The sequence below is a fragment of the Strix aluco genome, chromosome 4 (genome assembly GCF_031877795.1).
Source record: "Strix aluco isolate bStrAlu1 chromosome 4, bStrAlu1.hap1, whole genome shotgun sequence".
NCBI classification, from domain to species: domain Eukaryota; kingdom Metazoa; phylum Chordata; class Aves; order Strigiformes; family Strigidae; genus Strix; species Strix aluco.
Genome location: NC_133934.1, coordinates 125,612,800 through 125,899,960, shown reverse-complemented (window position 1 = coordinate 125,899,960; position 287,161 = coordinate 125,612,800). Strand labels below are relative to the sequence as shown.

The window sequence follows — 287,161 nt, the reverse complement described above, 5'->3', positions numbered from 1 at the left end:
CCACCGTTGTCTTCATTGTCACAGTACGCTGGGTGAGCTCTCTTATTAATAAAAATACCAGATTGGCACTCTGTTCCCTTGTGGAGCCTCAAGCTGGTCAATTATTCTGCTTTAATTACCCCCTTAAACATGCTTTTTATAGGCGTGGGCCTTTGCTGTGTTTATGGCTAATAAAGTAATGAAGTGATGCAGTGATAAATTACTCTTCTGTTTAAGGTGGGGATGGGACATGACAAGTGCAGGTGGGGATTCAGAGAAGTTTAGTGCATTGCTGTGCTTCAGAGAAACCTTTTTTTCCCCCTGGAATGTCTTTGTCTCTCCTTTGGTTTTGCAGCAATTTTGATGTTTTAGCATAAGTTTGTCTTTTATTATGCGACTGAAAATGAAAATGCTGGAAGTGTCTTTGTTCAGCAGGTTAATTTTCTTGCTGATGATTAAAAGGAGACAATCATTTAAGACAGCAGAATAAAAATCGCACTTGGGAATTTCACTAGACCAAGAAATAGAGTGGAGGGTTTTTAATAAGGGGCTGTCTCATTTGGATTTCTTTCTTTTTAACTAGAACATGGAGACTGCTTTCCGTTATGTAAGATCAATAATACCATTTTTTAAATCTCATTTTCATATTTAATCATTTGATTAATATTGGTGCTGGATCTTTCTACAATTCCAGCATGATCCCAAAATCCAATGCAGGGATATTTTCTGCAGTGGCCTCCTATGGAAAAACAGCAATTATATCTTCCAGCAATGATCGCTGTTGTTCTGTATTGGGGAGAACAAAAAGATGAAGAGCAGAGGAGACGCTGGCATGACAGAAGGTGGTGCATACAATGGGGTCTGAGTCGTATGTGGACTTTGAGCATCTGCAAAGTGACAGGTACCTCTAGGCCAGGGAGGGGATTTCTTTCCACATGTCATCAGCAATCCCCTCTGTGCAATGTCCACAGGCTGGGGGTCACTGCTAGAGCTGGCACAGCTCAAGGGACTTCTGCTCTTACCCTGAGGTCCCTCCACCTTGTTGCTGGTCACCTTTTAATTCAAGCCAATATTCAGGCTGGCAGCCTTGCTGCATATAAACGATAACTCCCCAAGCTTGGTTTGTTGGAGCCAAATGGTCAAAAGCTTAGTGTAATATATAACAGAAGGGTTTTTTTATTTCTGGTCTCCTTCTCTAGACTCTTGGGTGCATGCGCTCCTGCCCATGATCATGAACATTCGTAAGACCTGGCATAAAACAGGTAGGGAGCCTCTTGAGTGGTCTGATGGGGCAGACTGAGGAAATTCAGGGGCAGGGCTCTGTGGAGGTTCTTTCCCCCTGGGTCTCCAGGTGCTGTTGTGGTATCGCAGCTGGCACTTTGCTGGATGATGTCCTCAGCTCCTGGTGGCATCCTGGAGCCCTCTGGCCCTGACCAGTCCCCAGTGTCCCACGGCTGGGGCTTGTCATGCTTTACTGGGTTTTGTATGGGATGGATGGATGGATGGGTGGGTGGGTGGATGGATGGATGGACGGACGGATGGACGGATGGACGGACGTCTTCAGTGCTGGCAGCATGTGCCAGCCATTAGACACTATCTCCTTGCAGCCACGCTCAGCAGCTCCCTCCATGCACAGCTGGAAACCCTCTTAGAAAACTTGTTAAAAGTAAGTGAAAGCCAGGCTACCCCTGGAGCAAAGAGAGCTCCCTCAGAAACAACATTTGCAACCCCTCCCTCCCCCGAGCACTTCTCAAAGCAGCCCTGTGTTATAGGTAAGGATGTGGCTGAGCAGCTATTGAAAATATGTAAAGCTGTAGAAAATAAATGGGCTAGATCTGCAATAACTCTCAGTGCTGCTGCTGGCCTCTTGAAACAGCCATTTCATCACCGCGCACCGCTGCGTGTCTCCTTACATTTACATACGCAGTACGCAGCTTTTCATGGCGCGTGGGGAGTGGTTAGGGTGAAAAAGAAGCCCTGGGCAGCCAGGATGTGAAATACAGATGGCTTGCAGTGAAGGTGAAGTACGTGAAATGGGGGGTAAAAATAATTTCTCAAACAAACCTCGCCTCGCAAGCGTGGGCAGGGTGTTTAAGCAGGTTATGGCAGCAGGGAGAGCTAGTCCCATGCCCACCGCAGCCCCGTCCCCTCTCATGTGGGGCTCTGTGGCATTCCCCTGCACACGGCTGTGTGTGATGCATAAGAGCATCCCTATACTTTGATGAGTTTGTGCTCGCTTGGCTTACCGGTCTTGCCAGACAGATGGACAAAGAACTGGGCAACAAGAAGGAAAAGGGAAAGATGCATCTTCACCATGCTTGGACAGGTACCTGTGCCCACCTCTGCACCGTGTCTCTGCAGTCCTACCCAAACTGGCTGAAACGAATCTCTCTCAGCACTGTCGCCCTGGTGCCATTGACTGATGCTCCAGGAGAGCAGCTTTGAGGCTGACCAGCCTCTGTATGTGCCCAGGAGCTGCCTCTTCATGAGAAGACCATTAGAAGGAGCCTTCAAGAAAGGGGAAATGTCTTTAATTAACACACTTTTGCTTTCTCTCTTCCAGGCTTTTTATACTGTGGGGTGGGTTTGGGGTGGGGTTTTTTTTCCTCTTACAGGTAGCCCACTTCATAGAATCATAGAATCATAGTATATCTCAAGTTGGAAGGGACCCATAAGTACCACCAAGTCCAACTCCCTGCTCCTTGCAGGACTACTTAAAACTAAACCATATGACTAAGAGCATTGTCCAGATGCTCCCTGAACTCTAACAGGCTTGGTGATGTGACCACTTCCCTGGGGAGCCTGTTCCAGTGGTTGACCATCCTCTCAGTGAAGAAACTTTTCCTAATGTCCAATCTGCCCATTTGTCCCCTTCCCTCTGCACTGGCTTTGGTAGGTGGTGTTTTCTCTCCTTCTAGCTCTATGCAGTTTGAGCCCTGGCAGCTTTTCTCTACCTGGCCCCACAACAGCACCTCAGACCTCTTGCTTTTCCCATTAGGAGTTAGGAAATTCTGGTTTTTTTTCCTGCCTGCTTCCCTCCTTACCTCCCTTTTGCACTCTGCAGGGTTTCCATATGTTCATCTCCAGGGTCTTAGCTCAGCTTGGCCCATAAGCACAAAAGCTGCAGATATGTGTGGTGACCTTCAAACAAAGATGTAATGACTCCTCCAGCCTGTGTCCTCTCTACTCGGGAGGCTTTGTAGGGGGCAGACACTGAACAGGCACTGGACTGCCAGCCAGCCTGCACTTGACCAAGTTAAGCATTGCGAGGCAAATGTCATGATGGATCACGACTCTGGCTGTGGGAAGGCGCCACTTTTCCCAGAAAAATAATGTCTCCTGCTGGATAGCACAAAATAATCTTGTCTGACAGTTTATGTTGCCCTGGGTCCACCCCATGATTTTGTCCCATGGTGGCTATTGATCCTACAGAGCAAGGGCAATCAGGAGGGAGGAAATAGAGCTGGAGATTCATTGCCTGGAAAACTGGAGAAGAGCACGTAGTGGGACATGAGTAGGGAACTGGGGAATAGCCATTTGCCTCTGCTCTTCCCCAGACTCCCAAGCAATGTCCTAAATTCTTGGAGGACAGGCAGAGGCAGGAGTATGAGGAGGGCAGATTGGCCTTTCTGGCCCTGTCTCGTTCAGGACACAAGGTCCAGGTCTAGAGGCACCTCAATACCCTTTCCTTGGAGGAGGAATTCTCTTACCCAAGGCCACACATAACTGATCATGACTTCGTAAAGATTTTTAGCATCTCCTGAAATCGCAATACAAAGCCCATTGCCTGTCCCTGCTATTGTACCCTGTCATGCACATCACTGTCTCGCTCCAAGAGTCCCTCTCCTCTCAGTGACATGCACCACCAGCCTTATCTGCATGTATCTGCATCAATTCAAACACTCATGTCAGTCATGCCTAAATCCTCTGAGATCTCTCCTGCCTTTCTCAGACATGACAAATGTGCAAGTGGCAAAACCATCTCCAGCTTTCTGTGCCACGTCCCTGCAGAAAATCCCTGCTCAGGCAAGAAGGCAAACCTGCACAGTAAAGCTCTATCCAGTTAATTCATGATCTTCTGCAGGACAGGAAAAACTTTTCCGTCAGCTGAAGAAGCAAAAGCTATTGAGCACAGTGGGTGCAGAAACAGTCGCTTATCTGGGGAGGAACGGACCCCAGTTGCAGGCATGTGTAGCAGCTGAATTGGGTTGGGTGAAAAGCACATAGAGCTGTAAAAAAAGCACACCTTGATTTACCTTCAACCATAGCAAGCAGCACATGCCTGGGGAAAAGTAGCAGGACAAAACTTGCATAGAGTGATAACTCTTCGATAGACTCTCTACTGCAGTGCAGAGAGTTCACAGGTCAAAGTTGGTATCTTTGTCTTTAACAGACCTTGAGGGGCTTTTCTCCTATGAATATGGCTCAGACATTGCTTAAGCAAAGGAAACTTCCAGCCATTGCTGTGCCCTGTGCTGAGGAGCACCACAGTTAAACCCATAATGCATGATGACGCAACTCTTTTTTGTTGTTGTGGTGCCTATTTTTTGCTGCTGGTTTTTATCTCCCACAGATAATTTAATGGGCTGACCCTCAGCTTTTGCAATATGTGGGATAGTGAGTAAAACCTACCCATTCACCTCCCTTGGGTCATTCATGAGCTTTGATTTCTTCCTTTTCTGGGATTAACAGGGCTGTGTCTCTGTCTCCTGTTACTTGAGCAGCTTCTGTACTGCCGAACCTGTTGGTCAACCTCCTCTGCACCATATGTGTTTCACTGCCATCTTGCTGAGATGCTGAAAGGCAAACAAATACAATATTCAAGGTGGAGGCCTGTCATAGTCTTATGTAGCTGTCTAGCGAGGATTTCTGGCTTATTCTCTATTCCTGATCAAACATTTCTCGTCTCTCCTTGCCAGGGGTTTTCTGACAGCTACCAACCTCGATGCTGATGTTTCCGTCACGCTGCCTGCTGTAGTTGCTTGTTTCCCTTTGCAGTGTCTCCTACACATTACTTTAACGCTTTATCTTTGCAGCAGACATTTTCCCCACAGTCAGTTCCCTGAGATCAGCTTCTGAGTGGTAGCTCTTAGCTCTAGTAGGAAACTGGATCAGTTTAGGTGATGTGCCCATCTCCAAACATCATTGGCAAAGAGTCTAGAAGATGCATGGACAAAGTCTCGGTAGTGTCAGTGTGAAGTCCCTAGAGCCCTGGGTTAACTGCGTACGTCGTCCAAAGGCTTTACATAAAATCAGCTGAAGATGCAGACAAATGGACAGTACCATAACTAATAGGAGGTTATGTTGGCTCCTGAAGAACTAACTGAAAATGTTGCCAGCTGGATACAAGAAAGGAAAAGTAATACTGAATAATTTATTTTTAAATAAAACACACATATGTTGCAAAGTGACTGGATTAAAGCTTTTGGGACTTGGGGAGTTTTGTGGAATGCGTGTGAAATTCAAAATGTGTAGTGTGCTGAGTTGAAGATTAGGCTGTTTCCAACTTTGATATTTCCTAGCTCTCCCTCACCTGCCTTCCAATGGCCCTGGGCAGTTTAAGTTGTGTTATCAGATGTGCACTGGACATGTCTGATGAATGCCAAGATCTCACAGTTTGAGCAGACAGCTACTGCTCTGATCTGAATTTGCTGCAGACTTTGAACAGGCTGTGTTTAAGCTGAAAGTGGGTGGTCTGAGTTGTCTGCAGACAGTCTAACTTGAGAGGGATCTTATTCCTGGAGCATATCTAAAGCCATATATCAAAAGTTACTTTGATTCTTATCAATATTCTGGAGGCAAAACTTCAAAATATGCCATTAAAACAAAGAGACATGACTGATCTTTGTAAGAACTCTTGGGAATTTATTGTTGTCCTAAAGTCAAACAACCTAGGAACAGAAAATATATTTTCTGAGCAGATATCTAGGTTAAAGCAACTTCCTCTGCAAAAAAAACCCTTCGGAAAGTCTATTTCTTCAGACCTTCCTGACATTGCTCTAGTTGCACTAAGCAGTCTCCTTAAAGCAGATCTCACAGTGCAGTTAAAAATGACCTCCAGCAAGAGACATTTTCTTCAGTAAACAGCCAACAAACACCCTATTAAAAAAGTATCCTCATTCCTTAAATGACATGCAAGCTAAAATAATGGGCTTGTGCCGTCTTTGTTTCTTCGTGATGTACGTTCTGAGCCCAAGGGGATTTTCCAGAAAGAGGGGAGGGTATGGATGGTCGGAGGGTGGATATGTAGCTATGTAAATCCATAAAGATTTCTGTTATTTTATGCTCATTTATATTAGCTGAAGATAATATAACTTCCTTCCCCACCTACATCACAGATTCATGTTGTGTTTGTAGTACTCTATGTGTCTGTAAAAAAGCGTAGTTTTATTACACAAGAAAGGGCAAGGAAAGGGAAAACTTTGCTGGGAGTTCTGTGCTCTCTTAACTTTTGCTTCTTTCACTCAGGTCAAATTAATACATTATTTAAAGTTGGAAATCTCTTGATGAAAATTCAAGAGCCAGTAGGTTAAAGACACTGTTATCTAAACTTTTTGATGTTTGTTTTGTTGGAAGGAGAGGTGTAATTGATGGAGGTAGAGAAAATCCCTACAACCCCTTCCAGAACTCACCACTTGTGTTTCAAAAACCCGGGGCACAGACTGGACATCCACATCCTTTTCTGTATCAATATTGGTGAGCCAGAGTCTCCATAAGTGCTTTGGAAAGCAAGAAACAGGTCCTTTATTTCAGCTGTATCATTTGGTATTTACATGTGTGTGGCAGAGGGAAAAATGTGATTTGGTTCACTTTTCAACCCTGTGTATGCTTTTAAGATATAATGCTTAAATGATTTTAAGCAGTCTTGTGTTGGAGACAGGCTTCTTAAAAGAAATGACTCTCCTTGTGTAATTACTCATAACAAAGCATAATGCGACTTTGCAAACAGCAAGCACTTTGGTTTTTTTCCAATTTCATATTAATTTTATTGGCCCCAAATTTATGGTTGTGTTTTTGTATTTGGGCTTTTACCAGAGTAGAATATCTCCTGCAAAAATGTTGTTAACTTGCTGGCATTATAAGTGTTTCCTCCTCCATAGTTTTGCTCTGAAAGAGCTGGTAGGTTTATATAAGCTGAATACACTTTCCTAGTGATATGGTTTTTCTGGTGATAGTTATTTCCTAGAGGGTGCAGGCTTGTCTCTTTGGTTTATACTGTTTTCTGCCAGTGGGGAAAAGCATATACATCTGTGTCGGTCGACTTATACAAAGAACAGCTGTTTTAGCCCCTGTAGAGATATTTTCCACTTGAAGAGGATTGTTTGGTCTTGTCTTTACTGCTAAATTTTTTAAATCTTTCTTTTCAACCCCAGGGGAATCAGTGCTCATCCAATATCCTGAGGTAAGGACACAAACAAGACAGTAAAACTAAAGCACCCTGTGAGATAAATTTGCAGAGGTCAACTTCAAGCAGGAGCAGCATTGACCTTGGTGTTTACCCACAGTAAAACTCAAGTCCTTCGTCCTGGCTGTGCTGTTTACCTCAAGAGAGCTGCTGGACATTAGTTACCTTCCAGTAAAAAGAAATATAACTGTTTTTCAGTAATGAAGACAAGTCTTTGGAGATTTGACAAAACTTGAGTTTAGATGTATTGTCAGAATTCAAAATAAAGTGGAGATTCTGCTCCTTTAACTCCTGAGAGCAGCTGCAGCCCAAGTGTATTTGGGAGAGCATGTGCTGGCTGAGCAAGCCCTCCCTGGCCAAATCTGCTGCTTCCCTGCCCCATTTCACTACACTGCCTTGGGCAAGTTCACAGGTGGACCTGGACCTGGAGGGCTTTAAGTCCAGTGCCAAACTATTGAACCTTCATGCATCCAGAAAGATGTATCTGATAAGCATACCAAAATGAGTCAGGTAGTATGGTGAGAGTTATAGAGGAGATAGGATATGACATTTTGAAACTCAAAAGTGATGGTCCTTTGGGCTTGGAAAAAGAGCTGCAAGACTTAGCCAGGATTCACCTGGGTCAGACTTAGATTGGTTCTTCTGCAAACAAAGTGGAGAACAGCCGCATTCATTTTTTTCTCCTGGCCTTGAAGTTGGTAAAAGTGGCACTGCCAGTGGTTTTACATTATTCTGAGTGGCTTCATTTTAAAACATGCCTGCATGGCGTTTTGCTGCTTTCCTTTGAATTCAGTGGGACGGGCACTGAGTCGCTGACGGGGCTGTTAGCACATCTGCGAGTGCTGGCTGCAGTGCTGGGAAGGAGGATGGAAAGCAAGTGCCGATGGAGATTTCTTTAAACAAAAAAGCAGAGTGGAGACAGGCCAGAAACCACACTGCAAAGGTCTTTGGGGAGCCGTAATAATTCCTCTTACTGGCCAAAGGCTACTTCCTGCTGGTCTGTGCAAACAACCCCGCTGCATTAACAGGGTCCTCAGGCATCTGAGGAGAAGTGGGATTTGGCACTGGTCATGCTGTGCTTATGAGCAGGTCTAGAAAGGAGACCCGTCCTCTGCAAATGGGGGTTTACACAAGCCCCGGCTGCTCTTTTTGCAAATCCCCCAGTGGGGTTGTAGCTCTCAGCACCACACCCAGGAATTAGAAACTGGGCTGAACCCCAAGGTATTTATCTCTGACATTAAGCATGATAGGAAGACGGGCTCTTAGCCACGGAAGAGCTCTCTCCTTCCTGGCCGGTCGCCCCGCCAGTGTAAAAATCTAGAAGTGCTCAGCTGTTGTGGTTTGCAATGTTAATATTTCAAGCCTGAGGAAGCATTTGTTCCTGAAAAAAAATGAACTTTTCAGAAATGAACTTTTGAAAGAATGAACTTTTTCAAATTATATCAGTTGCTTCCTATAAACCTCGCCTGGAAAGAGTAACTGTTCCCCAAGGGAGCTGAATATTTGAGACAGTCCTGACCTCTCCCCATGTGTAATGTGCATGTAAGGAGGGTTTTCACCAGGTGCTGTTTGTTTAAATAGATTTCTTGTGACGGCACGGTTACGTATGACCTTTGGGGACAGGGTTGATAAGGAAGGAGCAATTAAAACAAAACCCTGAAAGCAGATATGGAGACCTATCAGGAAACTAGGGATGTAGATGAAAGAACATTGGCCCCACAGTTCTGAAAAAACGTAGGGGAGACAGTCCTGTGGGCTGCAGGATGGCTGGAAGAGGCTAGTACTTCTGGGCAAAGAGATGTGTGAGTCAGCCCTGGGATAAAAACTGCATGTTTTTTTGTAAATGTACAATTGTATCAATATACCTACCTGTATTGCCAGTTTTGTTGTCTTAACAGAAACAACCAAAAAACCTCAAATAGAATCAGATCAGAAAGAGCTGTAGTGATTTATTGATAGTTTTGAGGTAGGGAGTTTCGATAGTTGAAGTTGACAGAGGAAAGGCAACATGCACAAGGTCACCTAGAAAATCTGTGGCAGAGGCTGCTCATGGATGTCTTAAAGTCCAAGTGAATGCCCTAATTGCTACAGCATACAACATCTTTTTGCTCTGACAAGAGGTCTTGAGTCCCCGTTCCTTCTGTACTAGGGCTGCTGCAGAAGCCAAACAGTTCAGCTTCATCCATTCCTTATTACATTTCATTTATTTATTTTTCATTGTTTGCTATCTCATTATGGGGTGAACCATCCTTGAGCTCTCTCTAAGTGCTGTCCCCTGGGGTTTTGATTCAGACCTTTCCCCCTCTCAGGCACCATTCTTCACCTAGTCACAAGTTCAGGATACTAACACCCTTGTGTTACCCCTGCTGTAAATTTCGTGGGTTTTGAGCTTGTGAAAAGGTTTTGCGTTGAAGCCTAGGGCATCAACTGATAAAAAGTGACTCAGAAACCACTATGGCTCATAATTCTCATACCCTCCCTGTCCTGTCTGCACGGGAGATAAGGACAAGCTGATCTGCCAGCCAGCCAGTGGCTAACGGGAACAGATAGAGATATTCCTCCTCTCTTTCCCTCTTCAGAAGTGCTTGGTTAGGTTTCTCTTCTTTTTGTGCAGGTGATGAGTTTCTCTTTGTCTGTTCAGTGAGAAACAAATCAGCAGGAGCATTGTCTTGGAGGCATCTACCCCTCTTTTGAATGTCGTTAAAATTGGCAAGCTTGTTCAAAAGTTTGAGGGTGGAGAGGAACCAACAGGCTGTATCCTCATATAAACCTTGCTTCCTGAAATAAAAATGGGTCCTACACCTTCTGCACAAACTTAACCAGCTCTTGCTGTGTATCAGGCAGCTAATTGCTTGCAGCAAGTAACGAACTCATCTGTTCATGATCTGTCCTGACTATGTCGAAAGGAATTCTCCTTCACTCTCCATCTCTTTTTGCACCACCCACCACCTTCACCACCGCCCACCCAAACCTGCTCTGCCTTCCAGGGTCTTGGAGGCTTGAGGTCTCCTTTTATCCAAGGCTTAGCTCTGTGAAGAATAACTTGCTCCACTTGGGATGTGTCCAGCCACTGTTAATCTTCATGCCTTTGAAGTTGCCTATCTGCAGCGCACTTCTCTGTACCATTGTTTTTACTCCTCCAAGTCCTTTTAACATCCCCTTCACAGCTGCCTTTGCCTCCACCCCAGGCATTTGGCAGTGCAAAACCAAACAGGAAAGTGGAGTCGCCCATAATCTTAATAAGATATTCCCTCCCCATTCCATGGGCTGGAGACAGTGGCTCTTGGAGGAGGACTTGCTGGCTGTGATGAGGGCTGTTTTCATTTACCCAGTGTCCCACCGGCTCTTTCCCACAAGGCAAATTGCAGCAGTCTGCCATGACCCCAGGGCTGAGCAGCACGGTGGTACAAAACCAGTACAGCTATCATGCTGATTGGAAATGAGCCCAGGTGAAAATCCCTGCTTTAAATACCTCTGAGCTTTGGAGACAGGTTTTAACTCCAGACCAAGAACTGATTAGTAAGAGTGTTTTGGGTTTTTTTTCCTAAATGCATTTATCCTCTGTTCATCGCCAGGGTACCTGGACTTCTAGCAGTGAGAGAAAAAGCAATACCTGCAAAATCTTGAGGTATTCAGAAGCTGATCAGGATGATGTGAATGTTGAACCTGAGTATTTCATTATGCACTGAACAACAGTACCAGGATGGTCTTTGCAGGAGGACAATCATTATAGAGGATTACAGTTCATTTTGAGGGCAAGGTGAAGTCTCAAAGTGCATGATGTTTAGCTGGGAATAAGTAAATTAATTCTCCATTCAATTTGGCCTTTGCTCAGGACAAGTGGTTGAGTTCCCCCTCCTCGACCTCACTTATTGAAAACGTATCTTTGTTTAAAGCCATAGGGAGTTCATTAGAGTTGTCTGTCTCAGGGCAACTAAAGATTAAGGTGTGCATACATTAGCCAAAGCAAAATACATCATGCCAAGGAGAGAAAATAAAACAGGCTGTATTCACTACAGCTGAGTACAATCGTGTGCTGCCACACACCAGTGAATATGGCCCTGGATCTCTCACATCTGATTCTGCACAGAAATAATTCAGGAATGAATATGGGATCTATTTGTATGTCAGCCTGCAGGACTCTAAGCGTGACTCCCGGCAGAGGTTACTTGGAACGGAGCCCACGAAGCCCCACTGAGATTCCCATTGAGATACATATAGACCATTGTGTATTGCACATTAATGCAGAGTAATTATGTTGTACTGGAAACCTTTCAAGTCAGCATTCATCATTCAGAAATCGTCTTAAACCAGTTTGTGCTGCTCTTGTGCTTGAAAGTGAATTGTGTGAAATTGGCAGCCATAACCACCACTGCAACAGAGCGTATAAAAGCCCTTTCATTGTGGAGTTAGTGGTTTTACTGTAACTTTCCTGTCTCATCAATGAGCACCATAATTCACTGCAAAAACCTATAAATCCTGGAACATCCTGAGCCTTTGGCTTGCTGAGCGTGACTCCAGTCTGAGCTGTGGTGGGATCATTGCTCCACGTCCCGAGCGTACCATTAGCAGGCAGACAGCAAACCTGGAGTCCCATGAAAATTGGTCCAGATTGCACTTTCCAGGTGGTACGGCTGCGCTTGCTGGGTGGGAGTAGGGCGGTAGGAGGAACGGTCATCCTCAGCAGCAGTTCTCTGGTTGAGCTAATACAGAGGCGAGCAGGCATTTGCAAATATCATGCTGGGCAAATTCTCCAAGGCCTCTGTCACAGCTGCAACATGAGAGAGATGATAATGAATATCTTGTCTGTTCTGTGGCCTTTTGGGCTGTTCCTGAGTTTGTGGCAGGATTACTGTATGCAAAGAGCAAGCCTCCAGCCTCATACACCAAATTAGGTGGTAAAAATAATTGTGAAGCAATTTGTGGCTCAGTTTCATTATGTTGTGTTTTCTTTCTTTAGGAGCTGCGGTGTGCTGCAGACACATGAGAATATCCTCAAGACTCCTTTGGAAAAAGGGTATAAATAAAGAACTTTGAAGATTTTGGTTGGTGAAGATCTTCCAGCTCAATCAGGTTTGAAATCCAGTTCTGCATCATTTCAGTGTCAGGCATACCAATGAAGAAATAGCCATCCAGGTTGCTAGTGGTGGGAAGGAGTGAAACGAAGGTAAAACCCTTTGAAACTTACAGATAAAACACTGTCCCCACTAAGTTCAGTGCAAACCTTCACAGATCTCGTTACAGCCAGATCTTCACCAGGCTCCGATTTCAGCGGAGCTGCTCACATGCTTACGGCAAGCGTCTTAATAAGCTTTTGCAAACTTGGAGCCTTAACTCATGGTCCCAGCTGCTGGAGGTGGGAAAGATATATTAGTCCAGCTTTTTGCCATGTGGAAGACTGCACTCTACACGACATTAATTGCTCTCTGCCTAGCTTAATAAGAGTCTGCTTTCAGCAGCCGAATATAACCATGTAATCGGAAGAATTTCTGTTTATTGTTAAAATGTTTTCATGCCTAGAAAATGAGGACTTCTGGAATGTGTCTGATGGCAACACGGAATGGGAGTTAGGAGCAAGCACAAACGTCTGGAGTGCTGAGCTGTGATTTGCTCCGCAGCCACCCCATGCCCTGCTCTGCAATCAACTGCAGCCGATGCAGAATTTAATTTCACATTAAGGAGCCTAAGGCAGCAAGGACTTTTCATTATAAGTGAGGAAATAGCGTGCCAGTTATGCTGCCTGCTTGCATGTGTTTTGTGTGTGTGAGCACACAAGCATAACTGGTGATTCACCGTGATCGGAAATGATGAGCAGCTGGGATGTGTCCTGAGCACATGCACGACTCCTGGAGTGAGGGTGAGCTGTCAGATGTGTTACTGCTTTCCCACAGCAGGGATTGCACGGAAACAGCGTCGATAACACCCTTCTTTCCAGGATAATCCCATGCCAGCTGTCCACACCACTCCCACAGCTATGCCACGGCATGCCATGAAAAGAAGGAGAGGACAGTCCAGCCTTTGGGGTGCCAGCTTGCACTTTAGGATGTTGTCACCTTTGGCCATGACTTTGGCAATCATCATCCCCTCTGGTCCTCTCCACTCCAGGAGGTTGTCCCATGTGTTTTGCATGGGAAGAGGGCTTCAGGGCAGAGGGATTTCCTTCTAGAGAGGGACTTTCTCCAGGAACCATCTCCCAGGTGCCCTCATCAGCAGCAGGAGCTGCACTGGAGAAAGCTGGGCTCAACAAAAGACACTCTACGTCCAAAAAAAAGTCTCAAACTACTGCTGACGGCTTTTAATTGGGCAGCACCTTCTTAGATAAATTAACTGGTCCTTGGCTGGTTCATCCTGCCTGAACACTCCCCCACCCCAAACCTCAGACTAGTATCCACCAGGTCTCAGCTGGATCTAATTAGCGCTGGAAGAAAATGAAGAAAATACATTTGAGAAGCTGTGTCAGAAACAGGCATTTTTCAAAGGCTCTTTTGCCTCTGGGTGTTTAACGAAGAAAGCCACCATGCTGGAGAGCAGGCTGTGTGTCAGGGGACACATCTGCAGCATGTCCCCTCTCTAAGCATCGCGGAGAGTGGTTCCTATAGCACTCAGCGGCTGAGCTGCGGCAGCGGCAGGGACATGCATGCCGCAGGCATCCCGTGCGCCAACCAGCCTTGGCTTTACCTATTTATTTTTCAGTAAGTGCATCTGAGCCAGGAAAGTTACTGTTTTGGCTGCTTCTCCCTTCATCCGTGAGTGTTTTTTTCATCTCCAGGCAGCCACCTGCATGTGGGGCACAAGGGACTCAGTAAGAAGTGAAAAGCACTGAGTTTTTTTTCCATTGCATCCTGCACGTTTCCAAGGGGAGACCTCTCCCCTCTTCCAAGGTTCAATGCAGCTCTTATGCACTAGATCCACAAAAAAGCAGTAAATACAGCACAGAAGCATGCTTTGTGTGCTCTCCTGCCCGAGAAAAGTGTTGTAGAGCAACTAGAGTTTCAAAGCTTCCTCCGATAGGACGTTTCATTCCCCGCGGGATTTTGGGCACCGTGAAGCCTAGCTAACTCAGCAAATGTGTTTACTTTTGTGAACCGGAGAGCCACAAGGCAGGAATTCACAGCAACCCCAACTTCTTAGCACAGAACCAATAACATTATGAGCACCTCAGGGCAGCTGTGAACAAGGGCTTCTTTTATAGGCGGGAAAGTGTAATACAAAGTGATTCTCGGCCACAGGAAAAGGGAAAATCGCCCAGGTAAATGTGCAGTGGGAACTGCAAACTGGATTCTTTCTGAAAAGTTTAATAATTCTGTGTTATTCTGTAAAAGCTTTCCAGTATTATGAGTACTAACCCCCTCCCCCATCCCTACATGTTAAAGTAATTAGATTGCAAAATGCAATGACTGTAGAATGTATCTATGGCTTTTGTTATTTAGCAGGGGGTTTTTTTTGGTTTGTTTCTCTACCCCCATGATGAGCTAATTGAAATCCAAATGAAATCAGAGTATAAAGTAAATGGTGACAAGCTGGGTGCTTCCTCTGGGTCTGTGGCCCCACTGACACGCACATTTTGTTCAAAACCGTCTAGAAAACATAAAGCCAAATTAGAAAAGTCTTAATATGCCTAGATGCTGCAGGAGATGTTTGGCTGTTCCTCAGGAACTGGTTCTCCAGATCAGTTCTTTAAGTGTGAAGATTTTCCTTTCCAGCCAGCCTAGCACAGTGGTGTTGCTAAATGAAATTACACAGGGATCACCAGCACAAGGAAAAGAAAAAGAAAATCTACCATTCCCCAGATAAAGGGTTCTAGTGTATTGTCTCGTCAGACTGGAAGGAAATTCCAGTTTATCAGGGAAATAGCAATGTTAGGCTATTTTCTGAAGATTAAGCAACACCAGTGCTACCTTGAATTGAATAAAAGACTCATGTAATTGCTTTATATTTTTTTCCAGCTGTTTGACCAGAGAGGAGTTTGGATGCAGAGTCAGGTGCTTCCTAGAGAGCTGAGAGACACCAGCAAAAAGTTCTGGCACTGCTTCCATCCCCACAGAGAGAGGAAAAGCAGAGGTCACGTCCTGAAGGCCCGGTGCTGAGCTATCAGGAGGGGGAGCTCTGACCACGCAACCCAGCTGTGAGCCTTTTCCCCCTTGCTCCCAGATTCCTGCCCACATCTTCAGTTCTCCCTGGTCTGTACTGGCATGTGCATTAACATCCATCCCCATCTCACTCTGCTCTATACACCTGCAGCAAAGGTCTCTGCATCACTACTGTCTGCTCGGGGAAATGAGATCCCCCCCTGTAGCACTTTTGGGGTTCCCCAGGAGACAGCACAGAGAGTCAGCTTGGTGCCTGGTAGGGGGTCTCTTTCCCTGTCACAACACAAACCATTAGTCCCCATGGCCCTCTCTGTTTATAGTGTACTGGGGAAGATTTTCATAAGCAGTTGTTCTTGATGGAAGTTTTTAACACTTGCATCTGTAAAATGTGTCTTGCAGAATGCTTTTGACTAGATCAATGAAATCCAGTTATTTCAATGAATTTAAAAACACTGCAATGCATGTAAGAGTATTTTTTAAATGCACATCATAAAGGGATACTACAGAAAAAGCAGATACTGAGGACTATCTATCAGCTGCTGGGATCCTGCTGATAGGTATCAATCCTCATGATTGACCAGAACAGGGCAGAAAATGATGAATAGAAATTTACACCACCATACTAATTCCTGTAGTACCTGGTGGCTTCCCAGTCCCCTAATAAATTTAGCCTCATGACCTCCTGAGGTGCCAGGTGCTCTGAAGGGGACTGAAGGCACAGCCCAACATGCCACTTTGGCTTTAGGCTTGAAACTTCTTCCTTGGCTTAGATCCCTTTAAATCTGACCCCCAGGGTTTGAGGAGGACACTGTAGCCCCAAGACATTGTTTGTCTCTGCATCTGTGTTAGAGGAAAGTGAGGGACTCTGGGGATTTTGTTGACATTCATTTGCAGCAGGAGATTTGAGAAAGCTTAACAGCCCAACATGTGTAGGTGACTGTGTTTCATTTCTTCTGCCAGTGCTTCTTGTGTTCAGGGCCCTGCTGGTTTAGCACCTTCTTGATGAAAAAAACATACCAAAATCTGCCCCAGCCTGAAACCCTTCCCAAAGAGGGCTCCTCTAGGACTTGTCCGTGCTGCCATACAAATACCTGCCTGAGAAAACTGGTATAAAGGAACTGTGCCAGGATAAGTTTGAGCCCATCCTCCTTAAGAACATATATACATATCTCAGAATGTCTGTTGTAAAGAGAGATGTCACAAAGTTCAAACCTTCAATGGCTGGGTTGCAGGGAGGGTGCCAAGGGAGGATGGATCCAGCCCTGTCCTGGACCATCCCAGTCCTATCCAAGACCACCATGCCCAGATGTGCTGCATGCCTTCTGCAAGCTGATGTGCGAATTAAATGGAGAGGGATGAAATGGATGCATATCATAAAACTGCTGGGCTCTGAAATGAAGCCCAGCAGGTGAAGTGATTGTGAAAAGGAGTTTAAAATATGTTGCCTGTCCCTGATCGAAAATACACTTTCAGTTGCAAAGTGCTCAGCTTCCTCAACCCCTTTCCAGGCCACAACCTGGCTCATGTTTCCCTGTGCTGGGCTTTTCCTTTCCAAGTGATTCAGTCATTGTTTCCACTCCAGAAGTTTCTCTGATGGGGAGAACTTTCCCTTTCTGAAGCATTTCTGCTCTCTGTGGATTAAGCTCAGTCCCAGCCCCTTGTAAATTAGAGGTCTGCGTGTTGAACAATGAACACTCCTAACCAAGATTTAATAAAAACTAAAAGACGTCACAGTGGAAGAAAAGCAGCTGGAACCAGAAGGCTTCCCTGCATCTCTAAATGCTCTCTTAATGCTGAGGAGTGTTGCAAAAGGCGACACTCTTTTTTGGAGTGGCATTTCTCCACTTCTGGTTGCTGTCAAGAGTATCCCCATAAGCACAGGAGTGAGGCCAGTCCCAGACCTTAGTTGCTGCTGGAAGTGCTGGGCTGGGTGTAAGAGCCTGTGACCAGTGCTGGGCTTACCTGGCCATCCAGTAGCAGTGATGGCTGTTCACAGAGTTGCAACTTCCCCCTAGAAGCTTTTAAAAATCCAGCGTAAAATATTGTCAAAATACAAAGCAAAGAGACTTATTTGTCATGGAGCATCAATTTCTCTCTCCACAGCTGGTAGTCTGAAATATTACTTGTAATATTATGAGATCCAAAGTGATCTTCATATTGATGACGTCCCTTTAAAATGACTTTCAAAAATCCTTTTAAAGTAGATGGCAGAATTTTAATACCGCCCGGAGGGTTCAGCATGTATCAGTGTCACTGTTCCCACACAGCTGTAAAAAACTCTCTCCATCTGGACTTTAAAAGATTTGACTGAAAGAAAGCAAAACAGCAAACCCCTGATCATTAACCAGGAACCATTTGCAATAGAGATCTATGAAATTAAAGAGTGCTCATGTTAAATTACTTCCATCCGATATGTACAACACATTAGATTTGTTACAGTTTGGGAAATTGTGATATTACTTCTGCTATTACTAGGCAGAAATATAAAAATTGCTAATAAAAGAACACACACATATGAAAAATCAGATTCTTGTGGCATTTCTCTTTGAAGTTGCTCTGGCTCTGTGCCAGTGGGTGGTCACAGACCGATCTGCAGCCGCCGTACATGCTCGCTGTGTTACTGGATCCCGCCTGCTAACAGAGACAGCTGGACTCGATGCCAAAATTTGAATCGGTGTCCTCTCTCTCATGCTACTATGATCCCTATGGCACTTTGCAGGCCCAAAGGATTTTTATTTTATTTTTTTTTAAATTCTATTTCTTGCTTTTCAGAAAATGCGAACTGTTGCTGTCTTAAGTGCAACAGGTGACTGCACTGAGAGAGGTGCAGTTCAGCACCAAGGGATATTGTCTGTCTGTGAGGGGAAAGTCACCTTCTAGCATCTTCTCCAGCAGCAGTCCTACCTCTCGTCCTCAGAACTTGCTCTCTCTAGCTAAGAGTTTGTCCTGGCTTTGATAGCCATCCACCTCTTGTTTTGTGCAGGTTATCCAAGGATATGAAGCAGGAGGACTTATCCTAAGTGCTGGTAGCATCAAAGACGCATGGGTTTTCTGAGGCGTGAGTTGTGAGTATGAGAAACAGTTGATTGAAATCAGACGTGCAAAACTGTTGAGCAATGTGGTAAGCCCCTGTGAAGTCTTGCATCCTCCTTGTCCTCCCACATCCCGGCACGTGTGGGCCTTGCCTCAGTTAGAAAATTGTACAAATAGCCAGGAACCCCACTGGTGTGAGGGAGGGTAGAGGGTGAGTCTTCAAGAACATGAAGAAGAAAATGAGGAAGAGTTGATTTTTATTGACATCTTCCACAGGCTGACCTTTGTCGTCACCTTCTATGGAGAGATGATCGTATTTGTCAGGTCCTTGCAAATCCTTGTGAGATGTGCACAGAGAGGATGCCTAAGACTCCGGTGGATGGAGGCGGGGAGGGATGGATGGGTGGGTGGATGGATGGATGGATGGATGGATGGATGGATGGATGGATGGATGGATGGACACAAGTAGACACACAACATATCCTCTCCTCTCTATTCTCCCTGCTTCTTCAATTTTTCTATACAAATATGCATGCCCCGTCATTTATCACTTCCTTCAATCCTGACAGCTGATGAGAAAGTGTTGTTTAGGACTCAAGGTCTTTATTTAGTTTTCTAATCAAATAATTTAAATGTATGAGTTGACACAATAGACGAAGAACTGCAAGTCCCACTGCTTTCTATTATGTGTGATTCTCCTTTGAGCAAATATATAATCACAGCCCTAAGTTATAATAATTATGTAATATTTCTTGATAGGAGCAATTGGAATCTATTGTGTAGGGAAGTAATTACAGCCTGCTTTAGTTCCTTTGTTTCTGAGTGGGTGGCATTTATGGGCAAAAAATTATGCATGCTCAAAAATCTTTATAAAATGTTGGGTTCTCAGAAAGTCTTGGACCTCCTCAGATGTATGGGGTTTTTAAGGGATAATAACTTCTCTTTATTTTCTTCAGTGCAAAATGTTTATTCAATTAACCAAGAAACATTTAGTTCTAAGGATGGTAGAACATCAAGACAAATGTTTTCCTTACAAGAAAAGGAGAGTTTATAAATTTACACATTCAAATAGGCTTGATGGGTGTGTGCACATTCCCCCTCACACACACAGAAGATATGAGCTGCTTTTAATCTGACACCTTAAACATTGATTTCTATCCTGTAGCAATTTCATGTTGGAGGGTTCTTTTTTGTAATTAAATTGTTGAGAAAACCTTCACAGTAGTGACAGTGCAAAAATTGGCTCAAAGGAATAAATTAACAGTAAAAGAAGGAATGTTAAGCAGACTTCTACAACACTGTCAAATTTGCTTTTCCGATCGCATCAGCCAAGGTCTGGAAATAACCAAATGCATTAACGTTTATCTAGAAATGAAAGTTACTGTCCTGTCAGATATTCAGTTGGTTTATTAATTACCAGCAGAAACATGAGATGGGATGTGTGTTGGTTCAACTACTTAACTGCTCACCGGAGAATGTTTTTAAAGGGATTTCCTGTAGAGGAATAAGAGATGTTTGGGAAATATTTTTGAAGCTTGAAAACAAAAATGTTAAGTTTCAGTTCCTGCCATGATCTTTAAAAGTCTTTCATCGAGTGTTTAGGGGACTAGTAAAGGATGCAGGAAGTGGGCTGAAGAGGAGAAAAGATCATAAAAACACAAATATTTATCCTGGAGGCATGGGGTGGCTTTTTATACATAGCAAGCTAAGGGGCTCCTCTTATAGCACGGTGTACTCAATCAATCCTGCACCCGTTATGGTCATGCTGGGTGCCAAAATTAGTGTTGACGAAGCTGAAACTGGTGTTTTCTGTGTCAGAGGTAGCACTTGCATCATCTTCAGCCCTGGCAATGTCTTTTCTCACTGAAACATAGTGTTGACTCTGGAGATTAGATGAGACATCTCCCAGACCCAGGCATATCTGGTGACAGAAATTTCTTCAGATCTGTGCTTTCTGCTTGAATTTAATTTGCTCAAATAAAACAGGTCATCTTTGGTGTTTTCCTAAATATTACCTTGCATCTTTTTCTGTGATGCTACCCTTCTAAAGGATGCTTTTCCCCAGATCTGCCCCAGCATACCTTTCTGAAGTAAACTGCATTTCTTGGGGTTTGGGGAATACAAGAAAACATATTTGAGGTACCACCATGGCAGCTCCTCCATCTCTGTGCCCATTCTTGAAGTCAGAGAGAGAAGGGGCTGGTGGAACACTAGTGGTCAGTGTCTCATGTCCCTCCCTCTGTCATCATGTGGTCTGAAGCAAGGGCAGTCTTGCTGAAAACATTTTCCAGGGGTTTGTGGGGACATCACCTCAGAAAAGGGATTATTTGGTGCTAACCTTCAATTCCTAGTCTCAATTTCAGTGACAGTAAAGCACAAGAACCCAGATGGGAGTCTCTGTTATCCCTAATATTTAGTCACCAGCACCAGCTGAGAAACTGGTCCATGGCTTCATTTTCTCCTTACTGACACAGAGGTTTAAAAACATCAGCTGCAAAGACACCTTCAGAGCCATCACTTGGCTGATAGCACTAAGTATTCCTTCTGCTTAGATCTGCATATTTCATCTACCTGCTTCCCATGGAAAGCTTTGTAAGTGGCTTCCTAAGATGAAAAAAAACCCTGCTATTTTCCTCCCATTACATGTAGACCCAGATACTTTTGTTCCTTTTGACCTGATTCCCTGCTTCCTGATCAATAGGCCAACATTTTAGCTAGTGACCCTTTCCAAAATGTTCTCCCAGCCACTAGAGATTCTCTAATTTACTCTTAACAATTTTTCTGGTAAGAGCAGAAATATGCAGTGTGGCCCCAGCCCTGTGCCGTGCAGGTGCACAGGCTGTAAGGCTTACATCTGGGTAAAGCTTTGTTGGGTGTAGACCTACGTGCACACCCCCAAAGTGGAAACCTTTTCTCTGTGGCTGAGTTGCACTTAAGACTTTTTCATGTGTAAATTTTATTCTAGATGCCTGCTGCTTAAAAAAGTGATGTCAGGATAACAAAGCCCACCCTCTTCCACATATTTTGACTAACTGCCTCAAAACATCCTGTGTTAGATTCAGGCTGTGTTTTACACCCATAGCATCACCATTTTCTTGTACATTTTATTTCACTGGCTTTCTGAAGCAAGTCTGTGAGCTGCCAAACTCCTCGGACATAAATTAGAGGTCAGAGTCTGCATTGCTGCTCCCGAGTGGCATGGACAAGGAGAAAGCCCCAACTCTTCCCCGTCCTACGGGACAGCTCCTGTGTAGCTGTGAAAAACTTAATTTGCAAAGAGGATAAAGAAACTTCATACTGCATTTGATGGGAAACATAATTGATCGGTGTGGGAGGTGGTTGAAAATCCCCCCCGAAGCTCTTTGTACAAGGTTTGGAGAGGCAGACCGCTGTTGGGTGCTGTTCCACACATCCCTGGCCATGGAGCCTGTCTTTTCTCCAGACCTGAGTCTCACCTGAAAGGAGACTTTCAGGAACAGACACTTCAGGGATGTGCCAACTACATAGCTGCTGCTTACCTTATTGATGCTTCGTATTGAGATTCAAATTCTTTTTGAAAGATTGCAATTTAAGCATCAGTTTTATTGTATCTGTGGAGATTCCTTAATAACTTCCTGTCAAGTACAAAATGCAAGTTAATTTCTGATCCTAAAGAAGTGCTGTGACAAAGGCAGTTTTAATGACAATGTTTGGTACAGCCAAGCCCCAAGCCAGTCTGCTCCTGCAGGTCAGTATGTACAGCTCATGCTCCCATAACTGCTGCCCTGATGTCCTTCACCCCCTAAAAGTAACACTGGAATTCCCACTTGATTGGAAAAAGTCAGGCCAAGTTAAGAAAGAATTTGTTTTCACCTAAATCTTAGAGGGATAGATTTGGCCTGTTGGTTTCAGAAACTGCAAATGTGATACCGTCCCAGGTGAGAGCTTTTAGGAATATGCCTGATAGCTCCATAGCGTGACTCGCTTCAGCAGCCCACGTTTCTCCACGTGCACACTTGTCTCTGCCTGATGTGGTATTAATAAACAACACCTTCGTTTTCACAGCGTGTACGCTGAGACGGCAAGACATTGTCCCAGAAGCCAAACATCTCTTATGATTCATAAAAATGTTAACAGGCAATCCTGCACCTCACAGGGAGACCTTTGCTACACATTTTTAATGGCCTGGACTCTTGGTAGGTGAAAGGAAAGTTCCAAGCAATAATTCAGGTTTAAAATACTGTCTCAGTGCCAAGTAATCAAACTAGTTTTAAGTGAAGCAATTAGCAAGCATTAGAAAGGCAGCTATTTCCTGCTTGAAGGTGGTAAACTCTGTGTCTCTTATTATGATTTCTCTGGGGATGTGAGTAATGGGCTGTGGGCTTTTTTTGGGGGGGGGGGGGGGGGGGTTTGCATGTGTGGAAATACTGGCAATGTCCTAACTCCTTGCCAATTTACTAGATACAAATGACGATGAGGGTGGAACAAAGTCCTTACTCATTTCTGGTGGCTTGAGCAATATGTGTGTCAAAGTCAAAGAGGTGGTTTTCCCATTAGTTGCTTAAATCCAGGTTTTTCATTGTCGGTTCAGGCTCACTGCCTCACCAGATCACCATCTTTGGGACCAGGTTAGCGCTTGGTGCCTGGAATGAGCAGAGTGGGCAAAAGCTGGTCACTTTGCTGCATTTGCTAGATTTTGTTGTGGGTTTGATGAAACGCAGACAGGGACCACGACTCCCTGAAGGAGAGGTTTCTCTTTGACACCAGGTTGGTTTTCTGCCCAGGGGAGCTCTCTGCCTGCATTTCCAAGATCTGCAGCAGTGGGGTGGCTCCTGGTGGGTGCAGCTGCTTCAGCAGTCTGTTTTAAAATAAGTGGGTGCTTTTGGAGCCAATCTGCCACTTGTCCTAATTTCCTGCACTTTGCTTTGTACAGGTGAGCTGCCCTGGAGAGCCAGCCCAGGTGTCTCCCCTATGCCCTTAGTGCCTCTCCCCTCCACCACAGCTTTATAAACTGCCATCCACATCTAAGGCTCCTCAGATTAATAAGAAATTCCCCTGTTGGCTCTGCTGGGCTTTGAAAAAGGCCCCAGGGTCTCCAACTGAATGGATGTGCAGCCAAATCAAGGTGAGAAGCAAGTCTGACACCTTGCAAAAATGCCTGAGGTGCAGGAACGTGTCCCTGGAGGCTCAGCATTGCATGGGGGCAAACTGATGTCCCAAAGGGAAACCTCTGTGGGAAACAGACACTCTGTGACTGTTTTGTTGCAATTTATTTTTCTTGTTTTGACTCTGGGGGGAAAAAAACGCCTTTTCTAAGTGAAAAGTGTGAATCTCAGGGAATATTAAAGCTAGTTTGCTTTCTATGGCTTATGTTCTTTCCCCATCAAATTCAGGTAGGATGGCAACAGGCTGGAAAGCCTGAAAACCAAATTCTTCAGTAGCATTTCATATTTGTGCAAGCATGTGCCCTTATCTAGTACTGAGCCTGACGAGACTAGTTTTATTTTAACAAACCTGTATCATAAATTTGATCAGATGGCGGTTTGTAGTAGTACCAGCTGAAACCTGTACTGGTAGAATTATTGCTGAGTATAAGCAAAATAGGAAAGCACACACAGAAAGCTGGAATCTTACCTCAGCTTGAAGAAACAATGGGAAGTTTGGCAAAAAATGTGGAACTATGTCCTTTTTTAAAAGTTGGGGATTTTTGGGACCATAGGAAGAAGAGGGGGAAGGTCCCCCTCCTATACCCTGGATTTTCAATCAGTTTGTTCTTAATTCTTTCTCTGAACATATAGGACAACTTGGGCTTTTCTGGCAGGGTGCCTAGGTACTGAAGATAACCACAACTGTGCTTAAACTAATGGATTTTCTGTCTGAGCACTGGGATAAAGAGCAGAGGAAGAAACAGTATCCCCAACATGCAGGACCTCAACCCAGATAGGTATTGGCAAAAGAAACTCCTGTTTCAAAAAAGAGGGAAGCTAACTATCTCCTTTCCAGCTGACAACTCAGCTGATGAGTCTATCGGCTCATCGAAAAGCCTCTTGCCTGCTCTTTATTTATGATTATCATGGCATCTGTGCAAAATTTGGTGTTTTTCACAGCTTTGATTTTCACACTTGAGTTTTCCTCGTGGGGGCATGAATGCCTTTACAATCTAAGCACCTTCCTAGGAGACTTGAATTCACAGAGAAACAGGCCAGAGATTGAAAACTATTAAGACTGCAGCTGATAGTTAGATGTGATACTTTCCATCAGAAGACCCAGCATTCTTTTTTTTAGAGCTTTTCCAGTCCAGCCTGCTTCAGATGGGAATTTTGCTCTGTGTCTTTGGTCAGGTCAGACTTCTCGGAGATGGGCACTAATTATGTGTTGCTGGTCTCTTCAGCCCCCAGCTTGTGACCCCCTTCTGCCAGACACAAGGGTGAGGCTCTCATGATTGCAGATGCAGTCAAAGGGGACCTGTACTATGACCAAGTGCTATGGAAATAAGTACTCTGAAAAAATCAAGCCTTCAGCTTTCTCAAATTAGCAGATGCTTTTAACAATGTTGACCTTCCTATCTCTGCAATCCTCTTCCCCGTGTCTGAAAATGGTCATAATAGTATCATTTTGTGGCACAGGACTCTGCTGAAGATACACCCATTAGTGCTGATGAGGTTTTTAATCTCAAAGAGAGAGCACTTCACAGGGAAGCTCAGTCCAGGATTTGAAAGATATGCAAGTGAATGAAGACAAATTCTCTCCCTGTGTGATGAACAGGGACAGAAATACGCAACAACTGTCTTGTCTGGGGATGTGGATCATTATGTACAGAGCAAAGCAGGGTCTGGTGGAGGGTGGAGAAACAGGTCTGTGATCATGTCTTTCTAGACCACATAGTAACATATGCAGAGGAGACTGAATCAAAGTGTATGGCACTGTGTAAGTGTGTGTGCACGCAGCACACATACAGGATCCAATCTTAAATTAACTGCTAGGGTGAGGCAGTGATTTCTAATGGTGAGATTCACGGGAGTGTGAAGTTGAGGATGACTGTGAAATGTATATTTATAGAAAAATAAATAAAATAAAATAAGGGATTTTTCTAATACTGCTATGGAAAGATCCTCTGATGCCATGAGAGTTATCAGAAAAGCAGAAAAGTAACCCATGGTAGCAACAAACTCTTAGGGCATCACATTGTGGCGCAGGCAGGCTCCCAGGTATTTCTGAATGGCAATAACCAGGGCTGCTGAGGCAGGCCTCAAAGGGACTTTACCAGGCACCAAGATCCTTCCAGGGTGTCCACCTGCTTGTCTGAACCAGGAGACCCTCCTGTGCTGGCTGTGCACTGCTATCTGCCTGTGTCTGGGGTCTCCACCACTCCTTACTTGCATCTGCCCCTGGCTGCCCTTTAGCCAGGATCTGCTCAGTGTTAAGGTGGTATTTGTTGTTTCTGCAGCCAGATCTCTTCAGGGATGGGATTTGGAAGGCAGAGAAATGTCTGTGTTGTGAAGCTGGTGGGGTGGCAACATCTGGCTGGCTGCCTGGGGCAGCTGGGGCTGAGAGAGGGTTATAAACCTTTGATACCTAATTCCTTCTGGGGTGGAACAGCATGATTTGCTTCTCACAGCTTATGTCTTGCTAGCAACACTCTCTAAACTCTCTTCAACCCTGCCCACAGTCAAATAAATACAAGTGTCTCTTTATACATATTTTGTATCCAGCCTGAGCATCCAAACTTTATCCTGCTCATGTTTACTCATTTGAAGATTGAATCCTCTATTTACTCCATTTTCTTTCAGACAGGCCTGATCGCTGCTTGAAATATTCCCATTACATCCAACTGATCAAGATTTTTCACAGTGGAGCACAGTGCATTCACCTGGAGTGTATCCACCTGATTTCAGCAGTGCTGCGTTACTTGCTTGGGAAGCTATGACCTTGAAGGCTTTATATTTAATTTATTTCAACATTCCAGTCATAGAGATGTTTGCTCTGATTAGACCCAGTAAATTACCCTCTACAGATGAATTATCAGGGGATTTTCTTCTATTTTTTTTCCGCCCATTCTCAAACTACTCAGAATGAGCCCAGGTATGTAGCTGTGTGTGTCTGGATGGCTTAAATGACTCCTTTTCCATAGCACAGGTCTCTAAACAGTTTACAGTGAGTTTTCCTGAATGACTCATGGCTCATCATGTATGTGCCATTTATGGTGTCACCCAGTGGCTAATCTGATCATCAAAACTTTTCAATAATTAAATAAATCACAAATTATTTGCAGTTTTGGCCAATGATTAGCAAACAGGTAGCAGATCCATGGGGATATTCAGATCTACGCCCCAAATAAGACATAAGCAGCCCTTCTCTTAGCAATACTGGGAAGGAGAGGATCTTTCTTATCAGTTTAGGAAAGCAGACATACAAATAATGAAAGAACAACAGAAGGTCTGAATGAAAGTCCACAGATGCTGGCTTTCTAGAGTTAAGTGTCTTGATCTATATAGTCTGCTATTGCAGTGCCCATGGCTTCTCTAGATGAATAATATTGCTTGCAGAAATGTTTGGTATTCTGGTAATAGAAAAATGGGATTTTGGTCTTGGTGCATGAACCTCAGACACACTGACCAGCCAGGAGGAGGGCTGAACCAAATCTTTAACTTTTTTCTGATTCCATATGAGCAAGAGGTGTGCTTTTTCTGCAACATTTTTCCACCAGAGATATAGCAAGTACTTGCAAGCAATGAGTTACAGAAGCTTAATTCTTTATCACTTTTGCCCCAGCAAGAAGCCTTGTGCGACTCTGAGCCAAATGCAAATGTAAAGTAAAGCATATTAGCTCTAGTCACCCTGCAGGGACATTTTGTTTTGCATTTGCAGGAAGCTAAAAGTCTGCTCATGGGTAGCCACTGTAGCTGACTTTGTTAGCAGTAACTTTTGCTGAGCTTCCCTAATTTGGTCACCTGCAGCTACATGAATATATCCTTAGGGAAGAGATGGTTATATTAGCATTTAGAAAAGGGCTTTTTCCAGAATGACTCAAAGACTAAAAATAAGGATAGATGCACCCTTCTGAAGGTGTGTTCTTCTCCTTGGGGGACATCTTTTCTTTAAGCAGGAGCTGTAGCATGTGCAGAGGCCAGGTTTATGCCAGTGTGCTCAGATTCCCATCAGAGCAGTCAAAAAGCCTGTTAGGACAAGCGTTCACCCTGCAAGATCCAGGGCTGTGCTACCTTACCTATGACCTGCCGAGCTTCCTGCAGGCTCCTCAGCTTCACCTCACATCTGGAACAGTGATGAATATTGCCTGCTCTGCTGCACCCCTGTCCTGGCATGCTTCCAGCACTGGGCTTGGGGACTCCATCCAGAGCTTATTGCATTCTCGGAACAAGCTATCTTTACAAAAAGCATTATTTGCTAATATCCCTGCAGCTCCATGAGAAGGTATTTCCCCCACAAACTCATTTTCTAGTTTCGATGAGCTTGGAAATGATGGGAGCTGGTGGCTCCAGGTACCCTGACATTTGTTTCCTTGCAGTGATTTGGATAATGCTTCCCAACTCTGGGGGAAGGAGGGCTGGATTTTTTTGTTTTTATACCGAGGACTGGAAATTGTGATTTAATCCTTGAACTGTGTAAATAAAATCCTAAATGCAGAGTTACTGGAAAAGGCACAGGGGCTACTTCAGCCAGGAAATAGCCTCATCAAATGTTTTTTGGATCAAAACTGCTCAAAGTGTATTTTACACTTTTAATATCCAAAAAAAAAAAAAAAAAAGTGTTGCAATAAATGAGGATACATAGTTATTTGAACTCTAGCATAAAATGCTAACATAACATTCTCTTGCACCATTAGCTCTGTTTCTTTGGGGTATGTATAGCTACAGGCAATTCAGAGCTTTGGCAGGTCAGGGTAACATTTGCTTAAAACATGTTTAAGCCTGGGCTCCAGTGACCTCACTAACCAAATAGATGAAGCTAAAAATAAATGTGAGATGTTGTAGACACACAGGAGCCCCTGTTCCCCCAACTGTTTGCAAAAGGAAGAGACTGATTCTCCTGGTTTCAGTTTGTCATTGGAGATAAGAGCTCACATCAGACAGTTTGGGTGGGGGGTCCTTTGGTCTCATTTTCTCAGACAGCAAATACTGCATAGAGATCCTCCAGAAATCCCTCCTGCTCTCTGCATTCCCATTCCCCAAATACTTCAGGCCCTTACATTTTTATGGCTAGATAATGAGGCCAGGCCAAATCTGTCATCTGATCTCTTTGCTAATGTAGCAGACACAGTTTTCCAATCCTAGTTTAAGCCGATTTTACTTAACTGTGACCTCTGCAGCTGATGAGAACTGAAACAAAACTTCTTCAGTTCAGGTCCTAGGTTTTGGACAATGTCTGACTGCTACTCTCTACAGGTCCATTTGAAAATCCATAGAAGTAGCGAGCCAAGATGGTGAGTTTAGAGCAACAAATTATCTTAAGCAAATAATTAGGCTCAATTGCAGAAGTGGAACTTCATATTCACAAACAATTTGAGAATCAAATGGAGCTGGTACAGAAAGATTACAATAGACAACAGACAGTTGTCAGTTTTCCCATGTAACATGGACACAGAATGGCTTCAACAAAGGTTTGGATGTGCTGTGCTATGGGACATGAAGATGGTCTTCCACAGGTCTGGATGAATCTGATTCTTTTGAAGCTACAGGAAGCAGAAGCGGGTGATGGTAACTGATCATGTTTACTTTGTGTTGACACGGCTCTGATTGCCAGAGTTGACTCCTTTTGTCTTCACCCCAAGATGAGACTGAGGCACGTTTCTGTCAGCTAGTGGAGCGTTAAGAGACTTTGCAGTGGCTCGTGCAGGCAGACACAGGGCACCTGCAGCACCAAAGGTGTAACTGGGACACCTAAACAGTCTGAAAGTCTCATATGCAACCAGCCACACCATGACAGTTAACATTGGCATGGGTGTCCACAGACGGGGCGATCTCTGCAATGTGACATGTACCCGTTGTTCCTTCCCCTCTTAATTAGACGTGGCTTTTTAATAGTGAGGCTGTCAGATCCAGAGGGATCTGGGTCCAGTGGGCTGGGCAGGGAGATTGGCCATCCCCACTGCACCGCTGTTCCCCAGATTGAGGCGATTTCCTGCTTTTTGTATTTGGAAGGGAGTTGGGATGGGGGGAGTCAGGGTTCTTTAGGGGATATTTTAAATTGTTTTTCCTGCTGGCAGAAAAGCTTCCAGAATGAGACCTGACCTTTTGCGTGCCGTGGCACCAGCTCCCAGAGAGGCCCGTTGAATTCCTCCCTAATGAGGAAGAACTTTGTTTTTGCACCGTGGCCGAGTTCACCGAGAATAGCCCCGTTTTCCTGCTGATCAGCTGGAAAACTTCCTCTCTCGGGGCTCACATGGGCTCCTCTGGCCGACAGCTCATCCCGTCCACCTCATGCACGGGAAGCCCACTGCATGCCAGCCTATGGGACTTTCTGCCCAGGAACGGCTTGGTCTCTTCAGCATTTCTTCCCCAGGTGACCCCAAGGTCCTCCGCAGCTGCCAGTCAACTCGGAGAGGTCCAGGAGCTCTGACTAAACCCCAAAGCCCTTGGGTAAATCTGATCTGCCTCTAATATTTCTTAAAAGAGCCTCACAGCCCCAGCTAGTCCCAGTGGAGGGAGAGTTTGGGGTGTGCAGACAGCTCTTTTCCTCCAGGAAAGGCAGAGATGTCTCCTCTACTGCTTGTTCCCTGCCCTGTGCCCCAGTCCCCACTTTATACAGTCAATTCCCTTTGCTCTCTACTGTAGCCACCCCCCTCATCTCTCCATCCCTCTTTACTTGCCCTGGAGCTGGTAGCTGTTGAGGAAGATGAAGGAAAACTGCATGTTGCAGCGAAAGGGATAAAAACGGTTTTCCTTCTTTGCTCCATGCTGAAATGCAACTGTGCTCATTTTCACCCTCTGCTCTCCTATGATCATCTCCAATGAAGTTTGCAGGCTAACTCCAGTGTCAGCTCAGCTCTGTGCAAATTTGTAATACATGTATATAAACAAAACCCCAAAACTTGTCCCTTTTTGTGAAAAAAAAAAAAAAAATACTAGTAGGAATGTGTCAGCTGTAACAGCTGCAATAAGGGGAAGGGGAAGCAGTTGGAGCTGGGGTGTGAAGGATGAAAACTTTCCACCAGGGATACCCTGAGATGCAGGCAAGGTGAAAAGGGAGAGAAAAGAGCTGAGGACATGTGACAAACGGGAGATGGGAAAGGAGGTTCAGTCTCCCATTTGCTCCCTGCTGGTGGGGCTCAGCAAGGACAGGCTGGAGTTTGAGATTTACACTTAAAAAACTTTGCTTCCTTGGCCTTGAGCGCCATTTCTGCTTTTGGCCAAATCACTGAGCCTGGCTGCATCTTGTCTGCAAGAGGGTATTCACTGCATGGACTGTACACAAATAGCTGCATTCACAGCCCCGAAGGGCTTGAGCACAGCAGCACCAGGGACTGTATGCACAGCCGAGATCCACCATGCACCCTTTTCTTTGCCCTGTTCACGAATCACAAGGGTGAACCGTGTTTGTTATGTCGCAGCACCTCTGAGGGGGCTGACACGTTTCACCAAGCAGGTACAAATAATTGCTTTACGCTGCACAAAGGCAGCCGAGGGCTGTTAAAATGTTTGCAGTGACACTGTGCCAGGCTCTGTGATGGGAATTCACCTTCATGTAATTAATTCTGAGGCTCTGTCACTGAATCTAGTTGTCCTCAGATAAAGCCGGTGTTAAATAGGCTCAAAAACTTGCCGTGTCAGTTCGCTTTGTGCTTGAGAGGAGACATGTACCTCGGGGTAGGGGGAAGGGAGGGAAGGCAAATATGCTGATGACTGAGACACACTAAGATATGCTGGTAATGGGGCCAGCCAAGAGCCAGAGAGGGAATAAATAAACATAATTTGCTAGTGACAGTCTGTCTGGCATTGTACTGCGTTCTGCTAAGATTTCTTTTTTTAAAGGATGCAGTAATATAGTGAAAGCAATACGGTGAAAGGGCTCTGGTGTTATCGATTATCTTTGATCCATAAATTGCTGCTGAGCTCCTTGAAAATGCATGAGATAAGGACAGCCATGCAGGATAGACTGGGGCCAGATCCGGACTGATGCACGGGTCTTGATGGTACTAGCACCACAAAATGTGATCTTATAGTCAACTTGAGTGGCAATGAAGAGGATTTTACTACTCTGTGGTGGGTCTTGGCTGGGTGTAAAGCTAATGAAACCAGCCCTTCTCAAGCCCTTCAGGTCCTCCTATGGTTTAGGGAGACTGTGCTGGGCTGCAGTGACAGGGAAGCCTGTTTGAAGGTGTCTCAGGATGCATGTGAAGTAAGCCCTGTGGAGATGACGTGCTGAGCTGGGAGCTGGAGGTGAAGTAGAGACAACCCAAACTGGCTAGCAGAGCATAATGCAACATGTCCCATCATGAACCATCATGAGTGCTGGGCACCTCCAGTCTCCTAATGCACCCTTTCTGTCACACATTTGCTCTTGGTTTTAGGTGAGCTACCACAACCATAAGTGGGTTGCAAGCCCTTGGGCTATGGAAAATATGTGAGTTGAAACCTTATCCCTTGTGATTCCTCCTCTATGGGAGGTTTCTTTGCAATCTCAGGTTGGACAGTGTTATCAGAAATGCTTATTCCCACAGACAGATTTGAGCATCTGAGCCCTGTTTGGAGGAAATCTGACCAGATCATTTTCTGAGCAGTGAAACAGCTACATTTCATAGGGCCCTAACCCCTAAGTGATGTAAAATATTTGTCTCATCTGTGCAGTGCTTGCAGGCCTGACATCTCAAAACATTGTTATGTCTCAGCATTGCAAGCACTATTGCATGTCTCTGAACGCTCAGCTTAGATCCCTCAGACACAAATTTCCTATAGCTGTTATGTCACTGGCACCATGAGCAGGGCTGGTAGCAAAGAGCAGACTCATGCAAGGGTCTTTTTGTGTAGGGTCAGGCATCCACAGAGCCTGGAACTGGTAAATGCATTGCAAGTTGCCAGCAAGTCTTTCCTGCCTTTGCCTGATGAACTTCCAGACAAGCACATTCTCAGCCTCTGGTGATTCAAGAGTGGTATTTTATTGCATTAGGGATCAGTTGTGGTCAGATTTGGCAAAGCCAATGACATCTTGCCAGCTGTCAGATGTTTAGTCTTCAAAGAGGTGCGTAAGGAACAGAGTATCTCCTTCTTATTGTTTGATTGTAGAAGGGAAGCAGCTTATTTTAAGCATCTTGTCTTGCTATGATCTCCAGAGTGCTCCAAGTCTGATCAGGGAAGTCATGGGCTTTTCTTTGGACCATCACTGCTTCCTCATGGGTCTTTATGGGTAGCACATTTGCTAAGCTCTTTCTCACAGCACCAGCTCCTTTTGCAGTTGGTACTGGAGCTCTCCTGACTTATCCTCCCACTGAAGTCTGTATCCACCTGGCTCCAAGTCAGTGACATGTTGTCCATCCAAACTGCCACTGTTTCTTCAGGATCAAGCCATACGTGCTGGTCTTCAAGGGCTTGGATACAAACACTAGAAGTGTCCGTGGAGAAATTCCTGTTTGTTTCAGCTTTGGACCTGGTGCCAAGTTCTCAGCACTGTACTGAGTATGAGCCAGGATCCTGCTGGAGGCAATATCTGATGCAGCACCATGTCACCACTTTGGATTCCCTGTCTTCAGCTTTTAAAACCCAGAATAAGTATTTCAGTCATCTCCCTATGGTTATTCAAGAACACAAGATGGGAAGACCCTTCCTTGAAACATCAAGGCTAATTCCCTGCTCCCTCTGGCAACCATGTCACTCATATCCTTTCATAAACCTCAGTTTTGGTGGTAATTAAACTGTTTGACCCTTTAAACCATGGATAGTCTCTCATGCATGTTGCATTCTTTTTCTGCCCAATATGCAAGTGTGTTGTAGAGTCTTTTCTAGCAGAGCTTGGCTGCTGTCATTATCAGCTCACACCTTCTACTCCCACCCCATCTGTGCCTGGCTCTATTTTCATGCATAATACATCGATCATCTGCAGCCTGGTGGGGGGGGAAATCATCACTTCAAGTCACTTGTCTGAATTCAAGCCACATCTGAGCTGTATCCTTTGCTGAATCCCGTATCTATAGTCTGATTGGGGGGGGGGGGGAGGCGAAGCCAGCCAGAAGATCTCAGGCTCCTCCTGTCTGCAAGGACTCCAAAGAAAATATTGCTTACAGTTATAGGCCTTTGAGAGCCTTATGGGTCACAGTCAAAGCTGGTGGAATTCCATGCAAGTCTGATGCACCCTTGCGGCAATGCCAGCTGACACTAGGTAAGGGATAAGGGCTGCGTGTGTTTGCATATCTTGGTTTTTCTGCAACGCAAAGGATCAGGCTCTCCTCTGTTGCAGGTTGCCTGTGACCCCATGAATGTTTACCAATTTTCAACCATGCTACTCTTGATTTATACCAGCATTGCTGGGAAGAGCATTGGTGTTTCATTCTGGAAGACAGATCTTCAAAGAGTAATGTACACTTAACAAACTTGATTTTGAAGTCTCTCAGGAAGGCTTTGAAAACAAATGCTCAAATTCCAGAGTAAGTAGAAAGTCCTTGGTTCCTAGTGGTGAAAGCTTCCTACCAGAATTATTCCCAGAGGAAGTATAGACTTTGCATTTTGCCTCATCTAAATGCATTAGGAGGAGTATTAAATTTCACATGTGCTGCATGTTGATGTAATTCTCCTGACATGTCTGTTTGCACCATTATGAAATAAGGGATTTCCTTTCCCTTTCTTTCCACATTTGCCCTGCTCTCTAGGGATCTCAAGGATATGATCCATTGGCATACAAGGATTATGCGTTTTACACAGAGGACTTAAAAAAAGCTTCGTCATTGTGCTAACAGAGGTCTGGAACAACATCCCGCACTAGCAGTGTTTGACTTCACTGACAACCTATGGCTGGAAGAGATACATTAATCTTCTGTGACACGATCCCTCCAGTCACCCCTGGCCCTGCTCAGACTTTGCTATGTGCAGCTCTGATCTTAGGATGAACACTTTGGAGCAGGAGGATCTTGAGGGTCTTTTCATGTAAAAAAAAACCAAACACTGCTATGGCCCTGTGGCCTACAAGAGTTGGGGAATCTGGAATCTCCTTCATTAATTTTTTTTTGGATCTGGTGTTAGAGGGAGTATGTGTTTAAATAAACAGCTCCTGAATCTCCCCCCAGTTATCTGCAGGTGCAAGGTTAGGATGGAGGTTGCTCTCTGATACCCTGCACAGCCCTCCACAGCCTGTGAAAGGGTGATCAACAGTCTCTGTTGGGTCTCACACCTCTGCTGCCCCAGAGCTTGGCATCAGGGGCCATGCTGCTGTACTTGTGACTTTATTCTGCATCACAGCTCCACCCTGTGTCAGAAACAATGTAAATGCCTGCTTTGAGCAGAATTTGGGGCCTTTTCCTTCCCGATAAATTTTGAATGCATTTAAATCTGGTGGGCTGTAAGGAGAGAGGAGAGTTAAGGGGAAGAAGAAACAGAGATGGGATTTTTTTAAGATTTTTTTTTTCTAATAGGCAAATTTACATTGCTGAAAGAGTGGCATAAAATGAACTTAACAGGCTGAGGGGAACAGAGACAACCAATTTCTTGACCAGTTAATGTCAACCTTACTACATAGAGTTGAAGGCATGATGCCTTACTCCACTGGGGGACCCAACCTGTGCTTATGTTCTCAGATCCTTTATCCAGGGCAGATTGCTTTGTTTCTCAGCTCATCACTTGCATGGCACACAGGAATGTGTACTGGAAGAGATGAATATGCATAAGGTTAGAAAAGATACTGGAGGACATGCCTTGCTTTTACCTTCACGCAAAGTTGCCAGCAAAGACGCTGTTATTCTTAAGACCAAAAGTTATATATATATATATATGATGAGGTAGATATATATATATAGGTGATGAACACCTACACACACAGAAGCCCACATGTGGTCTACATCAGTATAAAGTGCCTATAAAATGCTTCTGTGCACAGCTACAAACTACATCCCTTGGTTTTGTCTGTGAACTGAGAACTTGTTTCAGGTGAATTGGAAACTGCCGTCTGTCTCTTTGTTCCAGGTAGGAGAGCAGGGACTGCAGGAGAGTGTTTCTGGAAGTCAAATCCTGCAAGTGGGGTTTTTCTGCACTTGCTTGGATTGCTGCTGACATCTGGAGGCTATGTCGCGGCAGTGCTTATGCACAGTTATTTCTACATGGCTTTTTGCTCATCTTCATAGTTGCACTTTGTAAGAAGCACCTTTTGGCTATCCTGCTATGCCAGGGTGATTTGACGCTGGGTCATGCCTAATTTTCTGGACATATTTGCTGAAATCCTGTTGCTGATTTGGGTAGCATTTAGCAGGTTTGCTCTGGTTCCCTCTGTTAGCGGCATCTGCTCATGATGTGGTCAGTAGACATGAGCCCAAACTTGAATAAGGCAGTTCTGGATACCAGACCAGCAATGATCTGACCAAGTGTAAAAGTCAGGGAAAACTGAATTAGGCTTTCAGATGATGGAAAATGGACTTATTGTCTCAGCTGATGTACATCTAGAGCATCGCTGATGTTCATAAGGGGGGTTCACCTATAATGCCAGCTATCTTACACTACTGACCCCAAAAATGAGCTGCTATCCATAATCCCATAGGGAAGAGTTGTCTGCCTGTCCTCCTTCTCTGTGCCACCTCTCCTCGCCATGCTGTCACCACGTATGACAGTGACAATGTTTCTGTAACCCACTTCTCTGCTTTTGGGCATCTGTGAGGTAAGAGCGAGCTTTGGGGTTTTTAGCATGAGGTTGCCATTCTCTGCTTTTACCCATGAACCATTTTAACTGAGAAAACTCTGTGCCAAAGCAAGGCTCTTTATATGGAAATTTCCAGTCATTCTTTTAACTTCCTAGAAGTGTAGCTGAAAGGCACCCTGGCTGCTACACCAAAGCCCTACCCACTTTGGTATGGATTATTACTTTTTGTTACTACAAATACCAGTATGCAAATTGTCACGAATCAGAAATCGTCCTTCTTCCTTAACATTTGCATCCTAAGAGGATGTTTTCCACCTTCACTGGTCGGTTTGCCAAAGCAGGCTGAGTCCCCACAGAGGGCTGCAGGATGATGACTGGGAAGTGTCATTACCAAATCCCAGCCCTACGAATGAGCCACATTTGAGCAAAGACCCAGAGCAACTTGTATTCAGGCTTTTGCTTGGAGACTTACTGCACGAAAGGAATAGACTTTTACAACCACTGCTGGGAATTCCTCTTTTTGGTTTCCTCCTGGCAATTTTTGGCTATTTGGTATCACCAAATTGTGCTACCACTGCTGCTATTACACTCAACTTTTAAGCACTTTGTAGACCTTGCTGCTGGGCCGTGTTTCTCTAGGAGCTGCCTAAGCATTTCTGGGACTGCAGTGAGCTCTGCTACATCCATTCTTCATCCCATCACCAACTTGAGAGCTGTAAGAAAGAAAGAAATAAGGAAGAAAAGGAAGAAAGGGGAAAAAAATCTATTAAAAAAACATTTCTGTATTGGAATTTTATACTGGCACTTGGGAAACTGGCCAAAGTTCCGCAGAGATGGGCATTTAATCACTAATTGATTTACATCTACTTTTGGGCAATATACATGTCCTGATGCCAGCATTTCTGTTACACCAGACTTGCACAATAGAGATGCTGAATAGCCCCTGCATGTTTTGTGGAGAGGCAGACTGCTTGAATAGGGAGAACTGGTGTCTAGCAATTGGAAGGTGCCTATGCTGGGCTTCTTGTGTCTTTCTCATTCTGAGCCAGTGTGTATTATATTTTGTGATGAATGCCTGCACTTTTTAAGTTTAGACTAGACAGATGTCTGCTCAGGTTTCATCCTTGGTTTCTAGTAAATGTCTAAAGCCATTTTAAATTTAAGACCTTAACCTTGTTTGAAAAGCACTCAATGAGTCATTTAAATGAACAGAACTGTGAATTCTGGCGGATTTTCAGCAAAAATTTTGACATATTCTTTTCTAGTCTTGATGCATGATTTTCTCCATGCCTTGCTATGATGAATCATCTTTGACTTTGAGAAGCTTGATTCACCTTAAGTCACATTTGTTTTTTAAGAATATCAGCATCTTTCTGGCTAATCCCTCTCAGGGAAGCCATTAACTTAAATTGTATGTTGTACCTCCCTTCATTTTTCAATGATGCATGCTTGTTATTATTATTGTTCTGCTTATCAGTATATCTCTCTTTCTGGCGATATATTATTTCATGCTTAGGCATCTCACCACAGAAGTACAGCTATGGTTTCCAACCACATATGTGAGAGTAATTGAAAGAGAATTTTGGAAAGTCTTTATTCAGGAGACATGTCTCCTAAATCATGTTGAACCAGTAATTAAATGGATTCAATAATTACCCTAACTTTAACTCAGCAAAATGAGCCTTTCCAAACCTCTTGTAGAGAATTACCCTAATCAAGTCCAGAGCCCCTTGTGATAGAAAATGTTGAATTTTCTAAGCATATTTGGAGCTGTTTGAGTTCATGTCCTGAGGTGGAGGTGAGGCCAGCTGCGGGGACAAAAAAGCATGGACAAGGTTCTCTGGAGGGCAGCATTTCTGCTTCCCCTAACTTCTTACTCCCAGAATAGCTAACTATTGACTTTGCTAGCATGGAACCAGCAATGTTGCCCCAGACTGGTCCTCAGACACACATGCCAAGGATCCCAGGGATCTCCTTTCCTTACAGTGTGAGAGCTGGTATAAAATCTCATAGGAAATCTTCAAGACCACTTTGAATCCTGATGGAATGGTACAAGGGGACTTGGCGGATACCAGAATCTGATCTTTTTGTTTCTTTGTGTACAATCGTGAGGGATGGAGAACAGGAGAGTGATTAGTTATGTCTGTTATACCAGTTCTGAGCTGGATCCAGTGCCTTTTGGTCACAAGTCAGGCGAGAAACCACATGTCCAAGTGTGACAGAGTAGAAAATAGCATGTGTGTGGCCCACGTTTAGTAATTTCTGTAAAAAAATTATCCCACTGGCTATATGATGTTACATTAACCAAGCTATTCCACTGCTTTGAGTACTTTCTCTGCTTCCAGAAAAAACTTAATCTCTCCAAATGAACTGGCTATTAATTGAAGGAGACCTCAAAAGATCCCTAAACAATCCCATATACTAATTAAAGTCAGATCAAAGTGTAGTTTTTCCTAGTCTCTCTGGAGGCAATTGAATTTCTGAGGGACTTCTTTCTGAGGGAAAGAGGATTCCTCATGGCATTTCCTTGGTTTCAAGTGCAGAAATGCACATTGTTTGCTAGCTGGCAACAAAGACGTGGGTGATGTATGAGGAGCAGCCCAGACTGAATGCAGGAACATGCTGCTGCCATTTAATCCAAGATAATATATTTCATGATCATACTCCTGGAGTTTTTCAGCAACTGGTTTAATGTGTGGGAATGTATTTGGCCTGCCTTGGAAATGTTTCCCATTTGAAAACAAGCTGCAGTGGGAGAGCTGGCGGTTGCACAGGAGGCTGCTCCATGAAAACTGAATTTCCCTGAGTGGCGCAGTGGTGCTGGGTCACAGCGAGGGCTTTTGAACAGCTCCCGGGAAAGGCTCCAGGCTGTGCAGATCTGCCGATGGAGAACTCCTCTGCCTGGTCTCTGGAGGATTGCTGCCGCCTCGCCGCTTGGCAGAACAGGGAATTTGGGATGGATTTTATTCCTGTTTTCTTGGTCAAGGGGAACATGCAGAAGAAGAGCCAGACCCTAGCTTACACTCATGATTTAAAAGTCTTGGGACCATTTTAAATCTCCAGCTGTGGAGGAGAAGTTCTGTTCTAACTTTGCTCTCTATTCAAGATTGTTTTTCTTCACCTCAGCAACTACAGAAATACTAGCTGGGTCTAATTTATTAGAAAGCATTACCAGGACACCTGGTCCTGGTTGAGAGAGCACCAGACCAGGTGTTTGCCAAAGGTTTTATGCATGAGCTCAGGTGATACACTTAATTTTCTCCAGGGGCCCTTACTATCTGCACAGAAAGCAACAGCTCCCCCTTTCAGGGGTAATGCGAGGACAAAATATGCTGCGGTTGTGCAGTGCTCAGAGGATGATAATGCTGGAAGAGGCTGCTTGCTCCAGCCCTGGAGAGATTTGTTGCTGTGCCTAAGCCCTTCTGAAGACAGCTTTATTGTTGAGCATAAGCATGAGGAACAATATCACATCCAAAAAAGTTCCTCTCCCACCCTGGCTCGCAGCTTTCCTGGGCTTTTCCCTTGCCTTTCCCAGTGGAGAGGACCACACACCCTTTGATGCTGGTTCTTTCTTCCATATATGTGCAGCTTCTATCTCCACCCCCCTTTTGCTGCATGAAGCACTGCCTGCCCTCGAGGCTGCCACAGAGCTCATCCTGGCCCCAAAGCCTGCAGCCAAACCTGCCATTTTGCAGTTTTTTTCTGGACCAACCCCTTTCCCCGTGGGACAGAGGGTGCAACCGTGTGCCTCAGTCCTGCAACAGATGTTACACAGGGGATGCTCATGGGGCACGTGATACGAGCGTACCCCATCATCAGCACCGTGCGTGCTGCCAGTGAGGGTCCTTCGCATGATGGTTTGCTGACAGAAAGCTGTTGCATCCGCAGCTGACCTCCACAAAGCTGTTTTAGTGTGGGTACAAGGCAGGACCTCTGGCTGGATGAGTTCAGGGTGCCTATCCCCATCTTTTTCCTGAGAATGAGGCATGTTTTAGTCCTTAGTGAGCTCATATGCACTGCATAAAAACACGGGATGGCTTCCTCTGGTTCACAGTGACAAAACTGCTGCCCTGGGATTTGCGCTGGCCACGGCTGTACCAGCTACATCAGCTGAACTGCACAGTAGGAAGCAGAGTAAAACTGCCTGAACTTGGCAGAAATTCAGAGGGAGGGGGTCTGCAGCACACAGCTATGAGAGGGCACACGAAGCAAAGCTGAGACCCTTCAAAAGGCCTCCCTGTGGGTATGAGGATTTATGAAAGGCTGATTTTCTTTCTTAGGGCAGTTACCTGAATTTCTCCTGAGAGCTTTTATGGGTTTTATACTTGTGGATGTGTTTTCTCTGTTCCCAGGCTGGCATCTACAGCTGAAGGGACAGTTCAGTTCTTGGTGCCTGAAGGAGGACAGCCCCATGACAGCCATTCCCGACTCACGTTTCCTGCATCCCCTGGCCCTGGATGAGTTGTTCAGTCCCTCTGTGCCTTGTCTGGAGGGGCACATCCTTACCTGGGGAGTGTGGCAAGAGGGAATGGGTTAAAAGGTGAATTGCCTGCACCTTATGGCAGTAGCTGCACAGGGCAGACTGACTTTTGGAAATGGAAAGTGATTGATTTTCAAGGCTCATTGTTAAACACCCACCAGTGTGAAGGACAGAGAATTTGTCCTATTCTGCTCAAAGAACCACTGCCTGGCTCTGTGTTTGCTGTTCACAGTCAGAGTCCATGGGCCATGTCTCTTGCCCTTCCTGAAATGTCTAAACAAGCATCCTTGATTGCTCTGTGTTGTAATGGGACATTACCAGCTTGTTTCAGGGCCAGGTGTGTTATTTGTCATGACAGGGAGCAAGCTGGGACAGAGGGAACCAGTTGTAGAAAACCCATCAGAGGTGTGTTGACTTCAAGATGTTCCTTGGAGTCTTTTCTTTCTCCCCAGCAATAGAGACAGCAAATCGACATGCGTGTTGTGCTGGCCCAGAGGCCCTGCCTGACACCTTTGGGGCAGCATCAAACACCAGGAACTGACCTGGAAGGAACTATGAGAGGCTGTGCAAACTGGCCATCACATCCTAAGACAGGACCACCTCTCCCTAAACTAGCCCTGACAGTACCTCTGTTAGGTTGAGGATGGTGTTAATGCTCCTTGTAGGAAGGGCGGGGAAAAAACAGAAGAGAAAAAAAGATGCCTGGAAAATAATAACGTGAGTCAATGCTTGATGAGAGGGGAACACAGAGAGGTGATAGAGATCCCTCTCCAGGAGTATCCAGCTGCTTTCTCTGCCTGGCTATGGTGTTGCCTTGTGATAGCAACAGGGCCACGGCTTGCACAAGGACCACTGTGTCCTATGATACCCCTGCCACCTCGCCCCAATTTTGGTCATTTCTTGTTCCTGCTGCCTCAGAAAGGTTTACTGAGGGTGAGACATATTAGACAAGAAGTCAGCCTTGAGGGCAACACTGGAAAATAATTTGGGGAGGGAAAGAAAGTACATATTTGGTCAGGTCTACATGCCAGGTCTTGAACCAGCAGAGCTGTTTTGGCAAGAAGCGTGGTTTTGTTTGACTGAAACAGTTATGAGTTCAAGGCTGATTGCATCTTTATGGCCTAAAATTACTTTATAGTTGTAATTTATTCTTCCTTTTATACAGGAATAGCTCTGGCAAGGGCTGGTCTTGCTGTAGCTAACACATGGAGGGTGAGCCGAGAACAATTATTCACTGTCTGACAAAATAGGAACTTGAGGTTATCACAAAAACCTGTCAAGCACCATCAAAGGGAGGCAGTTTGTGTACTGAACCTATGGTCTGCCTTGGGTGGGTCCTGTGGGTGCTGATATGAGTTCAGCATTTGGGCAAGTTCATGGATTTTGAAGTACAGAGACCTTACCTCTTGTTTGGGCAGCCTTTGAAGCACCAGCTACTGGAAGAGGGAGTGTGGGAGCATGGCAGAGCTGCCTCATTCTTACGCTGTTTGGAGGCATATGCTAGTAGGCATGGTCAGAGACAGGGTAGTGGACTAGACTAACTTCTAGTATAACCATATAAACCCATGGGACTTTTCACCTCTATGACTGTGTCTACCACAGCTGCTTTGCCAGCACTTCAGGGTAGAGTTTTCATGTACTCTTGACACACACAAAGCACCTGATGCAGAGATCGAGCCTTTAAAGGCCAGGGTCTTCACTCAGGGATGGTCTGCAAGCCAGGAGGAACATCTGAAACACTGTGCCCAGATTTGACATCTTTTTTTTACCTGATTGATGGTAAGGCTGCACTGTTTATACAACACTCACAATTGGAAAGCTACCTTAGCACAGCACAATAGAATAATTTTTAAATGTCTTTATAGCTCCTATGGAATACAAACATAGCAGCAAGGCTCTCATGCAGTGAGGACTCCCATTCAAACCAGTCTCTGTTCTTATAAAATGCTTATAGGATAAAATTATTATAAAATTTCAATTAAAGACATGGGTTTATATGTATGTTCTTTTTAAATACCATCAGAAAGGTTTTTCAAAGCCACAGGGATAAAAGGTGAAATTGCCTTTATTCATCTTACTATAAAACAAGAAGAGGTAGAATTAATAATTTCTAACATGCTAACCTTTTTCTAACCTTGTCCATTAGATGCTTCTAGTGTCTCTGAACTGAGCCCAGGTCTTGTCCTTTAAACATGTCTTTCAGATCATAATAGCTTATCCAATATGATGGCTCAAGTCAGGCATCTGATCTGATATACCCTTATTTCTTCTTCCAAAGGTGCTATGCAATGCCTCAGAAAAGCTTGTGCATGTCAGTTCCTGGAAGAGACACAATTTCTTGCAAGCAGCAAAATCCAAGTAGAATCAGCAAGCTCTGCCATGCCCCTCCTCTGCATTTTTGTGGAAGCACCTTAAAAAAACCTTGCAGAAGAAGTGCACTTCTCAGGTTGTTAGCACAACCTAGCTGCAAATTGAGGAGCAAATGTCTTACCATTCATATTCAGCTTTGTGTAACTGCAAGTCTTAAGTTCTGAAAGGTCATATCTTAGCAAAAGGTAGGAGAAATTTTACTTCCATGGGAATTTCTTTAGAATAATTCACTAGCAACTCTCCAATGAGGAATTCAATTCTCATATGTTGTGGCAATAGTTTTGCTATTAAAAAAATAATTTTTTTCATTTTTTGTGTGTTCAGAATCTGCTGTTAATGACTCCATTTCCTGTGTATCCCCTCCAGCACATGGCGGTAGTAGTTCTTCTTCTGGAATAAATTGAGCAGGCCAGCATCTTCTTTGTTGGCTTGCTTCACTGTCCTTACTCACCTTTCCAATTTGATGGAGATCTTTGACAATTATTTTTTCAGTATCTTCTAGTACAGTTGTCAATAAATTAAACAGGAGAGCAATCCATGCAAGGCCAAAAAGAATCCAAATGGCCACCAGTGTTCGGTAGTAGGAAAAGTAATTCCTGCCAGGTTGTTTACCTGCAGATAAGGGGAGAGAAAGTAGAAAAAAATTAAGGAGTTAAAATTGCTTTGCTTGTGTAAAGTGGGCCAGCCTAATGGATTCAGCAATGTATTTTGAGTACTTTAAAGGGACTTTTTCATTGTAGTGGAGTCTCTCACCTCCCCAGCGTTAGGTTAAGGCTGGGAAAGTCTCTTGTTGTTGCACTAAACTGATATATGCTAGTACAAACATACTGGCCTGTCAAAAAGACATATTGGGATTGTGGTGAATTAGCAGCACAGAAGGATATTTTTTTCCCCTTATAGCATACCAATCCCAGTTCAACCTCTGCATCTACAGGTAAATGCAATGATGTGGGAAGTAGTGTAAAATTGTGCTGTATTATCTTGAAAATATAGCCAAACTCCCTAAACACAAAAAATAGAGCACAGTGGGCCACTATAACCACACGACTTTTACTACTTAGGTTATGGTAATTCTGTATATTTCTATAAAGAGTGATTATAACCTAATAAATATTTGCTTTAAATTACAGGTACCCTTGATCATACAAAGAGAGTAGTTGCAACTCCTACTTTACTTTTGAACAGCTTCAGGATCTTCCTCCATTAAAAAACTAGGTGACTGATGAGAACTTACTGACATGTGCCAAGAACACAACTTTCTGTGTTGGAAATCAGTGGACCAAAGCTTATTTCATGCAGTCCAAACCTCTTAACATCATCCAGTATTGCACACCAACTTTTCTACATGGGTCATTTTGTTTGTTTCTTCAGACATCAGCAATCTACCACCAACATGCAGAGAGGATTTTCTCCTACTGTACTCAGTCCCACAAGGTTGTCATCATGGTACAGCTGATATGGCCCTGGCATCTGCAGGAAAACTTGGTGATATCGCTTATTGAGTGCTCTAAGTCACAGTCAAGGATGGCTACATAGTGGATAACACAGCAATGTGCATGGACAGGGAGATCACCAAAACCCACGTGGATCGTTTCCCATTGTGAAGCCATCCAGAAGGAGCCAGGATGCTGGCAACTCTTTTCAAGTCCTACAGTGCTCTGAACTGCATAGATCAATGTGCAGGATTTTTGTACCTCATCATGCAAGATCTTTGGAAATGGGGCAGGATGTCATCATGGATAGATATCCAACAGCAGTTTCTTTTTCTTCTGCAGGGGTTGAGTTGACAGAGGGGATGCCAGCCTTGCTACAAAGCATCTCCTTTTGTGCTCTTATCTGAAGTTCATGACATGGGGTTAACAAAGCAATTAGTAGTATCTTACCAATGTTAACTCAAAACTGGACTTCAACAGGGCATAAATTCAGTTTACAGCCCAAGGGGACTTTTACCCTAAAAGTACCACCTATGTGTACATGTACTACAAACAGTTAAATCCAGACTCTGTCATCTTCCTAGGATGTCTCCCTACCCAAAACAGGCTTTATCTCATGCTTGAAGTACAACAGTTACAAACCAGTTTTGAATTACTAAAATGCAAATAAACTCAAACCTGTTCTGTTTCACTTGGCCAGAGCAAATCCATTTGTCATCTGTAATCAGTTCTAAATGCATAATACTTAGAGCAGTCATTGATTCTTCTTGTTTCATTGTGAAGGTGTGAGACATTAAACTTCTCATCATTTTATCACCATTGTTTAAGGCTAATTGAAATAAATACTGCAGGGAAAAATTTTCCAGCTCCAGTTAAGTCATCCTAAAGAAGATGAAATCACAGAGCCAGGAGGCCTCTCTAATTGTTAATTTTTAACTGTATTTGTAAAATAATATGGTTGCAGAGGAGGAAAGTGCTATGGAGGTAGTGGTTTCAAGGCTGTAACTTTCTGTCACAAGTGTAAACACACTTGTAATTTGGACAAGGGAACAGAATGCACCAGTTTGATGTTCACATTTTCTCCTGCACGGCACCATCCACTCTTAACCTTCCAGTATTCCACGTCACTGAAGTTCAAGGTGCTCTGTATCACACAGGCCATGGTTATCAGTCCTACAGATGGTTAGGAAAGAAATGTCTGTGCCCTATTGTCCTCCACTGCAGTGACAAAGATTGGCTCCAGCAGAAGAAAACAATGAGCAAAGAGGCCACTGTTGTGTGATACAGATTCCTTGCTGACGCCCAAGTTCTGTATCGTGTTCATGGCAGAACTGCTTAACCACCGTTGGAGACAAAGAATCTTTCTCTGGATTATGTGAAAAGGGGAATTTCAAAGCACTGGCATCCTGTGCTTTGTAGCAAGAGGGAGCAGTTAGCTGGCAGAAATGTGTCCTAATCAACTCATTGCCATTGCATGAATTATAACCATCAGTTAGGCTGCAAGATCATTATGATCACTAAATTCATGCAAACAAGCAAGATGTCAACTGGATCATCAAAGCCCTACCCAGCCTCTTTAGCAGACTCAGAGAAATTAAGGTCGGCAGGGAACAGCAGACAGTATCTGGAAAAGCTTGTGGGCTCCCTCTGCCAAAGTTGTCAGCCTGATGGTAAGAAACATTTCAAACACACAGCAAGGCTGGCAGCCAGCCTCCAAGGTCCCCTGCCAGTCTTCAAGGCCCCTCTTGCATGTCCGCAAGTCTTGAGAGCCTAGGGTTTGTTGTGTGGTGGATGTCTGTCCACCAGAAAGGGATGTGAGGCTTCCAGATTCTCTGTAGGGACATCACTGGTGCTCAAGTATCAGCTTCAGAGCTTCCTTCGCATATCCCCACTGAAGAGAAGTTCAGGCTGGCAAGATGCTGGCAGGACAGGTTGTTGTAGAGAAATCTTTGATTCTCCATAGAGTTCAGGTATTTGATTGCTTCTTCTGTGGACACTGATTTGGCTCCTGGTGATCATTTTGGTGTTCCTCCAGAAGGTGATTCCACGGAGAGTACATTTTGGTCAGCAGATCCACAGAAGTGTTTCGAGAAGCACTCCAGCACACTGGAGTGCAGCTTAAACAGTTCATCTTCAGGGGAAATCCTAAGCTTTGGCTTGTGAAGATGGAGAGCCTCCAGTGATCGTTGGAGACTTAAGAAGGCCAGTTTTGCATTGATATGTATTTTTAAACTCCACTTCTCACAGAGTGAGTAGATTTCCCCGCTTTCCTATGGCTGGGATTTCCACCTCTCAGTCTGTTGTGTAAAATCCTGTCTTCTGAAACATGACCACTTATTTCTTTACTCTACACTTTGAAACATAAATCTTAGACAGCAAAAGCAGGGATACATGCCTTATTATGTATGACTGTTGCAAACGGTTACCTTTTAGTATATGAAAATTCCTAGGCTTCTTGAATTCTCCCCCTATACTTCCCCTTCCGTCCCCAAAATACTTGGCTTCTTTGCACCCCAAAGCACAACATTCCATTATATTTAGACAATTTGGTGCTTTTGTCAGCACATGCAATCCCAGAGAAATGAGTACTTCCCCCAGAACTGCACAAGGCAAAGACTAGTCAAAGACTGAGACAGAAGATTTGTCTCTACAGTACACTGATGGCCTGTGCAGTCAACCCATGGTAATCACAGTCATAACCCTGGGGCTTTGCTGTGTCTCCTCTCTGAAATCAACCTTACCTACTACATAATCTCCAAAGCCAATGGTGCTGAGGGTGATAAATGCAAAGTAAATTCCTTCACTGTAGGACCAGCCCTCTGTTATCTGGAAGAAGAGTGATGGCAAGCACAGGAAAACTAGGATCCCCGTTGCCAGGAAGAACAAAAGGGTCAGAAATTTGATCTTCTTCTGAAAAAGAAAGAAACCAATTCAATTGTGATCATGATCTGACACACAAGCAGGCCATAGATAATGGTGGCTATTCAAAATGGGTGGCTATTTAGGAATACCTACTAGGGCCTCTTCCTCTAAAGGTACCCTGCCCTTGCTGTGAAGCGTGGGGAAGCCATGTATTATGGGTGTTGCATGTCCACAGTAGCCCTGGGAGATGTACTCTTTTATTGGATTGTATCAGCCTCCAATGACTATGACTGTAGGAGGAATTCCTATCCAATGACTTTACTGGGGTCAGACTATTTCTACTTTTCACCAGACAACTTCACTTTTAGGTTTTAGGTATTCAGGTGTGGCACCTAAAGAATATTCAAATTTGCCTGGGAAAATAGACTTTTTTAAAAAATATTTACACCATTTCTGACAGTACTATCTCCAGGAGTCTTGATTGTTGACTCTGTTTCTTATTGCATCAGTGCCACAAATTGGTTCCTATCCAGTGGATACCTTACTACAAGAAGACCTTTAACAAAGGAGCTGATGAAGCACCTGGACAGTGACTTTTGAACTATCCTACTTCCCAGCAGTCCTGAAGAAGCCTTGTCTGGAGAAAAAGACTTGTTATATATTAAGATTTATCAGTCAGACACACATACAGTTTATGTATAGAATTTTGTAAGTCCAGACTGTCTGAAAATTAATGGCAACTCCTGGATAATTTTTCATGCATTCGTGCATCGTGCATGTGCTTGAGTTTACATCTCATTGTGTTGGTCTGGTGTGTGGCGGTGGGTTTGGTAGCAGGGTAGGGGGCTACAGTGGTGGCTCCTGTGAGAAGCTTCTTGAAAATCTCCCCTGGCTCCAAGTCGGACCCGTCTCTGACCAAGGCCAAGCCAATTAGCGATAGTGGCTGTGCCTCTGCAATAACATATTTAAGAAGGGGAACCTAGGATGAGGAGTTGGAGCTGTGAGGAGCAGTTGTGAGGGAGACACCTATGCGAACATCGAGGTCAGTGGAAGAAAGGAGGAGGAGGAGGAGGAGAAGTGGAGGGGGAGGTGTTTTTTCAAGATGTGGTTATACTTCTCACTGTCCTACTCTGTTTGATTGTTAAATTAAGTGCTGTTGTTGTTTGAATTAAAGTGATATTCTTTTTCTTCCCCTAACGAATCTGTCTTTTGCCTGTCACCATAAGAGGTGAGTCATCCCTCATCCTGTCTTTGCCTTGATTCCTGAGCCTTTTGTCTTATTTTCTTCTTCCCATTCCTGAGGGGGAAAAGGAGTGAGTGAGCAGCTGCGTGGTACGTAGTTGCCCTCTGGGCTCAAACTATGACACTCATAGAATCATAGAATGGTTTAGGTTGGATGGGACCTTAAAGATGATCTAGTTCCAATCCCCCCACCATGGGCAGGGACACCTTCCACTAGATCAGGTTGTTCAAAGCCCCGTCCAACTCTGGGCAACCTGTTCCAGTATCTTGCCACCCTCACAATAAAGAACTTCTTCCTTATATCTAATCTAAATCTACCCTTTGTTTGTTTAAAACCATTACCCCTCATCCTATCACTACACTCCCTTGTAAAAAGTCCCTCCCCAGCCCCCTTTAAATACTGGAAGGCTCCTATAAGGTGTCCCCAGAGCCTTCTCTTCTCTAGGCTATATCTGATCAAGCCTTATGTTCTATTTTAGCTCACCAGACACAGTGAGAAATTTAACAATTTGAAGAGGGTTGTCTGTAGCGTTCATACCTTGTCCTGAAAGAGAATTACAGTAGGAGACACAGAAAAGCTATTTTCATTTCCTCAGTAGTGGTGAAAGAAGGGGAGGAACTGGGGCCATAACCAGGCAAGACATATCCTGTCTCTAGCCCTTTACGGGTGCCTCCTCACCTCTCAGCAACTGGGCTCAAATGGACAACTTCAGTCTGAGGTTTCCTTTCTGTCAAAGTCAAGGGAGGAGAGGGATTAAAGGCCTGCATCACGAATAAAGAGGGGTGACACACTAGGCGTTGGGTCAATGTCCACTGAAGCCCTTACAGCTCACCTATTTTTACAGCTTTTTACAGCTCACCTGCTTTCTGCTGCCTCAAGAGGAGATGTTTAATCATCTCTCTCTTTACTAGTTATAAAGGGAAACCGGTACTTCCCTAGAGTGTTACCTCCTGAGATAAGTGTCTAGAGAAGTGGGATGAGGTGCCCACTCTCTCCATTGATTGCTGAAGGGGGCTGGATGTCTGCCACTTCGATGGGTAGACAAAATGCATCTTCTCTGAGTATCTCCTCTATGGCTGCGTTGTCTGTTCAGCTCTGCAAGTGAATGTCTTTCCCTCTCCTAGTACAATGTCTAACACAGCATGAGAGAAAGGAGCATACAACTATGCCTGAGTAAGTAAAACTAATTACCTTTCTCATTCCTTTCTCGTACAGGAATTTCCCCAGCTTTTTGCACAGCAGTGACAGCATCTTACCGACACGGTGCAGAAAAACAATATTCAGAGGGATTCCAAACAGGGCAAAAAAGACACAGAAGATCTGGCCCCCAGCAGTTTTAGGACGTAGTGTGCCATAGCCTATGAAAAAAGATGGTTCAGAGGAGATATTCCAGACAACTGGAGCAGTCTACATTCACACCTACCCCAACCTGGTCTGCCTTTGACCCCAAAAGATGTGGCTAGCATTTCTCAGTCCACATGCACTCTTTTTTCTCTGAAAAAAGGCAGTCAGCAGATGAAGCGATTCATCCTGCACGTTATGGGGGATGCAGAGAGCACTGTGTGCTCCCAACCCAGCCTTAGTGGGAACGAAAGCACAATCTAGTAGCAGTTATGGAAAACATGCTCTGTTCTGTGACAAATACATGGAAAGATAGAAACCAGAAGCCGGGGGACCTGGAAGACATCAAGGCTGGAGTCCCAGGCTGTTTGCTGTGCTGGAATCTCTAGCTTCTAGTCCATCTGCCTGTGTGTAAGTGACCTCCCTGGCTAAATGCCAGTTAGTTGGTATGCCCAGATGCTGGCTCCAGTCCTGGAGTCAGGGAAGTGTGCTTTAGAATAGAGGGTGCTAATTAGTCCAGACCTTACTGGTGTCTGATTTATTCATGACAGAGAGATATTTGTCTTAAAATCCTAAAAGAGGATATATCTCAGGAGTGGAACAACAGCTGCAGAACTCCAGACATGTCCTTTAATGGACTGGAGACCATTCCTCTTAGACCCCATGAGGTACATTCCTGAGTGCAAGAGTCCTGTACTTTGTGTATGTCCTTACTCTACCAGTGGCCCCAAGAAAAGGCACTTTTCTGAGCACAGTTCATCTCACGGCATCCATTACTTGGAAAATGAAATGTTTTCTTTGGGTGAAAAGACCAATAAAACAACTGACTTATTGGCTATTAGGCCCCCAAATGCTTAAGCTGTCTTGTGCTCCCTGTTGCAAAAATATTTCATTTTCATCACAAATCTTGGTGAAGATGAGTGGAAGTACCTAATGTACTTTCACAACAGACCTCTGTGGTGAGGGTGCAGAGAAATGGGCACAGTTGCACTTTTCCTGGGACAGCCCATCTGCCTCATTAGGGAAACACATTCGATGGGCAATGACTGATTTGTTTGGCAGAGAAGTGCTGCAATGAAAAAGCAGAATAATACAGGTGGTGGCAAGGAATGGATTGGCTAGTAGCAGGGTGCTGACAGACTAGGGAAGCTTTATCTATAGGTGAATGTTGTTGTAACTGATGTGATGGGTGAGAAGCCTTTCTTTCTTCTACAGTAGGAGGTCTCCACATGGGTTCATGCAACACCTACACACCTGCCATAATACTGGGACACCACTGGGGCTCTTGTGACATGTCACACTCACGGATCAGTGGAGCAGCTGTGCCTAAGGTGTTGGGGGAGTGAGGCCTCAGCTTCACTCTGCAAAAACATAGATTTGACTTTCACTGCATGAGAGTGTGAAGCAGGAGCCAAGAGTGTGGATTTTGTGCTAAATTTGGCAGGCCTGCGCTTTTTGAGGTGTATATTTGAGAGAAAGGCAGAGGCAGGCAGGGGCCGGCAGCCCCTGAAAAGGTCAGAACAGCTTGAAGCAGCAGTGTAAAAATTCTCAGCATTTGCCCTGCCCCCTTGCCCTTTTCTCTCTCCTGGCATATTACTAATTCAATATGTGCACTAACAGCTCAGCACAGGTTATTAAGACAGTGTCCATGCCCCAGCAGAGTGCACTTCTTTCCTACCATTCTTCTATGCTTTACAGCACTCTTGGATTTAAAACCTATTTGACCCTAGAATAAAGATTGGTGAAGCTCATCTCCCACCCACAACTGGCAGCAGAGTGAGCATTTTAACAGATGGGTCGAAAAGAAGAAACAAGTGGGAAAGAATATGAAAGGCCACTGGTATTTCACAAGCCAAAACAATGCACCAAGAGCTGTGCAGTAGTGAGGCCTCAGGACCATGTCCATTGCTGTTTACCATCCATGACAATGAAAGACAGGGGTTTTATCCTTGAACATATTATCCATTCAGGTCCTAATAACCAGACATAATAAGCATCACACACACAAACACACAAACATGGAAAGCATTAGACCTACCTATTGTGGACACAACCGTGCCTGCAAAGAAGAAGGAGTTACTGAAATCCCAGTTGCTGTCTTCAATCTGTGATTCATTTCCAACAGGGTATACTCCATTCTGAATGGCTTCTGTCAGGTTCTGCGGGGGAAAGCAGAGTTTGGTATCGACGTGGCTGCTTTTCTCAAGTGCTTGCTGCAGGAATACTACTGGTTTAGCCAACTACTGCTCCTTTCCTGTGAATACCACTCACCTGTCCTCAGCCATACTCTGACACCTTTACCTCCAAGGTTGGGTAGCAGCCAGCCAGTGGTTTGGAGTGTTAAACTTTTGCCCTGTTTATGCTGATTGCTCTAGTGGGTGTTAGAACTTGTTTCTTTTAGTGTGATCAAGGACCTCCATTCTTTTAGGCTAAGTACTTTGGAAAAAAATGGTCCTATAGATGACTAGGATGTGGCAGAGCAAGACAGCCCACTGGCTTAGGTGATGGAGTGGCTGCTTGCTGGTTTTGAGTTTGCCCTTAAGATGGCAGCAGTGGATCCTGGATCTAATCACCCACCTGTATGCAGGTACACCAAGCAGTGACTTTGATCCCTCTCAGGGGGGCATCAGTGACTTATAGCAGGGTACACATGGCACACACAGAGAATTTCATTTTAAGGGTGTATTCTGATCAGTGTCATAGATTTGAAGTCAAAGAAAGTCCACTGATTTGCAAAGCACTACTCTTGTGCGACCACAAACAGAATTCAGTCTGACATACACACTCTCCTCCAAACTGCATGCATGAACACACATGCACGTATTTACAATGTGGCCTTTGAGATGAGGCAAGATGAACATCCCTCAGAGATGGTTTGGGCTGAGTTGAGACTTCCCTGTCACAGAGGTTTGACTAGATGTTTCTCCCAAGCCCCTCCAGCCCTATCATCTATCATGTCATGCATTTTCAGACTCTTCCTTTCTTCCTTGTTTTTAATTCTAAGTGCTGTCATATTTTTTAAGTTAAAAAAATAAATTAAAATACCCAAGCAGTAGCCATCTGTCCGTGCCTTTAGCCAACAGAGAACATTGGACCGGATGTCTGGAAGGCAGGCTGGTTTGTACAGAAGCAGCCTAGATAAATTCCAGGGCTGAGCATTTCCACATTCCCATGTGGAAATGCTTACAGCAAGGTTATTTGCACTCCCCATTTTCTTCTGCATTGTAACAGATAGAGCTAGGAAATAGTGAAGATGAAGAGACAGCCGTACTCATTCTCAGCTTCCTGTGCTGTGATCAGAAACGCCTTTCCCTTGGCTAGGCTACCTGTTTCACAGCATCTTCTAAAAGTAAACCCTGACTATGACACTCTCCTTGCAGGGATGTGGGCTTTTTTTTTTTTTTCCCCAACAGATTATTTCAGACCTTGCTGTATCGTTTCTTTTCGTTATCTGTGACACTGTTGTGAGCGGCGACCACACCCCTTCATTTCAGACAGCCTCATTTTTCCTGCCGTGCCACCCACTGTTGGTGAGCACAGCCCCACCGAAACCCGAATCAAGAGCAGGCAAGACCCCAAAGAATTGGGACATAGTGGGATGGGGACCATTAATAGCTAACACACAAGGTCTTGTCAGCTACACAAGTTGTATTTAGCATCAGTGTGACCTGACTGCTCAGACGGGAGAGTGGGCTTGGGGTTTGCTAAAATCATCCGAATGACCATATCAGTAGGAACACAGTGAAAGTTATCTGTGTGGCAAGGCTGAGTAGGAAACATCATCTGACAGGGAAACAGGAGGGAGAAAGGGCTTCTGCAGGGCTAGAACTTACCTTCATAAACTGCTCCATCTCTGCCACCGTGAGGTGGGTGAAGTTCTGCAGAAAATTTTCCTTCATCTGGGCAGCTGCTATTTTCTCCTGCTTCTCAGCAGTCCTCTCCAGTGCCTGGAACACAGCTGCACCCACCAGCAAATAGACAAAGTAGCCAGCCACCAGCAGCCCCGTCTGCAGCTTGCCACTGCACATGGCCTTTGGTAAAACAGGGCAAGGGATGGGGAGTGAAAGGTGGCAATTGGTAAATCCCTCACACTCTTGGGAAGTCTCCTCCAGGCAGGAAGAGCCCTCCCAGCTCCAGTTTCCTCTGGGACCCTGTGCAGACAGGGACAGCGAGCTGTCGAATGCATCCATCAGGAAGTTGGGAAAAAAAAAAACAACCAACAAAAAACAAACCCAACCCCCCCCCCCAAAAACTTTCCACTCTCTGGGCTGCATGCGCTTTAGGGATTTCCTCTTGTCTGTGAAACTCTGCCTTGCTGAGTTCTCAGGAAAAGTGGGTCAGGATGTAAGGAGCTGGCAGGTGGCCATCTCCTGCTCAAGAGACTCTGGGGACAGGTGAGGACAGCTTGCAAAGGGCCCACAGGGGAGTTTGCTTGGAAAAACATTCTTTTCCCTCCTCTGCCTCCTGCTGACTCAGAGAACTGGACTCCAGGGCAAGCCCCAATGACCTCAGAAGCTGCGTCTTGCCCTGTGTTCAGGGGCAGCTTCGGGGAAATGGAGCTGGGCTGCTCTGCTGGGCTTCACTTGTCCACTTGCAGCACAGGGCAGGGCCATGCAGCCCTGCACGGCCACAACAGCTTGCAGCAAAACCTTGGACATAGAGGCAAAGGGCTGCAAGTTGCATATGTGCCAGGCCTGGACAGGTTCTTCTGCCAGCATTTCTTACTCAGTGTATCCAAGAGAGGACATTACAGTGTCACTGGGTGCACAACTGTATAAAAAAAAGATTATGCTATCAGATTCATAGAATTATAGGATCACAGAATCATTAAATTGTTTAGGTTGGAAAAGACCCTTAAGATCATAGAGGCCAACTGCAAACCTAACACTGCCAAGCCCACCAGTAAACCATGTCCCCGAGCACCACATCTACATATCTTTTAAATACCTCCAGGGATGGTCACTCAACTGCTTCCCTGGGCAGCCTGTTCCAATGCTTGACAACCCTTTTGGTGAAGAAATTTTTCCTAATATCCAATCTAAATGTTCCCTGGTGCAACTTGAGGCCATTTTGCGGAGGTGGGGGTTGGGGTGGGGGGCACAGAGTGACGAACAGAGAAAGTCCTGATGCTGTGCAAACACTGTTCAGCAAAAGCTAGAATATTAATGGGTTATCAGCACTGCTTTTGTTTTGGTCAGAAATCTAAAACACAGCAGTGTATAAGCTGCTAAGAAGAAAATTAACTCTATCCTAGCCAGGCCCAATACATGTGACAACACTGTGACAACCTCTTGGTATGCCTTAAACATGTGAAAAGAACCTCAAAACCTACAGGTTTGATCCTAAAGGGTGTACAGGATGACATACGTCTAACATTCATGGGGATTTTGCCTGCATTGGATCTCTGGGCCCCAGCAAACAAAGCATCTGTGTACTGATTCCAATGGACTTCTAAAGTCTTCCATGACATCACAGGATAACTCATGTGGGAAGAGAACTCAGAAGGTCTCTAGTCCAACCTCCTGCTCAAAGCAACATCCGCTCTGAGGTCAGAGCAGGTTGCTCAGGGTTTCATCCAGCTGGGTGTTAGAAAATCTCCAAGGATGGAGATTGTGCAACCTGTCGGATCCTCAGGTTCTTTGCCCCAGAGCTGATCCCCAGTTAGTCCATCCTCAGCCTATATCCTTGCAAGGCATTCTACTTTCCCAGGGGCATGACTTTGCATTGGGCCCTGTTGAATTTCATAAAGTTCCTTTTGGCCGATTCCTTCAGCCTTAGTAGGTGGCAGCCCTGCCTGCAAACACATCGCCTGGTCCTCTCAATTTGCTGTTACCTGCAAACTTGATGAGAGTTCATTCTGTCACCTCCTCCAGGTCACTGATAAAGATGTTTAACGGGAGAGAACTCAGGACAGACCCCTGTGGTACTTCACTACACTAGAAAAAGTACAACCCGTTAACCGTTAACCTCAGAATATCTTTAATATTTTTATTAATGATCTGGATGGGGGGATTGAGTGCACCCTCAGTATATTTGCAGACAACATCAAGTTGGGTGGGAGTGTTGATCTGCTTGAGGGTAGGAAGGCTCTACAGAGGGATCTGGATAGGCTGGATTAATCGGCCAAGGCCAACTGTACAAGGTTCAACAGGGCTCAGTGCCAGGTCTTGCACTTGTGTCACAACAACCCCATGCAATGCTACAGGCTTGGGGCAGAGTGGCTGGAAATCTGCCTGGCAGAAAAGGACCTGGGGGTGTTGGTTGACAGCCGGCTGAATATGAGCCAGCAGTGTGCCCAGGTGGCCAAGAAGGCCAAGAGCATCCTGGCTTGTATCAGAAATAGTGTGGCCAGCAGGACTAGGGAAGTGCTTGTCCCCCAGTACTCAGCACTGGTGAGGCTGCACCTCGATTACTGTGTTCAGTTTTGGGACCCTCACTCCAAGAAAGACATTGAGGTGCTGGAGCATGTCCAGAGAAGGGCAGCGAAGCTGGTGCAGGGTCTAGAGCACAAATCTTGTGAGGAGCGGCTGAGGGAACTGGGGTTGTTTAGCCTGGAGAAAAGGAGGTTCAGGGGAGATGTTATCGCTCTCTACAACTACCTGAAAGGAGGTTGTAGTGGGCTGGGTGCTGGTCTCTTTTCCCTGGTAACAAGCAATAGGACAAGAGGAAACAGCCTCAAGATGTGCCAGGGGAGTTTTAGATTAGATATTAGGAAAAATTTCCTCACCAAAAGGGTTGGAACAGGCTGCCCAGGGAAGTGGTTGAGTCACCATGCCTGGAGGTATTTAAAAGATGTGTAGATGTGGTGCTTAGGGACATGGTTTAGTGGTGGGCTTGGCAAGCTTTGCATCTTAAGGGCCTTTTCCAACATAAATGATTCTATGATTCTGTGTTAGCTACACTAATGTAGCCTCTACTGAGTTCAGAAGGATGGTTCCCATGTATTGGGAAATCACTTATGTAAGTGTAAGAGCTTGTTCCCATCAGCTCCAATGGGAATCTGGCTGTCACTGAGAAGAATTTGTAGGATGGGAGAGCAAAGTCCTTGACTGAAGATACTGACTTTGGAACAGATACCAGACAGATCTTCTTGGCTGTACCATGGACATTCTTAACACTCAGATTAACTTGCTTGACCCTAGATTTTCCAGCATTTTCATTTGCTCTGTGCACAATTTCTTTGCTATTTCAGCAGATATGCTACTTTAATCATGAGGAAACACTGAAGCAAATAAGCCTTTGAAGAAGCATTTAAAATGTGTCACTTATTCCGCTCTTCAAACCTTTGTGTTTTTATTGAGTTTGAAAATTCAAGAGAAGGCAGAGACTCTGGTATTAGCTTCGCAGAACTGGTGTAAACAAGAAGTGGCAGATGGCTTCACTCTGTCAAGTGCAGGTTGTCCTTTCACACATAAATCTGTTTTACCTCCAAGGAAAACAGGAAAACTAGGAATGAAGGTAAGTGGCTTTGCAAACCCTTAAAAGTATAAAGATTTTCTTCAGAGTTACTGGAAAAGGGTTTGTAAAAGCAGGATGTTTCATGTTTCCTTCCACTTCTTTTGAAACTGCAAGGTGTCAAAGGTATGTGTCCTTCTCAGATTTAAACTATTTCTATATAAATAATGGCACCTATGGCTTCACCCTTTTGCGTGTCTCAGACTCCCAGCCCTGTGAGACGAGAGAAATCCCTTTACATGTACAGATGCAGCATTTCCTTGTCTGCACAGCAGGCATGAATACAGGTGGAGTCTTTTCTCAGTACATCTGAGGGGAAAATGGATCTAAAAACCATGAAACTCATGGAAGATGGTGAGAATTTTGATACTAACTTCAGTCGCAGTAGTTTGATCAGGGTAGGTAAGGTGTCAGGAAACCTCACCTTTCTTGTACTGTCTGGTCTAAGCTGCATTTCTCCTTAACCCTATCTCCAAGATAGCAGGTTTGCTATTTGTGCACGCATCTTCAGAGGCCCTTGACTGCAAGGAAGCATTCAGAAGATTGGTGATGCTTGTTTTCCTCTAGCTCTGGAACAGAGAATACACACCATCTTTTCTCAATCTGTTTCTTCTCAATCTGTCTGCGAATCGTTAATAGCCACTGCAGATGGTTCTGACATGAGAGGAGGGTCCCATCACACAGCATCTTGTTCATACGTGGGTTGACACTTGCAGAGGAAAAGGGAGAGAAAGTGCAGTATCTGTTCACTACTGGGATCTTCACAAATAAGTTGGTTTGGGGAAGAAAGGAAGGGGGAACCCATGTTCACTCAGTGGAGTGCTCCACTTGAAGCCATTCCTCATACAGGTAAGAATAATTTCCCTTAGCTGTGACTATGCTCCTCTCCTTATTTTGCCTAAAAGCTGCAGAACACGCTCTTGGTGGAGGTTGCTGGAGCTGTGCCATTTGTTGTAGCTACTGAGTGCAAGTCACTGAGAGAAGGGGGATCTGGGCTGAGCCAAAGCACCATCACTGACTCCTTCCCACCCCAGGTGTCTGGACACTGAGCTAGCCTGACACCACTCACCCCAGTCATGCAAATTGAGCACTTCCTAAGTGCTGGGAGCTGCTGTAGGTACAACATGTTCATCCAAGGGCTGATGCTGGCACCTCACACCTGCCTCATAACCAGGGTGATAACCTGTCTAGATAGCTGGGAAGGTAAATGGGGATAGTCTATATGATGAACCAGCGACCATTATCGCTGTGTGCTGGGAGATCATGAATATAACCTGCCTAGATGCAAGTTAATACAACCCTCCTAGAATCTAGTTAATCACAACAAATCACTGGTGAGGGCAGCTCTTCTCTCATGTTCCCCAAGACTTTGGGCCAGCTGGACTGACAGATCTATTCAATGCCAGTCATTCCTCAAGGAGGAGCAGAAGAAGCAGACATAAGGCCTCATCACTGTAGTTTTCAGTGGTGGGAAACCAACAGATCCAGCTATCAAGCAGTAACACTTCTCCACAACTCATAAATTGACAGGGGGACTGCTGTTGGCCCAGTTCAACCTTCCCTTGGGACTGCCTCGCTGCCACCTCATCTGTAGCTTGCAGTTACAGCAACAACAGGATCTATTAGGGTGCAGGAGGCTGTGGGTGGTTTGGGGTGTAGTTTCCTGGCAAGGACTTGCAGCAGAATCTAGGTATTGTGGCACTGAGGATGCTTGTGCCAGCGTGCAGCGAGGGCCAGCAGCTCCTTCAGGGCCCAGGAGTTGGGAGCTGAGTGTGCTGACACCAAGGCCTTTCCCACCGCCCCCATCCAGGGAGCAGGGCAGGCCTGGAGACCCTCGGCAGGTTCAATCACGCCTGAAGATCATCAAGCAATACTTTTTGTTCCTAAGCCAGGAGAGACCAGTGATGCAGTTATGGGACCAGGGCAAGAGAAGTGATGCAGACTTCTTGCACCTGCATTAGTTACACAGTCCATTGCAGGGAAACCCACGTAGTGAGATCCAGTGGTAATGGAGGGCAGGGAGCATCTCCTGCCTGTGACACAACACACTGGGACAGGGTTTTCTTACACCAAGTCCATCATACCCACAGTTCAGGGGTTTCCTTTTTGTGCTTATGGCATTAGCTATCTTGCTGCATCCTTATGTGTTCTGTGTCCTTAGGCAGATGATAGCCTGAAATTAATTCCAGCTTAATGGAAAATGTTATCAGTTGCCATGGAAATGCCTTACCATGTGATTGTGGTTGTACTTCCTGTTGTGCTTAGGGCTAAAACCATTAGATGACCCTCATTTTTACGCTTTCTTACGGTTCTCCTATAAATATCTGTTACTCATAACTGTGGTCAGAACATTCAGTCTTCTAACGTGGGTCATTTTAGTTTTTATGCTGTGATCTTATGCCAGGCTATTAAGCACTTATGCTAAAGTTTTCTTCAACACAGATCCTCAGACTTCCTGGGTTGTTCTTTAAGATCTGCAAAGCCAAATTCCTGCAGATAACTATCAGCTGTCAAGGAAATGGGCTGATTTCCATGAGTGAAGAAAATACGGAAGTTGGTCACTCACCTTTGCTAGCTGGCTGATACTGAGATAAGAGCTCCAGTATGCAGGAGGTAAGGGCTGCTGTGCCAGGCAGCCCAGTATGGAAAACGCCCCAAGTGCTGGGTGACTCCTGGCCACAGTGTTAGCCACTGTAAACAGCACCTCCTTTTGCTCAGCAATATATCTGCCATCACTAACAGCTCATTTGGGGATCTGTGCTGGCTCTTTCTTTGTTCATCATATACATTAGGGATTCAAGTAACGCAGCTTTGTACAAGCTCATCTCTGCTGTTGCCATCATTGAAGAAAAGAATCCCCCCACCATCAGCAGTGCCCCCTCCAACAATCTTTGGACAACGCTTTTATTGCTGGGAGCTCCACCTGAAGGCCTCCAGAGCAAGGGAAACATCTGCACTATAAGGTCTTTCACCCCCACAACAAGATCACCAAGGCATTTGATCCTCACTGTCACAATCAGAGTAACATAGAGAATTTGGGTTGGGAGAGACCTCTGGAGGTCTTTAGTCTAGCTCCCTACTCAAAGCAGGGCTAACACCAAAGTTAGGGCATGTGTCACCTCCCTCTCAGATGAGGGAAGCAAGCGACTCAGATTCGCAAATCCCCAATGGAGTGGACAACGGTGAGACAAGTCTCAAAGTCCAAACAGTTATTAACTTCCCACAGTGTACTAATTGGATATACGATAACTGCCTAAGTATATAACGAGTTGTGGCAGGTGTTGCATTTCTTAATGGTAGTGAAGGAAAAAGGGGAAAAAGGAAAGGAGAGAGGTAGAGGGAATAGAGGAATAGAGATCACCGGTCTGGGTTTCTACATCAATCCCGCCAGTGAGGGTTCCAGGAGGCATCTGCCTTCTTCGCTTCACTGCACTCTCCAGGCCCCCCTGCTCTTTCCTCCCCCTCGATTTATACACACTTTCCTTGGGTCTGTCCCCTAGGTCGACCCACATACCTACATATCCCATGTATGGGGAGGGGTAAGGTGTTTCATGGGATGATGTAATTAGCATGATCTTGTTAGTCTTCGTTAGCATATTCAGGGTGTTAACTTTAATAGGCATTTCATGGATAATGAAGCAAAGGTCGTTCACTGGCCAGATGGCCCTTGAAACCACCAGGTGCCCCAGAGCAGAGCTGTCCTGTCTCCACAGGGCTCCCTCCTCCAGCTGCATCCTGTGTTATTCAGGCAGCCTTATCAGCTTCAACCTCCCCACCATCCACTCCGTGACTATAGTTTCATTATTTGCGAGTGAGGGCCTCAACTTTTATCTCTTTCTCCAGCTGATTTTCTCAGTCTCGCAGGCCTGTTTTTTCCTCTCTCACAACATGTCGCTCAGGGTCTTGTCCAGATGAACTTTCAATGTTGCCAGAGGAGATTCCTCACCCCCTCTGACTCCCTCTTCCAGGGCTTGTCTGCTCTCATGGCATACTATCCTTAGCACAATGGGTGATCATTGACAGAGTTGTGGCATCAGCCTGTCACCAAGCCAGGGCACACACCTCTTGAAAATAAACCACCCCCAAGAGCCGCTTATGCACACAGATAGGGACAGTATAACCTGTGGGATCCTCTCTAGATTTCGCTCTGTCCTTAACCACCCCTGCACACCTCTTGGCATGCTTACTCAGGGCCACTGGCATGGCCTGCAGGCTCACATGCAACTGTGACCTGGCTATTACTCAGTGAATAGTGCCACTCATGGACGAATCTATGTACTGTCTGAAGCACTTCTTTCATCAAGAGCTTTTCTTACAATTGTAAGCTTGCAACATGAGCATCCCTTGTGCCTACAGACTCTTGGCATTTAAAGGGCCTCACAGATGCACAGAAAACCAGACAAGCATCTTCTTTCTTATGCAGCCTGCTCCTGGGAACCCTCCTTCCTTGGCATCTTGGGGCTCCCAGGAACTAGCCCCAGGTTGTACTAATTCCCTTCTTGACAGGAATCCTGTCCCTGCAGCATGACAGCCAAGGGACTCAGGGAAAGGAGACAACTGGCAGCAAGCTGCCAATGCTGCCAGGCAGGTCCTTCAGCATGCTCTTGGGCAAGAGGCAGCTGCTGGCTGGGGCACTGCTGGGACCCAGGGGCTGTACAGTGGGTGTTTAGTTGTGCCTGAGTGCAACTGGGACGGAGATCCCGCAGCAACTGCCTATCTGTGCCAGCTGTACTGTGGGAGTCAGAAAACAGCCTGGTCAAGAAAAGTTTTGAATAACACTGCTGTGATCAGCATTGTCAGTGGCTCAGGATTTTTACAGAATATGAAAAGGAGAAAATTCAATCCAGGATACCCCTCTCCAAGAAGAGACTGCAGAAGGGTAAGCAACTCTGAGGAAGTGACAGGAAATTGCCGAAAACCTGGAAAACCTGGGGCCTCTTGGAATGGGAACCAGTTAACGTGACGAATGTGCTTTGGCCTGGGTCACTGCCAAGCCTGGCTTTGTGCTAACAACCTGTTGGGAAGCACAGGGCTAAGCAATTCTACATAAATGGCAGATCCAAAGGTCCACGAGAGGAAAAAAGAAAACTATTACTGCAAAATCAATTAGATCAATTTCCAGGATTTAAAACAATCCAGAACACTTAATCCCTCACTGTTTTTAAAGGGAGGGCTCTCAACCTCAAGGCGTTTCCTTGGGCAGTGTCCTGACCCAAGGGGAGAGTCCTTGACTGCAGCGTACTGCTCCAGGGGGGACTGGCTCAAAGTGGCCTCCCCAAGGGGCTCCATTTATACCCGAGCCGAATCTGACCTGTGGTCAAGACCAGCTTCCACTGGCTGAGGCCCCCAGGTACTGTAAAGGCCTGAGAACAAGGGTGCAAAAAAGGAATCAGCAGCCACTATGTCTCAACAGCCAGGAAGCCCCATCTTTGTCAGGGTGGGTGCACCTGCCATGATGGGGAATGAGTCTCATGCTCTTGGGATACCCCAAGAGCTGCCGGGAGGACAGATGCTGCTGCTTGTGCCCAGCAGCCTGGGTGCGGAGAGACCCTGATGCTGAAATTCAGGATTTTCGACAAGTCCTGGGAGCTCCTGCACAGTGGGAGATGGCTGCTGTGGTGGGCTGGGTGCTTCTCCACAGTGCTGCAGAAATGCACAACGGCCCCAAATTTCCTCCTTTCCTTCCTTATTGTCTATGATAACAATTACGCCACGAGGCTTTAGAAATTTACTTTATCTGCTATTTGCCCCATATTCTCTGTCAAAATTATGTCTCACGTACTGTATAAAGAACGGGTGATTTAAAAATTTAAAAAAGAAACTATCGGGCTTGTCTAAGTCCCTGCTTGCATGCATGCATATTTTAAACATATATTGAGCTGTAATAACATTGCAAAAGCAGGGATAGAGTAGTTTTTGTCACTACGTTGTCATTTACATTACACTTTTGTCCCTATGTGAACATTTTCTTCTTGTCTTTCCTATGGCTTGAAACACCGTCTAAGCCTTGGCTAAGCCTTGAAACACTTTTTGAGCCTTGAAACGTCTTGAAGCGCGGCAGAGTGAGAGTAGAAGGAAGCAGTTTGTCTTTCACTGATGACCCACGAGCATCCTCTAGTGTATATTCAAGGTAATACTTACACGTCCCCTGACTGGTTGCCTTACGAAAAATGATATTGTTACAGCAAAGGAGCAAAAAAAACCTCCATGAAGTTCCTGGTAAAAGGCAGCACAAGATGCTAGCTGAGGCAGTAAATGCAAACAGAAGCAGTAAGTGTTTCCTCCCATTCAAGGCTGGCTTCAGGAGGAGTCAAGAGCACTGAAAACCCCACGGGGCCGAGCCTGTCTATGGGGTAGTTGGGTAGCTATCATCTACAAAACTCCGAGCGAAATTGAGAGCCAACCATTTCATCATGTTAGGTGTATTGATGTGTCCAGGTATATTAAAAATGGAAGACTTGATGCAGACAAGCACCTTAAAACGAATTAAAATGCATACGATGCTCTTATAGATAACAGTGATGTCTGTAGGGGGAATGTTTTGACTGTAAATGTATTTTGCTAATTAGAAAAGGTAAGTGAAACCACCTTTGAGGTTGTGTGGTGTAAACTTACTTTATATTTTTGGTAACAGTAACCAATTTTCCCGCACTGGGACATTTTGATTTTTACTAAACTGTGAAAAATGGTTCATAATGAAGGGTGCAGCTAAAGATTTAAAAATAGCCATTACATGGCTATTACGTGTATTTATGCTATTAGGGTATTATATGACACAATTGTAGTCCCCCTGTTCCTTATTTTTTGTCCTGTAAAATGGAGAAAAGGCTAATTTTCCCTGCCTTAGAAGGGAATAAACATTATCTTGTGTGCTCAGCTAAAAGGTGATGGGGAGCTGTATAAATGTTACAGGTGGGTGACATGTGGCCAATGACAACATACCATGTTCCAGTGTCTGGACAGGAGAAATGATGTCATGCTTTCCTTCCCTGCCTCACTGCGTTGCAGCATTTTGGCTTTCCTCAACTAGCAAACCACCCATATCCAATAAAGTCACGGCACTGACAGCGTTTCCTCGTGCCACCTGCTCACTCACTCCCCCCAGGCAGGATGGGGAGACAATCAGAAGGGTAAAAGTGAGAAAACCCACGGGTTGAGGTAAAGACAATTTAATAAGTAAAGCAAAAACTGAACACGCAAGCAAAGCAAAACAAGGAATTCATTCACCACTTCCCATGGCCAGGCCCAGCCATCTCCAGGAAAGCAGGGCTCCATCGCATGTAACGGTTACTTGGGAAGACAAACACCATCACTCTGAATGCCGCCTCTTCCTTCTTCTTCCTCCAGCTTTATACGCTGAGCATGACGTCATACGGTCTGGGACATCCCTTTGCTCAGTTGGGGTCAGCTGTCCTGGCTGTGTCCCCTCCCAGCTTCTTGTGCACCCCCAGGCTACTTGCTGGTGGGGTGGGGTGAGAAGTGGAAAAGGCCTTGACTCTGTGTAAGTGCTGCTCAGCAAGAACGAAAACATCCCTGTGTTATCAACACTGTTCCCAGCACAAATCCAAAACACAGCCCCATACTAGCTACTATGAAGAAAATTAACTCTCTCCCAGTCAAAACCAGCACACACCTCCTTTTGAAGAAAGTCTACTGCAAGCCTGACTCTGTGCACGCACGTGTGAATGTTCGTAGAATAGATCATAGATCATAGAATGGTTTGGGTTGGAAATGCCTTTGAAGATCATCTAGTTCCAACCCCCCTGCCATGGGCACCTTCCACTAGACCAGGTTGCTCAAAGCCCCGTCCAACCTGGCCTTGAACACTGCCAGGGAGGGGGCAGCCACAGCTTCTCTAGGTGACATGTTCCAGTGCCTCACCACCCTCACAGCAAAGAATTTTTTCCTAATATCTAATTTAAATCTACCCTCTTTGAGTTTAAAACCGTTACCCCTTGTCCTGTCACTACACTCCCTGATAAAGAGTCCCTCCCCATCTTTCCTGTAGGCCCCCTTTAAGTACCAAAACTATCTTGTTATCAGGGTGGCTGGTTTTTTTAGTTGTTGCTGTTGTCTGCTAAAAGCCTGTGGCAAAACACTGCTGAAAAATTCTGCAGGAAAGGAAAGAAGCACATAGCTCTAATCTGGACAAGTGCAGATATTAGGACAAGTAACATACTCTATATGTGTGCAAACTTGAAACGAGTAGAGAGGAAGGGTAAGATCAGGACAGCCACATGTTAGATTAATCTCACCTCGGTGGGATGAAAGGCTTTGAGAGAAACCTTGAAGAGATGAGCATTTACCAACATGGAAGCAAATAGAAAAAGAGATAACATCCAACAGAGCTTACCCAAAGACAACCATGCCAGCCTAACCTGTTAGCTTTCTTTGATAAGAGAACTGATCTTTCAGATAAGATCTACTGCATCCATACATTATCTGCCTTGTCTGCCAGAGCAGTTGCTAAAGTGCCATTCAGGAAATTATGCATTAAGATGGGAATTAGTAGGAGTGTTCTGGTGGGGTAAGGAACTGGCCAGGGCAATGTGAGTAGTAGAAAAGGCCTTGGGGGAAGCTGCTGGAGCAGTTCCTCAAGGAGACTGGAAAACCATTGCCAGTACAGGGGAGCTGGTGTGTCCCAGTGGGGCACAGATGGAAGGACTAGGAGAAGGGGATGAAATTCAGTTGCTGTGAGCATGAGCTCATGGAGTAACAACAGAGTTTCTGCCATGAAACAGGTGCTCAGCGCTTGGGAATGACTAGGAAGGAGAACACCTCAGTGCTTCCTCTGAGAGCAAGAGGACTGAGATCCACCACCATGCCATGGCCCTGACAGTGGTGTGTTCGCTCCTAGGATGTAAGGGGTGGGGATGTATTTCCAGTAGATACAAGATGGGATAAAGGCCATGGTACGGAGGTTGGTGAGACTTCACCTGGGATACTCTGCTCAGTCTGGTCCTCTGTGTGAAAGGAAAATGAATGTTGGAGGAGGCAATGGGACAGGAGCACTTGAAGGTGGTGTGGTGACCAAAGGGAGCAGTCCTGCCACTGAAGAACTGTCCTGCACTAAACCAATGTGTTTTCTTCTTTTTTTCTTTTTTTCCCCTCTTTGTTTATGTGCCCAATGTGAATTTTACACTAACACAAGCAAGGAGTACCTGGGTGGGAAGCAGCAGCCCTGGTGAGGAAAAGGAGGGACAACTATTTCCAGGATGGTTCCATTGTGCAGCACGGAACACACTCTTCCACCATCACCTCTCATTCAAAAGATACTGGAGATGACCAGTGGGGCCCAGTCAAACAAACTGGAGCTGAAGAGGCCATGGCCACATCTCTGGCCACACTGCTGTGGTGCAGTGTGTTGCGGGAACCATGCGCTGGGGAGGGTGAAGGGACTGGCTTCTGGCTTCAATGCTGGCACCAGGATCAGCAAATCCAGGTTGCCCCATGAGTAGTTTTGGTTGGGAATGAGCCAGCTTCTAACTCTTGGGGCTGGAAGAGTGTCCTTGTAGGGATGAGTATCAGGAAGAGAAGCCCGGAGTGATTGTCAAGGTAGAGCTTCATCTGTTTATATGCAGGGTGTTGTGATGTAATTGCCTGAGGCTACGAGAGGACCAGGCTCAACCTGTGACATAGCTTAGCTTTATAATACACCTAAGGAAATCTGTGCTAAAAAAGAAACAGGGAAGGGAAAAGGACCTGAAATTTTAGAGCATTTGTTTTTTTGAGGAAGGACATGAAATACTGAGAAGTAAGAAAATCAAATAAGGCAATTTTGAGTGAGCGCTCTGAAGGGAAGTGTGGCCATCACAGGAGGGCTCATTTTAAGGCATTCCTTACTCCTGTTTCACCTCTGTATCGCATCCTAGATGCAATCATTTGGGTGCAGAAGCAATTTCCATTTCTGTTTCTACCTCTTTAACTACACTGGCATCACCATGACAGACAATTCCTCACCCATCTCCCTCCTTCATGTGGGCACAGTTTTCAGTATAAAAGGGATTGTGACAATTCTTTTATTTATTTTTGGAAGGGAAGATGGTTAGACAGGTATAAGCCAGCCTTACACTGGTAGTCTGCATTACAATAAGTTTATTTAGCTTTCAAAAAATAGAGTTCACATTCTCAAAGATTCTTGAAGGTTGGTGGTTTTTTTTAATTAAGCACACACTAGTGTATACAAATATTTATATATTTGTATTTAAAGCCAATCATTGCGGTATTCATGTGCTGCCTTGTATGGAATCAGTGTTGAAACAACTGAAGGAATTGCAGCAAAAGCAGGAACTTAGAAAGTCCATTATGCACAAAGGAATCTTATAATCCCTTATTTCATTTAGACACTCTCAAAATTATTTTCTAAATATGAATATCTCTTGATGTGATCAGATATATGAAGCAACAAGTTCACAGCCTATTACAAATCTTGGAGAGGACTGAAACCACAAAATGTTGAGTTCAGTTAACATAATACATTGTATAGGTGAGGCTGGCAGTGCTACTTCTAACTTCCTCTCATAAACCCGTTTTCACTCAGTTATATTCGGTTTAAGGTTCAGTCATTTGGGTCAAACCCCTCCATCCTCTCTTTGCCTCAGGCCCAGAACTGAAGTCAAATTTCTTTTTAGTTATTTCTAAGAAAGACTAGAAGGGAACAGAAATGCTGGCAATCCACTCTCTTTAGAAACTCCAGCAGTGTGCTGTGTTTCAACAAGATGGTGAGATCTGGCAGGAGGTTGGCCTTCACGCTTGTTTCTGTTCTACACCTGACTCATCTTCCTCACTCAGACACACAGACATATCACCAAATGGAGATGTCCAAGTTGCCACCTATGCCCCTTCACCTGCCATTTCCCATTGCCTGAGTCTTCAGAGCAGACCTGATGATCTTAGGGGTCTTTTCCAACCTAAATAATTATATGTTTCTATGATTATGAAGGAGCAAAACAGCACCTGGATGAACCCAGAGGATCTGAATATGGCCCAGTCCTTATACCTCAGGCTTCCTGTCCCCATTTACTTTTAGATCATTTCAACCCATGACAAAGCAGGATTTCCAGAAAGCCACCTTCACTGGCCCCAAGGAACTTCAGTAAATCCTAAGACACATGCTTGGGATGTCAAATTTTAAATTAAATGCTTCTTGTGATAAAACTACAAGTAACTGAGTAAAGCCAGATCTACTGGGAGGTACTGGGCATATCTACTAGGCAAGGCAGGTGGCTCTGGGAAGAACATGCATAGCTTTTTATAGGCAAATATTGCAGTTGGACTAGATGATCGTTGTAGATCCCTTCCAACTGAAACTATTCTATTCTGTTCCAACACCTTGAAGAGAACTGCTGGGCATACACCATAATTTTGAGCTTAGTTCTTTTGCTGACTTGTGATTTAATCAGGTCATGGAGCTAAACACAAGATAAACAGGTTCAAGCAACACAGATCTTGAAAATCAAAGCAGAAATGTTCATGTCAGCAAGGCCACTCTGGACTTTGCCTGTTCAAGACGTTAACTGAATCACAGATTGCTGAGTTTTGTGGACTGACGTCCTCCTATCTGCAGCTGGGGTGGTTCTATGCATTGGGAGCATAAGTGTGTGTGAATATTTGCCCATGGTCTTGCAGGGCTGATTGCTCATCTCCTGCCCTGCCTTGATCTTGTACCCTCTGGGTAACATACTGCAATCCCATCTTGAGAGCATGCAGACAGCATTCAGTTTATATTATCAGTGGTTCCAGTAGGACAGTACGGATAATGGAAGCATTGCAACAAATGTCTATCATGAATAGACACAGGTGGGACCAAATGATACGTCATTTGGTCAATAGAAAGCCTCTCAATAATACTTGATCTAGATTGTAGAGCTGCTGCATAACAGTGGTGAGGAGAGGTGTTGCTGGAGTTATTAATCCAACCTTATGCAAAATCTTGCAACTCCCTGCCACGTCCTGTCACTCCCTGCTGAAAAGAGCAGCGGCTTAGCTGCCGATCAAAATGGGCACTGGATCAGGTGCTGGTGAACACTGTACTTTCTTCCACTTTCTGTTTTAACTGGTAATGGCACTTTCAGCAGTGACTGCCAGTTTTCTCCCTAGATATTGCATGATGCTGCCTCTGCTGCCTTCTTGGTAACTCCCTGCCTTTTGTCTTTCTAACCAGGTTTTTACCCATCCACTCAGCCTGTGCTATTTGCCCTTGCCTGCTGCAGGAGGGTGGGCTCTGGAGTCACTTCTGTGTTGCTCTTTGGCTCCTTAGCTTCTGGCATTTTTGTGGAAATACATCTTACCTTGGCAGCATCCAGCCCCGTCCCCCAAACCCAGCCTTCTAGCTATGCTTCCTCCCTTCAAGTCTTGGATATCCAGAAGCTGCTTTTCTCAGGCAAAGAAGCTAAGCTTGATTTATAAAGTCTATGGTTGTGGTTAGTGCAGGTGACTGCTGAACTTCTTTTAAGCCTTTCCTTTTCCCTAGAAGGCTTAGCCCTTGCAAGATCCTTTGTATTCACCTCATGGACTTGCTGAGCACAGTGATTGCGATGGGAAGCCTTCCAGAGTCACATCGCCTTGTGCATGACTCAACTCAGGTGAATCATTAGCACTCAGTGCCAAGAAATCACAATAATTGCATAAAGGCCTGAAGGAAAACTCAGTGCAAGCTGATCTATAACAGCCTTCAAATGCAGTGAGCCCTCTGAATACAGGTGTCCTAAATCCCCCCTGCCTCCACCAGTACTGGGGAACCCACCGTACCCTGGTGAGGGAAGGCAAAACGTGGCCCCATGTGCCTTATATCTCTTTGGTGTGATATTACATTGCAAATGATAAAAATTCTCCTGAGTTCAAGGAGAGGTTGGGCAACTTTGCAAAAGACTGTTTAGCAGAGGGAAACCACGCAGACCTCAGGAAGCCCCTGAGCTGCATATGGCTGGCAGCCAGGCGATACCCAGGGCAAGTAGGTATTTTTGCATTTTTCTCAAGGAATTCACTTTGGCTGTGGCCAAAGAGGCACTGCTGCTAGGTGGCCCCTTGCCTGATGTGTATGGCCATTCCCAGGAGAGCCATTGCTTCCCAGAGCATGTGTGAGCCCTTGGTTCTCCTGCTCATCACACACTGGCTCTGCCTGCTCTGCCTGCACGTGGCTGCCCTCGGTGGGAGCAGGTCCGCGGGGCATGGGGAGCCTTTGTCGTCTGGACCTTCCTGCCTCACGTCAAGAGCAAAGCAAAAAAGCAAAAGCTGTTGTGCTTCCTGAAATGCAGCTGGTAGTGCTAACTTTAGGTCAAGAGCTTTAAGTTTCCCTTCAAATAGCGAAGGCTGCAGTTTAAACCTTCCCTGAGCATGGGGCGACGTCTGTCCCTGACCGACAAGTGTGCAGTGTGTGAAAACTTGCCTCACTGAAGTCAACAGGTGTTCACCCCTTCATTTGAATGAGGGGCTTTTCTGGCCATCACCTACCTTTCCATTGTGAGGGAGCAGAGACATGCAGTCCCACACAACAGTCTGCAGTCAGCAAATCCTCCCGTCGAGAGCAGCAAATCTATGAATTTTCATGGTATCCATTAGTAGTAAGCAGAAGTTGCCTTGAGACAGACTTTTTGTTAATTAACCTTGTGAACACACACTTTTGTTTCTAACTGGTGAATGAATTTGGTGTTCAAAGTCTTTCCCACATGCCCCTGCTTTTTTCTTTTTCTCTTCCAGGTTAATGGTTTTGTAATCCTTCATGGATAGTAAAATAATTACCAGGAGGCAAGAGCGGTAATTACACAGAGCAGAATAAATGCGTGTGGTTGGACCCTCAGCTAATGTAAATAGATTTTGAGGGATCTATTCCTACTAGATGAGGGTGTTCAAAGCCTCTCTTCTTCTGTTCAAAGCCCTTCTTCTTCCCTCAGAAGAGGAATTCAGAGTGTAAGTTCTCAGGGATGTGAAATCTCGCTGTGTAAGGATGTTAGCATCTCCATGTTTACTTCTCGGCTTTTTATTCTTACACTGTCTAGCAAAAGCAGTCAGAGCACAGATGAAGCGCTCAGCTGTGCTAAATGCTCTCAGCATGACTGCTTTGGTGACCAAAAACCAGAATCCCAAGTGCTGAGCCTCTTGTGCTCCCATGAGTCTCTGAAGCTGGATGGCAGCACACAGGGCTGGGAGGTTTCCAGGAGCGATGCACAAGAGGACACGGCCCATCTCCAGCCAGCGGGTGATCTCCTGATCTGAGAGGGCTGGAGTGGGATCTGGGGGTTCTGCACAGGTGCCAAAGCAGAATGGTTCAGATTGACTTGCTTCTGCATCTGACCAGCACTTTTCCCTTATGCCACGGCTGGGAGAGAGGCCCCAGGGCTGAGCTCCTGCCCCACACATGCTCTGGATTTCGTATTCCCAGAGGGACCAGCTGCAGCCCAGTTATAGGATGATATTTTTTCATAGCCAGTTGCAGAGGAGGCAGTGGTACAAAACTGACTTCATCTGGCACTCCTACAAAACATGACATCCCCATTTTTTTAATTTGGGTCAGTTTTACACAAACTGCACAAACCACTCCCCTTAGAAAAAGCATCAGGGTGATGTTGGATGCAGTATCAGGACCTGGTTACACTTCTGTTTCTCACTGAGTCTCTACCAAAGTCTATATTTTACTTAAGACTTGCCAGTTTGTCAGTTAATTCACTTACCTGGTACTTGAATGTTATTAGTTATTGTATATAGTAAATTATGAGACCACTGCAAATGATAAAGCAATTTACAAAAGGCAAATATCTTACATCTATTTAGTAGCTGTTATCAACCAAACCAATAAGTTAAGGAAAAAAGAAAATCAAGTTTCTTTCACAAGACTTTTTCCCTGTAAATTATGTTGATCCCTATTATTTCCACTGACATTCTTTTTTTGCTGACTTTTGTACTAGTATTTCATTACTTTGCCCAGAATTGCTAAGCTGACTGGCTTAGAATTAATTAAATTGCACTAGTGATTTTTCTTTTAATGATTTACCCAAAATACAGCATTTCTCCAGTCCTCTAAAACATTTGCAGTCCTCCAAGATTAGTGGGAGTGGGTCAGAGATCCCTTGAGCCAATTAATTTCATTTGTGAGGGTGACAGTTGTCTGAACCTGTTAAGGTAATAATGTTTATCTCTAGTAATGCTGTTTAATAGCCTCCTTGGTTACTAATGGGATGCAAAGTGCATTGTCCTCATGACATCAGTGCATGATTCTTCTTGTTTCCAAATTCAGAACAAAAATATTTATTGAACACCTGAGTCCTTTTCACATCATCATCAACAATTTTACCATTTCCATCTAGTGATGCAAGTGCCTTTGAAGCAAGCATCATCTTAATGTGAACTAGAGCCAAATGCCAGCTTATTGCCCTGTTCTATTTAATGTACTTGTGACTGATTTAGGACCTGATTGTTCAAGACTGCTGTGATATGAAAATCCTAAAGGACCTTCAGGGGTGAACTCAACCTCATGGGATGTTGATATAGAATCATAGAAATGTTTGGGTTGGAAGGGACCTTAAAGATCATCTAGTTCCAACCCCCCTGCCCTGGGCAGGGACACCTTCCACTAGCCCAGGTTGCTCAAAGCCCCGTCCAACCTGGCCTTGAACACTGCCAGGGAGGGGGCAGCCACAGCTTCTCTAGGATATTTGCTACTGTCTGCTAAAATTACTTCAGAGATTGAAATGGGCAATGACTGACGCAGCACATGGTCTTACCGATTTTGTTACAGCTAAAAATGGCTGCAATTCAAGTTTTAAATTAGTCAGAAAGGCCGCACAGTACTTTCCTTAAGACAATAGCATTCTTACATTTATTTTACAACAGTGGACATCTTTCATACAATGTTTTTAGAAGCTGGTTTCTTTGCACCATCTGCTCTAAGTGCTTCTCATGTAAAAAATTAACCAGCTGAGATGGAGGAAATAATGTCTTAACTCTGATAGCACAGCACAGAAATGGCACAGAGCTACAAAAGTGCACCATGAGGAAGTGCCCGATGGCCAATGACATCATCGCTGCCACTGTTAACATCTACGGGCTATGACCTGACCTTGTGATTAAGTCTCTGAAGGTACCGACATCACTTCACGTGGGTTATGTTATATCAGGTAGACTTCTCTCTTTCTGGACACTCTTGGTCTCAAGCTTCATGCTGCTGTGAGCTGGGCAGTGATGAGGGGGCTGTGTTCCTGCTGCTCAGGGGGTTCTTGTGGTGAGAGCACCCCAGTCCCACCAACACAGTGCCTCTCCTCCTCACTGTGTGTGGGGCTCTGCAGCACACTAGGAATTATACAGTCGCTCTCATTCTCCAACTCCATTCCCCTTTTCTTTAAGGAAGAACAAAAAGCATATTTTAAAAGATAGCTGTTTTGGGTGGGTGGGGTTTTTTGCTTTAAAGCAGGAAATGACATCTCTTTGAAAGCTATTGTGCCCATTTCTGTTTGCAAAGGCACATGTGTAGGGACAAGGAAACCTAAGCCATACTTCTGCGTGAGTTTTTATCCTGCAGGGTGGAAAAAACCAACCTAGCAAATAATCGGCCAATGCACTAGTCAGACTTCAAAATGCTTTCAAGTATTAACTGGAAATTTCAAAAGTCCAGGACAGTATTTTATTGCCTTTTTAATTCCCTTCAGATGCTTGCAAAAGACATTTGCATAAAGTTTGCTGAATTCACTGTGAAAGCACATAGCGAGCTCTCTGCAGAGTGCAGTCAACATCAGCTCCTCTCCTTGTCCAGACGTGTCCCGAACAATCAGCTTATGGCTGAAAAACAAATCATAGGACGAGTTGAACTACATGCTCTAGAATTTCCTATTCATCTTCTCCTTATGTTAATAAGATGACTTGTTATAAATGTGATCATTTGAGTAAAAGGCGTTGCTCAGTTCCTTTTTTTCTGCTCAGCTATTACCAGTCTATCAAAAGAATTATAGACCACGTCACCAACCTTAACTATACCACCATCCCTCTTCCCTCCTCAGTGTAATGGTTTAGCCCCTGCCGGGGTCTGAGACCACGCGGCCGCTGCCCCTCCCCCACAAAGGGAGTGAAATACAAAGCCCCAAGACTGAAATAAGGAAAGGTTTAATACAACAGTGCAATAGCAACACAACCAACAACAACAATAACAATAATAGTGATAGCAATGAACAGAGCAAAATAGCTACCAATATAGCAGTGAGAGGAGCAGATGTACAAAACCACGCGCGCCGCGCTCCCGCGCAAGGAAAATGTGACACGTCAGGATGTGACGTCCGCATGGTATCTGAATAACCTGGCTAGAGCTCCCCCCGCCACTGCTGGGGAAACTTAACCCTATCCTGGTTAAACCAGGACATAACCCACTCCTTTATTCTATACCATGTGCGTCACATCCAGCTGCCACTTAGCAATTAGCACTGACAAGGAAAAATTAACAAAAGCACAGTATAACTCACGGTGTGTTTTCACCCACAATCAAGTCCCCTTGTGGTACGCATTGGACCTCTCCATCCTTTTGCATCACCCACCAGGTGCACCCAGGTCCTTGAGCAAAAACAATCCCGTGGATGGGTTTGCCTTTGCCCGGCGCAGGACTAACCCAGACCATTTTTCCCAGCAGATCCCTCATGCGCACCACAGGGACTCTATCCCCGTCCACAACACGTGGAAGTTTTGACTGAGCCGGGCCAGCTCGATTGGCAGATCCTCTTGTGTTCGCTAACCAAGTGGCCTTTGTCAGATGTGTGTCCCAGTGTTTGAAGGTTCCACCCTCCATTGCTCTCAATGTAGTTTTAACAGCCCGTTGTAGCGCTTGATCTTCCCAGAGGCTGGTGCGTGGTAGGGGATGTGGTAGACCCACTCGATGCCGTGTTCCTCTGCCCAGGCATCTATGAGGTTATTTCGGAAGTGAGTCCCATTGTCCGACTCTTGGGTGGGGAAGCGCCTGCTTCTAATAGCTGAGACATCGGCCCGTGCAGGTGGAACATAGGACATGTCCTGTTCCATTTTCTGGAGCCTCTGAGACAGTTCCTCTACGGCTGAAACCAAAGCATGTTGGGAGGAAGGGAGACTCCCCTCATAGTGCCAGAGCTGCATAGTCACTTCATCCACTGTCCGAGTGTCTCGCCACCAGGATGCTGCTGCTAATGCTTTGGAATGTCCCTCTGGTCCACTTTGCAGGAACTTCCGCCACATCAGCTGTGTACAAGGGACCTGATCTGGATCCATTGGTGACCGCTCATCATTCAGATCACCATAGATGATGTCAAACACAGCCATTTCCCTGAGGTTTTGGATGCCTTTCTCCATGTCGGTCCACTTGCCTAACCGACATAGAGCATCATCCTTGCAGGGGTACCTCTCCCTCACAGCGAGCAGGAGTCGCTTCCAAAGGCTGAGGGTTTGAGCCTGTTTCCCTATTGCCTTGTCAATACCAGCCCGCTTGGCTAAAGGTCCCACCTGCTTGGCCTGTCTCCCCTCCAATTCCAAACCAGCAGCTCCAGTATCCCAGCACCGGAGCAGCCAGGTGCAAATTTGCTCGCCTGCAATGCGGCTGTAATCCTTCCATATACCTCGCAACTCACTGAGGGATAGAGGTCGGATGGTTACCTCCGGCTCTTCCTCCTGCTCTCGTGATGGGCCTGGTTCATTATCACCCTGTGCACTGCGAGGGGATTTTTTGGTATATTTGGTTTTCCGTATCAGGGCACCTGATATTGGTACTGCTTGTCCCTCCGGCTCAGCTGCTGTACCAGCAGGCTCACTTTCAGACCCTGCAGCTCTTTCGCCCCCTTGAGGGCAGTGATCAGTGTTAAGGGCAATGCGGTAAGCATGGGCAAGCCCCCAGCACATCGCAAGGATTTGTGTCTCCCAGGATTTGTCAGATTGGCAACACACCTTTTCCAAACACTCCACCAGTTTATCAGGACTCTGCACTTGTTCGGGAGTGAGATCCCAAAGCATTGGGGGTGACCACTGACTCAGGTACTTGCCCATCTTTTCCCACGCACCTTGCCATTTATAACTATCTGCCCCCGGGGCAGGTTTCCGGGTGGTGCTATTGTTGGAGAAGTACCGCATGGCCCAAAACAAGATCTGGCAGACATTTAGAAAGCTCAGAGCCGTGAGCACACTGGCCTGGATGCTCCAGGGATAGCTGAAACTCTCAAAACCCGAGAGAATCTCTTCCTCTGGCTCATCCACAGAGGGGGTGAGACCCTTAACAAAATCCCAGGCAGCAAACAGGTAGCAGTTCACCCCCACAAGCAGCGAAACGAGCCCATTATACGCAGACAGTAACCAGTAGAGCAAAATACAGCCCTTGACACATTTTCCACCAACAATAAATGCCACTACTAGGAGCACAGAGTGGACACGAGGATTAATCCAGCCCCACCACGCAAGCAAATTGCCCAGCACTGCAAACATTTCTTATCAAACAATACAAGTAAAAACAGAAAAAATTACACTTAACAGATTGCTCTAACACACCTTCCCCTTCTGTCCTTATTTCAGTCTTCTCCAGCCTCACGTTGGGCGCCAAAGTTGTGGTGGTTTAGCCCCTGCCGAGGTCTGAGACCACGCGGCCGCTGCCCCTCCCCCACAAAGGGAGTGAAATACAAAGCCCCAAGACTGAAATAAGGAAAAGTTTAATACAACAATGCAATAGCAACACAACAAGCAACAGCAATAACAATAACAGTAATAGTGATAGCAATGAACAGAGCAAAATAGCTACCAAATACAGCAGTGGGAAGCACGATGTACAAAACCACAGGCGCCGCGCTCCCGCGCAAGGAAAATGTGACCTGCCAGGATGTGACGTCCGCATGGTATCTGAATAACCCGGCTAGAGCTCCCCCCCTCTGCTGGGGAAACTTAACCCTATCCTGGTTAAACCAGGACACTCAGTTTATTGTCTTCATAGTTAAATTCTAATAATAAGCTATCTCCAGTATACCTAGGGTCTCAGAGGGATCTGATTTTCAACCTTGTCAGGTATACATTAGCTTCTGTTGAATGATTACTTGTATTTCAGGAGTGCTGAGAAGTAGAGTACAAAGTATAAGAGACAGTCCCTGACTCAAAATGCTTGCAGTCTTCCTGGGTACCAGACAACAGGGGGGAAAATAGCTGTAAAGTGAGACAACTCTCATGTCCCACCTGTTCTCAGTCTTGTACAACACCTGGGTCTTCAGCCTTTTTTCTTGCTCTCCTTGCATTTTCTTTCATGTTTGCTTTTTCCTGACCATCCAGGCTCAATGCACACACTTGGAGGACCTCTTCACAGCATCTCTCTGCTGCGTTGGCTCCTCCATTCTCCACTATGTATTTGAGCTGATGCATATGCAAGATCAGGCACTGAGAAATGTCTGATGTACAGCAGGGAAAATAACCCTTGAGAATGAATGAGAAATTAAGATAAAAAACAGTGCTAATGAATGTCTCTGTATTTAAATTCAACTCACAGCGAGTGGGCAGAAAGCTCTAGAATGTTTCTTCAAGATCACAAAAGAAGAAATTTGACCTGTAGCAGCTAGTGGCAAAGACAAAATGAAGCTAGACATGACTGAGATGGTGATGTGCTGTGGAGAAGGCTCTGCCCTGTGATGTGATGCAGAACCTATTCTGCATGTCCCTGTGCAAAAAAGAATGGGTACAGACCCTCAGTGAGATTTAGTAGCATAATCCATTCTCATACCTAAATACTCAGCTGTTGGGCAGGTGTGACCAGCATTAATTGGTGTTACAGTCACTGTTTTTTCCTAGAAGCACCATGTGCTGGTGTCATCTGCTTCCTCTCCTCTCTGGAACTGGTGCTCAACTCAGTGAAAAAGAGAAAACCTTCATAAATCTGCTGTGCCCCAGGGAAAGGGGAGGCATCAGCCAAAGCTGATGACTGGATCCTCCTCTGAAAGCTCCTACACCCTCTGATATTAGATCTGGCCAGTGAGCTACAACATGGTCCTTCTGCATGGAGTGGCCAGATGTGATCAGTTCAGAGTTGTTTCTGCTAAAGCTTTTCCTGCAGAAAATGCAATTCATCTGCAAACACTGAAGCTGATATTAACAATGGCAGTTGGATGGTGCCATTATCTCCCAGCAGGCATTCATCTTGTAGTTATAGGTATTGAAAAGGCCCAGAATTTTATTAATCTCAAAAATACTTCAAGAATATGAAACTCAGTCGAGGTGAGAGGTATTCTGAGTCTCTTCTGGACAATTTAAACAAAGCATGCTGTACATGTAGGAAGTACACAGTTGCTCAGCAAATAACCAACACTGTGGTACCTCTGGTTCTTCTTCAGGTGTCACTTCGTCTTCTTCAATCAGTTACCTCACCTAGCCACACCCATTTTTGAGAGTTAATTTCACCAGCATGGAAATACCCTGGAACTTGAGCCTTGCCAGGAGTGTTGAAATGATACAGTGATCTGTGCCCAGCTAACCTGAGAGCGTGTGTCAGTAGGGATCACTCTGTTTACCTGAAATGGATGGAGCTTACTTATAAAATCTGTTGTGAGAAGGACAGCCCCAAGCACGTGTGCAGTTAGCTGACATGCATATGTTGCAGGGTTTTAAGGTGATTTAACTCATGTGGAACACATGGGAGTTCATGCACCTGCTGACCAAATAAGATTATCGCAAAGTATCCTGAAGCTTTTAAGAATCCGTATGTAATGAGATTCCACTACTACTACATCTCAAAAATACTGCTCTGCTGGTCTCCTTCTGGTGGCTTTTATTCTTCTATGGTGCTGCTAATCCAACTTTTTTCCCCAAAGAAATAAATATTGCTTTGATGAGTTTTTATAAAATGTCTAGCATATAAATCTCCAACTGATTACTTGTATTCTATAAATTACTAAAGCTGCCCCTATAGTTGACCCCATCGAAGCAGGCTGGCTCATCCTGACACTGCTGACCTTTTAATCCATATTCATAACCTTCTTCTCCACCATTCTCAAGTGAAGGAAGAGCATTGCAGAAGATCAACACAGTGGAATATGGTTTTTAACTTCACAGGGTGGAAAATAGGTGAATCTCCAAGTGATTTAGTAAATTATTCCCTTCAGGCCAGCAAATTATGAACCTTCTCTTCCTGTAAGGCCTTTGCCGCTACACTGGATATTACTGTGACTATATCGTTCAATTTAAAGGGAACTATGATTTTTTAAAAATGTATCTGTTAAATATTTCATCAAAGCTTTTCATCTTGCAGGCAAAAATTATAATGCAATAGAATGCAAGAAACCAACGAGCAGAACTGACATTTTCATTAAATCGGAATGGTATGATCTAGTATTGGTCAGCAGAGTAAACACTTGGCTACAGAGACAATAGTAATGATTCTTCTAGAGATGCAACTGTCTACTGTAAGCTAAAATCTCCTTTCTTTATTTGCCTTATCTGTAAGTCTCCTTACCTTTACCCCTCCAATTTTCTCTCCCACCCCCTGGCTGGTGTTTGGCTGCCGTCCAGGTTTAAACCACAACAATAAGGCCAGCAAAGAAAGTTCAGCAGTCTTGGATTTCCAGTAAAACATATTAATTTGACCAAAACATATAGAAATGGCTTCTTTTTTATGAGTTCTCATTCACCTGTTTCTGAGTCTCTAAGTCTTGTCTCAGTCTCTCAGGCAAGGAGCAACTTTGTGCAGTTCATAAATCAGTGAGCTCCTGTTGAACGACAATCTTGGTTTTCTTTAGTGTAAACTGATGTTTAAATTTGAACTAGGGTTTTCATCCTCTTCATGAATATCAATCAAATGGCCCCAGTGAACCAAATATCGAGAGGATTTTCCCAGAAAGGCATGAAACTGGTCCAACAGAGAAGTTCTATAAAGCGTCTTCTGAACAAGCAGACTCTTGGAACAGGGTAGCTGAGGATCAGCTGCGTGGAACAGAGTCTGTAGAGAATGTACTCCCAAAATAAACCTTGGGTGGGGTCTGAAAATGTGGAAGTGCATGAGCAGAGTACTAGGGGAAAGGAAGGAAAAGAGAAAGAGGCAATTACTGCAGCAAAACTGCTTAAGGAAATCTTGTATCTCTGGTATTCAACAAAATATTCATGCCTTAGCATTGTAATAGCAACCACAGAGAAACAGAAGGAGTTTGCTCATGGTTGAGGGCAAAGTACAGTCCTCTGGCCATGCATGTTGCATTGCATTCTCCAGGCCATGTGAAATCATTTTTCTGTTTAAGTAGGCCTGCAACCTTTATCATAAGAAACAATCACATAAATGAAAATCAATTGAAAGAATAAGAGTAACAAAACTGAAACACAGACAATCTCAAGCTGCCCATTGTTCCCATTCTCCCACACAGGAGTCCTCAAAACCCTGCTGCTTCTCTTATGAAACCAATCAACTTTCCCTGAGAAGCTATTTCTTTAAATGTGATATCAAAATGGCTCCCACTTGCCATAAGGTGATTCCTATTTAAGATGCCACACCATACAACCATGTATCATCTGACCTAATCTCATCAGACAGCATGACATCACCATTGCTGAGCTTTTACTAATTAAAAATGCCAAAAAATAGATCACTTAAGTGTATATTTTTAATTCTTTCAGCAAAGTTTTATGCCACACAAATCCTAGATGAGACATTCTGACAATGTTCACACTACACCAGCTCCACTCTTTTATTGCATTGAAGTTTCTTCCTGCCCCCCCCCCCCCTTGCCCCGAGTTATGAGGGTCATAAATTAAAAATAGCTGTATGATTTTGCCTACATAATCAAAAGAAAATAATTTTTGTGGCATAGCAGGGGAATAGAAGAGGATGACTGGAAAAGGCCATACTGCACATTCCAAAAAGGAGTGTTAACGCGTATAGGGTTTTATATTAGTAAATTCCATAGAAGTAAATGTTATGTTGGTACATAGGACTATGTTGTGGGTGAAAATACAGGAAAAATTCTCCAGCTGGTATAAAACAAGGATGCCAAACTGAAGCCATTTTGCACAGTGTTACCACACTCCAGCTAAGAATCTGTCCCTATAGCTGGTTAATTAATGGGTTAAAAATACTACTATTGTAAAAAGCCATCTTGTAGAACCATCTAAATGACAGAGGCCTGTCCCAGTCAGACTGTATCTATGCAAACATTTATGCCAGTGAATAACCATGCACATGAATGGACTTATTGTTTTCCGGTTGACTAGGCAGGATTGGGGCCTGTTCCCGGCTGTACAGGAGAGGGGAATGTTGGCAACCGGCATAACGGAGATATTGGGCAGAGCGAAAGATTGATGCTTAGGCAGAGAGGAAGGGTGGATTGCTTTTGCTGGTCCAGACTCAGTTCAGCAGCTTTGTTACAGCAGTCTAACTAAAATTAATATAAACATTCATACTCTTGACAAATACCTAGTCATTTAAAAATCAATCAACGAGAAACAAAAAAAATCAAGGGAAAGATTTTCAAAATGGCACTTAAAAAGCACATATTCAGGAGGGGGATTATTTGCATATTATGATGATCCAGCTCATGCTGATACCCAGAACCAGTGATGAAAAGCTTTGGTCTCAGGCTCTATAGGAAAGAGCTCAATCCTGCACTTTCTGTTGGCAAGCCACAGCACGAAGGACACAGGTTCAGACCTGCAGTGTCGTCTTGCAAAAGTCCACAGATCCTTCCTGCTTGCATCAAAAATCAAGGCAGAAATCCTGATCCGAAGTGGGATTGCTGCAGGTACACACCGGGAGTGCGCGGCTCCCTGCAGCGGGGCCCGAAGAACTGACCTGGCTGCAATATTGACTTTCTGGAAAAGATTCATCAGTGGGGAGCAGAATCCATCTGCGTGAAGAAGGGGGTTAAGAAACCCTGCGTGACCTACTTGTGAACCTCTTCTGATGCAACTCGAAGTTAGCAAAGAGCAAATGAAATAATCTTGGGGAACGGTGCCTGACGACTATTTCTGCAGTCCCTTTGATGCAAAGCAGACAGAAATTAATGAATTGTATACGTGCCTGTGAATATATATGCATGCAGCTGTGTACACCGGATTTCAGCCAGCCTGTGATGGCTTAATCGGGCAGAGTTCACCTAGCAGTCCTGCATACCTTTACTTAGAAGTTACCCATCATGTCAATATCTAAGCAATAACCAAAATTACTTATTTTCCTTAGCTCATACACCAGGAAAAGTGCCCTTCAGGGGGAAGCCAAATGGGGTATCTGGATCAGGCTATGAACAGTCTGGAGCAGAAGCCTCCTCTGCAGCAAGATGCAGCAAGATGGTTCATGTTTGGGAACTCTGTCAAAAATCTCCCTTACATCAGAGCCTGGCAGAAAGAGCTTGATTCAGTTCAGGTCCTCTGGGAATGGTGGGATCTTTGTTTTGAAGAAGGGATCTGAAGTGGTTCTATTCCAAGTCGTGATAGCTGTGGTTTCAGGCTGTCAGTAGAGCAGACAACCTAATTCAACAGCTCTGGATACAGAAATCTGGCTTTCCTATAGCCCTGTGACCTGCTGTTATTCTTCTGCCTGAACATTTTATTTCACCTTCAATCTTCTTGTTTGCTGTGAATATTTGTGCTTTGGGACAGGGACTGGTCCTTACTCTGCATCTGCACAGTACACTGAACCTCCTGCCACCTGGGTTGTGCAGGCTGATACAGCCGTGGGCATGTCCCTTGTCATTGAAGGTGACAGTGCTGTAGATGAACATGGAGAGATTTGCATGATAAGATCCTTCTGTTGCAAACTTAGTGTGAGCCACATTGTGCTGCTGCTGCTGCACTCGACTTCTTGAGGTCTTTCTCAGGCCTTCCCTCCTCCCTGCAGGAAGAGATAGTTTTAGGACACTTCTACAGTATCGTATTTTCAAAGGCAGTTGTGTGTTTGGTCAGCCTGTGTGTTTGAGCAGCCCAAAGGTTGCAGTGGCTGCCAACAGGGCTTGTTCTGATAATGAAAAAAATGCAAAAATCAAAGTACAGCAGTGCAACAGCTTCTCTTCCCCAAAGACACACTCTCTACCTGGGAGTTAAAGATGACAGTGTAGCACCAGGCAATTCTGCAGCCCGCAGTGCTCACACACTGCTTTGGGAGGGGTGAAGGGAAAGGAGAAGGAAGGACTCTACTTACTAGGTTTTTTTATTCCCTTTAGATCACTGGAATAAAATAAATAGGCTGTAATGCAGCTTTCAGCCGGGCCCAGTGTACTGGCCTCAACTGCATCTTCAATTGGGTCAGAAGACACGTGGTGTGAACAGGAACTATTTTTCTTCTCTATAAATAGTGAAGTACTGACTGCTCAGATAAATACACATGTATAAATGAACAGTAAAACTGGGCTTAAAGAGAGACTAAAGCAAACACTAACCTTTTTATAGTAACTTAAAACAAAGATTTGCCTAGATGGCAGGCTTGTATAAAGAAGTAAATTATCCTGCTTCCTTACAGCAGCATAGAGATACTCTACAGATCAGCTCATAAAGCAGACTCTCCAGTAAATAGATGTGGTTCAGAGAGAAGTGAATAATATTTGTAAAAACTTAAGCTACAGGTCAGTTAATAATAAAACATCATTCAACAACAGGCCAAACTGGCAAATATGGTGAAAGTCCATTTTTATTTATAAACGTTTTCTATCACTTTATGGCAGCACTCAATGCAAAAGCCTTTAAAGTGCCCCAGAAGTGGCGGCTGCTCACTCCCTCCTCCTGCCTGGCGTCCAAGGGACACTGTGTGCTGCAAGGGCGTGGTGCCTTGCTCCGAGGAGATAGCAAAAGCACTCCAATAAAACGTAGATGCTGCAGCCTCAGCCGGCTTCAAAGACTTTAAAGATAATCATACCTACAAATCACCGTGGGGCATGATGTATTTGCCAGGGAAGAAGTCAAAGGTTGATTAAAGAAGGCAATAATGCTGTTAATTAAATAATAATGAAGTCGTACAGCTCTTCAGAAAGAGGAAAAAGAAGAAATGCTGTTTTCCTTCCCTCCTCACATTCCTGCTGCAGCTCACTTTGCCTTCCCTGGCTCCTCAGCCTTGCAGTAAGGCTGTAGGCCAGGAGTAAGCCCACGGAGTGATGCTGCTGTAGGACTGCTCCCAGCGAGTGGTGCACCGGACCTATGGTTCCCATGCCACCAGACTTTATTAAGGTTACATTCTGAGCCAAAATTCTAAATGACAGCACTGAAGACACCAAGGGAAGCTCCTGCAGGTGACTGAGAAGCGATACTCAAAACCAAACATAGTGTATAAATGCAAAGACGCCTTTCCAGCTGGAATACGAGTCTGGGGAAACATTGTTATGAACTTGCTGTCTTCCTATGGTCTTTCCTTAGCAGCCCGTGCCAGCTGGAGCCAGTGCAAAGCTGCTGCCATTCGCAACTCCACCGAGTTCTGCAGGAGCTGGGGGCTCTCTTGAAACAGCTCTTGCATCAGCAAATAATTGGATCCATTACCGTGATACTCAGTCTTCCTCCCGATGGGAATAAACGTGGTCATTGTGTTAGCCAAAAAGCGGATTCGTGCCCGGCGTGCAATAACCCAATCTTAACATGCTCAGGAGAGATATTGTGTTTATTCAGGCCTGGGTGCTCGGTGGACTTTTCCACAAACCAAGCACACCAACAGCAGGTTTTCATGCTCCTTTTATACACAAAAATCAGAAGTTAGTACTTTTCCGTAACACGCCTATTAGATACTGATTGGTTAGTGATTATCACACAATTATAATGCGGGTTACCTAATGCTTGTAATACTACGCATGCTTGGGGGAAGGGTCTTAGCCTGACTCTATCAATTGCTCTCTGCTCTTACGGCTGTTCAGGAATTTTCTAGTCACCTACAACTGAAAAGAACCCATAAAATGGTGCGTCCTTTCACAGCACCCATTTTGGGCTCTTATTCCGCGGTCAGATCCTCGGGATTAACTCAGTCCTGGCCACTGCCTTGAGGTACTGCCCTGCGAGGGGACCTGAGGGTGCTTGTGGAGGTGGATGCCAACCTGCTCCCCCAAGCCCCGTGGAGAGGGAGGGAGAAGAGGCTGGTGCTGGGACTTGGGGTGGGAGAAGAGGCTGGTGCTGGGGCTGCCTCCGGTGGCTGGCGGAGGCAGCATCTCCTGTCTCACGCCCTCGAGTTTGCCTGTCGGGCCTCCACGGTCAGGGACCGCTGCATCCCGGTCAGAGAGGTGTTCTGAGGCCCCGCTGGCGTCAGGCGAGCCCGAAACGAGGGACGCTGAGCCAGGCCATGGCTGTTACGGCGCTGAGGAGCCGTGACCCAGAAGCCCCGTCAGCCGCTGTCACCCCGCCGCTCAGGTGCCGGGCCCCGGGAAGGGCCAGTACCGGCCGCAGCCCCGGCTCCAGCCCCAGGCCGGAGCCGGGGGCCAGCGCGAAGGGCCCGGGCAGGGCGGCGGGGGGGGTCGGGCAGCGGCCGGGCCCGGCGGCTGGAGCCGCCTCCTGACGTCGGGAACCTGCCGCGCGCGGGGGCGGGGCGGGGCGGGCGCCGGGAGCGGCCCGCGGGGCAGGCAGAGCCGGCTGGCGGGGCGCGGCGCCCGGCCTGCCACCGCGCCGAGGGCCGCAGCAGGTAAGGGCGGCGGGCCGGGCGCGGCGGGGGGAGCCGGGCGCAGGCAGACAAAGGGCCGGGTCCGCCCGGCCTGGTGGGGGGGAGGCGGAACCCCGCGCCGCACCTGGCCCGCCGCGGCCCCTCCGGCCGGCGCTGCCCGCCCTCCCCTCAGCAAGCGAGCGCGGCCCGGCCGAGGCCCCGGGGAAGCGGCCGGCCCTGGGGGCCGCTCCGCAGCGCGGCCCGGCTCGGGGCGGTACGAGGCGGCCCCGGGGGCTCAGCCGGCGGCGCCCGGGTCCCCTCCCCGGGCGCTTTGTCGGGGAGGCGGCGTTGGGCGGCAGGGCCGGGCGGCGGGCGCGGCGTGTGGCGGGGCCGCTCGCGTGTCGCGACACGGGCACGGCAGCCCGTACCGCCGGCTCCCAGAGCGGGTTTGCGCGTCCGCAGCGGCAGAGAGGGAGGCGGGGGATGCGGGCTCGCTCCGTGTGTGTGTCCCCGCCAGGCCTGCGCCTGGCCGGGGGAGCTCATTCATCCTCCCCGTGGGTGTCAGACCACCGGGGCCGGGGCGGCGGGGGAGGCCGGCGATCCGGCCGGGGAGCGCAGCGCAGCCCAGCTAAAATGGAGATCTCGTTCCCTCGGTACATTTAGGAATGCAGCTTCGATTCCGGGAGGTGGGTGAGGGGAAGGCGAGAGCCTGATGTGTGTCACTTTATTTTCCTTTAGCCAGGGAGAGGAAGATGCGATATTGTGGGAGAGGGAGGAGGAGAGGCCGCAGGAGCTGGCTGCCTGCAGCCGGGCTGTAGCAGCGACAACAAGCCGGTGCGTCTGGGAGAGTTGCCGGTGAGTGCTGCACGCCGCCGCTGCCCTCGCAGGTGGCAGCTGCCTGCTCCTCTGCCTGCTGCGGCGGGAAGAGGGGCGGTGTACACCACAGCCCTCCGGTGGGAACGGCAGCCTGTGTTTCCTGTCCCGGAGTAGCAGTGCGGTTTGGTTTTTGGACCAGCTCATGCTGTGAGGGAGGAAGGAAGGATCTGTGGGCTCCCAACTGATGTCAGTGTGGAAGTAGGATGAGCCATAGGGAGGCTCTTCCCCTCCCCAGCACCTGTGTAACCGCTCCTGGGAGTGTGCTGTGAAAGGTTGGAGGAGCCAGGTTATGTCACCCTACTGATACGCTGGACCAGATCTTTGATGACGAGGGAAGCTCAGGCTGTGATTCCTGCACAGTGCTAGCAACAAGGAAATGTTCTGGAAAAGAGGTCTCTTTTTTTTTTTTTTTTTTTTTCCCCACCACATTTCATCATTTCATTGATTGGATTCAGCTGCGTGCTTGCTTCATTTTTTAAACAATCCTTTCTTTAGACCTCTAGTCTTACTTTGCTGTGGGAGTATTTCCAGGACTGCAGAGCTCCTACACATAGCACTTGGGCAGCAGATCCTGGCACACACTTCACAACTGCTTGTTGCCATGAGAAATTTAAGACATGAACACAAAGTGCAAGAGGCAGCGCTGGGTTCCATGGCGCAGGGAAATTTGTAAACTGCAGCTATGTGCTGGTGTACTTCCACGCTTCATTATTAGCTGACCGTGTCTCATGTTTTTTGTATTTAGGATGTATAAAGATTAAGTGCCAAGCGCCAAAATGAGCGTGACTTCGTGGTTTTTGGTGAGCAGCACTGGCATTCGCCATCGGCTCCCTCGGGAGATGATATTTGTTGGCAGAGATGACTGTGAACTGATGCTCCAGGTAACATGGCTTTTTTTCGGTTATTTCTTCTGAAGATGCAGTAGATGTGAATCTAACACTGGGGATCTGTAGAGATGTTTCACGCTTTCTTCAAATGACATCTTCTAAAAGGAACTTCCTTTTTTATGTGGTCTGTGGTTCCCACAAAGACTTTATATGTTTGTGAAAGTGCAAGTGAGGTTTCTTTCAAACTGCTATGTCATCAGATGGATGGGAGCTGTAGTGGTGGGAGATGAATCAAATAGATTAACTATCTTGATACTACTAGAAGTAGTAAGCAAAGACATACCATTCTGTCCCGATCTGCAGTTATGATGGTGTTTTTTGTAGCTTTTAATACATGCACTGTTTACTACTACATGTGATTTGAATGGGGGCAGGGCTTTTTGTTTGCCTATGTTTCCCTGTAAGTTTGATTAAATTGTCCGTGCTTGTATTTCTCACTTAGGTTTTTTTTATTATTACTATGGTAGGTGATACTGATGTTTAGCAGAGAAACTAGATGTTTTGGTGGTATAAGGTGGTGACCCCTCCCTAAAGTAATTGTGTTAATAAGGCAAACTTACAGCTTCTGTTAGTGCTTCCCATACCGGTATGTGTCTCTGCTGGGCCTAATCCAGAGTGTTTGAAGCGTTGACTGTGGTCTCATGTTTGATATCATAATGTAATGGATGTCACTCCAAACAAATGGAGCTGGAGTCTCGCAAAGAGCTTTTGACAGGGTCAGTTTGGCTCGGGAATTTGTAGAAGCTCAGAATTAAATCAGTGTTTCTGTTAGACCCATGCCATGAGTACTTAAATGCAAAAAAAATGTTTGACCACACCTGCCTGTCCCCCTTTTGCTTCTTTACAAAAGTGCCTGTTGGTGGCAAAATTAGGAAGCTGCCTGCACAGTGGGGACTCCCTCTTCATAATTTACACTGCTAAACTGGTCACAGGTATGTCCTGATGATCTACCAAGCAGGCACTGTTTGTAGTTACTGCAGGGGTTTTGTGTGATGTGTTAGCAGGAGGTCTGTTCAGGGGCGTAGAAGTTCTTGTACGAGGTGTACTTGGAAGGAAAAGTGTTGTCTAGCTGTAATAAAATGTTAGTGTCCACAAAAGGAGAGCTTGCAGTGTCTGTACTGCTCTCCTAGCTGATAGTGAATGGCATGGCTGTGTGTTTTGCTGATCGAGGATGCCAATTAAACTCAGACACCAGAGTGAAAAGAGTAGGCTTATTTTGCTGTTAACAATTAAAGGATATAACCAAGTAATACAGAAAATAAGCAATAAGAAAAATATGGAATACTACACTTTATTATTACTACATACAGTTAATTATAGAAAATAAGAATAAGCAAGGCAATGCACCTAATCATCACTACATGATGGGAAGAATAGTGGTTAAGAAAGATCCATCACCACTTGCATACGTTACCAACATCCAGATCTGCAGTCGCTGGGCAGCCCCGGTTGCAGCAAGGATTTGGAGAACCTTTCCCTGCAAGTGGGAAGTCCTACGCGATGCGTCCACCCGTAGGTGAGGCATCCAAAGTTGCTGTGAGCGGGTCCAGCCTTACATACCAAAAATGAGCAAGCCAGAATGACCTGCACCTTTCTTTGAGAGGAAACATTTGGTTTCATCCTCCTGCTGAATTCCACCCAAAGCCTGGCCAGGGCTCGGGGGAGAGAATCAAGGGAGTTTCTAACAAGGCCAAACACTTGAATTCTCAGCCTTGAACAAGGCTAAACAAGGAAAGTTGGATACATTCTCACAACATTTCATCCTCATTACTGACTATATTTTGTCTAAACTACATCTTTCACTAATGAGCATACATATTTCGTTAATGATCAGACACTAATAATAAACGCTAATGGTAATACAGATTTTACTAATTAGCATATACTAATAATGGATAAAGTTTGGTTCTGAGGTTCATCTAGAGGTCAACTTTGTTTCAGGGCCTGTTATTCAGGCCCTAGCACTACATTGTGCTTCAGTGGTAGAGTCTGAAGCATACTCCTGTTCACAGCAGATCGTTTGGATTTTCCCATGAATCACACTATTTTTTATTTCATGTTTCTACGTGTCTGACTGGTGAGGCTTGTAAAGGTGAGACATTAAAAATGTCCTGATATTTTCTGTAAGTCTGCATTTCACTGCTCAGAAACCTGATTGCTGTGTTCTCTTGTGACTTGAAGGGAGAAAACATACACAGTGGCCTTCGTTTCCAAAAACGGCCTGAGTTTTAGGGTGCCCATCTTAATACCTTTTGAAGGTACTTGATTTTTTTTTTTTATTACTGTCAGGCTTCAGTACTGTGAGAGTCATGTGTCTCAAGCTGTGCACCCTGAAATAAAAGTACCCAAATATCAGTCATGCTTAAAATGTATTGCTTGTTTCTCTGGATATTTATGGGCTTGACTGGACAGTGTGGGTTGTGGGCCACTCCATACCACAACTACACCACAACGGAGTATTTCATGTTTCTTTGCAAGTCTGAGCTGGCTTGTCAGTGCTGTATGTGGACTAGCAACCTTATGATGCTCTACATTTGCCATGCTCTTTTCTGCAAGGTAGATGAACTGAGATTCTTGGAGGAGCCAGCAGTATCTGTGAGAGTGAAGTGGTTGTATTTGGGGGCTCATAGGTGGTGGTATTAAAGGAGGTTTTCATTATTTCACCAGAATGAAGCCTCTGCATTGTCTGTAAAAGCCAGCTGCTTATTTTCATGGGGTGAGTTACATGTGACCCTTTATAAATATATTAGTTTACTACTATATCCAGAGATAAAGCTTTTTCATGGATCACATGTAAGGCCTTATTTTGAACAGCACAGCACATTATTTTCCTAGCCATTTGCTTATAAAGATATTTTCCAGAGCTACCTTGGGCTCCAGATGAGATGACCGTAGTAAGACTCAGTGTGGACTGTGAACAGAGATTTGATACCCAAGCAAAATTGTGTGTGAGCAGATGGAGGATGAGATCTAAAAATAGACTTTTTTCCTACTGTGACTGCCCATGTCACAAAATCGTTGTGCAGACTGGCACAATCATTTGTCTTGGGGAAAGCTTAAGAAGCAGGGCAGTTATCAGAGCAGATGGACAGAGCTCTTGTGACAGTGTTTGCACCTGTAGTGTTTCTGTGGTACTGCCCCTGAAACTGTATATTCACTGCACGGTTATTTTGCTTATGTATTTCAAGATACTGGCGTTTAATCCCTTGAAGTGCACAACTGGGAGCAGACTGGCAGTGTCTGGGGAACAGACTGGATCACCTGATCGGTGTTTTCTTGTCTATAAGACTATTACTGCTTAGTGATTTCGTCATGATACAGTTTGTGGTTCCCTGTTGAGTCCATGTGTATTAGATGGGATGCAAACATACGACACAGATAACCTTTGTCCTGGAGACCTTGCAGTCTTACCTGCCTCACTTTATTGTTTTAGGAGTAGTCATATCTTTTGACATTTTCTTAGAACATGTTGTCTCAAGGTATCGGATCCATAAACAGCAAAAAATCATGTCTTTGTCACCAAACGATCGAACTCGAGTTTCGCGTGTGTTTACTTGTTTCATACAGGTCCTAGATTTGCTTTCTGGTTAACAAAGTGGTGAAGAAAACCAGTCTTTAAGGTTAAAATTACGTAGGTTTGATGGTGGGGAAACATAATCTACCTTGAAATCTTCTATGCCTACTAAGAGGATTAGAAATATTTTAAATGTTTTTGCAGCACTGTAAAGCTTCTAATACAAGTAAATGTGAGATTTACATTGGGTTTGAATGTCAATGCATGAGGAAAAATGCCGTGTAGCATAGCTTGGCATGCACAGTGTTGTTACCAGAGTCGAGGGCTCAGTTCTGCCCTTTTGCTGAAGAACAGTGCTTGATTTCTTCAACAGTCTCACTGGCTCCCTTCAGGTAACAGTCAACAAACAGCAGGAGTGTGGAAGTCTAGACCTTTGCTAACTTGCACTGGTGTGGGTTTTTTCTGTGAAGCTTGATGGTGGTAGGAAGTAATTCTCTGAAAAGGTTTACTATTTTTTTTAAATCAAAAATTAAGAGGGTTTTTGGACCATCTAGAACAAACTAATCCCCCCCCCCCATCGCCCCCATCCTTGGGAAATATAGTTGCCATTTTTATCAGCTTTGATAATTTGCTTAATGTGATTGGTATTTACTCAGGCATAAACATTTTGCAAACTCAAAATTTTCACTTAACTGTTAAAACCTTCCCCTCTGCCCCTAAAGAAAACATCTTTTGCATTTTTGCTAGATGTAAATATTTAACAGAAGGGAAGGCAGGGTCATGATTTCCCTGTTTTTGTTTGAGAGAGAGATGTTTACTGGAAAATTTGGGAAAGCAAAATGTTTAACCAGTGCTCCCTTGAGTACTTCCATCTCTTTAGAGTGGTGGTTTGGGCATGCTATTGTCATATACTGGGTGAGTTTGTTCATGTGAGTGTGAGTTACAGCAGGAGTAGGTGCAGATGGCATGATGCTTTCTGTTTTATGCCTTTGTCCTCTAAGCCTTTTAAGACAGCTCAGTTGCTTGTAACTCTGCTAAACTTTGTAGCTGTTTGGGCTAAGAGTTTATTTTCCAGGCATCTGTTTTAGGCAGTGTGTTCTGGACGTGATCAGCTCCCTTCTTTCGTCTTTGCTGTGAGCAACTCAGAGAAAAATGCCATTTTCTTCATGTAAACTATTTAATAGTATGTTTAACCTGTTCTTTGAAGTTCTGACATTGTAGAGCTGGGGGGGTGACACTTTTCAAGAGTGAATGCCTAGGTCAGAGGTGATCTCCCTTCCCCTACCACCAATCAATAGTAATTGGTGTTTGACCAAATTCCAAACCTTTGAAAAAGAGTTGGAGTTTGCATATGGTCAACAGGGACTTGATTGATACTGTTGTATAAAGTCATATTTTATCTGGGAGTGAGGTTGGTGAGAGGGCAGATTGGAGGACAGAACTGTCACAGGTTGGGCAAGGAGGAACTAGGTGTAGGTGTGCACAAGGCTGGGCTTTAGATGTAAGAACAGCTGCGTTAGATTAGATCAAGGTGCACCTACCCCAGTGTCCTGACTCAGACAGTGGTCAAAGCAGCTGTCGAGGAAAGCCAAGAGTATAATGATACTACCAGAGTACTTCTCAACCTCTTGACCTGTGTTTCAGGAAGCCAGAGGCCAGATCTTTGCATCTAGTCATTGGATTTCTACCCTATAAAGCCTCACCAGGAGATAAGGATTTGGCTGAGCAGGGAGGCACAACAAGGAGTCTGTCCTTTGTGCAGAGTGAGAGGAGGGCAGGATTTGGAAAAGTGGAGGGTGGTGCACAAGGGGCAGAAGCTGTTCAGCGTGGGGAAAGCGGGCATTGCAGGACGGGACTGCTGAGCAGCATCTCCCTTAGGCCTGTGGTGGGTTAAGACTCGCTTTTATTCTGGTGTCAGCAAATAGCTGTGAACACTACTAGCCAAGCATCTGTCACTGCCCCATATGGGACATCGCATGCTGCTTATGGTATCAATTAGTCAGTTCAAGTGGTAGGGGCTTGTGAGCTGAACGTACAAGTTTGTTCTGCTGGTGAATTGGATAAATGGTAATGATGCTGCTTGAATAGACATTTTCCTCTTTTTAGCTTGCTTTGGTAAAAAGCTGTGGAATTACAAGCGTTCTAGGCACTGAAGGAACATTCTTATGACTGCTAAGCCAAGTGTTTATAACTGCAGAGCAGTTACAACATACCAGTGTGAAGGTTGCCTGTGTAATCCCGCTTCTGCCCCTGTGTACATAGGCATGAAGATGCAATCTGTTACTGTGTCGTTACTGGATATTTTTTCCCTGCAGGATCTGTTCTGTGTTTGGTATGCAGGGTGCACGGTGCACTCTGCAAATAATACAGTGTGGTGGTGAACTCTGCCTGGATGTGACATCTGGTCAAATTGAGGTTTCATTGACCTGCCGTCTCCTATCTTCCCTAGGCTGTACTTGGTAATACAATGTCTCTCCTATGTAGTTGAGTAACTGTATACATAAACAAGTGCGAATAGGTGTGGTGTAGTTTGTCTACAGCATTATGCTGGGAGGAAGCAGATGGTGTGAACTTGGTAGATTACCTTTTTCCTGGTACTTCTGGGTGAGTTCACTGCTGTGCAGAAGTCTATCCCTCCATCACTCAGGTATTTCCTGCACTGGGAGCTCCCAGTAGAAGCCACGGGGAATCTCTGATGCCTGTTGTGTCCCGATCTCCTTCCGCATGGAGTTGTGGGGCTGGAGTGGGAAGCTGTAGTTGGGACAGGGCGGTGCCCCACTCGTGCAGTTTTAGTGCAGTTATCCAGAGGGTGTAAACCAGCACCTGAGTTAGTCCCAGGGCATTGGGAATTGCCAAGAGTCATTCATTAGGTGTCACAAGGGAAGTAGGTGTCTTACAGGCAGAAGGGAAAGGATCTAGCCTTGGGAAGGCTCTGCTTTTTGACAGATAGTGTTTCTAGGTGCCTGGGCAGCAGCTGCAGGAGGAAGGAGGCACATCCTGTATTTCCTGGCCTAGAGTTGTCTTTTTGCCTCTCCCATTGTTTTCTGTTAACTTGCAGTTGATGGGAGGATTACAATGTCTGATGAAATGTGGGTTGAGGAGGCTGGAGACATGGCAGGATGGGCAAACCTGGGAGGGAGATTTATTGCTGGAAATAGGGTAGGGAGAGAGGTGATGGTGGCAGTGCAGGCAGGTGGTTGTTAGGGGTGAGAGGACTACATGTGCCTGGCGAGGCGGTGAAAGCCTGGCCTGCAGAGGGAGGGTTTGTCCCTCTCAGGAGTGGGCCGGGGAAAAAGGGGACCGCTGCCATGTCTGAGATCCTGATCCAGGTGCTAGCATGCAGCTTGGCTGTGCTACAGAAATTCAGGCTTCTGTCCCACTTAAGATAATGCTTTTCCATGCCTCCTGGGTGGCCATGTAAAACCAAGGGAAAGCCAGTGCTTCTGTGGGCAGCATGTTCCCTGACTGCGGTCAGGATCTGACCCTGGGTCACTTAACCTATGCTGCACTTTGGGAAAGGGGAACCGGCAAGCAAAAATCCATTCCACCCCAAAAAGAACGGGTTAAGTTGTTATGGGAACTATGCCAGCCTCCAAATCCCTTTGCCAAGCTGTGGGGATTACTGTTTCATTTTCCTGGGGGATTTCTTTCTTTTGTTCGGTGCCTTATTTTTTGCATGAATACACAGGCCCTGGTCCTGCCACAGATCCATGATCTTGATGGCAGCAAAGCTGAAGGCAGAAGCCTGTGCAGCTTGGAAGCTGTAAAGTGAGTCCAACCCCAGGATGAGGTGGCTACTCTTGCTGAAGAGACATTTGTCTGCTTAGGCAGAGTCATTTAGAAACAGGCAGCACGTGCCCCTGGGAGGGATCAGGCTGCCTCTTGTGGGGGTGTCACACTTACAACCAGCCTGGGGCGGGATGGACCGTTCGCTGATATTCTGGAAAAGTACTGAAGTGGCCAATATACACCCCTCTGTGAAATGCATCGTGGTGAAAGAGGGAGACTCAGCATTCCTATCTGTCATTAAATGCTGTCTGGGGTTTTACTTCTGAGGAGCAAAAATTATATTTCAGGCCAGAATGCAAGGCGTTTTTGTCTGTTTGGGTTTTTTTTGTTTAAATTTGGCTTTGTCTGTCTCCCTTCTAAAGTGGGACACTGGGAGAGGTTTGTATTTCCTTACTGGGGCACTTGTGCAGAGCACAGTACTGGCAGAAATGTAACCTGTTCACTATGGAAAGTATTTGAGCAAGTGTTTATTGCGTGCTGCCACCAGAATGCTGCAGTTATCTTGTGCCAGACTGCACAGCAGACTGCACTGAGGAATAGGGAAACTGCTCTCGTTTGTTTATTTTATCCAGTACCACGATGCCTCGTGGCACTGGCAGGGCAGAGGTCCAAATCTCAACTCCGAGCAGTAGGCTTTTGCCCATGGTAATTCTCCTGGGGAAAAAGCAGCATCTGTATTGACGTAGACAGCTGAGCTGCGTCTGCTCCCCGGCCCTGTGGGGAAACGCAGGCTGGCTGACTGTATCTCCTCCTGCCTTCCTAAGCAGGTTTTGTTTCCTTGTGGGTTTTGGTTGGCATCTCTGCAGCTCGTGCTTTCGTCCCGAGTGCTCTGTTCTACGTACCAGACCCTTCACCAAACACAAAGCTGAAGGGTATCTGCAGCACGCGTAGCCAGCGTGATACGTACCTCTGTGGAGATTCCTGCGTGTTTCTGAAGCTGCTTTTGCTGCTCCCATGCTAAGCAGGGCCTTTTGCTGATTTGATACCGCCAGTTTTGAGAATCACGAGCGAGCTGACTGATTGCATGATTGGAGATTGATGACCCAACATGTATAGGAGTGGCAGACCCAGAGGTGCTTAGTATGATCTTGGAAGAAAGAAGAGCTATAAAATACCACTGTCTTCAGATATGTGCTGCATGTGCATTTTGTCTGCTAGGTATTTAAAACATGATGCATTGTAGATAGTATGATGGAGAAGCAGGACAACCTTGTATTAAGAAGTGATTTAAATGTCTGGAAATGCAAGCCCTGGATGAGCTTAGTGTAGTAACAAATCAGTGTCCATGTTTTCCCTTCAGAGAGGCGTAAATGTTGTTAATCAGAAAAGCACACATTGTGTTTTCCCAAGAGTTATTTTCATTTGATAACAGGTCCAGTGTTGGGAGACGGTGAGAATGCTGTGTTCTTCCTTCATTCCCAGACTCTCAGAGTGTAGCCTTACTTCTTGCTTACAGATCACTAGTTCTTAGCAGGACACCTCCCTTCCTTGCCTCCTTTTTCCCTTCTTCATCTCATCTGAGGTGCTCCAGCTCTGGTTTTGTTCGGATCCAAGCAGAAACTCAGTGATCCTTGCCATAGCTCAAGAGTGCTGCTTACCCCATTGCAAGTGCTTTTCTGGTGAAAAAACGGATTATCTGCTAGGGTGTACTGGTGGTTTTCTGTTTTTGACATCTGGATACTTCAGGTTTTTTTAACACTTTATTGGAAATTCATATTTTTTTTTTTCCACTTGGACCTGTCTGTCCCCTCCCAACATCAGTCTTGCCTTTGGTTGTGGAGGTTGTGATTGATCATAAGCAAGGCTCAGTATGTGGTGCAAGTGTGCATTTAAGCTAGGGAGTCTTCTTATATTTGTGATTCAGTCAATTTAATTGCAGCTTTGAAATTTATAGATGCCTCAAATCTTTCCAGTGGAGATGCAGACCTTTGGGAGCTCTGCACCTGTGGGCTGCTCTGTAACATGTGTGGACTCAAGCTTCTTAAACCACTTTCTGTGATTCAGAAACCACTGGCTTGCTGGGCTGAAGGTGACTTCTGCAGGACTGTTCTCGGGCTCTTGGCTGTTACCAGTCTAGAAACTTTTGAAGTAGGATTGAGGCTGTTGGCTCCTCTCTGAGAACAAAAGCACGATCAGCCACTGGGTTGCTGCTGTCACTGCAGACAGGAGTGGTTTATGTTAAATGTGACTGATGTTGAAATAAACCACACCTCAGTTCTCAGTAAGAGTGACCTTTAGCAAGTCTGCATCAAAATAAGTAAGGTGTGATTTTTAGTTATTTTAAGTTGAGTGTCCTTGGAGACAGGCCCATAGGGACTCTTTTCTGCCAGTTTCTGTGATGTTTGCTGATTTATCGTAAACAAAACTAAGAAAATTCCTCTCTTCTCCACACAAACATGAAATTTCATAGAAGTGCAATCTATGTAACAGTTTGTCATGTTCCTGATGTGCTCTTTAAAGAAATGCTGAGAGGTAGTATCAGGATTACAGATCAAATTTTGCATATCATTTTGACTCTGTCTTGAACACAGCTGAAGCTTCCTTGGAAGATGGGAACTTTTGGCATAAATTGGTTTCTTTGGTGACCTCTTCCTGCTTTTATGTAGGGGACTATCATGCTGCTGGAATACATCTCTGCTCTCCTATGATGACCCTTGTCTGGTTTGAGACCCCTGAGTAGCTGTGGTCAGCTGTTGTAAAATACAGCAGCCCAAAGGCTGTGCTGACTTACATCAGGGTCAGATCCAGGGAGACAGCTGGTTCCCAGAAATAAACCCTTTTTTAAATGACTTGTGAGTAGGTACCAGATAACAGTACCCTAATTTTTTGTCTGGATTAGTTTTTGGGGGTGGAAGCCTTTCTGCCGTTGGAAGGGGGCTAGAGGGATTTTTCTGTCTTTAAATTCTGTTGATCTTTAAATGAGCATCCGTGACATGCTGTAAAAAGCCAAAGCAAACACTGTTGCACCAGTTTAATCAACATTCCCTCGCACCCTGTTGGGGACAGTGGTGTCCACAATTTTGGGTAGCCCAGGGACCAGGGCAGACCTTGCATCTGCGCTGTGCAGGCGGGACCCCTGTGCATCGTTGTCTTTGAGTCCAGCAGGATGAAATGTGGTTATATAAGTGCCCATGGATGGGGAAAGGGGACTTCTACCCGATGGTTGTGGGAATGGACTCTGGGCAGGCAGGGTGGTGGGAGGAAACCCTCTCACATCCTTCCAAAGGGTGTGAGGGACCGCGTGGCAGGTCAGGTACAACCCCCACTTGTGAAGCATCAGCTGCTGCGATACATGCAGGTTCTGGGCAGCATCCCTCAGTCGTCTTTACCTGGGCCATCCTCACCTTACGCTGCACAGCTGCTTGGGCGATTGCAAATCGGACTGAGGGGCTGTATCTGACATGAACAGTAACAGAAAGAAGCAGCAGCTTTGCACTGCAAATGCTTACTACCTGCCCTACCTTCGGCTCAGGGTCAGACACCAAGCGTGGGGATTGCATGGGGGTGAGAGGTCTGCGTGTGCCCCTCCTGGGAGGGTGTTGCTGTACGTCACTTCCCGCATTTAGGGTTCAGCGTAGCAGGAGATAAAAGTGGGGTGTCCCTGACTGCATTGTCTCTGCCTGTCCCACTTGCTCTGAGTGGCACTAGTTGGGCAGCAAAGCATCGAGTACTGCCTTGTTTTTTCATCTGGGACTCATGTGAGCTGACACCTGGTAAATTCAGCAGTGTATGGATAACCGTATTACTGAGGCAGCTGGAGGCTTGGAGTCACCTGCCCCTCTCCTCACTGCCTCTGCTTGCAGTAGCATGTTGTGAATGATGTGAGCAAGGTGGAAGGGCAGCCTTCTGCTCAAGTATGTGCTTGCTTCATATTGGTACTTCAGGGTCATTCTGGAGGACAGGTCTCCTGGGCTCACATGCTCTTCAGGGGAGGTGCCATTTAGCAGCTGTTGGGTTATTACCAATGTGCTTGACATTGGCAGGGGCAGAAGAAATTCCTGCAAATGGTAGTAGTTTGTCTGGAAAAAGTCTCTGTGTTTTCACCAAGGAGTTCCCCTGAAACAATCTTTGCCTCTGCATGCTTGCAAGGAAGTAGATAATGGCTTGCTGAGAGCAGTGCTGTGGAACCAGTGTGTTTATACTTGGGAACAGAGAGGGACTTTTCACCAAGAACTCGTTGGTCGATGCCCAGGAAGAAGAGGATTAGCTCACTTAGAGCCTGGCTCATCTCCCTGCTCTGGTAGCATGTCCTACCCTCCCCTGGCCTGAGATACCAGGGGGGTCTCGGTGTCTGTTGCATGTGTGTGCTGGTGGAGCGACCGGTTCCAGTGACTGCTTGAGGTCAACTGCAGCAAGAATTCAAGTTACGAGAGGTCTAAATACAAACAGTCCGGTGTCTTTATAGGTGCAACACTTAGGCCATATTTCAAAATTATGTAGAGATTTTGTTCTAACACTTCTTACTTGGAAGTCTGACGCTATTTCTGCTTAAGTGTCAAACTCAGTTTTGAAGATAAGGTGCATTTGGTACTTGTGTATTGTGGCAAAGCCGGTGGTGCCAAATCACTGTCCAGTTCAGTGTTTTAAAACATAGCTTTAAATTTGAATTTTCCTAGAGTTGCTTTCTTTCTCATCCCAAGTTTACTAACCTCCCTCCAACTTGGAAAACATCATAGAATTTAAATCAACTCCAGTATACATTGTAGTGAATAAGTTTGGTTTGTAACTTAAGAAAATGATTTTTTTTTTCTTTGAAAAACAGGAAGAAATCATCCCAAATAGGAACATCCCTAGTGATGAAGCCACTGGCTTCAGCTGGTGAAAAATGAAGCTCTTCTAGTTTGCACTAGCTGAGATCCTGCCCCCCAGGCTTTCAGTTTGACTGGTTTTGTTTTCAGTGTGTATTGATATAATTTATTGAAATTATGGCGTAGTCTTGACAGCCTTCAGTGATGATTTCTTTTTTTTTTTTCCTCTCCATGCAAATAGTGTATTGTCTTCAGTGAACTGTTCAAACAGCCATGGAAGCATTTACTGTTTATCCTTTGATTATTTATAGTAGTAAATAATATTTAATCCTTTCTGCTTTTCTCTCCCTGTACCCCATATCAAGTTAGTTTAACGTCTGACTGTTGCTTTGATTAACAGTGTCTCTTATGCCTGACTGGTCTCACATTCATTGTACTTTCATTGCCAGTCCCGCAGTGTCGATAAGCAGCACGCTGTAATCAACTATGACAAGGAGAAAGATGAGCACTGGGTGAAGGATCTCGGGAGCTTAAACGGCGTAAGTAGCAAACCTCCTGGCTGATGGAGACGGAACACGCGGCGTGCTGAGTCTGCAAGTGCTTGTGCGCTTACTTAATTCTACTGTTAGACCCTTTTGGGTCACTGCAACTGTTGGCATGAATTAAGCTAAACATACATAATTATTTGCAAGGCCTGAGGTGGAGTTCACGTAGCATCTCATCTTGAAAGAGGAAAGCTTTGGTGAATGTTTTATTTCTTTTTCCCTTTCTTCTGGTGTCCTTGCAGAATGCTTCAGGGCTCACAAAATCATAGAGCCTCTTGCAAAAGAGGAGGAAATAAATTCAGTCTCATTTCGGGGATGTTAGCATTAAACTGGTGAAGATTCTGGAGCAGCTGTTCAGTATGAGCAGGGTGACCTTTTGGCAATTCAGTTGTCAGTGCATGGAGTGATATATGGGATGATGAGACATTTAATTTCTTTGGGGAGAAACTATTTAAAACCACCCCTTTTTTTATAATAAAAATTGCTCTTTTGCCTGCCTTGAGCCTGGTTTGTGTGAAGACGGAGGGATAATGTGAGCCCAGAACAGGGAGCTGAGCCTGCCTGAATCTTAACCCTTGCTCTGGTCCTGACTCATGCTGTGGTGTTAGGCAGCTCGGTGAGGACTTTGTTTGCCCACCTGAATCCTGTGATTTTTAAATACACCATCGTAGTTAAAACTGTCCTGATGTCGTAGCATGGCTCTTTTTTGACTGTTTCTTCATACCAGCAGAGCTATTCCTCAGCTGGAGCAGGTCTAAGCTAGATTCACATAATAGTCTTCCCAGTAGGGGTTTTACTGCAGTCATTGTTTTGGGCTTAGAAGCAGAAGCCCTCCACCATCACAACCACAAAAGCACAAGAGGAACCCAGAAATTTGTACAAAAACAGTGGCTAAAGCAGACCTCAACTGTTCTGCCTCTTCTGGCATCTGGAAACAGCATGAGTGTTAACAGGCTTCTTAGCCTAATAGCTGAAGGCCTAGAGTCCTGCTGAAATGGGAATATTTCCAGTTACTGGTCTGGGCTCTGGCTGGATCCCTGGTTCAAAACCTGTGGTATTTACCTCATGGTGGCAAAATAGCAGTTGAAAATTCGCTTGAAAGAGAGGGAAGTCTTGAACCGCTAATTCTCTTCTACCTTCACATGCTAAAGCATATGAATTTGCAACATTTTAATAATAGACCTGTGCTCAGAGGGGCAGTGGAGTGAAAGGAGTTATAGCAGTGCCTGTCTTCTGCAGCTGGTCAACCACACTTCAGTTGAAAAAGACTGTTGTGGCCAAACTGAATTTATTTTGTGTGAAAGAAGCATAGGTCCTTATTTGAAAATTTTCATGAAAACTTGTTTTCCCTACTGAAACTGAAGAAACCACTTTTGAGGACCTTGATTTTAATTTCATTTTCAGAATTTGCTTTTATTTTGTATTTACTTTATGGCTTGTCAACAATGATTTATATGGCTTTACTGCATAATCTGGTTTATATTAATTGTTGAAATGTTTTGTATTGGTTTTATTATAATATTCAGCTGATTCTACAGCCTCTACTAAGAGTCTTCTGGGTTTGAAGGTAGCGTTTCTATCTGCAATAAGCAGTTTCCTTGGGTTATTTTATTTGAAGTAACCATGGATGAATAGGTAACAACATCAAATGGGTTTTCTTGCAGACTTTTGTTTTGCAGAAAATCCAGCAAATAATTATTCCTCTTCCAGATCTGACTGTTGTGGGATTTTTAAATATTAAAAAAATTCATGCAAATAGGAATTCCATGCCTTTTAACCAGCTTCACTGCTTTTATTCTGAAATTACAGGCCTGTTCCCCAGCTCTTCTGTAAATTGCCAGGAAGCTGGGGGCTGTTGTCTGCTGAGGTTCTGTTTTCCTGCTTTAGCATTTATTTTTCCCCTGTGGTTAATACTTGGTCTTATCATGCATGTTTGGCTTGGCTGAGGTGAGAGGGCAGAAGGAAAAGACTGTGCCTCAGTTGTGAAAGCATGTAAATTCATTTTCTAGCATAATTTTAATTCATCAGAGCATAGGAAAAATGAGTATGTGAATCTTTTGCACTAAGGGCCTGTTGTATTGGTCTATGGTGTCTGGGACAACGTGGCCTCAGACATGGTGGTGATGCCACTGCAAATGCTTGTTTTCCTGTGCATTTTCATTTCCCCCTTCCTCTGTGATAGGCTTTGCTTGTTAACTTATCAGGCCTTGGGGCTGACACCAGTCTTGTTTGACATGCAGCAGAAAGCTGATTCCCAGCTCAGTAATTAGTGTATGAGTTGCACCATTTGCTGCTCTTGCTGGTTGTGAAGGGTGGAGGAGAACGGAGAGCATCTGAAGTTCCTAACTTCAGGCATCTCATTTATGTGTTCAAGTCGGAGACTAAAACTTCATTTGTAGTTGGTGGAAAGGTAAATCACCCTAGAGGTCCCGTCAGAGCATCTTGCTTTGAAGCATAATTGGGATGCTCTAACTTGCCCATGGGAGCTACTTGCTGGTGTTGATTTTTCTAGGGAACTTAGCTCCTCGCCTGGCTGACTGTGTGCTAGTGCACCCTGAATGTATGCAGTGCTGTTGGCAGATGGGCATGGGTGCCCTCCAGGAGCCCCATCCATCTGAGATGCATCACCTTGATACCCTCAGTCAAAAATCATTCCTGTGCTTCTTTCCTACAGACGTTCGTCAATGACGTGAGGATTCCTGACCAGAAATACATCACCCTAAAACTGAATGATGTCATTCGCTTCGGTTATGATATCCTTCTTGTCTGAAGAGGGAGTGGGATGCAGTCTTTGGGTTTTGTGCTGTTTGCTGCATGGAGAGTTAACAGTACTAATTGTGACTAATGAGGAAGGGTGGTATTTTTGCCTCCTGGAGCCTTTGGATGGCTCATAAGCTTTTGTTTCTCCACCGTGGACCTGATTCAGAGCATATTAATCATGATGCCTGCTACCTTCATCGGAGTTTGAATCAGGCCCTGCACTGGTAGTAGTGACTGTGGAGGTGCCTCATCAGTCTCTTTCTAAGGAGGGGTTGCGTTTTTTCTTTTTATTTGGGTGTTTTTGTCTGGGTGGCAACTGTAGCTGGTACCAGCTGGGGAGCAAACATATTTCATATGCTTTTGTATGAACTAACATCCTCCTATTTTTTTTTTTCATCCAACTTGTGTGGTTTTGTTAATCATTTCACCCAAATGGTTGCTTTCAGACAATCTGCAGGTCTTCAGCCTTAAACATTTAGCTTTGGGGCTTGTGGTCACTCCCTTAACTCTGTATCGATTGAAGTTTGCCTGTGCAAATTGCTTCTGCCACAAAATGCAAGCGTAAATCTCTCTTTAGCAACAGCAAATTTCACCTCTATTGAGGGAGGCTAGGCTACAGTTACTGCTTTGTTTGTCACAAATCCTGCTAGTGTCTGCAAAAACACCTTTGCCTTCATCCCTTTTTTTTTCCTGATGTGACTGTATTACTGGCTATAAGCGTAGATATTGGAATGCCTTTCTGAGCCAGCAGAGCAACAGTGGTAAGTAGAGGCTCCTACTGCAGCATGTAATCCCTTTTTTTCACTTTTTTTTTCAGTTGCTTCTGTCTGCCAAACTTTACCTACTCAGGCTGAATTTAGAAGTAGCAAGTGTCTTCTCCAGGTTTCTTTTTTCTTTTGTGGGGAAATTTTAGTTAAAACAGTCCAGGCATTTCTGAGAATACAGGCAGAGACTAAGTCTTACCATTGCGGGGGGAGGAAGTGTTTGGCTGGAAAACTCTTGTTCATTCTTGACCCCAAGGCCACATTCTTGTGCCTTTTGTTGTCCCCATGATAGTCAGTTTGTGCTTGGCCATGCTGTAGACCTTGAAATACTCCAAACCTTGCTGGAGCCTAGGAAGCTGAAGCAGCAAGGAGAGGCTGAGCCTCGCTGGTCTTTCAGGGATCTGGTCCCTCAGCTCCAAGCAGTGACAGTGCAGGAGCACTCACTGTTGTAACAGGGATGCTTAAACTGATGTGTGTGCAGTCCTGGATCTGCTGGAATGGAGGATTTTCTAGGCCTTGTGTAAGATCATACTTTTGGTCTTGGTCTCACTCTGTCTCTTTCCATTTTAGAAATAACAGATCCTTGCTTCACAGTGGTATTTCTGGGTGGGTTTTTTGGGTGTGTTTTTTTTTTTTTTTTTTTAAAGGGAGGTAGTTGTTGAATCTTTTTAAAAAAAGAAAAAGGAGACAGTTTGTTTGCGTTCAGATCAGTATTTGAAGAGGGTGCAGTTGATGAGGGTTTGGGCATACATGGGAGAAAAAATACTGAGTGGGCCCTTACTGAGTGCTGCCCAGTAAAAGAGCACTGTTATCTGGGGCCAGGTCATTAAAGGTTTTGTCTCAGTGCATATGTGATGAAGCCTGTTACAGTCCCATAGGCAACCTCAGTTCTAGCTGGCTTTGACTGTGTAACTTTGCAAATGTTTTTTTGATGTAACTGGTCATGTGTCTTCTGGTCTCTAGATGTGTGGGGAAACTTGTAGAAGATATGCTGTGAACTCCAGTCTGGTGAAGGCATAAGCCAGTGCCTAGAGTGTGGGTATGTTTTAATGGCTGCGATACAGGTTTAAACTTTTTATAGAAAGCAATTCTGCGTACTAAGCAGCTGAGTTGAAGTGTTTAGTTCTGCAGCCCTTACATGGATATTCATGTAGAATGAATGATTGCATTTATGAATTGTAGAATTTATTACCCTCAACAGGAAAACTTTAAACAATGTAGGTTTTAGAGTCATCTTTACTTCAGTGTAGTTGTTACGGCAGTTACAATCTCTTCTTTGCTGCTTCAGTGCCACCCTCTTTAGCAGTGCTTTCTGTGCATACCACATTCAGCTCAGTGTGGATGGCAGCATCTCCTGAGGTCTTGGAGTCAGCTGTGTGCTGTTGCATAAGAGCATTTGTCTCTTTTCCATTTACAGTTTCACTTACCGACAGTGCGGAGTTTCCCTGCTATGCCAGTATCACTTGGTTTATTTTTAGTCTAACATTTTCCATCTTTCCTTTTTCCTCCCCTTTGCTCTGTGCTGTCCTGATTGGGTTGTTCATGATGACATTGCCAGACGCTTCCTTTTTTTTCACGCAGTGTTACTAAGGATTATTGCTTAGGCTCAACCATGTTGAACGCCTCCCTTCCTAAGAGGTCACGGCAGCTCAAGACCTGATTTACTTTTCATCCAGGAAACTGCAGTGGCTGAAGGGCCTTGTGAGGGCAAGAGAGCACCATAGCCCCAGGCATCCTTGCAGGGATCAGGGACCTGAACTCTACTATTCCTTTGTCCTGAGCGCACGCAAGATTGCCCCATCTTGGCCAGGATACCACTGGGAGAGAGTGGTCTGCCTGGAGCTGCCAGCTGGGTGGAGAGGAGTGGGGTGTGAGTTGAGTCAGGGCTCTGGTTGCTCCCCTGGGTCCTGGACAGAGCTGCTAGTGCTCCCCCAAGCTTTTCCTGCCCTGCTGCCCTTCAGCTGGCAGGGGTCTGGCCAGCAGATGTGATTGCACACTCTCTTGCAAATCATGCATGACAAAGACCATGGTGGGATCAAGCGCAGGCAACTTTTAGTACCCTGCATATTTTAAGGTTCTCTGGTTTTATGATCTTGCTTTCTTTCTGTGACTAAATGCTAGATTTCTTTGTCCATCCAATTCCTTTGTCATTTCCTTAACAAGTTCTGTACATTCAAACATGTATGTCCTGGAACAAATTCAACACAAAGTCCCAGAAGAAGCATTAAAGGTAAGGGTGTCTGGATGCAGGTGCATTTAAAAAAAAATTAAGTGCTCTAGTAATGGTCAAGCAGACTAAAATATTAAAATACTCTTGATGGCAGTAAAATGTTCCACAATGTGAGGCTCTCCTTGGATTGGAACTTAATAAAACCTTCCTTTGAGGAAAGATACGTTTCCCAGTTATCTCAGCTCTGATCTCTCTTATCCCTGTGCTAACATGTAGATGAAGTTATTTATGATTTCATGACTGCCAGTAAAAAAAGTTACTAAAGCTGTAACGTATTAAAGAACAATCAGCACATTAGCTTGTGGGTGAAGCACAGCAGAACTTGTTCCCTCCAAGAAGTGAAGTGCAAATGCCTTTTTCTGAGTTCAGTGACTTAGGCCAGCTCCATCACACTTCCTCCAGCAGGCTAAAGATTGCTTAATTTGTTCCTGTATATCAACTAATTTTTGCCTTCAAGCTCCCAATTTTTACTTACTGAGCAGTCCTCTTGTGAGTGAGATGTTTTTTAAACAAAGAGTTCAGTAACAGGTATGAAATATTTAAGCATCCTCTTATCTAAAGCAGAAAAGCAACTCCCTCTAGGCAAGAAAGTTGTCATGTTCAGCTGAGGGATGGGACTATCAGTGGCAAGCATCACCTCTTGGCTAGCAGATACTGTCTTAGCCCTGGTTCCATGTTTAGGACCTGGAGAGAACGGGAAATGTAACAGCTAGAATTGGGCGAATGATTCATTGAATTTACTCAGGGGTAATCTGGATGGGTACACCCTTTTATTAATTTACTTGTAATAAACCCACTTTTGAATAGCTCATTTACCATGTTAATGTGGAGCCTGTTTTAAGGCAGAATCACTTTCCTGGCTGGAGAGAGGGTTTGGAGAGAAATAATTAAAATATATTTTAATTGCCTTTGCTGAAAAACTGAGATAATGCAGATGAGCGCCCTGAAAGAATTTATAATGTTGCTTTAAGAACAAAGGGGATTTCAGGATTTGAATCCTGAATGGAAGATGGCCTAAATTCTGATTCTTCTCAGTTTATTCTTTAAAGGGATTCCTAATTAGCTGTTTTGCAGAGCTAAGTCGCAGTGACCTTCTTGTGGACTAGAATTATCACTTAATGTCTTCTAAATGGGGTATTTGAAAGCCTCTCTGGCTGGCATTTCTGCTGTTCTGTAGCCTTTACTCAGGTGTGCTTTCTTTTTGTTGCAGAACATAGCTGTGGTATTTGCCTTTGCCTGATCTGTTTGTGGGGAAGGGTGGTTTATCTTTTCCATGGGCTAGCCCACAGATTGCACGGGCACCCTGCAACTGTTGCTTGTGTCTCTCCAGCATGAGAAGTACACCAGCCAACTTCAGATGAATTACAAAGGCACGGCATTGAAGAGGGCGGAGCAGCCCATGGAGCATGGCGTCTATACTGAGTCCCCACAAGCAAAGCTGGAGAAAGGAGAGAGGAAAGCAATTACAGGTACTTGCTCAGGAACCAGTTAATCAAGATTCAGAACAAAGTGCAGCTTAAGCCCTGCACTGGGTCATGATTCTGACAGTGCAGCGTTGTGGGTTGCATCTAGGAGCAGTTCCAGAAGGGTCATCTTCATAAACCTCTGCGTATTCCAGACTCTTAGTTTTTGGAGATACAGCCTCCAAAAAAAAAAATCATCTGGCGTGATGGCTCACACATGCCTTGTTGCTGTGTGTGTGCTGGAGAACCGGTGAGCTGAGCAGGTTTGGTAAGTTCTTTGGCACCTGTCTGGTCTATTTTTAATTTCCTAATCGTGAGCTGGTGTTTGAACAGGGACGATGACTCAGAGTAGGAAATGTATGGCTGCTGTGGTGTGGTGCTGGCAGGCAGGCAAAGAAGCAACAAGCCATTTCTTTCAGAAAAGCCCTGTATGGTCTTAAATGACTGTATTTCCTAGTGTGCCAAGATATGGGATTGAAACTGACTGCCAACCCGGGAGACGTTTGCTTCAGGTTCACTCTTCCCCAGCTGCAAACCTTCTCCCATTTGAAAAATTCCTTCTGTTCTCCATTGCTTTACCCACTGCTGCCTTCGTTTAAAGACCCTTTGTCAAACTTGCTTCCTCCCTGTTCCCCATCATGGTGGGCCGAGACCTCCCCAGCAGTCTTGTCTCGCCCATCTCGCCCAACTTCCCCTCTCCTGTACATACCACCCTGGCAGGTCTCTCCCCAGTTCAGCTCAGATATCAGCTGGTCTTCTTGAGTTGGCCTTCTCAAGCTTTGTGATGCATGGGAGGAACAAATATGGTTTTAAAGCATCCCAATGATGGATGGTGGTGGTCTTGTGGCACCAGCATGACAGAGCAACTGGAAGGAAAGCTTTAGGTTTAGCAGAGAGACTGCCTGCTGGGTCTGTTGGAGGAAGAAGCAGGGAGGTGAATGTAGGGAAGAGGATGGGCAAGTGAAAGAGTGAGACAGCATCTTGGGTGAGATGACTTAGAGACAGATACAGCAGCTTTCTAGAAAAGTGTGCAACTTTGGGTAAATCCATTAAGGCTTCATGATAACTGATTGGAGTGGGTTGGCTGACCTTAATCTCCCATGTATGTTTATGGAAAATCCCTCTAAACTGACACAGAGTACTAAAACAGTGTAATTTTTCTCCCTGGTCTCATTGTTGCCTCCAGCTGTACATGGAAGCACATGCACCCATGTGTCCAACTCCCATTTTTCACACTGCAAAACCTTTCTTTGTGTTGCTTTAGCTGTGTCTGTATGTTGCCCTCCCCCATGGATGTGGCGTTTGTGACTTAGCCTCACAAGTGTGCAGTTAAAGGGATGAAGTTGGTGATGATTAACCATGAGAATTAACATGAGAAGTGGTGAACCTCACTGGGGGGAGAGCTTTCCAGCTGCCTTTCAAGGGACATGGGGCTCTTGAAAAGCATTGCCAGTAGCTGGGCCACTTTGCCAGTAACTGGAACTAGTTTGCGTTTGCTGCTGTCTGATTGGATGAACATTCTCATTTTTATTCTTGCCACCTTCTAAAATACACACTGGTTGGTTTTAACCTACATAGCATAAGCAGATGATATTTGGAACACCTTCAGAGTCAGGACGTTGAGTGACTCTTCAGCAAGCTGACCCATTTCTCTAGCGTGTGGTTTGCAGACCTGCATTAGTTTGTCGTCGTTAGTGGGCACGGACCATAGATCTAAGGCAAAAAGGGCCTTAGATCTTAGATCATCTGCAACACGAGTACTTAATTGGGGGCTAATGCTGAAGTATGTCACGTGCAGTGGGACTGATGGACAGATATAAAAAAAAAATAATCTTGAAGTGCTGCTAACCCCACTGAAAGGTAGAGGAATTCAGGACTTTTTGTTGGAAGTATTTTGCTGGATTGGACTGAAAGAGGGGGAGTATGAGCATTAAATCAGCCCCTCACTCTCCAAAAAGCATCTCTGTCATGTGAGCAGGATGATCAGTGGGTCCCTTTTTCATCTGCGATGTGACTAATTCGCCCTGTTTTCAGCTGCGCACATGCACAGTTTCTCCTTGGTTGCTTGGAGGAGTGGCAGCAATTTAAAATGGTTAGTGGAAAGAAGAATGTAGTATTCTTATGGGGAGTGGGCTTGTGGCAGCAGAAAGAGGCTTTGGGGAAAGAGCTGTTTCGCTAAGCCTGTAGGTATTTAGGAATTTGCATTGACTAATTAAAGCAAGGTCTGGGGTGACACAAGCCTTTAGAAGGATTGCTTCCCAGGGCCTGGGTGGAAAAGAGGGAATGCAAGCTTTCAGGAAAGAGGTTTAACAAAACAATGTGAACAATTAGAGCTGCTTAGAAATGGGAGGAGGTGAGGGGCTGAGGATAAAGAGATCCAGAGGAGTGAATGGGAAACAGCCATTTAGTCTTTATGCTTGTTGAACTTGCAGCTTTTGGGTGTATGTTGCCTGTAAGCAGAAAATCATCAGGCTTTGTGAAATGTTTGAGGCAAGGAGCTTGGTAAGCCCTATGGGTTGGATATGGATATGAGTAAGAAAAGTGCCTACAGTTCAGCTAGTGAATGCTAAAAATAGCTAGTCATCAGCTCTCATGTTTAAAGCCTTAAGCCATCCGGTGGCCAGGTACAGCCTTGAACTGAGCAGATTTTACGACTGTCACAATCTCCATCTATTGCTACCTGAGTTGAGGTACTGGATGAGATAAACTACTTTGTCGTCTGTTCTCGCTGATCTTAATTTTTATTTTTTTTTAAGTCCTCACAGGCTTATGGGACTAGAGAATGCTGAATCTGATGACTATCCTCTGAATAACTGCTGCAGGCCTGAGTTTCCAGGGGTGGAGGTGGCCCACAGCATCCAGCTGAAATGGGCATCACCAACTGCAGGAGCAGGACTTGAGCTTCTCCCGGGATCTGTGAAATAGGCTTGCTTGCCCTGTCAGTGTCTGTGTCATTAGGGAGTCCTCTCAACAGAGTGGCCAACTTGAAAGTCTTGCTGGTGTGTAGGGCTGAGGTCAGTAGGCAGCGTGGACAGAGGCAGTGGGAGTTGTGCCCAGTTGTGAAGTGGTTTCCATGGTCTTTGGCTGCTTTCCCCATGAGATCATAGTAATAACTATTTAGATGCACAGCTCTACCCTAGCCTTTAATTTAGGGGAGTGGTGGTGGTGGTGTATCTGCTTTTCGTCTGAGCTAGGGGTGGTGTTACCTGCAACATGTTAAAGGTTTAACCATGTAATTGATACATATATATTTGTGATTATCAGCCTGATTTGAAAGCCTCTGGGATCTGTGTATGTTCGCAGCAGGTACAAAAGACCAGATCTTAGGTTTGCCATATACATGTGGAATAAATACTGCAGCAAAGAGTCAGAGAGTTGCTTTATGGTTATTCCTACTAGATATGTTAAAAAGCAGAGATGTAAGGAATTAATTTTAAAACGTTATAGCTAGATCATCTTTTTTTTGCCTCTACTGTAAGAAGCCTACTCAGCATCTTCTGAAGATGAACGTTACTGTTATTAATAATGAATCAAAATCAGTTTGACTTCAAGCTGGATTTCTCATGCTTTTGTTATGACTTGCTATAGACAGCTTCAAAGCTGCATGTGCTTCTGTCAGCAAAGACATTTACTGTTGCTGTCTGTCTGTCTCTTGTGATGGTTTGAAGCTTTATGAGGACCTGGATGAAGTGCAGCCCTCAGTCCTGTCCTGACCACAGGGGACACCTTCAAGGGAAATCAGGCCCCTCTGGAGTGGGACCTGTGTGCTTGTCATGAGAGCTCTTTTGCCCACTCGCTGATAGAAAGCAGCATTAACACAGGCTTTCTCCTTTTCCTTTCATCCCATGGACTGTATTTTTGGTGCTGTCTTTGTGCTGTTCTGTGTGATTCACTTGTCCATAAATACATCCTTTGTATTGACACATCTAATTCTCTCTTGTTGTGGTGCCTCTCCTTCAGGTGATCAATAGGTCTGTATTAATTTAACAGGCCACATTCTTGTCAGGCTTGTTAAACAAATGGACCTCCCTTGTTCTGTGCTAAAACAGCCTTCATTTTTCCTTTTGAGTGACTGCCTCAAAGACTGAAATCCAGGAGCAGAACATGTGTATGTCAGTGGTCTTCCCTGTATTACACCGTCACTTGTAGCTCAGTATTTATCTGGCTGAATGCTTGTGCTGACCTCAATTCAGTTATCTAAAAGGATGGTTTTCAGGCTGTCTGCCTGAATTGATGAGCCAAGAAATATGTCTAAATGAATTGGCACCATCTGGGCAGCCTGGCACAGAGTGGAGAGAGGTGGTAATGAGCTGCCATCAATTGGAGGAAGTCTCATGTCATTAAAATGACTGAGCAGTTAGTTTTCATTGGTGTCCTTGCTTCACTGCTAACTCAGGCAAGCCCAGAGTCTCTCTGCTCTTGCAAGAGCTTCCATCTTACCCTAAAATATAACAGACAGGCAGTGGCTTCAGGGTGGTATGCATGTCTCGGGACACAGGCAGACGCGCTGCTCTGGATGCTGCAGGTCCAGGTTGAGGTCACTACCCAAAATGCGTCCCAGCTGATGAAGAGCAAAGCCTCCCTGGCACAACTACCTATGTAGCTGCTCCCTGGTCCACTTTTGTCCCAGCCATCTGTTTTAGCTGCCTTCCTATTGTGCTTTTTTCTCCCCCCACCTCCCCTATTTATACAATATTGTTTTGTTAGAGCTGGACTGGGGAGAGGTGTCAGGTCGGTTGTGCTGGCAAATTAGAAGGGACAGAAGTGTCTGACATGAGCAGGGCAGCAAATTCCTGTAGCTCTTCTGAAGTCAGGGAAATTTTACTCTGGCTCAGGATCTGGCCACTTTCGGCAGTAGCTGAGAATGAGGGTGTCTGTGTCACTTCATAATGTTACTCAAAATGCAAATTAATATGAAGGCTAAGTGGAAACATTAATTGCTCTTAAAATATTGAAACTGTCCCCGAATAGCAAGATAATGACTCCTCAGCTTTCCATTTGTGCTTTTTGCAGTCTTTAAAATGAAATTCCAGTTTATTGTGGAGGCTGGGAGAGGGAAGGAATGGAAAAAAAACCCCACAAAAGCGAGCAGATGTATTACACCTGCTGTAACAGAGCATTGCTGGTGGGGTGACGTGAGCTCTGTGTCGTGGGGCAGGAGGGACCTTCTGCTGCCATGCAGTGAGTGCAGCGGAGTGGCTCCCACCCTGGTGGCCCCAGGTCTGCGCACTCTGGGCAACCTGATCTGCTCTCTGTAGGTGCTTCTTGACATGCCCTGAGGTTTTGGCTTTGTGCTAGCTTTTGTCAGAGAAGGAATTTGGGGAATTTCCGAGCACCTATTAGGGTTCTTTAGGGTAGAGGGGGAAATATGAGAAGGCAGAGGAGCTGGCTTATTATTCTTCACAAATCCTCTTTTTTGCCTTGCAATCACAAAGTTCCCCATCAACAGAAAAGGTTTGACCAAGGTTGACTTGCTCCCCTAGCTGTCTTTCCCCTGTAGTAGGAAAGCTCCTGTTCAGTACACACGTGGGACACAGACCTTGGGACTGGAGCAGCTTCTGGGTAGAAGTCTGTCCTGCAGGATGCGCATGAGGTCTCTTAGCTCACTTCTTCCCCTTTGGAAACAAAATTTTCTCTGAACAGTAACTAGAATTTTCTAGACTAGGGGGCCTTTGGGATCCTGTGAGGGGCTGGTATAAGCTGGAGAGATGAAGCTGTAACAAGGCAAGGTAACAGTACCCATGCTTGGAAAACATGCTGCTTGTGCAAGATGGTCTTGCATTAAATCTGTAGGGTAGTATGCTCAGGATTTGTTCCACCAGCAACTTAAAATAAACCACTGATGCACTTTCATAATTGATCATATTAATCTGAGACAAGTATCCAAAGTCTCACGTGTTTCTTCAGGGTTGAGCCCTTCACTGTGCATATTGACCTTTAGGCATGAGTTACCCCAGACACAGCTGGCTGTTGTTAATGGATTTGTCCATTGCCCCAAAGTGTTGTTATCCTTCTCCTGGCCCTGACTGCCTTTTGGCCATCAACCCTAAGATAATACTGTAATTCAGAGGATGATAATCCATTGCAGTGTGTGCCCAGAAAAGTGCCTAGCATTGGTAGAGCAGATCCTACGTGGCTGGGAACGGGGGTTTAGTGAGCAAGTCATGCCATGAAGAGAGAGTGGTAGGTTTTTGCTAGGCAGTGTGACAGAAGGTTTCAGCCTAGCAGAGACCAAACCCTGTGTTTGGGTGCCTCTGTTTATTGACAAGCTTGTGAATAGTTTCATGTTGTGGGGTTTTTTTTGTCCCCTCTCCTTTGAGTGATTTACCCATCCTCAGTTATGAAACATACTGCTTGGCAATTCCAATTTATTCATGGTGAGAATGCTTCCTCCTTTGAACTTTCAAAGGCCGCCTACATAATGGGAATACAGTTTATCTTCCACGCACTCTAGGCAGAAAGGAGAGTATTACTTTCAGCCTCTTTTGATCCTCAGTGTGAAGGGAGGCAGCGTGGTTAATTTTGAAACGCGAAGAAGATCTCTTGAAAGGGGCCTGTGGGCTGCATCTCTAAAGCAAAATTATTGCTTGTGGACTGTCAGTGTATGAGCTTATGTATCTCTGGAACTATTCTAGAAAAAAACCCATCTGAAGTAGTGGCCGTTGGGTCTGTGTGGCTTTAGAAACAGCAGCATAAAATCAGGCTTATTTTTTTTTCTTTGACTTAATTCCCCTTCCTCTCCTGACTTCCCTTATGCTAACAAATACTTTGTCATGTCCCTATTAAAGTAGGGAATGCAAAATTGCAGGGCTGTTTGAGGGCTGCTTCACACAGAGCAGTGTGTGGTTTTGAAACCACAAGCCGAGCAGCAGCTGGCGGTAGAAGCCCAGCTATGGCTCTGTAGCTGGAGCCAGGGTTTAAGACGTCGCCAGTGAAGCGTGTGCTGATGGCTGTTATGGGTAGAGGCAGAAGCAGCTAACAAAGCTGGAGCTTAACCTCAGCCCCTGACCTATCCTTGTGTTTCTGTCACCTCCAGATGAAAGAACAAAAGCTACTTTATTTGCTTCTCTTAAACTATTATAAAAACATAATAATAATAACTATACCACAGGTAAATTGAGGTGTATTCTTTTTACTTGTTGCATAAACAGCAGCAGCCCAAGGCACTGCCAAAACACAATCTTGTTTTGTGGGAGACAAAACAAGCAGCAGTGGATCAGCTCCTTCAGGTACCAGTTGTTGCAGCGAAGCCCTGATCTTCCAGTGAGTGCTCATTGAGCAGAGAAGGTGATAAAAGCCTGGCTCTTCTAGGGGAAGCTTCTCCCTGAGAAAAACCTCTGTCCTGAAATGACTCTCGAATCCATTTGGTTTACTTTAAACTTTAGAAAACAAGAGTTTACTACTTCTTTATGTATGTGTAAGGAGATGGCTTTACCATTTTCCCTAAATCTGTAATGCTTCAAGAATTTCCTGTTGTGGAATGTGTGTCACTTAGAGTGGGAGTGGTGAACAGTTGGAAAAAAATTTCTGGCCTCACAACATCCAAGGGCATGGTGGGGCAAGAAAGGGCAGAGCTGAAGTATTCCTAATTAAGATCAGGGAAAAAAAGTCTGATTTTCACCTGAATTGCAGGTGAGTTGCAGACAATTTTGTGGTTAGTGTTGTGTAGTCTGTCCTGCCAAAAATCTTCCACTTCCTGTGAATAATGAGGCTAGAAGGGGAGAAAAGCCAGTATTTGGGAAACACGGCTATGAGAGACAGTAAAGGGATGTGAAGTCAGCATCTTGCAGCAGAATGTAAAGAGAAAAAAAAGGGGGGGAAAAAAGAAAAGCCTGAAAATACTCATTGTTATGTATAATTTGCTGCTGTTATAACTGCAATGTAACAGGTATATGATCTCATCTGACCCTGCTGTTTTTCCCTTTTTGTCATGTGGTCGACTTCTGTGAACCTGGTAAATTGGTATTTTCTGTGTTAAAGTATTTGCTTATCCTCTTCCTAGAAACCAATACCTACCGCACCCCTCTTTATGGGCAGCCCTCCTGGTGGGGGGAAGATGATGCAAATAACAAGGAAGACAGAAGGCAAGAGGAACATTACTCAGGTAATGGAGGTGATTTGGGGTGGGAGAAGATGGGGGGACAAAATTTCTGTGCACTTTTGATCTTTACTCTGTGAAGCCATCCTGCTTCGAGGCTTTAATTACCACTTTTTTTGTGCTTATTTGCACATTCCTATGTGTAGATTGCTGCTGATGAAACCAGAATAAGGGAAAATTAAAATGTTTCCCCTAAAATATTTGAATGTTAGAAACAGCAGTTGTGGAATAATTTGGTATGGATGAGAAAGGCCTCGCTAAGGTTGTCAGAGACCTAGTTACACAGCAGTGCTGTATGTGTGGTTGTATGCAGCCCACCTGAATAAACCATCCACTGTGTCTCCCTGGAGTTTCCTATCCGAGAGGCACTTTTAAGAGCTGATGCATTGACTGGTTTTGATTAATATGGATGCAATCTGTTTCTCACCTCGTCATCCTTGGAAGCCATTTAGTCTTGCCATTCTTGTTGTGAATCTATATGCATGGAAGATGCTTCTTTTTTCACTTGTGCAGCAAACCTGATGTTTCTATCAAGCATATGTTTTACTGCCCAAAGAAGCGTTTTATTTCAGTGCACATGTAGGGTATCTGTTCTCTAGCAGAGAGGGTTGTGCTTAGCAGCCCTCCCAAGAGGTTGAAATAAGGAAGTGTGACCCTCTAGCCAAGAAGTTTGGGTACTACTGGAAGAACGTGGTTTTATTCTTGGTGATGTTACAGAATTAGGTGTTCATCCAGCAAAACCGTGCCTGTGATTAGCTTTGCACGCTCAGGCTTTTCCTTTGAACTGTGGAAAGTTGAGTAGGTGTGCATGTAAGTGAATTGAGCAAAGTGAAACAGGATCTTCCTTCCACGTCAGCCCAGGCATACAGAAACCTTGAAATGCCACCAACCACATAGGTTCTGTCAAAACATAAAACTGTGTGCGTGTGTGTGCGCGTGCGTGCGCTCAGCTCTCTCTTTGGGGAGTGGTGGAAGAAAGGACAAAGTGAATATAACAAATGTTGGTCAGACTACAGCAGTGCAGTAAGCACTGGTTTCAGTGATGAGGCCAGAGTACAAAGCTGTCTAAAACAGAACTTTTATTTTTTTCTTTAATCCATTTCAGCTAATGTTTGTGAATTTAAGGTTTTCTTGCCTTTTTTTTTTTCCCTTTTATAGAAAGATCAAAAGAGATAACCCAACATGAAGAGGAATTGAATGGTAATATTTCTGCTTATAGAGATGCCCAAGAACAGTCTGTGTTTGCCTTCCGGAGAGAGCCAAGTTACTTTGAGATTCCAACTAAAGAATTTCAGCAGCCATCAAAATCTTCAGAAACACAGGTCCATGAGATCCCAACAAAGGATGTTGATGCTGTAGTAGCCCCCGTTGTACAGAGTCATGCCTCTTTCACCATTGAATTTGATGATGGTACCCCTGGTAAAATAAAGATAAAAGACCATGTAACTAAATTTTCGCTCAGACAGAGAAGACCATATAGTAAGGAACCAGCTCATACAGAAGTGATGTCAGCGGAGAGCAAAGTGGCTGACTGGCTTGTCCAGAATGACCCAAGCTTGATGAGACGGCAGTCTCCAGGAGATGATGTCTACAGTACAAAGAGTGACCTGCCAGTTCATGTGAGGACGCTTAAAGGTGAGTGAATGTCTTGTCATGTGGACATAGTTCTCTACTGGCTGTGCAAATGCAGCACAATAAAGGGGGAAAACCCTTCTCCTGTCAAGGAGAACTGGACTTAATTATCACTGCTCCAAAATTGCAAGATGAAGAATATTTCTTTAATGACTGTTAATCATTCTGAATCTAGCTAGCAGGCTCTTCACCTGGCCCTGAAGTCATGTATGATGATGGTCTGGGACACTCTAGTCTGGTTCCTCTACATCTATAAGGCCAGCTTAGCAGTAACAGTGATTGAAAAAAGGATTTTGATTTTTAAAAGTCTAAAATAATTTCCATGTGGTCAGGCAGGCTGTTAAACAAGTATTTCAGTGTATTTTCTTCTCTTGGCTTCTCCTAACTGAAGGAATGACTTTTTAGCTGTAGTCCAGAGGAGGCTAAGTGTGAGCATCCTGGTGGCTATAATGACCAGAGCCACTTGATTGGGATGACCGAAGGTCCTGACACAGAGACTGGTGATAGAGTTGAGATATACATGATCACTAATGGTGAGAAGTGGATAGAAGGTTTCTTCTCTTAAACTAAAGCTTCTATGAAATCATGCTCTGTTCAAAGAAAACTTCGGGTTTCGTGGACCTGTGTCCTGTTGTGTCACTGGAAGGAGTTCTTTGGGGATTTTCAAAGGTCTGAAGTGTAGTTTGGAGCTCAGTTCTTGGTGCAGCTGGTGGGTCTCACATGATTCTCATGTGACTTTAAATATATTTTGCAGGATTTGGGCTTACTTGGATGTCTCTTTTGGGCTGTGCACTGAACAGCTAGGAGGAGACCACTGATTGCTGCATTCTCACTGCCTTGCAGGCCTCTGGAAAAGCTATTGTTTTGAACTGCAACTTTGACTGATGAAGTCATACTGAAGGTTACTAGACCTGCGTGTGCTTGAGATCCTTCCTAAATGAGAGCAATACCTTGTTTTCCCTTAAAGGAGTATTTGCTCGGTCCTTGTTGAAAAAAAACTCATTGTAATATGAAGAGTTTTACCTATTACACCTCCAACTTGCTGTTTTGTGTACAGCTTTCTGAGAAGCTCCTATGGTCAAAAAGGTCTCACAGATCCAGCCCTGGGCTTTGGCATGTGTTGTCATTGTTTCTAGTTATTCCCAATAAGGGACAGTGTTGATGTGCTCTGCCTGGTTATTTAGGGTCTTAGTTTCAGTCTGCTGTGCCTGTGTGATAGAGGGTTTTGGGGTTGAGGTGTTTTTGTTATTGTGATACTGGATTTTGTTGACTCGCTGGAGAACATTGTCAGGGATAGAAATGTGCTTCAGTAGTTTTGCTCTTTCCTCTTGGAGAAAACTAGAGAGTTTGGCAGCTGTTGCTGATCATAGGATTTTCCTGAGCGATGCACAGGAATGCTAGACTGACTGCACTTGCCTCTTTACAGTCCATAAGGCATGGAAAGAAGCTGAGGTAATTTAACGCATAATTTGCATATTAAGAAATCAACTCTTTGGACATTTGATTAAAACATACAGTGTTGGTGGCCTGAGGAGTTTATCCACCTCTGCTTTGGCGGAGGACAGGGTGTCATTTATCTGCGATAGCTGTGTAACATGTTCTTCTGGCAGGGCTAATTCTGAAGATGTCTTGGAGGCTACCACTGGCTGCCTACCAGGTTTGGGTCTCCAGGATCAGAGACGCCCACCGTTGAGGTTCATTAGTAACACTTACTCACTTTCAGGAACAATGTGGTGAATGCAAAAGCTGGTATCAAGACTAGAGTTCAGGTCTTAGCAGCTTGAGGGGATGTGCATGGTGTTCTGCTGGGGCATCCATGGGCACAGTGGGTGTTTTTCCTTGTGTCCTCACCGTTTTGCATTCATCAGAGTTTGTAGCCAAGACCCTTTAATTTAAGAACTTTCCCTTCCAAGGACGAAGCTTATCAGCCCTCAGGGCACAATGCAAAGTTTGCTGGCTTCCTTCATGAGGGTGTTAGGAAACTCTTCAGAGGACTGACTCCTGGGTTGAATGGATCTTGTATTAAATTCTAATCTTTCACAGCTAACTCGAGGTAATAAATGGTCTTCACCTGTGTGTCTGGAGAACTTGCAAAGTAGGTTTGAGCAGTTTTCCTTTCAAACACGTGGTATTTTAGCCAGTATATCTTGCTGCATATTACAGTCTAGAGAGCAGAGACCTCTTTCCCCATTCTCCCGATGACAGGTTCCTGGTCGTTGACTGAATCGTGTTGTGTGCCTTCACACCTGTTTCCTTCTCCAAAAAAAGGTTTGTTTTTTGTTTTACTTTTAATTTTTTGTTTACTTTAACTTACTTTCTGAAAGTCCTGAACTAAGGTGCTGAGGGGCAGGTATTACTGATACACAGAGAAGGTTTTAAAGATGATCGTTGCTAACATAATTGAAAATAATTATAAACTTACTTTATGTTTAGTGAACTCTTAAGTAATGTTTTAACCTTTACTTGGCTGCTGATAGGATGGTGTAACTCGTGGGGGTGTCATTCTTAAATCTTCAGGAGAAGTGAAGAATCCTGCAAATTCACTTTTCTTTTAGTCTCTGGTTTATTTCCTTCTTGTAGAGGGGGGTAATGTGGGTGCACAGAGGTGCATGCACTCGTAACACAGTGATCTGGTTGGTCTGCACAGGGGGATTTGGTTTCGTGGGATGCAGTGTGTGGGGTTTATTTACTGATCCTGCAGTGACATTTCTGCTCTGTAACAGAGAGAACCTAGTGAGGTAATCTTGGATTACAGTAATTTGGCAGAATGGCAAAATAATGCCATCATTTTTATTTAAATGGAGAAAAAAGAAACAAAGCGTTAGGTATCTAAAATAATCAGTGTTATAAAATCAGAAACCCTTGGGGTTTGAAAGTATTTCTTGAATTGTTTTTTACTAACTTGATAGCCAACCAGTTGTGAAAAGTGGAGTCAGGAGACAGCTGCCTCTCTTTTATTTCCTCCGATGGGATGCAATCCCTGTACCGCAGCAAATGTCTTTGGAGCTGTTTAATCCTATAGGATTTTTTTCTTTTAACTGAAATGATAAATTTCAAGTGGAATGTAATGACAGGGCCACAGCAACTGAGAATAGGAAAGTCAAATCTACATACCTTGTTTCCAGGCAATAGGCACGAGGACGGGACTCAGAGCGACTCTGAAGACCCCGTGGCGCCCAAGGCAGAGAAGGAGACGACAACAGGCAGCGAACGTGCGACAGAGCAAACCAGGCTGCAGCGCCAGATGAGGCGTGACCCCCATGAGATGCTGCACAACAAGCAGGCCTTCGTCATCGAGTTCTTTGAGGACACACCGCGGAAGAAGCGGTCCCAGTCTTTCACACACAGCGCTCACTCCTCCCAGAGCGACACCGATCCAGGGCTGAAGACCAAGGTTGAGAAGCGCAAGAACGCATCGCCAGCCGACAAGTTGGGAAATGCGGTACCACCATCCCACCTTGGGGCTCAGGCAGGCAAACCCAGTAACAGCTCCTCTGGGACCCAAAGAACTAGCTCCTTCAAGAGGGAGAAGACGGAGGATCGGATCAGCTCTTCGTCCTCCTCTGCTTCTAGAACATCGGCCAAAACTTACGGAAGTGTTGGAAGGAAGTCTAAAATGGCTCAGGATTTTATGGCTGAGTACTTGCGGGAGACTGCTCAGTCTGGGAAGCCAAGTGCTGAGAAACCGGCACCTCTGCCCATGCCGGTAGCTCCACGCATGGTTATATCGTCAGAACCAGAGTCTGCCTCTGCTCCACCTCCGGAGGTAAAGTCAGCCCAGGGCAGGAGGAATGATGAGGAAGACAGTGTAAGCGAGACGGGCACATACACCATTGAGACGGAGTCTCAGGATAAAGAGGTGGAGGAAGCGCGAAAAATGATAGATCAGGTAAATGCTGCTTTTCTGTGCCTGGCCACTGAGCTGAGGGCTGAAGGCTTGAGCTTCTGCACCTTGTGCTGGAGGGCCTAATTTCATTAGCTGTTGCTGTGCAGGACTGCTCCCTTCTGAACTAGGTGCAGGGGGGATTTATGGTTAGGGGTGGATAATCATCCTGGGTGACTTGTGTTAATGATAGGCCCCAATAGATGGTGAGGCTGGTCTTTAAAAAAAGCTCCAACAAAACAACAAAATTACAAACACAAAAAAACCACAGAGTGTAAGAAGGCAAGGTAAGCCTGCAGCAAGGAGTGCCTTGCTTCCAAAATGGGATTTGGATGCAAAAGTGCAAGAGTGGGCTTGCCATCTCTTTAGGGGAAAGGCAGCAGCAGAATAAAGATCACGCTGATCCTGCTGAGAGCTGTGGCTGGAAGCAGCTCTGTTTTCTAGAACTGCTCCCAAGCCTCTGCCTTGGTGTTGCATCCCCTCCTGCCCGCTGTTAAGAAGACAGGAGCTGCAGCCCATCACTGATGCAGCATCCCATGGTAGGCCAAAGGAGATGCAGGCCAAGGGCTGGTGCTCTTGGTCCTTCACAAGCCTTAATGGTAGGTGGTTCTGTATACAGCTGTGCTTGGTTAGAAAGGGAGTGCTTCTTGGCAGGGCAAGTGGCAGCTGGTTGAGATAGCGAAGGGTGTGGTCTAGGGCAGAGGCAATCCTAGAAGGATCTATACTTGTTTGGATTTTGCAAAGTGAATGATAGCCTAAAAACAAAACCCCAGAGATGAGGGAGAGGCTTAAAAAAACCCACCCAACTAAGTAACCACAGGGCAAACCAAAGTTTGTCTCATTTTCAGGTTTAACTTTCATCTGCGGTCTGTTATGAAAACAAAACTGGCAAGCTGCTCTGAAGATTTAGTGAAGTGTAGGCAGGAAGATAGTGAGATTTAAAGGAAGCCTTAACTGAACTTGGCTTTAGAGCTTTGTATAGGATGTTCTGTGAGCCTGGATCTAGCTTCCCTCTTTTGTTTATTACATTTGTTCCTTATGTGTTCTTTGAAATGTGATTAGAAGCTTTCAGGGCAGGGTGTTTAAGCCACAGCAAGGCCCTAGTCCTGACATTAGATGGTTAATTGTTCTCGTGGGGAAATATGAGGAAAAATGCCACAAATACAATTATTTCTGGGGAGTGGTCTTGGCAGCCATGTGACTTGTGCAGGCAAGCTGGCCAAGTTCTGCTCCTGACTCTGTCATAAACTTGGTGCCGTGCAGACCTGACACTTAAGAAACAAATAATAACTGGACCTCAGTGTTTCTGTCCAGGAAGAAAGGTGATATGAATTCTGGACTTGCTGAGGTTTTGAGGTGACTGTGCTTTTTATTGCCCCACTATTGCACACACACATGTTTTTTTAATACAAGTGAGAGTGGAGAACTTTATGGCTATCTCTGCCCAGACTAGGCACCCTCCATGGTGGCATCTTCCTCTGAATTACTTATAATCAGGGAAGAGAAACAAGCTCTTCTGAGGTATGAATCTTGGTCACCCCCCTGGAAGGCCTGTTTATCTCCAGAGGAAATCTGGCCAACTAGCTCAAACACTCACCCATCTCAGAGGTGCATCCTTTCCCAGGTCCTCACATGGCAGTGCAAGGCTGCTTTGTTCAGCCCACTCTCTGCTACAGTCTATGAAGGACTCTGGAGATGGAGCTTTCCCGTTTTTTTTCTAGTTCTTCATGAATGAGCTTTCCTGACACTCATCCTAAATTTCTCAGGGCTGAAAAGGGACTCCTTTTCAGTGAAAGTCACTACTGTTAGATGCAAAACACTGAAATAATGAGGGAGAGAGGAAAGGTGGGTGTGAGTGGGATTCTATGAATAAGTGTATTTAAAGCTGCTACTGTGAAGTATGTGGATTTACTAGTTTGTATGGAAACATTCGTAAGTGTTTCTTGACCTTTGAGATCATAGTTTGTGTGTGACTAATGCTTCGGGGATTTGGATTTGGGGCTAATGTTTTTCTATTTTCTTGGCTTTTAATCTTTCCCATCCAAACACCTTTTCAGGTTTTTGGTGTTCTTGAGTCGCCTGAATTTTCCAGAATCTCTTCAGCCTTTAGACCAATAATTAAAGGTGAAAAAGATGACTCTGGTTCTCATCAGCATCTAATCAGTGAAAATGGCACTAGCCAGAAGTCACCCTTGCTCCAGGCATTTGCCTCAAAAGCTGTGAGTGGGTCTCAGGCTGATGTGCAGGTATGGGCAGTCCAGGTGGATTTGCTGGGATGGTGGAGGAATAGATGGGTTTTCTGTCTGGATAGAAATGTGATGCATAGATTGATTTCCATTTTGGGAGACTGAGTGATGTGTGTATGAGAGGAGAGATTTTGTGTCTACGATTTGGTTTACAAACCCTCTTTCTGACACCACCTTCCCCACCTTGTTGTAGATGTCTGCAGCTTCTCAAGGGAGTCAGAAGTGGGTGTCTAGGTGGGCAAGCCTTGCGGACAGTTACTCTGACTCTGGATCTGTCTCTGGGCAGGGTGATGGAGGTACAGGTAAGTCTCATCTTGACATTACTATTTGAAGGTGGCTGGATCTAAGACAGGATGTGAAAAGCAGAAATTAAGGGCTTCTGTGCATCTGGCTGCGGTTTATTTTCTGTTTTGGCTAATGTATTTGGGGATGGGAAGGACAGAGTGAATCATTCCCAGTGTAGTAAAGATGGAGAGAGCCTCTGGTTTGCATTTCAGAGTCATCCAAGTTCTTAAATGTTTGACATGACTGAAGGGCACCTGGGAAGGAGAAAGATCGTAAGGGCCTTTGGTGTTAACTAGCCCCGAGTAGTGATTCTTTAGACTGCCTTATGATACCAGATGAAAGCCCTTTGCAAGTTGCCTTGGACTTAATTGCTGACTTGTGCTTTTTTGGTGTGCTTCTCCTGTGGCTGACTGTGCTGAGAATTTTAGGCTGTTCTGGGGCTTGCTGTCAGGTAGCAGGTTTGAAGTGTGGACATCAGCGTAGAAAACTGGGTGCGGAGGGGAGAAGGGGAGCAGGAGCAGATGGGGGTCCTGCTGTAACTGGGAAGACAGCTTAGAGACCCCGTGGTCCTGTTGGTATGTGAGAAAGGGAGAAGAGTGCTTGTTGGCTTTTGTAAACAATTTCAACTTTTTTGGTTGGAAATATTTGACATTACCTTCTTGCCATCAACAGCTATAGATACATTCAGTAAAGATTAGAAGAAGCTTTTGTTTCAGAAGTCATTGCCGCTGTTTTCACACTGTATGAGAACCTGACTCCTGAATTGTTTGAAATATTACCATAGTCAAAAAACCAGTTATCCTGGTATTTAAAGACAGTATCAGATACGAAGTCCTGGCCAGTGGCATGGGAGAAATAAGTGCTCTTTCTGTGAAGTGTGTTCATACTGAGAAGCCCACTCATGCTGGGGTGGTGATCTCTAATTCAGAGCCTCTTAATTGTTGTACAGTCTTTCTCCTGAGACTTTGCTGTGGGATATGATTGTATGAGAATGTGTACTGTGAAAAACACCTTCTATTTAGTCATATGGGCTCTGCTGTGTAGAATGGCACTTAAAACACTGCATCACTGCAGTGGTTTGTCTGATGGCTCTTCATCTCATTCCTGTGGCCTGATTTATGGTAGATAGATGCCAGCACCGCCATTAGCATCTAAAGTATGTGCTTGTACTGAGAGGTATATTATGGGAGAATGAGTGTGAAATCCCACCTTGAGAGAGGGGAAGTGTTGAGCACTGTGATCTAGCAAAGGAATTAAGTCTAGTGTCCGTATTGATAAACATGATGGAGTGAGCATCAGCCAGGTCCTGTTGATGTTCATATTACATAAAAGCTCAGTTCTAAGCATGTGTCTTGTGAGTGCTTTTGTGGACTTGCACTATGCAGGATCAAGCTCTTCCTAAATAAATAAATAAGTGGTATAGTTGTACAACATCTGAGTCTTGTCCACTTAACTCTCTTCAGAAAGTGGTGTAGCCCCAAAACCAGGGGAACCAGAAAACGCTGTGCCCTTGAGAACAAGGCGCCTTCTTCCCCAACTCCCACCAAGCGAGAAATCGGACAGCCCCACACCCACGGTTCTGGTTTGCCAGGAGTCCTATTCTGAGGTTACCAAGAGAACCATCGTGAAGGACCACTGCATGGAAGCCTATGGTGATCCCAGCAGCCACCTCTTCATCCAAGAAGACTTGGATCCAGATAGCCTCAGTGATGCCAGCAGATCTGATGATGGCTTCGGCACGGAAAAAGGCAAGAAATATAAAGAGAACAATAAAATGCTAGAGCAGATGGGGGAAGACACAAGATCAGAGAGCCGGCAGCCAGGAGCCTCCCGGGTCTCAAACGTGAGAGCTGTAAGTGAGCCAGTTTCTACTTCGTTCTACATTGGTGATGACAGCAACGACGCGGGGATTCCCTCCAAGCTCTCTCTGAGCGTGTCTCATGCTCGAGCAGACAAAGACAGCAAGGATCAGGAGTTTTCCTTCAAGTCTGCTGGCACAGCAGTTCCTGGAAAGCCACCAGTCAAAGATGTTAGCGCTTACATAAATGCAGCTGGAAAAGTGGTTATTTCCCTTCATCAGAGTCTTCCTCAAGATCAAGAAAACATGGCAGGAAAGGAAACATCATCTTTTGTTAGACAGGAAAGTTTTACCAAAGATAAATCAAGCAGTGGTGTTCCTCAGAATAAGCTCCCACATATTTCAAGTCACCCTCTGCTTAAAGATTTAGAGGCTGTTCGGTCAACTCGTATGGACTTTGGTCAGGAGACTCATCTTCTCCTTAAGGACACTGAAACTGCTTTGGCAGCACTGGAAGCCAAATTACTTGGTCAAAGCCAACAGTTGGAGCCCTCGGAAACTGCTGGTCAGCTGGAGGACTCCTTGTCAGGGGACTCAGACGTGGACACTGCCAGCACGGTCAGCTTGGTGAGCGGCAAAAACGTCCCGACGAGTGCCCCGAAACGTAAAGTGGTCGCGAGTTTGCAGAAGGAGAAATCTTCCTCCACACCATCCATCCAGGACCAGTGTGGGCAGCCCAGTGCTCGGGACAGGCTGACAGAGAAGCGGAAAACACAAGCACCAGAAGCATCAAACCGTGTGGAGGCCGCCAAACGCTTCCAGATGAAGCGGAGTGCTGGGACTCGAGGGTCGCTTGACTTCACGGATGATGAGAGAAGCTCGAGTTTGCCCTACTTACCAGTTCCCGACGCAGTCGTGTCTGACCATGAACACTCGGTAACCCGGCCGGTTCCTAGAAGGAAACCTTTTACTCAGGCCACCAAGGAGGACCACAGCAAAACAACCTCGAATGTGCAGAAAATCCAGCAAGTTCTCACCCGCTCCAACAGTTTATCCACCCCGCGGCCCACAAGGGCCTCAAAGCTACGTCGTGCCCGGCTGGGAGATGCTTCAGACAACGAATGTGTTGATACTGAGAAAACACCTGCCAACCCTGAAGCCTCCGCTCCGGGCCCCAAACAGTCCGCAGAGACAAAGAAGCTCTCCCGGCTAGACATCCTCGCCATGCCGAGGAAACGGGCAGGTTCGTTTACAGTGCCCAGCGACTCCGAGACGGCGCAGTCGAGGACGGGGTTTTCAGGCCGGAGTGTGGAGTCCTATCGGAAGACGGGTGTTTCGGAGGTTAGAGCCGCGGCGAGGAAAATGGCCGCCGCTGCCTCTGCAAAGCAGCCTTTTAGCAGGACCCGTTCAAGCAGTGTCAAGTATTCCTCCTCGTCCAGTAAGTGCTCGTGCTTTATGTTTCTCCCCTGTTCCCCTCTTTCTGATTCATAGGCTGCGCGTGGTTGCCAAGGATTGGTAGCTCAGTAATACGAGTGCTGCATCGGTGAGTACAAAAGTCTGCGTTAACAAGTGGTACAGAGGTTGGGATTTCCTGTGGTTTGGAGACAGCAAAGCATATCTCATATCCAGTGAGATATTATCGTGGTGTTGTCTGTGAGGATATTCCAAATAGCTATTTTTCTTTCTTTTTTTTCCCAGTGACTTTGTTTTTTGAACAACCAGTTGTCATTTGACAGGAGAATGTTGGCCATTTTTCTGTTAAAAAGGTAGAATTTAATGCCTTTTCAGTGCTACAAGGAATTACGTTCTGTTTTCCTTTGACTTCTAAGATTCAAAGTTTGCTCCTAGAGAGTTTATAATGATGTTGATGACAACTGATGTCCAAGGAGGCAGGTTTGAAGGCATCTGAAACAGGAGAACAAGAAATAAATGTCCCTGTGTTGTGAAGGCTGTTCCCTTGTTCTTTCTGTAAAAACAAATGTGGAGCTGGACACTACATGTTGATTTCCCCAAGAGATTACCACTACTATGTGTTTTTATTCACTTTTGCCATAGGTAAAGCAGATGCACAGTTGTGCTTCCCAGGAGGCGGATGTTTGAGGGCTATCTTGCCCTGTAGCTGTGCACTCAACAGACCCTTGCAGTATCAACATTTGTCATGTTGAAATCAGCCTTTAATTAAGAGGTGGGGACAATGCAGATGACAACTCTGAGATGATAATTGGTAATCAGAGATTGTCCCTGACACCTTTGGTCTAAATCCTGGTCTATGCCTGTAGTCCTTGATTTACCATGGGTGTGGCAAAGCAGATTTGTTTGTTTAGGTTTTTGGGAATGACAGGGCCAGAGGGACAGGAAGAACCCCTTTGCCAGGGTTTCTCAGGCCTGTTGAGAGGGATGCTATTTTCAGCAGATCTGTGTTTTTGTAAGGGGTCGTAGAGTTCTGGATGTGTCCTTTTTGTGTATTTTCATACAGTTGAATTAATTATCCTTTTTGCAGTATTCATTTTTATTGCATGCTAAAAATGTTATTTGCTGCTTGCTTTGATTTGGATTGTTTTAGTGCATCCAGCTTCCCTTTTATTTTAATGATTTCTTTCTTACACATTTGTATATGCGTGTAAATCAGAATGTGAATAAGCTAGAAGAGTATGTACAGTCTCTTCTCTTGCCTTTTTTGAGATGATGCAGTTATTGACTTCTTGTTAAACAATAACAAATTTAAAGCAAAATAATGTGGTCGGAGTTTTCCAAACAGCAGGCACTCTACACTCCGTCTGCCTTTGGACCACAGACTTCAAATCATTTGGAGAAAAATGATAAGTGTTGGCCAGTTCTTGGTTTAAATGAATTGGTTTTTGATTTCCAGAGCTCTGTAGAAGCATGCTAACAGTTTTCCTTGTGCATAGTTGCAGCAGATGATGCTAATCCTTTCTCTAAATTAGTTGCTCTTAAAATACTAACCTCCTAATTCCTTGATAGGATTGTGGACCTTGTACAAGCTCTAAGAATACTAGTGTACTTCATGCTTCGTTGTGCTGTGCCAAGTGTGTGATGCATGTTCCTATACTAATGCTATTATAGCTAGAGTGAATCAACACCTAGCACCCTGCTCCTGGAACAAAAATGAGATGCTAGTAAGATGAACTATTGCACTGTGCCATCAAGACATTTTTTAGCATGATACGATAATCCTTGAAAGCACTGGGTGTCAAACTTTGGGAGTAAGGAGGCAGATGTGCCTGATTTATTCAAGGATGTCTTAAAGTGTTTAGCTAACCACAATAGTTTCCAACTCTCCCACTGCGAGAAAGTTAATCTTGCTAATGGAGGAACAGAATGAACTATCCAGTCATGAGACAAGAAACGCTGGTAAATTGTCAGGCCATCTAAAGTAGCTTTATGTGAAACGCACAGGTAACATCAGAATAATCCAAGTTACCAATTCTAAAAAGCTAAGGGCCTGTCTCCCCTGCTCCTCTGTACATGATTTGTTTACTCTCTAATTTGAATGGTACTGAGGGAGTTGATTCTTATTTCCCTTGGTGTACAGGGATGGAGAATCAGGCTCTTCATTTTAAAATTGCTATTCAATGACAGGGTGGCTTCTTGATTCTAAACCTGTGTTTAAAAAAACCCCCAAAACTCTACTGATAGAATATGAATGAATTCTTATTTTATTTCTGTGCATATATATATATTTTAACCCTAAGCCAAAACATTTATTTAGCTGTAGCTGAGATAGCAATGTCTAGGAATACTTTTTTCACTGTACGGTAATTATCTCTAGTTTCTACCTGCATCTTATATGCCAAATTTGTTATTTTTGTTTGTATGATCTATGATGCTGGTTTAATTCACTTGCAGTGTTTCAGTGTTATGATAATCTTGGTAACACAGTGAAGCTTTTAGATGTTGTAATTTAAATAACTTGGCTGGTTCTGTGTTTGGTGGGCCTTCATTCTCCAGGGAAAGTCGGAAGGGAATGCAGCGGTATCCATAGAGAGTGTAGTAAGGCAGCGAACACCAGGAGCCCAGTTTTCAAATAAGGACATCTCAGTGCTTCCCATGCAAGGAGGACGTGGGTGTCTACAGATCTGCAGAACCGGTTGGGACAAGTGGGCAGCTTCCACTTGGCTCCAGGGGTTGGAGCTGGTCCCGACTGTGTGAACACTCTTTCTTGTAGAGTGTCATTAATGGTGAATTGCGAGGCAGGAGGTGAATGTGGGGGTGTGGACTCTTGCAAGTAACACCAAGGACCATGGTCTGTTCTTCACTCAAAAAACCCTTCTTTTGCTTGTACTTGCAGCTAACTGGAAAGGTGTCTGCAGGCTTGAAAATTGGGCTCTTTTTAGAAAAGGACTTCTATGGGACTATAAGGAGTCTGAAATGTGTGCTGCTTATACACAGAGCTTCTGTGCATGGAAAGCCAAGTCTGTGGTAATAATTTACTACATTGGAGTTGTTAACACAGTCATTTTGCTTTTCCACTGGAATTTCCCAATCCAAATTTGTATAGTGAATGGGAGCCATAGAAGTGCTCAACTTTTGAAATAAGCCTGAGAACGTGGTGTTAAATTTAAAATCTGCACAGAAACTCTCCTCTCCTTATGCTCTTGGGCTAGTTTTGTGTTACCTTTTTGCCCTTTTGTAGTTATTCTTTACTACTTTCCTCAGTCTGAAACCAATTCATTTTTTATAAGCATCAAGGCGGAGACCACAGGGTTCAGATTACACTTCTACTTCGGAGGAGGAATATGGCTCAAATCACAGCTCCCCTAAACACAAACGCTCCCATACTTCAACAGCCACACAAACGCCGAGGATACGTGGCTCTGGGCTGAGCAAGCAGAAGCACAACGGCAGAGAAACGGATGACGATGAAGATTTTGATGACCACCCTGACCCCTACAACTTCATGGCGCAAACAGCAGAGATAGCAGAAATAGCCAGGTGAGGTGGGGCTTTCTGTATTGACCCAGATGTTCAAAATGGGTTGAGTTTTCCTTGGTGTTAAAATCACACCCAGATGAAGAGGTAGAAGGAGATGCACACTCTCCTGTTGTTTTTGTGCCTCCCATCTTCTTCATATCTGAACATCAACTTGTTCAGACTTGGAAAGTTTTCATGAAGCTTTACAGCTAAGATGTGCTGGTTTTACCTTCTCTCTAGAAAATGCCAAGGCGCAGGGCATTGTTTTCTTGGTTTGTTTCTTGTTCAAGCTGTGGACAGGTCTCCTCTTGTAGCTTGACGTCTGTCAAAATATGTAACTGTCTATACCTGCTTATCGCTGCTTTCTGCTGGAAGTTACCTGCACACATGGATTGGCTGGTGTGAGCTGTCCCAATTCTCTGCAGGGGAAGTCAAATGGATTAGCAAAGACTGAATATGTAAACTATTGAAGCTGCTTTGCCTGAAGCTGCCGAGGGAGCAGTAAGCAGTTGCTGTGGGGCAGAAACCTCTTTGCTTGGCACAATTGAATCCAGACCTGTCTAGGCCCTATGTATAAACGAGTCGTTGCTTAGCTTGATGACCCTGGATACAGGACCTGTTGTATACTGGTGGTCTGATGGTTGCCTGGAGGACCTCGGCGGTAAAGCAAACAGATTCTTTTTTTAAACTGTGGCATTTGAGGTTTGACATCTCTAATATGCAACCGTGTTATGCCAACTTTCCAGAAATACTGGTCTTCAGTTGTACTGGCCATACTTGAAATACTTTTGACTGAGGAAGCCATCTTCTGTCTGCTTTTGGTCAGCATTTCCACGGCACCCATATCACTTGCCGCACTGATCTCAAAAGGGCTTTTCTTGCCTGAACATTGCTGTCAGGCTGCTATCTGTGTGTCAGCCTTCAAACCAGGCTGCGTTACCTGTGCCGCACGCAGTGTGCGTGTGGGAGACGCTGGCTTCCCTCCATTCCTAGCCCAGGAGAGCGCTTCGGGTTGCAGCAGCTATAAATAAATGGTTGCGTCAGACTTGTCTGGCGCTGCACATTGCTGGGCTCGGTCACAGAGTCTGCGTCGTAATTGCAGTTCTGATTTCCGTTGCTGCTCCCAAATTAACTGGGAGGGGTTTAGAGGAGTCAGAGAGAGTTAAAAGGGAAAATGCCACTTGTTTACAGTAAGTGAATCACATAATGGATGTGTTTGGTGACAGCTCTATCCAAACCAGCACGGATAGGGGGTACCTTAGGCAGGCAGATCAAACGACTTTTTACTAGTTCAATTATGCATTTTCTTGCCGAGGAAATGTTTTGATGAACTGACAGTTTTATTACAGTGCTTGGTTTTTCGAATTAAAGAGGAAAGTGTCTTTTAGATGAAACTAGCTAGCTGGAAGATTATTTTTTTCTCTTAGAAGCTTTTTGTTAAAATTACCACAACAGCTATGGTTGGTCTGAAGGTGGTGTGTTTGGTGGTTTTTTTTTTTTTTTTTTAAAGCTCTGCTAGCAACAGTCCAGAGACTTAGAAATTGTTTTTGAGGTCTAGAGCAAGTAGAGCAGAGTGCTGCAGTCACTGAGTGTTAACTGGATACCTGTCAGGGGGCTTGAAGTTTCAAGATTTGGTTTCTGAAAACCAGACCCCTCTAAGGTATGCTGTGCTTACCCTGGTAATCCCTCAGCCCTTCTGGAGACTGTGGAGGCATACTTTGATTTACAGTCTATAAACCACAAAGGAGAAGGAAAGAGATGTGAAATTTTGTTATTTAAGTAATGAAGAAAAAAGCTTTTCCTTGTATGGGCTTTTTAAGGGAGAAGAAAGAAGTCTCAAGAAGAAAAAGCGGCTGTGTTCTATTTAAAAAAAAAAAAAAAAAAAAGTAAGTAGAATGGATGGGGGGAGCATTAACATGATGATTCTTTATGGGTTGTCTCCAACACTTTCTGGTAGTGTGTGTAGTCACTAGAATTTGCTTTATATCAAATGTCTACTTTAAAGCGGGTTCAGGAGGGGTGTGGATTTATTTTGTTCCTCTTGTATGCAGCCAGAGTATTCCTCATCACCCTGCCAAGGCACCCCCCAAAAAACCTGCTTTCCCTAGCCTCCGCAGCGGTTATAATTCATACAAACTTTTGGTGGCTGCTTCTTTTATATTTTATGAGTACAAGGCTTGTTGTATCATGTGTCCTAATGGCTCTGCTGCATGCCCTGTGCTTCAGACTCAGCCAGACCTTGGTGAAGGATGTGGCTATCCTTGCTCGAGAGATTCACGATGTTGCTGGCGATGGGGACTCACAGAGTTCATCAGGGACGGGACAAAGCACCTCCCTCAGCTCTGTGCCCAACACTCCTGCTTCCACCATATCAGCGAGAGAAGAGGTAAGATCCCAAACGACAGAAATCTCCACCTCTGAATGTGAGCAAGTATGTGGGGTATGGTTGTGGTGGGAGACCAGAGCAGTATCCCCAGTTGCTGCAACATTAGAAGAACCTCACCCCTTGCCCCCCTGAAAAAACACCAGCAGAAGGATTGACTGCAGTCTGTTTAGGGTGCTCTTTATTTTGCCCTCCGCTGTGCCGCAGCCAGCCTTGCAAGAGGTGGGAGCAGGCTGAATGGGTCAAGAGCTATACTGGATCTAGGCAGGTTTGGCTTTTGTTGGGGGCATCCTTACTGTGCCACCAGGAAGTAGGAGAGCCCTAGTGTCAAAATGTTAGATTCCTCATATTATTTCCTTTAGGATCTCATGACGTATAGTCAGACTTTAGTCTCTGAAGTTTGCATCTGAGGAACAGGATGGGATGGGGGCATGCTGCGCTGCCATACCAGGGAGCCTGAGTCTCTCTTCTTCTTCCAGACAAGGCACTGACGGTGTGCTCTGGCTGCACACTCTGTATCAGCTCTGTATTTTGTACCTCTGCTGTGTCCTTTCTGTCAGGGCCATTGAAACGCTGTGCAGCTGTTTCTTGAATCTCCTCCCTCCATCTGTGTATTGATGGGCAAGGGCAGGGACTCTGCTCTCCAGTCAGCAAGGTGGGCAAGGAGGAAGGCAGTTAGCCTGGGAAGTGCTGTCCTCCAGCCTTCACTGAGCCTGTGGCTTCCTCCCAAACTGTGTATCACAGTTTGTCTGCACTGGAGTGGGGAGGAGAGAGGCCATTTCTTAATTTGGCTCACCAGTGCTGCAGCGCAAGGACTCAGCTCAGCTCAAACTTGGCTGCAAGGTCACCAGGAGGCTCCAGCTGCAAAGCAAAATAGCTGTTGCTGATGTTTAAATCCATATTCCCTCCTGTCTAACACCAGCTTGGGCTTAAAAAACCACACAGGGCTCTTTATCTGCTGTTCAGATGGGCCTCTTGGGCCCCCTGTTGTCTTTGACTGTTGTGAGAATTGCAGTTTGAACCTAAGCAGGGCTCAAAGCTGAGGACCAAACTTCTTGCCTTGTCAAGAGACTACTTGGAGGCCCTGTCACCCTGCAGTGATCATCACAGCAGTGAAGGTGCAAAGCAGAAGTTTAGGGAGATACCCAGAATATCAGGCAAGTGTGGCTGTGCTTGTTAAGCCAAGATCAGCTGCAGCCTGCTTAGGGAGCTTTTTTTTCCTGGGGCTGGTGGAGCCGCAGTGCACAAATATTTTTGCAATAACTTCAGGCTCTGAGATAGTGTTTTACTGCTTCTGTTGCCATGCAAGTGCCACACCTACAAAACTGCCTTTTGTATTATTCTTTTTGAGCAGTTAAGGTGACAAATCTACATTACTTCTGACTTGCAAATGAAACGTTTGCTTTGGGTTGGTAATGACCAGTGCTCAGCACCAATTTCCTTCCAGAAAGGCAGCGCACCTACTGCTTTGTCAAGTGCCACTGAACGGTGCAGCTGTGTCAGGATATACAGAGGAATGTTCCCTGCTGCTAGAGGAGGAAGGACACCTGCAAAAAGCTTGTGTTTCTACTCTGTGCAAAATGATGGCTTCCAAAGTTCGAGGTAGTGATCCTGAATGGCTTGCCAGGATTGCTCAGACCCAGGCGAACTGAGGGTTTCTCTGTGACGTGGCTTTGCAGCGCTGCTGTGTGCTGTGTGGGATGTGCCAGTCAGCCCCCTCGCAATGGTCTGGAGAGCCAGTGTAAGGCTGGAGGTAATGCTCCAGGCTGTACCCACTGCTAGAGCCACTTTTTAGGTCTTACACTGGTGTAAATGAAGAAGCGGTGGTAGGAGTCTGTGAAGACAGGTCAGGAGCCATAACCTTTGGTATGTTCAGCCAGTGGTGGCTGAAACCACCATAAAGGCTTTTAACTAGATTTGCTCCAAATAGGGTTGAATAAGACTGTGATTTCAGTAGGGCCAGCGGCTGGGAGGCCATTTTAGTTACACCCAAAATGCTGATATGCATCAGTGGAGCTGCCCTTATGTTAGCGATGGCCACGAACGGGTTAAATTGGCAGGAATTTCTACTCCCGATGCTGGAATGTAGAGCTGAATGCTGAATAGCTTGGGATCCTCAACTGTGCATCTTGGGGTTCATGTTATGAATGGGAGTAATATAAACTGATGTGGGTTTAATAAACACAAATTATGCCTTTGGAACTGAACTAGAATCAGTGGACACACTTCCCTCAGTCTGGGTGCTGCTGAATCTGTGATAAAATAACTATTTTGGCTTAATGCAGGGAAGTCGCTAGGAAATAGCGGAAAATGAATGTGTGTGATGCTAAACACTGAATTTTGTGAGTGTTTATAAAGCAACTTTATATTAAGTATTCTAGGAAAGGACACAGGGATGAGAAATAGCTAATATAGTAACGTATTGAAGCATCTGATAAAATATGTGAATATAAAATGTTTTCTGAGTGTGACTGTTTCTTATACTGCTCTGGCTCTCGCAGTGTTGTATGCCATTCTGCTAGCTCTTGATTTTCTACTAGTAAATATTTATACCTCTGCTGATAAAGTGGGGGAAAATGCAGGAAAAGTAAGTGCTGATGCTGGAATCACTTCTGAGGATTTAACATCATACCAGCAGCTTCACTTTGGACCAGTGTGTGGCACAGCAATTTCTCAGCCTCAAATGAACTGCTTTTTAAATTACTTTTATTATGAAGCTTGGTTAAAGGTTAAAATAGTGAGCATTCTCTTAAAAGTTAAGATGAAGCATTAGATTTAAACCTTATTCTTCATGTTCTGTCCTTTCAGGTCCAGTGTTGGCTTGGATGTTTTCCAGGGAGGTTTTCAGTTCCATAGTGGATGTTTGGGGTATTTTTGTTTGGTTTTGTTGCTCTCGGCTGTATAGTATAATAGCCTAGATTCCTGACATACTGAGCTGAGTTCTACCACAAATCAAGCAAAAAAACCCCAAACAAACCAAAGAAAGGGTCCAGCAAGGGTGAAACCTTCCTGCTTCCTGTTTACCAAAGCCATGGTTTGTTTGGGATGCCTTGTTGTGGGTGTGTAGTTTTTACAGGACCCAGCTTTCTGCAGAGCTGAGCAGTCAAACTGAAAGCTCAGCTGCTGCAAATGTCAAGTGGGTCATCCCAAATCACTGGCCGCTTCTGCAAATTTTAGCCCTGTGTGAAATTATTTTGCTTGGTCTTTTCTTAAAGTTGATAATGATATAGCAAAAACCTAAGAGCCCAATTATGTTTGTTAAGTTGTTTAATGTACTTAGTATGAATGTTGGTATGGCAAGAGGAAATGCTTACGGGTGTGACAGAATGGAAAGCATGAAGAGAGATCAGGTCACATATGAAAACCTCCTGGTGCTGGGGAGCAGGTGCCATCCTTACCGTGTTTTCAACTGGTGGTGCTGAGAACTGCTGGACTGTAGGAATATCTCGTTCCCTTCTGATGCTGTTTCACTGCTGCAAGCAGCCTGACTTACTTTTTCTGCACTTCATGAAAGGATGCTTAAAAGAAAGAGAAGCTTATTAGCTAAACATTTTGTCTGTTGTGCCCCTGTACCATAATACCTCATACCTTCTGCCTGTGTATAACCCAAGTGCTATTGCATGGAGTGTGGGGAGCCTGGACCTTGGATGGCACAGGGTTTCCTCACAAGAGCTGTGTGCTTTGCCAACCAGAAAACCTCCTGGGCTGTATATTTAGCCTGTTCTCTGTGCTCGGAGGGCTGCTGAATTTCATTCAGCACAGTCTGTTTCAAAGTAACTGGAGAGCTGCCCAAGACTGCCTCTGGTTGGTGACCAGGACCCCCATGGGCTTCAGTGCATGTGGGAGGTGGGCATCGAGTGCTGATCCTCAGGAATGTGCCTTTGGGAATGTCGACCCAAAATAACCCCAAACCATGTGTTCTCTTGTGATACTTGCTGTCACAGTCATTCACTAGCATTGATCTCTTTGTTTCTGTTTTAACACAGATTGCTCGTAGATCTTTTCGGCTGGCATATCCATCTCAGGTGCACTTTCCATCCCATTATTTTTGTATCTCTGTCTTGTCACTGTTATTTTCCTCCCCTTCTTTCAGAGTTTTTGTCTCTCAGTCAACCAAAGAGGAGTAGCTGTCTTGTCTTTTCTGTTCTTTCTGTTAATTATTTGCATTGTCAGTGGTTTTGTATTGCTTTTTCATCTCTTCCATGTGTTACTAAATGTTTTCTGATTAATTTTAGTGTGGCTTTAATGTTGCATTGATATACTAAAACATAAGATATGGGAAAATAGGGCCTTTTTGAGTTTTAGCTAAATTTAAAAAAGGCAAAGATGTACTTTTCAACTGCATACTCAAAATTATAAAGTGAAATAGCCCCGCTGAGTTTCACAGGATGACTCCAGTGGGTAGACGCTTGCAGGATTGGGGTCTAGTAATTTACTTAGGAACCCATACCTGTCTGAACAAGACTTAAATGAATCAGTGTTCCTCTGGGGCTTGCCTGAAAATCTGCAGTACCTGCAGTGAGTGCCTGTGTGCCTCCTTCCCTACTAATTTTTAATGACTCATTACTCATTATTTCCAAGTTGGTGCAGCACATTCCAGAAGCAAGTCTGAACTACCAGAAAGTGCCTCCGGGATCAGTGGAACTGAAGGATTTTGACCAAAATATGAACGATAATAGAGAAGATGATCCCTCAAGAAAAACGAGGACAAGAAACCGTGAGGAGGCAGGCCACCTTTTTCTTTACTTTATATATGACATTGCTTTAAGCTGCAGTATGTATACCTGCTCTTTCTAAGCTACCAAAGGAGGCTACTCAAAAAAAAAAAAAAAAAGCACTTCTCAAGAGCCTTGACTTGTAGGTATAGAAACAGCGTTTAAAAAAGCAAAAAAAGAGGAACAGAATCACCCTTCTTGCCAGTACTGACTGGAAGTTTCTTCTCTTGTGTAAAACTCCACTAAAACCTGAGGCTTGGTCACTGGTTTGGGAGGAGGCATTCAATGTCAGAGCCCACTTATTTCACTGCTGTTTTAAAGAAAACCACAAAAATCTCAGCTTTGAAATCCCGGACACAAAAATCGCAACTTTGAAATCACCTTCGTTTTCTGCAGCCAATATCCTGGTTAGAGCTGTCTGTGAAGCAGCACTGGCAGAATCTGGATCTTGCGAGGAGTTTCTGCAGCTGGGCTTGAGTGCTGTGGCACAGCTGGTTTGCTGTGTGGTGCCCTGCAGATGGCAAAGCCAAAGCCACTTGTTCTGCATTGCTCCCCCCAACATACACAATTTGCTGCAATTCTTCTGGGCTGAGAGAGCAGGGTAACCTAGAAGTCACTGGCATGGTGCTAAAGGGTGAGGAAGCCTGACCTGAAACTGGAGGCTGGGGCAGGTGTTGGGGTGAGGGGTATAGCAGGGTGATGGTGCCAGGGAGCGGAGGAGCTGATGCAACCCTCGGCTGTTGTTTCTGCTTGTTTTCAGCCTGCTGGCTCTGGTTGGGTAGGAAGAGCTGGGACAGAGGCTCCAGGGAGACAGGGCTGGCAGGAGCGGAGAGCTGGGCTCCAGCACAGGCACTCAGCTGCTCTGGAGGTGGAGTGTGGCTCAGATGGGAGGATGGGGGGGCGAGCTTAGGCTGAGCCACTGGTACCGATCCTATCCTGTCACTGATTGAAGCAATCCCTCACTCTCCTGTAGAGGGGTGCCAAGGCTGAATAAAAGATGCAGGTTCAGACTGCCCCCAGCTGATGTGGGCTTTCCTGGCAGAAGCCTGGGGGCTCTGCTGAGCCACAGGACTTGGAATAGTTGGGGTTTGATGGTTTGTTGTTGTTTTTAACAAAGCAGAATGTAACATGGTGGGATACCTGGCTGTGAAGGTGGCTTGAACTCATATAAATCACATTAGATGGTTTCACTGAGACTGCTTGTGGGACTTCTTGCATTGTGATTTGGCTTTTGATTTTTTTTTGGCGGGGGGAGGTGCCTGTGAAGCTTGGAAAGCCTTAAGCTTTTTGTTTCAGAAATGCTTAAATGGTTATGTTACTGCAGACAACTGTCTCTCTGTCTCTAGAAAAAAAAATCTGAACAAGTTAGTATTAATCTTTTTGCCAAAGTGCTGCAACAAAGCTGTACATCATCTTCATCTCCCTTGAGCTTCAAGTATCATTCACGTAGATGAAGATGTTTCAGTAGAGATCACTTACTGTAAAAAAATTTCCAGTTTTGTAATATGCCACTTTTGCTAGAAGTTCTCTCATTTGCCCTTATATTTTAGGTAATCTTTGACAATCTGATGTTGAACCCAGTGTCCCAGTTATCACATACAATCCGTGAAAATACAGAAAACCTAGCTGAAAAAATGAAGTAAGTAACTTTTTGTCCCTGGCCTGAAATGTTGACTTGCTACCGAGTTTGTTGACTTGCTGCTTATGGAAGATAATGCATTGTCGCCTCGGAAGGTCTTGTTATCAAGATGCAGGGAATCTAGATGTAGGAAACTGTGTGTGCAGTGAACGAGGGGCAATGTGATTATTTGCTATCTCTTTTCCTCATATATGAGGAAAATTTCAGCCTTTGGAATTTTAATGCTGGATTTGTAATGCCTGTTGATGCCTTAACTTTGAAATGTTGCCTGTGCAAAGATACAGCAGAATATTGGTGGATTGTCTCCTCTTTCCTTCTCTGTCCCAAGGCTCTTGGAAAGCCTGCAGGTCACCAAGCTTGTGAAATCTCTTCAGAGCTTGTTGTTTCTATAGAAGACATCAGTTAGTGAAGGACTTGGGATTGTTCCTAAATCAGCTGAAAGGCACTTTATGCAGTCACTAATCCACTAATCTCCTTTGTTGCCATATCTTGTGATAATTAAGTCTTTTAAACAATCAGCTTTTGGATGGCAATTTTAAGACCTGCTCCACTTCTTGTGCTGCAGGATTCTGTTTCAAAACTCGGAAAGGACCTGGGAGGAGATGGAGGCCAAAATGAATTCAGAAAATGAAGTGCCAATTCTGAAGACATCAAACAAGGTAAGACCACGCAAACAAGTGAAATACTGAAGGCTTTCATCCATGAAAGCTTTGTAAGAAACTAAAACAACAAGCTCTGGCCCTTTTCAAATCCATTTCTGAAGTTTCTAGTCCATTTGCATGTGTTGAACTGCTGTTTTTTGTTGCTATTTGAAATGTGACAAAGTGAGTTCCTTCAGCTGTTGTGTTTCACCAAAACCTCCCTTCTCCCTTTGTGATTCATCTTCAGAGACCAGTCCCTTAACGATGTTCAAGTTCAGGGTCATTAGGCCTCATTTAAACATCTGCTAAAGCATCACCTACCATGTGGTTGCCACAGCTTCAGTTGTAGACAGGTGTTTCTCATGAATGTTTGTTTTCTTCACCTGTAACAGTTTGATAATAGGGCAATAAAAAAGCTTCAGCCCTAGGGTGGTGTTTGTGCTCTCATGACCTCTTATTGTCATTGATAGGGACTGACAGTGGTACAATAATGGACCCAGTAAATATGTTTAATGCTAAGTGTACATACAACACTGTACAAGACCTGTGTAGCTCAGTGCTACAGCAGTATATGTGTGGTCAGTTGCTTTGTCTGGTCTAGGAGTTGAGTTTACAAATATCTCCATGTATTTGGTATTAAGGGAGATGTGAGGAGCCTTTGTACAGTTAATCTGGCTAACATGTCAAATCTAAAAACCACTGTGGCTATGAACTGGGTGGTGGTGTAGCACTTGGTGAAATGATGCAGAGCAGAGGTCCCAGTGCACTGACCAAAGGCACCTCGATGCAGATACTAGCTTTGTCTTTTCTGTTAAACAAGCAAGGTTGGAACTGACTTGAATCTTTTTGATCAGATAAGGCAGAAGGAGTAAGACTAGATTCCTGCGTCAGTTGAGTACTTTGTTGCTTAATTTTCCATTCTGATGCTTTTGTTTCTAGGAAATCAGTTCTATCCTGAAGGAGCTTAGGAGAGTTCAAAAACAGCTTGAAGGTTGGTCATTTAAAATGTTCTTTTTGTCTCTCAAATGCCAGTAAGTTATACAAAATAAAATGGCTTGATTTGCCAGTGAAAGCTGGGAAAGGATGCAGAAGTTTAGTTTGTTCGCACAGTGCTCTCTGACGAGCATATGGAATGAAGAGTAGATTTATCTTGTGCTGCCAATTTTGAAGAAAATTTTGACTTTTGAAATGTGGAAGCTGTTGCTGCAGAAATGCTTTGTTTGTGGAAATTAGCATATTCCCATAAGATGAACTGGCAAAGGTCTGTTCTGCTGAAATAATACTTAGCAGCTCTTTCAGCCGATAAGCTGTGCTACACTTTTTGGGCTTGAATTTTGCAGATAGAGCTGTGCGATAGAAAAGGCAAGACAAGCTCTTGCATCATCCAGAAGCTTAATAAAGACATATAAAAACATACAGGCATCATTTCGGCCTTCTGCTAAAAGCTTGCCATTTGGCTGCTGTAGTTTGTTTTTTCCAATTTAACCAGAAAGTTGAGTGTCCTCATAGCTTCACTTTGGGTGAGGTTTTGCTTGTTAAAGCTGCTTAGGCCTGAAGGTACCAATAATAAAAATACCATGTCTAAAATGAACGTGAGTACTACCTACCATTCTACTGCCTTCAAAATGGAGGCAGCAACCTTCTGTTTAGAAACTCTGAGTGCTGCTAATGTCTCTGTATGTCTTTTTTTCTCCCTCCCCAGTCATAAACGCTATCATTGACCCTACTGGAAACTTGGATGTAGTTGCCAGTAACAAAGCATCTTCTGCTGCTAAACAACAGACAGCCGCTAAAGTCAGGACTGCTAACACTTCTGGGTCCACACTGGAGACTTTGTCCCCAGCACAGATGAGAAACTACACACAGAAATCGAACTGTGGATCTTCTAGCTTACGAGATTCAAATTTCATTCCAGATGGGGAGAAATACGTGATCTGATACAATATTTTGTATTGCTATCATATTGTAATCTACTGTTGCATTAGTATTGTGTATGAGTGGTTTGTGGACAGTTTGTGTGGAGCAGTTGTTTAGATTGCTAACACGTTGCACAAAAAAAAAAAAAAATCTATGCTGTGAGGGTGAATGGAAAGTCTGTGTATGCCTTTTAAACAAGACTAGCACTGTGGAGCAGCACATAGTCAGCATAGAGGCAAACTGATTTTTAGAAAATTACTCACTTATTCTTCCAGTGTGCCATAAGAAAACAGGCTTTGCATACGCTCCATTCAATACTGCCGAAGCTAAAGTGTTCTTGCATTGGCCTGTTTATAATTATTCACTTGTGACGAGGCGCAATTTAAAAAAAAAAACACCACTTTTTTGGTACTATATTTGTTTTGGTTTTATTTTTTGATTTTTTTTTTTTAAGTGTACAAGTGAAGCATTACAACTCTGTTGGAATCAATGTGTAAATCCAACAAAGATCGTGCAATATCGTGGGTTTCTAGGAGAAACTCTTACTACAGTTGTGTAAGAAGTCCTTTTCAGCGGTCATAAAAAGGCAACCACTTTGAAGTTCTGCATCGTTTTTTTCAGTCCAAAATCCAAAACAAGACAGAATAAACCCTTTGTTTTTCTCTTCAGAAGGTGTAAAAGTTAATAATGGTATGAATGTAAAGACTACTAATACAGTTACTATTTTTGATGATCTTTCAGGCCCAAAGTTTGGGGTAGGTACAAAAAGTCAGATTTTACAGTTTAGCTTGCCAACTTTTCATGATTTTGGTACAAATGCTGTCTGTAAATTGGGCTTTTTTTGTTTGTTTGTTTTTGTTTTGTTTGTTAATATACAATCTTTTTACAGTGAGCTACAGGTGCTCTTGGCTGGGCCAAAGACTAAGATGTTTGCGATTAGGTAATTGCTGAGAGCTAAGAAAAACATCTGTTCCAATGGCTCATGTAATAAACTTAATTGCACGGTTGCTGTGAACTAGTGTTCACTCGACAGCACTGAAAAACTAATGGCTTAAATGTAGCTCCACCTTTACGGCTAGTTCTGTTATAAATTTTTTTTCAATGCAAAAGTGCTTGAAGACCATCATTCTGTGGTATTCTTCAGAAGCTATTAAACAGTGTCAAGCACTTGGTACATTTGGGATTTTTGTCTGGATTTTATTTTTGATCTGTTATAATCCTAGAAACACTAAGGATTATGTGCAGTTGCACTGAGCAATTTCTTGTTTAAAAAAAGTTTGAGTTTTTGTATTGTCTTTCTGTTAACCAGCAAAACATTAAGCAATTTTTGTTATTTTAAGAACAAAAGTTTTGGTTTTGAGGGGACCTCTTCCAGACGTGTTTGCTCCCAGTTTTTTCTGTCTTGTGTATCGATTCCTTTTTCATTCTTCCTGGTCAATAAACAGTAATCAGGTAAAGAAATTCTTTTGTAGCTGTGGAGGATACGTTTACTGGGAAGGGTGAGCAGATGAGTTCCACTTTGCCCTCATACAGTGTGTAGTTTAACCAGTGAAAATGGTTTCCCAAGCTTGACTGCGTCTTGTGTGCTGACTTTATATTTTGGGGTGGGTAGTGGATTCCTTAGTTAGCTTCAGTAGTTACCTGAGCTTTTCTGCTAGAATGTTGTAACAGTGGGAAGCTGTTATAATAATTTAATTAAATAGGGATGCTCACAAAGTGTTTGATCTTACTAGCTAAGACCTTGATTGCTTTCCTGGTGAAGCCAGTGGGAGCTTTCTATCAATTTCAGCAGAAACAGGATTGGTCCCAAAATGAGAGTATACCAACAGGCCATTGGTTTCTTTTGAGCATGCAAGATGCTGGCTGGTAAACAATAGGTGCAAATATCCTTCCAAGATTTCCAGTAGGTTATAAGACTCATCTGCTTGTGTGGAGATGCTCTTCCATGAAGAAATCTGATGGTTTTCACATAGATGAATGCAGAATAAAAAAAGAATTCACCCTTGATGTTCTTCTGCCTGTAATATGCGCATTATCTGAATGTGTTCATTCAGTTATTCATTCTGATGTTTTTCTTGAAATACCTGACTCTGTCCTTGATGGATATCATAAGTGGTGGTATCATTCCTGATGTATGAGACACAATTTCTCAAGCCCTTCTTGGTTAGGGTTTGAACCGACCAGGTGCTACCCCAACTCACTAAGAGTTGAAGGACCTTCACAGATAAGGTGTTGCTGTTAGTTTCAGTTTTGCTGTAGAGACAAGTGAATTACTCGGGCATCTGATTTTTATTAATATTTGTTAACCATGTTTCCACATCATCATGGCTATGCTCTAGTGGATTTTGTTTTTCTACATCATGTCCTTAATGGGACTTCTGTTTACTTGAAAATTGCTTGATTCTTCTTTCATTCATGAACACATCAGGGATGGATTTTCTTCCTTGGTTGCTCTGTTCTGAACTTCAGAGAGCGCCCGCAGACACCTTACAATTTAATCAAACCGTGAAATATGGTACCTCTTCACATGACTAATAAGGATGCAGTCGGTGTCTGTTTATAATTTGTAAATGTGTGTGTGAAGGGGTGGGAGGATGCACAGCTTAATTTATTTGTGACTCAGCCAAACTATAAAATGCTTCTGTGTCCTGACACAACATTCATCCTTGGATCTTTGCATTTAAAACAGTTTTGCTAGTTAATGATGAAATGCAACATATTTTTTTCTTGTATTCTCTGCTTCTGAAGTACACCCCATTTGCACTTGTCTGCTCCAGATAAGCCAAAGAGCTAGCCGCCTGACTATTACTCCTTCGTTGATTGTTCATTCTTACAAGCAGTACTGTATGCAGCCATGAAAACACACTGCTGTGTGACTCCAGCGTGAACCTCACAGATGTGTAGTGGCGTAGCTGGGTGGCCCAGGATCGGTGCATAAGATACCTGTTGGCTTCCATAAGCTACAGATGGACCTTGGTTTGGGCTTGGTAGGGGTGATGCTGACCTGTGGGTCACTCTCATACCATATTGCTTTCTTGTGTTTTGTATGTGACTAAAGAAATGTAACGAAGGGTGGGATTTTCAAAGTCTTGGGGAAGCAAGTGCTCAGGTCCTTCTGGGTTTCATACGCTTTGGGTGCCTGATGCCATGAGCACCTTTCAAAATCCCAGCCCTCAGCTCTTCCACTATACTTGAAAACCATGTTCTCAGTTTGACGCTTTCAAATGTAAAATCCTGTTACTCTGTTCTGATAGCGTGAATGTAAATTCCTGCGATCATGTGTGCGAGCTCTGTGAGTGAGGACCTCACTGTATCTACAGTGATGTCCTGTCACGGTCGTGCTCGTGCTCCAGGAGGGAAGAACGTCTGCATCATCTTCGAGTATTTTAGTAAAGGTACAACTAGTGGAATGTTTACATCCAACCTACTGAAAAAAAAAAAAGGAGGAAAAAAAAAAGATAAAGAAGTATAAAGTATTTAAGTGCAAGATTCTACTAGTTTTTTCTTGTTTTGCAGATCACACTAGCTATTTTTGAAGTTCCGTAAATGTGTATAACTTTTGCAAAGACCAGACAGAACTACCTGTTCACTTTCGATGTGCCCCGTGCTGAATTGTGCCTATTTCACTCTCTGCTGTTGTTATGCTGCTGATTCTGCTGTTCTGAACTGTTCACTGGATCATTCCATTTGCATGCAACACAAATGCAAGCTGAGCTGTCTGAGAGTAAAGCTGAAACACGTTTGTATAACTTGAATCAATTAATGACTTTCTCTTTTCCACACCCTCTTGAAATGCTGTGTATAATTTTGATTTGTTTCTCCTGCCCTGATTTTTTTCCTGCTTTTGTTTTTTTTGAATGGTAATTTATTTTTGTTTGGACTATAGGCAGTATCTGTACATTTTGTTTCAAGGTGATATTGTGGACATCTTTAAAAAACCAAATTGTTATTTTATATAATTTTATCATAAAGTTGCTCTAATAAATCATTCTTTGATCATGTGACAATGATTCTGGATTTTGTGTGTTAATTGGGGGGGAGTAGTATGTGTTTGGACTAAATTTTTCAACTGCCTGTTGACACTGTTGTTAAATACAGTGCAAGGAAATAATTGTCAGCAATTGAAGACTCACAGTGCAACTGGATCCATCCTGGTGACACCTATGGCTGGGGCAGATCCCTCTCCAGTAGTACAGGAGGTCTCGTTCCCTGCTGCCATACTTACAGGATTGAACTCCCCATTACGTGAGGGTGGTCTTACTTCTGAGTCTGGTATGGTGATATTTGTTTTAATTTTTAGTAGTGTTTTATTTCATTGCCATGCTTTTAACAATGGTAGTTAAAATGAGCCTGAATCATTCCCCAGCAGGTATGTGACTACAAAGAGACATTATTGGTCTCATATAAATATTGGAGTTTATGTGTCTGTGAAATTCTGATTTTTCCCTTCATTCCATCACTGTCCTCTTCCCTCCTGCAGTTCTGTCTGACCTTTGTATCCTTCCTGGCACTTTTGAAACAACGTTAATTCCTCCTTCCCCTTCGCACAGGCTCCAGGTGCCTGCAGCCTCCCCATCCTGTTTGGTGCCGTGTGGGCCTCTGCCTCCATGTCCTCTGCATTAGCACAGCTTCTATAGGAAGTAGAACATGTGTTGCTAATAAAAACGTTGCATTGTTTGCCAGCAATAACTAAAACACAAAGGGGGAAGGAAAAATAATGTTGGTACCTAACCAGGATCAGTGGGAGACTTCCCATCCCCTGGTGACCTTTGCATTAGATACTTGAATGTGAGACCTTTAGCTTAAAGTTTTAGGCAGGGATTTTATGTGTTTAAAAAAAAAAATTTGCCTCTCTTAAAAAGCTTTCTTAAGCTTAGTTTGTGTGTACTGTGTCTACAGAGAAAGCTTTCTGGTTCTCTAAAAGGCAGGGCTGTGTTACGGACTAGCTACGTTGCCTCTCCGCAGGTGTCCCCAGCAGCACTGAGCGGTGTTGGAGTTGGGATGCTGTGCAAAGTGCCCTTTTGAAGCCAATAGCTCATCCGCTTCATTAATTTTTAACAGTATGACTGCATAAACATAAGAGGTGGTGGAACTGTGGCCAAAACTATTTGCAAGGTAATGAAAGCTGCTATCTGGTAGGATTTAAAAACAAAGGATAGATGGTGAAAGTAGTGATCTCTGTGCCATCTTCCTTCTGAGAGCTCAGCTGCAATCCTGCCGGGCTCTTCAACATCCTCATCTAGAAACAGAACCTGGTTTTCCACGTGTGTGTAGAAGGGAACACCACAAAGTGTGGCTATCAGCAGGGTTTGCAGGATCCTTCCTCAGAGCAAAACTAAGTCATTGGAGCAACAGGTTCTCAGTTTTTGACTTAGTGTGAAGATCTACCAGTAGCCCCCCATCTATTGGGTCCTGCCCACGCGATGGTGTGAGAGGACCATGCCTTTTCTGACAAGGGCATTTGTGGACTGTTCAAAGCCCTGCTGGTCTCAGCTTTTTCTGGTGAGAGGGGGCAGGCGTGGGGCAGCAGTGGTTGGTTTGGCTGCGGAGCATGTTGCTTTCCTTAGGAGGGGTACGACCATCTGGATGCAGCCCCGCAGAGGCTTGGAGCACCTGCGCACAGCTGTGTGCTTGGTGCGGTTGTTTAGAAAAAGTTTTATTTTAATGGATTGGCTGCTTGGGTTTTTGAATGATGTGGGCCGAGCAAGGGAAGCCAAGAAAAATGAACATAAGAAAGTAGTACTCACTAGGACACTACCCTGCTTAAGCTTATTTTTCCTCCTCTGAACAGAAATACTGAAAATACTGTACTTGCCAGAAGAATTGGTGCCAGAAAAGGCTTTTTCAGCAGTAATGCTTCTGCCTTTGTCAACATTCAACTCACAGGAACCACAGAAAGGAGAAAAAACCCACAAACCCAAAATGTGGCATCCACCTGGCATCTGGGGACACTTTGTAGGCAAGGAAATGTCCAGAGGCACAGGGGAAATTCGATTTCAGCAAGAGGACCTGTGGCTTTAGCACAGCAGTAACCACAGATACCAGGTCACTCTTTTGAGTGGTACGTTCCTCCCAGGGAATGGATCTCCCTCCTAGCTGCTGATCACTGGGCAGGCTCAAAGAGGATGGATTATAACACAGCCCGTAACACACCTTCATCACAGGCAGTGCAACCTCTGTGTAAGCAAGGAAAATGTTCTTTATCTTCAGAAGGATGTGAGGAAAGCAGTTGCATCAGGCCTATGGCTTCTTGGGTTGCCAGATACTTTGCAAATTGAAGAGGAGTTAATTTTTGTAATACAATGCCAGATATATTCAAGGCAGACAGCACAGACTGAAGCTTTTCCTAATACTTGTAGGTCATCTTTCCTAGGTACAATGGGAGGGAGAGTGCTATGTAAAAGGAGTGACATGACTGAGACAGTAGAGGACTCTGCAATCACTTGTGTTATGCAAATCACTGATTTTTTTTTTTTTTCATTGAAATATTTTTCCAGACAAAATACAACTGACAAGCATTTAATTTTAGGTTGAACAAAAGTGATTCCAAATAAGTGATAAATACTTTGAGTTAAATGTTTCAAGTCCATGGTTAGATATTTTAGTGAATTTATTGATTTTTTTTTTTTAAGTGGAAATTGAGTAAATCTTTAAAAATATTTCCAAACAAAAGAATCACAATTTTATTTAGGCTTTGAAATTTTTCTCTAGGCTTGTAAGCTGAATCACTTCCCAATCCTTGACCTGAAATGACTTATTTTTCTTTTTTTTTTTTTTTTCCCCCAGCACGTTTGAGTATACAATCTTTCGGTACAAAGTATAAATAGAACATTTTTCTTTTCAAGTGTAAGGACCCTGGCTGCTCCTGCCTCCCATCCTTCTGTCGACTGTTGGTGTTTGCAGCCCAGCTGCCTAGTCCTTGTGAAACGGAAAGTGCAGTTTTGTAGTAATCTCTGCAGTGGTAGCGACGTTTTTGTCTATTATTAGCTCTTGGATATGAGTGTGTGTTAAACTGGCAGTTTTTTCTTAGCGAACCTCCCACATAGGCATTAAAAGATCTTTCACTGTATCTTTTAATGCACCCTTCTAACAAACTGGAGTCCAAGCATGCTTTTTAGAGAGAGTACATTAACCACAGAGTGGCATCCAACTGTACAGTGAGAGATGTATTTACTCTGTGTGTGGGATGGTGGCAAGTCAACCAGAGCAACTGGTAGAAGGAGCCTTGTCTGAGGGACAGGAAAAAGGAGGAATAAAAAAGATTGCTTGTTTTCCCTGAAACTTTGCCAGTCTTTTTCTTCTATCCTTCCGATTGCATGAATTGGTCAAATAAATCATATTCCCCCTACAAACTCACTTCCATCTTTAAAGTCTCAAAGCTGCAACGCTACTAGTAAGATCAGAAATGTGTAATTGATGTTGGGCTGGTATGTGAGATCAGATAAGCAGAAGGAAATCAGGCTTTTGCAAGCTGGAGAGGAGGAGGACGATGAAATTAATCAGTGCTGTAAGTGGTTAGAGAGCTGCCAAGGAGGAGGAGAAATACAGGTCCTTCTTCTGGAAGCTGCTCTTCTGCTTGATATAACCCAGCCTCTCCCAGTTTGAACTAAACTGGTGATATTTGAGCAATAAATGGTAAGTCCTGAACTTCATACAAATGTGCTGATGCTTGTGTGGTACGATCCTGAACTCACTGAAGTCAGTGGGAGCTTTTGTGATTTATGTTGGCATAGTTCATGCCAGGATTTCGGTCCTGCGCATAAACAGAGCAAGGCAGCTCCTTGCTAAGCTTGCTGACATGTACAGCACACGCACTGACTTGAACCCATGAGGCGCTTAGCTGAAATATTTAGTTTGGGTGCTCAGCCTCTGAAGTCAGAGGAGGGACAAGGACACTTCCCAGGGGGCGATCTGGACCTTTAGCATGGTGGCTCACTGGAGTTGCCTCTTTTCCCTGACTGCAGATGAAGCCTCGGTCAAGCAGGATCCTGCCTTCAGTTTCCCAGTAACCTGAGTCTAAAGGGATGGCTGTAGTCTTTGCCTTAGTTTTTAAACCCTGTTTTAATAGAGATGATCTGTGTGTGCACAGCAGTAAATTCAGGAGAGAGCTGGCTAGTCAGACAGGTGTCCTATCTGTTCCACCATTTTCTCTCACTTTTGTCCTTCTTTGAGTGTTTTGGTCCCAGGGGAAGCAGGCAATTCATGACACATTCAGCTTCCCAGAGAAGAGCTTCTTTCTGCTGTACCTGACCTATGTTATCCTCTGGCTCCTCTTAGCTTTTCCATCATCACAGAATCACAGAATCGTCTAGGTTGGAAAAGACCTTGAAGATCATCCAGTCCAAACATCAACCCAACATTAACAGTTCCCAACTACACCAGATCCCTCAGCGCTAAGTCGACCCTAGTCTTAAACACCTCCACATCATCAGCTTACTATGAGATATGATAAAGCCTCGTGATCCTTGTTGGCCCTCAGTTGTGTCTCCATTGTTTCCCCACTACAGCAGGCTTCCTCAGGTACTGAACTAGGGATCTGCATCCTTTGGTTCAATAGGATGGAGCGACTGCCTGGAGAATAACAGCAGCATTACCATATTGCCTTGTGTCGACAGAGGTGCAGCCTTTGGATTTTTACAGTAGACATAATTTCTTAGAAGCTGCTTCAAACTCAACATTGCATGTAACTTTCTTCCTCAGCAATGTCACTGCAAATTACAAATACCGTTTGTTTACGACAAAAGCTGTATTATTTCAAAGGAGCTAGTTTGTTCCCTATGTTTGTCCGAGGATGATTGGGCAGGAGAGTGGTTGCAGGAGGAACTGGGTAGAGAGACAGTTTTGGAGGGTTTGTTCCTTGGTTTAAAATTAAGCTTCTGGTGGGTTAAGAGTGAAGCAGTGAGTACGCTGTCATGTCTGGGATGCAAACTGCACTGAAGCTGAGTGGTCCTTTCAACCAGTGTCTTCTCGAGCTGATCTAGGCTCTGATCTTACACCACTGAAGGCAGTGAGAAACTTTGCCATTCAATAGAGTTTGAGCCAGGTCTAGCACTGCAGAAAATTATGCCAAATAGGTGGAGATCAGGACCTGGAGTCTAACAACTGAGTAGTAACTAGATGAGAACTTGGGACTCTGTCTGTGTGTTGTGAAACTCAGTGTTTAAGAGGAAGTAATCTGCAGCAGAAGGAGGAAAAAAACAGAAGAACCCAAAATAATTCTGCTGGTGAAAAGCACTGCCTCTTTTAAGTAGAGTTGGGGGTCACATCTGACTACAGTTGGACATCCACACAGGAGGAGGTCTTCCAGGATGGTAAGTACATTTGCCATCATCTTGAGAGTGTTGAGGGGTGATCGTGGAGAGATGAATGCACTTTGTTCATCTGAGGAACTTCAAATAGCTTCTGGGGAGGATTTTGTCTACTGAAAAGTCTCATCCTCATATTTGAAATCCCAAATCTGAAACAATTTGATGATGATGGAGAAAAGAAGTAACAAAAGTTATTTGTGGGCAGGGAGAAAGCGGCCTAATGTTATAAACAACAGTCTCCTGTGTGTACTCAGCAGGTTGGTATTAGCTTGTGATCCAGTGTGTGAAGCAACACTAAGCAGCACTTGTATTTATTGCTCTTGGATTAAATTTAGTCATTAAAATTGGCAGCTAGTAAAGCCCTGAAAGCTTAGAGGGAGCCGCAGTTAATTACTGACTAGCTGCAATATTCTTAGTAAGAATTCTGGTTGAGTCTGTAATGTTTTCTTTCTTGAAAATTAAATGGCATATTTTAGTGCAGTTCTCATGATTTCTATATAGCAGCTGGGAATCTAACCCATTACCAGTCAAAGATATCAGGAAGGATTTTGTCTGAACCAAGGGGTAGATGACTCTATTATGGCACATATGAGATCTGTTCACTTTCATATTTGAAGAGAAATGCCGCTTTTTGAAGCCATTTTGTAACTGTTGATGAAAAAGAGAACTGAAACAAGTTGTTTCTCATAAGCTCCACGCTTCTGAAGACATCACATGGCTGTAAGTGCACCTATAGCTGCAGTTCCTTACCAAAACACTGCTTGGGTTGACAAAGGTTTTGTGGGGAGCACTTCAGCTTTGCGGGGCAGAGGGGCAAGACAATACCCCTCAAGCTCTGGTTCTGTGACAAGCACTATGCGGGGCAGCTGGGGGGCTGTTTGTTACTGGATAGCCCAGCTGGCTGGGACAGCTACAGCCAAAGCAGTGAGCTGCGGAGTGTGACCTGCAACGTCACTGGGCTCTCCTGGCCTAGGCTGAGGGGCTGCTGCTGTTGTTTTTCAGCAGCCTTTCTCCTCCTCCTCCTTTAAAATCCCTTTGCCTCAGTTTCCTACCAAACTCCTTAGCTGCTTCTCTCTTGCTCTCTCCTCCTTTTGTTCCCACTAAGTTTTTTGGGTTGGTATTTCTCTCAAGGGGGGAATGATGTGTTGCTGTCACATAGCTTTCTGTGCATGGTGTGTTATATCTCCGCTCCGTGCTTGGGCTGTAAGCTCTTTGGGGTAAGACACCATGTCTTTGTACTGTGCTTAAAGCATGAACTGAGATTTCAAGGGCATGGGGACCTGACATTCACCAGGGAATGGCTTGTTGTCCTTCACTACCAGCAGCAGCCCAGTTTCTCTGAGGCTGGGAGAATGGGTGTTTACCTGCCAGCATTTATAACTATTTCTAGTGTAAAAGCCTGTATCTGAATCTGGGGGCAGCTGATAATAACAACAGGCAGACTCTGAAACAGAAACTTAGCTTTCATCTCTGCAGCTCTAGCATGCTTTTAAGCATGCTTGTTCATACGTTTTCTTCCCCCTCCATCTTTCTCATTCTCCCTTGCCTGCTCTTTCACCTTGGGTCCTCTCTTTTCACATCCCTCTCTGCATTCCCCAAGTCCCTGTTTCAGATCCACCTCCCTTGTCTCCCAAAACATTCTCCACCTCTTTGGTTCAGCCCCACTAATTCTTGTGAGTCGGGTCCCACAAGAAGCCTTTGGGGCTATGTCCATGCTGTGTCCAACTCCTGCCTGCGCCATGCGGTCACAGCATCCGTACAGAAAGGTGGAGTGGGCGGGAGCTGGACACAGCGTGGGACGTGTGTGGCCATGGGGTCTTACTGGTGTGGGAGGGCAGACACCGTGAGCCCATCCGGTTCAGGTGACAGTAGATGTGAACATATGGCAAGATGGATGGGACAAGCCTGGCAGGATCCTTCCTACCTAAAACCTGTTTGAGTGTGGCCACCCACAGAGCAACTGCGTATCTGATACCATTACAGCGTGTTTGTCTTCCAGGCTGCAAACACCCAGTGGCTCAGGGGTAGGAAGCAGTTGCTTGGGGACTGGACAGGTGATGGTATCATCTGGTAGCACCTTTTGGAATCTACCACACTCCAGGATGTGCTTCTTGCTTCTGAGCACGAAAAATGACAGCTGACTCCTATGGGGTAAATTCAGCTCTGCTGATGCAGGGATGATTCATGACCCATTGGGCATGTGTGGAGTTTTTGGTTTGACCTTTGGAGAAGGCAAAACAGCCGAGTGGCCAACTACCCCTGCCCTACTATCTGCTTTGAGATTCAGCATATTTTGGTATTTGCTTTTGTGGTTGCCTCTGTTGGTGATAACACAAGATTGGAGCAATACTGTCTGAGGAGGAAAAGACGTTAACTTACTTTCTACGGTCATGGTTGCAACAGAGAAGAGGAGTTTATATTTTGTCCTGGTCCCTGTCCACTTAACAGAGTCCCTTCTGGAAGAGATACTGGCATTGAAGACAACTCACAGGCATAGGAAGAGAGTGGGAGCCTAATACAGTCACACACAGCATGACATTGATGCTGTACACTATCACCCATGGCTTCAATGCTTAATTATTGCTTGTTGGCAAATAAGTTAGCTTGCAACAGGAAAAAAGTGAGCGTTGAAGTGGGGTAAGTTGAAGAGGCAGTGATGCAGTTGTTTACACATTAATTACTGCAGTGATTTTTGTGTGTAGACAGAACCAGGGAAAAAATGCAGGGACCTTTCTCTCCCTCTCATTTTGGAATCTTTTAATGTCATTCAAGACCAATAATACAGTGAGGATGTTGCACAGATCCCTACTTAAATCTCAGAGCGCTATATAAAGGAATGGCAGTAACCTGCATTTTTAGTCTGTAACTGGCTTTATACAAATGTTGTCATAAAGCTTCATTTTTCCCCTTGCATACATTTCTGTTTTTCAGATTGTGAAAAAAGCGTTAAAAACTTCCCTGATGTTTAATGAGTCCTCCAAGATGAAATTAAGCGTGAACAATCAAAAAGGCGTCAAAACGGTAATTATTGGGATACACTACATTTGCTTACAAGAGCTGAGATTACACTGACATTTCAGAAAAGAAATAGCAGATTAAGAAGAATGATTTTATTGCTGTTTTAGAAATCTGAGTAGGTTTTGATCCTATTTGTAAACAAGTGAGTGACAAAATCCTCATTGATTTATCCGGTAGGCTGATCAAACCTTGCCGAGAGGGAGTAGTGTGGAGCCTAATCGTGGAGCCCTGACTCAGGACAGTAAACTTTGCTCATACAAATAACCTCACTTCCACCATTAGCACAGCTTTTATGTATTTATTCAGCAAGCCTAGACATCACAGCATACACTGGACATCACAGTGTAGAGCATGGTGACAGCCAAGATGTGATTTCAAAATAGATCTCCTACCTTAGAAATATCTTCTAAACCCTATGTGATGTTTAAGTCTTACCAATGTGTCCATGGGATGAAATGCAGAACTGTTAAAAATTGGTGGGATTTTTTTTGCCCTCAGTGAGAGGGAGAACAAGCCAAAGGGCAAAAATTTAAATAGTTTAAAAATGTTTTTCTCATTCAAATCTGCCTGAAATTGATGGCAGCACTGTAGATCTTGAGAAAAGCATAGAAAATGAAAAGTAAGAATCTTTATCCACATAGAAATTGAAATAAGATACTTTCAGAGGCAACTGGTTTCTGTGTAATTTTTGTATGTTCCCTTTTGGGAGCTCACATTTATAGCTACAGCCTCATGACCACTCCCAGACTCGGTTCTCCTGCCTGGAGGTTCAAAAGCTCAAATCTGAAGTGCACATTGCCTATCACAGGGTGGTGGATGGTCCCAGCTCCCAAGAATTGCCATCAGGAGCCAGACATGATAGTTGTTGGGAGGATGGATCTGCCCTGGTGCCTGTCCTTTCCTCCTCAGTTATAGGGCAACGTATAGAGCCCAGTGCTATACATTTCAGTATGCGAGTGGCTGGACTCCAGATCTGGATATACCAGGTGGCCAGGCTATTTTTTTGTTTTCATCTATGTTCAGGAAAAGAAAGGAAGTACATAAAAAGAGAAATGAAGCTAACTCATCACACTAGAATGACAAGGAAATACTGTTCATTTGCCATGTGGATTTGTGTAGTTTCACTTGAGTGAGGTTTAAGTTAGAAGACAAAACCAGACCATGTTCAGAAACCACAAAATGTCCTTATTCTTCTGACATTTTCGGTCTTGTTTTTTCTCCCCAACTTCATGAACTTTATGGTAGTGCTGGGCTTGATCCCACAGCTAATCTTCTGTTACAGATTTCCTTGTTTTGATGTTGGTAGAAATTTTGTTGAACACCTATTTCTCTTGTACTAAAATTAAGCTAATAAATGTCGAATCATAGAATGGTTTGAGTTGGAATGCACCTTAAAGATCATCTAGTTCCAACCCCCCTGCCATGGGCAGGGACACCTTCCACTAGCCCAGGTTCCTCAAAGCCCCGTCCAACCTGGCCTTGAACACTGCCAGGGAGGGGGCAGCCACAGCCTCTCTGTGACCCCCCTCCAGGTTCTGGACATCTATTGCCAGCACTGACATTAAGCTGGTAGGAGTGGGATAGATTGAGGTTCCTCTCCCCTGGCAACTTTAGTTTAAAGCCCTCTTCACCAGCTTGGCAAGTCGATGACTGAAGATGCTTTTCCTCTTCTCTGACTCCATCAGCCCCCAGTAGAACAGGTTTCTCAAAGCGAGTCCCATGGTCTAAGCAGCCAAACCCCTGGCTGTGGCACCACTCCTGTAACCAATTGTTGATTTGCCAGATTCAACTCGCCCTTTCAAACCCCTTCCCTTTGACTGGGAGAACTGATGAAAAACCTAACTGTGCTCCAAAGTCCCTTACTGCCGCTCCCAGGGCTCTGTAACCCTTCCTGATACTCCTCAGACTGCTTCTGGTTGTATCATTGGTGCCCATGTGAAACAACAGCAGCAGATAATAGTCAGGGGACTGCATGAGGCTCAGCAATCTCTCAGTGACATCCCTGATATGAGCCCCCGGTAAGCAGCACAGCTCTCGAGAGTGCGCCAGGTCGGCAGACGGTGCCCCCGCACCTCTCAGAAGAGTCACCTACCGCTGTCACCCGTCGCCTTCTCTTCATTGTGCTGGTTGTTATATGGGGAGCAGACTGGGCTGCCTTCCTCAGCTTCAGCATCTCTCCTGATGTGATGGGTCTTTTCTCTTCAGTCTGCAGAGCGGTGAAGTGGTTCTGCGAGGGCACCTCAGGCTTCAGGGGAAATCTCTTCCTCCTGCAGGTCCTTGCCGTTGCAAGCTTCCATTCTTTTGCATTATTGGGCTCCCTCCCTTCTGTGTGTGCAGGTGGGGGAGTTTCTGGCTGTTTGGCTGTGGGTTGTGGGTCCACTGCATACTGCACTTGGAACCAGCTATCTAACTCCTTCTCAGCCTCCCTGATACTACACAGCCTTCTCACTGCCTCCTGCAGCTCATCATCACTAATGGTCATAACTTATGATCTAAACTAATCATAAGGTTTGGGAAAAAGCAGGGTTTTGTTATGTTGGCACAGGAAAAATTAAACCAAAACTAAAATCATGGTCCTCACATAAACCAACCGCTATGTGGCTTGTGATCCTCACTTTCAGTGGTGTATCTAAGAATACTGTCTGCCCATAGCTGAAAGCAAAATTACTATTCAAAGAGTGTGATTTACTCACCTCCAATAGGTAGTCATTCATCAGCTGGTGTATTGGTGACTTGGTGATCACTTAAATGTTCTCCTATTTGGATTCTGTTCTAGTTTCAAATCTTAGGGGCAATTTTGATACTTGGTCTTGTCCTGATGGCTGTTTACTTCATGAGAGTGGACAGTATGGTTGATCCTAAAGGAGAAGAAGCAGTTGCCAGCATTTACAAAGAGTTGGAGGAGGAAGAAGGACTCTACAGAGATCTCCCGGCAACCACAATAATTGAGGAGGACACCAATAGATCCAATGACTCGTGCAGGTAAACCAGGCCCAACATCCAGCCCCAGGGGGTTACTTTTCTCCTCGTCTTTAGGATGGTAAAATGAAAAGCTCAGAATGGCTACTGAGAAGCTATTCTGCTGGATTTGGGAGAGTAATGTATGATACATGCTTGGCTATAAAAAATGGGGATAGAGAGTACTCCCAGCTTTTTGTCCAGCTCAGCTTGTTTACTTTTGAGGTTGAAGTGCAAAATGGCCAACTGTATGGCCTGACAGGTGCTTGGTTTCCTGCTTGGGTCACAGTCACTTGCTTCACAATATACAATTGCCATTGCAGCTTTGAACTTGTGGAAAATGTTCCTTATGACTTACCTTTTGAGATAAATAGCACTGCAGCCAAACCCTTGTACCAAGCCTGGATGAAACTCCTTGATCTAGCCCAGGAAAGAATTCATGTGGCTTCTTACTATTGGTCTCTTACTGGGAAGGATATCAACGTCAATGATTCATCTTCCAAGCAGGTAGGAGAAAATCAATGACAAGGACATCTATGGTTGTATGCCTCATGTACACATGACACATGACAGATTGACTGTGTGGTCTGTCTCCCAGAGACATTGCTTGACTCTTCCTGCAAATCCAGAGAGGGTTTCCATGCTGATCTGAAGCAGCACACCAACTTTCCTCCTCCAGTCAAGTTAGACTCCACCTGGGCTCTGCCCATGTCTCTGAATATTTCTATGCTATGTTTTAAGAGCAACCAGAGGTCAGCCTCAAAACCACACTCACTTACTCTGCAGATGGTCAGCCTGTGGTAGGGGCAGCCAGTGGCATGGCTGAAGAGCCTACAGGATCCCATATACACAAGTGAACATGCCAGTTCCCACTGGCTAGCTGGAAGTGCCAGGAAGCAAAGTCTGTTGGAATTCTGACTGCTTCAGAGGCTGCTTCTCCCCCATGTACAGACACAGCATCTGCATTCACCTGTTTTGCAGGTGTCCCTGAACCATGCCATTTGACAGCAGCTTAAGACATTCATTCTCCTTTGCAGGGCTGTCCTCCTGGGTACCCTGTGCAGCCAGGCTTCCTGCGGGGCCTCTCTGGCTCCACCACCAAAAGTAAATGACAGAGGCCACGGCACAGGCTCACCTTGCAACCGTCCATCATGTTTAATTGTCCCTTGGCTCTCTCGGCCTGTGGCAGCTGGCAACCTCCCAGGCAATCCTGAGCAGGGTCTGGGGGACTGTTCTGAAAAGTAGAAGGGACAAGGCCACCCTATGTCAGGCAGGTATGAAGTTTAGTCATGTATCAGGAATTGTGCCATTTGCTGTTAGACCAGATGCTGGCCTGTTTAGTACAGTGGGCCGAGCCTCTGCCTCCCTCCTGGCACACCTTCCTCATTGTCCTCATGGGCTTTTGGGAACTTCTCTCCTTGTATTCCTCCCCAGGTGCTTCTGGTGTTGTAAGATGACTCATTTCCTCCATGTGAGAAGAAGTAAAAGTGACAGATGTAAGGCTGAGCCCTGTCTCTGCTAGACAGCTCAGAGTAGGACAGTCTCTGTTACTTTTATCCTCAGGGTGAAATGACACAGCATATCTATGAAGCATCAGCATCCAGCAGTTGATCTTCACTGGGGCATTCACCTCTGAAGTCTGGGATGTTTGTGGTTGTACTTTTAAACCTTATATCTAATAGCATTACATGATAGAAAATAAACTTTAATTCATACATTGGATCAGAATCTTTCTTCTCTTTTTTCTCTACTTGAAACACTCCTGAAATAGGTGAAATTTCTGACCTTCCTGGTGTTGGGGTTCTTCAAAGGAAGAATCCATTAGTAATATTGTACTTGCATATATCTTACTAAATGTTCTACAACAAAATATAAAAAATAACAATGTACCATGCAGGGTGAAGATATTCTGAAGAGGTTTGAGAGATTACTCGCAGAGAATGTCTCTGTGTATGTTGCAGCAAGTATGCCAACTTTGGCTACAAATTCAACTGACCTTGAGCTTTTAGAGGAAAAAGGTAATTATCTCACTTCAGTGATGCACTCAGAACTTCAGCAGTGCAAAAAGACATCTTAGAGAAACTGGTCTCCAAGGCCTATTCTGACGTGGTGCTTGCATGGGTTCACAGGACAAGAACTACATATTCACTAGTTCATGATTTCTGTGTATGTTGTCATGCCCTTAAAAATTTTTCTGAATGTTCACGTTTTGTATATTTTTGCAAGTTACTGTATTCCCAGGAATGACTGGTTGTGAATTTCAGTAGGTATTACTGGCTGCACGTATTGGACATCCAGACATATTCTGGATGTCAGTGGAGCAGTATAGATTACCATCTCAATGCTGTATCTAAACTTTTTCCCCCTCATCATCTTTCTTCAGGGGCTCATGTAAAAAAGGTTGATTTCGGACATTTGACAGGAGGAGTGTTGCATAGCAAATTCTGGATTGTAGACATGAAACACATATATATTGGTAGCGCAAATATGGACTGGAGATCTTTATCTCAGGTAAGCTCTGCTGCTGCATATTCAAAAATCCAGAGGCAATTTCATGTTCTAGCACATAACAGAGAAAAATCATAATGATGTATTATATTGTCTGAGTGGGAGAAATGGCAAAGAAACCCCTGGAGGTGGCTCTTTCTGGGGCTGTGACACAGCTTTCTCTCCTTGCAGGTGAAAGAGTTTGGTGCTGTGATACACAACTGCAGCTGCTTGGCAAAAGACCTCTGGAAAACGTTTACTACTTACTGGGATCTTGGACACGCTAATGCTACCATCCCATTCCCTTGGCCTCATAATTATTCTACCCACATTAACAAACATCAGCCTCTGGAAGTAGAATTTAATGGAATCTTAACAAAAGCCTATTTTTCTGTAAGTATGTTTTAAAATAACATGATAGATCATAAACTATGTCTAAGCATTGGCAAGAAAGATTTCTTAGGTGGTACTCAGTTACCTGTGTTTCAGTTGGATAATAATTCAACAGGTTTCTCTGGAACTACTCAAGGAATAAGGGTTGACCCAGCTTCGGCTGCCAGGTAGCATGGCCAGAACAGGGTGCACGTTTGCTTTAATCACCTGTGGGCTCAATATATCAATAAGTATCTGACCCATGAAGACACGGAAAGCACGAGGAATGATAGTGGTCCACCTCAAGTGCTTTGTGCTATTGTAATGAAAACTGAACAAATCTGAATACAAATGAATCTCAGTCTGACAGAAAAAAGGATGAAATCACTGACCTGTGTGTTTTCTTCTTTACAGGCTTCTCCTCCAGCATTTTGTCCAGAAGGTCGCACCCATGACCTCTTTGCTATAATCAGTATTATCAGTGAGGCACAGAAATTTGTCTATGTTTCTGTTATGGAATATTTCCCTACCAGCCGTTTTCTTCATCCAGAAAGGTACAATTTTAATCCTGAGCAAATCAGTTGACTGCACTACTTAAAGGAAAAATATACTATTCCCCCCTTCTGCAAAGAAAATATTCAGAGAGAACTGAGGCTTTGCTCTGCACTCATGACTGCCTTGTGGACTGAGCAAACACTGATGCTACAGGAAGGATGGTATCCAATGCTACCCATGTGCTTCGCTAGCCTTTTAAAGCAGCCTCTTGCGTTCTTCACAGAGCAAGAAACTGAAGTGCCAGACTAGGGACAGTCAGGTACAGCTCCCTTCAAAATACAACAGAGCAGCTTTATGGATAGAGAGAAGAATGGGAACAGCAGAAATATATCTGACATCAGACTTTTCAGAGAAAATATTCATAGAATCATAGGGTGGTTTGGGTTGGAAAGGACCTTAAATACCATCTAGTCCCAACCCCCCTGCCATGGGCAGGGACACCTTCCACTAGCCCAGGTTGCCCAAAGCCCCATCCAACCTGGCCTTGAACACTCCCAGGGAGGGGACAGCCACAGCTTCTCTGGGCAACCTGTGCCAGGGCCTCACCACCCTCACAGGGAAGAATTTCTTCCTTATATCTAATCTAAATCTGCCCTCTGTCAGTTTAAAGCCATTACCCATCCTATCACTACACTCCCTGATAAAGAGCCCCTCACCATCTTTTCTGTAGCCCCCTTCAGGTACTGGAAAGCCCCTACAAGGTCTCCCTGAAGCCTTCTCCTCTCCAGGCTGAACAACCCCAACTCTCTCAGCCTGTCCTCACAGGGGAGGTGCTCCAGCCCCCTGATCATCTTCGTGGCCTCCTCTGGACCCGCTCAAGCAGGTCTATGTGTTTCTTATAGTGGAGGCCCCAGAGCTGGACACAGCACTGCAGGTGGGGTCTCATGAGAGTGGAGTAGAGGGGGAGAATCACCCTCCACACAATTCTCTTCGTGCAGCCCAGGACACAGTTGGCTTTCTGGGCTGTGAACACATATTGCTGGTTCACAGTAAGTTTTCCATCCACTAATTCCCCAAGTCCTTCTCCTCAGGGCTGTTATCAATCCCCTCATCACCCAGCCTGTATTTGTTCTTTTGCTTTTTGCTTTCCTCTTCTGCTTCTGTTTCTTTCTGTTCTTTACATCTGAAGACTCTTCCTTCTGGCTCTACTGCCTGTTTGCCATACTTGACCCATAGTTTAGAGGATGATTCTTAACTGTCCTTGTCAAGATCTGCAATGATAGCTTGAACAGTTTCTAAAAGAAACTTCTGGGCTTTTATTATCCTTTTTTTATCATCCATCTAAGGACATGCAAATTCCTGAAGCGTGCTGGATGCATGCAGCATCAGCTCTCAAAGAGATGGTGGTAGTGCTGATCTGGAGTGAACAAATTGTGTGTGGTGGACCACTGCCATGGCTCCAGTGGGCTGCCCAAGGTCACAGCAGAATTATGCAGACTCTGCACATCAACTCAAATCTGAGTAACACAGAAAGTTAGTCAGTCATGGGGAAACTGCTAAGACTCCAAATCCTCTTAGATATGCTGGAATTAAGATGTTTACATGCAACCAAGTGCTCTGAGTATTATCTGCTTATAACATTTCTGAGTTTTCCAATCATCTAAATAATCTGACTGAGAAAGAAGTTCAGGAAAAATAATTATGTACAACATGGCTTGGAAAGAGTAGGGTGAGCTCTAGGTTGCCATTTAGCCAGAATTATGCTGTGCATCATGTCCTGTGGCATGACTGTGTAAAGCCTCTGTTGTTCAGCTGGGCATGTGTTTGTTAGCAGGAAGAATGTAGGATAATAGATAGACACAGCTAATTCCACTGTCCTTGAAACAAATTGTCAAAGACTAGCTTCCAGTTTGAGGATATTTTTTATAAATCAAAGAGCTTAGAGGATTTTCAGTTTCTATGTTTTATGGTTGAATCTCTGGGTTTCTCATCTCCTGCTTTTAGCTAAGAACAGGTTTACAGAAGGCTATTTTCCCCTTAGGAATGAGTGTGTTAATACTCCTCATTCTTCATCTGAAGCCTTAATCCACCATTTGTGACAACTAGGGCCTGATCAGATGCAAACAAGAGTTTGAAAGGCCTAGGGAAAGTGGCATGGGGCCTCGGGCTATCTCCACAGCAACCAGCTGTAGTGCAATGAATTGAGGCTGATTAGTTCAGGTTAGGTTCCTCCAGCAGCTGAGGCAGAGGGAACAAAGCTGCTGTCTTAATGCCTAAGTGTTAATCAACTAGAAACTGATATATTTAAAAAATGGAAACTGTTCAAAACCAGCATTTCTAAATAGCATGTTTTTTAAGGTTTTTTAGGATTTACAAGTCAGCCTGAGTCTGAAAGCACATGGCTGGTCTGTTGATCACGATAGAACAATGTGTGTGGGAGGATTAGAGAATTCAGTCCTTTGTACATAAGACCAAAAGGAGTAAGTTAGGCAAATGAATTCACCATTGCTCATGGGACTGTGAGCGAGTGTCAGACCTTTCTCTGTATCAGTCCTCCAATCTGTACTAAAGATGCTTATCTTCTTCCGTGCAGCACTCGTTAGGATCTACAGAATGAAAATGCTACATGGGCTTCTGGAGTTACTAGTCCTGGGATGTACATTGTCCAGCTCTTATGGCTGTGTAGCTGGGTGAAGGATTTAAAAAATTTTCCCCAATGCTGCTGCCAACACAAGTGTCAGGAAAATGGGCAGCCCCGTGTTCACAAGAGCACAGCTGTGTTTGTCACCTCGGGGGCACACGGCAGACTAAAGAGGGCAAGGAAAGATGGAGAGGGATAGAGCCTGTCCATTCTGGCTGATGGCACAGGACCACTGCGGACACTAGAAACAGCCTCCAGGATCCCAAAACGGCTCTATTCTGCAAAATGCTTCTTAAGCTTTCCTCTGGGCTTTGTCCTTTTTACTTCGTGCTGTATGATCTGGATTTACATTGAAGTTGTTATTGCTATTTTTAATTTCCTGAGGAAATGAGCATGATGGCACCATGCTGTATGTGTATCTGTGTACATGCATTTTACTGAGCTTTAAACTTTTTAATCAATTTCAACCCGATTTGGCAGAGACTGGAGGTCTCAAAACACACTCTGAAAAGAACTGGCTGGGTAGAAAGCAGAAATCTTATTTATATCTCCAGTGAAGGCACAAGTGCTCCTCTTACTAGACATTCAAGATTCCACCTGTGCATGGCATCACTTGTATTCTCAGTTTATTGTCATAGTTTTCTACTGAACAGTTTCAAAAATACCCCTTTTTCCACCCACCTACTTTTCTCTAGATACTGGCCAGCCATTGACAATGCTCTGAGACGTGCAGCTTTCAACTACAGAGTACAAATCCGGCTTCTGGTCAGCTGCTGGACCCACTCTGACCCAGCCATGCTCTACTATCTGAGGTCCCTGCGTGCTCTCAACAACCCACATGCCCACATCAGTGTCGACGTGGTATGCTAAGAAACCTGATTTTAGGAAGACAACTTGAGGATATGGGCCCCACACTGATCTTTGAGTCTAAGATCCCAGTTGTGTGTGCAAGTATCAGGTTTTAGAGAAGAAGATTGTCCATTGTTGCAGCAACTGTTTTGGGTCCTTGAGAAAATAAAGCCCAAGAGATAATCTTTGAGGTAGCAGCTATTGCAAGCAAGTAGTGACATCAAGGGATGTGCCTGGCTGCAGCACTTGCAACATTATCCAGGCAGTCACTTTTGCTGAGCACCGTGACAGTAACAGTTTACATGACAACTTAGTGCTCTTCTCATAGACCTTTTCCTATATGAAGAATCTTAAATGGGTCTAATTACTATCAGTTTTTTACAACTGAGAGCCTATACAAATGGACCCATTTTTGAACACTACGTATTACACACAGGCCATAGGCACTAGGCTGGAATGCACAAAGTGGAGTGGGGATAGTGTGGAAGCTCCCAACATGATGCAGTTACCATAACAGAGGGAAGTCACAGAAGTAAGGAGGAATGTTTTTTACCAAAAAAAAGGGAACAGAAATGTAGATTTTAGTGGAAGTTAACACAAAAAGTTAGGCATTATTGTTGCCTGCAGTACCCATGGTGTCTGTGATCAGCCCATTCTAGCACAAAATAAGAGCAGCAATCAGTGGTAAATGCAGATCTATTAAACAGCTGCCTAAAACTGCATTTAATTGTCTGCCCTGTAATGATAATAGCTGTGCCACTAATGGAACATTGTGAAGCAAACATTATCCTTATCTGATCTCAATTGCTTAACCAATTTTATGTATAGTGGAAGTACTATTTATTAGTTTTCTTGGATAAGAATACAATCTCTTTTATGGTACATTTAATAACAGTGTATGGAATATTCTCTTCTGTTCTTTCTGTACTATTCTATTCTTTGGAAATATAGATAATCTGCATTGTCCAATTATTCAGTCTGTTCCTCACTCTGGTATTTCTATTTATGTTTTTAATTTCTCTCCCTCCAGAAACTCTTCATTGTTCCAGTTCTGAATCACACAAATATTCCTCATGGGAGAGTGAATCACAACAAATATATGGTCACAGATAAAGTAGCCTATATTGGTATGTATTCCATTATTCCAAACACTTACGGTATCTTCAGATCTATGGGACTGAGACTGAGATAGGATGGGCTGCAATATCAAAAAAGACCTCATTTTGCCATGTAAGGCAGATAAACATATCAAAGTATATGGCTTTATCAGAATGTCTGCCCTGGGTAAAGAAGTGGGGATGTAAAAGGGAGACAATAATGTAGGTCAAGTTCAGTAAGAAAGAGATTATTTCATATGATTGTGAACCATTAAGAACAGAGCATGACAAGTCTGAGTGCACAGCCTGTGACAAGCACAGCAGGAATTTCACAGACTGTGTGCTCAGAATGATGCAGTGATAGCTGATGCTCTAGTATATAACGTTATTGTGCTTTAATAAAAATAAATTGCTGGGAGGAATTAATTCCACGCACTGTTTATTGAACAGAACTCTAGGAAAGGAAATGAGAAAACAGTAATGTCAATCGCTGCTCAGTTCCTGAAAGTCAGGATGGTGCTTATTTTTCACTCTTTATTAGGATCCCTCAAAAAAGGGAATGTGAAAGGGCTCTGTCATTTCAGTCAGCTCATCCTCCAAACAATGCAAAACAGCAAGTAGCCCAGTCTTCCAATGGGCTGAGGACTTGCAGCTCCAATTGCCTTTAGTACAACTTGTTTCTTACTGAGTTGTCTTTTGAAGACAAATATGCAGATAATTTGGTTTCATGCCTAAGCACCTTCTGGAGCTGACAGTAGACTTTCCTGGCTAAGGTGAACACCAAGAGAAGTGCTAAGTGATAAAATGTGTGGTTTTTCACAGTGTCTGATTTTCTGAATTGTGGTAGCTTTGGAGAGAGCCTGGACAATGTCTACAGCTGGATTCACAGCTTTGTCTGGTTTAAAAGCTGGCTTTGCCTACTGAGCTCAGAACAGCTCCCGAGGATTCATTGATCAAGGGTGCAGTTTCTCCTCGTTTTCCTTTAACAAGTAAAGATAATTAAGGCCATTAAGGATTTTTTTCTTTAAACACAGAAACCCATACGAACAATGGCTTTTACCCCTCTTCATAACCTAATGTTGCACTCTATTCCCATGTTTATAATGAGTAGATTTGTGCATCTCTGTCACAGGCTGTAAGGAATCACAAGGTTATGAAGCTTCAGGGTTGCAGTTAATACTGACTTTCCGAAACCTGAGGCCTGTAATAGGAAGGGGGTGACCTGATTTTTGCTGCTCCGTTGGTCCTAATGAGATTTGCAGTTGTACAGCAAATTAACGAAGCCAGGCAATGTGGACTTAACAAGTATGGAGATCAAACAGAATACTGGGAAATGAATGTTTTCTAATTAGCTACTTTTCCATTGCATAGGGACTTCCAATTGGTCAGAAGATTACTTCATTAATACAGCTGGCGTGGGTCTAATTATCAAACAGAATTCAACCAATCAGCAAAGAAGACAACTGCCTATCCAGGAACAATTAAAAAACCTTTTTGAGCGAGACTGGAATTCCAAATATGCAGTGAATCTGGAAGATGTGCAGGGACAGAAAGACTGTAACTGGAGAGGCAGACTCTGAAGTGAATTGAAATAGACATTTAAAATAGAAACAAAAAATACATTTGAATCTTGTTCTCCATGTAAAACAAGGAGTTTTCTTCTTCATGTCTTTGTCAGAGAAATCGCTTCCTCGCGGTGTCCACATTGTTTGATGACGCGAGAACTTTTCATGGCTGACTACCTGCAAAACCATCAGTCAGTGTGTGACACTTCCTTTTTTGTGTGATTACCTCATCCCAGTTAATGACACGCATCCAATGTTATGTGACAAGCTGTCTGATATTAAAGAAAACAGGGAAGATACAACCAGATCTTAATACATCAGAGATGCAGATCATCGTTGCTGTGCTATTTTATCTTAGGAAGCTATGTATTTCAACCTTAATGTTCCATTAACAGTGTTTGCTTGCATGTGTTTAAGCATATTTTTAATAAACTCCTGGCCACTTTAAGATTTGAGCCATGTAAGTAATCACCTATAATAGTGAGGGCAGATTTTTAAAATAATATAGGAATTAGAGGTACAGGGAAATACCTGTATTTAAGTGTTGAGGCTAGTTACCAGAGTTAAATGCCTGGGATTTAAATCTTGGGGCCAGCTCTCAGCTCAGCTGCCCTGGATCTCTGAGTGTCTGGGGATATTTGGATGTCTGTGCGTTGGCCTCATGCAGCAAATAGGATGGGGGGAGCAGGGCAAAGCTGCTGCATGACTGCTGGTGTGGCAAAGGCATCTCACCTGCACTGTGGGCAGTGCTTGGAGAGCTTCCTTGCTCCTTTAGGGCTGTCCTTGTGCTGGTCCTGACCAGCGTTCTGTTTCTGGCCTGCCTTTTCTTCTGCAATCACGCAGTGACCACAACCCTGAGCCATCTGGTGCCTTATGACTTTATCTGCCCCTGCGTAGTGGCTCTGTTCTGGGTGACTCTCAGAATTGACAGAAAAGGAAAGCAAGGCACGTGCTCCAGCCACGGAGCGGTGTGAGTGACACTGGGCTGGAGCTCCGTGAACCTCCCCAGAGCTGTGCACGTTTGCCTGACATTGGAAATGAAGCTGCAAAGTGAACTTTTTGCTCTGAGACTGATGCACCACAGAGGTGAGAGAACGTGGCTCCACAGAAGGGTCAGGCAAACCTCTTGTCCTGGCACCCTGTCTCTGAGCTCTGAAAGTGCTGTGGACCGCTCCAGCCCCGAAAGGCATGTGGCAGCTCATGGCTTCATTCCCATCCTGGCAGGGCCTCATTCAGTTGCCTTTTGGCTCTGAGGCTGTCTCTCTTGACACAGACACAGCACTGGGTTGCAGGAGTACAGGCTTGCCCCTCAAGGTGCAACCTCCCCATCCTCCAGAGGAAGCGTTTTGGTGCTTTTGAATCCCTGCCCTGTGCTGAGAATGACAAAGGGACGTGCTGTGATGGTCTGTCTGTGGACTGGTTTATATCTTTGTGAATACACACAAACCCCCACACAAATAAGACCCTTTCCCCATGTCTTTTGGAGATGTTCCCAACAAATTTTGCATTTTTTGGTTTCCAGGGTGCTCCTTAGCTGTCTTTTCCAGACCCTTCCAAGAGTCCTTGGATTGTTTTATTCATCATTACAAATCAATGCTTGTTGTTATTAAGGCAGATTTTTCTACATGTAGTTGCATTTACAGGTGAGTAAACTGACATTTTGTGAGTATTCACATAAGTGCAAATATATTGAGGAAGATGCAGGTGCTTTTAGCACTCTCCTCCCCTATTTCCTTTCTAAAAGCTGCTTAATGTTTTGAGATTTCCATTCATTAATTAAAATTTCTGGCAAAGTAGAACCTCCCCAGCTGGTTTTCACTAGCTCCATTTCACAGGTTTATTATCCTGTACCAACAAATGTAATCTGACCATGTGCTGTATTAATACTTGCATGCAAGAACGACATTGGACAGATTTTTTCCCAGTGCAGTGAGCACAGGTGAATGGTGGATCAGTTGGAAAATCTTTCTGAGAAGTTACATCTTTAACCAGCAAAACTATTTTCTGTAGTGGAGGGCACTCCTCTAGATGGCACTCGAAGCTCTGTTTTCACTGTTTTTTGAGGAGGTTTTTGAGCCTCGATCTGTCAGTGCTGGATAAATTGTTCAGTGGGGCAGTTTCTGGGCAAGCTGGGAGACTTGTCTTCTGGTAATATAAGACTCGCGTGGGGTAAGGTTCATATAGAGGAAAATTGATGTTTATGGGAGTGCTCTTTTATTTTCTTTACCAGCATCATGTGCGTTGTTTTTCCGCCACATATAAAGGAGGTGTTTACAATTAAGACAATGAACTGGATCTAAGAGGAATTTGAGTTTATCTCCCTGGTTTCTTGTGAGACTTTTAGGCCCTTTCATAGCTTGATTCTAATTTACTTGTTCTCTATTACAAAGGTAGAATAGCGTGTAAATTATTACCAGACTTTGAGTCTCTTAGCACTTTTCCATTTATGAAACAGGGTTAATAATAGCCCTTATCCACCCACCTGTTGCTTGTCTCTTTCATTTAGGTTGTGATTTCTTCAAGCTAAGGACTGTACTAAATGTAAGCTGGGCCCTCTAGTAGTATTCATTAGCATCTATTTATTATCCTCGGATAGATTCTCTAGCTTTATTTCAGGCAGTTTAGATTTGTCTTGGTATTCATTTATTCATGTCTAGAAAAAATTGCTGGTTTGGATCTTGAGCATGCAGACTGTCCTCTGATCAGCTCATCTCATGTACCTGTGTTATGATGGAGTACAACTTAAGTGAACCAGCCCTAGTTTGCCTGTATGGCTTTCATGCAGAACTGCTGCACTGCCCTCTCAGCAGTTTCATTTCTGAGACCGCTTGGTTCTGAGACCGCTGCAGTGCTGGCAGCAGTGCAGATGACAGCAAGACAGAACCCAGATGGCTCCATAGGTTTGAGTTCTGACAGGACTACCAAGTGACCTGGCTTCATACATTAGACACCAGTTTGTTCCAAAAGCTTTAGTATTATTTGTTTTCAATTTCTTCCCCCTGTTACCCAAGAATTTTCCTTTCCCAGTTGTTCCAGATAAATCATACCCTTGTTGCTTTCATCCAGGTACCTAGAAAATTTTTCACCTGCTATATCAATGTACACTTAATTTTTTGACAGTCATAAATATCTCCATAATCCTTGGAAGATAGCTCTTCTGTCATGGGCACTGACTCACAGACCTCTGCGCTCTGCAGCTTCCTGAGGATGGAAAGTGGAGAGGGAGGTGCTGGTGTCTTCTTCCTCTTCTCCCTGGTATACAGTGATAGGACACGGGACATGGTTCAAAGCTGTATCACGGGAGGTTCAGACGATGCTAGGAAACATTTCTTTACTGAGAGAGTGATCAAACACTGCAACAGGCTTCCTAGAGGGGTGGTCGGTGCCCCAAGCCTGTCAGTGTTTAAGAGGCATTCGGACAACGCCCTTAATACCATGCTTTAACTTTTGGTCAGCCCTGAAGTGATCACACTGTTGGACTAGATGACAGTGGAAGGTCCTTTCCAATTGAACTATTCTATTCTAGTCGAGTCTAGTCTAGTCTATTCTTCTTCATATGTATTATCATTCAGGATTATTTTTGGCTGTCTTGCCTTTAGGATATATCAGAAGTCCTGCTTCAAATAGAACAACAAAATAATCAACCAATAGACATGTATTCATGTCTTAACAATGCAAGAAATTACCGAGCTGGGAGTGTCTTTAATGCATTTATACCTTCTTTTGCATGTCAGATCACAGTTGTATGTTTGTTTGGCTGGAGACTGTACATAGATGTTTAGCTGAACAGTCCACTTTTTCAGATGTTAAAAAATAAGTCAAGAAAACCACAGTTAAAAGAACAATCTGAGCATCTCAAGTATACAAGTGGGGTCAGAATCAGCCCGTTCACAAAATGTCTATGTTCTGCAGGTTTCTGTCTGTGCTTCTTGCACATTTTGATCTCTGGGTAATACCTTGTTAACCTGCTTGTTTTTTCACTAACATTCACCTTTCCCAAAGCTGACAGTAGCCTCTTTGAAGGAAGATTTTATTGCTGCTTCTTTTCTGTACTACTCTTCCCTTAACTAAATTAATCTTTTAAAAACATCATAGTGGTTATTGCTCTGTGGTCATTGCTGTCAGATCTCAATTTTAATTGTCTTGATTCTGTCACCTTTGAAACAGACTCCTACATGCAGTACTGTCTAGGTGGACTCTTATTTGTGGGTCTAAGTAAATGGATGCTACCTTGAGAAACATTTTATGTGAAGGCTGCTTTGCAGGCAGATAAGAGCTGCTGTTAGAATGAGATGTCCTTTATTACATACATCGCCTTTTTCTGGACTTAATTTTTCTGTTTTGATCACAATGTTTTCCGCAGTCCTGGTATATGTTGTTACTGTCTGATGTGGTAATTTTGGATCTATCATCTATAAATGAAACATGTCTAACACTTATGTGAACAGTCTCGTCATAGAGAATTAGAGTTCTCTTTAGAATAACTGCTAGCAGTTCTCTTTAGAATATTTAAGCCTACTACAAAGATATAGAAATGAAGAACATCTCAACCTACAGATGATTAGACAACCAAGTACACTCAGTTCCTTTACAACTCAGTTTCTAAATGTTTTGCTGTGTCTACTTTCCCTGTACAAAGTAGAACACAAAGAAAGGAAATACAGGTTGAGAAAAGTGCTGTAAAAAGCATGTCTGCACATGCAAATCTATAAAACTCAGGACTGTAATGAGTGAAAAGTCTCCATTACCACTGTATTTAGAAACTGCTGTCACTTCAGCAGATAGTGGGGCATACTCAAACCTTTTGCAAACTTAAGCTGGTATTTTCAGAATCAGAAAACGCTAACAGCACTAACAGTAACTCATGCTACTCGAGTTATGATTCATATGGTGAGTTTATTGTGAGTTAAGAATACAGACAGTGTTTTAATACATGTGAAGGCTGTCACATATGCACTCTGGTTTTTGTTGTGTACTTGAGAGAAGCATTAATATAAACAAAGAAGCAAATGATTATATACATCTCCTTTCCCAGAAAATCTTTGAAGCAATTCCACCAGTGTGGCAGATCATTCTGTGCATTTAACTATCCAGTAAATATATACATTAAAATTTATTTATCCACAATTGTTAACATGTTTTGTTTTGGTATCTTAAAAATGTGAAGTAGTTATACGGTTTTTGGTCTTGAATTTATTCTGTTGAGTTTTTTAAGTTATTTTAAGGCTAAATATGACCCACCACAATAATAAAAAAATGAGAAGAGAGGAAAAGGTAAAGCTTTAGTCTCTCTACACTAGTACTTTGATTTTATTTTGCATTTTAAAATGTTTGTGGAATATACATATTACCTTAGCTGACATAAAGAAAAATATTTTAATAAGAAAGCAAAAGTAGGTCAGAAAGGTCCAAAATCTAAACAGGTAAATATAGTTCTCGTAGTACTAGTTTATACTCCATTGTGAAAATAATCTATAATCTAAACATAATCAGTGTGTTTTTGAGAAGCCTATTTAACAAGTCTTTTGCTATCATCGAGCCTTTCAATGGTCTAATTTCATGGTTCAGTTATCTTTTCAGACTTTGCTAAAACTATGGGCTTCACTGTACCTGCAGTAATTGTTGCCTTTGGGGCAGATTCGAAGAAATCAGTACTTTTATTAGCGCACAGCATAGCTTGAAAATTTAAATGTGGTAAATTCTGTTCAACTATTTTCATGAATATCAGCTTTGGGTTTTGTTTAATTTTCAGTTACTAGAAAATTAAGAAAACATTCTTTTCTGTACATGTAGATTATTTTATTTTCATAGAGCGTTGAGAAAAGACAATATTCATTTGGTTGTATCTCCAGGAATATTAGCTTGACTGTCTTTTTCTTCTTCCAACAAGATTAGTTCAGTTCTTGCTGAAGATGTCACGATAGTTCGAGAAACTGGAACATTAGATGAGGTCCCATCAATTTCAACTTTTTCACCCTCTGTTGTTTCTTTAGGTGATAAGCTTTCTTGTGCATCAAAAAATATATCAGGTTTATCTGATGGGCTATCTTCATCCGAGATTCTTCCCTCTTTATGATCCATCTCTTCTTTGTCAACAGTCTTAGCCTTTTTGGAAGGAGATGTGAAACCAAGCTTGGGAAATTTAAACCATCCAGTTTTTTCAGTTTGCTTAGAAGAATCATTATCTGGTGCATCAGCAGGTTTCACATCTTCTGGAACTGATTTTTTTACTTCTGTTTTTGAATCTGTGCTTGTTTCGTCACCAGAAGATGAAAAGCCAATACTTGGAAGCCAAAATTTGAATCTTCCAGGAGACCTTTTACTATCAGTCTTTTCTTTTTCATTGGTTATGTCTTTTTCTTCATCTTCTAGTGCTTCAGCTACATCCTCATCTTTAGAGAGAGGACCTGCAGTTATTCCCTCTGGTGACTTATCAGGAAGACTCTCTTCAAGTTTACTGGAAGGTTTTACTTCAACAGCAAATGTTTTTAACTTTGGCAAACTTACTTCCCCACTAGATTCTTCAGTCTCACTGTGTGGTTTGTCAGATAGTTTAAGCTCAGCACTGCCAGTCCTCTGTGCTCCGAAGCTTTCATCACCACATTTAGGTTTGCTCACTGATACACCTTCTGTTGAAGATGGTTGCTGGACTAGCACTTCTAAGTTGCTATGTGATTCAGGCAATTTCACCTTGAGCAATGAGAATCCCAAAGTAGCAGTTTTGACTTCTGATGAGAGAATCTCTGATTCTTTCAGTATTTCAGTAGTGTAAATCTCACACCTTTCAATAGCAACATGTTCAGGTTCTACTTTCTCACTCACTTCTTGGCCTTCTACATATGACCAATGAATGTCTTGCCCTACATTTGAAGGGGAGGACTCTACCGTAGTAGTCATCTGTGCTGTTTTAATGTCAGGTTCATTCAGTGTTAGAATTTTGCTTTTTGCTTTTTGGATACCACCCTCTAGAGCCTCTAGTGTTTCTTCAGAGATAGCAGAGCTTGCTTGCAGTTGCACTACTTCAATGTCAGTACTAGATCCCTTTGGATCTGTTACCACTTTTGACACTGAAACATCAGCTTCAATTGGGAGAACTTTGAAAGTAAATCTTGGTATTTTTAGTTTTGGAATTTTTATATTTACTTCTGGGCCACCTTGTGTTTTGTCCACTGTTTCCGCTGTTATTCTAGCAGATGTTTCCATATGATCTAGAGTTGGACTTTTCAGGCCAATAGATCCTTCTGATTTTTGAAACTGTATTTCTGTTGTGCCTATTTCAGTTTTAGATACTGAATCAGATTCTGACTTTGGCAAATTGATATCACCTGCAAAATCCTTCACTTCTGAATGCAACACTCCGAACTTTGGAACCTTAAACTTGTATGTTTTAATTTTACTTGTTTCTGCTCTATCTTCTACTTGCACTTCCACCCCTGCAGACATGTCCTTTTCAACACTTTTCACTTGAAATTTCATTTCAGGATCTACTCTAGCAATTCTAACATCCATCTTTACTTCTGGAACTTCTACCTTTAGATCTTCCAGCTTAGCTGTAACATAAGTACCATCTTCTGATCCCTTTGTTGTAGACCATTCACATGTAGGCCTTTTTAATTGGCTTCTTTCACTGTCTTTTCCTATAATTTTCATCTCACCCTTTATCTTTCCTTTTTTAATTACTGCCTCTTGATTTTGAATATCTAGCTCTCCTGTTGGAAGACTAACATCTATTTTGTCCTGTGTTGCACCTAGAGAAATTTCAGCTGATGGTGGTTTACATCCTACTCCTGAAGTCTCTAACTTAGTGGAACTTTCTACCTTTGGGACTTCTATATCCTGTGATTTGACTTTATGCTCTTGAGGAGTCAGAGTACATGTAGGAAACCTATTTGTTAGACTGTTGTCTTTGTCAATTTCTGAAGCACTTAGGTATGACTTAGACAATTCTGCGGAAGACACTATAAATTCTGAAGTATGCGGTTTTTGTCCTTCAGCACCATGCTTAACTATGTCTGCGTAAGTTTCAGGAATATTCACTCTATCTGTTTTTTCTGTGGATAATGAAATATCTCCTTCTATCTTTGACAAGCTAGCATCAGAACTCTTCACAGAATCTCCTACTTTTGGAATCCCTTCTTTTCCAATAGTAATTTCAGCAACTGCATGTGGTAATGAGAAGGTATTTTCAGCAATACTTGTTTCAGTTTGTATTTTGGCAGAGGGAATGCCTGCCTGAGATTTTTCCATACTTCTTTCAATATCAGCACCTTTTTTTTCCTTTAAAGATGTCCTGCCAAATGTGGGTATTCTAAATTTTGGCATTTTAAACCATCCCTGGTGTTCTTCAGTCTGAACTTCTTCAGCTTTTATTTCTTGTTCTTGTTTTAATTTGATTTCTTTCTCCTCAAGGCTCTCAATAGCTCCCTCTGCCGTTGGTTTAGACACCGACTGAGGGCTTATGGCTACCTTCGGAGCTTCAATGTCAGCTGTCAGAACTTGGGGTGTTTTTATCTTAGAAACACCTACTCCTGGATCTGACATATCAGATGTAAGTTCTGTTGCTGGAACTCCCACAGCAATGTCAGCACTTTCATTTGTTGTTTTCAGCTGGGGTAGCTCAGCTTCTATTTTTGGAGAGCTGATCTCTGGCTCTGGGCCTTTCCCTTTTGTTAGGGAGATTCCAAACTTTGGCTTCTGGAATTTGGGCATTTTAATCTTCCCTTCAGGACCTTCCAACTTCACCTTTCTTCCATCCACAATTGATGACCTTTCTGTTACTATTTCAGGGCTCCTCAGTTCAACTGAAGCTTCTCCTTTGGTGAACTTAATACCTGTTTTTTGAATGGTATCTTCATCAGTAGAACTTGATTTTAGGACAACCTGTTGAAAACTCCCCTCTGAGGGAGGCAGAGCAGCATCAATCTTTGCTGAGCTGACTGCCATTTCAGTTTGGGAAGTTCCAGTTTCTGTTTTGGAAAACTCCAGAGTGGGGATCTTAACATCAGCCAGTTTTATGCTTATTTGTGCCCCTTCTTCTGTTCTTTCAGAATGACTTCTTTCTATATCAGGTATCTGTATTGAATCATCACCCTCTCTTTCTGTTTTAGGAACAGTAGCATCAGCTTCAACTTTTGGTGAATGAGTCTGAGATTTGGGAACCTTGATCTTGGAAAGTGAAATTTTAGGCATGACAAATTGGGGCTTTTTAATTGGACTTCTTTGTTCAACTTTTCCTGCAGATATTTCCAGATCAAGGGCTGGCCCAGTACCTTGATCATCAGTTGCAGTTCCTCTCACTTCTGAGTCTATTCCGCCTGACATTAGAGCAAGTTTATGATCTTCCAAATTTGCTCCAGAATCCAGTTTAACACTTGCTTCCTTCTTTGGTGACCAACTGAAGGATGGAAGTTTGAATTTTGGCATTTTGAAATGTCCTTCTTTTTCTTCTCCATCTCCATCTTGCTTTATTTCCCCTTTCATTTTTAGTGCTGCATCTGAATCATGAATATCACTGTCTGGTTTTGGAATAGAAATGTCAGCTGATGGGAGGTGAACATCAGCCTCTGATTCCTTATTATCATCTTTGGTCATTTTGACTTCAGGGCTGTAAGTTTCTGTTCCTGTACCATATTCCACCTCCAAATTTGGTGCTTCAACAGCAATGTCAGCTATTTCTACCATTGCTTTTAGTTGGGGAACCTTGACTTCTGGTTTGGATTGGCTGACCTCCTTTTCTGACACCTTCCCTTTAGAATGTGTAATTCCAAACTTTGACATTTGGAATTTAGGCATTTTTGTTTTCCCTTCAGGACCTTCAATTTTTATTTCTACATCACCTACACCAATTTCATTTGATTTTCTTTCAACACTTCTGTCAGGACTCTTCACCTCAAGGGAGCCTTCAGTTAGCATCTTAATAGGTGAGGTGGAGAGGCTGGCATTAGCAGCAGCTGATTTCAATGTTAGGTCATCTTCTTCACATGTAGGAAGTATGACCTCACCTGTAGGCATGCTAATATCCATGTCTATTTTGGGAGATTTGACTTCTGGTTTGGAAAATTCCAAAGTAGGGACTGTATCTTTTGGCATTTTTATGCCCATTCCTGCCCCTTCTCCACTACTCCCTTTCTCAGATTTCTGTACTGAAACACCTTCTTTTTCTTGTTTGGGACCACAAATGTCAGTTTCCAGTATGGGCAGAGAGACCTGGACTTTTTGACCCTTAATTTTAGGGAATGAGATCTTTGGAATGATAAATTGGGACTTCTTGTTTCTGACCTTTTCACCATCTTTTTCTTTTGATGTATCAAATTCCACATGAGGGTATTTATTCTCATGAGTGGGACATGTTAATTCAGATTCTGTGTCTCCAGATAAAGTAGGCAAAGTGGGTTCTTCCAGATGTCCCTCAACTTCAGAAGGAGCAATAGCTTCTTTCTTTGGTGACCAACTAAATGAAGGCAGTTTGAATTTTGATGTTTTAAATTTTTCTTTCTCCTCAGTGTCCTTCTCTCCTGAAGCTACATCTTGTTCTCCCTTGCACTCTAAATCTGGGCCATGGATTTCTGCTTCTAATTTTGGCATGGTAACTTCCACTGATGGGGGACTGACATCCGACATTGGTGCATCCAGACCAAATTCAGGTGAAGGCTTGTGCATCTTCACATCTAACTTGGCATTAGAGATCTGAGCTGGTTTGTCAGTATCAGTATAAGTCATATCAGATGTTATCCCTCCCTGGGAAATGTCAGATTCCACTTTGGAACCAGCAATACTTTCTGATGGTTTTCCCTTAGACCAAGAAATTCCAAATTTTGGTTTTCGGAATTTAGGAATTTTAACTGTAATCTCTGTGTCACACACAGATATTTCAGCAGCTGATGTTTTCTCTCCTTGCTTCAGATTTCCTTGCTCCAAAGAACCATCTTCATTTAAAATTTCAAAACCATGTTCTGAAAGATCCTTATCAGCAAGAGATGATATTTTTGATTCTGATTCTACTACATTTATTTGATACTTAGTAAGAGTAATATCCCCTTTTGGTAAAGGGGAATCCTGTTCAATTTTAGAAGAACCAATATCAACTTTGGAGAAACCCAAGCTAGGAATATTGAATTTAGTAGATTTAGAGCCACTATCTCCCTTAATATCATGAAGGAGCTTAGAGCTGACACTGCCTGAAAGAACAGCTGGACTTTCCTCAGTTAAAGAATAACAAACAGCTTCTGACACAGAAAATTCAACTCCAGATTTACTCTGTGCCTCAGATTTAGAGCTTCTAGAAAGGGAAACCGTAGGAATTCTAAAAAGAGAACTTTTAAGATTACCAGTATCATCCTCTTTTCGGGAGGAAGAATCTATAACAAGCTCCATGCTGGGCTCTTGGACCTCGGTTCCGGAGGGCAGCGTCACTTGGGGCTCCTTGAGGCTGACGTCCACATCAGCGGCCACGGTGCCCTTGGCCTCTCTGCTGCTGGACCAGCCAAAGGAAGGCATGCCAAACTTGGGCATCTTGAACTTGCCGTCCTTGGTCTTTGCGGCCTCCTTCTCGGGGGCTTTGGCTTCCCCTTCCAGGGTGAGGGCCGCCTCGGGCGCCTGCAGGTCGACGCTGGCCTTTGGAAGGGTGATGTCGACGGAGGGGAGACTGATGTCCACCTTGGGAGCTTTGATGTCAGCCTTGGGCATTTTGAAGGAAGGTTTCTCCAGCTTCAAGCCGGCCCCTTCGGCTTTGGCGCCGGGGACGTCGGCTTTGAGGCCCAGCGCGGGGCCCTCCCCTGCGGCCGTCACGGTGGCGGAGGGGAGCTCGACCTCTGCGGAGGGCAGGCTGACGTCGCCTTCGGGCCCTTCCGCCTTGGGGAGCGACACTCCGAATTTGGGCTTGTCGAACTTGGGCATCTTAAACTTCCCCTTCAAGCCCGCGGCCTCCAGCTCGGCCCCGTCGAGCGAGCCTTCGGCAGAGGGCACTTTCAGGTCTATCTCGGGTGCCTGGATCTCGAGGGAGCCTTCGACGGAGGGCACCTTGATGTCGGGGGCCGCAATGCTGACGGCGCCGGCGCCGGCCTTGAGGTCTGCCTCTGGGAGGCTGGCATCGACTTTGTGCAGGCTGACGTCTGCGTCCAGTTTGGGAGCCTTGACGGTCGGCTTGGAGAAGACCACGCTGGGCACCTTGACTTTTGGCATGTGTATTTTCATGCCGCCGCCCTCAACTTTGCCGGCAGCCACCTCCAGGCCGCCTTCGGCCTCGGGGCCCTGCAGGGCGACTTCGCCCTCCTGGACTTCGGCCTGGGCTTTGGGCAGCGAGACCTCGGCCTTTGGCAGGCTGACCTGCACGTGGGGAGCTTTGACTTTGGGCAGCTTGACGCTGGGCATCTTGACGTCGGGCATCTTGAATCGACCTTTCTCGCCGTCTCCTGCGGCGGCCGTCTCGACGGTCACCTCCACGCCGGGCGCTTGGATCTCGGCCCCGGGCAGGGTCACGTCGACTTCGGCGGTTCCCGAGGGCAGCGTCACTTGGGGCTCCTTGAGGCTGACGTCCACATCAGCGGCCACGGTGCCCTTGGCCTCTCTGCTGCTGGACCAGCCAAAGGAAGGCATGCCAAACTTGGGCATCTTGAACTTGCCGTCCTTGGTCTTTGCGGCCTCCTTCTCGGGGGCTTTGGCTTCCCCTTCCAGGGTGAGGGCCGCCTCGGGCGCCTGCAGGTCGACGCTGGCCTTTGGAAGGGTGATGTCGATGGAGGGGAGACTGATGTCCACCTTGGGAGCTCTGATGTCAGCCTTGGGCATTTTGAAGGAAGGTTTCTCCAGCTTCAAGCCGGCCCCTTCGGCTTTGGCGCCGGGGACGTCGGCTTTGAGGCCCAGCGCGGGGCCCTCCCCTGCGGCCGTCACGGTGGCGGAGGGGAGCTCGACCTCTGCGGAGGGCAGGCTGACATCGCCTTCGGGCCCTTCCGCCTTGGGGAGTGACACTCCGAATTTGGGCTTGTCGAACTTGGGCATCTTAAACTTCCCCTTCAAGCCCGCGGCCTCCAGCTCGGCCCCGTCGAGCGAGCCTTCGGCAGAGGGCACTTTCAGGTCTATCTCGGGTGCCTGGATCTCGAGGGAGCCTTCGACGGAGGGCACCTTGATGTCGGGGGCCGCAATGCTGACGGCGCCGGCGCCGGCCTTGAGGTCTGCCTCTGGGAGGCTGGCATCGACTTTGTGCAGGCTGACGTCTGCGTCCAGTTTGGGAGCCTTGACGGTCGGCTTGGAGAAGACCACGCTGGGCACCTTGACTTTTGGCATGTGTATTTTCATGCCGCCGCCCTCAACTTTGCCGGCAGCCACCTCCAGGCCGCCTTCGGCCTCGGGGCCCTGCAGGGCGACTTCGCCCTCCTGGACTTCGGCCTGGGCTTTGGGCAGCGAGACCTCGGCCTTTGGCAGGCTGACCTGCACGTGGGGAGCTTTGACTTTGGGCAGCTTGACGCTGGGCATCTTGACGTCGGGCATCTTGAATCGACCTTTCTCGCCGTCTCCTGCGGCGGCCGTCTCGACGGTCACCTCCACGCCGGGCGCTTGGATCTCGGCCCCGGGCAGGGTCACGTCGACTTCGGCGGTTCCCGAGGGCAGCATCGCTTGGGGCTCCTTGAGGCTGACGTCCACATCAGCGGCCACGGTGCCCTTGGCCTCTCTGCTGCTGGACCAGCCAAAGGAAGGCATGCCAAACTTGGGCATCTTGAACTTGCCGTCCTTGGTCTTTGCGGCCTCCTTCTCGGGGGCTTTGGCTTCCCCTTCCAGGGTGAGGGCCGCCTCGGGCGCCTGCAGGTCGACGCTGGCCTTTGGAAGGGTGATGTCGGCGGAGGGGAGACTGATGTCCACCTTGGGAGCTTTGATGTCAGCCTTGGGCATTTTGAAGGAAGGTTTCTCCAGCTTCAAGCCGGCCCCTTCGGCTTTGGCGCCGGGGACGTCGGCTTTGAGGCCCAGCGCGGGGCCCTCCCCTGCGGCCGTCACGGTGGCGGAGGGGAGCTCGACCTCTGCGGAGGGCAGGCTGACGTCGCCTTCGGGCCCTTCCGCCTTGGGGAGCGACACTCCGAATTTGGGCTTGTCGAACTTGGGCATCTTAAACTTCCCCTTCAAGCCCGCGGCCTCCAGCTCGGCCCCGTCGAGCGAGCCTTCGGCAGAGGGCACTTTCAGGTCTATCTCGGGTGCCTGGATCTCGAGGGAGCCTTCGACGGAGGGCACCTTGATGTCGGGGGCCGCAATGCTGACGGCGCCGGCGCCGGCCTTGAGGTCTGCCTCTGGGAGGCTGGCATCGACTTTGTGCAGGCTGACGTCTGCGTCCAGTTTGGGAGCCTTGACGGTCGGCTTGGAGAAGACCACGCTGGGCACCTTGACTTTTGGCATGTGTATTTTCATGCCGCCGCCCTCAACTTTGCCGGCAGCCACCTCCAGGCCGCCTTCGGCCTCGGGGCCCTGCAGGGCGACTTCGCCCTCCTGGACTTCGGCCTGGGCTTTGGGCAGCGAGACCTCGGCCTTTGGCAGGCTGACCTGCACGTGGGGAGCTTTGACTTTGGGCAGCTTGACGCTGGGCATCTTGACGTCGGGCATCTTGAATCGACCTTTCTCGCCGTCTCCTGCGGCGGCCGTCTCGACGGTCACCTCCACGCCGGGGGCTTGGATCTCGGCCCTGGGCAGGGTCACGTCGACTTCGGCGGTTCCCGAGGGCAGCGTCACTTGGGGCTCCTTGAGGCTGACGTCCACATCAGCGGCCACGGTGCCCTTGGCCTCTCTGCTGCTGGACCAGCCAAAGGAAGGCATGCCAAACTTGGGCATCTTGAACTTGCCGTCCTTGGTCTTTGCGGCCTCCTTCTCGGGGGCTTTGGCTTCCCCTTCCAGGGTGAGGGCCGCCTCGGGCGCCTGCAGGTCGACGCTGGCCTTTGGAAGGGTGATGTCGGCGGAGGGGAGACTGATGTCCACCTTGGGAGCTTTGATGTCAGCCTTGGGCATTTTGAAGGAAGGTTTCTCCAGCTTCAAGCCGGCCCCTTCGGCTTTGGCGCCGGGGACGTCGGCTTTGAGGCCCAGCGCGGGGCCCTCCCCTGCGGCCGTCACGGTGGCGGAGGGGAGCTCGACCTCTGCGGAGGGCAGGCTGACGTCGCCTTCGGGCCCTTCCGCCTTGGGGAGCGACACTCCGAATTTGGGCTTGTCGAACTTGGGCATCTTAAACTTCCCCTTCAAGCCCGCGGCCTCCAGCTCGGCCCCGTCGAGCGAGCCTTCGGCAGAGGGCACTTTCAGGTCTATCTCGGGTGCCTGGATCTCGAGGGAGCCTTCGACGGAGGGCACCTTGATGTCGGGGGCCGCAATGCTGACGGCGCCGGCGCCGGCCTTGAGGTCTGCCTCTGGGAGGCTGGCATCGACTTTGTGCAGGCTGACGTCTGCGTCCAGTTTGGGAGCCTTGACGGTCGGCTTGGAGAAGACCACGCTGGGCACCTTGACTTTTGGCATGTGTATTTTCATGCCGCCGCCCTCAACTTTGCCGGCAGCCACCTCCAGGCCGCCTTCGGCCTCGGGGCCCTGCAGGGCGACTTCGCCCTCCTGGACTTCGGCCTGGGCTTTGGGCAGCGAGACCTCGGCCTTTGGCAGGCTGACCTGCACGTGGGGAGCTTTGACTTTGGGCAGCTTGACGCTGGGCATCTTGACGTCGGGCATCTTGAATCGACCTTTCTCGCCGTCTCCTGCGGCGGCCGTCTCGACGGTCACCTCCACGCCGGGGGCTTGGATCTCGGCCCTGGGCAGGGTCACGTCGACTTCGGCGGTTCCCGAGGGCAGCGTCACTTGGGGCTCCTTGAGGCTGACGTCCACATCAGCGGCCACGGTGCCCTTGGCCTCTCTGCTGCTGGACCAGCCAAAGGAAGGCATGCCAAACTTGGGCATCTTGAACTTGCCGTCCTTGGTCTTTGCGGCCTCCTTCTCGGGGGCTTTGGCTTCCCCTTCCAGGGTGAGGGCCGCCTCGGGCGCCTGCAGGTCGACGCTGGCCTTTGGAAGGGTGATGTTGACGGAGGGGAGACTGATGTCCACCTTGGGAGCTTTGATGTCAGCCTTGGGCATTTTGAAGGAAGGTTTCTCCAGCTTCAAGCCGGCCCCTTCGGCTTTGGCGCCGGGGACGTCGGCTTTGAGGCCCAGCGCGGGGCCCTCCCCTGCGGCCGTCACGGTGGCGGAGGGGAGCTCGACCTCTGCGGAGGGCAGGCTGACGTCGCCTTCGGGCCCTTCCGCCTTGGGGAGCGACACTCCGAATTTGGGCTTGTCGAACTTGGGCATCTTAAACTTCCCCTTCAAGCCCGCGGCCTCCAGCTCGGCCCCGTCGAGCGAGCCTTCGGCAGAGGGCACTTTCAGGTCTATCTCGGGTGCCTGGATCTCGAGGGAGCCTTCGACGGAGGGCACCTTGATGTCGGGGGCCGCAATGCTGACGGCGCCGGCGCCGGCCTTGAGGTCTGCCTCTGGGAGGCTGGCATCGACTTTGTGCAGGCTGACGTCTGCGTCCAGTTTGGGAGCCTTGACGGTCGGCTTGGAGAAGACCACGCTGGGCACCTTGACTTTTGGCATGTGTATTTTCATGCCGCCGCCCTCAACTTTGCCGGCAGCCACCTCCAGGCCGCCTTCGGCCTCGGGGCCCTGCAGGGCGACTTCGCCCTCCTGGACTTCGGCCTGGGCTTTGGGCAGCGAGACCTCGGCCTTTGGCAGGCTGACCTGCACGTGGGGAGCTTTGACTTTGGGCAGCTTGACGCTGGGCATCTTGACGTCGGGCATCTTGAATCGACCTTTCTCGCCGTCTCCTGCGGCGGCCGTCTCGACGGTCACCTCCACGCCGGGCGCTTGGATCTCGGCCCCGGGCAGGGTCACGTCGACTTCGGCGGTTCCCGAGGGCAGCGTCGCTTGGGGCTCCTTGAGGCTGACGTCCACATCAGCGGCCACGGTGCCCTTGGCCTCTCTGCTGCTGGACCAGCCAAAGGAAGGCATGCCAAACTTGGGCATCTTGAACTTGCCGTCCTTGGTCTTTGCGGCCTCCTTCTCGGGGGCTTTGGCTTCCCCTTCCAGGGTGAGGGCCGCCTCGGGCGCCTGCAGGTCGACGCTGGCCTTTGGAAGGGTGATGTCGACGGAGGGGAGACTGATGTCCACCTTGGGAGCTTTGATGTCAGCCTTGGGCATTTTGAAGGAAGGTTTCTCCAGCTTCAAGCCGGCCCCTTCGGCTTTGGCGCCGGGGACGTCGGCTTTGAGGCCCAGCGCGGGGCCCTCCCCTGCGGCCGTCACGGTGGCGGAGGGGAGCTCGACCTCTGCGGAGGGCAGGCTGACGTCGCCTTCGGGCCCTTCCGCCTTGGGGAGCGACACTCCGAATTTGGGCTTGTCGAACTTGGGCATCTTAAACTTCCCCTTCAAGCCCGCGGCCTCCAGCTCGGCCCCGTCGAGCGAGCCTTCGGCAGAGGGCACTTTCAGGTCTATCTCGGGTGCCTGGATCTCGAGGGAGCCTTCGACGGAGGGCACCTTGATGTCGGGGGCCGCAATGCTGACGGCGCCGGCGCCGGCCTTGAGGTCTGCCTCTGGGAGGCTGGCATCGACTTTGTGCAGGCTGACGTCTGCGTCCAGTTTGGGAGCCTTGACGGTCGGCTTGGAGAAGACCACGCTGGGCACCTTGACTTTTGGCATGTGTATTTTCATGCCGCCGCCCTCAACTTTGCCGGCAGCCACCTCCAGGCCGCCTTCGGCCTCGGGGCCCTGCAGGGCGACTTCGCCCTCCTGGACTTCGGCCTGGGCTTTGGGCAGCGAGACCTCGGCCTTTGGCAGGCTGACCTGCACGTGGGGAGCTTTGACTTTGGGCAGCTTGACGCTGGGCATCTTGACGTCGGGCATCTTGAATCGACCTTTCTCGCCGTCTCCTGCGGCGGCCGTCTCGACGGTCACCTCCACGCCGGGCGCTTGGATCTCGGCCCCGGGCAGGGTCACGTCGACTTCGGCGGTTCCCGAGGGCAGCGTCGCTTGGGGCTCCTTGAGGCTGACGTCCACATCAGCGGCCACGGTGCCCTTGGCCTCTCTGCTGCTGGACCAGCCAAAGGAAGGCATGCCAAACTTGGGCATCTTGAACTTGCCGTCCTTGGTCTTTGCGGCCTCCTTCTCGGGGGCTTTGGCTTCCCCTTCCAGGGTGAGGGCCGCCTCGGGCGCCTGCAGGTCGACGCTGGCCTTTGGAAGGGTGATGTCGACGGAGGGGAGACTGATGTCCACCTTGGGAGCTTTGATGTCAGCCTTGGGCATTTTGAAGGAAGGTTTCTCCAGCTTCAAGCCGGCCCCTTCGGCTTTGGCGCCGGGGACGTCGGCTTTGAGGCCCAGCGCGGGGCCCTCCCCTGCGGCCGTCACGGTGGCGGAGGGGAGCTCGACCTCTGCGGAGGGCAGGCTGACGTCGCCTTCGGGCCCTTCCGCCTTGGGGAGCGACACTCCGAATTTGGGCTTGTCGAACTTGGGCATCTTAAACTTCCCCTTCAAGCCCACGGCCTCCAGCTCGGCCCCGTCGAGCGAGCCTTCGGCAGAGGGCACTTTCAGGTCTATCTCGGGTGCCTGGATCTCGAGGGAGCCTTCGACGGAGGGCACCTTGATGTCGGGGGCCGCAATGCTGACGGCGCCGGCGCCGGCCTTGAGGTCTGCCTCTGGGAGGCTGGCATCGACTTTGTGCAGGCTGACGTCTGCGTCCAGTTTGGGAGCCTTGACGGTCGGCTTGGAGAAGACCACGCTGGGCACCTTGACTTTTGGCATGTGTATTTTCATGCCGCCGCCCTCAACTTTGCCGGCAGCCACCTCCAGGCCGCCTTCGGCCTCGGGGCCCTGCAGGGCGACTTCGCCCTCCTGGACTTCGGCCTGGGCTTTGGGCAGCGAGACCTCGGCCTTTGGCAGGCTGACCTGCACGTGGGGAGCTTTGACTTTGGGCAGCTTGACGCTGGGCATCTTGACGTCGGGCATCTTGAATCGACCTTTCTCGCCGTCTCCTGCGGCGGCCGTCTCGACGGTCACCTCCACGCCGGGCGCTTGGATCTCGGCCCCGGGCAGGGTCACGTCGACTTCGGCGGTTCCCGAGGGCAGCGTCACTTGGGGCTCCTTGAGGCTGACGTCCACATCAGCGGCCACGGTGCCCTTGGCCTCTCTGCTGCTGGACCAGCCAAAGGAAGGCATGCCAAACTTGGGCATCTTGAACTTGCCGTCCTTGGTCTTTGCGGCCTCCTTCTCGGGGGCTTTGGCTTCCCCTTCCAGGGTGAGGGCCGCCTCGGGCGCCTGCAGGTCGACGCTGGCCTTTGGAAGGGTGATGTCGACGGAGGGGAGACTGATGTCCACCTTGGGAGCTTTGATGTCAGCCTTGGGCATTTTGAAGGAAGGTTTCTCCAGCTTCAAGCCGGCCCCTTCGGCTTTGGCGCCGGGGACGTCGGCTTTGAGGCCCAGCGCGGGGCCCTCCCCTGCGGCCGTCACGGTGGCGGAGGGGAGCTCGACCTCTGCGGAGGGCAGGCTGACGTCGCCTTCGGGCCCTTCCGCCTTGGGGAGCGACACTCCGAATTTGGGCTTGTCGAACTTGGGCATCCTAAACTTCCCCTTCAAGCCCGCGGCCTCCAGCTCGGCCCCGTCGAGCGAGCCTTCGGCAGAGGGCACTTTCAGGTCTATCTCGGGTGCCTGGATCTCGAGGGAGCCTTCGACGGAGGGCACCTTGATGTCGGGGGCCGCAATGCTGACGGCGCCGGCGCCGGCCTTGAGGTCTGCCTCTGGGAGGCTGGCATCGACTTTGTGCAGGCTGACGTCTGCGTCCAGTTTGGGAGCCTTGACGGTCGGCTTGGAGAAGACCACGTTGGGCACCTTGACTTTTGGCATGTGTATTTTCATGCCGCCGCCCTCAACTTTGCCGGCAGCCACCTCCAGGCCGCCTTCGGCCTCGGGGCCCTGCAGGGCGACTTCGCCCTCCTGGACTTCGGCCTGGGCTTTGGGCAGCGAGACCTCGGCCTTTGGCAGGCTGACCTGCACGTGGGGAGCTTTGACTTTGGGCAGCTTGACGCTGGGCATCTTGACGTCGGGCATCTTGAATCGACCTTTCTCGCCGTCTCCTGCGGCGGCCGTCTCGATGGTCACCTCCACGCCGGGCGCTTGGATCTCGGCCCCGGGCAGGGTCACGTCGACTTCGGCGGTTCCCGAGGCCAGCGTCGCTTGGGGCTCCTTGAGGCTGACGTCCACATCAGCGGCCACGGTGCCCTTGGCCTCTCTGCTGCTGGACCAGCCAAAGGAAGGCATGCCAAACTTGGGCATCTTGAACTTGCCGTCCTTGGTCTTTGCGGCCTCCTTCTCGGGGGCTTTGGCTTCCCCTTCCAGGGTGAGGGCCGCCTCGGGCGCCTGCAGGTCGACGCTGGCCTTTGGAAGGGTGATGTCGACGGAGGGGAGACTGATGTCCACCTTGGGAGCTTTGATGTCAGCCTTGGGCATTTTGAAGGAAGGTTTCTCCAGCTTCAAGCTGGCCCCTTCGGCTTTGGCGCCGGGGACGTCGGCTTTGAGGCCCAGCGCGGGGCCCTCCCCTGCGGCCGTCACGGTGGCGGAGGGGAGCTCGACCTCTGCGGAGGGCAGGCTGACGTCGCCTTCGGGCCCTTCCGCCTTGGGGAGCGACACTCCGAATTTGGGCTTGTCGAACTTGGGCATCTTAAACTTCCCCTTCAAGCCCACGGCCTCCAGCTCGGCCCCGTCGAGCGAGCCTTCGGCAGAGGGCACTTTCAGGTCTATCTCGGGTGCCTGGATCTCGAGGGAGCCTTCGACGGAGGGCACCTTGATGTCGGGGGCCGCAATGCTGACGGCGCCGGCGCCGGCCTTGAGGTCTGCCTCTGGGAGGCTGGCATCGACTTTGTGCAGGCTGACGTCTGCGTCCAGTTTGGGAGCCTTGACGGTCGGCTTGGAGAAGACCACGCTGGGCACCTTGACTTTTGGCATGTGTATTTTCATGCCGCCGCCCTCAACTTTGCCGGCAGCCACCTCCAGGCCGCCTTCGGCCTCGGGGCCCTGCAGGGCGACTTCGCCCTCCTGGACTTCGGCCTGGGCTTTGGGCAGCGAGACCTCGGCCTTTGGCAGGCTGACCTGCACGTGGGGAGCTTTGACTTTGGGCAGCTTGACGCTGGGCATCTTGACGTCGGGCATCTTGAATCGACCTTTCTCGCCGTCTCCTGCGGCGGCCGTCTCGACGGTCACCTCCACGCCGGGCGCTTGGATCTCGGCCCCGGGCAGGGTCACGTCGACTTCGGCGGTTCCCGAGGGCAGCGTCACTTGGGGCTCCTTGAGGCTGACGTCCACATCAGCGGCCACGGTGCCCTTGGCCTCTCTGCTGCTGGACCAGCCAAAGGAAGGCATGCCAAACTTGGGCATCTTGAACTTGCCGTCCTTGGTCTTTGCGGCCTCCTTCTCGGGGGCTTTGGCTTCCCCTTCCAGGGTGAGGGCCGCCTCGGGCGCCTGCAGGTCGACGCTGGCCTTTGGAAGGGTGATGTTGACGGAGGGGAGACTGATGTCCACCTTGGGAGCTTTGATGTCAGCCTTGGGCATTTTGAAGGAAGGTTTCTCCAGCTTCAAGCCGGCCCCTTCGGCTTTGGCGCCGGGGACGTCGGCTTTGAGGCCCAGCGCGGGGCCCTCCCCTGCGGCCGTCACGGTGGCGGAGGGGAGCTCGACCTCTGCGGAGGGCAGGCTGACGTCGCCTTCGGGCCCTTCCGCCTTGGGGAGCGACACTCCGAATTTGGGCTTGTCGAACTTGGGCATCTTAAACTTCCCCTTCAAGCCCGCGGCCTCCAGCTCGGCCCCGTCGAGCGAGCCTTCGGCAGAGGGCACTTTCAGGTCTATCTCGGGTGCCTGGATCTCGAGGGAGCCTTCGACGGAGGGCACCTTGATGTCGGGGGCCGCAATGCTGACGGCGCCGGCGCCGGCCTTGAGGTCTGCCTCTGGGAGGCTGGCATCGACTTTGTGCAGGCTGACGTCTGCGTCCAGTTTGGGAGCCTTGACGGTCGGCTTGGAGAAGACCACGCTGGGCACCTTGACTTTTGGCATGTGTATTTTCATGCCGCCGCCCTCAACTTTGCCGGCAGCCACCTCCAGGCCGCCTTCGGCCTCGGGGCCCTGCAGGGCGACTTCGCCCTCCTGGACTTCGGCCTGGGCTTTGGGCAGCGAGACCTCGGCCTTTGGCAGGCTGACCTGCACGTGGGGAGCTTTGACTTTGGGCAGCTTGACGCTGGGCATCTTGACGTCGGGCATCTTGAATCGACCTTTCTCGCCGTCTCCTGCGGCGGCCGTCTCGATGGTCACCTCCACGCCGGGCGCTTGGATCTCGGCCCCGGGCAGGGTCACGTCGACTTCGGCGGTTCCCGAGGGCAGCGTCGCTTGGGGCTCCTTGAGGCTGACGTCCACATCAGCGGCCACGGTGCCCTTGGCCTCTCTGCTGCTGGACCAGCCAAAGGAAGGCATGCCAAACTTGGGCATCTTGAACTTGCCGTCCTTGGTCTTTGCGGCCTCCTTCTCGGGGGCTTTGGCTTCCCCTTCCAGGGTGAGGGCCGCCTCGGGCGCCTGCAGGTCGACGCTGGCCTTTGGAAGGGTGATGTCGACGGAGGGGAGACTGATGTCCACCTTGGGAGCTTTGATGTCAGCCTTGGGCATTTTGAAGGAAGGTTTCTCCAGCTTCAAGCCGGCCCCTTCGGCTTTGGCACCGGGGACGTCGGCTTTGAGGCCCAGCGCGGGGCCCTCCCCTGCGGCCGTCACGGTGGCGGAGGGGAGCTCGACCTCTGCGGAGGGCAGGCTGACGTCGCCTTCGGGCCCTTCCGCCTTGGGGAGCGACACTCCGAATTTGGGCTTGTCGAACTTGGGCATCTTAAACTTCCCCTTCAAGCCCGCGGCCTCCAGCTCGGCCCCGTCGAGCGAGCCTTCGGCAGAGGGCACTTTCAGGTCTATCTCGGGTGCCTGGATCTCGAGGGAGCCTTCGACGGAGGGCACCTTGATGTCGGGGGCCGCAATGCTGACGGCGCCGGCGCCGGCCTTGAGGTCTGCCTCTGGGAGGCTGGCATCGACTTTGTGCAGGCTGACGTCTGCGTCCAGTTTGGGAGCCTTGACGGTCGGCTTGGAGAAGACCACGCTGGGCACCTTGACTTTTGGCATGTGTATTTTCATGCCGCCGCCCTCAACTTTGCCGGCAGCCACCTCCAGGCCGCCTTTGGCCTCGGGGCCCTGCAGGGCGACTTCGCCCTCCTGGACTTCGGCCTGGGCTTTGGGCAGCGAGACCTCGGCCTTTGGCAGGCTGACCTGCACGTGGGGAGCTTTGACTTTGGGCAGCTTGACGCTGGGCATCTTGACGTCGGGCATCTTGAATCGACCTTTCTCGCCGTCTCCTGCGGCGGCCGTCTCGACGGTCACCTCCACGCCGGGCGCTTGGATCTCGGCCCCGGGCAGGGTCACGTCGACTTCGGCGGTTCCCGAGGGCAGCGTCACTTGGGGCTCCTTGAGGCTGACGTCCACATCAGCGGCCACGGTGCCCTTGGCCTCTCTGCTGCTGGACCAGCCAAAGGAAGGCATGCCAAACTTGGGCATCTTGAACTTGCCGTCCTTGGTCTTTGCGGCCTCCTTCTCGGGGGCTTTGGCTTCCCCTTCCAGGGTGAGGGCCGCCTCGGGCGCCTGCAGGTCGACGCTGGCCTTTGGAAGGGTGATGTTGACGGAGGGGAGACTGATGTCCACCTTGGGAGCTTTGATGTCAGCCTTGGGCATTTTGAAGGAAGGTTTCTCCAGCTTCAAGCCGGCCCCTTCGGCTTTGGCGCCGGGGACGTCGGCTTTGAGGCCCAGCGCGGGGCCCTCCCCTGCGGCCGTCACGGTGGCGGAGGGGAGCTCGACCTCTGCGGAGGGCAGGCTGACGTCGCCTTCGGGCCCTTCCGCCTTGGGGAGCGACACTCCGAATTTGGGCTTGTCGAACTTGGGCATCTTAAACTTCCCCTTCAAGCCCGCGGCCTCCAGCTCGGCCCCGTCGAGCGAGCCTTCGGCAGAGGGCACTTTCAGGTCTATCTCGGGTGCCTGGATCTCGAGGGAGCCTTCGACGGAGGGCACCTTGATGTCGGGGGCCGCAATGCTGACGGCGCCGGCGCCGGCCTTGAGGTCTGCCTCTGGGAGGCTGGCATCGACTTTGTGCAGGCTGACGTCTGCGTCCAGTTTGGGAGCCTTGACGGTCGGCTTGGAGAAGACCACGCTGGGCACCTTGACTTTTGGCATGTGTATTTTCATGCCGCCGCCCTCAACTTTGCCGGCAGCCACCTCCAGGCCGCCTTCGGCCTCGGGGCCCTGCAGGGCGACTTCGCCCTCCTGGACTTCGGCCTGGGCTTTGGGCAGCGAGACCTCGGCCTTTGGCAGGCTGACCTGCACGTGGGGAGCTTTGACTTTGGGCAGCTTGACGCTGGGCATCTTGACGTCGGGCATCTTGAATCGACCTTTCTCGCCGTCTCCTGCGGCGGCCGTCTCGACGGTCACCTCCACGCCGGGCGCTTGGATCTCGACCCCGGGCAGGGTCACGTCGACTTCGGCGGTTCCCAAGGGCAGCGTCACTTGGGGCTCCTTGAGGCTGACGTCCACATCAGCGGCCACGGTGCCCTTGGCCTCTCTGCTGCTGGACCAGCCAAAGGAAGGCATGCCAAACTTGGGCATCTTGAACTTGCCGTCCTTGGTCTTTGCGGCCTCCTTCTCGGGGGCTTTGGCTTCCCCTTCCAGGGTGAGGGCCGCCTCGGGCGCCTGCAGGTCGACGCTGGCCTTTGGAAGGGTGATGTCGACGGAGGGGAGACTGATGTCCACCTTGGGAGCTTTGATGTCAGCCTTGGGCATTTTGAAGGAAGGTTTCTCCAGCTTCAAGCCGGCCCCTTCGGCTTTGGCGCCGGGGACGTCGGCTTTGAGGCCCAGCGCGGGGCCCTCCCCTGCGGCCGTCACGGTGGCGGAGGGGAGCTCGACCTCTGCGGAGGGCAGGCTGACGTCGCCTTCGGGCCCTTCCGCCTTGGGGAGCGACACTCCGAATTTGGGCTTGTCGAACTTGGGCATCTTAAACTTCCCCTTCAAGCCCGCGGCCTCCAGCTCGGCCCCGTCGAGCGAGCCTTCGGCAGAGGGCACTTTCAGGTCTATCTCGGGTGCCTGGATCTCGAGGGAGCCTTCGACGGAGGGCACCTTGATGTCGGGGGCCGCAATGCTGACGGCGCCGGCGCCGGCCTTGAGGTCTGCCTCTGGGAGGCTGGCATCGACTTTGTGCAGGCTGACGTCTGCGTCCAGTTTGGGAGCCTTGACGGTCGGCTTGGAGAAGACCACGCTGGGCACCTTGACTTTTGGCATGTGTATTTTCATGCCGCCGCCCTCAACTTTGCCGGCAGCCACCTCCAGGCCGCCTTCGGCCTCGGGGCCCTGCAGGGCGACTTCGCCCTCCTGGACTTCGGCCTGGGCTTTGGGCAGCGAGACCTCGGCCTTTGGCAGGCTGACCTGCACGTGGGGAGCTTTGACTTTGGGCAGCTTGACGCTGGGCATCTTGACGTCGGGCATCTTGAATCGACCTTTCTCGCCGTCTCCTGCGGCGGCCGTCTCGACGGTCACCTCCACGCCGGGCGCTTGGATCTCGGCCCCGGGCAGGGTCACGTCGACTTCGGCGGTTCCCGAGGGCAGCGTCACTTGGGGCTCCTTGAGGCTGACGTCCACATCAGCGGCCACGGTGCCCTTGGCCTCTCTGCTGCTGGACCAGCCAAAGGAAGGCATGCCAAACTTGGGCATCTTGAACTTGCCGTCCTTGGTCTTTGCGGCCTCCTTCTCGGGGGCTTTGGCTTCCCCTTCCAGGGTGAGGGCCGCCTCGGGCGCCTGCAGGTCGACGCTGGCCTTTGGAAGGGTGATGTCGACGGAGGGGAGACTGATGTCCACCTTGGGAGCTTTGATGTCAGCCTTGGGCATTTTGAAGGAAGGTTTCTCCAGCTTCAAGCCGGCCCCTTCGGCTTTGGCGCCGGGGACGTCGGCTTTGAGGCCCAGCGCGGGGCCCTCCCCTGCGGCCGTCACGGTGGCGGAGGGGAGCTCGACCTCTGCGGAGGGCAGGCTGACGTCGCCTTCGGGCCCTTCCGCCTTGGGGAGCGACACTCCGAATTTGGGCTTGTCGAACTTGGGCATCTTAAACTTCCCCTTCAAGCCCACGGCCTCCAGCTCGGCCCCGTCGAGCGAGCCTTCGGCAGAGGGCACTTTCAGGTCTATCTCGGGTGCCTGGATCTCGAGGGAGCCTTCGACGGAGGGCACCTTGATGTCGGGGGCCGCAATGCTGACGGCGCCGGCGCCGGCCTTGAGGTCTGCCTCTGGGAGGCTGGCATCGACTTTGTGCAGGCTGACGTCTGCGTCCAGTTTGGGAGCCTTGACGGTCGGCTTGGAGAAGACCACGCTGGGCACCTTGACTTTTGGCATGTGTATTTTCATGCCGCCGCCCTCAACTTTGCCGGCAGCCACCTCCAGGCCGCCTTCGGCCTCGGGGCCCTGCAGGGCGACTTCGCCCTCCTGGACTTCGGCCTGGGCTTTGGGCAGCGAGACCTCGGCCTTTGGCAGGCTGACCTGCACGTGGGGAGCTTTGACTTTGGGCAGCTTGACGCTGGGCATCTTGACGTCGGGCATCTTGAATCGACCTTTCTCGCCGTCTCCTGCGGCGGCCGTCTCGACGGTCACCTCCACGCCGGGCGCTTGGATCTCGGCCCCGGGCAGGGTCACGTCGACTTCGGCGGTTCCCGAGGGCAGCGTCACTTGGGGCTCCTTGAGGCTGACGTCCACATCAGCGGCCACGGTGCCCTTGGCCTCTCTGCTGCTGGACCAGCCAAAGGAAGGCATGCCAAACTTGGGCATCTTGAACTTGCCGTCCTTGGTCTTTGCGGCCTCCTTCTCGGGGGCTTTGGCTTCCCCTTCCAGGGTGAGGGCCGCCTCGGGCGCCTGCAGGTCGACGCTGGCCTTTGGAAGGGTGATGTCGACGGAGGGGAGACTGATGTCCACCTTGGGAGCTTTGATGTCAGCCTTGGGCATTTTGAAGGAAGGTTTCTCCAGCTTCAAGCCGGCCCCTTCGGCTTTGGCGCCGGGGACGTCGGCTTTGAGGCCCAGCGCGGGGCCCTCCCCTGCGGCCGTCACGGTGGCGGAGGGGAGCTCGACCTCTGCGGAGGGCAGGCTGACGTCGCCTTCGGGCCCTTCCGCCTTGGGGAGCGACACTCCGAATTTGGGCTTGTCGAACTTGGGCATCTTAAACTTCCCCTTCAAGCCCGCGGCCTCCAGCTCGGCCCCGTCGAGCGAGCCTTCGGCAGAGGGCACTTTCAGGTCTATCTCGGGTGCCTGGATCTCGAGGGAGCCTTCGACGGAGGGCACCTTGATGTCGGGGGCCGCAATGCTGACGGCGCCGGCGCCGGCCTTGAGGTCTGCCTCTGGGAGGCTGGCATCGACTTTGTGCAGGCTGACGTCTGCGTCCAGTTTGGGAGCCTTGACGGTCGGCTTGGAGAAGACCACGCTGGGCACCTTGACTTTTGGCATGTGTATTTTCATGCCGCCGCCCTCAACTTTGCCGGCAGCCACCTCCAGGCCGCCTTCGGCCTCGGGGCCCTGCAGGGCGACTTCGCCCTCCTGGACTTCGGCCTGGGCTTTGGGCAGCGAGACCTCGGCCTTTGGCAGGCTGACCTGCACGTGGGGAGCTTTGACTTTGGGCAGCTTGACGCTGGGCATCTTGACGTCGGGCATCTTGAATCGACCTTTCTCGCCGTCTCCTGCGGCGGCCGTCTCGACGGTCACCTCCACGCCGGGCGCTTGGATCTCGGCCCCGGGCAGGGTCACGTCGACTTCGGCGGTTCCCGAGGGCAGCGTCACTTGGGGCTCCTTGAGGCTGACGTCCACATCAGCGGCCACGGTGCCCTTGGCCTCTCTGCTGCTGGACCAGCCAAAGGAAGGCATGCCAAACTTGGGCATCTTGAACTTGCCGTCCTTGGTCTTTGCGGCCTCCTTCTCGGGGGCTTTGGCTTCCCCTTCCAGGGTGAGGGCCGCCTCGGGCGCCTGCAGGTCGACGCTGGCCTTTGGAAGGGTGATGTCGACGGAGGGGAGACTGATGTCCACCTTGGGAGCTTTGATGTCAGCCTTGGGCATTTTGAAGGAAGGTTTCTCCAGCTTCAAGCCGGCCCCTTCGGCTTTGGCGCCGGGGACGTCGGCTTTGAGGCCCAGCGCGGGGCCCTCCCCTGCGGCCGTCACGGTGGCGGAGGGGAGCTCGACCTCTGCGGAGGGCAGGCTGACGTCGCCTTCGGGCCCTTCCGCCTTGGGGAGCGACACTCCGAATTTGGGCTTGTCGAACTTGGGCATCTTAAACTTCCCCTTCAAGCCCGCGGCCTCCAGCTCGGCCCCGTCGAGCGAGCCTTCGGCAGAGGGCACTTTCAGGTCTATCTCGGGTGCCTGGATCTCGAGGGAGCCTTCGACGGAGGGCACCTTGATGTCGGGGGCCGCAATGCTGACGGCGCCGGCGCCGGCCTTGAGGTCTGCCTCTGGGAGGCTGGCATCGACTTTGTGCAGGCTGACGTCTGCGTCCAGTTTGGGAGCCTTGACGGTCGGCTTGGAGAAGACCACGCTGGGCACCTTGACTTTTGGCATGTGTATTTTCATGCCGCCGCCCTCAACTTTGCCGGCAGCCACCTCCAGGCCGCCTTCGGCCTCGGGGCCCTGCAGGGCGACTTCGCCCTCCTGGACTTCGGCCTGGGCTTTGGGCAGCGAGACCTCGGCCTTTGGCAGGCTGACCTGCACGTGGGGAGCTTTGACTTTGGGCAGCTTGACGCTGGGCATCTTGACGTCGGGCATCTTGAATCGACCTTTCTCGCCGTCTCCTGCGGCGGCCGTCTCGACGGTCACCTCCACGCCGGGCGCTTGGATCTCGGCCCCGGGCAGGGTCACGTCGACTTCGGCGGTTCCCGAGGGCAGCGTCACTTGGGGCTCCTTGAGGCTGACGTCCACATCAGCGGCCACGGTGCCCTTGGCCTCTCTGCTGCTGGACCAGCCAAAGGAAGGCATGCCAAACTTGGGCATCTTGAACTTGCCGTCCTTGGTCTTTGCGGCCTCCTTCTCGGGGGCTTTGGCTTCCCCTTCCAGGGTGAGGGCCGCCTCGGGCGCCTGCAGGTCGACGCTGGCCTTTGGAAGGGTGATGTCGACGGAGGGGAGACTGATGTCCACCTTGGGAGCTTTGATGTCAGCCTTGGGCATTTTGAAGGAAGGTTTCTCCAGCTTCAAGCCGGCCCCTTCGGCTTTGGCGCCGGGGACGTCGGCTTTGAGGCCCAGCGCGGGGCCCTCCCCTGCGGCCGTCACGGTGGCGGAGGGGAGCTCGACCTCTGCGGAGGGCAGGCTGACGTCGCCTTCGGGCCCTTCCGCCTTGGGGAGCGACACTCCGAATTTGGGCTTGTCGAACTTGGGCATCTTAAACTTCCCCTTCAAGCCCGCGGCCTCCAGCTCGGCCCCGTCGAGCGAGCCTTCGGCAGAGGGCACTTTCAGGTCTATCTCGGGTGCCTGGATCTCGAGGGAGCCTTCGACGGAGGGCACCTTGATGTCGGGGGCCGCAATGCTGACGGCGCCGGCGCCGGCCTTGAGGTCTGCCTCTGGGAGGCTGGCATCGACTTTGTGCAGGCTGACGTCTGCGTCCAGTTTGGGAGCCTTGACGGTCGGCTTGGAGAAGACCACGCTGGGCACCTTGACTTTTGGCATGTGTATTTTCATGCCGCCGCCCTCAACTTTGCCGGCAGCCACCTCCAGGCCGCCTTCGGCCTCGGGGCCCTGCAGGGCGACTTCGCCCTCCTGGACTTCGGCCTGGGCTTTGGGCAGCGAGACCTCGGCCTTTGGCAGGCTGACCTGCACGTGGGGAGCTTTGACTTTGGGCAGCTTGACGCTGGGCATCTTGACGTCGGGCATCTTGAATCGACCTTTCTCGCCGTCTCCTGCGGCGGCCGTCTCGACGGTCACCTCCACGCCGGGCGCTTGGATCTCGGCCCCGGGCAGGGTCACGTCGACTTCGGCGGTTCCCGAGGGCAGCGTCACTTGGGGCTCCTTGAGGCTGACGTCCACATCAGCGGCCACGGTGCCCTTGGCCTCTCTGCTGCTGGACCAGCCAAAGGAAGGCATGCCAAACTTGGGCATCTTGAACTTGCCGTCCTTGGTCTTTGCGGCCTCCTTCTCGGGGGCTTTGGCTTCCCCTTCCAGGGTGAGGGCCGCCTCGGGCGCCTGCAGGTCGACGCTGGCCTTTGGAAGGGTGATGTCGACGGAGGGGAGACTGATGTCCACCTTGGGAGCTTTGATGTCAAGTTGTCTATTTTCAGATAATTCCTCTGTTTTCTTTGATACTATACTTATTTCACCCTTTGTTATTTCAATATCAGGTTTTGTAATCAATATTTCTCGATCTTTTTCTTCCAAATTATTCTTCCTTGTAGAAGTTTTCACAGTTAGTGTTTTCAGACTTGGTATCTGGACTTCTGGCATTTGTCCTATATCCTTGTCACTTGTTTTTCCTTTGGAAATCCCGATTTCCATTTCAGCACTTGGAATCTTCATTTCTTCTGCTGATACACTCATCTCTGGTTTCGTACCGACTTCTAGGAGTTTTCCTTCCCTATCACTTAATGGACCTTCTGTTTGCCCTGTCTCATCCTTTGTAGTTGCCCAGGTAAATGTAGGTAATTTAAACTTTGGTAGTCTGAATTTGCTTTCTTTTCCCTCTATATCCTTTTCTCCTGCCTTCATGCTGATGTCTGTCTTCAATGTTTTATCAGTTGTGGGCGTGCCATCTTCCTCTGTCTCTGGCTTTTTTGTAGCATCTACTGATTCAACTGTGCTTTCTTCTCTTGGAATTTTCATATCAGCTTTAGGCGTTTTGGATATTTTGAATGATGGCATTTGTATTTTCCAAGTAGATACTTCTGATTCTGCATCAGGCATGTGAAGTTTCACATCCAAATTGCTGCCGTCCTCTGAACTTGTATCAGCTATTTTTTCTGGTACTGAATGTGGAACATCACCTCTTGGTTTGGCATTTTCAGTCTCTGTCTCTTTTCTTTTGGGCATTGAAATCCCAAATTTTGTCTTCTGAATTGTTAGTATTTGTGTGTCTTGTGCTTCTTTTTCTTTTGTTTCCAGTGTGTCAGATGTTGTGTGTAATTCTGCTTTAGCAGTGCCTATTTCTAGACCTTTTACCTGTATAGATCCTTGTGCTGTGTGACCCATCATGTCTATGTTAATTCCACTTTCTCCTTCTGTTTTATCTGCTGGTCCTTTCTGTTTCTTTTTTCGGGATTTTGATGAGGCTACTGTTTGTTTAGTTGGGCTTTCTTTCAGATCAGATGCTTCTAAACTGGGCTTTGATATCTGTGTTGTTACAGCTGGTACTTCAGGTACAGTAAATTTTGATGTTGATTCCTTGTCTTTTTTAATGCTTATTTCAACTTCAGGGCGTTTTTTTGTGTGAGATGGAATGCCATTTTTCATGTCTTTTAACTCTTTTGTTAAAGTTTCCTGTACCTCCCCTGTTTTAATTTCATAAGCAGGAGATGTGGTATATTCAACAGTTAGGATTTCAGGATTTTCCAGGCTGATATCTTCTTTATGTGTTTTTTCTCTTTCGGATAACAGTGTAGTTTTTATTTCTTTTTTTTGCTTGTCTTGTGGTTCTGGTTTGGATCTGTGCATTTTGAATCCAATGCTAGGGAACTTCAGTTTCTTTTGGCTTCCTTTTTTTTCTTTAATATGGACTTCTTGTTGAAATTGAGACTCTGTGTCTGTGCTTGTAGGGGAAATATCCTGTATAGCAGGCTCATATGCATCTGAGGTACTATGAGATCTTCTGTGCCCCAGTATCTTTTTATTTTTAATTGACTGGAATTTTGGCCATGATAACCTATCTTTTTTAGGTCTCTTGCTTCTTCCTACCCTTTGGCTTACAATTAATGTTTCCCTGTCTTCTTCTGAAATGGCTTTTCCTGAAACATGCACTGTTTCTTCAGGAATGCTCTCACTGAGTTCTTTTTCCTGAAACAACAAAGAGTAGTCAGAAGATTAAAAGTAAACTAAATATAGATGCAACACTGAACAAAATACATACTATAAAATATATAGGAAAATGTGCTTTTAATTCATAGTATCTACTTGCTATATCAAAAATTCCTGAAAATAGTGTATGTAATGCAGGTAGAAATTACAAAAACCAAATGGATTCTGACTGTAATATGTGGATTTCTGAAGGTTTATGTTCTTTGTAAAACACTGCAGTAAACAGAGGTTTCTATATGTCTCTCTACATATGGCTGTACAAATACATATATAAAATATTTATATATATGTATATGAAGAGAAAAATAATTTTGAATGTGATGATGAACTATAAGCATACCATGTTTATGGAGATATCAGTCATTAAACATATTTTTTAAAGAGAAAATTTCATTGATGAGCTTTTGAGAAAAATACTTACTGATATTTTACATTTTGGAAAATACGGAATATAAATATTACAGATCTTATCTGAGCCTGTTCTATTGGTGGACGCTTAACAAAAAAATAGACTCACTAGAGAATGTTTTTCATGACTAAGTCTTAAGAAGATGCAAGTGTGTATTTTCTGGTCTACTTCCACAGAGCACATTACTACAAACTTTGTACACTAATCAAATATCTACCTGGCTTATTCTTTCCTTTTTGTACTGGACTGTAGAGTGAATATGTTCTAGCTCTTCTTTCCCAGCAATTTTTCTTTTCAGGCTGAATTGGACTCTGTATGGCTCGGAATATTGGAGAATCTTGAGTGCATCTTCATATTTGATATTATCAAAAAATATTGTAGCACTTAGAAGCTGATCACCTGCAAGTGGATTCAGACATCATTTTAATTAGCTTGTGTTTTCTTGCATTTTTTCAAATTCTGTTGAATTAATGCCCACCGAAAAAAATAATCACATCTTATTTATTCTATTTATTTAAAATATGAAATTATGTTCACATAATAGAATCACAAAATAGTTAAGGCTGGAAAGGACCTCTGAAGATCATCTAGTCCAATTGCCCTGCTCAGGGAAGGGTCAGCTACAGCTGGTTGCTGTGGTCTGTGTGCTGTCAGGTTTTGAAGATTTCTAAGGATGGAGACTCCACAACCTCTCTGAAAAACCTGTTTCAGTGTCTGACCACCCTGACAGTAACAAAGTTTTTCTTACCTTTACTTTTGTTCTTGTTTAAATAATTATTTATTGTATTTTTGTGGCATACTATTTCGTGAAAGAATCAAAGGCAGGTTCTTCATGAATGTTATGAGCTGGGGTTTTTTTCATTTTAGTTGTGTATATACTACTTTCTATGTATCTTGTTCACTGTTCCAGTGAAAATTATACTTTTTTTTTTTTTATGGTATATAAAAAAACCACATTTCATTATTGTTTAAGATACTGATCTCTGAAATTATTAATATGAGAAGGTTAAGCTAACACCTAACATTGGTTGGTTTGGGATCTACTATTTCTATTACCTAAAGAGATGACCGATCAGTTAGGTATCTATACACACACAGAGCTACATACCCGATTATTTCAAGATATAAAAAAACCCAACAAACCAAAACAGAAAATCAGATCGTACCTTCTCTCAGACTAAATATTTTTGAAGCAGGAGATTCCTTAAGTACTTTTTTAATAAATATTCCTTCATTTCCTCCACCCATCACACTAAAACCACTAGCACCAGCTTCCACTTCTGTTTTCAGGGTCACTTCCATTGTTTCCTAGATATAGAAAAAGGTGTGAATTTATAATTTTTATTCATTTGTATCAAAGTGTTCTACATTATTCTACAATAAAAAATTGAGTCTCCTCAGGTATATTTTCAGTAGCTCAAGAAAGATTATCTAAAATAGAGAATGTACCTATTCGATGTGGGTTTGATTCTGCTAAAAATTAGAATTAAGCACATGTGTTAGGGTTATGCTGGATCAGGACCATAGGGAAAATAGTTTATAATTTTAAAACACGAAGCATATGGAATCTTTTAGGGCTGAAAGATTGTATCTTCTGCGAAGATGTTAAGCACCTGAATTAATAGGCCAGAAAAGTCAGACTAAGAGCTAATGCTGTACTGTACTCAAATGAGAGAAGGCAAAACAGAATTATGGACGGACCCCAAATAGGACAAGTAAGTGTTCATGCCTGTGCCACAACTAGGCAATTTGTGAAGTTCCTGGTCGAAACAAGTCTAAAGTGATTCTTTGCCCATTTGTCCTTCCCTCTGCCCACCCATCCATGTCTGTGTGTTGTAATAGACTTTACTATTTTGCAAGCCACATGCCTAAAACTAGAGTGTTTTTAGACTGACCTGTGGTTCACTCTGTTTTGATTTGTCTGTAGAATATTTTTTGTTTTCTTCTTGAAGCTGAAAAATAATTTGCAATTTTTTAGTGTTCAGAAGTCATGCTGTTGTAAAGTACAACAGAAGTCCTACATCAGTTAAAATCCCTGGTTTAGATTAAGAACTGAGGCTGACTTTAATGGCAACAGAGCAAAACTGGGATCTGTGAGTGCAATGTACACCATGAATGATTTAACTATATTATTCACAGTAGTAAATTAGATGCCAGGGCTTCCCTGCATTGTACCAAAATTTGCATGAAAAGAACACCAGAAACCAAATGGATTAAGACGTTGGGAGTTTTTCTGTGTGTTACCCATGTAGCACATTTCTCATGCTTTTATCTTTGTGAACATACATTTTTTTCATTTATTTGACTTCAGAATGAATTTCAAACTTTTGCCTACTTATCTTAACATGACTGTACTAATTAAATCTTTAACTTTGAATAACCAAGAAGTACAGGTAGTTTTGAAATATGTATTAGTTAAATGCAAGCCAGTTAAATATTCTAATAGGAAAAGCATTGTGATTTCTTAACCCTGTCTGCCCTAGGTCCTTTAAGGAATGAAGTCAAATGCATTTCTTGTCAAGAAACAAGAACACGGCCAACAACAAGTTCCCTACAGTGTAAAACCATCAATGAATATGGCCCTGATTTTGGTGGGGGCAGGAAGACAATATGGCTGCAGCAACGTCCTGTTACATGACATATGACTCTCGGATACTTGTAGGAGCTAAAACCTCTTGAATCAACTTGGTAAAGCCATGCCTGCATGAAAACTCAGTGTCTTGCCTTTAAATATTCTTCTTCTATGGAATATTCATAAACTGGAGAGGATCCTTGTGGCCTTGGACGGATGTCTTCTACTGCTACTTCATTAACCTGTGGAAAAGAAATGAGTGGTGGGAAAGGAACAGCCACCATTAAAATGACACATTTTTTTAGGAGTTTTTCTACTTAGTCATAGTCTCCTTCTGTGTACAAATCTTTCATTAGTAATCATGGATGTAGAATAATCAATAACTCTTTCCTAAGGTCAAGAACAAATACAATTCTCATTTAAGTATGTTACTCAAGAAGACAAGTGACAGACTCCTGAGAGACAAAACCAATGGTATTCTGATTTTGGTTTTCTTTATGTATTGTATGCATCTATGGGCTGAACAGACTGAAAATACTGAGATGTCAACTAGTAACAATTGAAAAAGGCAATAAAAATTCCCTCCCCTGCTTTATTTTCACACCTAACCTTTGCATCCTGCAGCTTCAAACTTTATTGCCCTCTATAACGAAGAAAACCATGGAAGAGTCCCAGCAGGAATTTCTGCTGACAAGCACTTGGCATGCTTCCTTCTGGAGATAAACAATAGGGAACCTAAAACAGCTACAGCTTTAAAGGAAAGTTACGGTAGGCCATGTAATAGCTTGCTAAGTCTTGGTATTAAACTTATGTTGGTGAATCATGGCAAAGAACAGATCATTTTATATTGAAGCACCATTCTGGCTTTTGAGCTGGCAGGATAATCCCAATCAGGAATACAACATCTTTAATAGGAAGAAAAATCGCCAGCAAGATCCAGGTATAAACAAAATATTTAAGATCCCTTTTTAACAAGGTAACTCCCAAACCCTCATCCCCCAAAAAACCCCAACTCTAAAAAAACTCACAGAATCTTCGTCTTCTGCATCTGCATCAGCATCAGCATCTCCTGGAGGCTCGGCTGGTCTCAGCTGCCGTCCAGAACCTGAAAGCAGCATACAGGTTGTTGGTGTCTGCGGGAGCCACACAGGGCACAGAGCAGTCGGCTTGCAAGCTGAAGCCCTCTGGAGCAGCACACCCAGGGGACGTGCATGGGCCAGCTGTAGAAAGGCCTGCTTTCATTTAGATTCCTTATCTCAGATCTCATCAGGCCAATGTTTCCAAAGATACCAGAAATATTCGTATCCAGAAATGTAAAGGCTTTTGTGAAGGAAAAAATCCCCAGGTTGGAGAAAATGTAGAACTAGAAGATGACCAGATCTTTTTTTTTTTATGACCAAGGAGGACTCAAGGTGTGTATTGGGTAGAATTGACAAGGTTTTGGCAGAGGTGTGGCTGTGGGGTGGTCTCTGTGGGAGGAGGACACAGACCACCCTGAGCCAAATGCAGCTGCTTGCAGACAGCTCCACCTGCAATGCTGAATCCATCAGAGGAGTTTCTGCACCTCTGTGAACGTGTTTCAAAAAGAGCAATAAATGCTGAGAAAAAGAGACAACACCACTAGAGGAGGAGGAGAAAAACAGAGAAGACCACACCAGAGCAGGAGGAGAGAGGAGAGATGGCAGAGCAGGAGAAATGGTGGAGCAAAATAGGACCTCAAGCAGTGGCTGGAGGAAGAAAAGCTGCCTGAGCGAGGGCAGAGAGGAGGAGGCTCGACTCTGATGGGTCAGCAGCTAGCATAGGAAGAAACCCTGGTGCAACTGAGCATGAAGCAAAGAATGAAAAAAGAAAAGCAGCCACTATCTGCTGACCCCTGTCTCCTGCACCAGCCCTCACCTCCCCAGGTAGCCCACAGTGAGGAGATAGGAGACCAGAAAGAGGGGAGGAGAAGTGTACGGAAGGGAGCTTTTTCCCTAAGAGGTTTTATTTCTTTTAAATATCAGAATTAGTAATAAAAAGTTCGTTAATTGGCAATATGTTAAATTGATTGAAACTCCCCATCTTGAAACTCTTCCTTGCTTCTGACAGAGATCATAAGACAAAAGCTGTAGAGTAAACATCACGAAGCTTTGATAGTAATAAAGCCTCTGCTTTCTTGGTTTTTAAAAGTACTGAGGACAGAAAGAGATGAGGTGAAGGAGATGAGTTGTTTGAAAGTATGATTCTGTTGAAATGCCTTAAATTGGGCACTAAAGAATGAAAAAGCATGAAAAGATCATAATTTTCAGAGATCCAGGCTTAGCCAGTAGAGGACAGTGTGACTGAATGACACATTCCCTGATGCACAGGCTATTCTAATTCATGCACAAGTCCTGGTCCTGATAACTATGGCTCTCTCCTGTCTCCATGCTCCATTTTTGCCAAGCCATCAGTCTGTCTAGCTCTCTTACACCCAGTTCTGCAACTGCCTTTAGTATACATAATTTTGGCTCTCCGAAACAGATCCTCTGGCTTAAAAATATGCTCAGACACTAGAGAAGACCATCACAAGCAGAACTATGCAACTCATTGCCTATTTTAAATGAAGAATCCTTGGGCTGGAACACAACATTTCTGGATGGGGATATTACGTGCTGTATGTGCAGACAAGCTGGCACAGTTCATGCATGTATGCAATCACTCTAAACATACACCAGTTGCCAAGCTCTTGTTAAAATGGCTGTGATTTTGCTGGACTTTCTTCACAGTTTTCTGGTCGCTTACATTTATTTTCTCCTTGACTTTTTTTAAGATGAAATTATTTAGTACAGGCAGGGTTTTGAAAGAGTTATGCCACGTGATCAGTGATGGACCACTTTGTTAAAACGAATGGAAATAGTGTGCTTCCAGTGGGAATATTCAATGTCAGTCTACGGGCCAAGTTTCCACACTTGATAGAAGGCATCATCATTAGCCATATGTACATCATCTTAATCAGCTCTCCTGTGGTATTTTCGCTCCAGAGAACTAGGATCAACTCAGAACACATCAGGGCTGCCACACCATGCCTCCTTTAGCCTTCACAGGACTAGTCCTGACACCTACAATGGACAATTCTAGAAAATGGTCTTAATCTGGACCCTAATTCAGATTAAAGACCTTCATAAATTGGCTTGATCATTTTTTTTCAAAAGTTCTAGCAATTGCAATTTTCAGAAGCTCAAGAAAATTAGAAAATGAGCATAACCTTACTAAAAAAATTTATGAACTCGATTTTAGGCATTTCTGCTTGAAAATTCTGGAATCCATTCATGAAGCTCTTACACCACATGTGTTTTAATAAGCATCATATGAGGAAAAGAGCCGCAGGACTGAGGCTTGATTGTTGAATTTGCTTAGTGCTTCTAAACATTCAGGTGCCAAGAGCAAATTTTATGGCTGTTACTAAAATTCCAAGAAATAGTAAGGACTTAACCTTGTGGCATTGCTGTATTTTTCACTTGGGAGAATCCCACCCAAAAGTCCTGAAGTCCAGTAGAATGACTTAACAGAATATTCCTTGGATTGCCTGTGCGTTTGCTCTTCAGTGCAGCACTTCAAGACTAATTACACCATTGATCCCTGGTGGTTGCCAATAATTTTACTACTGGAAAAGAAAAAGGAAAGAATTATCCGGGAGAATTCTTGAGCTGGTTCACTGCTGTTTCTCTTGTTTTACTCTGGTGTAACTTCAGTGACATTATAGCTGTCTAGAACTGGAGCAATGCAAATATGGGGAGCTCTGTTCTCAGGACTTGAATGGTCCTGTATAGTTTGTACCACTGATTTTTCACTATCCAGTGGCACATATTCTTTGAGTCTAGGGTACTGCAGCTATCCTATAGGTTCTAACAGAGGTGAAGCTTTTAAAACCAGATGTTTTGAACAAAGGATTCTTAGAATGATTAGGTGACCAACACCTTCAAAATCTTCCTGTTGTTAAGACTGGGCTACTCATAAAATCCAAGAGAATTAGATCACCTCCCTCAGTGAGACCTGAACACTTACTTCCCATCAGGATGCCATTTTAAAGCAACAGATGATACTGACAATTCTTGTTCAGTGTGGATGTAGAGAGACAGACTTGGCATGGATGACACCTCATCTGGGCCTGGACCAGGAAAGAAGTCTCTTATTTTTCACTAGCCGTTGATCAAGCAAAGCTTGTGTATGAGGCACAAGGGTGGCTTTGCATACTTGGCCAAGTGTTGGCAGGTGATTGCTTGACCTTGCTAGAGGGGCTGTGGATCAAGGTTTGCCAAAATATCACCAGAAGAATTCCCTGCTGTTAAGAGGAAAACCTGTCAGCATAAAAGGCCTCTTTCACCCACCTCATGATGGGTAGGAAGGGACAGAATCCTCCTGTGAAAGCCTTTAGTAAACGGTTACCTCTCCAAAATGGTGATAGTAGGACTCTTTCCTACAAAATGGAGCAACAGATTACTGTCCCCAGGACTAATAGAGATGTGGCTGACATTGTACGGAGGGACATCAGATACACGAATGACATTCCCTACCAAAGCTTCAAACCACGGTCTTTCCATCCACCCTGATTTCCCCAAACTCTGCCTACTCTGCCCCTCTACCTTAGCTAACTCATGTAATAAAAGACTTCTTGTGCCACTGATTCCTACTGTAGAGTAAGATTTACTTCAGATTTTTTTCTTGATTCAGAGTACTTTAAAAACATATCTATAAAAGAGGGGAATTACAGCACATCAATGAATTCCATTTTCAGCAAAGCTTTCTTTCTGTGTATAAAAGACTGTGCCAATAAACTATGATTTATATGCATGTCATTCTCATGCCCCAAATAGTAGTGATGCCAGCATTTTATAGGTTTTAACTTTTTTTATGAACCCTGGACAATAAATGCTTTGTTCAAAATGTTTTCATAAACAAGATGGAATTTACATCAGTGACTACTTCTAATAGCACTGAACTGACTTCAGAACAAGGGAATTTTTTGAAAGTAGGCAGTAGGAGTTATATAGGCTGGAATATTTTCATTTCATATGACTGAAAAGCATATTTGCTTTTTAAAATGTAATTTAAAAAAAAAAAAAATATTCTCGCAACCCAGCTGGACTGTTCTGGGTAAAACCACAAAAACATAAAACCAGGTTATTTTTTTGGTATTCACATTCGGTGGGTAACAGCCTCCAAAAACACATTTGGGACATTATAATCAATTTCAAGTTTGACAGTGTCATTGAATTCAAGTGTATTGTACAAACCGAAGAGAAGCCTAGCTTTAATTGGGACACTGGCATACAAAATTACCATAACCTGTACACTTTAAAATCAAATAAACCAGCAAATTAGAATATTGGAGCTGTTAAAAGAAACAATAACGTCTTTTGCTGATCATCCTAGCTTCCTTGATTACAAATTATATCCTTTCTCTGCAATTCTTAGACTTGGGCTTTCTGCTTTTCAAGATTTTATACTGAAGTTATGTTTGCATATGCAGATAGTGAATTTAAGTAATCTGCTCTTATCTTTAAGCATATAATTTTTCTTTACATCAAATTCTTAGGCATTATGTTTCCTGCTAAAAGTGGCTTTGGTTTGTTTTATTTTATTTAATTTTGTTCTGCTTTTTGTCGTAGAGAACTAAAATGCTGTTGTTGTTTTGTTTTCCCTGGGATTTTAATGTATATCAGCTAAAACTGCCAAGAGTAGCAACGTCTGCAACGCACATATTTCTTACAAAGAAGCAGGTTAAATATTGCTCATTCTCAAGTAATATCTTCACCAGAAGAGGTTCCTTCTTGCCATGTACTGGCTGGTATGAATTATCTTAACTGCACTCCAACAAATAGTTTCTCTTAACAGACAGAAGCCTGATCTGTAGTAAACATCTGTCCACAGGTGAAAACTTGTATGCTTTGCTCACTCATTTATTATTATTTGTTAATATATAAAAGTCACAACCTATGCCTTTTCTTTTCTTGGTGTTTGCTAGTTACCATTTCTTAGCTATGATAAGAAAAAACCAGTCCTGTTTGTTTGTGCAGTATTGTGGAAATTAACAGCTTTGAGTCCATGGCCAGTTAGAAGACTTGTTCCTTGACATGTGGGCAAGGCTGGGACATCTTTAGATCAGGTCTTTTCTGACAGTGCAAAACACACTCTGGGCACATAACCTGATTTGTATTCTTAATAAGGAGAAGGAGGAGTGAATAATTGCAAGACAAGCAACAACAATAATAATTTAATATCATTGTCTTTGTTGGCACTGTGTTTGACCCAGCAAAGAATTCATACATGTAGGTCAGCAGTTTTCACAGTGCTCCCTCATGTGCTTATGTCTCATTGTAAATAAGGTTGTACATCGCTACTGTCATGGGCAGCTTCACCTGGCTCCTGCACCAGACCTCTCTTCCAGCAGCCATCAGTCCCTGTACCTGCGGATCTGTCTGTCCCTGTGCCCTCAGGCACCCTGTCATGGGTCTGTTACTTCTCATGTGTGCATGGCTAGTCACTGTGAATGCACTGCTCCAGAACTCCTCCCATTTTTTAAATTAAACCCCTTTCTCAAAATGCCTGATTTTTTCCCCTCACAGCTTGTTCTCCTTCTCTTGCAGGTATCACAATTACTGGGATTCCTTTTCTTCCCTCAGAGCTCTCATGGCCGCCTGAGCAGTGCTGCTGCGAAGCCCTGCAGTCCCTTCTGATTCACTTCTTATATTTGAAATAGGGAATATTTAGAATAGTTGGAATATTTAAAATCGTGGGTCCCAGTTCAGCAAAGCACTTGATAACAGGAACACTATGCACATGCTTGGCATTCGTTTTGGCCTTTCAAGAGCACTTTTTCAGATAGGTAAGTTCACCTGACTTTAGTGTACTAAGAGAAATTTTTCACTTTGGAGTTATGGGCAAAAAGGCAGCAATTCAAACACTACTTTTTCTTTGGCAACCTCACTGCTTCAGTTTCCATGTCTGCTTCTTTTTTATACCCATCCCAATCCACTGTCTCTATTATTTTGATGAGTTACTAAATTAATGCACCTTGCAGTGGGTTCTTTGGGTTTCCTAGGATATCCCAGAAGACTAGAGACTGATGAATAAATGTAGATCAACCAGCTAATTAAAGTCACTTCAACTAGGCAGTATCATCAAGCATTCATTTTTGGTTTGGTTTCCTTAAAGCTCCCATGACTGAAAAATGGCCTAAATCAGATTTTTTTTAAAAAAGCCCTCACAGACAATGTTACAATGACAACAAAAGGACCACCTTTTCCGACTCAGCCACCATTTTCTGGTTACGAACATGAATTTTTGGCACTTCAAAGAACTATTTTCACTACTTCCCAAAATCAGCTGTGTTAAAGATCTCTGAATCCACAAGCAGATCTTTGTGTTCTGCTGATTGCATCAACTGGCTTGATGAGACAGAATTTGCCAATCCCTGTGCTAAAAATGTTGTGCAAATGATATGTACAAGCACAAAAATAGTTACTCAGTATCAGCAGCAGCCTGAAATGTTTCACTATTTCTCTTTGTTTCCCCCAGAGTTTTTTTCCTCAGCTTGAGTTACAAATGGAAGTGACCTAATGCTACATTAAAGAGGACTAAAAGCCTACCCATACTTAATGCTTCAAGGCCTATGGTTAAAAAGAAACAAACCATGGCAGATTAGTTGTCCAAAACTGCTGTCTGGAGGCTACACAGCAAAGAGCATCTGCTCTAACACTGCACCTTGGGTTCCGTTGTGAATTTCCTTAAGTGCAAATGCCAAGAGCATGAACATGAACAACTAGGAACACATGAGCAGCAGAGCTGCCCAGCGTGAGGGGCTTGGCCGTGGCAGTTTAGACCAATCATCCCCACCACCCAAATCCTCGTGGGAAGTTTGGTGGAGGACTCATGTCCTTACAAGCAAGCAGTGCTAGAGGAAAACCATCCTGCAAGCATCAGCTGGCAAAGATAAGAATCTGAAAGTGTCTGCAAATAGTAGACTTCTATGCACGCACTGTGTTCCTTGAGGAAGCTGCCATGAGGTGTAAAGCACAGGTCATGGCACAGGTTCTTTCAGTCTGTGTAGGCTTGACCATGAGCTCCATCAGGCCCACGGCACTCCCAATAGCAGCTCCAAATATGCTGGGGAAAACCATCAGCAAAAAATCAAGAGGTTCATCTTCTACAGAGATTTCTTAGCACATTCCAAAGACCTGGATTCATTCCATTGTCCTGCAAGAGCCCACGGACTGAGTTACAACAACTGCTGGGCAGGGCTCTGGGGCATGGCAGGACTGCAGCAGGAATGCCATGGCTGTCACTCTATCCGAGCAGGATACACGGCAATGGGGAGATGCGGGTGCAATGTCACGGAGGAGCCTGCCTCTCCCAGCCCTCCATCGCAGGAATGTAGTGTTACTTCACTTGAACCATTGCCAGTGAGACAGTGGGGGCACCCGGTAGCTCCACCTAGACGAACCAGCTTGTCGGCTCTGAAATGAACCATTGCCACAGTGGAAAAAGCAGCCGTTCTGCCTCAGAAAAAGTGATAAAGTGAGGAATAGCACCCACCCCTTCAGTGTTTCCCCTCTGCCCTGTGCTGGGAGTTGGACCCTCCCCACCAAGCCCTGAAATTCTAGTCTCCCTAAGTGTTTCTGTGGGATGAAGACAAAGGACTAGTCTGTGGAATGAAGATAAAGATTTTGCTGCTAAAGGGGTTTAACAGGCCTTATTATCTGCAGGATGCTATCAGAACCAGCTAGGCCTGTGTTTAAGCTATACTCCCGCCTTTGTTTTGCATTGGGTTTGGTAATGCCCCCTGGCTGCACTCTGTCACTGGGCTGCATACTTGTACTGTGATGAATGTAACTCAGACTTTGGAGCCAAAAGCAGGGGCTTGTAGCACAGCAGAGCTCAAGGAACAGCTACTCCCAAATAACCAATGTGTGAATAGTTTCCTTCCATTCAAGGCATGAACAAGATGTTTTGATTCAATGCCTTGGTATGTTAAGCTGCCCTTGTCGGCAGTTAGAGTACTTCATTAAAAGCCTTCAAATCATCTAATCTCAAAACCTTCCAAAACCAGAAAATATACGTGAGTTACAATTATCACTCTCCTCGCCCGGCTGGAGACCTGTTCATGAAGTTAGCTCCTACTTTTATCAAAAGGAACAGTACTCTGCTCTGCAAAGTACATCACAGTAGAGAAAAGTCTAGGGAACCGAGGATTCTTACAGACCATACTGATCTCTGTAGGGTTTTACAGAGCATTTTCTACAGGTTGACTAATATCAGGGAAGATGTGGAAGAGCACTGGCAACTAGGAACAGATATAAACACTACCATAAAAAGACAAACTAACAGCCCCCAGATGAAGAGGACAGTGAATGGCTTTCCCATGAGTGTGTGTTTATTGATAAGCTCTGCCCACAGATTTAAAACTATTAAAAGCATGCCTGCTCACACTTCACAATAGAAGCAAAACCTTTAGTCAGAAAGGAGCTCTTTATTCTTATAGTGGCCCATCTTTCCTCTGATGGTAAAGATAAACTTAATAGAATCCATAGGACATTTCAGAGCATGAGAATAAATCACTCTGGTGGGGCTCTGCACAGACTTTCTCAGCTTGAGTCATATTTAAATATGAAAAGCACAGGGGACTTTAAAAATATTATTATTATTATTATTATTATTATTATTATTATTATTATTATTATTATTATTATTATTATTAAGTTGTCACACTGAAATTTCCCAGATCCTGGGTTAATGAGTTTCATTCAGCTGTCACCACTTTTTGGTTACTTGGCCATAGAGGAAATATAATTTGGCCAGATTCACATAACTATTCTGGTACAAGAATAAAACATTTACTAAAATATTGTATTAATCTGATATTTCACCTGTTGCTAAAAAAGAATAATGTTTCACAGGAGTAACAAAGTGTTTGAAAATAACCTCTCCGCCAAAGTTTATTGTAAGAACATGATTAGAACAATGTCCAAAAGAGACAGCAAAAGCAGGCAGCAGTGGTTGCTAGCTGAATTCATCTCCCTTGGTCCATTCCTCCTTTCACTAGCTAAAATGCAGCTGCGAGTGGCAGGGTGAAGAAGGCAGCTGGAGAAATGCCCATGGCAGCCACCAGATGACCAGAGGTTCAGTGCTGTTTCCCCTACCCAACTGGCTCTGTCTCACTACAAGTTCTGCATTATTTCTGTAGTTTTAGTCCAACAATTGCCTGTAAGTTAAGTGTAATGCCCTGCCCCATGTCTGTGTGTTTGCTTGTCTTAAGCAGGAATTTTCCTCTCTCTCAAGTTTTACATGACAGAATGGGTTTCCAATGTGTGTTTTACTTTCCTGCGTGAATTCCCATGGTGTTCTGGTGTACAACTATTGTGATGATGGTGTGACATTAGGACCCTCTCTGATAATTATCCATTATGATTTTTTCCAGGATTGCAGGGCCTCTATTCTCACAAAGTCAGTAAGAGAAAGGAATCACTTTTTAGCAATTGTTGTTATGTATGTCCTAGCTCCTGGACTGAGCCAAAATTGCTTACCATCCTTTTGGATGGGGCAAAAGCAAATTAGAGAGTCATAGCCAAATAAAGCAATAAAGTCTGGTCTAATCCACTGTGATCCTCAACAGTTTTATCTCCTGGGACTCTCAACAATTTTATCTCTTGGGATATACTGCTTTTACTTGCAATTGAGTCTCTACCAGTGCTGTAAATAGTTGCACGGACACCCAGCTAAAATCTCCCAGGGTGTCACTGCCCATCTGGATGGTCTGGATTTTAAGAAGGGCTTCAGGGGCATGTTCCAAGTGAAGTGCTCTCACTTGCTTACAGCTTCAGAAACCCTAGTAGCAACTACTCTGCAGTTATTCAGTTATCCAATATATTGATCAGGCATGTTGCAGCTTTTTTCCCTCTGAAAGAAATCCCTTCACCTATATAACAAACTAGTCTTGGAAAGTGAATGCAAAGCTGCCTTCCTCTCAGAGTGAGGGGCAGCTGATACCTCCTATCCTCCCTGTTAGATAGCTGTGAACTCAGCCCTTATCATGACTTGCCTAGAGGTGGAGGCAGGTGGGTGCCTACTGCAGATAAGGCCCATAAAGCTCACAAAAATTAACTTTCCCACATTCCTTCTCCTTGCTGATTCACCCTCCTAGGAATCCAGGCTTCTCTCAGAGCAGATTGCCTGTTCCACTGCCAAAGCACAGCCCTGCTCAGATTTAGAAATGAATCAAATGAATACATCTATTAAAAAATGATCGTTCTGCCCATGTAGGCTTGATTGGCAGACCTGGAGACTCAATTTCTCTGGCCACAGAGTCAGTATTGCTTGAGAAGCAGTGGCCATCACCCCTAGCTGTCTCTTAAGGGAGCCCAGTACTGACCCAGAGAGGTAGCAAGGGAAGCTGACTACTCTTTGTCCTCTCTCTGACACATTGAAGGAGGATACTAATTCTTGGTGCTTTTAGTAGAGAACACATTTATCCCCTAAGAATAGGTCTTAAGATAAGAATAAGAGCAGATGATCTACTAACATTACGCAAAAAGCCCAAAGCAACTGATATAGGCTTTATATAAATGGCACTTACCACTCCAAATTAGAAACAGACTTTTCAGCCCAAACTGCTCTTCAAAACCACTGCTTAAAAAATATCCTCATCAGAATCAATGCACAGTAAAAATTTTTGTATTTATATATAAATAGCAACTTATACACACATGTAGATATATAGAGAGTTCACATTAAAGATCCTTATGGTCTAGGAAGTCTTTTATTTCTCTTTACTCCACTGATAAAATGCAGTGCAAAATTAAGTGCCCAGATGCAGCAATATTAATGGAGTGATGTTACTTTGGCTGTCTCTCTGGTATGTTGGGCATAGCCCCTCTCGAAAAAGGAATGCAACAAAAACCTTGTAGTTTTTCCACAACCTTTTATGGGGGCTTTTATATAAATATCTGCCTTTGGAAACAGGTTTTCAGTTTGAGAGAAACTTGTTTGGATGTAAATCACCATAGAAGAAAATATCTTTTAAGCTTTCAAATTCCTTAATGTATATGTAACACAAGAGATATGGGATAAAGGTGACAGAAAATTATTATGGGAAAATATTTTACATCAAAGATAAAGTTAGCAGTTCCCTCACTGCGTTAAGATAAAAATCTTTTCTGTCAATAAACAGTGATGGTAGCAAAATAGTATTTGGCACAGCTCACTTTCTCTTGTTTTTGTGTGCTGTAGGAGAGTCCCTTTAAAATTACAGAGAATTTCTGGATGAGGACTGTGGGTTTACAAAAGCATAAAAGCTCATTTGCAGTTAAATTAATCCACTGAGTCAGATAAATAAATTAATTAGTATAGTTCTGTTTACATCAATGTAATTCAAACCTGAATAAATGGACTATAAACTTGGTTTTCAGTCCAACAAAGGTCAGATTTCAAAAGAATTTAACAGGTGACCTACCGAATTCTTTTCAAAACTGTTGTCTCCGTATTTCAGTTCATTGGTTTTCACCTCTTTTTTGAATTTCTTTTCCTAGCAGATGTATACCTTTCCCCAGCATTTTCTAAACTTGCTATTTGATAACTGTCTTTTAAAAATTAAAACCGTGAACTTAATCTTTATTGTTTGAAATTAGAAATAATTAGATATGTTAGACTGAAAAGCATTGGAATTTTAATTGAGTGGTAAGTTATAGAAGGAAGAACTGAAGATGACAAACTTTCTTTGCATTATATTTTTGCAAAAAAATTTATTATTTTAATCTTTGCGTGTGGTTTTTAAAAGATTCAGTCCTCATTTTCTCTCTTCACGCCTTCTAGCCAGTGCCAAGGCACCCAAAAATAACAAACCAGCATGCTTGTCTAATAGATTAGAGGAAAACACAGTTTAGTTAAGGAAATAGATTTCAGTTTTATGTTTCACAGAGGCTAGTGTAAACAATACGTAGAAAACACTTTTTAAAGACTCATTACTGCAGTTCTGTATTTCTTTTTGATTAAAGACTCAAATAGTGAGAAAGTAACTACACTGCAGTTCATCCATATAGTAACTAGTGAATGAATTGAGATGGGTGGAGTTGTTTGAAAGGACTAAGAGGACTATTTCTTGGATTTGATTATCAACCCTAAGGCTGATTCATAACATTTCCAAACATTCAGAGCCTCTCTGTAATAAGAAAATAATGATATCTTATGGAAATGAGTAACTGTTTCTTTATCATAATGGTCTATTCACACACAGGTTATTTTTTTTTTTAACTCAGTTAAAACAGGATGCATTCTTTTTGAAGGCACATGGTAACATTTTTCTCAATGAATAGCTGTGCTAGATTCAGACTAATGTATAAGGGAGAGTAAATTACATTTTGTCCTTTAGCTAGATCAAGTGCTCTACTGAAATCAACAGCCTTGTACCAACACAAAGCTAGGATAAAGAAAAGGAAGACCCCATGTCTTCAGTTACAGTCTTTGAGATCTACTGCAAGTAGGTGGATCTGATTCTTCCCTCAGGTGGCTTCTTCAGAGTCACTTAAATCTGTGCAACAGGAGGACAATCCAGTGGCTTGACCCTACTTTGCAGAATGGTAATTACCACCTTGATTTGTGGAGCTGTGGAGGGTTTGAGTGCAAGAGGACAGAATGGGAGGTACGTGGAGATGCCCCTCAGCCCATCTGTAGGTTTTTCTCCACACCCTTGTAAAGACTATTTTAAAACCAGTGGTCCTTTACTATTTATGCTCTCTTGCACCCTGCCTCATCCAATGGCCCCAGCGAGGACTCTCTGCTTTCTGTCTGTGAGCCGCAGTTCATCACATGCAGCAGAGACACTATTGCTCGCTCCTAAGGAAGGTGCGTTTGCATTCCTTGCCCCACCACTATACACAGCTTACAGTCAATAAAGCCTGAAAAGGAGAACGATTGCTACCATGACATTATCCTGTTGACTGTTTACAAGGCGGAATAATTTTCACTTTACCGTTAATGAACAAAAAGCTCCACCACCATCTCACTGTGACGTTTTTGAATACTGAAGTCCCAAAGTCCTCCATGAACTGATATGTCAATAACATTTTAGCAATGACTGAAATATTTGCTTTATATAGTGCTGTTGGGGTCAGTTTTGACAGCATTCTGCAACTACACTGAGAGCAGAATTTGTTTTTTCTTCATTGCAAATACTTTGAACACTACTTCATCACACTTTGAACACTCTTATGGGGGAGGTCTGTCCCCATTTGACCAAAGGGGTATAAAGGAAACAGAAAAGCACTGGGCTGATCTTTGAAGAAGACAAACAGTCAGAGGTCTCCCATTTTCAGAGAAATCAAGTGTTTGACATTTTTCAATGCAGGGCTTGATGCAACTGGGCACAGATGGAAAAGGGCAAAGACAACCTACACATAGCCCAGCCCTACTTCAGGAGCTGCTAACTGAAAACCAGGTCCTTTTACACTTCTACAGCAGGTAAATCTACCATGGTAAGATTATCATCTTGAAGGGTTTTGAAAAGACACCAGGGCCAGGATCTCAAGTGCGTAGGATCCAGAACCAGCAACACTAAACAAAGTGCAGTGAACAAGGCCAGGGCTAAAACGTAGGATTTGTTGGGGCATGTTCTTCTGCTTATGGGTTTGGTTAGGGAAAAGAGGTCTTTGTTTTTGGAACACAGCTTGCCAATGCTTGGTGCTAGATCTTGTTCTTGATCCCTGGACTTTGAAGGCCCATTCTCAGAGGGCCTCTGCATACAAACTACATGTTGCTGCAGGATTATCCTCTGCAGCTGGAACCACTGGCCCAGTTAAAAACTTCCAGACTGGTAGGTACAAGAAGGATCTGAAGGTTTTGTTACTCCTAGGGCTTGGACACATGTGGCTATTACTTATACTTTACTCTGCACACCTTTGCAGCAGCGAAGGTCACAAACACTTCACATCTATATGTCTGAAGAGAGGGGTCTGAAAATGTATCTGAACAATTTCTAGGGAAGTTTAAGCTCTCCTTGCCGAGCACAGTGCCAGCTCAGGGATACTGGAAAACACATTTTTCATGCATGTGTTTTTTATTAAATGCAGCTGTCAAAAAAGAGGAGGGCTCATGTTCCTGAAAAGGCGCAGTGAAGACAAATGGTTGGAATAAAGCATTAACAGGAATGTGCCTACTCTGCCTAGGCAAAAATCACCACTTCTGTAGAGCCTTCAGAGCAACCTTTAAACTAGCTGGCTCAGGGACTAGTAGCTGTCTAGCTGTGGGATTTCAGTGAATGCCATCAAACCTAACCAACTCCCCAGGGAAGTCAGTACTCGCTGCACAAGCCACTCCTCCCCGTCCCCAGAGCGGGTGGGTAGACACTGGCTCTGCACAAACTGCACCTTCCCAGTACACAACTGGAGACACACTATCTTTAACTAAGCCTCACTCTCCCTGCCATGCTGCAGATGTTTTCCGAGTGTGTTGGCAGTGAACTTAAACCATCTACCGCAATCTGATAAATGCTTACCTCTAATCATTTTGCTGCAGTAAAATTATGGAGGTGAAAACAGCAAAGGCAAAGTGAATGTTTATTTTCTTGATGATGATTTTCATCTTATTCAAGAGATACAGATTCAGATTTTGTCCTCTGATCTAAATGTGTATTCTGAAGGAGTTCAGCTGGATTTATACCAGGGCAATAGCAGAATTTGGCTTGTGATCTTCAGATGACAACATCATTTAACAGACTTGCTTATTCCTCTGTAATATATTCTCTGGGTTTTCTATGAAGATCCTATTCAACAAGGATAATAGTCGAACTACGATGCAGTTGTGTGGCAGCAGCGTACCACATAAATTAAGCTAACTCTGGGTAATATCACAAAAAAATATGTGTTTATAGCTTCATGCCAGTTTCTGACTAATGCTTTTGTTTGTTGCTATAGCAAATGACACATGAATCTGATAGCCAAAAGCATGTTTATGACTAACCTTAGCTCTCTGGGGATTGAAAATATGGAATTAAAAAAACCCAAAACCACAACACACAATGTGAGGAGAACATGATAGGAAACACCTATTTTGGCACGAGTTACTACGAACATTAAAAGAGAAGAACATCATGAGTGGAAAACATTAGGAAATGGGAACTGTGGGAATAACCGGCTTTAACCCACAATGATTCAAATACAGCTTTTATTTCACATTGCAAAGCTGTCTGTGCAGGACTAGAGTACATTGCAGGAAGTCCTGGCTGTGTGTTAATGGATGGATTTAAGCGTCTGAAGTCTGGAGAAGCTTTGGATCACTCTTTAAAACATTCAGACCTCTTTACTCTAGATCCTTTTTACACTCTGTCTTGACACCTAGGACACTGTTATTCACTTGATTGATTTCTATTAAAATTCATACTTTGGTAGTTTCCAAGAGCCTGTCCCAAGACTGACACTGCATTAGCTGTACAAACACACAATGGAGAACAATGCTGGCCACAAAGAGCTTTCTGTCAAACTAACAGGGAGAGCTAGAGGAAGAGGAGAATGGACAGAGAGAGAGGGGAGGCAGAGGCAGAGAGGCGATGTGACTGCACCACCCACCACATCAGAGGTTGAACCCAGGTGTCTTGCACCCCAGTTCAGTTGACTGATTCAGGTTGCCAAATACGTTACTGTGGGAAGAAGAATACATTATGTGCCCTGCAGAGGAAAGAAAATAATACCACTAAAGTGATTCCTAGACTAGGATAGTTTACAACAAAGCTACATTATGTCAGGCAAAATTTATACTAGTGTTGCCCTGTTATTCTGAATAATGTCTTTCCTTCATGGGTTAAAAAAAATTAAAGGGGAGTATTGCTGTATAATGTATAGCTACAGATCAGTTTCTATCAATGTTTTCTATTGATATTAATTACTCTGGCTCTAGACTGCATATTACATCTTTATTCACAGATCTGTACTGTGCATAAAGGCATATAATTATCACAATTCATGTCAAGTTCTTCCACCATCTATCCCAACACTCAGCAGACAGTCTTGAGATCATATATAGCTTTGTGGACAGGTAGGTCTGGCCAAGCTGTAGTGCTCCAGGTATTTCCAAGGGGTTGTTCGTGAAAGACATCTTGACCCATCAGTAGGATAAACAGGCAGTGTCATAAATGGAAGTTTACAAAAATCTGTAGGACTCTCATGATACCTGCTGGTCATTTAGTGCCACGGGATCAAATCGTGAAGTATTGAGATTTCATTCTGTGCCTACTCAAGCAAAACATCCATTGACCTCAATGAAACCGATATATGTCATGCTACATCACCCTCATCTTGTAATTCAGACTGTGGTATGGGCTGAGATCAGCTTTGATTCCATCTTGTAAAATCCAGCACAACACACAGCACCGCACACAGTAATCATGTCTGCATCCTTGTAAGAGTAAATACTTTAAAAAAAAATGCAAGCACTTTGTAGATTAACCATGAATTCAGTTAATGTATACAGCAAGTAGCATTAAGACATCAGTGTTGTTTAAAGTGAAAAACAAAGGCAAATAAGACACAGGCAGAAGTTTTCCAGCTATAGCCTAAATATCACTCTGGACAACAGAGCAATTGCTGGTGACATGCAGAAGGCCATATATGACTGTCTTTGCTTTCACACGCTTTTTTAGTTCTTCACATTTGGCAGAAAATGCATCTTACAGAAAAGAAAAAAAAAAAAAAATGCCAGGCTTCTTTCCTTCACATACAGACACCATTTCAAAATAACTCCCTCATTCCATGTCACTTACCCCCAAAGCAACTGGACTTCCCTGGGAAGGGTGTAGTAAATGAAATAAGAAAAAGTGAATAAATAAATGAATAAGTATAGGTGAAAGGGGATGCCAACCCAACTCCTGCTCTGAATGACGTTCTGATCTGTAGTAGCAGAAGGCACTGGTTACTCATGCTTATGGATACGTATTTATGCAGGCACAGTGCTACTTAATGAGTGTCTTTCCCTTTGGGCTCTCAGAGGGCATAGCTACCCCTTGCACCCTCTGAGGTATTGATCACCCAGACAGCATTGCCTGGTGCATATGAATATGCCAGCTTGGCAACTGCAGCATGTGGTCACGGTCACCAAGAAAGCCCCTGCACCTGCCTAGAGCACCATGTAAAAGTAGGCAAGCTCTCCCTGCCTCACAGAAAGTAAGGTAGCAAAGCAAAAAAATTACTTGCTCAAAGTCACAGAGCAAGTTGGCAGCAGAACCAGCAATAAATACAACCCAGATGTCCTGGATTCCACCTTCTCCCTGCACCATGCTGCCTCTCTTAGCTCGATGCTGGAAGGAAATGTTTTGCATTTACTCATCCCTCCTTTTCCTTTGTCAATAGAAATTAAAGCAGGCATCTGACTGCCTAAGCCTTGAATACTCCAGTGGTTTCCAAGGCTGGCAGTGAAGTCAGCCAACATTTCTATTGAATCCAGCCCTAATGGACAACTAAAAGTGATTTCTTTGCCAACTTAGCTTATCAATGCAAAACTCATCTAAGCACATATTGTTTTTATATAGATAAGCATTGTAAATATATATGTATTTCATGACTTTTCAAAGAACCACTAATTACAAAAATACTATTTTTGCAACTGCACTGGTTTTGGCTGGGAGAGAGTTAATTTTCTTCATAGTAGCTGTATGGGCTGTGTTTTGGATTTGTGCTGGGAACAGTGTTGATAATACAGAGATGTTTTCATTATTGCTGAGCAGCACTTACACAGAGTCAAGGCCTTTTCCACTTCTCACCCCACCCCACCAGCGAGTAGCCTGGGGGTGCACAAGAAGCTGGGAGGGGACACAGCCAGGACAGCTGACCCCAACTGAGCAAAGGGATGTCCCAGACTGTATGACGTCATGCTCAGCGTATAAAGCTGGAGGAAGAAGAACAAAGTGGGCAACATTCGGAGTGATGGTGTTTGTCTTCCCAAGTAACCGTTACACATGATGGAGCCCTGCTTTCCTGGAGATGGCTGGGCGTCTGCCTGCCCATGGGAAGTGGTGAATGAATTCCTTGGTCTGCTTTGTTTGCACACGCAGCTTTTGCTTTACCTATTAAACTATCTTTATCTCAACCCACAAGTTTTCTCACTTTTATCCTTCTGATTCTCTTCCCCATCCCACCAGGCAGGAGTGACTGAGCAGCTGTGTGGTGCTTAGGTGCCAGCTGAGGTTAAACCACAACAATAACTCAGCTGAGCAGTGAATAGACTGATCTACTACTATTAAAAAAAAAAAAAAATACTGCATCATGACTTTTGTAAGTATAGATTTAAAACAAGCCTCTATACCTTTTTACTTTGTTGAAAGGTAGGAAGGTCTGTCAGGATGGTTCTTGCATTAAATCCACTCAGGTCTGCTTAAAGACTGATGGCTAATTAGCATTAATTTTCCAATAATTTATTCTGGGAACAAAATGTCCATATATTTAAAATTTGCTTATGAAGCTATCTATGGTGTCTGTGTGGAGGACCAATTCCATGTATTTTCCAAAAGCATTGTAAATCTCATTTCCAGGGCATACGTCATGTCCTGTCAGCAAAATATCCTTACTGCTGTCAGCCCAAGGTGAGTCCATGTCTCTGAGCAGTTGAGAATGCTCTTACTTGCCTTTTTTTTCACCCTTGAGATAAATTTTTCCTGCCTATCATCATAAAAGTCCAGCTGGGAGTGTAGGTGTTGTGCTGCTGTTGCTATAACTCCAGTGCCAATGTGTTGCTTTGGCTACCGAAGGGTACTTCAGGGGAGCTGGACAGAAGTTAAAAAGAAAAGCAGCATTGAACATTGTATCCTTCTGTCCCCCAAACACCCAAGGGACATGAAGTGGGCACAAAAACTTTAGCAGCTGCAGGTTGCCTAAAATACTTAACTCCTCTTTGCAGAACTCCCTCATTTTTCTTGACGCATGCAGGACTTTACAGTCAGGTCTCCAAGCAGAGGTCTCTGCCCCTCCGCAGGACAGCAGCAGGAGATCCCATACACAGCAAGACCACAGTGCTCGTGCTCAGCCATACTATGTGCCTCCACCATGAGCACTTTGCGCTAACCCACGTGCTGGATAACTGCATCCACAGCTTTGCTCCAGCCGACAGGGATTTATTATGACTGAGAATTTCTGAGATCTTCTAGACAATGAAACAAACCAAAACACAGCCCCAAAAAAGCCTTCCTTCATTCTCTGTAAAACTGTTTCCACTATTTCCTCATTACTGACACCTCCGTTTTGCTCGATTTGCTTGACACAAAGTTTGTAAGTCCTCTGAGGCACATCTGGGTAGGTGGCTATATGTCACTTAACACAGTGGGGACCTTAACCTGCCATCAGACTGCAGCAGCAATAAAAGACAAGAATAAGTTTTCACAAATATGGCTGGGTTGTGGAATTTTTGTGCAACAATAGTAGGTTTGACAGATTTGAGTCTGCCTTCACGTCAGACACATTGCCTTCTGCGAAGTCTCTGCAAAGCAGGAAACTCTCACTCCTTCTCAGAGCTATCACAGCCAGGTCAAGGACATTGCTTCTTGCTGCAATTTGTCAATGCCAACTTATCAAGTCCCAGGTTCCTTCCCCTGCGCACGCAGGCTCTGACTGGCCTCGCACATAGTTCCAAGTGTGTCCAAGTGCCAAAATCTTATCGCAGTCCATCTCTGTCTCCTTGCAAGAACAGAGTTAGTGGAGGAGTTAGCGTGGTCTGTTTGTGCTGGTGTGACAGCCAGCTCCTGTTTTGGATTAGAGGATGATGGTTTTCTCTCCCTCTCCATCTCTTATCAGGCATTTGAAAGGATTTGTGGGAAGGAGAATATGCTCATAGTTTTTTATACTTCTTTTGCCCTCTGGTGCAAATGAAAGCCCCAGGCCCAGGCTCACGGGCTGTATCCATGTGTGCTGCCCAGGGGCCTAACTTTTGTCAGCCCAGGCCATGAAATAACAGTGTGACAATGGAGAGGTGTTCATGCATACCCAAATTTACCTGCAGTTCCCCACACAGAGGACTGCTGGCAGAAGATCAGTTTTCAATGCATGTCACAACTTGGGAGAGCATTGCAAAAGCGCTGCTTCCCTATCACATGGCAGGATGGAGATCTGCTGACTCCAATCCCCATTTTTCAGAGTAGGGCAGAGACTGAACGTGAACCAGCAATGAGCCCCAGACTCATTGTGCAAATAAATTAAAACACAGCTGAGAATGGTGGGGGCAGTGGTCAGCAGAAACACCCCAAAAATCCTGACCGCTGCGAGGAGGGCTGCATGTCTCGCTGCTTGTGTGCCAATACAGCTCCACAGCACCTGGACCTGATGCAACAACTACAAGGTGTTGCCCCTGGGTTGGAAATGCTGTGGTTGTCCACAGGGGCAAGGAAGGGGTTTTGCTGCATGGGGTCGTCTCACCCACACTGGTTTTCACTGGTTTATGGCTGGACATGTTTGTGTGCGTGGCCCTGTTGTTTGCTCTCTCAGTGCCCTTGAGAAATAATCCACAATCATTGGGTTTTCTTTCCCTCACAGTTGCTTCTGTTTCTGATCCGGGGTCATCTTTGACTCCATCACTGCATCACAAGGGTTTGCAGGCACCTTTAGGCAGCCTTGCTGTGGCAGTGGGCTGTGGCAGTGGGGCATGCTGTGGGCTCCCCAGCTCCCAAATGTGTCTTTTTGTCAGGTTATCTTCTTTCAACGCTGCCTCTGCTGGGCAGACTGACCCCAGAGATACCAGCCTGCAAAGGACTTAAGGATGGGCCTGTCACAAGCTTCCTTCACGGGTGCTCTATGAATTTAAATTTTTATTCAGAAAAAACCTCTAGAAACTGAAAAGAGGAAATCAAATTTTTTCCACAGGTTTTCTTACCCAAGCCTTGCCATCAGCTATGGTCTACATCAAACAAGTTAATCCAACTCAGCCACTTCAACTCCTGCGTTTCAGAGTACCTTGCATCCCTCAGTGATGCATGCCCTGAACACCCCTGCCAGCATCATGCTGCTGGGCTGAGCACCATTTGCCTGCATGCAAACACCCCACCTGCTGAACCATCGACCCAGCTGCCCTGCCCTCTACCCCATGTGTCCACATCCCTGCCCACGGTCCCAGTCCTGCTGTGCTCAGCAGCAGCAGAAGGGCAACGATGGTCCAGGTCTCCAGGAGGAGCCCCATGGACTAGGGCTGGCCACATGGTTGGGATGCGAGCAGTTCTGCAGGACTGGGACTGTTTATCCACAGTAGCAAAGCAGAAAAAGGGAGAAAGGGAGAGAAGGAGAGGGAAGCACGGGGCAGAGCTCCTAGGAAAATGTGCTGTGGACAGTTTGCTTGGGCTCCTCAGAGACTCCTGACAGCTGCTCTGATCTCCTCACCATGAGACCCAGGGATGATTTGTTGACACGTGCACCAAGCACCCTGTTTTCCTGCTAAGAAACAAGCTGGTATATTTAGGAGAGATTATGTTCATTCTTGAGCTTATCTGCAAGTGCTAGGCTTATTCTCTAGGCTTTAAGGTTTATTTAGAATAAATAAGGTTTATATATTTGGTTGGTGAAGCATGCAATGTATACATTATAATTATGTAATTAATGCCCTAATCTCTGTGATGAGCTTTCCTGGCATAACCCAGTACATTTATTCAAAAGCTTCTTTTTAATCTCTGAAAAAGGATAATTTTTAAAAGAAAAATATGATTTCTCTGCTATCTCTGTTCAAACCATTTCATTCACAGATTCCTCTTAGACTGACTGAAGTTCTTAAATCCACTATGGACATATAATCCAAATATAGATGTAAGATCACAGTGCCATTACTAAATGTATTCCTTTCATAACAGTTCTGTGGGGGTCTTGCCTCCATCCAGCTCTGTAAATCCCTGAAATTCCCCTTATAAATACCTGTGTGTGAAATAACTTTCAAAAGTCTGTTTTATACCACTTAGTCAATAATTTTCTAGTCCAACACATGCCCCAAAACAAGAGAGTGATATGATAGCAGAGCCTAAGAACATATTACCCTTCACAACCACTCTAGCACTGTCTGTTCATGGAAAGCCTGATTAATGTCAGCATCACAACTGCACACATCATTACCTTTGTAGCCATCCATCATCATGATTACAAATGCCGCATGTAGTCACTCTCATGTGAAAATGCCCAGTTTGCCTCCAAAATGGGATCTGACAAACTGGTTACTTTAATTAGGCACTGAGATGTCTGAGCTATTCATTGCGCAAAATTTTTTTTTTTTCTCATAATCAAGCCCATTATGTGAAAAAGTCAATCTTAAGGAGTATGAGAACACAGTTCATATAAAAATCAATGCAACCTTTCACTAAAGCATAAATCAGATCAACTCTGACATATATGAAAATATTTGGGGAATGCTTAATGACATATTTGTGTTCTTGTAAATTATTTGCTTTCAGCTGATTTTAGAAGCAGGGATAGGGAAAGCTCAGTTCACACCAGGAAGTATCAGCAATCGAAACCACCAGCTTTCTCATGATAGTTTCACAGTTCTCCAGCTCTTATGACTTCCAATAAAGCCACACACATTTCAAACAAAAAGACAAACCCAAACTTTTGATGCTTATCTGATCTGAGGGAGAGCTGCTAACCTCTTTGAGGTTCACCAAAACATGAGTTCTAACTATTTTTCAAAGTAATGATGCCTAATCCCACTTAGACATTTTTCCCCTTCAGAATATAATGCAAACAGTTAAAGCAGTTCTTGTTGTGTAGAAAAGTGATTTTTCTATTCTCTACCAAACTAAGTTTTGCTCCTGCATGCATGTCCTTTGATTTTCTTCTTCATGTTAAAATTTCCATTTTGGAATTCACTTCTGCAAGTAATTTTGCTAAGGCTGGTTCTTGGGATTAAAATGAGAATGACATGAGGCAAGGAAAAGCAAAATTCCTGCAGGTACTTATTTTGAGGGAAAAGTAGAGTGTTGTGCCTGGCTGAGCGTCAAAGGACTGGGTGCTGGGGTAAGCCACACAGCAAGAAAATGAAGAGGTGACCTGTGGAAAACTGAATGACATTAGCTTTCTTGTGCTGGTATGGAGTATGGGATACTTAGGAAAAATAGGGATGGTTGGACTAATAAAATATGTGAGCTTTAAGGACTCACTGCAAGGTGGAAGATTTTCTATCTAGAGTAGTTTACTAGAGTATTTTATTAGAGTATTTAGCTAAGACTTGTAGAAATGGGAATACATATGTGCAGACTGAAACCTTCGCTTTTCAGTGCTGGTTGACTGAGACCACAAACACACTGTTCTTCAAGGGGGAGAGCTGAGAGGTCAGTGGGCAGGTAGAAAGGTATTTAAAATCAGATGGCTGCATGGATAACAGCTGCTCCCCTGACTCTGCGATTGTCAGGCACAGCCCACTGCTATCAAAATCAAGTGGTGTTTGTTCTCTTAACTACAGAGAAGAAATAACATTTTCCCAACAGTGAAGAACAGTTACTATGTCTTTGGAGTCTCGAGCATTTATCAACAGGCTTAGAAATCATATAAACCTTATCTGCTTGTTTGTGTTTTTGAAAAACAGATAACTTTGCCCTCTGAAGACACTGCTATCTTTATTGGGCAGATGAAGTAGGCTTAGTGGCTGCTCTTCTTTAGGCATTCACATTCCTGCTCCATGGAATTTCACTGGGATTTGGGCTGTTACCGTGGCCTGGGACTCCTTGCAGAGCTGCCATCCCTGGGAGAAGATGGGTACCCTATCAGTTACCTTGGCTTATTTATTACTTGCATGCCACAATAACTTTAACATATTTTGACTGCCTGCAGCCACTCTAGACTACACGGTTGTTTGGATTTGGATGGTGAACCCATGGTTTCCCCTTCTCTGATAGAAAACTGAAGACCCATTCTCTGCAACAAGTCAGCAGTTACTTCCATATATTTGGCTACCTATAGCCTCCTTTCAGGAAGTAAAAATGTTGGTAGGAAGTATTTAGTATGTGAAAGGTCCTCTTCTAGCTTGAAGTTTTGTTTTCCAATATAAAATAATGAATTCTAGCCTTGACCTTAAGATCTGGAGTGAGATGAGCAAATGTGGACTTAGAAAGTTTCCCTAGGTGCAACTGTAACCCTCCCGCACTGGGGCTAGGCACAGAGACAGGTCATCCAAAGGATCTTTCTTGCCACAAGAGCACTGTCCTGATTCCTGTTGAATATGGAGACATGGCAAACTAGTCTTGGTAGGTTTTAATCTTAGCTGTGTCAGGAGCTCAATCCACTACTTCGCTCGGTGCTGCTCCCCCACTTGGCTTTGGAGGGAAAAGCCTGCTAAGCAGATTGGAAGTTACAGCTAAGGGAAGCAGGAAAGGCAGTAGTTGTTAGATGATGTGGTCAGGAAAACAGTTTTTTAGCACACTAGGGCTCAGGGACATGGCAAACTGTCTGAAAGCAAAAGCTTGCCCTTGCTCGATCTGCCTGTGCTGGTGCAGAGGGCCAGGTCCCCTCCTCGCTCAGAGCAGGGCTAATGTTGAAACCTTTTGCAGCCTTACTGGTTTGGATTGAACCTGCAACATGGAGCTCAGAAACACAGTGAGATGTTTTTCCAGAGGTGGAAACCCTGATTTTTCCAGTGCATATTTTGCTGCTCCCTGATGTGGGGGACATTATGAAATGCAAAAATAGCTAGATTCAAAAAATGGATTATATCTATTTACTCAAATATTTACTCTTAATATAAGACAATAATTTTCACACCTTTCACATACACTTCCTTATATTCTGATTATTTAGGTCTCCTGATGTGAGGAATCCTGGAAAAAATCTTACTTAAATCCCTCAGCGTTTTACACTTGCGTAGGATGAACTGACTTCTTTGCCCTAGTAGAAAACATGAGGAAAAAAAATAACCAACCCAAAGCTCCATGGTTCCTTAGAGGCCCAAACCAAGGGAATATACATTCCTGTGGCTTCCTACAAGACATGACACTTCAGTAAGATCGTGATGCTGTACGTCCCACTCCCTCCAATTGCAGTGACAACATTAAGTAAAGTTCCTGGGCAGTTCCTGGAGCGGCTTCCCGGAGGAGGCTGCCTCCGAGCACGGGGCTGAACCCACTGAAGTCAACAGGAGGTTAACTCAGATCATAGCTATTCCCCCGACCATGTATTACAGACTGTTGGATTTTGTTTCAGTGATGAGCTTCAAGTACAGCCAAAAGTGAATAGAGGCATGTTGACCTCATAGTTGTGAATACAGTCTGAGCGTCCAAGACAATTAAAAGCAGAAAATACGTGCCATCTCCAAACCCCTGGCAAATCAGTGCTAGAAGTTACTGCTGCCCCATCCGCCTGAAAAGATGTTAACACCCGCTCTAGAGGAGGTTGGAAGGCAGCCATCCTCGATGGATTGCTTACGAGCACTGACTAGAGTCAAACTGACTTCAGTCGGAGATTTACACAAGCTTCGTAATCTAATAGTAGAGTTTACTTTATGAGACTGCCACACCAAAGATAGTAAAATGCAATTTTAGCTAACAAATCTACATGCTTCCACAGAAAAGCTATAGCCATCATGGAACATGTCAGCACTGCGGAGTGCCTGGCGCAGATTTATGGTTTTCAGTTTATTGCTGAAGAGTTATTGTTAACTCCATTGTTATAGAGTTACTGCAATTAAAAGTTCCAGTCACACTTATCATTTTTAAACATAGCTAATAAAACCCAATAAATTCTGAGATGTTATATGTTTTCCTGTGCTGTTAAACGTCTGAAACTTTTTCATGCTAGATTTTTGACCTATGTTAGGGTAGATTTTGGAAGTAAATTGGCTGTTGTAAGCTGCTTTTCCTCTAATTTGCTTGGATCTGCAAAAGTTTTTCTTTATTATAGTAAGAGATATAGCAAGGGAATACTTAGAAGTTTCTCCCTGTGCATGCAACAGGTGATCATAAACTAAGTACTGTATCTCTTAAGAGTCACCTTCCAACTTCCTGTGTTTCTTGTTTCATAAATTATGAAGAAGACCGGCTATTTTTGTTGTAGAGGAGTAGACTTTTGGTGTTCTCTCTCATGTGAGTAATGTTTTTTCTCTTTTCTATGAAAGCTTTAAGAACATGTTCTTTTCATTCTCTCTCTACAGGTGGCTACAGATACAAATCCTACTTCTGATCATCTGTATACATGTGGTCAGAAACATGTTAAGGTACATGGATGGGGCAAAGTACCTAGACAAGTGGACAGAATAATTTTACCCAGCATATTTCCTAGTACTTTTTAAACTAGCCTCAGCAGCCTTGCAGTGAACACATACAGGCTCCCACTTCTACTGACAAGGTTACGGGTTTGTTTTTTAAATGCCTCAAAGTTAATCATAGTCTCTAATACCACTAACATACAGAGAGTCTAGTGCCAAGTCAGTATATTATGATATATATATATAATGAAAATGGTATCTATTGAGATATAATATCAACATGAATAGAATTCCTCTTGTAGAAGCACAGATACTATAAAAATCCAAACATATCTATGCAGAAAACAAATAACAGAAAACTCATATTCATCAGAAACCAACTTCACTGTAAGTAAATTGCAGTTTGCACCTTGCAATGCATTGCAACAGCTGGGACTGGCTCTTTGCACTGCAAAAGAGTTTCACTATCTTTGAGATCCTAAAATGGGTTAAGTATACAGACAGAGGAAGTAAGAAAAACAACGTGCATGATCTGGAATAGAGATTACTGAATGGAGGGGTGTGTATAGGACTGAGAACCAACATCTCTCTGAAAGCTTTGGGAGGCTTAGTGCACAAGCCTGAAACCCGTGCATTAAGAATGTGGATCAGAAACTTTTTAGCAGGCTGAACACATTAGTTCATCCCTGATTTCACTTCTTGCCATACACAAGAAAGAGACAAAGCTTTACGCCAGGTGGGATGCACCTTGGCTGAAGTTCTGGCCATACTTTTCCCTGGTGGTATCACTTAATGCACAGCATCTTCAGGTTTCGCTTATCAAGTACAACAGCTGGGAACATTACATCTTTATAATCAGAACGTCCTGTTTCTGTATCGAAGGACACAAAATACACACGCCCACATCTCTGCAATTTTAAAAGCCCGTCATCGACTGCAAACTCGTGCAATCTGCATCAGAGATTAAAAAGAAAGAAAGAGAGAGAGGGGAGGGGGTTTGTTTTTTAAAAATAAAAACTTACCAAAAATAACTGAAGTTCTCTAAAGTTGCCCTGAAGTTGAAATAGCCCAGAACACCAGTGCAGAGCCTGCCTTAAACTCTCTCTCTTTCTCACTCCCCCTCTCTCTCCAGCAATTGGAAGGAGGGCTGTGCAGAAATTCAGCAAACAATTTTCCTTCTATGTCGACCGGGGCGTTCCTCTACGGGCAGAAAAGGGATGGCTAAGCCTGGGTGAGGCTTGTTGCTATCCCCAAGCCAAAGAGCGCTGTCGCAGATTACACAGCCTGTGAAATCCAATCCCTTTCTCTACTAAGGCAACAGCTGTACGGCTTCAGCTGAGGCGGGAGCAGCGGATAGACCCTGGACTTGTTGCTGGTCAGGCTTTCCATGCTGTGGGACGGGGAGAAACGGGGGTACACGGGTTTCCGTAAGCTCCCGTGTCTTCTCCCTGCTCACTGCCTGCAGCTACAGGCACGAGCGTACACAGGGTGGAGATACAGGGCAATTTCCTCGGGACTGAAAGTATATGGGATGTGGGCGCCCGCGCAAAACAAACATCTCTTTTCCTGAAATTCATTCCCAGCCTTGCTTCAGGACATAAGTGGGTAATTAACATTATATGTATTAGTAAATTCTCATGCAAGCATGCACACACACAGGATGCAGTCTGTCACAACAGCGTGGTTCAGGAGGGTTTCAAGGCTGTTCTAGCGTCCTCTGTAAAGTTCATTTTTCTTTATCATTTTTAGTCAGATGTTTAATTCCTTCTGGAAAAAAAAAAAAACCTGAACACTCTGCTGGCAGACCTTGCACCAAATGAAGCGTTATCATGACTCGCAGCATGGGAGTGCCAGTGTGCTTAGTGCTGCCTTTGCATCGTGTCCTGATACCAACACATGAAGAAAGCCTCTTAGTGCCAGAAAAGAAGGATTTATTAAAATTCCCAGCCCCTCCTCTCACCTGTTTCTATTTCCCCACCCCCTGCAAGGAAAAGAAATCTGTAATACAGCTGATTCCTCCCTCTCTGAGGAATTCCACGGATCCTCTAATTCCTACTCCCTGAAGCTTTAAAAAAATCACAGCAACAGATTTCAGTCCAGGCTTCCTTGTTTCACAGAAGTATTTGGCTGCTCCTTTGCATGCTGTCAAATAGGTGCGAGGTGAGAGAGGGTGCAAAATGCAAACACCACATAAACAGCCCTGGGAGTGTCCTGCAAGAACTCCGACTGCTTTGCCAACAGCCAGAGCAGGATGTGAACAGGTAAAAAAACATGCCAGCCAAAGGAAGATCCCTGTGTTTACAGAGCAGCCTCGTTTCATGTCAGGGCAAATGTTGTGCTGGGGATTTTTATGCTGTTGGCTCTGAATATGTTTCAGGATGTGAAATTCTGTAGATGTTGGATTTCTGGACCCAAGTTTAGAATGGGCGCACGTAGTGTCTACACAGGGCATGTGGGAATCGGACAGGGAAAACTGAGTGTACAGCTCTGCTTCCATCCTGTGTGGATACTTAACATGGGCATTTTGTGAAAGCTGGGTCTTAACAGAACTACAGTATTTATATTAAAGACAATTCTGTAATGATTTTTATGTAACTAAGTATACTATTACATCCAGTTATACATTACATATTAATTATATAAGATCACACAGATAGCTTAATTTAGAAATACTATATGTAATTTTATCTAATTAATATACACAGTTTGTCTGCATATGACCTCAATAGCACCTCATAAAACGTGTCTTTTATTATATGATTATATTGTGTATATATAAAGTATATAATAGATATAATTTGTGATTATATACTATATATAAAATAATATATAATTAATATAAATATTATGTGAAGTACTATGCAGTTCAAACACAATCTCTATCTTCTTGTGAGTGTGGCATCCACATCAGGAAAAAAGAAATACATTGGCTGTAGCCAGTGCAGGGAGGTATGGCAGTGAAGGAAGGGGACGAGGCAATGGGACCGCATCAGCACAGGGGATGTAAGACTCTTCAAGGTGGCATCTTTCAAGCGAGACGTTCTGCAACTGCCTCAAGGATGGAGGCCACCAGAAGCAATAAAGGCCTCCTAGGGTGTGGTCAGCAGCAGGAAAGTAAACTGTGAAGGCTGAGAAAGGGAGCAAGACCTCTCTAATAGATAGCTTTGGGCTTGCTCTGCTGCCATCCCTATTTCTGTGCTCAGTCCTTGGGACTATACTGAGGTCCAGCCTTTCTGAACTGTCTTTCAACATCATCCTGACAAACAACATATATTTTTAGAAACAGACATGCAAAACAAGAAGCCCAACCTGACACCGTGGTTTGATGCAGAGACAGCTCATTTGGATGCAGAAATCTGTCTCCTACCTCCAGAGCCAGCGGTGCAAGCAGCAGCACTTCAGCAGGGTGCAGACTGTGGTGTAACAGCAGCAGTGTGCTCAATCCCCATTCAATGCTTTACTTCAACTGTCCTTGATGAATATATTGATGGGTATTGTTTCGATCTTTTAAGAATTTTTAAAGCCCACATGAGACAAAACCCCAGCTAAGTTGAGAGAAGCCAACTTTTTTCCATAAACCTGGAAGAAATTACTATTCTTTTTCAAGGTATTGGGAAATCTGCGTTCATTGTTGCTGGCTTTTTTCCAGTTTCATCTTGGAACTGAACATGTAAGCCCCAACATCTGAGCAGTGCCCTGCTGCTCTTAACTCCAGCGACTGCAACTCCTGTGTTGGAGATTTATCCCCACATAACTTCAAGCCTAAAATCTTCCCTCTTATCAGCCAATATGGTGGAGTTCTGTGACTATCAATTTATTTTAACATTATTTGACTGACATGAATGCATAATGCTCACTTGGTTTATTTTAAAATATTTATTGAATCAACTGCTTGTCTACTGAGCTATTAAAAAAATGCTACTAAGCTGATAATTTCCAATTCTCCGAATGATTCCAGCACAAGAGAGATGACTTAATCAGTGGGCATACTCCAAATAGCCCTGGTGTTTACTTTTCTTGATAGACATCTAAATATTAAAAGAGAAACTCTTTGAATTATGCTGAGGCAATATTGAAAGTTCCTGTCTGCTCTATTGCCTTGCCAGGGAGTACCATTGTATCTCACATGTTTCCATCCCACCTCTAACCCCGTTTCCCAACTCCCTATATTACAACTTTGTTTTCTTTACTCGGTTCACAGGTAAGGCTGAGAACACACAATCGAATGACACAAGCTTTCTTTTATTAGTGTTATTCACACCCTGACCTGTGAATGGACTGATATTAGGCCTGCGCATGAGGGTGTGCTGCTTTACTAGTAATTGAGAAATGACATGAAAAACAATGGGAATTTTCTTGTGTTTTCTTTGGTCCAAAGAGAGAGAGACAAAATGTTCCCTGAGATTATATTAAAGCACGCTCTGAAACAGAAATTCCTGTAGTTTATTGTGGAGGATACAAGGGTGATTTTTTCTATTCTTTTTCCTTTTTAGCAGTTATGAATCTCTAGACATTTGGGGGGAAAAATATGAAGCCACAAACTTCCACACATAGACAAAACTGGGTAGCAGAGAAGACCAGCTACAGAAAGCAAACTTGACAGTATAATTCAGAAAGGAGTCAAAAAATTGAGGACCTCCACCTTAAAGAGAAATGGGCTGCCAAGAAAAGGAACCACAGAAGAAAGAAAAAGGAAGGGAAAGCCAAGATCAGTGTGAACAGATGTAGAGGAGTTGATGGAACTGAATGTCGGACTAGCAATGAGAACAATGAATAGATGGCTGTGGAAGGATCAGGCCACCAGCTCTCAGATCAAGACCAGAAGAAGATAAATATAACATTAATCACCAATTTACAGACATCTCCTATGCTTTGTCTCCCACAACTCCACATTTTATTAATACACAGAAATGTATATATTTATATATTTTGCAACCATTTAGTTTGAACTAAAAAGTTACGTCAGCCAGGCACACAAACTTCCTCTGAATTTCTTCTCTTTTGCAATACATAAGCCATTAGTTTGATTGATTTGCTTCAACATTTTTTTGCATAAAACTCTTCCAGCTGTATGTAGCATATAACCTCATAAACAGAGAGAGAGCCAGGTATGGAAATGAGGTTTCATCACTGCCTCTTTTAAGAAGCCTTAGTGTTGGACTCAAAGACCTCATTCTGAAGTTAGCCAATTCAGACTAATTCCCCCCCCCCCCCCAAAAGTGAATAGGTGTCATTCACGTATCTTGTAACCTAACTGGAATCTGTCCTCCAAATAGATTAGTCTTCTGTTCTTTATAACCTCTGAGAATTTATTCAAAAGAGGCTCCAGTGTCTACCTGCTCTTGATAGGTTCTACCAACACTACCTGCATGCTGCACCGACAGTAAGATGCAACTGCTAGCATTCCATGTAGTAATAGGTTTCTCCTTTGTGAAGATAAACAAATGTGAACTCCATAGTATCCAGGGATGGCATAGTAAAAACTAAACTCAAGGGAAAATATCCCAAACAAACCCAGGGAAGAGTTGTGTATTTTCAGAAAGTCAAATACTCTCTTCCAGGATTCCTAAACACATATTTTTTCACTTTAGTGGTTAATATTCTTGCTGATTAAAAAAAAAAAAAACAAAAACAAAAATAAAAGGAAGCTAAAAATGCCGATCTGCAACCAGCATAAATAAAAAACCCCACCAACAACAGAGAAAGCATTATTTAGAAATGAAACAAAATGAGACCTTTCCAAGATCAATCCTTTCACTAATAGCAGAAGAAAAAGGGAACTAATTCACTCTGGACAGTTTCTTTTACTTTGTCCTGGGGCATATGCTCTATCTCCTTTTGTTCCCCATACGCATTTCCACTGGCCCTGACAGTGCTGGCATTGACCTTCTGCAACCAAAATAGCCAGGACAGAATGAACCAGAAAAAGGGAGCCAGCCAGACCAAGGGGCAATGCAGCCATGGCCATGGACCTGCGGGAAAACTGCTATAATTAGCAAGGCCTGTACAGGAATTGCAGAAAACCATGGTCCTCATGGAGTTGCTGCCTTCCTGCCCCGTCAGCTGCATATTAGCTCATACAGAGCCGACCCATTGCGTGCAGACCTCCCCGCACACCCTGGCCTGACGGGTCAGCTAATCGTCAACATACTTCTCCTCTGCTGCTGAAGATCCATCTCCGGACTGTGTACTGTGGAAGGCTTTAATTAAAAGTTAATATTTACTCCATGTTTCCCCCAACCATCTCATTCCCTTCTCTCTGCTGCTTTTAACTCCCTGCTCAACCGGAGTTCATATCTGGCTGACCCTGCACCTTTATTATTTTACTATTTCAAAACCTGTGATATTGGATACAAAGCAGAACCAGGCTCCTCCCTGAACAGTGAGTATTAGTGACAAATAGGTGACACCATGCAAACGAAAGCGTCTTTTCAAGCTGGAAAGATAGGTGTTAATTACCCATTAATAACATGATTGTACTAGGTGGTAATGCTCAAGTATATGAAAAATTAATGATCTGAACCAAATTATTTCTCTTTCTGCAATGTCATTATGTTACCTTAAGCCCTTCTCTTGACACAGTTTTGGTACTTCTAGTTATCACCAAGTTGATAATTTTTCTTCAGTTTGGAAATCCAGGAAAAAAACCCCTAAAGCCTGTCAAACTGTGAAGACAACATTCAGAAGCTCTGTATTTTTAAGAGACTCTCTACTGAGTTGGATATTTTTGAAGAGAACAGTACTTTTAAGAATCTTTCTGGGACATTTGTTGTATTTGATCAAGACACTCTTTTCTATCAAATTGAAAGTTAAAGGATGCTGCCACTGATGTTTCTAGGTCTCATATAAAAAGCAGACACTGATAAAAGGCAAGTATAAACATTTCATGTAGTAGCTCAGATGCCATTGGAAAAAGCAAAAGTTTTCAGTTGTTATAACAAAACACATTTCAGTTGCTTCACTGTGATTTTTTTGGCTCTTTTCCTTTTACCAGTCACTGTATAGAGGGGTATAAACTCTTGCTTTTTGTGGGGGCTTGTATGGTCAGGTCTTATGAGAAAGTTTGCTTCCAGCTGTGGAAATGTTTCTCAGTGAACCCTCTCTTGCTGTTTTTTGTTGGTTTTTTGTTTGGTTTGTTTTTTTTTTTTTTTTTTTTCCCCCCAAAGCCTTACAAACAGTTCTTAAACAAAAATCTTAAAATAAAAAAGTACTGGCAGATGATCTCACTATGTGCCCTGGGGTTTCCATGGCATTTAGTGAACTAACAGTGATTCGGGCATTTGTTGAAGTGGAGCAAATAAAGGAGTAACTGGGAATGGCACTGAAATAATCCCTTTCCTCTGGCTTCAGGGTCCCAGTGAAACCTGCCCTCGGTGGTGGAAGGGGTGTAAACATTCACGTGGGCACCTGACTGTAGCCATGCAGGCTTGCTCTGTTTGCCAGCAGTAGCTCTGGGCACAGGGGTACATTTCTTGCAGTTCTTTTTGAGACTGTTTTAACCTAGGCCTTTGCACACATCTTGAATACCACCTGTTATTGGATTACTTGCGACCAATATTGTGCCCTGCTCTGTGGGCAGGAGCTGGCAGATGCTGCCATCGAGCACAAGCAAGAAGCCCAGGTGAATGGGAAAACCAAGAGGAACTCCCTCAAACTGGGAACAAGCAAGCACCAGCTCCTGTCTTGCTAACAAAATAAACTGTCTACCTCCAGATCATGAATGATCACCCTGTTTTGCCCCTCCATTTCAGGGGCACGCAGGGTGTCTGGGGATTAAACAGGGGTATTTCACACACACAGGGGTTTGCTGTGTGCCCGTGGCTGGCACACACCACCATGGAAAAACAGGGTCAGCGCTGCTGCTGTGTCCGTGACTCAGTGTGCATCTTCAGGGCATGTGGGCTGGGACAGAGAAAGGACTCAGCAGATGACAATAGGGCTCACTGTTTGCCATCGGAGGTCTGCAACACAGCAGGGTTTATTTCTTAATGAAGTGAGTCACTTGATCGGTATCAAGTAAGTATCTGTTAAGTCGAGTGATGGGGTGGATCCAAATGTTAGAGGAACTTGTTTTAAATATACCATTCACCGCTCTGGACTGGCTTGTGCTGTGTAAACAACATCCATGAGAAATGGAAATACATTTGGTTAATTCCATCTGGGGTTGAGAGGTCTCCTGCTTCCTTACAGGGCTGAGACTGATTTTCCAGCAACATGAAATTCACCTCAAAGCCCTACATCCCATTACACATAAGCCTTCTCTTGGAAAGGGAAAACCCAGAAGTACAGGGTAAAGAAAGTCAGATAATCTGCACAGTTATTTTGACTTCTGCACTTCAGTTTACTTGGCTGAACTGACTCGCTGGTGCCTCAGGAGGGAAACCTGTGGGAAACGGCAGCCAAGAGGGAGTAAGAAAAAGACTGTTCCATCCATGATGGATTTGTGGTGCAATGCAATGTTGGCTTCATCCTGTGCAGTTCTCAGCATCCTCAGTGTTGCAATGAAATCTTTGGACATTAAGGGTCTTGGCACGTGCACCTTAACATCTCAGTGCTTTGTAGATTCAGGCCTTTTCATCCCCTGTTTGCTGTCACTGAAATCACCTGGGGTTTTGCCTTCAACGGGAACAAGGTTGAGTCCTTTAATGCTTCCTTCCCGACTTTCTCCCTCTTTACAGGAGAGGGAACAGCAGGAACTGACCTCAGCCAGGGGTGAGGCATGTTTCATGTTGCCTTTCAGCTGGCCGGTGTCAGACAAGAGTAAAATAGTACGGATGGTTAACACTGAAGCTGCCCAACTCCTCAATACACATCCAGAAACTGAATCTAAACTGTATTTGATGCTGCTGGCAGAGAAAGTCAGCTTGATCAGTATGAATAGGATTTCTTCACGTTCCAGTGAAGTACTCAGTAGCAAGGTAGCATTTGTGTGTGAAGTGGAGAAAAGGAAGGCACCTTGGTACCAGTGACACACTGAAAAAACCTTTCCCCACCACTGCGCTAATGTCTTTGAGTTCAACTGCCAAAGGCTTGGTTAAACGAACAAACCCAATGTGTAACAATTAACTCCTCCTAATTTGATAATGATGCTATTGGTAAACAAAGTTGCTTTTCAGTCTTGCACAGCACACGGTGCTATGTTGGTTCTGGCTGCATTTGTCCATAGATGGGAATCAATGAAATAAGATAAAATAACCCCCATTTTTCAAGAGGACACATTATATATATTGCAGAGTTTTGACTGCAGAAGTGCTCTCTATTTCTGATGCAAACTCTGTGAACGCAGGCTGAGAAGAAAGACTGCAGAGCCTGAAATGGCCAGGGGGTCGGGAGCAGAGAAGAGCACTTTCTCTGGGAGCACAGCAAACTGAGCACTGTCAGCAGTGAGTCCTATTCTTCCATAATTTGTTATCTCACATGAGTGCTTGTGTGTTCAGTCTTTCTTTGCTTGTAAAGAAAAAGATTTTAGTTTTTCTTTTCCTAAAAAAAGGGGGTTTGGAAGTATTTGGGGAGGAGGAGGAAAACTGAATTTTAAAGATTTTTTCACAATGTTCATTAAAGTATCTGGAAAGCTAAACCAAGAAATACTGATAGTTTAGCTTTTTCTTTATCTGTTTTCAAATAAGAAATTATCTAAAATTATGTTATTAAATAAAGAATCCCAAGAAGTACCTAGATTGACCAGTGAAAAAATACAACAGCAAAAAAGAAGTTAGAGAAGATGTAGCTTTGCTGTTTTCTACCTCATGCTTGGTCAGCTTAATTATATGTTAGCTTTGTTTTTAAAAAATGGGAAAAAGTGTCCTTAAAAGTTTCTTATTTAAAATTAGTATCCCTATGGATAAATGGGTAAGACAGAAGTTATTGGGGAATTTTTTAAATGTATTTTTTAGCCACTGCTAAGTTCTTGCTCAAGGAACTACAATGGATGCCTGTAGCACTCCTTATGGCATCCCTTCGGCGATCCTTCCCGTTCACACTGTCCTGAGCTCCCCCCGAGCCCCACTGGCAGTTGCAGGATCCTGCATGGACCAGGCTCCTGCCTGGGCAGACCCACGTGCTGCATCCCAACCTATGTTTCTGAGTAATGTAAGTGACTCAGGCAACAAATGCATGTGACAACTCACAAGCAACTCTGTGAAGGCTTCTCATTTCACACTAAATAGACACATGATTCATCACCTTCTTCTGCTGTCTGTATCCTATGTATAGAGTGATTCATTTAAGCAGCAGTGACCCTACAGATTTCCAAACTCAAAATCCTGGTTTCAGGGAACTATTCCTTTTCCAAATATTCAACAAATACATGACAGAGGAAAAGGTGTGAGAAGGAAATAGAAGAGTAGAACTGCAATTAGCATCTGTCACATGCTTAAGTCTGATCTGTTAGTCTTTAATAAAGATCTTTGAACGCGTTGAGAGAAGCATGTTATCTTTAAAGCAGTATCCGTGAAAGATAAGGATGCTGAATGTACTGGTACCCAGCACAGGTCCTGCAGTGCCATGGGAAAACAGCACGGGTTCAGTCCTCGGGGCTGCCTCTGCCTCTGCACAATGACCCACTGGAGTTGTCACGCTTACGTGCAGCAGGAGCAGGCTCAGCCCTTATTGCAACAGAATAAAGCTTGATTACACAGCCTTATTTAGCTGGATTCAAAGAAAGTTTACCCAGGCATTTATTTACAGCAATAGAAGGGCTCATCGTGTCTTATGATAAACTGCTGCCTGAAGCCCATTTCCATCTGTAATTGTTAGCACAACTGATTATTGTCCCTGGGTTAAAGGAATCGCTCGTTATTCTGGGCTCCACTTCATGACTCAGCTCCTGGGAGCTATATTGAGTGGCAGAGGGGAGAAGCTGCCAGGCTGGCATCCCCTTCTGTTTTCTTTGTGGAAATAGGATGTGGCTTTGCACGACAGGCGTTCGTGCTCTGTGTACTGTCTGAAGGGATTACACGGACTGAAGCCATAATCATATGTTCTGATATTGTTGATGTATTATAAATGGTCCATTATTCATCCGCATGAGGAAAGCCAGAGGAATGGAAAATTAAAATGTGAAACTAGTGAGCACAAAAAATGAGCAAGTGATTCATACTGTGTGGAAAATGGGCCTCACTTGGTGTAGGTCTGTAGTTCTGTACAATTAAGTACAACTACAGGGGCTAATAATTTAGGTCATTAACGACAATATTTGTCTTTCAGTCCTGAAAAATGCACGGGTAAAAATGGCACATGCACCCTGGGTAAGACTTCATTCACCCAATCTGTTTCCCCAGGTGCCTTTCAGCTTTCTCTATGGCAGAAGGAGGTACAGTTTTGTTCTACCCCTGTGAACATGGGGATAAGATGGCAGAGCAGATTTTGCCTAGCACATGAAAACAATCACCTAACAGCAACTTAACCAGATTTGATCTGACTGTCTTGTGTTCCCTCCTCATCTTCAGTTATGCTAGGTTCAGTGGGCTTCTCATTCACTCTTTTCTGAGCCTTTCTCATTGGAGGGGTTCAGTAAGAAACATGAATATCACCACCTTGTCGCCAGCTTATCTGCAGAAGGGAGCTGGAGGGACTGAGCACCTTACATCAGGTGCTCAGCATTTCCAGCATGACCCCCTCAGAGGCAGCTTTCTGCTCACCTTGCTTTCAGTATTTTCAGATCCAAGACTAATTCTGGAAATACATCCATAATGCTGTGGCCTAGGGCTGTTCTTTCCTTGCTTTAGACTATTTCTATGGTCCATTTTGTCAAAGGATCACAGCAAAAAAGCTGCAGATTGTCTTTCCTGAGTATCCTCTCACTCCCTGCTGAAAAGGTTCTCTCATCCCTCTACTGAAGAGTGAAAATTTAACGGGGAAAAACAAATGAAACATGGTTTATATTCAGATATAAGATTCTCACTCAAAGAGAAATGGATTTTTTTCTCTGGGAAAAAATAATAAATTTCCTCTCCTGGATTTTGAACTTTATTCTTTCCTTGAAGAGGAACTTTATTCTTTCCTTCAGTGAGAAATGAAGGACCCATTAACCATCTCCATTTCCAAACTGATCATGCACCACAGAAAACCAGAAGCCCTTGGAGGCAATGGGAAGTCTCCAAGCAACAACCTGAAACTTTAAATCTGGCAAAGGAATGAAGGAGTGAAACATCTCAAATGCCCAATTAGTCAGTTTTATTATCATATCGTGTGTGGTCTCTGTGAAAATCTAGCCACATCTCACAAACTCTGAGACCATCAAAAAGATATTGTATGTGCACACCCCATAATAAAGTTATTAGAAACTCATGAGGAGGTTTCTAATGTGAGTCATGCTATCCAGGAAGAGATGAGACAGGGCAGTCAATTCACTTTCAAACAGCAGCGTAAGCCTCGTGCAAAATCAGCAAATCCAGACGACCATGGATATCGCAGACAAGTTTGAACAATGTTTTATTTACAGCCTTACAAATGCCTAAATCTCAACCAAGCTGCAAATCTAACTCCCTGCACTGATTTGGAGGAAGAAAGGAGAGTACAGTGCAAATGCCAGCAACAGCTTTGAAGATTTATTTGCACTTCGTAGCACCCTCCTAATTGTCCAGTAAACTTGGAGAGAAGGACCAAGGGTTGTGAGACACAGGAGCAAGGACATGGATGAATTGGTCCTGGGTAACTGCACGGAAGAGAAGCCTTAGTGAGACCTCAAAAGACAGCTTAGAAAAGAGACTAGTTTCAGATGCAGCATTAATCTTTCATTTTCTTAGTTTACACTTTTGTAACCTGGGGAAGATTTTGACTTTTAGGAAGGGAACAAGTTATAACAGAGCAGCACTGCAGAACAGCCCCTGGGCTGCCTACGAACCAGAACAGGTTTGGGAATCAGCAGCTCAGGGCCCACAGTCATCATCCAGTGATCTGCAGAAAGGAAAAAGTCATCCTGCCAGATGTTACCTAGAGCCTTATCAGCAAGACTGACCATGAATTTTAAGAAACAGTCATTTTATGAAGACTGGACTGACCAGGAAGTAGGCAGAGCAGGAGAACAGTGCCAGAGCTGGGATGGTGAGACCATTGGGTATGTGGCCCTGATAAAACCAGCATGATACAGACAGGAGCCTAAAGCAGCCCTTCCTTCCCAACTACCGCAAGATTTTCTTAGCTACTGAACTCAGTTCAGTGTCCCTGCTTGTTCCCCCTTAAAACTTCTCTGTTTCTGGACAGAACATGTCCCTACCAGGAATACCCATCTCCTGAGGCAGGAGGGGTTGGCAGAACACCAGTCTCTGCTTGGGACCAATCCTGCAGATTGTAGAGCTGGAGTGGAGACAGCAGACAAAAACTATGTTGGGCATTACTGCAATACCTGATGGAGGGATTAGGCTCAGGTACAGGTTGGACCTAGTAAAGGCTTGGCCAAGGAGAGGACATCTTCACCTGGACTGAACAAGGAGCATGGTGAAAGCCTCCTGAGCTCTTGGAGACAGATGCCAGCAGTGCAGAAGAAACTGGAATTTACTGTGTGGAGCAAGGACAAAGGCAATCTTGGAGAGACAGGTCTGGTGGGAAACAGTCCTCTCAGGTGTGTAGCTAGGATTTTCCCCTCGTGCATTTTCTGCCCATCACAACTGCATTTCACAAATCCTCTAGCACACAAGTTCATAGGGAAGAGCCTAGAGGAAGACTTTGAGCATGTATTGATAGTAGATGTAGAAACTAGATGGTAAGATTTCTCTAGCCAAGGTGTCTCCAGTGATGGTGAAACAACACAGATCTCATTTTAGACCCCAAATGCTCACAGCAAAAGTTAAGAAGGACTAATATACAGAGGACCCACAGATGGAGATTTCAAAACTATTGTTATTTCCCTGGAAAGTCTGGAAATCTCTGGCTGCTCAGCAAATAATTTTCAGTCATGAAAGGTTTAAGCTTTTAAGTGGTACCTTGCCAGCAGAAAGAAAGGTGGTGCACATCAAAAATACCGGTCTTAATTTTGACTGCACCTGTTGACCCTGACCTGGTGGCAGATGGAACACATTAAATGTTTCATAACGCATAAATATGGCGCCACTACACGCAGGATGGAATCAAGACTTCCCGTAGCATGATATATTGAAATCTGTGCAGGCTGTAAGTCTGAAGGGGTGTCAGACTGTTTACTGAGAGCCAGCATGGGTAGATTTCTGGTTTAGGACTTTTCCATGATCCTTTGAAGTATCCATACAAGATGGAGCAGCAAGAATTACTAAAAAATTGACACCCTTGAGCAAAGACAGACTTTTATTCTGAAAAAACTACTTAAATTCAATCTGCTGCTGTGTAATGTATATGCCAGAGGGACAAAATATGGTGCAAAATAAGATCTCAGCAAGCTGAGATCCAGCTTACATATTTGGCCTGTTTAATCCAAGGATGAAAATAATTACACAAAGTCAGTCTAAGCAATCCCAAAAGGATTTGAACATATGAAATATAGTCATTGCAAGAAGCGGAAGGAAGGGAGAGCTACACCAGTTTGAGTTCCCCTTGGCTTTCTTAGACTCGTGTGTGAATTTGGCCCAGAAAAATGTCTGGCATTGGGGATGGTGATCATTCATCCCTTCTATTTGCAAAAGAATGTGGGAAGGGCTTAGGAAAAGCTCCTCTTCTCCCATCTGGGGGCCTGGGTGGGTGCCAGTTAAGTTCAGTGATTCATAACCATTTCAAGAAGCTCCTTGCCACTCTGTTTTGCAGGCGTTTGTAAAGAAAGCAAATGTACATGCCGCAGCAGCATGTAGGTTGCTCTGTCAGGACTGAGGGTATCCTACTTTTATCTGTTTTTCATGACAGCAATATCAGGAGAAAGGAAATAAAACCAGTTTATCACCTTTGCACACATCCAGCAAGATTTTCAAACACCAGCAGCTGGGGAAAAGAGAGAGAAGAGACCTAACACACAGGTGGAAGCTCTTGATGTGGTACATGCTCAGAGAAGCAAGAAAGTGCATCTTCTTGAGGGCACCAGGCACCTCTCCTCCTGCATGTCTGCAGCAGCGACTGTAAGACAGCATGAGGCAAGGCAACAAGAGATGTGCTGCAAGAATCGAGCTCCTACCTGGAAGCCATGGGCAGGTCTTGGTCTCTGTCCCGGTCTCCTGTCTGACAGCTGTCCCCTCTGTGATGAATGAGGTGCTTTGGGTCATTCATGGGCTCAGGTCCCAGGGTGGGGCAGATGAGGCGGCTTCAGCTCCAAACCCCGCCTCGCATCATGTGAGCCCTTCATGGCTGGGTCTTCCCAAAGGCAACTCCCTTCGCCCATGTTTCTGTAAGCCTTCATGATCTTCTCTGCATGCTGAGTGGCAAATTGCAGCCAGTCTGTCTTGCCTTTGAATGCTCGCCAAGACTTTGTTTGTTTTCTCTTCTGTTTCAAACATTCTTTGTGTCTTTCTGGCTCAATTAGCTACAATACTCAGCTTCTCCAGTTTTTGAGAGCTGCCCAAATAATAGCTAATCAGATGTAGAGACACTTTAAAGCCTAGGCTGTAGTTATGCTGAAAAAGGAAGGTGCTACTCTGTCTATGGCAGATTCAACCAGCTGATGCACATAACAACGTCAGAGAAGACATGGTGGCTTGGGGTTAATGACCATAGCAGGGTTTGTGCCTTGGTTTCTGCAGGGCCCTGCAGCCAAAACTACCACATCTTTGCTCCTAGTCCTGGTACAAATCACTGAATTAAGGTAATAGTGAGGTTGTGGAGGGGTGGCTGGGACATAAAGAGAGGATGACACTGCAAACTCATTGGCTTCAAGGGAACATTTCCAAGGGGTCCTCAGCAGCCAAAAAGGGTGGGAAGCCTGAGAAAGAGTCACCTGGGGAATGGGAGGAACTGCTCTGACACTGCTCAGGAGGAGAGGTGAGGAGAAAGACAGAAAGGCCATGCATAGCCAAGATCAGGAAGAAAAGTGGCCTCAGATATTTGGAGCAGTTCTACCAGATGGACCCTCAAACTGTATTTTTGAGGTTTAGCTGAGCTGGGCTATTCTTACAACCCCATGATGTTACTTATCCTTACCCATCACAAGGCAGTCCGTCCAGGGGTTAAAACTGCAGTTTTCAGTCATGTGGCAGGCTGTTGTAATCCGTGTCTATTACATAAACCAGCAAATATTTTGCTAAAGTTCAGTTAAATTGCAGGATTGATGGTGGTAAGGAGCATATTCGCCTTTATGAATTATTCCCCTTTGGAAATCAGGATAGTGACATACAAATGGCAGCTTTTCCTCTGCTTGCCTAATTCAGTGGCCAAGCAAAGGCACTGTGCTCCCCCTCATACCAGTCATGTTCTGCTTATCAAGGAAAAGGTTAACATTTCTCCTTTCCCTGCTCACTCCTGCTGTGGCACAGGACAGAGATCAGAGTGTAAGAGACAAGCATGGCATAAGTCAAGCAAAGAACTGGAAACAGGGTAGGGAGGAGGCAAGTTATCCTTAGACCAAATTAGGTTGGAGCCCAGCTATTCTTGTGCTGTTTTGCTAAGGTCATTCTGGATTAAGAGAGAGCACAAAGGGGAAGGGAGTGAGACAGGAAAAGTCTTGTTATTTAGCTTCTCCCTGAGACTGTTTATAGGTTGCTTGACATAATTTCATGATCATTCATGGCAAAGCTTTCCTAGGCTGTTTTCTTCCTCCTGCCTTTAATGCTACTTCTGCCTTTCTGGTGATGCAGGATCTGCATGGCTCTCCAACTCTCATATTTTCTCCTGCTCCTCCGCATCTGTGTAGGGACTGGAGCCCAACCCTGCTTCTCCCTTCTCATCAGGTTGTTGGCCCTTCTCTGTAATACAGAGAACAGCTGTTGAAGGCTCAGAAACTCTGACTGTTGGGCCAGATCACCCATTGCTCTACTTCACAACAACTTGAAATCCAGCTCCTTCACACTTTGATGCCGAGACTCACCTTTTTTTCCATACCTTCTGTTTTAATCCTTTTTGTTTTCCTAATCATTGCTTTAACCCCCATTTACTAAAGCTCTTTGTGGTCCAACTACTTCTTCCAGTTACACTAGTGTGAATCCAGAGTAAATCTGCTGGTGTATTTGGCCTTATAAGATATGAGATGACTGTATGTTCCATTAGCTAGAGCCAAAACCAATGTCACCATCGTCAGCATCTTTCTCGCTGTTGTTCCCAATATCAAAGAGAGACTGTAGTCTGGGAATGGTGATACTAATCATCAGACCTGGAGTTAAGTTGCATAATTTGCCTACTTCAACCTTCTCCAGATGCTTTTCAGCCATTAATTAAATATAGGAGCCCAATAAAGACAAGGGTAATCATTTTCAGGGTGAGGCACTAAGAAGGCAGCTATGTTCTCAAAGGCTTTGTGGTGAAATCCCCCATTGATTTTATTATCTTACAGTCAGCGATAGGAGTCAATGGAAGAGTCCTCATCTCTTGTCCCTGTCCTACTAGAACACTGATCCCACTGGGAAAATGGGTGCCACAGAAGTGCTGAGCCTTTTCCATGGCACAGTTGTATCGAATTTGGGGTTGGTGGAAGAATCCTTTCTTGATGTTTCGTTAAATAGTGGCAGAGAAAACTTGAATATGAATGTCTGGGACAAACCACCCCATATAACATTGGCTTCACTGGGTGCTATCACATTTCCTCTTCTAGCCCATGGCAGCAGGCTTCCTGGTCCCTTGGGAATCTGGGAGTGATTTACCCCTTTCATGTTACTGCTGATCCCCAGAGGGATTTACTGATGTTGATCATCAGTCCAAGCTGAGCACTGCTTTGGTACTGCCAGACCTCGAAAACAAAAGTGTGGGGAACCTGGTCTATTCTGTATTCATCCACATTCATAGCACCTCTCCTGAACAACGTGTGATGTCACAGTAGCTTGGAGCATTCTGCTTCATGCTGTGTGTTGTAAACTTTAAAAAAAATTGAGAGCAAGTCTGGAAAACTTCCCAGATTATGCAGTGCCTATGCCTTTTGTGCTCTAGGAAAAGGTTGAAGAGGATAGGGCTATTTCCTCTTCTTTTCTTGGTGCATCTTGCTCTCACACTGGGCTAATAATCTGCTGGTCCATCCCAGCTGTGTGTTTCATTAGAAAAAGTTTGTGTTGAAGTGAGATGCAAAGCCCTGTGGCAGTGAAGGACAGATGAAGCAGTTTTGTTTCTGTCTCATGTATTCTATGAACACAGCATTAAATGCAGGTAAAAAAGAACAGGCTAAAATTCACAATTAATTTACCAGCATAAATTTACTAATATTTCTTCCTCAGTGATTTTAATAACTGGACAGATTTTTTTTCAGCCTGTTCTGACAGAGGAACTCACACTGATAGAAATCTAATGGTGCAATTGTACTAAAGAAAATCCTGCAAGCCCAGCCAGGACTAATTACTCTAACCTCAGAACTGGCTGCTGTCTGCACGGCAAGGCTCTGCGCAGGCACATGGGCTAGCAGGGTTAGTAGAGGAACAAACTAATGGAGAAACAGGAATGAAAGGTTACACTTGTGCAACCCTTATGGCCTCAAAGATACTTTGACAGAAAATGAAGATGTTACGCCAGTAAGTTTTGGTACATATATACTACTATTTAGTAGTAGTTACTACTAGTAAGCACATAGGGTTAAGCCTAGAAAAATCAGGATCTTGTAGGCATTTTCAAGCTCGTCTGTGTCTCATAACTGGATACAATTATGTAATTGTCTGTGTTGACATAAAGGCAGGGATGCGTCCTGGAGAGATGACTATTCCTTTGGCGTTTGATAGATTGGTGGCCTTCATTTCCTAGGATGAACGGGTTCTAGCACAGGCCAGCTAGGGTGGAGGAAGCTCCCTTGTGCAGAAGACCAGCTCCATGTGCCTTTTCTTTGACAGCAACACTGACCTTAGGAGCTCCTCATTATCCCCTCTCCTGCACCTCCTCGCTGCCACATCATCTGCAAAGGTGCACTCTAAGTCAGACCAAGGTGAAAATAACCCTCCTGCAGTGCCAACCAAAAACCCATGGGGGTATCCCACTGCTAAATAATGCAGCCCTGAGCACCCCATGGGTTCAGGTTACCCGTGGTGGCTGCGCTGGCAGACACTACAGAAAAGATGTGCTGGAGAGGGGATTGTGATGGGGACAAGGGTGCGTGGCGCCATGCTCCCAGGAAATGCAAGGTCCATCTGTGTGGGACACCGGCTCTGGGTGACCGCGTGTGCTGCAAGCTTGGATCCAGGCTTATTTTGCAGCCACTCCTCTGTATGGACAAGCCCAGCCTGGCTGTTTGTTTGACTGTTTGTCTTGGCAGCAAGTCTCCACATCGAACCGAGGGTGTCATTTATCTCCGGCAGCAGCAGCCCTCACCACAGCGAGTAGCAATAGTGGCTGCCCTGGAGGCCCTCGCTGGCAGGGGCTCTGCCTGGCCTTTGCTTTGCATTCCTCCACCTCTCACACAGTAACAAGGGCTCTGAAAAAAAGCCTGTTGCAGCCAGAGTGCCTTGGACAGAAACAGATGGCACACAAACCACTGGGCAAATGCATCACAAGTCCAAACTGCTCAGGGAGGAGCGCTCTGCCAAAGCTGACTTGAGGTCTCTGTTAATTCTTCCTCCTCTTTGAAGTTTAGAAATGCAGCAGTAAAGAAAAATCAACATTTTTCAGCTGGTTTTGGTTTGCTCCTAGGGTATGTCCATTCCTTGCATGAATCAGAAACTGTGGCAAACTCAATGTGCTATGCCTCTAACGGGTACATACCATCCTCATTTCTTGCAGTTAGATGGAGAACAGCAATATACTTTATTGCACAGTGGATGGACAAAGAAAGCCTTGTTGCCTGTGGAACCCTGTCACACTGATGTTTCTTTTCCACTTGGTGCTCATATGTCACCAAAGGCCCCACGCGTACCCATTGGACATAGAAGTGTGAAACTAATAACCAAAAATAAAAACTCTGGAGGGATGGAGAACAGAATGAAGCCAGAGGGATGCAATTTACTGAGTCTGATTCACAGTGCTGGCAGGGACCTCTCTGCCAGAGCCAGATGAATCAGATTCCCTTTCAGTCTGTGCTGGCACCACAGTTATTTTGGTGTCACCATGGGTAGAACGAGCATATATTTGGGAAGCATTACTGGGCAGACAGTGAGTGTCTGCTGAAACTGAAATGGTTTGTGTCATTTTAACGTTATAGTCACTGAAAGAAGTAAAAGAGGGGAAAATGAAATATGCTGGCATGTCAGGTCAGAGCCTCTCCCGAGAGTCTGGTAGGGTGTTCCTCATCCGAGCTGGGACTCTGGCTCCTACAGGTTTTGTTTATCACTATCTCGTAATGGGGCTGGAATAAATGCTGGTGCAGCTCGTAGACAAACATCTTGAGAAAATATTTCTAAGAAAAAATGCAGCTCAGCTGGCATTTAGTTTTAGATTGTCAAAATTTGTGGGCTGTATTCAGCAGTTCGTAAGACAGAATGAACACCCAGCCCTCGCCGTGCCTTTGGCATTGCAGATAAGAACAGAGAAGAAGGGATGTCACTGTCCTTTTAGCGTTTTTTGGATGTTACAGCTTGCAATGGAGTCCTGCCCAGTGACTTTCACAGCTCTGGCTGATCTCAAGAACCCACTTGTGTGCTATTCTCACACAGCGCAAAGATGAACCAGGCAGCTGAGAAGCAGCAACATTGCAGTTCAAGTGCCTGTTCAGCAAAGTCCTAAAATACATGTTTTGCTTTGACCCTGTGCTCCAATCCTGTGGCAATCAGGAGGCCATACAAACTTGCTCAAGTGTCTTACTGAACAGTCTTTTAAAGACTGCCATTAATTTGGGGGGATTTAGATCACACCCCAAACAAGGTAAATAGGTTTAGAAAACATTTGTACTAGAAAGACCTTTACATTTTGGGATTTAGCCAATTGCCACAGTTTGCTGATGCAGACGTTCACTTCTCCTACTTATTTGTTGTTCTGACTCAAAAATTATCCATGAAAAACATTGTCTCGGTGTTCATCAACAACTGCAAAATGCTCCCGGCACCCTCCAAATGTCAGATCTAAGTGCATGCTTGTGCTTGCCTGGCTAATAAAGAAAATTGGCAAATTTTTGTTTATCTGTTTCTCATCTGTGTCATCATGACAGTCAGCTAAAGCAAGGGCAGATGAATATAGCCAGCAGAGACAGCAGCTTACGAAACGACCCTATTTTTAACAAGCCTTCCTTCCATGCTGTGGAGGAAACATGGGGTTTAATATGCACTTCTTGATGTGGGATTCATCGTGTGGTTTCCCCACCCATGTTCGGATGAGCCTGCCTCATCACCATGCTGATATTACTTCTCTCTTTCTCCTGTGCTTGGCAGGCTTTCTCAAAAACATATCACATGCCTTGGGCAGCAAGCCAGCCTACCTGTCTGAGAAAAACAGACCTGCTTTTCCCTGCCGCACCCTGACCTCTGAGGATGATAACCCGTTGTCAAGAAACGTCAGCAATAACTGTTTGGAAAACAGATGCCTGTCAAGTTTCACATGCAACCGGCTTTCCCTGCCGCGTCCTTTCCCAGCACGGACCTTGTTGTCGGTGCCATGGTCCCGTTCCTGCTCTGCACCTCCCAGGCCAGGCACCACGGCCCAGATGGTGCCATGGCATGACCCGGTGCAGAAGATGCTCCCCTTGCATGTGACCCAGCGTAGAATCCTTTCACACCACCAGAAATCTGGAACCAGAGCGATAACAACCCACGTTCATGACATGGGAGAATTTTGGTTCCTTAGCAAAAAAAACCAACCCACAAACCTTTTTGCTAATCAGTGGGGAGAGCCTGGAGGGTGGTTATGTGAAGCGTGCTGTTAGTGTTATGTTTTTATTTGTTTCTATTCGGTAGCACCTAGAAGTCCCAACAACATCTCTGACGTGGTAAATTATGAGACACACAAAACTAGTTTGTTTGCTAAATAAGTAAATCTGTGCAGGCAGACAAACATTAAGATGCTACTGAAACAGTGACATTTATAAAAGAAAATCTTCCCTCCAAAACTTATATCAAGTATCTTTTGAATAAATCATATTAAATTACTGCCTGGGTGTAGTCCTAAAATATTTGCTATAACCTTATACCAATTCAGATACTTAATCTAAACAGCAGGTAATGAGGAGAGGGTTGGACTGTATCTTTTTGTTGGGTGGAGAGAAATGACATTCCTTGAGTTGTCTCCTTGATTTCAACAAGACAACTTAAGCAGTGAGATACTACTTTGTATGACTGGGAGTCTGATAAGCAATTTCTGACTTTCCATTGTTGTGGAAAATGTAATCCTAAACTATTTACAAAAGAAAAGCAGAAATAATCAGGCATATTTAAAAAAAAAAACCCTCTCCACTTTTAGGCTATCAAAATGTTTACAGGCTGTGTTTTGTAGATTATAACTTCTTCTACTAGAATAAATAGTGAGGAAATTTATTGCAGAATGTGGATAAACATAGATTTTGTATATTTTAGGGAAAAAAGATACTGTAGAAATTTCAGATTCTTGGCATTTTTGTAGACACAATCTTAAGACTACTAGTTGCTTATTTTAAAACAGGCTAATCTGTGCATAAACTAAAGAGCAGATTTGTAATTTATTGATACGCATCTGTCAGCTAAGAACTGGTTTGCATTACTCTTTTGACTCATTCCTCCCAATCATCACTGTTTTGCTTCAGCAATATTTTATATTAAAATATGTATATTTTCCCCTTTAAAAAAGAGGTTACACTGCTAGTTTCCTTCTGCTCTGCAGTAGGGAAACACCAGGAAAAAAAGCCCTTCTTCCAGAGTGCTGTATTGTTCAGCCAACAGACTGAGTACAGACCATAGGACACGTTGAATTTGCAAACATACACTACACAGCACAGCTTTTAGCTATTTTAAATGCCAGGTAGATTGTATCATGCACTGTATCCTGCTAGTCGCTTCCCAATTGCTACGAGAAATGAAGGGCAAGCATGTGAATTAAGGCATGCAACCCAAAACAGTTAATTTAGACACAACTGAATTTAATTTGTTTACAAAGTCAAAGGCTTCCTTAAGCTTAGCTTCAACAAAATGCAGGCACTGAGGAAAGTTTAGAGGAGGTAACGACAGGCTTTTCTTAACTCTATTTTTCCTTATCTGATTCATGCAGCATCAGAGAAAGCCACACCCTAGAAGCTGCAGGGTTTGCCTCGGAGGTTGATTCGCAGCTAGCAGAGCACAGAAAAGCAGAAGCAGAATACAGAAAAGTATAGAAAATATAAGCCCACCACTGGCTGGAGATCCTGGCCAGTTAGGAAGAACTAGATGAAAGCAGTCACACATCTTGGTAGATTATGGTGGTACAGCAATAACAAGAGAGGAAAACTGTCTTTTCAGAGGATCCCAGTGCAGAATCAGTCCCAATCCAGAGGAGGAGACGGAGACTTTGTGATTCTGTGCTGCAGGAAAAGTGCAGCTAGACTGAAACTAAATGCTGACACACTCCTTAGCCTCTCGGTGAATATACATCCTTGGATGCCAACCAGATTATTCCGGGCTGCCCTGCATTGCATTATGCCTGACTGATCACTGCTTGCAGAGCTGGAGCTTCAGGTCATTGCAGACAGAGGAAAGGAGTGATGTGGATGTTCCTAGCAGAGCCTGAAGACACTTAGGGAGATTGATGAAGGATACCCGGGCTGCCTGGCTGTCCGATTGGCTGCTGCGCTCCCCGAGCTCCAGTTGAGAGGGCAAGCTGACACGGGAAGTGCAGCAGCCTCCCAGTGATGGAGAGAGCCAGCAGAGCCCCAGGAGCAACCGGACCAAGAAATGGCAAGGCAGGTTTCTGCATGCTTCCCTGGGAGAATGCAGGGAAGCATGCAAGAAGGGGGAGCACACCCCGGGATTTTCCCTTCCCTGCCAGGCAGGGCATGATCCAACCCCCGCTGAAGCCAGCAGAAGGGTTCCTGCTCATATGCCAATGCTTAAAAAACATGCACTTAAAATCCTGGTCACCCAGCAAAGAAAGCAGCTTGAGACACATCCTGGGAATGAACTTCAATTCATGGCCAGATACTTACCACCATTGAGGATGAAAAAGAGCAAGATATAAATAATATGTAGATTTTCCATGTTGTACTTATGATAAGTAACTCAGACATTTATGCAATGCACATCAGACAAAAAAAAAAAAAATCCCAAATCCCCTCTATGCCTTCCATTAGTAATTTTCACAAAACATGGAAATCCTGCTGCCCGTTCCGCATGCAACCAGCCTGGGCCCAAAATCAGCTGCTGTGCAGGAATGGGGATTAGGTCCAATCCAGTGCCCGCTGACATCAACGAGACAGGTTTCCCTGATCCTAGTGGGAGCTGAGGAGAAAACGAGAGCAACCAGTGTGAGCCAGGAGGTGGGTGTTGCTAAAGGCAGGGCATTTGCCCATACTGTCACCCCTGTTTTCTGACTGTGAGTATTGCTGTGGCATCGGTAAGGAGCACAGGGTAGGAAGGGACCTCAAGGCTTCGTGCTAGAGTTGGCTTCCTTGGCATTTATGGCAAGGAAGGAAACATGTGTGGCTGTACTGCTTTTGGCACCCAGCTTAGATCATACCTAGCCCTTAGTTTGTCTTAATGAGCATAAACCCCATGACACCAGTTAGCTGGGCCCAGCCAGGACTGTGGGGATTTGGTACCTCAAATTGCATAGGAGAGCTGACTCCCACCAGAAGTAGGGTCTGTGGACTTCTGAAGCTAGAGTTCAACTTCAATGGCTTCAGATGTCTACAGAGTATAAGCTTACACTCTTGTCTTCCACTGTAGTCAAAGGACTATAGTCATCCAGCCATATGTGGCCGTTAAGAGACTGTGCTCTTGACTCCAGTGTCTGTATGGACCATGCAACCTACAATCTTGACTGTAGACCCTTGAATCCTTGAACTGCCCTGGTATCCCAGATACCAAGCTTGGGTGTGGAGACCTGTACTTCAGTTACCTACAGTTAGGTGAGAGAAATGCCACTGCAGGTGTCTGTGGGACTGTAGATGCCTGTGATGAGGTGACCTACTGTAGAGGATCAAGAGATGAGACCAAAGTTTGTGTTAAATACACCAGCCCATATTAAGCAACTGCCACAGTGCTGGGCCCATGCCTGTGACAGACATAGCCTTTGCTATGGGATGGCAGTTAAGGTCACAACTGCTCGGCTTGTGTGAGTCCCTTACACCTGGGCCTCAACAGGGCTTGAAAAGAGGATATTCACCATCTCAGCAAGGTCTATAGAGGCACCGCTTGTGTAGGAGCAGTACAAGTGGCAGCTGATAAACGTTTTCCTAGAGTATTATATTCCTAAGCTTTCTATTCTGCTAACTATGCCTGATGGTATAAATCCTTGAACAGCAGAGCCAGTCCAAGGCCCCCAGCTTGTTGCTGCTCAAACATGAAGATGAATCAGAAGATAGAGATGTGACTCAGGGATTCTCTGTATGCATAGGATGTGGTTTCTCTCTATTTGCAGAACGAGCTGATCAGGAGAGCAGTGTGGCATCTGACAAGCGAATTATTCTTAGTGCAGCAGAGTTGTTTCCCACTGCTGACAGCCCTTTAAAAATTATGCTTTTGAACATAGTAAAATATTTAGTGAAGAGTGGAGTTGCAGAATTTACAACAGTTCAAGTAAAAATGCAGATACAAGCACACACACAGAGGAGAACAGCTCAGCTGGAAGATTCCCCTTATTTACTTATTTCAGCCATGTGTTTGTACCTACAAAGCCAAAATACTTCTTGTAGCAGATCTTTTTTTGGTTAGCTTTATTTTTGCTTCTGATATCGGTAGGGAAATGCTGTCAAACACAGGAAGTGTGCAGGATAAGGAATGCACCAATATGTCACCATCCAGCACAGGAAGCAGCAGGGCAGGACCTGGAAGACATCCATAGTTGGGGACTAGATTCAAATGAGGTTTTGGAGCTCGAAGCATGACCTGTGCAGAAATTAGTCCAGCACTGTGCTGCCAAGCATCCCAGCTCTCTGCTTGGGCTGCTGTCTAATGCTGAACGCAAATACACTCTGGAGGTACCTCATTTCTGTTGCCCAAGAGATTGGATCTGCTCCTGCACGTGCCCACAGCTGTCCTGTGGGAGAAGTCCAGTCCACCTGGACTCCTGAGCTTGCTGAGCTGCTGGATCTCCAAAGATATTTTTTTAGGTGTCCTTGGAGCATGCTTTATCCACATTAGCAGGTTTGGATTTCTCCACCTGTAGCAGTTTAGAGTGGTACTCACTTTTATCATAACACTCCAGTCCATGGAGCACTCTCCTGGCATAATGATGGTCTGGGTTCACTTCTCAGTCCATTTTGTGAGGGTGAGGGTTTGGATCCACATCTTGCTTATCTCAGAAGAACTAGAGACATGAATAAAGAGCAGCATTGGGTCTGGAAAACGTTTTCTCTTGAGACCATTATGAAAACTCTGTGCCTCTTGCTTGCTGAACACACTCCATCAGACAGTGTCTTCCCAAATGTCGATGAAGGGAAAACAACAGCCCTTTCACGAAGGAAATGGCAAGAAATCAGCAGCTCCTTGCCTTTGGACCACATGTCACCACAGTGGCAGTCGCTGCTGGTTTCGCTGGGGTGTCTGAGGTGCTGATAGAAGGGACCAAGACTTGGAAATGGTACAGCATGTGACTCCAGCATGTTTCCTTTGCACATGCCAGCTACACGGAGCCAGGCTGCTGGTTTCTTGTAGCTGCAAACCACATAGAGAGACCTGCCGGCCAACCTCTGCAAGGCCAAAGCTGAGCCTGGCTCCTCCCAGCCTTCCTGCTGCTCTCTGCAAGCATTTTCAACCTCTGAATAGAGCTAATGCTACAGTTTTCTGAGCATGCTTTTTCTTTGTAAAATCCAAATGTCTCATCCACTGAAAACATTCTCTCTCCATTGCTCATTATGTTTAGCCAGGTGGAGATGCCCTCAGGGCTGGCAGCTGGGACTAATAGCCTCAGGGCAAGTGTGTCATGGAAACATCGACAGATGACAGAAGAATAGGGAAAAGCTGTTGCAATGTACTAACGCTCCCTCTGGGTCTGAGTACAAGAATAAGATAAAAAAGACAATACCAGACCTTTCTTGTGACATTTCGTACCCCAGAAGGGTTGTGGCGGGAGAAGAACAGCCCCTGGTGCAAGTGCCCTAGTGAGTTGTGGTTTGGGAAAACTGCCTGCCTGGGGGCCTTTTTCCATCTGCTCTGCAGCCATGCTGCTCTGTACCCCTTCGCTGCTTGTCACGACTTTAGTCCACTAGACCAGGCTGAGTTGGCCATGGCATGTCAGAGCTGCAAGACCTGACCAGGCCACCAACTGAGCCATGTCCCAGAGTGAGGTAAAGTTGTTGCCTATCAGAAGGAGGTCGGTAGTGTGACATTTCCCACTGAGTCTACAAGGCCCAAGTATGAGGTACTGGGGGGAGTATGGTAATATAAGGTAATAACTGAAGTGTCTTTAGCTTTTTAAGAGGGACATGTACGGTGTAAATTAGTTTTCAAGGATCTTTTTACAGTGCTTGGAAAGAGAAATGCACCTCTGAGGGAAGATTCCTCCCTCATCTCCAGTGCCAGGTGTTGAAGACATGCACCTCTCCATTACTTCACCGGAAGCCTGGAAGGATGGATTCAGTCCAGTTTCTCCATTTTCTTGTCTGTGCATGGGTGCACAGTGCCCATCCAGACACCTTAGGGCTGCTAGATATCTGCATGGGGTTGGCAGATCCGTCACAGAGCCCAGGAGAAGCCTGTCCCCTTCCAGAGTGGCCAGCCAAGGCAAGGCAGGATACCCTGGTCATCTGAGAGCACCACTTGCCTATTTGGACAACTGAACCTAGCCAAGGAGATCTCACTTTTACATTGTTAAAGCTGGGTCAACACATCTGTTCTGGATTTGACAGTTTGAAGAATGGGTAGATTGGAATTGTTCTGAGCTGTATATTTATTTTTCTACATTAATTCTTACTTCTTTTGTTTGATTCTCTTTCCTTTGCAGTTCAACTCTTCTGAACACTGAAACACCTGCAAAGACAGCTCCTCAAGGGAGCTTGTGTTTCTGTTGTCTCTGTATGTGCTTACTGGATAGCAACAGTAATTGGGCTTCTTGTTAGAAACTTCCTTCTCTGGATGTGTGATCTAGTTCATTCCAAGGGTAAGGCTCTTCCAGTGGGATTTATGGCTCCGGCCTGGCACACCACGTTCCCTCCACATTGTTGGAGGAGGGCAGCCTGCACAGGAGCACAATGGCAGGGTGAGAGCAGGGCACAGACCAGCCGCCAGCTGGTGTTGGCTGCGGAACACCTGATCTCCTCCCCCAGCTGGTCGTTTTGCACAGTAGTGCCAAAAATATAAATACTAGCAGATAGTTCGAGCTAGAAATCTACTTCCTGGAGGTATCCTGAGCAATTTCTCCACGTGTTGCCTGGGTCAGCCCTCACCACATCTCCACAAACCAGTGCGTTCAGATGACTTTGCCATAGGTCAGCAATGGTATGTATGGGAGGAAGAATTCCAGCTGTCCTCTTGCTTTGCAGCTTTCATACCACTGAAAGGTTAATGAGGCCGAATGCCTCCCTGATCCTCAAATACATGGGCAAAACACGGAGAACACAGCTAGTGCCTTTGAAACTTAGAGCTGGAGGAAGTCTGATCAGCCACCGGCATCTGTTCTCAGGGGGGATGGCTGTGTGAGGCTTGCAGTGTCTTCTCTAGCCCTCCAGCTGCTCTGCAATGGTACATTTCTGAAGTGGGAGAAGCTCATTCATTTCTGTCACTGTCACTCTGCATTTTAACTTCCCAGGTTGCACAACTATCTCCCAGCCTCAATTCCTACATTCCTCTCCACATTTGTACTCTAGCAGCTAAATTAATATCCATGCTCTTGTAAAGGCCCTTATCCCTCTCTCCTCCTCCTTCCCTTCTTCCTCACTCTCAAAGCAGGGGTCCCTCTGTTCTTTACCACTGATCCTCAGTTGCTGATCACTGGTCAGATGGTGCTGCCACAGCATGGGCAATTATGGAAAACGGGTGGCAGGAGATTCTTCCACTGAGGTCTGCTGGAGCCAGTGGAAAGCTACATTGTCCTGGGAAACATGTTCACACTGCCACGTCCAACAGAAGGTCCAGTTAGTCCCTCCCCAGCCTCCCCCCTCCCCTTCAATGGCCTCCTGAAGTGTGTCCATTCTTATTTGCTAGATGTCTTCTGCTTAGATTTATGCTCTGGCCAATTCAGTCAGCTATTTGAGATCCTGCAAGTCCTGCAATTTCTCCTGAACTAACTATTGTCTTATTAGTTATATCTGCCTCTGTGCTTTTTTTCTAGGATGTTTTACTTAACTTTCTAGATGATCGGGTGTTTCAGTCTACGTGGCATGGACAAGTTCCAGTGACTTTTCCCACCTGACTTTTGTGATTTGGTATCTGCTGAGTTACACAATCTCCTCTGCTGGTAACATCCAGCTAGTCACCGCCCCAAGGTAAAAATCTGCTTAGGGAGCTGCTCTCACCTCAGATGCACAAACCTCTTCTGGCACAAATGCAATGTGAAAGTAAGACAAGAAAGTTCAGTGGAGCCAAATGGGTGTCACTGATTTCTGCCATGCCTTGCTGCTTTAAGCAGTACTGCAAGAACAGAATGGAGAACTTAAAAGCAAGTTTAGAAGCTGCCTGAAACTGTTCCTACAGGCAAGAAAAGCTAATAATTGTGCATGGAAAAAATTGATACAAAACATTAAAATATTTTGTCTGAAACAATAAAAAAAGACCTTCTCAACTTCCCCCTTCCTGCCCCGTCCCTCCTTTTTAAATTTGCTGATTTGCTCAGCTGCTGGAGCTGTGCACATGCAGTGTCCAAAGCAAACATGCAAGACACCACATGGTTTCTGCTGCAGCCCCTCTGATGCTGAAGAAGCCCAGGTGCACTGGCCTTTAGCCTGCACAGTCCAGATGCATGAAAAAAATGGACCTTTTCTAAGAAAATTTGGGGCAGCTGTTTACACTGCTGTTTTCACTCTAGCCTGAGATCTTTTCCAGGCCTTAGTTAACTTGGGGCCACACCACTTCACTGGACTGAGTGAAGACTCTACCATATAGGTCCTGATTTTCAAGGATCTTGTTATTTTAGGCTTTTTTTCTGTGAATGTATTTGGTGCATGTATGTGAGCATGTATTGGCACATCATGGGGCAAGGGAGAAGGAAAATATGCAGTGTCCAGTGAGTCTCTGTAGGGTCATGTTTTGATGTCCTGATTCAGCCATTCCTTAGGCCAAGCTCCACTGACCGGCTGTTCAAAGCCATTTGGATACTGGACTTCTCAATATAGTTCAGCATCTGACTTGGGCTGACACAGGACTGGGCAAGACCTGTAGAGACTGACCGCCTCCATGGTTATTATTTGTAAAGACATTGGCTTTTGCTACTGATACAACTGGGCCCTCTGTGCCTCAACTTTTATTTTGGAGAATTTCGGCTATTGCTCTTCATGCCTTTTACAAAAGTCCCCTCTCTGCTCTCTGTTTTGGCTTCCTCCTCCTAAGCCTTTAGGCTGGGGCAGAAGAGATTTTACTGCTTTAAACCTTGAGAAAGGCTTAGGCCGGGTTTAATCTGCACTGTCATCAAACTATAGTAATGCAAAAGTTCAGTACAGATATTCCTGGTAAAATATATTTGCTTTCAGGTTTCTTTTTTGAGACCATTGGGTGTAATGTCTCAATGTTTTACCCAGAAAGACTCTTATAGTTAGTGTTCTATTAAAAAAACTTTGACAGTTTCATTAAAATGTATCTGAATGTTTCTGAGTGAAATATACCAACCTCAACTATATCAAAGCTTTCATTTTTATAAGAAACTATATGCATACTCTGACTTGTCCAGTGATGAGGATAGTTCATTTTTCTCCTTCTGTCTCAGCCATTTGAATCCCAGAAAGTCAATTACAGAAATTTATTCCCTTTCACAAGGACACATTTTTCATTGGGGTTTTTTTTGAGCTATGAAGAAGTACTACAAGCTCACAAAAATGCCCATTGGTTATCTAAAACTTTCTAGTTTTCTGTAGCTCTGTTTCCCAATCTCCTCTTCTCAGCTGAAGAGAAAATATCAGTGCAGAAAGACCTCTTCTTCTACAGTGGACAGATCAGTGCTCCGCCATTAAACAGCCAAAATGTAATGTTCTATTAGCTACCTGGTGACATGCATTACCCATATAGATACAGAGGTAGGACTCTGAAAGGATTCAGATGCTGCAGGGCTGAGTATTTCAGGACTTTACCTCATATGTTTCCCTATTCAGCTCTGATTTGAGACCTGTGCAGATCCTGAGAGAGCTGGGCATGTATGAGTGGGCTTCATTAAAGCCAACAAGGAGCAATCACCCAGGTTAGCCTGCAGAAAATGTCAAGGAGAGTAGCAGGAACGTGCAAAGAGATATAGACACTTAGCTCTGAGCTGTATCTGCTCACACCTTGGATCTGTAACCATGGACTCTTTCCTGGATATTATGTCCAAGCCACCCTTTTGTCACACAACACAGCTGTGGAGATGCCTGTCTCCCTTTGCATGCAATAGCTCAGTGTTTGGAGGCCTCTTCTAGTAGGTGAGAAGCTGAAGAGAAATTCCCTCCATTTCCTGGAGAAGGGTGCCTGAAGGTGACCTCTTGCTGTAGAAAAGTCTTTTGTGAGATACACCATGGAGAACCTCTGCAGCAGAGAAGAGGCACTGTGCCCTACATGAAAGCCTCTCCCGACCCAGCAAGGAGAGTGTTTGAACTGGGCTCTTGCATGTCTGGGAAAATGCTTTGGCTGGTGGACACCTCTTCTTTTTGTGTTGCCAGAGGCTCTGCTCCAGAGCTTGCTGTCTTGGGGGATGCCTGATCTGTAAAGCTCATCCATGACTCATCTCTGCAAAGTAAGCTCCCACATGAAAAATGCCTTTTAACCCCAGGGTTTCATGTGTTGCCCCAGTGCTGAAATTCGCCCAGTCCATCTTTGCTAATAGGTCTTCTCTATCTACCATAGGCTTATGTGGCACTTCTGTAATGCTTGCCACACTATTAGCCTTTGTTGCATCTGCTCTCTCTTTCTCTCAGCTTCATCCGTGCCAAGATCATTCCCCTGTTTTCCCAAGGTTGTCTTTGTAAAGAAAAATCTTTTAGAGAGATGAATTCAGAACAAGTGGATCACCATCCTTCTGGCCATCTCCCTTGCCCATCAGTCAGATTCCCAAAGGGACCACCTAGGAGATGACAATGAATTAAGGCCCTTTTGAGGGTTAGCTGACTGCCACGCTCTTGTGCCAGCTCCCTGCATGCAGAGTTCGTGCAGCCACAGTAGTTCCTCAGTGACCAGGCAGGGAAGGCTGATGGGTTTGTTTTGCTATGTGTGCACTTTACACCCAGCCTGTGCCTATCAGGTGGCAAGAAGCACCCAGTAAGCCAGAAGAAAAGTGCACTAATGAACAAAAAGCTGGTGAAAGTTAACATCAGTGTTAATCAGAAGCCATCCTCTGTGACTGAGGATTATAGAAATATCTACAACACTTCAAGTAAATCTTTGTTACAGCTTAAGCCAGTGGCTTCCAGGGCAAGTGCTAATGTAGGATAAAACTGTCTAATGGTTCAGGTATTGGGAAGAAAATTCATTCCTGCTCAGGACTCCTCTGCTGAGGTGACAAGAGCTCTCAGCATTGGGACCTCAACCAATACAGACCTGGGGTCAGTCCTTCCCACTGGGGATCACTGAACACACATGAAAACGGTGGTGTCCCACCGTGACTCCATGGGGGTGGCTCAAGGTGCTGACACCAAATCCCCACCGGTGGCCAGGCTGGGAGGGACCCCCAGCAGGGCTGGGAGTGGCAGAGGGGCAGGGGGATGCTCTGCCTCATGGCCGGCTCTGGGATGCTGCTACCACTGTAGCAGCCGCCAGCTCGTACATGCTGCTCACCCAGCGAGACCCAACATGTGGCATGGGGTTAGGAGCTGTTAGGATTTCCATGCTTTGCCTTTGCCTCTGGAAGGGCGTCTCACGGCTCTCCAAATGATGCTGCTTCATAAACAAAAGCATTTGCTTGGTTCCTTTATCATTTCCTGAGTGGGAGCATTTGTCTCCGTCCTACTTGTGGCTGACAGCCAGCGCTGGGATCTATGCAGGAAATCTGCTTTGAACAACACGTGAGCGCTGCCAAGAAATGCATTGCTGGTCCCCACAGGCACCAGCAGACAAGGTTATAATTACATATCCTCAGGAGATCGAGTTGCACATGGTGTTCTTCTCCCAAAGCCTGAGCACTTCCATATTGCACAGTAGCTCTGCTTGGGCAGAGAGGAGGGACAGTGCACGGGGCTGTTACTAGACCCCGATACAGAGAAGTGCTGCAGGATCATTTTGGTGTTGCATCTTTTGCAGCATCTGACCGAGCTGTTTGCTGTTGAGCTCGCCAGGCACTATCGCAGTGGGGAGAGCCATGACTCACCCGGGATCAGATATTCAGAGCACGGCATGAGCTCGGCTTCCCGGAGGCCCGGGTCCGGTCTGCAGCAAGCGCTGCGGCTGCTCCCCATGTGCAAGGGATTTCACCTTTCTGCTTGCTTATGCTGTAGACCAACTTCAGGTCAGCGATGGGGCCCACATCTGCTGACCTCTCTGGGTGGGGCTGCCACGTCTTGTGTGTTTGCAAAACCCTTCCCACCCCAGGGGCTCTCCCAGGGATGAAGGGAGAGCGTTTTTCTTCCTGCTTAAATGCCCAGAGGCCAAAGCCTGGAGCCCTGAAGGAGGTTTCATGCAGCCCTTACTCTGCTCTCACACCTCTCCCTGGCAGTGAGAGATGTGCCCCTCCATGCTCAGGGCATCCCCTCTCCCACCAGGATGGGGACTGGCTCTGGCTGTGGGATTTTTGCCCCTCTTTGCTCACAGAGCAGAGCAGGGAAAGCAAGCTCGGAGGAGGGAGAGGCACAGAAAAAATGATCCTGCTGCCTGCTGGGGTTTCAACCTGGTCCCCAGTAAGGCAGGAGCTTTTCAGCAGGGCTGCTGCTATTTATTTATTTCCTACATGCTGCACCTCCATGAAGGGAAAGCGTGAGAGTGACTCAGCTGCTGCTGCAAGGGATTTACTGCTTCAAACCAGGCACATGGGGAGGGACAGCCGTGCCGCCAGCACACATGGACACGCCATCAGCTGCAGCCGCTGCTCATCGCCTGCCGCAAAAGTTTGGGACTGGTTCCTGCACTGCTGGTAACAGGAGCCATTGCTGTGCACAGCACCGTCTCCAGCCAGGAGGGCTCGCAGAGATGGCTTTTCTCCTCCTTGGTTGGCCTGACACTGCCAGGCAGGCTGCACTGTTTTCCAGAGAATAGGGACAAAAAAATCAAACATGTGATGTTTCTGTACCAATTTCCCTAGGAAAATACTCTGATTGTGAACAAAAAGATGATCCCAAACACAAAAGTGGTCACATAACTGAAATATGTATATGGCTGGAGGAGGGATAAGCAGTCAGTGAGAGGGAAGGTGACTCCTGTACCATCAGAGGTAACGGGAGTCCCCATCCCTGGAGGTGTTCAAGAGGCGGGTTGGCATAGCACTTAGGGATATGGTGTATTTGGGATCTGTCAGTGCTAGGTTAATGGTTGGACTAGATGATCTTCAAGGTCCCTTCCAACCTAGATGATTCTGTGATTCTGTGATTCTGGGACTCCCTAAGAAATAGCCCCCTCCTACTCAGTGAAAAATGAGGGCATCTCAGCACAGCATTGTGCCTTGAAAAGATTCTGAGCATTCAAGCAAAGACTCTGTAACTGTGTGCTTGGACAGAGCCCTCCAGGGTCTGCTGGCCGCCTGGCCTCTGCCCTTCTCCTGGTTTCCACCCGCAGCGGCCCATTAAACGCATTGGTTTTTTCACACTGATTGTCAGTGGCTGACATTACCACAGGGGTATTACCATCCAGCACAGGGCATACCTGAAAACTTCTCCCTCTATGGGACCAGCATCCTTTTCATGATTGCAAGGAGACGCCTACACCCAGCTGGGATCCACCACTGAGGATCCTTTCCTGAAGGCAGGTGTAGACACAACACCTTTCACAGACCTCACAAGAGCTGCTCCTTTTCTTTCCAAATGAATTCCCATTCCTTCTTTTCAATTACTACACAGAGGCTGGAGCTTTGGTGAGTGAAACCTGGGGAGCCAGGTTTGGTGAGTGAAGGGATTCAAATCCATGTTTGTTAACCAGTTAGTACAGTGGGGGCTGATGAGACTTCTCATAACTCTTCCTAAAAATGGGTCTGCTGTGCAGCAAGGAACTTAGACTCTGGTCAAATAGAGGGCACCACTGCAAATATGACTGTGACTTAGTGGTCAGGGTATGTAGGTTGCTGCCAAACCTTGCTGTGCATTTTGCATTAAATATTTAGCAGGTAAAATAAGGAAATAGTTTTCTGGAGCAGAATGCCCCTTCCCCTAGGTGAGTGGCTTGACTTGATCAAAGTCATAATTTTCCCCCTGTTACAGATGTGCTGAGGTTTCTTTGCCTTCTGCAATCTGAAGGAAAAACTGAAAGTTAAGAGTGTCCTGTCAGAGGCAACTTGCAATATATTTCATGGGGGAATACCAGAATAACATTATCCAAACACTGCTTTTTGGTGGGATTTGGGGATTTTTGTCCTGGCTTCAGCTTGTAGGCTTTTGAGTTATTTTATGGTGCATTACTACTACTTTAAGACAGATGGAGTGAAATGCTCTTTCTTCTAAGTTGCCCCATTCCTATGAAATATGAAGGTGATGATATAGCTGTTTTCCACTCTGCTTGTGTCCGTGTTTTTGTTGTGAACTCTGGGCAGCCAAAGGCACAAAGAGATCCCACAGCTCAATGCAAGAAGTGGGTACATCCAACTGCGGCACAGGGCAGTATTTAACAGCGACTGTAATTATCCAAAGGGGTTGCTGAGAGAGGCTGCTGTGGCTTCTCTACTGCATTAAGCCCTTAAATGAAGATTGTTATCTTTAGGAAGTCTAAAGGTTGCCTAGCATTTATCGCAGTGTAAGAGTCAGCACATGGGTATGAAGACAAGGAGACAGAGGGCACAGGGCTGGCAACGGCTCAGGCAGCAAGAAGGTGCAGAAAAGGAGGGACCACAGGGATGAAGCCATAGCTCACGGAGGGAAGTGTACAGCCAAGAGGTGGGGTCAGAGACAGGCCGCATTGGAAAAGAACATAATTTAGCTTTTTTGTTTTAAAGAAAAATACAGTGTCCTCTGTGTAAGCCCACGCTGGGACGCCCTGTCCGACCCTGCTCTGAACCTGGGTGTGTGATTAGCCATTATCTGGGGCCTCGTAGCAGTCTGTCATAGTTATTGTTTGCAGGAGATATTCCTACCAGAGGAAGAATTGTGCCAGGAGCAAGGCTGGGGGACAAAGCCCCATCAATGGTGAGGCATGGACGGGGTAAGGGCAGCACTGCAGCCGCCCAGCTCCCGCACCTCAGGGCCACCCGTGCAGCACGAACGCACCTTCCCAGTGTGTGCCCTGGTGCTGGCTGTTTCATCTGTAATTCGTTTTGCATGGCTAACTTGACATGATGTAACCCCCATCCTTATGACTCAGCACGCCAAATATAAGCATCAAATGACTACAGAGTCATCTGATTTACAGGAGCCTCACTTATAACAGCTCATTACCGAGCCAGCAAAGTATCTGTGAGCCAGCCAGCGGAGGGCAGATTGGAGAGCTTATGAAAGCAGATTTTGGGAAGACTTTCCTAGTCGGGCCTGTGAAACCATCTACTTGCAGTGGATAAGCAAAACCATCCTACCTCACTTTTTTTTTTTCCCTTCTCAGTTCAGTTTGGCTCAGGAAGCCAAGCTGCACTGACTGAAGCCACCTAAGGAATGGTCTGTTTAAAACCAAGTCGAAAAGAAATCTGTCTGAGAGCTAGCCACTGGAAGTAAAATTTTCCACCAACACAGTGTGAGAGGAAAGAAAACTCTAGGACCTGTGGCTCTGCCAATGGCAGAATTTGTATGCAGCGTCTCTGCATCTCTGCTAGCGTGTCCTTTCATGAGTCAGTCGGTGGTCAGAAGCTCCTATTGGGTGTGAAGTGTATTGTTCACACACAGGCTCTCTGTATTTATGTTATCACATAAGGAGAGCCAGACCCCCTAATGTTTATCTTAAATCACCCTGCTGTGCTTTACAGCTAACTCTTAAAAATGCTAGATATGGTTGGTGTCTTGGGTGGGTAGTTCAGGCTAAAAGATGTCTTCCAAATTACTACAGCTAAAACTACTACCATGGGGATAGCCCAGGCACTAAGCTTGTGTTATTTGACTGCAGAGCACCTGTTTGACATCACCTATCTTTAAGCTAGGTTAATAAAGGAAATGGAGACTCTTAGATTCAAAAGTGTAATGCCACTGACATGCAGCTCTCACCTAATCTGATCGCTGCTGTCACAGAAATTTCTCTTTCTGGGTTTGTGCAGGACAACCTGTGCCCTGAAAACAAGAACTTAGAGGGTCAGGGATCCAGCTGCTCTCAGAGAGCTTGTACTTATGGATATAGAAGACACATGCCCAAAGCCCTTCTCCGCATGGTACAATGCAAACAACTCTCTAGCAGGGTAGTTCCCTAACCTCCAGGCTATAGGATACTTGGGATAAGGGTTTTCCAGGAGCAGAGATGGGCACCCAGGTCTCCCCACAGCTAGATGGGTGTAACTCCAGTCCCTCTCAGCCACAGAGGAAACAAAATGGGTTTGTTCCAGATCTCTGGGCTATGTCCAGCACCACTTACTCTGCTTGAATCACAGCTGCGCCCATGCTCCCCACCTGCGCATCTCTTGCTAGTCAACAGGAGATTGCCATGATTTAGGAGATGCAAGTAAGGGACCCAGTTTTTAAGGAAAAAACAGAATGTTTGGGTGTATGGTAATCCATAGGTATTTTTCATACTCATCCTTTTTATGCAAAGCTGTCATGGGAGACGTGACAGTCAGAACCTCTCAGGCTTTGTCCGTGTATGACTGTTGTTTGTAGTTAAAAAAATAATCCTGGAAATGCTGGGCCTAGTTCACATGATTTATTGCTTCAGGATCAGATTTTCTGGAATTCTGTGAGATCCTTCAGGATCAAAGCAGCTTAGCGAAGGTAAGGTGCTGTTATCATCACGTCTTCAGTTGCCTTATTTTCCCCATAGGGAGAAGTAATTGTGAATGCAGTTTGTGTCTGGAGGCAGTATATTCTACAGAAATGCTGCTTATTACTGTGTTGCTTTTCATCTGCAGAGGGGAAAAGCAATGTGAAAATGCCTGGAGGAGCAGAAATGTGGTAATATGAATCTCATTTTACTGTGCCTAGAAGAACCTCATACAGACAAGGACTTGATAAAAGAGAGTCAACGCTGAATAAAAATTCCCAATTAGAGCCCTATCAAAAGCGTCGCTTACACAACGAGATGTATTAGCTCTCACCACTTTTACAGAAGCCTGTGCTCGGGCGTGCTTGCTTGGCTTTTTTATAATCTGTCTGTACATATCCCGTCTTGAAGTCGTTGATTTCTTTCCAGCAACCTGCATACCACTTCACACAGTTGGATGGCCAAAAGCGCTGGGTGTGGTGCTGGGTAATTGGGCAGAGGCGCTGCGAAGTCATTGCTCCAAGACAGGGCACTGGAAATTCCCAATCCCAAGATAAAGAGTTTTTACCTGTGAGCAGTGGGTTACCATCACTTTAAATGGAGACAGCCAGTTAGCCTTGAACCTGATAGAAACTGATAGTGCTCAGCAGCTCGGACCCAAATTGTGTCAATCTGGGGACAGAAGTCTCATTTTCAGGACTGGGTTTGGAAACCAGCCTATGGGTGGAGGGAGGGCATGTGGCTGCTGTTGTGGGGCCCAAGGTTTTGGGGGGGGACTGGAAGATCCCAATCTGTGAGGGCTGCCTGCACTCCATGGGTTGGGGCACCAACAAACACAACCCTTGTACAGGGGCAGGTTTCTGAAGATCATCCCCAGCTGAGCAAGGGGCTCATCCCAGTAATGCTCCACCTGGGATCTGGCAGCACTCCATTTGTACCAGCCGTTGCTGGCACTGTGCATTGTCTGCTTTTCTCACTCCTTGCACCACATAAACCTGTGAGGCATTTCCTCAGGCCGGGACATGATGTTGCAGACTTTTTTTCATCCTTTCTGCCCTGGAGTTTGTGCCTGCAGCGTTCTGCGATGGGCTTCCAATTTATTTGCTTTGCTTTTTCCATCCCATTATGTTTTGAGGGAGTAAAGCACAAACACCTTTTGCAAAGCCGTGCTGGAACATACGAATCTTCCCCCACCGCCTCCTTGAGACCACCACAGGCTGGGCTGCACCCTTGCTGGGCTGCACCTTGCTCTCACACCTCCGGTGCACCGAGCTCTCAGGGCAGCAGCTGTGGCCGTCGTACTCCTTGAAGCTGTGGCCATCTGTGTGGTGGGTCCCTATTCACTCCCCGCCTGCCATAATCACTGATGCTGCAAAACCTCGGTGCAGGGAAGTCCTCCCGCAGCACGCTGCTGGCTGACTGGATGCTGTTGAGCAGCACCAGCACTCTCTCCCTGCTCTCAGCACCAAGCCTTATCAGTGGCAAGGCTAACTGATAAACCAGGGCAACGCCGTTGGAGGCTGGGTTATGTGCACACACTCACACACACATTCCTGCCAAGCAGGCAGCAGCAGTGAAGCTGCCAGTGAGCTGGGAGGGACCTGGGGGGCTCTCGGGGAAGAATTGGGCTTTTAGGAACAGCTTTGCAGTCAGCCTCCTCCTCCAGGTAGCAGCTCTCTGTCAGCTAGCACGTTTCTAGCATCTGATTTTCTCCTCAGCAAAACCATGTCATCCACTCTGACCAAATTATTTCTTGTTTCAACCCGCGTAAAACAGATTCTTCTGCTGGGCCGTTTATAATTGACGTGTCACAGTGTGCCACATATGCTGATGTTGGAGTGAGCACTGATGATTTATTGAGTATGCCTCTGTTAAGAAATAACTCATTTTCATTCAGGGGAAAAAAAGTTACACTTTTTCCTCATTCTCTCAAATTTTATTAGAACATCATCGAAAATAAGGGCTGAAAGAGATTTCTGAAAGTCATACAGCTCTGGGGCAGAGCCAGGACAGACTGAGCATCTAAAATCCCTTTGGACTTTACTTGGCTCCAGTGTAAAGGCACAGCTACACACTCACAACATTTCAGCGTAATGATTGCTCCGTAGTAGGCAATTTGCAGGATTTATCTCACCTAGTATTTCAGGAGCTCCAGGGCAGACCTCTGTCCCTTTGTAGCAGCGAAAGTTTCATTTTACTGTGTCTGAGAGTAAACACATCTCCCTCAAATATACTCTTGATGGGGAGGTTTGCCCTGGAAATGAGTACGTTGGCATGAGACAACACAAAAGAAACAACCACTTAAAGCACATGCAGAGTCCTGGTGGTCACAGGGGTGTGGAAGCAGCAGGCACAGCCGGCATTTGTCCAATGGAAGTGGCTGGATGAGCAGATGTGGCATGAAGGAGGTCTCACCAGAGGGAAGGATGCTCCTATCCCTTCGTCTCAATCAGCCCAGCAGGACCACTCTCTTTTCAGTAGTCAACACGCCACACGGTTATATCATCAGCAAGATGTACCGAGCCAGTCCATTGGGCATCCAGCAAACCTGCTGTGAGCAGCAGGGAGGTTGTTTCCTCCACGGGGGCCTGCATGGAGAGTTTGGTGCTCATGATACCACTGCCTCCAATGCCAATGCATAAATCTGCTTCTTCCCACAGTAGGACAAAGGAGTTTAAAGCAGGCCACTGTGTTTCTGGTCAGGTGCGTATCTTCTTTACAGTCACCAGGTTTCTTCCAAGCAGATGTGTTCTGTAGTTTCTGAAATGGCTGGGTGGGAAGCTGTGTGTTGCCAGCATTTCTGCTGTGTGAATTCCTTTTTCAGAAGTTTATTTATTTTGCCAGTGTCCTTAATGTGTCCTTGCTATGGCTGTAGCGTTGTGCCAACAAAAACCTCCAGAAATTTCAGTGAGGGCATCTGATCCTATATTTGTTTGCGAGAACAGTGAGCGGTTTTTAACTAGTACTTGAACTTAAAACCTTATCATGAGTTACAGCCCCACAGACCTCCTTTGCTAGCCCTGTATCTTTCATCCTTCCCTGAGAGGACCTGGGCTGTGAGTCGGCAAGCACTGTGCCTTGGGAGTGGTGGCACGGCTCTGCCTACCCCCAGCCACAGTCGGCAGATTGGGGGGACATTAGGGAAGCATGGCTAGATGACACATGCATTGTTGATCTCAGGAATCTTTCCCTGGAGTTTGTCCAGGGACAAGTCCCTTCTGAGCAGGGATTCACTCTTTTCTGAAGTCATGTCTTGCAAGAAGTGGAGTCATGGGGAAGGTTATGACATGTGGACACAGGGCAAATTTAAGGGGGGGGGACAGTTGTTTGAGTCTGTTCACTCTTCATTTAATCCATGGAAACAAATTGTTCAGCCGCAAGCAAAAGGTGTTGTTGCTTTCCCTCGCTTCTGCGGTTTCAGGATCAAGAACATTTGTTTTTCTGTAATTTAATACCTACACAGAGTGCTCAGATCACACCAGTCGTTGTATTTAGTGCTGGTAATGTGCTGCTCAGAGAGGAGGCTTTGCAGTCTGAAGCACATTTAGCAAAGTATGTAACTGGGGGGGAATCCCTAAATACATCATTTGTGTAACTATGTACAGAAAAATTTAAGCAACTTCTGTAAAGTACATACAAATAGTTTTCAGTCTGTCTTGAACCCTAGCTGTTCTACTGTGATTTCTAAATAGAATATGATTAATGTTAAAAATAATCCAATAGATGAGTTCTATCTTTTGGATTGTTTTTACCAAGTCAAAGGCCATTATTGCAGTAATTGAATAATCTCACAGACCTTTGCTCCAGACATTCTCTATGGAAACTAAGCAGTGAGGACTGGCTATTCTGTTTTCCAATCATCCAGACAGCATATTAATGGGAAAGAAAAGTCTGATGCAGTTAAAAGCCCCTCTAAAAGCAGATTATGGGTAAAAAATAGATGCTCAGATGAGATGTAGGCTGGTGATTCACTTCAAAATGCTGTAAATGTTAAAGACTTTGATAATCACTTTGGCAGGAATGCGAAGACATAAATGCTTTTTTCTCCTTCGTTCTTTAGACTGAGAGACAAGGGGGAGGGTTGTTTTCTTTCCATAAGACCAGTGAAAATCAGATTTTTAAAGTAGAAATCAGAGTATTGTTCTGAGAGTGTTTTGTGACTATCAGATGAAACATACTCTGCTGTTAGAAGTTTTGCATGTCATATTTAGGCAACAGTGAACACAGTCATGTTTATTAATTATAGGATAGGATTGTCTAATGACTCCAGCTGAGACCATGACATAGTGAGCCAAGTATTATACACACATTGTGCAGTGAGGTGTAAACAGAGCCAGGGACACCTTAACTCTAAGTAGGCTTGTAACCAATCACTGTTTATTTCACCTGTTTTTACATCCTTGCAAATGCATTGACTCTGGTTGAGAAGCTCTTGACTTACCTCAACATTGGATGGAGACAAATCCTAGGGAAATTTTGTTATTCTTACTTTATATGAGAGTGAAGCAAGGAAAAAATAAGTTACTTCTCTAAAGTCACCAGAGTAATCTACAGAAAAGGTGGCATTGTCTCCAGATACAGTGTCTTAGATGCATAAGCCTTTTTTCCTCGTGTAAAAAACTGGCTAAGCTCATTTCAAGACGAGTGAGAGTTTACCAGAAACACTCAGGGATTGTTTGGTGGTGGGTCTCCAACACTTCCTCCACCCCCCTGGAGTTTTTGCTAGCATCCTGGTGGATTCATATCCCCTGTGGTCCTTTCATAAACACCAAGAAAGATTCTGTAGACCTTGGGAGATCCAGGGAAAGCAATTGCAATCTGAAATGCAGACGTGAAGCATGAGCCAAACCTTTGACCATGCAGGGCTGCCAATGCAGCACTCATCAGGCCAGTAACTGAGCCAGCCACACTCGGATGATGTTGCTAAAAACCTAATGGAATTTGGTTGCAGAATTTAACCTTTAGAAGTCCAGCAGCTGCTCCACAGGTCCTCTGAGCGGCTAAGCAGTCATCATTTAGGATCCCAGCTTTGAAGCACTGCAGATTCATTTTTAATGCATCTTCAATAACCTAAAAAAATAGCTAAGTCTGCTGAACAGGTACAGCTGCATTACCGGGAGAGAACCATTTAAGATCTGGCACAGTGAAGAGCAAATATTTAAAAGACAAGACTATCAGTCTTTAATGAGGTTATATGGGGACTGAGTGGTCATCTCATTATTGAGTAATCCTTAATGCAGTGTGTACTGAATCTATAATTAAAGCAGCTTCCACCTTTATCTGACATGCTAAATCTTGATTTCTCCTAGTTCTTGCAAAACCTCTCTCCATTTTAAAGGTGAACCTGATGTATCCATTAGCCTTGAAAGCATTCATCTTGACTAACTTAATGATACAATGAAGGGCTCACTTGGAGCTGCACAGAAGAATGAGAAACTTGGATCCAAAGTGATGTTTCCTACTGACTGGGTTTCAGCAAAATAAACCAGGTTTCAATGAAATAAAGCACCTTTATCAACTGTTGTTACCCACAGTCTCTTGCTGCAGTATATCTCCTACCTGCTCACACTCTTTTCCTATGGAGAAAGTCTTCTCTGATCCTTCTTCAAAAACTCCTCTCTCAACCCAGAGGCCCTCCAGATCTCCCAGGAGTCTCCTTGCCTTCTCCCCCACTGACATCTCTCCCACCTGAGCCACTGTAAAACTCTCCAACAGCACCTGTTGCTGACAAAAGCAACTCAAGGCAAAAATAATAGGTGTCTCAAATCAGGTCACCTATATTTCTAGAAATGAGACCTTGGAAGCACTTACTCATGTTTAATGGCTGCCAAGATACTCACAAAGAGAAAGGGGGAAGCCTATAGGTCCTAAAGGGCAAATTCTCACAGAGCAAAACTGGCAGGAGTTGAGTTATGCCAGACCAAGCCCCCCTGCCTGTCTGTCTTGGGCAACTGTGCAATTGTTTTAAAAGCACAATAAAGAATATTATCAGATGATTTCCTTGTGATCCAGGCACTGACCAACAGTTTTGGATTTTCCTTCAGTTCCTAACTGAAGCCCGGGTTCCCTGTGTCACCTTCAGCAAGTCCCTTAGACTAAACTTCCTCTCGAATACTGAGGTTCCTAATTCCCACTGGGTTAGGTCAGTATGCGCTAAGGATCTCTCCAGTAGTCAAGCTCTGCCTCAGGGCCCAGCCTGTACAACCCTGCCTTTCTCCTGATGACTTTCTTGCTTATTTAGCTATGTTGGGACTAGGTGGCAGAGCCTGCCTCCTCTGCAGCATCCACCAAAGGAGAGTTCCAGTTTCTTTTTGCAGCTCTAACACATCTTCAACGACAACACAGTAGTCATAAACTACAGATGGTCGCAAAGCTTTCATGTCTAAGCAAGAAATGCACAGAGCACTTTATCTCCTCGCAGCAGATAACCTAAATAAAGCCTTAGTTTTCCTCCAGATATTGAGCTAGAAGTGTGAGCCAGGCGTAGTTTTCACAAAACAGTAATTTATCTAATCATGTAGCCGTAGAGCAGAGGCATGTTGATAGCTGTCTCAGCACAAAGAGATAAACACGTCAAGAGTTTCTCCTGAAGTACGAGCAATGCTTGGGCTGTGACTGTGGGAACCATGTTGCCATCATCAAGAATTCAGGAGAACTGGTGTGATTTCACAGCACCACTTGTATGCAAAATGAGACGCTTTTGAAGGCAGGCAAGCCAAGGGCATCTTTCTAAACATGCCAAGTGTGTTACAAATAGCTCCTGAGAGCTGAGCCAAGTCCAGCTGAGCTCTCTCTGCTGCCTGCTGTTGGAGAAGGCTTCATGTGCACTGTGCCTGCTGCCCAAATCCTATAAGTAACATCCAGCGGATGGGAAGGGCTCAGTCCTGGGGTCTGGGTGGTCCATGGTGCAAACTACAGACTTCTCACATCAAAGCAAGACCACAGCATGTCCTCCTCCCATTCACCGTGCCCAATTTCTGCAGAAATCCCAGGCTTGAAAGCTGGAGGAACATCTTGGTACGGTCTGGCTAGGGAGAATGAAGAAGGCCCACTGCTGAGGGGATGTTTAGATGGTGACCTTGGAAGGGAGTCCCACGGTCTGTTCTGTACTGATCGTGGTCCTCATCTCTGCCCGTCACGGGTTTGATGGGGAGCTGGGGACCCCGCAGGGAAGTCACCCACTCAAGAGGACTACTGGGGGTGGGGTTTAGTGAATTTGCCAGAGCAGTGCAACGGAAGGGGAGTTGAACACTTTAAGCCAAAGGTTGCATTTTGTTCCTTGTTCCTCTAACATATAAAGCCATCACAGCTAAATGCAAAGGGACCCCACAGTGGTATTTTTGCACCTCACTCTTACTGAAATTAATGGGAATTAGGCATTAAGCAGCTAAATGCAGTTCTGGCTCTAACTCTAATTCTGTAATGCGTCCAGTGCCCCATTAAGAAGGCAAACTCATTAAATATCACTGAGCCTCTGAAACAAAGGTGACTGATGTGTTGGTAAATTGGAAATGTAATTCACTCCATCTTCAGTTAGAGAACTGTGTCCTGCATTTGACATTGGTTGCATTATATTAATGTTTTCCTTTTTCTTTTTTGGAGATCATGCTCCTGGGGAATTTGAGTCATGTATAAATCAACCTGGCTTAGATTTCAATTTTTTTTATTAAATTGAACAGCTACTGAAGTTAGAATTTTAGGACAGAGCTTTCAAATTAATGCAAAGATTGAATTATTTGTATACTGCAAACCAGTGGGAAGGAGTAAAGTTCCCTCTGACTAGCAGCCAACAGCCACTTAAATTATGGAAGAATCAAACCTTTTGCCAGTTTCAAAAAAGTCAACATATCTGTCTGAATTATGAATCAGGGATGCTGAGCTTAGACCAAGAATATGGACAAAACCAGATCTGGATCTTCACATTTGATGCAGAGGACTGAACTCTGTTACTCCTACTTTTATGTGTTTGTCAAACAATGTTGAAAAGAACCTCTGCTTAAATAACTTAAATGCTCAGTACAATACTAACAATCCTGGAATTCCTCAATTTAGGCTTTCCTTTGTTGGTTTGCTCACACTAAAACTCCAGTTTGAAATTAATGGCGGTTTTGCTCTATACTGAAAGAACTTGCCATCTTCTGGCTTACTGCGAACTGTTGTGTTGTCTCAAGTCATGAAAAAATTAAATTTTAATAGCAGTTTTAATTATAATTTATTTATGATGCATATACAAATTATGTATATATAATTTGATTATAATTTCGTTATAATAGCCATTACCAGCCCTGTAGGTAACATTTACTATGAGTAGGCTTCAAAGCATTTCACAAAGGGAGTAAACTTATAATTAGCACTGTTTTACAAATGGGGAAACTGAGTCAGGAGCTGGCTTGGCTGGAAGAGTGCAAAGGTTAGCACCATGTACTGCACCTCAGTCCTCTGAGTCCAGCTCTGTGCACAGGCCCCAGGGTCAGTTGAATGCTCTGGCATCTTTCTGACAGCATAAGCTAAGCTGTGTATTTGGGATCCGTAACTTCTTTTTCCAAACCCTCTCCTCCCTGCCTCTCTCCTGCAAAGTCCTAGACATTATCCACCTCCAAAAAAAACCATTAGGCAATACATGTTAATTATTATTGTGGCAAAATTTCTATTTTCAGCATTTAGTCAAACAAGACGTTGCCATGGAAGGCTTATACACCTTTAGTCACCTCTCTAGCTGTTAAAAAATTACCTTTAAAGTGACTAACCCCGCTTAGACCTCTCAAGGCTTCACTTGTCCAAACTAATGTCCCGCTTGCAAGCCTTTTGCTATTGGGCCACCTCCCGTGATCCTTCCTGGCCATTTCGCCTCCGCTGCTGCTTAGCCATACAGATGGACCAAGAGCTCACAGTATTTTTTGCCAGATCATCATACCAAACAGATAAGCAGATCTGGATTGCTGCAAGAAATGTGTGGGTGAAGAATTAATCCTTGCTTAATTTGCTGCTAGTAACCCCTTATATAACTCCATACCAAGCATTAGACCATATACAGTTTCAGACCCCAAGAAAGCAGAAATATGTACCTAAACCACAATGTGATCCAAAAGGTATATAAAAAAATTGTGTTTATAAAGAAAATAGGACTGTAAAAGGAAGAATTTATAAGGCTAAATAAGGATATTAAAAAGAAACAGAAGAATAAGAGGTAAAGGGCTTGACTGTGGCAGTAATTGATCTTCCTGACTTGTGGGTTGTTGATGATAATTTCTGTCATCATAAAACTCACAAAAGAGTGAAATCTGATTATATTTGTCTTTCCTTTTTTAAAAGAAAATCACATTTTTTCTCTGAACTGTGAAATGACAGAGCAGTCTCTGGAAGAGAGAGGAGAGAGATATAGTTCAAGCAAATTGCAAAGGAATGAGAAAAGTATGGGATAAAGATATGTCTGAATGAATCATGCATATACTGCTGGGAGATGTAGTTACACAGGAAAGTTGGCATGTTTGTAAAACTTCCTCCCCAGATTGTGCCAGTAGAACTCACATGTGGTTTTGAACCTGCAGTAACCCTCGTGTGTCCAAGACAGGGTCCTCTGTCCGTGCAATAGTCTCTTCTCTGCTTTGAACAATCCTCCTGGACCCAGTCCAAAGGGGAGGGTGGATGCAGACACACAGCAGGCAATGTGTGAAACATGACCTGGGACTTCAATGTCATTTTCATTATTCCAGGGAGGTGAGAATCGAGGGAGAGGTGCTTCATACCATTTTGTTTGAAGACCTACGACACAGAACATTGCACTAAAGTGTAGGATCCTTAGGTTTTAGTCATGGCTTGCTGGGTGACTTCAGACAAGACCCTTAACAGCCTCAGCTTCCCCCTCATGCAAAGGAGACTGTCCAGGCATCTTTCGTGGAGCGCTCCAGGATCCACTGATGAAAAAGTCATATATGTTATTACCTTTCTTTAGCACTTCTCAGTATGTGCAATGGGTAGGTCATGTCCAGCTGACAGCAGGCTCTGATCCAAGAGTATATTTAAGTTATAAGTGTGGCAGCATGACATGACATGACTAGAATAGAATCACAACTACTTCACAGTGAAAGATACCAGTGCATGGAAGCAGAAGGATGAGTAAAGTACACTATGCAGTCAAGATCCTACAGAGTCAGCCCCACTGTTACACCACGCACAGCCCCACTCTGACCAGGAACTGCTCTACATCCCCTTCAGCTTTTCCTGTGCTCCTGCCCATGGGCACCCTGGTTCTCACCAAAGAAGTCCAGAGCTTCATTCTCCTTGGAGTTTTGTCGTTGCCTAGTTGTGGTGAAGAGTTCAAAGAGGTTGGCTTGTGCACTCACCTCATCCATGAGTACAGGAAAGGAAATTGATGGGGAAGGGTACAGGAGAAACACAGGAGTGAGGAATGGTGTGTGGGTCCATTGTGATGATGTTGCATGGAAGACCTACCAGCACACCTTGAAGATGATGTTCCTGGTGGGGGGGATGGTGTGGAAGATGTCACAAAGCAAGGTCAGGGTGAAGGAGACAGGCAGTACACTTGGGCACATATGAGGGAGTGTGGGACTAAAGGGAAAGCATGACCTAGAGACAAGAGAAGAATCCAGAGAGAGGGTAAAGAACCATGACAGGATAAAAGCAAGCATGTCCAAGGGTAAACAGAAGAGAAAATCCCCCTCTGATATATTATATTAAGTAGTTAAATAAGTCTGAACAATGCATCGCATTATTGCTGGCTTGCTTTCACTGTAACAATTACCGAACAAACTCCTCAACTTATTAAATACATGCAGATACACAAACAAGCAGCCTGTAAAAACCATCTCAGCTTGCAGCCCTGGGGCAACTCTCGCTTGCAGTCATCCTTGGGTTAATGGTCTCTGGGGAGTTTCTGGTCCAAGCAGGATTTTGTCATCACCCCCAGGACCAAGTGAACTGGTGGCAGTGCTGTACCACTCCCATCATTGCTGACAGATGCTGTTTTCATCCCAGGCTCACCGGACTGAGTCCCAGCAAAAGGAAAGAGAAAAAGTAATGCGGGAAACAAAGAGAACAAGTATGGGAGGGGTATTAGGAGCTGGTTTAGGTCTTCTTAAGGATTTAACCAAAGCCCACGACAGAAGCGGTGTTACCAGCTTGTCCACCCTAAGCATATCCATAGAAAGACCAGAGAGGCCCAGGAGCTCTAAGGCATAACCCAGGAGCCACATAACTCCTGTGGAAGTCAAAGAGCTAAATTCTCATCCAGGATAAACCAGAAAGCACAGTTAAAAGCAATGGAGGGACCCTGTTTTCCAGTGGCTGGAGAGCTGCCAGGAAAGTGCATCCAGAAGATGGGCTGTGCCCTAAGGAAAGGGCTGAGTCCCATGAAACTGGATGAGGGAAGACACAGGCATCCCTGTGATGTGGCAGGAGGCTCAGAAGCCCATTGTGGACACCTATTTTCTTGGTGCTGGGAAAAAGGAAGGAAAAAAAAGAGAGACAGAGAAACAAAATCAACACTTCATTTTTCCTAAACCAGGTACAACTTTCAGGGTCAGGACAGGACATCAGAAACTCTTCGCTGTTGCCCATCCCTTTCTCAGCTCTCTGCCCTCCCTAAGACCATTCAGCAAATCTCCTGAGGAACACTCCACAGGTGTCAATGCCTTAACTCCCCTGGCTTTGGGTGGTGATGAGGCTATTGCTGATTTGAACCAGCTGAGGCTCTAGCTTATCCAAGCCCAGAATGGTTTGACCTGAGAAGAAAATGCCATCCCAGAGAGGAGTGTGGAAGGAAATGACTAACCTAACAGGTGAATGCTGTCTTGAAAGATCTGATTTTCTGCGGTAGTTACATCACTTGCATTTGTTATTCTTCATCCATTCCTAAAATCTAGGTTCCAGGATGTCTCTGTGCTACTGCTGGCTAATGGGAAGCCTGTGTATCTCACTCAGATGTTATTAATTCCAAGCGAATACACTTGTTAGCTTTCTCTACTTACCCTCCTCATGTTCTCAGATAAAAATGACTCAAAAAAAAATGTATTTCCTGGAACAGTCCTTGACAGCCTGTTTACCATCTTAAATTGATCACCCATCACAGACTCTTTCTCTGCCATAACCACTCAATATTTCAGGGCCAGGCCAAGAACTCACATTAAGTAAAGAAGATTTGCACAGTGTGTCTCTGAGAGAGAGGAGCCCTTTGCAAGGTTAAATGCTGGAGTCTGCAGCACTCTGTCTTGGCTGGAGGCTGAAATGCTGCAGGCAGGAGTGTGAGACAAGCGGTCTGCAGCAGCCCTCGGCAGGCATGGGGACTGCCTATCAGCAGGGGCTTCGGCAACTGGAAACTGGTGGAAATGGGAGCAGTCCTAATCAGAAGATGATCAGAACAATTTATGTTTCTCTTCCTCCCCCACCGTGGAATTTTACCAATCTGCAGTAAAACCATGTTTCTCATTTTGGCTCAGTTGATTTAAAACACAAAAAAGGGAATGCTTTTCTCTGTTTTTTAACTTCTTTTCCTTTCTCCAAATTCCATTGCTGCCAGATAGGAGGATTCAGGATAGAAAAGCAGAGAAGGAGAAACAGCCACACAAAATCGAAATGAGTGAAAAAAGTGGATGATCTTGAAACAGCAGGAAATGTTTCATTCTATGTCAAAACTCATAAAGTTTTGCTGAAAAATTGAGAGTGCTGAACAAGTAAATTAATAGCCATAGTGGTCTTGCTATTTAAAAAGTTATATCTTATTTCAAAAATAATATTTCAGGTTATTAGGAAAACTTGCCATCCAGATTCCTATAACACATAAGGTCCCCGGGGGTGGACTGAATCAAAGTCAGGGAGATGGAATATGGGATATCTGGAAACACAAGACACCCCTTGCTTTGCACGGCTGGAGCATTACCCATGGCTCCAGCCCCAGTCGGGACAATGACCCCTCGGTGGCGGTGGCTGAGCAGCAGGATGACCGAGCCAAGGATGCATGTCCCAGAAACAAAGGGTCTGTGAAGTGGACCTCCAGCCAGAGGCAAGGATGCATGGCTGGCGAAGGCAATGCCGCCTTCGGCCATGCAGGGCAGAGAGAGCCCTGGGAATTGTGCTGAATCAGCCCGGAGCCAGTATGCAATTGTTCACAGCATGGTATTTCATTAGAGTCATTTTCTTTCATTAAAACAGTTTGGTGAGCAGCAGGACTTTCCAATCAGTCCATTTCTGGTTAGGCCTGTGAACTCCTTTCTTTCCATCGGCATTAATTATCCATGGCTAGCTGTGCAGGGGTGTTATAAAAGCAAACCTTTGGAGGTGGGGACCTGTACCAAGTCACTTTTGAAGAGGAAATTCTGGGCATTTGTGTGCAGTGAGATGTGAGTGAGCCTGGTGGGCTGATAAGATGATACAGCACAGCACATACTGCACAGAGAGAGGAGCGGGGAGCCCTGAGACACGTGCTTCCTTCAGCCGGGGTTGCACGGCCCACCTTCGCTGGGACTGGGAGATGCTCCCCTCGGATACAGCAGTGCTACAAACCAGCTATACAGCTCCTGGTCCTACAGCCTGCAAAGCCTGTGCTCATTCAGGGTCTCTGCACAGTACCTCTCACATGGTTGGGTCTGCTTTTGTTCGCCAGTGACATGCAGATCTTACAAGACTGAATTGGGCAGTGCCTGAGCTCCTTGTGTTTCAGCTCTTCAGCAGTAATTTGGAAACTGTAGGGTGTTTACTTTGCAGGGGAATTTTGAAGTTAAACCATCAGAATTCTGGGTACTGCTCAGAGGAGGCCATGCAAGCCCCATCTATACGTTCTGAGTTGTGTTTAATTTGATTCAGGTCTTGTCTAATCATGACATTGTTTTCAGAGAAAAGTTAGTGTAATGTAAGACGTTTCCTAACAAGGACAAGCTCCTACTGCTGATCCCTGTGTACCCTGGTCCTGAGGACTTGTGTGTTCCAGCTGTATAAGCAATATGAACATTTTCACTTTGGGATTAGCAGATCCCACCTGAAATTCCTATGGATCCATTGTAAAAGTGGACGGGGTTGTCCTTTGATCGCTGTCTAAGGTTCCTCGCCATTTCCCTGCTTCCCTGGTTGCTAATCTGTCCCTCACCTGGGAGTCAAATGATCCCTTTGCCAGAGTTCCTGGGTGAGTCCATTAATGATTTAAATCCCCTTTACACCATGAATCAAGCACACAACTGTCTGATCCAGCTCCTACTGGATTTAGCCTTGGTTTTGTCAGTGGCTTGTCATGGAGCAGAGTCAGGCCACTGACATCAAACCAATCACCCCAGCACTGCCCCTTAATCATCACCCAGCAAAGCAGATTAATGCCTCTCTCCCTTTCTCCCTCATCCACTCCATGCCTCACCACATTAATAGCTTCTGAACAGCTGACTTTAGCATAATGCAGTGATCCAAACATAAGCAGACACAGCGGGATTTACTGGAAGACGTCGTCTCTCAGAATTCATTATTTATAACAATACTTTATGATTAAACCTGAAGCCATTAGAATGGCAAAAGCTCAGGCTGGGACAATGTCAGCTTACTCAGATGCACATGGGCATACCAGAAAAAACATGTTTTGCTGCACTGTCTATGAGATATACAGGGAAAGGCTAAGCAAGCAAACAAGATGACAGTGTAAGGTGGAAGGGGTTGATTCTGATCTTGTGGGAAGGCACCACAATTTGCATGGGTAGCGCTGAGGCTGCTTGCTGGGGCCAACTTGTCTGCACAGACCTGGCTGGAGGTGTGGCAGCATCCTACTTCTCTCTGGCCTAGTCTGGATGCAGGTACTCTCTGGGGAGGTGTACCAAGTCCCTCTGGAACACCCATGCCCTGGTGTCTCCCCCAAACCTCAGCCTCAGCAGTGAGCTCTGCAAGCTTCCATCCCTCCGACATTGCCAGTTACATATGGAGGTGTGAAAAATCCTAGTGATTAATCCTTTTGCTGCATCTACAGAGAACTCCTCACCACATGTGGGTCTGAGGAACCCCCCTGTGAAGCTGTCAGTCACAGCTGGCAACTACAGCAAATATTCAGGCAGCACTATTGGTAATATCCAAAACACCCAGGATGCACCTAAGTCCCGGCCAACACAGCCCTGCGGTTGGGTATAGCTGCTGCTGGGAGGGAGAACAAGGGGAACCCATGCTCCCCTTGGAGATGCTGCCTGAGTGTGACCACAAAGCAAAACATCACTCCTGGATCACCTTGGTCATCATGCTACCACCCCTCCATGACACTGTCCACACTACAGACAGGTCTGTGTACTTGTGGGGGGTCCAAAAACCCTATTTGACCACTCTTCAGCTGAACAGCAGCCTGTGCTGACTGTTCAGGGCCAGTTTGTCAAAGCTTTCTCCTCCTGGAGAGCTGTTCTTCCCATAGCACCATCAACATGATTTCACAGGTCATTGACTTTTCACAAGTGGAGAAAATACTCTTAGTGTAGACTGATGGAGGCTTTTCCATCCCATCTAGCACAGGGTCTCAGCTCCCAGGTGGAGCAGGACTCTCAGCCAGCATTTGCCATATTTAGGTGAGAGCAGTGAAGGTCTCAAAGGAGACTTAAAAATAAGCCTCTCCAAGCCTTCTTCATGCACGGCTGCTCTCAGCCCCAGTGAGTTGGAGGCATGGTGTGCTTCGTTCCACCCCACAGTGCTGCCAAGGGGAGCTTCCTCCAGCAGTGAGACGGAGATGTCGGGACCTCCCGGAGGAGCTGGAAGGGCTGTGGGAGTGCGGGAGGAGATGAGAGGAACTGCTGCTTTTCCCTCTGCCATGGTTTAACTCTGGCAGGCAGCAAGCATACAAGCTGCTATGAAGAAAATTAACTCTCCCCCAGCCAAACCCAATATACCCTCTCTCTCCAGCACATAATCTTGGTGAGTGAGGAGAGACAGACGAGGAGAGCGGAAAGGCCCTTTTTTCTTCTCGGAGAGTACAAGGGCTCACAGATGTAGAGTGGAGTTATCTGACAGCTCCCTGCCATACCCTCGCCTCTAGCAGAAGAACTCATCTTCATGGGCTGCGATGGCTCCACACCAGGCATAGCAGGAACAATTTTTCAGTGTCCTTCAAAAATGTTTGCAATGATGCTCTCCAGAGCCATCCTTCTGATATCCCTTGCTTTGACCCCTTCCTCACCCAGGAGCTGACCCTGAACTGCTCCATGTGCAAATGAGGGTCAAAGGACAGAAACTTCCAAACTCTGAAAGGAGAAATATTGTTTTCTCCACCAAAGAAAGTTCAGAGGGGAGGAAGAAACAACACACAGAACCAACAAACCCCTTGCTGGCAGCAGTTTGCCAGAGCAGTGAAATAAGGGATCTCTCTATCGCAAGCGTAACACCAACATGGCATCTTTCTCCATTGCTAAAGAGTAGAAATTGCAAATCCATCACAGATTTACACACACAGCTCAAGCTGTGAAGCCACAATTTTTATCTCTGCCACTTCTAGTTCAGTCCAGAGTAGAGGCTATTTCAGTCAGCCTTGCTTTTATTGGGTATGCCTTACTTTATGGGCTTTAACTCTGATCCAACTTCACCATGAACAGGATCAGGGTCAATATGCTCAGTTCCCAGCACTGGGCAGAGTCTGTTCTTGCTTTTTGGAAAATCAAAGAAGTTCCTCTCTGTCTGCCCAGAGCCACGGGCTAACAGTGCATAGAAAAGCTCAGAAAAACTGAGAAGGCTGGAGAGTAAAAAGTGCATAAATCAATGCAGTGCTGGGGACAGTCTCACCATCTTTTAGAAGAAACCATCTGAGCTCTGCTTCTGGGTCCTCTTTCTGTCCCTAGTCACTCTTTTTCCCTCTGAGTAAAGGAAGACAAGATGTTTTCATGTATTTTTTTCTGAGAACCTCTATCTGTCCCATCACTATGCGTCTGAACTCACTTGGTCCCTTCTAGGAAGCCACAGGGGAAATCCCACCCTTGCCCAAACACCCAGTACATCATGAATGGGGTCATTAGGTACCACTGGCCGCAGGTGCCAGTAACAGCTCTCCAGTGAGGATCTCATCAGTGGCTTGCCAGCCCAGGTAAAAAAGATCAGCAGGTTGTAGTTGTGGTATGGTGACAACTCCTCAGAGACCAGGGCAGAGCTCTGGGACCTGGGCTGTGCCCAGGCTGTGCTGTAGGTCAGTCTGTGGCTCTTCACCACCAGACCCCACATTGTTTGGAGCAGGAGACCTGTTTGGGTACCACAGATCCCTTCAGACCTTGTTCCCGACCTTTCCCTGTGGGGAATCTCCAAAGTGACAGAAGAGGAGCTCAGTGTTGGCATAGCTGGTGAAACACATCACATCTTATTTACACAACCACTCACACAATGGTGAACTCCTTCAGATCACCCTTGTGCTGGTGCAAATTAGGAGTAGCAACACTGTAGTCCAGTGAGATAAACCTCTGATGAGTAACAGATTCCCTTATATTTCCTTATCTCACTGTTGTGACCTTGCTGCTGAAATGTGACCTCAATCCATCACTTCTGGAGAATAAATTCCTTTACCAAACTTCAGCCCTGGAGTGTGTCAGTCTCTGGCCATCAGGGTTAGGAGATTACTTTATGCTACCTGACCTCTGACACTATTTTAAGGGCTTCTCTACAGCTACCAGTATTTATAAATTTTTAATATTTTCATCTTTTTAGACTTGTGTTTTCATCTGCCTGGCTGTAATATTAATAAGTGAGAAAAAATACCAGCTTTGTTAAAATGGCTGCCTCATAGAGGCACATACACAGTGGGCATAGTGGGCAAACATTTTTTCTGCACTTCTGTCAGAAGTCTGATAGGGTCTGTCCCATGACTTATATTCATTTCAAATTGCATTGTCAAACTGTTTTGAAAGAAGAGTGTTACAGCTTGTTAACCAGTCATGAGATGCCAACAAACATGGCAAGCATTTGCTTGTTCTAATGAACAAATCCCCACCTCATGCTGGATAATTAGCTAATTTTCTATGACCCTAAACAATTTCTGGTGTTTGAGGTTCATTCTGTTCTTTTAGCAAACCCTCGAGCCAAAGGATGCTCCAGTTGCAACCCAAAGGAATGTGTGGTTTCAATGGCATTTTCACACCTTAAACTTCAAAAATCTTACATTTATGTGACTCAAAGACAAGCAGATCCATGTTGGTGATACCTGGGCATCAATCATCTCCTTTGAATTCTATTGAGCTGTACTTTGGACTATTTGTCCAAGGGTTCGTTACTGAACAAAACCAAGTCAAGGTGGGTTTGTTTTAGCCAGGAGACACAGTTCTGTCCATGGTGTTTGGATGATTAGCCCCACTGAGCTCAGTTATGCTGTGGTTAAACTTACTGTAACAAAATGGAGTACAGGAGCTGGTGCATATAGGATTAGATGAGGCATGTCTTCCTGCATGTTTCACAATCCTGAAGTGATATGCTCGGGGATTTTTTTTCATTTTTTCATGGGTACTTTTATCTTTGGGTTATAAAGTAATCGATCCACTTCATAAAGATCATTATTGGTTCAGGCATTTGTGCACGCTCCTCAGAAAGCACAAGACTGAAAGAACAGCTTGCCGTCTGACTTGGGTTCCAGTCAGAAAGCTCACAAAGTAGGCAAGGTCTTATCCTTCTTGCCAGGAAAACGTGAGGTGGCCTCCTCAAACGAAGGCACTGTCAGAGCCAAATAAATCCTCTGCTCAGCTTGATCCTGCCCATAATGAGCACTGAAAGCAAACTTGTATCTCATGGTGTAACAGACCAATCTATCTGCCACTGTCTAATTCCAAGCTTGTTGGCCTTTATAGGTGACACCAGACTATTCTGCCCCTGTGGTACCACATAAAATATTGGATTGCATTTGAGGACAGTCATCTTGTTGGATTCCTGGTACCAGGGGGACTGAATAGCAATAAAAGGGAAGGACATGAGGAATGATAAAGGAGGGTAATAAAGAGGGTTTTACAGTCACAAATGGTGTGGAGAAGGTGACTGAGGAACAACAGAGCATTATTTGTTATACATGAGAACCAAAGGGTGTCCCGTGAAAAGAGCAAGTAGCAGATTTATTTTAAAATAAACAAAGGGAAGTACTTGTTCACACAATGCATAACTGAATCATGACTCATTGCTGCAGGATGTTGTGGAGGCCAAAAGCCTACACAGGTTTAGACAAACTTAGGGAAAAGAAGTCCATTGAAAGCAGTTAAATAAGATAGTTCAGATGCTACCTATAGCTCACAGTCCCTAAAGCAGTGGTTGCAGGCTGGGATGGCATAAGCAGGGAATAGGTGACTTGATACTTGCTGTGTTTCCTACCTCTTCCCCCAGGAATCTGCTCCTTTTTGGTGACAGAGAGAAGACCATGCTAGATGGACTTTCTGATTTAGCATTTATGTTTTGCAACACAAGCTTACTTGTGAAACAAATTGTGGTTGTATTGATGACACGCCTATGGGGAGGATTGCTTTGAGGGGGACTGCTCTGTGCGTGGGATGTGTGCACATGGCTCTTGTATGGAATAAATTGATGGTCAATTATGCATCTGAGTGTGGGAGTGCCATTACTCAATTGCTTTGCTTCCAGGCTGTGTGATAGGTGGTTGTGAGCAAAATCACAACTGATGAGTGCTGCTTTTGTCACATACTCGGGGTTTTACTGTGAAGGTGAAGGGCATAGCCGAGGACCAGGGTCCAGCTACTTTTGCTGCTTGGTGTTCTTCTAAGAGACAAGTGAAGAAAAGAAACGCTATTTTGGCACTTAAATAAGTCATTTATAATAGGCTACCTAAATACAGGGTTGACACTTTACTGCTGGAGAGTTATGGTCTGACAGTCCCAGCAGTAGGTGGTGTGAATAGCTCCCATGCCTGCATCCATCCCTTGCAGGGCAGCAAGAAGCCTGGATGTGACCTTGAAAGTTTCTGCTCTCTAGCTTGTAGCAACTCATATGGGTTCCTCACACCATGGCTAATCCTTGCTGTGACTCCTACCAGTCTACATCCCACCACTGATCTCAGAAATGTCTGAAGACTGGGCACAGCACTCACCGGACCCTCATAACAGTTTTGAATGGCCTGGTTTTCCTCTAGCATCTCTGTCTGCTGGCTGGGCCTCTAAAACACTCTAAAACAGGGGTTAAAGTGATTAAACCTCAAATTAGTAAGGAGGTTCTTGTTCCCATCCATTGCCCAGCTTCTCAGGAAGATCACTGCAAATTTCATTTTTGTGTCTATTTAATCTACCTAATCAAATTCACAAGTCCTTCTAAAGCTTTTATGTCTGAAGATGTCTCTGCCTGTGTGGGAGGAATGGGGAGATTCACAACGGATCTTGAGAAACAGTGAGAATTACAAAACTGCTGCTTTTATTCTCCTAAA

General features: G+C 45.4%; 4 protein-coding genes and 1 long non-coding RNA gene across 14 annotated transcripts; 2 read left to right on the top strand and 3 right to left on the bottom strand.

The window, feature by feature from the left end:
• Nucleotides 1-36,819: 36,819 nt before the first annotated feature.
• LOC141922455 (potassium channel, subfamily K, member 16-like) lies at nucleotides 36,820-54,243 on the bottom strand. Of its 2 annotated transcripts, XM_074821619.1 has the most exons (7): nucleotides 53,839-54,243; nucleotides 52,044-52,164; nucleotides 49,856-50,022; nucleotides 47,301-47,469; nucleotides 43,578-43,738; nucleotides 40,566-40,782; nucleotides 36,820-36,989 (listed from the first exon to the last, which is right to left on the bottom strand). In XM_074821619.1, exons 1-7 carry the CDS (start codon nucleotides 54,193-54,195, stop codon nucleotides 36,967-36,969), a joined length of 1,215 nt encoding a protein of 404 aa, XP_074677720.1. In that variant the 5' UTR covers nucleotides 54,196-54,243; the 3' UTR covers nucleotides 36,820-36,966. The 2 variants fall into 2 exon arrangements, with proteins under 2 accessions (XP_074677720.1, XP_074677721.1); XM_074821620.1 differs by lacking the exons at nucleotides 36,820-36,989; nucleotides 40,566-40,782 and having other exon boundaries at nucleotides 42,804-43,738.
• A 31,683-nt stretch (nucleotides 54,244-85,926) lies between these two features.
• On the top strand, nucleotides 85,927-145,701 carry CEP170B (centrosomal protein 170B). 9 transcript variants are annotated; one of them, XM_074820998.1, is made up of 22 exons: nucleotides 85,927-85,988; nucleotides 86,685-86,801; nucleotides 87,568-87,703; nucleotides 100,210-100,299; nucleotides 102,980-103,060; nucleotides 106,003-106,059; nucleotides 107,390-107,528; nucleotides 115,525-115,626; nucleotides 116,779-117,255; nucleotides 119,458-119,520; nucleotides 120,378-121,141; nucleotides 123,193-123,381; nucleotides 123,575-123,683; nucleotides 125,130-126,902; nucleotides 130,273-130,417; nucleotides 132,623-132,782; nucleotides 136,766-136,804; nucleotides 137,361-137,504; nucleotides 139,045-139,133; nucleotides 139,699-139,792; nucleotides 140,714-140,765; nucleotides 141,477-145,701. In XM_074820998.1, exons 3-22 carry the CDS (start codon nucleotides 87,599-87,601, stop codon nucleotides 141,710-141,712), a joined length of 4,908 nt encoding a protein of 1,635 aa, XP_074677099.1. In that variant the 5' UTR covers nucleotides 85,927-85,988; nucleotides 86,685-86,801; nucleotides 87,568-87,598; the 3' UTR covers nucleotides 141,713-145,701. The 9 variants fall into 9 exon arrangements, with proteins under 9 accessions (XP_074677099.1, XP_074677096.1, XP_074677103.1 ...); XM_074820995.1 differs by having other exon boundaries at nucleotides 130,168-130,417; XM_074821002.1 differs by lacking the exon at nucleotides 119,458-119,520.
• Nucleotides 145,702-150,915: 5,214 nt separating this feature from the next.
• PLD4 (phospholipase D family member 4) lies at nucleotides 150,916-166,929 on the top strand. Its single transcript, XM_074820994.1, has 11 exons — nucleotides 150,916-151,002; nucleotides 153,931-154,020; nucleotides 156,794-156,999; nucleotides 157,299-157,482; nucleotides 158,873-158,993; nucleotides 159,359-159,486; nucleotides 159,655-159,855; nucleotides 160,249-160,388; nucleotides 163,666-163,831; nucleotides 164,850-164,946; nucleotides 166,288-166,929. The coding sequence occupies exons 1-11, from the start codon at nucleotides 151,000-151,002 to the stop codon at nucleotides 166,494-166,496; spliced, it is 1,545 nt and encodes a 514-aa protein (XP_074677095.1). The 5' UTR covers nucleotides 150,916-150,999; the 3' UTR covers nucleotides 166,497-166,929.
• Nucleotides 166,930-171,357: 4,428 nt separating this feature from the next.
• On the bottom strand, nucleotides 171,358-201,742 carry AHNAK2 (AHNAK nucleoprotein 2). Its single transcript, XM_074820992.1, has 5 exons — nucleotides 201,697-201,742; nucleotides 200,868-200,924; nucleotides 200,139-200,280; nucleotides 199,190-199,371; nucleotides 171,358-198,542 (listed from the first exon to the last, which is right to left on the bottom strand). The coding sequence occupies exons 3-5, from the start codon at nucleotides 200,272-200,274 to the stop codon at nucleotides 172,314-172,316; spliced, it is 26,547 nt and encodes an 8,848-aa protein (XP_074677093.1). The 5' UTR covers nucleotides 200,275-200,280; nucleotides 200,868-200,924; nucleotides 201,697-201,742; the 3' UTR covers nucleotides 171,358-172,313.
• On the bottom strand, nucleotides 201,738-229,927 carry LOC141922032 (uncharacterized). The gene is made up of 3 exons (XR_012622865.1): nucleotides 229,717-229,927; nucleotides 202,573-202,649; nucleotides 201,738-201,786 (listed from the first exon to the last, which is right to left on the bottom strand). It is a non-coding gene; the product is annotated as an uncharacterized LOC141922032 (long non-coding RNA).
• Between the last annotated feature and the right edge of the window lie 57,234 nt (nucleotides 229,928-287,161).

Bases quoted from the DNA above. Each gene is read 5' to 3' on its own strand.
- LOC141922455 (XM_074821619.1), bottom strand. From the start codon at position 54,195: ATGGATGCATTCGACAGCTCGCTGTCCCTGTCTGCACAGGGTCCCAGA. The intron at 50,023-52,043 runs GTAGGTCTAATG...CTTTTTTCATAG, and splicing joins CACGGTTGTGTCCACAATAG to GCTATGGCACACTACGTCCT. The intron at 36,990-40,565 runs GTAACTGCCCTA...TCTTTCTTACAG, and splicing joins AGCTCTCAGGAGAAATTCAG to CTCTCAAGTTGGTGATGGGA.
- CEP170B (XM_074820995.1), top strand. From the start codon at position 87,599: ATGAGCGTGACTTCGTGGTTTTTGGTGAGCAGCACTGGCATTCGCCAT. The intron at 121,142-123,192 runs GTAAATGCTGCT...ACACCTTTTCAG, and splicing joins CGCGAAAAATGATAGATCAG to GTTTTTGGTGTTCTTGAGTC. The intron at 140,766-141,476 runs GTTGGTCATTTA...CTCCCTCCCCAG, and splicing joins AGTTCAAAAACAGCTTGAAG to TCATAAACGCTATCATTGAC.
- PLD4 (XM_074820994.1), top strand. The intron at 159,487-159,654 runs GTAAGCTCTGCT...CTCTCCTTGCAG, and splicing joins ACTGGAGATCTTTATCTCAG to GTGAAAGAGTTTGGTGCTGT. The intron at 159,856-160,248 runs GTAAGTATGTTT...TCTTCTTTACAG, and splicing joins TAACAAAAGCCTATTTTTCT to GCTTCTCCTCCAGCATTTTG.
- AHNAK2 (XM_074820992.1), bottom strand. From the start codon at position 200,274: ATGGAAGTGACCCTGAAAACAGAAGTGGAAGCTGGTGCTAGTGGTTTT. The intron at 199,372-200,138 runs GTACGATCTGAT...ATCCACTTGCAG, and splicing joins AATATTTAGTCTGAGAGAAG to GTGATCAGCTTCTAAGTGCT. The intron at 198,543-199,189 runs GTAGATATTTGA...TTGTTGTTTCAG, and splicing joins AAAAGGAAAGAATAAGCCAG to GAAAAAGAACTCAGTGAGAG.